Genomic DNA, 288,358 nt, shown 5'->3' on the forward strand with positions numbered 1-288,358 from the left:
TTCCTGTGTAGTGCTGCCTGTAAAGATTGTTACATTACAAATTTCAAATAAACTTTGTTTGCAAGTTAACGATCATATATTTGTATCTATTGTAACCCCATGTTTGTGTGTGTTTTTATTTTTTATTTTTTTTTTTATATAAATATGTATGCAACATTACCCTCTGATCGTTCTTTTCTGCGAGAACAATCGTTAAAATGTGTATGATGATTGCTGCATCCCATCGTTGCATTCCAATCGTTCCAATATTGTTCGTCTTGTAATTATTGTTCCTTGTAAACTATTGTTATTGCACGTGTGTACGTAGCATTAGTGATGGTCAAGCAGATGCAAATAAGTTCGAGATGATGCAAATTTATGCAAAATTGTATGCAAATATATGCAGCTTGAAAATGAACCAATCGAATTTTACCTTGGTAGGATTTGATTGGTTATTTTCAAGCTGCATATATTTGCATCAACTCGAAGTTATTTGTATCTACTTGACTATCACCATTGCCATTAACAGCTAAAGTATGTTTTAGTCACTTTCCCACACCCTGTGCATGAACTTTAAAGAGAATCTGTATTGTTAAAATCGCACAAAAGTAAACATACCAGTGTGTTAGGGGACATCTCCTATTACCCTCTGTCACAATTTCGCCGCTCCCCGCCGCATTAAAAGTAGTCAAAAACAGTTTTAAAAAGTTTGTTTATAAACAAACAAAATGGCTGTCAAAACAGGAAGTAGATTGATGTATAATATGTCCACACATGGAAAATACATCCAAACACAAGCAGGCTGTATACAGCTTTCCTTTTGAATCTCAAAAGATCATTTGTGTGTTTACCTTCTGTCCCCTTCTTCTCTCATGCACTGAACATTACAGGCTTCCTGCAGACAGCTCTGCCTGTGCCTGTGTTTGTAATTCCTCAGTATGTGTCAGCCAGCTACTTTCACAGCCTAACAGAGGAGTATTTTTATCCAGCTCTCTTCTATCACTGATAAGATAGCAGAGAAGCTGCTGGCTTATGTAAATAAAACACATACTGGAGTGTGCAGAGAGGAACAGACCAGCATGGAAGAGTTGGCAGCCTTCCAGACACAGGCCGACAAGTCTGACAGGGGAAAGATACATTGATTTATTACAGAGACCGTGATAGTACAAAGTGCTGCAGTGAGCCAGAACAGATTAGAATAGGTTTAGGAACTTGTAGGATGGTAGAAAAAACGTTGTAATTTTTGTTACAGAGTCACTTTAAGGGCTGGAACCCACAAGAGCGGTTTTGTGAGCATTTCTGGAGCGATTCAAAACGCTACGGTTTTGCCAAAACGCTCAGCTAATGTTAATGGATGGGGCAACTTCCACTGGAGCGTTTGCGATTCCTCAAATCGCAAACGCAGGACATGCAGCATTTTGGGAGCGTTAGCGCTTCAATGTAAAGTATATAAACGCTGGCTTAATCGCTCATTAAAACCTGCATGGAGCGATTTTGCTAGCGTTTTAACCTTACCACACACTGTAACAAAATTAAAATTAATTGAAAGGACCAATCAGACTTTAAAATGCTAATCGCTAATCGCTACACAATCGCTGGCAAATTGATACACTTTGTAAAATCACTTCCTAAAACGTTCATAAAACCGCTGACAAACTGCTCATACAAAATGCTAGCGCTTGCGATTAGCGATAGCGTTTTGCAGTGGGTTCCAGGCCAAGAGCTTTTTAAATGCCAGACATTTTAAAAGCTCTTGCTAATGCAATGCTATGGGGGATTTTTACAAAATCACATCGCTCCAGTGTGAACGCTTACATAGGATAACATTAGCAGGAGCTTTTAAAATCACAAAGCGCCCAGAAAACCTCTTGTAGTGTGAACAAGCCCTAAAATCGGTTTTCTCCAAAATGATCTTTTTGGAAAATTTGGGGATTCTAGCTTGTATGGTGGCTTGGCTATTAACCACTAGTCGGTGGCCATTAACATTTCTTTAAAAATAACCAATAACGAAGTGTTTGCGCAAAATAGGTATTTTTTGGCAACTATTTCACACTTGATCCTCCTCCACCATGCCACTGTACGGGTTTGGTACACTTTTTTTTTTTCTTTTAAACTTTTTAAGGAAATTGTGGCTGCAGAGATGCTCTGAAAGTTTTAGAAGTTTGCCTTCCTTCTTTCACAGTGGGACGTTAAAGTCGCACGTTAAACCAACATTTAACGCAGAATAACTCACTGCAATGAAAAATCAATGCCCCGTTCACAGTGCACATGTTGTGATGGTGACTAACGCCGCACGTTAAGTGAAAGTGCTGCATGCTGTGCGTTATACACGTTATTAGCTGCGTTGGACTGTTTGCACATGCTCAGTAATGACTTGGAAGCATACTTTTCATTGCCTGTATGCTCTACTGTATGAGACCGTACCGGGGCATTAAGTTGTGTTGTGATTTTTTGGGGGCATTGAGTTGCGACTTTAACGTTGCATCAAAACGCAACTTCCTGCTGTGAAAGAGGCCTTAAAGTCTATGGGGAATGTGAAAATATGATGTTCATCCATGATATGACATCACAGATTATTTTTAAAGGGAACCTGAAGTAAGAGGGATTTGGAAGCTGCCATACTGATTTCCTTTTAACTAATACTAGTTGCCCGGCTGTCCTGCTGATCCTCTGCCTCTAATACTTTTAGCCATTAACCCTGAACAAGCATGCAGCAGATCAGGTGTTTCTGACATTACTGCTAGATCTGACAAGATTAGCTGCATGCTGGTTTGAAGTGTGATTCAGACACTACTGCAGCCAAAAATATCAGCAGAGCTGCCAGGCAACTGGTATTGCTCAAATGGAAAGAAATATGGCAGCCTCGGTATATACATCTTGCATCAGGTTTTCTTTAGGGCCCGTTTCCACTTGTGCGGTGGGAATTGCCGCAGTAAGAATTCGCATGCGGATGCGAATTTCGCATGCGGTTGTATGCGAATTTGCATGGATGACGATGTATGCGAATTCAACCATGGCAGGGCCTGTGTGCTTTTCCATTGATTCCATGCGAATTCGCATGCGAATTTGCATGACAATTCTGCATACCAAAACCGCATGCAAATTCCCTATTAAATACATTGTATGCGAATCGCACAGCGCAAGGCGATGTGCAAATTCTGATGGCTCTGCCCTGCAGATTTTTTTCTGCACAGAAAAACGCTCAGAAATCCTGACAAGTGGAAACAGTCCCATCCACTTGTATTGTCTATGTGAATCTGCACGCAGGAAACGCATGCAGATTCGCTCTAGTGGAAACGGGCCCTTAAAGGACTTACGAGCTGAAGCAACAAAAAAAAGTTAATTACCTTAGCTGAATGTCAGACCTCAGGGCAGACGGATCGTGCCTCCCTTGCTATTTGTAGACCATCTGTTATGTTAATCCAGCTATCATTAGTGGCCCCGACCCTGGCCAGGGTCGCCATAGCTCATGACGATTAGAATCGCCGCTTTAAAACTCCTCTGCCTACAGCCCTGGGAGCGCACATTGTCGCTCGGTATACTGTTATACGTCGTGTGGGCGTCACCACATGACAGCCCACATGACTGACTGCACTTCGAGCCAGCCGTGCCCCCTCAGCACAGAATACCAGCGCTGAGCGAGGGAGGACGTTACCTAGCTACAGGACTTGTTTACTGCAGATTTGAATAAAATAAAGTACTCTGCAAATCTGCAGTAAACAAATCCTGTAGCTAGGTAACGCCCTCCCTCGCTCAGCGCTGGTATTCTGTGCTGAGGGGGCACGGCCGGCTCGAAGTGCAGTCAGTCATGTGGGCTGTCATGTGGTGACGCCCACACGACGTATAACAGTATACCGAGCGACAATGTGCGCTTCCAGGGCTGTAGGCAGAGGAGTTTTAAGATTCTAATCGTCATGAGCTATGGCGACCGTGGCCAGGGTCGGGGCCACTAATGATAGCTGGATTAACATAACAGAGCATCTACAAATAGCAAGGGAGGCACGATCCGTCTGCCCTGAGGTCTGACATTCAGCTAAGGTAATTAACTTTTTTTTGTTGCTTCAGCTCGTAAGTCCTTTAAACAGCAATGTTACATAAATAACATTCAGAAAATGCAGACAAACCTCTCATTTACTTGTTACAGTGTTGCAACATACAGTACTTCCCACAATAAACCTGCACTTTCCCTCTCGTGTTTACCATTTGCTGTTTATCCTCAGCTATAATTCGAGAAATGTAAGTCTGACTCAGTAAAGAAAAGTTTTGGGGTCAACTTGTCTACGACTCCCCTCTGTAAAGCCCTCCACTGGCTCCCCATCCGCTTTAGGATCAATTTCAAAATTCTGTGCTTAGACTACAAATATCAGTGCACAGGACCTGTCCGACCTACATCTCTGATCTTTTCCAGAGGCTCATAGCAGCCCGCCCCCTCCGATCCTCCAACGACCTGCACCTAGTCGCACCGCGTATATCTCACTCCCATGTACGACTGCAGGACTTTACTAGGGCTGCCCCCACTCTCTGGAACTCGCTCCCACTAGCTATCAACCCACCTTTAATACCTTCAAACAAGCCCTCAAGACTCATCTTTTCATACACGCGTACCACCCTACATCAGCACCATAATACGTTCTGCTGGGCACCCACTCAACAGACGCACCTGTTGTCTCTACCCCCACCCTTCACGTTGTAAGCCTCGGGGCAGGGCCCTCCTCGCTAGTGTTTCCATTAAGCAATCTCACTGTCTGTCACCCCTCTTGTGGTCCAGAACAGTCTCTGCTTTGAGTATAACCAATGACACTGAACTACTGTTATCAAAGACATTTGCATGATCTTGTTTTGTTGTGAGCTCCTTGTATGCCCTACCTTGCATGCTACCCATTTATCTATTGTGCAGCACTGCGTAATATATTGGCACTTTATAAATACAATAAATAGTAATAATAATTCAGACCTAAATCTCTAACTTGTAGCCAGAATGTGGGGGTTTGGGGGACCACCTGTCTCTGTACTGGCCACAGTAATGATGAAAATTACATGATGATGGAATATGATCTCCTCAGATTTCCAAAGCAGATAAAGCGCTTGCTTTAGGGATGCCTCTCGTCCTGAAGGTAAAGCCAGCTGTGCTTCTCGATCCAGGCTTGGTGGCCCATGTGTGCCTGTGGTCCTATGCCGCTCCAGAATCTGCTCAATCATGGGCTAGTCCAAACAAAGGTCAGTCACAGCAGCGTGGTTGGCTCCGCCTTCTCCCCGCCTGAGACTGACCACGGCATTCTTGCCAGTCAATGATTTAGATGTAATTTAAGCACCTACCGAGACTTTCCAAAAGGGCCAACCCCAAGGAGGAGTATCTTATAAAATAAGCTGAAGATCTTCGATATGGCCCTCGTTAAAATAGCTACTGCATGGAATAGGTAGCTGCCAGCCTTTCTGATTGCAGCAATCCCCATGGGCAGGGGCATAACTAGACTTAAAAGGGCCCTCCTGCAAAAATGATAAAATGGGGCCCCCTTCTTTCCGAAACCCATGTGGGTCACGTTATCGGGAGCCAGTAAATGGCAACAGTGAGTGTTCTGCTGTGAAGCAACGTCTGGAAGCAGGAAACCATAACACACGCTGCCGCTACTCTGCATGGCGGGAGGAGGTGGCGGGATCGTTTTTGTGAGCGATAGGGGACTAGGGGAGGTTTTTTGCTAATTGGCTTCCCCTTGCAATTGAGGAGAAGGGGTCCCCAAAGCTTCTGGGCCCCCCGCAATGGCAGGAGTTGCAGGGGTGATTGTTACGCCTATGCCCATAAGGGAACTCAAGTAAGGTATATTACCATTGCGGTAAACATTTTATACATTTTAACACTGTTGTGTTACAAACTGTCACCACAAGCCTGGCTTATTCTATTGTGTAGCCTAACCCTGGGGTTACAGGTAAGCCAAGAGATTTTGACAAAAATCTTTAACAATATTATTATTATTTTTTTTTTTATTTTTTTTTAGAAGAACCAGGCTAGCTACCTTAACCTGGGGGACCCTATGGTTAGCAAAATGGGGACATTCTTAAAAAAAAAAGGTTGACTGTCCTCAGCCCTAATCTTTACCTTGTAGAGTCCACTTTCTAATACTAGCTCATAGTGAGAAATCGAAAATGCTAGTGGACATCACTATCTTGGTTGTTTTTAGTGAAATACATCCTTAAAGGATACCCGAAGTGACATGTGACATGAGATAGACATGGGCATGTACAGTGCCTAGCACATAAATAACTAGGCTGTGTTCCTTTTTTTTTCTTTCTCTGCTTGAAAGAGTTAAATATCAGGTATGTAAGTGGCTGACTCAGTCCTGACAGGAAGACAGGAAGTGGCTACAGTGTGACACTCACTGATAAGAAATTCTCCTTTTTATCTCTTGCTTGCTCTCAGAAGCCATTTTCTGCTAGGAGTTGGAAGGTCTTATCAGTGAGGGTCACACTGTAGTCACTTCCTGTCTGAGTCGGCACTGAGTCAGCCACTTACATACCTGATGTTTAACTCTTTCAGGCAGAGAAAGAAAAAAAGGAACACAGCATAGTTATTTGTGTGCTAGGCACTGTACATATACATGTCTATCTCATCATGTCACATGTCCCTTCGGGTATCCTTTAAGCACTTGGAGATCATCATACATATCAGTGGGAATCGAGCATTGTGGCCCACACTGGATTATATGGACTGACAATGCGCCTGACACTGGATTACATTGCCGGACAATGTCAATGACACCTGATTGCATTGCCAATGTGATTAACACTAAAACTATTTTTGGGGACATCTAATTATTTTTGAAAAGCAAGTGTTTGTTATTTGTTTTTTTAGTGCAATAAATTACATTTTCTCATGTTCGTGTTTATGCAATTGGGCGAATGGAGCGGGCGGCTATCAGATGGCCCCGTTATTACCAAGGGGGCTTCCAGGTCCTTGTCCCTGAAAATGATACATTTTGTAAGTGGGAGGGGAGGCTGGGGGATGTGTAGGAAAGCATCTCTTCAAGTATTTTAAGAGCCAATACACTTTTGTGGATGTCCAGGCTAGGTGTGTCCTCTGCAAGCAACAGAATCTTCCTCCAGGAGTTAACTGTTCCTTTATGACAGTAGAAGCCTCTTGTGGCCAGGTTACCCTCATACAACTCTTAGAACCCTTTCTCGGTCATCCTTCATGCGGTCAGTTGGATAACAGTTCTTAGCCTGCTCCGCGGGGGAGGTGCTTGCATGTTAATGATTGTGGAATGCTCACTCCTTCTTCTTCTGGGCTTGGCGGCGGAAGTAGGTCTGATAGTAGAAGTTGAGGAAGAGTATAATGAGGGTGATGACGTAGGTAAAAACAGCTATGTTAAACCCATCAGGGAATGGGCAGTCTGTGAAGAGGTTGTAGCCGCTGTGCAAAGCAACTGCAACAAATTGAGTCTAAAAAGAACAAAAACACATACATGAAATACAACCTAAACTGAATCAAGAAAAAGAAGGCAACCCTTTATTCATACTGCATCAAATAAAACGAGGGAACCTATTAATAACATAAAAACAATGACAAATACGTTTCATACCGTGTAACAATTACATTCCACAACAATATAATACATAGGATTATACAACACCCAAGTTTCTTATGAGGGTTTTGTAGCCTTGCCAACTAGGCAATAATGCCACTAGACCACCCAAAGAACATGCCCATATATTTACAAATAGCTGTTGTTTTTCTCTGTCTGAAGATCACAATACCAGGAGGATACTAAAGACACAAGGGGGACACAAGAGTAGGAGAGGAAGAAGAAGAAGCAGCACAGTGTAGAAGGCAGGAGAGCCAATTTAGGGATCCATCTCAAAATGGCGCCTGAGATTAATGGCGCACGGTGTTGCTGCTAATCAGTTTGTCGCTTATCGTTATTTAGCGTTAAAGCCTTATCGTTATTTAGCGTTAACACACAGAACGCTCTCTGTACCTATCCCTAACCCCCCCTGGTGGTGCCTACCCCTAACCACCCCCCCTGGTGGTGCCTAACCCTAAGCACCCCCCTGGTGGTGCCTAACCCTAAGCACCCCCCTGCTGGTGCCTAACCCTAAGCACCCACCTGGTGGTGCCTAACCCTAAGCACCCACCTGGTGGTGCCTAACCCTAAGCACCCCCCTGGTGGTGCCTAACTCTAAGCACCCCCCTGGTGGTGCCTAACCCTAAGCACCCCCCTGGTGGTGCCTAACCCTAAGCACAGCCCTGGTGGTGCCTAACCCTAAGCACCCCCCTGGTGGTGCCTAAGCCTAAGCACCCCCCTGGTGGTGCCTAACCCTAAGCACCCCCCTGGTGGTGTCTAACCCTAAGCACCCCCCGGGTGGTGCATAACCGTAAACACCCCCTGGTGGTGCCTAACCCTAACCACCCCCCTGGTGGTGCCAAACCCTAACCACCCCCCTGGTGGTGGCGTGGTGCCTAACCCTAAATCTCCCCTGGTGGTGCCTAACCCTAACCTTGACAGTGTTACATTAAATCCATTCCCCGTTTTGCAGTTAAATAACTTCTGCAGTTTGGCTTATGTAGGGCGCTATTGATAAATAACATTACTGTGGGGCAATAACGTCTGCTGTTTGGCATATGAACGGCACTATTGATAAATAACGTTAGTGTGTGCCACTATTGGTAAATAACGTTAGTGTGTGCCACTATTGATAAATAACGTTAGTGTGTGCCACTATTGATAAATAACGTTAGTGTGTGCCACTATTGATAAACAACGTTAGTGTGTGCCGTTTTTCTTCTTTTTTCCCTGTGCGCCATTATTATGCAGTACTAACGATAAATAGCGATAAGCGTATCTTTTTAATGCAGCGCCATTTTTTATGCATAGGCGCTGTGCGCCATTATTCACTGATCAGCAATTTAGGGGGAAGGCAATTAACATATCTGTATGTTTTGGGGATTTATCTGTTCTCCACTAAATTTATTTTTTATCGTTTTATTTTGTTTATTTCTTCTACAACAGTTGGATTGCTGCATATCATTATGAAGCCCCACCCACCCCACCCACTGAGGCTTAGCTTAGGATGTTTATTAAGCATCCGTCCGTGTTTCCCCCCCCCCCCCCCCCCCCCCTTGAGCATTGTGGAAGACCAGGTATATTTTCTACTGGCTTTAGAACTCAGTAAAAGTAAAAACATTCCGCAGAGATAATTCGCCAATGCTAAAGATTTTACAATGAGCAAAGATTTTACAATGAGCGAACAATCACCAAATTTATAAAGTATTATTGTAGAAATTTTTTTTATTCATTATCTAATTTTCACTGCAGTCTCTCTTTAACCATTTTGGCCCGCGGGGATTTTTCACCTTATGCATCAGAGCAATTTTCACCTCCCATTCATTTGCTAATAACTTTATCACTACTTTCTTTGGGTGGTACATTTTGCTAAGAATTAATTTTTTATAAATGCATTTTAACAGGATTAGTAAGAAAAAATGGAAAAAAATCATCATTTCTCAGTTTTGGCAATTATAGCTTTAAAATAATCCACGCTACCATAATTAAAACCTATGTATTTTATTTTACTGTTTGTCTCGGTTATGACACCATTTAAATTTTGTCCCTATCACAATGTATGGCACCAATATTTTATTTGGAATTAAAGGTGCATTTTTTCCATTTTGCGTCCATCACTATTTACAAGCTTATAATTAAAAAAAAATGTTCGTCGTATACCCCCTTCACATACATATTTAAAAACTTCAGACCCTTAGGTAACTATTTATGTTTTTTTTTTTTTTATTGTAAATTTTTTTTTTTTTTTTATTTGGGTAATATTTTGGAGTGGGAAATAAACAGTAAATTTTAATGTTATATGTGTAAATTGTAATGTAAAAAATATGTAGATGTACAGTAGTTTCACTATTTGGCCACAAGATGGCCACATTGAGTTTTTTTTTTCTCCTTGTGCTTCTCGCTAACTGGAAGCACAATGAGGACGCAGAAAATTTTACACGCAGAATAACTGAAGCCTCTTGTAAGAGCACTTCGGTTTTTCTACTGTGGACACGGATCGGTGATCGGGAACCATGTTCCCATTCACTGATCCCAGGGCTACCGGGGGACAGCACGGGGGCGCACCCGCGATCGTGCACGGGAGCGCGCCAAAGCAGAGCAGCCGCCCGGTCGTGAGCATCACGTCTGGGCGGCTGAAATGGTTAAAGTATATTGTTGTTTCACCGGTAGTGAGGCAGCATTGTGATGATCACTTGATGACGTGACAGGTCCTGCTATGCCTGTATGCCTGAAAGGTCGCAGGGCTTATACTGTATTATTATAGAGTGTGGTCTGGAATCCCGTCTGACGGGTCTGCTGACAACCATAGAAGATGCCATTAGGGCCGTTACTCACCAAACAGTCTGAGCTGCTGACCTGAAGGATTGTACACGCTTTTTAGCCTACTAAGAATAGGCAGAACATTTTCCACAAGGTGTGCATGAAATAGAGGCACGAGCAAAAAACGGGCGTGGGTGAAAAACGGAATCATAGTAAAGGATAAAAATCATTTTCAAGTGGGCGCAAAGTGAAGCCGAAAACATGTAAATGATAAGTACCGTTTTACAACAGATGGGAAAATAAAATGAAAAGATATTTACTTTAACCACTTCAGGATCACAGGTTTTCTTCCCTTAAAACCAAAACAACTTTTACATTTCAGCGCTCCTCCCATTCATTCACTGATAACTTTATTGCTACTCATCACATGTGAATGATCTATAGCTTGTTTTTTTCGCCACAAATTAGGCTTTTCAAGGGTGATATTTTATTTTAGTAATAATGTTATTCTCTATGCATTTTAAAAAGAAAAAAGAGAAAAAAATGAAAAGATACACTATTTCTATATTTCCAACCATAAAAAAAGCAAGGGAGGCTAGGATTAGATCAGGGTTGATCAGGGTTGATCAGGGTAGATCAGGGGTATATAGTCCTGGTATATTTATTTATAAGTCCTGGTTTATTTATAAAATCCACTAGGTGGCAGTCAGAATACAAGTAAAGAAGATCCAGTTACCTTGTAATCCTCTCAGGAGTGATTACAAGGTAACTGTATCTTCTCAAGTGCTGGCAACATTGTTTGTAAACCTCACAAATGAATGAGCACTGCTATTGGCTTATAGCAGTGCTCATTCATGGTTACAGGCATCTAATTGGTGATGGGAGTAATTACTCCCATTCATCAATCCCACCCAGAGATAAATGAAGCTGGTGCACGCGCATGTGCACGCACGGGGCGCGCACCCGCGGGCGGGAGCGCGCGGGAGCGGGGGCGCGCGGGAGCGCGCGCGTGCACGCGCGCGATCGTGTCCGCACAGCACAATAGCGGCAGGGGCGTTTATCAACGCCCCTGATCCGCTCATTAAGTCAATAGGGGCGTAGTTAAGCGTCTGGGAAATCCGAAAGTGGTTAAAAAACGTTTGATTATTCAAAAATAGATCTTAACCTGTCCCTACTCTCACACAGAACCCTCCCCTGGTGGTGCCTAACCCTAAGAACCCCCAGGTGGTGTCTAACCCTAACATCCCTCTCCCCCCCCCCCCCCATGATGGTGTCTTACCATAAGACCTCCCCTGGCGGTGCCTAACCCTAACACCCCCCCATTGGTGCCTAATCCTAACCACCCCCCAGCACAAATACCCTTACAAATGTAAAAACGATAACATATTTGATAACATAAAATTTGTACATACAAATGAAATAATATGACAAAAACTAGAACATTGCAAGTTTCAAAACCATAACATAACTTTAATGTTCTAATGTTGAAAACTATATTTATCGTGGTGCCCAAATTTCTGCTTTTGTGCACCATATTAAAGGAGTTATCAGGGAATTTTATCAAAAGGAGCTTTACTCACATGGGGCTTTCTCCAGCCCCTTGTAGCCGACTGTCCCACGCCGACCGCTCTGCTCCCCGCCGCTGTCCCGGTCACCCAGCACGGTGCAGAGGCCTACCGCGGGGTCGGCCTTACTGCGCCTGCACGAGCTGCCGCTGTCAATCATCGCCACGTGATCCCCGGCGCACTGCGCAGGCGCAGAACTACAGTCGGCCTCTGCACCGTGCTGGGAGACCGGGACAGCGGCGGGGAGCGGAGCGGTCGGCGTGGGACAGTCGGCTGCAAAGGGCTGGAGAAAGCCCCAGGTGAGTAAACCTCATTTTGATAAAATTCCCTGATAACTCCTCTAAGGATATCTGCATTAAACGTCCACTAGCTGACAGTACCCAAATTTCTTGCTACCTCCACAAGTCCCTTAAGACCTAATCTACTACAAGCAGAAAATATTGACCTCAAAAACTTTCCTTTTTTTAATGTACATGTAGTCCTCGGTTAACAAATGTGAAAGGGACTGTAGGTCAGTTTTTAACCTCGAATCCATTGAAACACTGTGGCCAGGTCCAGTTCTCTCATGAAGCAAGATGAAACTTTTGCATCAGGCACAGAGATTACAGCAGGGCTGTGGAGTCGGTACAAAAATCTTCCGACTTCAACTCCGACTCAGTTTATGAAACCACGACTCCGACTTAGACTCCGGGTACCCAAAATGGCCCTGACTCCGACTCCTCAACTCCGACTCCTTAGTCTAATACTTAACAGGACTCTGGATTTTGTACAAAAATCTTCCGACTCCGACTCCTCAGTTTATGAAACCACGACTCCCGATTCCAACTCCGACTCCGGGTGCCCAAAATTGCCCCGACTGACTCCTTGAGTCAGACTCCACAGCCCTGGATTACAGGGGCAGCACTTTTGTACTGAGTTTACACTAACAGCATACAGGGCCAGTTCTCTCATGAAGCAAGGTGAAACATTTGCATAAGGCGCAGATATTACAGGGGCAGCATGTTTGTACTGTGTTTACACTTACAGCATGCAGTCAGAGCAGGAGGAGAAACAAGAGGAGAGCGAGGTGAAGAGCTCATCATTGGGGAAAAGCAGCTTGTTGTGCTGTGTGAGGAGTCTGACAGTGAGTGAGGAGGGGAGAGGCAGGAGTGCAGCAGTGTTTCATTTGACTTGCACAGCAGAAGGGAGGAATGGAGTGGCTGAGGGTGAGCAGCAGTTTGTTTGTCACAGACTCACAGCCAGCCAGTGTGCTATTGTGTTGAGCTGAAGCATGTTATGTGAGAACATTAAATGAAGCAAATGAGTAAATTGTCAGGTGCTGTGCGATCATTAGAGATGGGCCGAACGGTTCCAGGCGAACTTTGGGGGTTCGTATTTGCCTGGACCAGGCGAACTTTTGCGGAAGTTCGATTCGCCCCATAATGCACTATGAGGGTCAACTTTGACCCTCTGCATCTCAGTCAGCAGGCACATTGTAGCCATTCAGGCTACACTAAGCCCTTGAGCCCCCCCTTATATAAGGCAGGCTCGCTGGCCATGACACTCACTCGTGCGCCTGCTGCAAATAGACAGACTAGGGAGAGCTGCTGCAGATTTTTTCTCCTAGGGAAAGATTAGTTAGGCTCTTGGCTTGCTCCTGGCTGATTGTTATTGCTAAAATAGCACCCCCTCAACAGCTCTTTTGAGAGCTAATGTTTTCCTGACGTGTTTTTTTTTTTTTTTTTTTTTGTGTTGCTCACTGACATTATATAGCCCTATCTGTTGCAGCTGGACCTTGGTAATTGTTATTACTGTGCCAGCCAGGCCCTGCCTAACTATCTATACTGGGACACCTACCTATGCCTACCTAACTACTGGGGCACCTACTTAGCTATACGGGGACACCTACCTACCTACCTATACTAGGGGTCCTACCTATGCCTACCTACCTATAGTCAGGGCCGAATTTCAGGAAAGGCCACAAAGGCCATGGCCTAGGGCGGTAAAAAATCAGAAGGATAAAAGGATGGCAAGACCTGAGTGAGATAAGAGGCTGCATGTCAAAATAAATCATTTCTCCTGCTCCGAAGCCGCCGGCTTTGCTGCACACACAGTCAGAATTCCCGAGCTCTGTGTATTTTACTTACTTCTTGGTGTGCGATGGGACAGTGCTATCTCCTGAACATACAAGCTTCAGTTTAATGTCAGGGGTGTAGGGAAACATAGATCACCATGTGTTTGCTGGGCAGTCTGTGACTCTGGTTGTAGACACAATTTCTGATCCAGTAAGGTAAACATTTTAACAGAATTATTTCCACTTTACAAATCAAGCGGGGCTAAACAGTGTATTGCTGGTCAGACTCTGTTAATGACTTGAGCCATTCCTTCTCTCTCCCCCTGGATTGTAAATTATAAACAGAAAGATAAGGTTTTTTTTTTCCTTAGAGAGATTTATGGCAGCCCCTTCTAAGCTAAATCTTAACCCCTTGCTGGCTCATTTAAAAGGCAGCAGAACTGCAGTAGTATGAGATAGACAACTTCTCTATAATTATAATTGCAAATGTACTGTTGTATACTTTTGTATTGTTACATTCTGTCTGTATACCAGAAGTAATAACATATACTAAAAATTAAAAAAATATATATTTGTACCGTGTTGGCAAACAGTAAAAAAAAACCTGTGAAAGGATCAGTACAATAAATAATATAAAATAAATGCAACAGATCTGTAATTACAGAAGAGCAGCGAGGGAGATGAACTGCTCTGCTACTTCATGCCTGGTACACACCATGCAATTTCCCATGAGATAGACCAGTCGAATCGATTATTTCTGACAGGTCCAATCTGATTTCTGATCATTTTTCTAATCGACTTTGTATAAGTGATCGGAAAATCGATTCAACCCATCTATCTGATGCATACCAGGCATTAGGGGCTCACTACTCTGACAGGTAAAACAATCATTCATCATTTTTCAGAGAGAAAACATTCATAGGTATACACAAGTCACTAAAACAGGCACTTCCTCCTGCAAACAAGTGATCGTTAGTGTGTGTGTGTGTGTGTGTGTGGGGGGGGCGGTTGGTGGAACCGGGCCTAGGGCACTGGGAAGTCCAAATCTGGCCCTGCCTATAGTGGGTCTCCTACCTATGCCTAACTAACTACTGAGGCACCTACCTACCTATACTGGGACTCCTACCTATGCCTAGATAACTACTGAGGCACCTACCTATGCCTACCTACCTATACTGGGTCTCCTACCTATGCCTAGCTAACTACTGAGGCACCTACCTATGCCTACCTACCTATACTGGGTCTCCTACCTATGTCTAGCTAACTACTGAGGCACCTACCTATGCCTACCTACCTATACTGGGAATCCTACCTATGCCTAGCTAACTACTGGGACACCTACCTATGCCTACCTACCTATACTGGGTCTCCTACCTATGCCTAGCTAACTACTGAGGCACCTACCTACCTATACTTGGACTCCTACCTATGCTTACCTACCTATACTGGGTCTCCTACCTATGCCTAGCTAACTACTGGGGCACCTACCTATGCCTACCTACCTATACTGAGGCTCCTACCTATGCCTACTTACCTATACTGGGACTCCTACCTATGCCTACCTACATACAAGAAGATAATAAGGTCGTTGCTTCTTTGTGGACAGACCAAATTTGATCAGCTGGACAGTCACTGTTGTTCTATCATTGAGCTACCACAGCCCGACGACCATATGGGCTCGAAAACCGCCACGGCCTACATTCTCGCCACGGTGCGCACCAGTCCAGCACGGCCGTCACTACGCAAACAGCTGTTTGCGGTGCGTTACACAGTGAGTTTGGTGCGTCAGTGTGAAGCAGAACTCTAATTACACTCCCTGATTGATGTATACACATGCAAGATGTTTGAAAGCACTTTAGGCCTGCAATTTAGCATTCAATGTGATTTTTGCCCTTAAAACGCTTTGCGTCGCCAGCCCCAGGACCGCCTAATGCCAGTCGGTGGAAGGTTCTTGGGGTGTGGTTTGCGAAGATCGCACGCACTGATGCCCGCACATCCTTGCTTGGATGGCTCTGCCTTCAGTCTCCCAGCGGCAATCGCCACTAGGAGATAGAGATGTCGGCGAACGGTTCCCGAACCGTTCGCGGGCGAACACCTCACCCTGTACTACTTCCGAGTCCCTATGACCCATAGTAGTATGGCTGCGCTGGGCCGGCGGTGCGCGTCCTTGATTGCGCGCCTGTTGCCGGGCACTTTCTGCGCATATGAGTGACATCACGTTCATGCGCAGAGAGTGCCCGGCAACAGGCACGCGATCGAAGACTCACACCGCCGGCCCAGCGCAGCCATACTACTATGGGTCATAGGGACCCGGAAGTAGTACAGCAACATAGAGATTCGAGAGCGAACTGTTCGCTAACATCTCTACTAGGAGACTGTTAGATTGTCTGAACCCTATGACAGGATCGCCGTGATTGGCTGGCTGGGGGAGGGATTTAAGAAAGAAAATAAATAGTAGAATTCATTTAAAAAAAAAAAAAAGAACAAATATTTATAAAAAAATAAAAATAAACACTGGGGGAGCGATCATCAGACCCCACCAACAGAGAGCTCTGTTAGTGGGGAGAAAAGGGGGGAATCACTTGTGTGCTGAGGTGTGCGGCCCTGCAGCAAGGCCTTAAAGCTGCAGTGGCCAATTTGGCAAAAAATGGCCTGGTCTTTAACAATGTGGTCCTCAAGTGGTTAAAAACTTTTTTTTTTTAATTTTTAAAATTGATTTTCTCAAAAACGACAAGGTCTTTTAAACTACCGTATATACTCGCAAGCAAGCCGACCCGCATATAAGCCGACCCCTCAACTTTTTCCTGAAAAAACAGGAAAAAATGATTGACCCGCATATAAGCCGGGGTAGGAAATGCTGGCCGTGTGATCCCCTCCAGTGTGTCGCAGTATAGTTAGTATAGTGGCCAGTATGGGTAGGTAGTGCCCAGTATAGCTAGTGAAGTGCCCGGTATAGCTAGTATAGTGCACAGTATAGGTAGTATAGTGCTCGGTATAGCTAGTATAGTGCCCCAGTATAGCTAGTATAGTGCTCGGTATAGCTAGTATAGTGCCCAGTATAGCTAGTATAGTGCACAGTATAGGTAGTATAGTGCCCCAGTATAGCTAGTATAGTGCCTCAGTATAGCTAGTATAGTGCCCGGTATAGCTAGTATAGTGCCCAGTATAGCTAGTATAGTGCTCGGTATAGGTAGTATAGTGCCAGGTATAGCTAGTATAGTGCCCAGTATAGCTAGTATAGTGCTCAGTATAGCTAGTATAGTGCACAGTATAGGTAGTATAGTGCTCGGTATAGCTAGTATAGTGCCCCAGTATAGCTAGTATAGGGCTCGGTATAGCTAGTATAGTGCCCCAGTATAGCTAGTATAGTGCCCAGTATAGCTAGTATAGTGCTCAGTATAGCTAGTATAGTGCTCAGCATAGGTAGTATAGTGCTCGGTATAGCTAGTTTAGTGCCCAAGTATAGCTAGTATAGTGCTCGGTATAGCTAGTTTAGTGCCCAAGTATAGCTAGTATAGTGCTCGGTATAGCTAGTTTAGTGCCCAAGTATAGCTAGTATAGTGCTCGGTATAGCTAGTTTAGTGCCCAAGTATAGCTAGTATAGTGCTCGGTATAGCCAGTTTAGTGCCCTAGTATAGTGCCCCCGCCTCACCCAACTCCCCCCCCCCCCCCCCCCGCGGCCGCCGCTGCTATTAGCTTACTGTGCGGCTTCCTCTATTCCCCTCTCCGTCTCCCGGCATGTAGATAGTTCACAGCAGCTCCCTCCACGGCGGCTGCTGTGTGATGACAGGAAGCTGGAGGCAGAGCGGTTTCCTGTAACGGCGATGTGTATCGCCGTTACAGGAAACCGCTCTGCCTCCAGCTTCCTGTCATCACACAGCAGCCGCCGTGGAGCGAGCTGCTGTGAGCTATTTACATGCCGGGAGACAGAGAGGGGAATAGAGGAAGCCGCTCAGTAAGCTAATAATAGCAGCGGCAGACGCGGGGCGGGGGAGGCGGCCTTCCAAAACGAGACTCGCAAGCAAGCCGACCCCCCAACTTTTTGCCCACTTTTGGGGGGGGTCAAAAATTCGGCTTGCTTGCGAGTATATACGGTAGTTTCCACAGTCATTCGTAAGTCAGGGACTACCTGCACTTTATAAGAAATGTTAAGAGATTGGCACAATAATACTTTGATACAGAAGACAGTAGCCAATGTTTCGGGAGACAAGAGTTCCTTCTTCAGGGAAATTAGGTCTTTAAAGGGATCCAAGCAGCTCTTGGCTTCACATAGCCGCAAGGGCTGCCATTGTTCAGAAGCTCACTCCTCTGCTATTTTACAACTGCTATTATCCAGGCTAGGTGTGAAATTCTTCAACTGTAACTGATGTTTTCTGTTTGAAGTACAATGGGGGTTTGTTTGTGGTCAATTAAGTCTAAAGAGGTGATTTCTTATCTGTCTTCCACCATCTCCTGCTCAGGGACCACAGGTCCTTTGCTGACGGACAAAGTGGCTAATTTAACCCTTAGATGTAAAAAAATGAGGTAAAATTAAATATTTTTTTTTAGTAATAAACCACATTTTTAGAATGCATTTTTAATTTGCTATAGAGCTGCCCTGGGTGTTAAAAGCGATGCTCGGTTCACTTTAAAGTGTACGTGAGTCAAAGCTTGTGTCAAAAATCGTATACTTAAGCCTCACGATCTTATAGAGGCTTCCCACTGCATTCTTCACTCCCCTGTTACTGCCCGCAGACCCCAAAAATATTACCAACAAAGGCTTGTCAGTTATTGGGGCGTGATCCTTTTCAAGTACCAGCACGGCCATACCTCTGACTGCAAGCATTTTGCCAGCACATGTACAGCCGCACCTGAGCAGTAAGCCGGAGCGCCCATGCTCGTGTCAGAAGAGCAACGCGGCCCCGATCAGCTGGAGGGAGCAGAGGAGGACCAGAGGACAGCATTGGAATCCTATGGAGGATGTGATTTTCACCCGAACTTCGTATCCTTCCACTTGCCAGTAGATGATGAGTACCTGTTGCTGGCTACAGCAGGAGGACCACATCGTTTGCTGGCAAGTGGAATGATATAATAACACTTTGCCAGCCAATTAAAGCAGGGCCAAGTTTTTCCTGCCGCTAGGTAAGTGTGCCCACCCCAGCCTGGCGGGCTCGGCAGGGTATGCAGAGTGGGCAGCAGAAAGCTTTCATGGTTACCTGTCGCGACAGCTGGATCAGCTTTATTCTCTTCTCCACCGCAGCAGCGATGTAACCTCGACATGTCTTCTTGGTTCTGATCACATGATATGACGTGTTCAGGATCCAGGAGACCATGTCAGCGTTACAGCACCACTCAGTGGTGGAAGAGGGGTGATGGGTGACTTCCAAGGCCCATCTCACCACATTCCCAGCCACATAAAATCATTAGGTGTCCATCATATGATGTCCCCAAAAGAATTTCTGAAGGCCCCATTATTCCCCTCCTCCTTTCCCTTACAAATCCAGAGTGTGCACAATGGGGTCTTACCTAATCCAGGCAGGACACAGGAGGCAGCCCCGTGCTCTACACTCCGGACTTCTCCCCGTGGCGCCTCTATTCCTTATTCCCTGCAGGCAGGTATGGGGTCACCATAGCTGGAGAGTACACACACCTTGGGGGCCCGTACAGGCTCTGGGGCAATTGCCCCCTTTGCCGCTATCACCCTGCTGCTAATGGGTTAAAGACCTAATTGCATAGAGGAAGGGACTCTTGGGTCCTGAAATGCTGACTAGTGTCTTCAGTATTAAAATATTAGCTGATGGCCCGGCGTTGCCCGGGTATGTATTTGGCAGGTGTTGGATCCACCCACTTTTTCTAACACAATTACTCAATGACCTAGTTTGAGAACTTTGCGGTCTTTGGCATCAATAATTTGCATTGAAATGAAATAAAGCTGATTGGCTGTGGCTCCACCCCCTTTTCTGTATTTGACCCCCAGTCACCTAATGACCAACTGTACCAGGTTTGAGGCTTGTGCCATTAACAGTGTAAGAATGACAGCAATTAAATACCCCCCCTTGAAAATTAATAGGTGAATTTTGATTGGCTTGTGTAGGCTTCTCCCACTTTTCTAAATATTAATCCCAGTCACCCAGTGACCAACTGTGCAAAGTTTTAGAACCCTGCCATTAAGAGTGTAAGAATGGCTGCAGTTTACATTTTCCCAGTAAAATTTGTATTTTGTCTCCTCCCACTTTTTGGTTATGGGGATATAAAGTAACCTATATGTTATTCCAGGTAATGTACTATGTGCAGAGGTGTATCTAGAGGGGTGCAGGCATGGCTCCTGCCCCTGTGTCGCCCCCATCACTCAGATCAGATTAATTCTGGTCTCTGGGGAACATGGCTACTTAATTTATGTATGCAGTGCTGCTCGGATACCCCTTTTCAAAATCCGGATCCAATTTGGATCTGGATACCCAGATATCCAATCCGGGTCGGATATCAGAGTTAAAAATTTTACGATCTGAATCAGATATCCGACCTCAGTATCCGGGCGGATTTGGATATCCGGATAGCAAAACCGGAAGTGGCCTTTAAATTGCTTTTAAAACGTTTTTTAGGGTAAATGAGGCATGCAGCATCATTTTTTTTTAAAGGGAAACACTAATTGATGATTTGGGGACTTTAAATGCACCCCCCCTTCCCCCCCCCCCCCCCCCAAAAAAATGGATGTCAATTAACAGCAGAACTAGGTTCCAGACAGCGGTCGTGCAGCCCACATTGGGCTTGATTCACAAAGCGGTGCTAACTGTTAGCACGCCTGTGAAAAGCCCCTTAGCACGCCTAAAGGAGCTGTTAGCACGCGAACCGCATCGCGTGCAAAGTTATGCGCGTAAAACTTTATGCGCACAGTAAACCTTTATGCACACACAAAGGTTTATGCGCTTAAAGTTTTGTGCGCATAACTGCACGTGATTTCTGAAAGCTTTGTGCGTGCTAACTACTTAGCACCCTCGTTAGCACGCACAAAGCCTTTAGGCATGCTAACTAGGTTAGCACCGCTTTGTGAATCGAGCCCATTGTGTCCAAAGTCCAACCGCACATCTGGGACATGACTGTTTTCAGCCAAGACACCTCCAAAAAATTACGCAGCAATTGTGTTTTGGGTTAAATATAGGTGGTATCAGCACAGCAGCAGTGGCCTGTGGTACCCTGGCGGTGTGAGTAGCACAGGCAGCAGGAGCAGGGCAATGCAGCAGCAGGTGTAACGTGTGCCAGGAGCATGCCGGACGTGGCACTTGGCAGTGGCACTTTGCATGTGGCAATTTGCACGTGTCACGTGCAAAGTGCCACATGCCGAGTGACAGTCAGACAGCAGAGGAGAAGACACTAGTGCACACTAACTGTCACACTGGCACTGCTCACAGCAGTTCTGTAGTAAGCTAACACAGTGGTACTACTGCTCTGACAACTACTAGCACTGACTGTAGTACTACAGTACTAACTACACAATAACACAGTAATTCTATTCCCTAACCTAACCTATACTATAGCTAAGTCTAGCAGGCCAGCAGGCAGCCGCTGGCCTGGTCTGTGCACAGCACACACACAGACACATAGATAGCAGCTGCAGCAGCCCTGCAGCACACACTCTGACTGTCACTGAATGAAATCAAGCTAGCTACCTAATTAACAATTTAACAATAGTGTAGTGATAGTGAAGGTGTTACTCACTGAACAGCTTTAGGTTTATCACTGTATACAGCACTTGCTAGGCCAGCAGCACTGGAGCATGTCTCTCAGTGAGCATTCACAAGCAAGGATGAGATTTCTCATCATGGCACCCCTCCTTAACATACAGAGGGGGCTGGCCAGGGTTCCCTTCTGTGATTGGCTGCCCGGGCTTAGGCTGGGAGCCCTCTGAATGGCTCAATGAGGTCAGAAGTGGCTGGCCAGGATTCGCTTCTGTGATTGGTTGCTAGGGCTTCTGCTGGGAGTCCCTGGAAGCCCTCTGATTGGCTCAATTACATCAGGGATGTTATCTCCTTAGTTACAGTATGTGGATATCCGCGGATATACGGGTATGCAACAAAATATCCGCATAGTGCAATGCGGATTTGGGCCCAGGTATCCGGAATCTAAATCCGGTCGGATAGCAGAAAAAAGTTTGAATATCCGGGTCATTTCAGTGTTTGCCATAGACTCTATATTACCCAGATACGCCCCTGACTGTGTGTATGCCAGATTTCATTCAAATCCGTTCAGCCATTGTTGTGTGATCGAGTAACAAACATCCAAACTTTCATATTTATAATATTAGTAAGATTGTTTGTGGAAGTGCCTCTCCTTACATTTCTTTGGGATTAACAAATAGGGTTGACAAGCACCCTGAGTTGTGAGCTTGCTGATGCTGGAGCTGTACCGGCCAAGCCAGCTTCTCACACGCTGCTGTTCAGGCAGAAGCTTATCTGTTAATCCTTCTAGACTGCTGTGACCTGCCGCTCATAGTGCTTCTCCGGGAATATGGATAAGCTGCTGCCAAAATAACACTGGGAGCCTGACTTGGCCTGCAGAGCGCCAGAATTAAAGGATAACTCAGCAACTGTCTGCCAAAGCCAGCAGCAGTTTTCGTAGTGTGGACAGAAATGTGAAGATTCGGGGACAAAGGTTTTAAGAAAAGAATAATTGCAATTTTTGCCACAACTTAATCTAGAAGAAAGCTTAGAACTGGACATAGGGAGCAAGAGGGGATGCAGAGGTTGTGACTGCACCAGGGCCCTTGGAGCATAGGGGCCCATTCTCAACTGCAGTGTTAGCTCTTCAATGGTGCTATGCTGGTAATGCTCTACGTATGCTTTGAATAGCGGTAATCAAGGTAATCATTAAACTGTTCCTTCCTCTGCGTACAGCAGTGTGGGTGTCTTTGGCAGGTTTTTTTTTTATCCTATATGAAGAATGCTTGGAGGCCCCAGTGTAAAACTTGCACTGGGGCCCAAAGCTGCTTAGCTAGTCACTGGACACAGCAGCTATGAGGTCCATGAGAGGCTAAAGGATCCACTTTGTCTCTAAACATCAGTTTTTTGGCTCCCTCATCCTGTCACTGCCAGACACATGTATGGAAATTATATGTAAACATTCCTTTTGTTGTCCATGATAACTATTAGGGACAACAAAGGTGTGGTTTGCATATTCAGCAGTGGTGCATTGTGGGACACCTCAACTGCTCGCTCCCACGTGAATAATCGCAGATAACTTCTGTTTTAAGAAGGCAAACTTCTATTTTGCAGAACATTTTAGTAAGGAGGCTTTTTGATCTCTTGTCAGCCCCTTACGCCCTCCTAGGACTTCTGGTTCACCATGAGCTTGCTGGGTAAACTGTAAGGCCCCGTTCACACTTGCGTTTTGGCATGCAAACGGACCGGATCCGGATCGTATCAGGACCCTATCCGGATTGGAACCGTACGGTTCTGATCCGGATCCGGTCCATTTGCATCAGGACTGCTTCAGGCTGCCATCCGGATCCGTGGGGGGAAAAAAAAAATACCTTAAAATTTGTTGGGGTCTGCAGAAGGTGCACCTGTAGAATCAGGTCCTCCGCTGTAGGCCTCACCTCCACCTCCCGACATACTGCCAAACAGCTCCAGCACGTGTGTCACTGCTGCTCCACTCCAGATATACTGGGCCCATGTGTCCCCATCTGAAATGGCCGCTATAAATCCTCATAGGAAGTGGGGTAGAACGTCCGGTGTTGTCTCCAGTGTGTTCTGTGCTTCCGTTTCCCATTGGTTTTCTATATCCGGATGGTGCAGTCAGGCTCCGGTCCGGGTGCGTGGGCCGGATGAGCCGGACCAAAAAAAAGGCGAATGTTGGAAAAGTGTCCGGAGTCCGGATTCGGTCCGGCTCCGTACTGTACGGAACGGACGCGTGTGAACGTCCGCATAGCCTTTGCATTGCTATGCGGAACGTACGTTCCGTTTGTACAGTATACGGTCCGGATCCGATTAGGCGGATCCGCACAGGGAACGCTAATGTGAACCGGGCCTACTGTATGCAAGCTCAGCATCAGAATGTAGATAAAAGGGGCAGAAGGTGCGCAGTGTAGGGATTGGTGAAGAAGTGGGCAGTGAGGTATATAGCCTGCAGAAAGTACCACAGCTTTTCTCCTGAACACTAACCAGATATTGTGGGGTTACTCCTCTGCAGGAAGTAACACCAAGTGTTAGTTAAAGGATACCCAAGGTGACATGTGACATGAGGAAATAGACATCAGTATGTACAGTGGCTAGCACACAAATAAATATGCTGTGTTCCTTTTTTCTTTCTCTGCCTGAAAGAGTAAAATATCAGGTATGTAAATAGCTGACTCAGTCCTGACTCAGACAGGAAGTGACTACAGAGTGACACTCCCTGATAAGAAATTCCAACTATAAAACACTTTTCTAGCAGAAAATGGCTTCTGAGAGCAGGAAAGAGATAAAAAGGGTCTATAGTTCATAGATTTTAGCTCTGGCATCCTTTAATAAATGTGTCATTGAGCAAAAACAATAAAACAGTTAAAACTTAAAAAGTAGATTTAAATATAAAATAAAACTGTGGAATATCTTAAAAAGTCATTTTTATGAGAAGGAAGATAGATACAATTGTTTATTTCATTCATTTATTTTTGCCGCGGGTGTCCTTGCAGTGTTCCCCCAACCCTGTCCTCAAGGCCCACCAACAGTGCATGTTTTGTGGAAATCCACAGGTAGTTAATCAGCTCTGCTGAGACACTAATTATCTCACCTGCATGTTTGCGGTTTCCTGCAAAACATATACTGTTGTAGGGCCTTGAGGATAGGGTTGGGGAACTAAACCTGTAAAAAAAAAAAAAAAAAAGCAGGATGTCACGTGTGGCTGGTGATCACATTGCGAATCTGCTGAGAGCGGGTGAGTGATGCAGGGGCCGTTGCAGGACATACCCGGCATCCTGCGGGCCAGCAGGGAAGAGATGCTGTCTTGGAGGAAGCAGAGGGAGGTAAGCGCAGTGCCAGTGCCTGCAATGCACAGCCCCATGTGTCTCTGCTCTCCGGTCCACCTTTGCACACACACGTGGGGGGAGGGTGGGGAAAGGGCATCCCCTCAACCTACTGTTTCAGATGGCAAAATGTCTAGACCTGGCCCTGGATGTCCAGGGGAGAAGTGAACCAAACAACTGAGAGGAAGGTTTACTCAGACACTGTAATGTAAATGTAAAAAACAAATAAAAAAAAGTTCCCCATAATCCCATAATTATCAACTTCCTGACGCCTAACTCTAAGCTCCTCCCAAACCCCAATGATGGACTAAGATGGAAAGGAACCCTAGGAAAAGTAGTACTTTCTTTGCCTCATCCTGATGGTCCTTTTGGTAGTCTGAGGTGGGAGATGGAACAGAGAAAAAGTCAGTTGGGCCCCCTGACACCGCCCCTATAACAATCTACTTCCTGATGTCTAACTCTATCCTCTCCCCTATAATAATCCACTATTACCCACCAGGAAACGTAGGCTGGTGCCAAGTGGGTGGCTGTCAAGTGGTTCACCTGCCCTTCACTTCATCTTAGCAAACGGACCACAACGGGGGTGAAAATCTAATACCTTGCCTAGGGCCTCAATACATCTTAATCCATCCATGACTACATGGATGTGCAAAGAGAGCAGTAAGATATTTCAGGACAGAAGTTCATCTTTTGCACACTAGAGAGCGCCCACTCACCAGCTGCAGTATGGTCAGGTAGCGCTTCCACCAGAGGTACTTCTGCACGGAGGGCCCCAGTACAGCCAGAGCATAGTACAGGTACATGAAGATATGCACAAAGGAGTTCAGCATGCCAACGAAAAATGCTGCAAGACAAAACAGAGTGTGCATGAATGGGGAGGAGTGAGGTGTGGGCGCTAGAATACTATGAACAGGATCATATACATCTCAATGGCTGAAGATACAGGAAAGGATGACCAGCTGGATAGCGGATTACAAATAACACTGGCTGTACTAATATTAATCCTTGTCTCATCATCCAGGTGATTTGCGAATGGTCAAAACGATGCTAATAACTCTGGCTTGAATGCCAATGGACTCGGAACTCAGAAATGGACTAGTTAAATAGAATCTGTAAACTTAAAACAACTTCCCCTGGGGGGTACTTACCTCAGGAGAGGAAAGCCTCTGGATCCTAATAAGGCTTCCCCCGTCCCACAGTGGCAGCGCTAGAAGTCCCCAGACAGTCGACATGTAAATATTTACCTTTTCTGGCTCCAGTCCAGGCGCAGCTCTCGGCTCAGGCAGAAATAATAGTCTGATCGGGTCCACTCTACTGTGCAGGTGTTGGTCTTCTGCGCAGTAGAGCCGACCAGATCGAGCTTGGCTATTTCCACCTGAGCCCATCAGAAAGCCGCTAATGCTTATGCCAGGGAAGGCAACTATTACTTCAGCTGTGGTTTTCTTTTGGAAGGGGGGCATCACTGCCACCATGGGACGGAGGAGGACAAGGGAAGCCTCATTAGGATCCAGAGGCTTCCCCCTCCCGAGGTAAGGGAAGAGGCGTAGCTAGGGTTTTCAGTGCACAGAGACAAAGACAACTTTTGTTGCCATCCCCCCCCCCCCCCCCCCCCCCCCCTTACCACTGTACAAAATGAGTTTGGCCACGCATCTGAATGTGGTTGTGGTCATGGGTGGAGTCAAATGTACAAATTCTGTTTAGATAACCAAATGTGCCCCCTTCCCCGGCCCAGATATCCAGATGTGCCCCCTTCCCTTTAAATAGCCAAATGTGCCGGCCTTTAGATAGTCAGACGTGCTCCCCTTCCCTCCATTTGGATAGCCAGACGTGCCCCCTTTAGATAGCCAAATGTGTCCCCCTTTAGATAGATAGATGTGCCCCCCTTCCCCCATTTAGATAGCCAGATTTGGGCTGTTTTTTTCTGCTGTTAACCCTTCTGCACTCCTCTGCAGATGAAGGGATAGAGGGGCACTTCAGGCAACTAGCAGGCCATCTCTCACGCACCGGGGGTGCAGCAGCCATGCTGAGTGCCCTCACAGTGCTGCACCCAGGGACAAATGTCCCCCTTGCCCACCCATAGCTACGCCTCTGGGTAAGGGGACGTTTTTAGGTGTACAGTGTCTCATTAAAGGACTATTCCAGCGAAAAAAGTAAGCAGTAAAAATTTGACAGAAGCGACAGGTTTTGGACCAGTCAATTTCCTCATGGGGGATTCTCAGGGTTTTCTTTGTTTTAAATAGCATTTCCTCAATGGCAGTTTAACTGCCAAAATAGTAAGATGGCAGCAAGCCACCCTACTCACTTGCACACTTGTCAGTTAGGCTTAGCAACTGCGGTTGAGGAAATGCCTTTTATCATAGCTGCCTATAGGGGCCGTTCTTTTTCCCATACGGGCTCCTGTGCCCTTTTATAACCCATCATTTCTAGGGCTAGTCTAATCTCCCGGCTACATAACATAGTGTCCATAGCTTCAAAGGTGTAAAACAGAGTATTACAGAAGCCTTGTATCTTTCAAAATGTTATTACATCTCACGGGCCTCGACGTTCTACTAGTATGAGATGGAAGGTGAGGAGTGACATGTAGATGCTTTAGTTGCAGTTTGCTAAACAGACATTAGATGGTGCTGCTACACTTGTGCTTGTAGTGCTACCTTGTGGAGCTGTTGCCAGAGCTGGAAGTGTGTTGGACGCTCCTAGTGAGGGGGCCTCTTGCATATAAGCAGCCGATTGCCGAGAATTCACCACCTGTCAGCTGCTCTTGTGCCAAAATACATTTGAAATTAAGAGGGTGAATGGGGGACATTTGGGGGGCCCCTATAGACTCTGGGACGCTGGGGTAATTGCCCCCCTTGCTGGTATTGTTGCGCCGGCCCTGTCTGTAGTTAAAAGTAAATTCGGCTATACAAGCCAGATTTGGGCGATGTAAGGTAAAATAGTCTGTACAAAAGAACTCTGTATTTTCTAGAATCTCTAGAATCTAGTCACCCTATGCTACAAAAAAAAAGAAAAAAAAAAGATACAACATGGAGAAGTACTGTTGCTTTATTATTCATTAAGGTTCGGTTCACATGGCCAAATGCTTTTCTGCAAGCGTGCAGCTTCCAATGGCTTCTCTCGGTTTAATCCCCGCAGGGGACACGGAAACGTGGCGGTAAGCAATCTGCTTCCAGGTTTGGGTGAAACTACAGGAAAAATTGGGATCGGAACGCGGCGTTTGGGCAAATGAAGGTGAACACCGGCAAACTGTAATACAGGCGATGCCCATTTACTTGACCGGGCAGCACTTCAACGACAAGCACTGCGGCCAGTGGGAAACTACCCACAATCGCCCTTGTGTACCGGGCCTAAAATAAGATTTTCCTCTCTGTCTATAGAAGACCTTACGTTGATGGGCTGGCCTGGGCCTCATTGCATACAGATACCATACCATATCACTGCTTACAAAGGTGGTCTTGTTTGCAGAGCTGGACGAAGGAGGAGGACATGGTATGGAGAGGGGAGGAGGGCACAGAGTACAATGTACCACTTACACTGTCCCCCGGCCACGTATTTGACCCCAGCCCACCAGTTGAAGATCATGGTGGCGTGATGATAAACGTGAAGAAAGGAGATCTGGCTAAACTTCTTCCTTAGGATAAAAAATATCTGCAGAAAGAGAGAGAAAGAGAAAAACAAACAAAACACTTTAATCATATTGTGCAAAAATCAGAAGATGGAAGGGATAGAAATGGGAGAAGTTATTGACATTAAAGTGACACTGAAGCAAAAAAAAAAAACCCTTATGACATAATGAATTGTATGTGCAGTACGGATAATGAAATTAACATAAGTAGCAAAGAAAAAAAAAAAAAAAAAGAGAGAGTATCATTTTTATTTTCAGTTATATCACTTGTATCATTCTCTAATATTTGCAGTTTACAAAACCACACTCTGCATTTTAAACTATGAAACAGAGCAGAGTTAATGACCCTTTGAACTCTTCTGCAGTAAAATCTTATCTAAAGTTGTTTTTCATTGTTTCTTTGATGTCTAAGAATAGCACTGTATAAAATAGCACTGCTCTCTGACTAAATTAGTTGAGATGCTTGTAAAACATGAAATGAAACCGAGAGCCCAATCTGGTGTAGTACTTTCAGTGAGTCTGAATATTTTTAAATAAACAAGTTTTTATGCTCACAAATATAGGTCACCAGGCAGGCGAATTATCACCTGACCACACTCAGGTCTAAAAAATCACTCTCTGTAGAAAGGAAAATATGGGGATACACCCCTCCATCATTTAAAAAACAATTCTCCAAATATGATGCAACGCGTTTCATGGGCCAACATCCTGCTTCATCAGGCAATTGAACGTGGAGGACACAATTGTAGGTCAAAGATTTGCCAAAGCTACAGAGGCACTTTGGCAAATCTTTGACCTACAATTGTGTTCTCCACGTTCAATTGCCTGATGAAGCGGGATGTTGGCCCATGAAACGCGTTGCATCATATTTGGAGAATTGTTATTTAAATAAATATAGTTGTACTTTAAATGGCTTATTTTGGCTTGGTCATTTATGTACCTGAGGGAGGTGAATCCACCCATTTCCTTCCTTTTAGACTGGTTTTAACTTATTTTATCCTGTAATGGCGCCTCTGTAATCCTTGTTTTACCATTAAATTAGTTGAGAGCTCAGAGAAGCTCTTTTGCATAGATAACAAATGAAGTTTCTTAACTCTTCCTGTACTGGAAACAAAAGGAGACTCATATCTGTGCTACTAATGTTCCATTTCTTAGCTGTACTACACATACAACTGTAAAACCCAGCATTCCTGGGCATCTGTTGCTGTAACCCTATTAGCATGCAGCAACTATAGAACTACTACCACCAGCATGCTTAGGGCTCCAATGCTGACCTACCAGTCACTGCACTATAATACCCAGCATGCACAACTGCCTATAACCCCCTAGTAATATCCAGCAATTTGTTAGAATTATCAACAGTATTAATTAAACTGCAGCGTAGTAAAGCAACCGCAAGACGTCCCTGTCTGTAAAATGGTGTGAAGATCTCTATGGTATTGTGATTTCCTGCATTCATCTCTATGGTATTGTGATTTCCTGCATTCATCTCTATGGTATTGTGATTTCCTGCATTCATTCTGTGTTCCTCTCTGTTCTAAGCTGCATTACCTTATGGTGGTGTGTGATTTATCTCTGCACATTTTCTTCAGTAAAGAGTTCTAACTTGTTATACTGGGTGCCTATATCCATGTACCTAACACTCTGCTCCATCACAGTTGCAGGTCTGTTCTCCCTATCATCAGCAGGCTACCACCAATCACTGGACTACAACTCCCAGCAAGCTCACCTAGCTGTGGCTCATCCCCCAGCATGCATAGCCACCAACCCCATCTGTAACTTCTAGCTCACCAACCACTGTATTATGCTGTAATTCCCAGCATGCTCGAAGCACAGGCGGCATACGACATCCAGCAGTATCATAGCCTGTGACTTAGTAGGGGTATGACTACAGGGGAGCAGCCCTGTGACTGCAGGGGGGCCTAGAGTTGTAAGTGGGCTCCAACTACTTCTTCACTCCCTCTGATAAAGGGGTCCATCCTGCAGATCAGGCGTTTTGTTGCTACACTTGTTATGGGTGTGAAGATTATGATCTCTACACTTGTTTCTTGACTTTTGCAAGATGGGCCCCCTAGCTGAGGGCCACCAGGGGTTGGCAAGGAACAGGGTATGAACATTTGGGCGTTCCATCAAAGTTTCGCTGGGGTGCCCCATGATTTGTAGTTATGCCCCTGCAACTCAGCATACAGCGGCACAACGGTATGACGATCTGCAAGGGGCGATGCAACGGTATGACGATCTGCAAGGATAGGTGCAACTGTATGACGATCTGCGAGGGGTGGTGCAACGGTATGACGATCTGCAAGGGGTGGTGCAATGGTATGACGATCTACAAGGGGCGATGCAACGGTATGACGATCTGCTAGGGGCGATGCAATGGTATGACGATCTGCAAGTGGCGATGCAACGGTATGACGATCTGCAAGGATAGGTGCAACTGTATGAAGATCTGCAAGGGGTGGTGCAACGGTATGGAGATCTGCAAGGGGTGGTGCAATGGTATGAAGATCTGCAAGGGGCGATGCAACGGTATGAAGATCTGCAAGGGGCGATGCAACGGTATGAAGATCTGCAAGGGGCGATGCAACGGTATGAAGATCTGCAAGGGGCGATGCAACGGTATGAAGATCTGCAAGGGGTGGTGCAATGGTATGACGATCTGCAAGGGGCGATGCAACGGTATGACGATCTGCAAGGGGCGATGCAACGGTATGACGATCTGCAAGGGGTAGTGCAACGGCGATGCAACGGTATGAAGATCTGCAAGGGGTGGTGCAACGGTATGACGATCTGCAAGGGGCGGTGCAACGGTATGACGATCTGCAAGGATAGGTGCAACTGTATGACGATCTGCAAGGGGTAGTGCAACGGTATGAAGATCTGCAAGGGGTGGTGCAACGGTATGATGATCTGCGAGGGGCGGTGCAATGGTATGACGATCTGCAAGGGGCGGTGCAGTGATATGACGATCTGCAAGGGGCCGTGCAACAGTATGACGATCTACAAGGGGCGGTGCAGTGATATGACGATCTGTAAGGGGCGGTGCAACAGTATGACGATCTACAAGGGGCGGTGCAACTGTATGATGATCTGTAAGGGGCGGTGCAATGGTATGACGACCACCAAGAGGATATCATCCATTTGTAAGCGTAGCAATATTGGTAACAGTACATTACAGATCTTTTAACTATCGACACCACAAGGTGCCCAAACCAACATAGGCAGTCTCGTAGCAATACACGATGCAGAGGTTGTGACCACATTGGGGCCCTTGGACCAATGGGGCGCACCAGAGGTGCTCCATCTTCTATAGTAGCTCTTCATTGGTGCTATGCTGGTAATGATTACCTCTATGTGTGCTTTATTCAAAGTGGTGCTTAACATACAGTTCTCCTCCCCCTGCTTACACCTCTCTGACTCTGCAACTGTCAGGCACCCTGCACACTGCATGCGATACCGATTCCGATTTTTAATCGTTACTGCATGCTGCATTTTTTCCTCTGTTTTTCTGTTGATTGTATTCAGGGAAAACCAGAATTGCAAATCGGAAACGGAATCGGAAAACTGATTTGTAGTGTGCAGGGAGCCTAAATGCGATTTATACTCTACATGCAAGACAACAGCCTTGGGCTCCCTTCACACTGTGTTCATTAAGGCTGCTTTCACAGTGGGACGTTACAGGCGCAGGTTAGAGCAGCCTGTAATGCACCCCATCGCACAGCAATGAAAAATCAATGGGCTGTTCACAGTGCCCACGTTGCGTTACATTGTAACGCAGCACGTTCAAACAAAGTGCTGCATGCTGTGCGTTATACGCGGCTAAGCTGCGTTAGACTGTTTGCACATGATCAGTGATGTTGGAGGAGGAGGTCTCCCCTCCTCCGCGGACAACCACATGGCTAATTAATATTCACTGCACTCAGTGACGTGCAGTGTTTACTTCCTGGAGCGGCAGCTCTGTGCGGCGATTGGCCGGCGGGACCACATGATGCGGATCACGTGGTCTCCGCATCCCATTGCATGAAAAAGGCGCACCAAGAGCTGCATAACACGGCTCTTGGTAGCGTCCTCCTACAACACCACCAGGCGTTGCGTTAGGGGCACGTTATGCGACCTATAACGTCCCCCTAAAACGCAACGTCCTGGTGGGAAAGAGGCCTTAATCACAATGGTCAATAGGGTTGTTACACTAAAGTGCTGTAATACTGCTGTGCGCAGACAGGACATGGTAATATTACGTTACTACCGGCAGCACTGTACCACAAGTTTTGCTATTACTACGACCTGCGGTACTCGAGTAGGGCGAGTGTTGCTAGGGTAACTTGTGTTACTACTGTTACTAATGCGCAGTACCATAGCAACGCTATGTCACGCTAATAGCATCCTTTGCTGTACAGTGCCGCCATTAGTAACGTAATATTGCTGTGCGATGTCTGCGCTCAGCAGCATTACTGCACTGTAGTGCATCAACTAGGGATGATCGGAAATGCCGATTTCCGATTCCACGGAAATTCCGACTTCTGCCAATGACTATTTCATTTTTTACATTCTCTGATTGGCCAAATACTTACAAGTTGATTCTGCATTCTCTGATTGGTCCAAGCAGAGCCGGTACAAGGTCCTCCGGCACCCAAGCCTAAGACACCAAAGTGCGCCCCTCCATCCCTCCCACCCCAGCCGTCACACACTGATTGCTATTAGAGTAAGAGGCACCCCAGGGCCCCCAACACCTTAATCTCCAGTTATCTGGCTTGCAGTCACTGCCATGTATCTCCTTTTCTTATTTCTCTGCTTCAAACACAATAGGAGAATAGCTGAGTGAGTTGTGCGCCCCGAGGCTGGAGCCTCTCTTGCCTCTCTTGCCTCTGCCTCGGCTCGGCCATGGGTCCAATGCTTCCGAGTTCTGTGACTGGGCTAAAATTATCGAGTTGTGGTTATGCGGTATTTCAGCAGAAATCCGATTTCCCAGTTCCAAAATGTTGAAATTTAATTTCCGTGGAATCCGAAAGCATCCCTAGCATCAATCCCAACATCATGACAATGCAATCAGTGGTGTATTTGGAGAGGTGCAGATATGGCTCATGCCATGGGCGCCAATGCGCCCATTGGCACTATGCCTGTCCCGCATCTCTCTCGTGCTGTGCCGCCCACATAGCTATTCATGGCCGCAGTCCTCTCTTTGCTCCCACACTGCACCACACGTGACTAGTCATGTCTCCTCGTCTGTGCTGTCTTGCTGCCCCCCCCCAGCAGCTAACACCAACAGACCGTCTCATCTTGCCCCCCACCCTCGCTTGCTTCCACGCTGTCCTGGTCGTGGCCCCCGCCTGCCGTTTGCCCCCTTAGCAGACAGACCTCCTCTGTTTAGCGTGACCAAAAACACAGGAGAAGAGCATCCACCACCGGCTCACAGTGATCGTGGGTGCGTCACTTCCTGTATTTGAAGCGCACCCGCGATCACTGTTAGCCAGTGGATGCTCTTCTCCTGTGTTTTTGGTCTCGCTGAACAGAGGAGGTCTGTCTACTGAGGAGGTGAATGGCGGGCAAGGGCCACGGCCAAGACAGCGTGGAAGCAAGCAGGGGCTGATACAGCGCAGACGAGAGGTCTGTTAAGTGTGCTGGGGATGGGAATAGCACAACCCGTAGTGGGGAGTCTTTTATTGCATATTCTTAGGGGAGTATCTTTTCTATGGGGACACATTTGGCCCATTATACTTGGGGGGGTTATCTATATTATGAGGGACATATTTGGCCCATTATACTGGGTAGTATCTATACTATAGGGGACACATCTGGCCCATTATACTGGAGGGTTACCTATACTATAGGGGACACATTTGGCCCATTATCCTGGGGGGAGGTGGCATCTATACTATGGGGGACACATTTAGCCCATTATACTAGCGGGGGGGGGAGGTATCTATACTATGGGGGACACATCTGGCCCATTATACTGGGGGGGGGGGGGGGTTCCTATACTATGGGGAACACATTTAGCCCATTATACTAGGGGGGGGGGGGGTATCCAGAGCCGGGACAAGGTCCTCCAGCACCCAAGGCTGAGACACCAAAGTGCGCCCCTCCATCCCTCCCACCCCAGCTGTCACACACTGATTGCTATTAGACTAAGAGGCGCCAAAGGGCCCACAACCTCCCCAACACCTTAATATCTAGTTATCTGGCTTGCAGTCACTGCTATGTATCCCCTTTTCTTATTTCTTTCTGCTTCAAACACAATTAGGAATGACAGCTGAATGAATTCTGCGCCCCCTACTACACTGCGCCCTGAGGCTGGAGCCTCTCCAGCCTATGCCTCGGCCCGGCCCTGGGGGTATCTATACTATGGAGGACACATTTGGCCCATTATATTGGGGGGGTTACCTATACTATGGGGGACACATCTGGCCCATTATACTGGGGGGTTACCTATACTATAGGGGACACATTTGGCCCATTATCCTGGGGGGAGGTGGCATCTATACTATGGGGGACACATTTGGCCCATTATACTAGCGCGGGGGGGGGGGGGGTATCTATACTATGGGGGACACATCTGGCCCATTATCCTGGGGGGAGGTGGCATCTATACTATGGGGGACACATTTGGCCTAATATACGGGGGAGGGGGGGTGGCATCTATTCTATGTGGCGCTCATTTGGCCTATATTATACGGAGGGGGCGCAATTTCATAGTTTGCCATAGGCTCCATTTCCCCCAGATACGCCCCTGAATGCAATTAAGTGATATTCTTACGGGGCTCCTGCACTGATTGCAGTGTGTGGCGTGTGCGCTGCACAGTGTAAAAGGACCATTAACCATAGCTCCCAACTGTCCCTCTTTTGGAGGGACAGTCCCTCTTTGGGAGCCCTGTTCCTCTGTCCCGCTTTCCTCCTCATTTGTCCCTCTTTCAGGACTTTGTCCCTCTTTCTATGTAAATATATATATATATATATATTTCTCTACTACAAAATGTGTTTGTTTGACTCTAAAGTTTATTCTCATCCTTTAAATTGATATATTACTAATTTTAAAATATTAATTTCAAGGAAAATGAACCAGGATAGAAAGGACCAGTGTGGTTTTAATTATAAAACAACATATTTTTATTATTAAATCTTTATGGTATGCGCGACTAGGGGTGTGCCGGGGGTGTGGTCAGGGGTGTAGAAGGGGCGTGGCTTAAGTGTCCCTTTTTCTCATCTCAAAAAGTTGGGAGGTATGCCATTAACCAGTCCAATATTCAGCTGCACTTTATGTAATCCTGATAAGGGTAGCAGAGGAGTGGTGAAAAGATAACAATGGTGATTTATTTTCCTGTCTCCTGACCAACCTTTGGCCTCTTTATGTAACGTTTACAGTCAGCTTTATGCAACTAGGATTATGAAAGAAGATGGTTCATGATTGCAGGAATCTTACACAGTGACAGGCTGCAGTTAAATGGTTTACATCAAACATCCAATCAGGGTTACCGCCAGTGGCGTAACTACAAATCATAAGGGCCCCCCTGCAAGCCTTTGATGTAATTTCGCATAATTATCCAACGCAAACAGCTGATGTTCGCCGGGAACTGTTCGCCGGCGAACCGATGGGCCATCTCTAAATATAGGTTCTTGCTTTAAGTGCTGCACATGACTGTAATGAACACAAACTACCATTTCAGCAATCCCCCTCATCATTTCGTATGACCCACAACATGCAATCTCTTGCCACCCAATACCAGTTTTTAGTTTATTTTGGTTTTGCTTTCTTTAAATCCAGTGTGTGATTTCCAGATTACTTATATACTACAGTGTTCCTTCTTCTCCACAATGATAGTAAATCACCACCACTGTGTATTCAGTGTGTCTTTCTTTCCCACCAGTACAGTGAGTAGGTAAGTGGTTGTAAATGGACCCTAAACAGGGGCGTAGCAATAGGGGTGCAGAGGTAGCGACCGCATCGGGGCCCTTGGGCCAGAGGGGCCCTCCCTCAACTGCAGAATCAGCTCTCTATTGGTCCTGTGCTGATAATAATCACTTCTGTAGATACTTTGAATAGTGGTAATCATGAACAAACTGTTCTCCATCCCCTTCTTGCACCTCTGATACTGTAGTTGCCTTGCCATTGGTCGCTGTATCACTTGTTATGTATAGAGTGCTTGGGGGGCCCCATGTAAAACTTGCATCGGGGCCCAGAGCTCCTTAGCTACGCCACTGACCCTAAATGAAAGATAATATTTCTGTTGTTCTTACCGTATCTAGAAGCTCAATCACCTTGGAAAAGAAGAACCACCAGCAGACTCTGGCCATCTATGGGAGACATAGAGAGCAGGTCAGTAAGCCATGGACATGCATGAAAGACAAAGAGACATCAGTGGAATCTGGGTATGTATAGAATGTAGGAGAGAAGAAGATCAATGGACCCTGGCCATGTATAGAAGGTAGATCAGCGGAGCGGACCCTGGCCCTGTACAGAAGGTAGATCAGCGGACCCTGGTCCTGTACAGAAGGTAGATCAGCAGACCCTGGCCATGTATATAAGGTAGATCAGCGGACCCTGGCTATGTATAGAAGGTTGAAGATCAGCACACCCTGGCCATGTATAGAAGGTAGATCAGTGGACCCTGGCCATGTATAGAAGGTTGAAGATCAGCGGACACTGGCCATGTATAGAAGGTAGATCAGCGGACCCTGGCCATGTACACAAGGTAGATCAGTGGACCCTGGCCATGTACAGAAGGCAGATCAGCGGACCCTGGCCATGTATAGAAGGTAGATCAGCGGACCCTGGCCATGTATAGAAGGTTGAAGATCAGCGCACCCTGGCCATGTATAGAAGGTAGATCAGCGGACCCAGGCCATATATAGAAGGTAGATCAGTGGACCCTGGCCATGTATAGAAGGTAGATCAGCGGACCCTGGCCATGTATAGAAGGTAGATCAGCGGACCCTGGCCATGTACATAAGGTAGATCAGTGGACCCTGGCCATGTATAGAAGGTAGATCAGTGGACCCTGGCCATGTATAGAAGGTAGATCAGCGGACCCTGGCCATGTATAGAAGGTAGATCAGCGGACCATGGCCATGTACAGAAGGTAGATCAGTGGACCCTGGCCATGTACAGAAGGTAGATCAGCGGACCCTGGCCATGTATAGAAGGTAGATCAGCGGACCCTGGCCATGTATAGAACATAGAAGAGAGAAGATCATTGGTAGAAGATAGAAGGTTAGGGGATCCTGGCCATAGCAGGTAAGAGAAAAAAAGATCAGGAGACCATGGCCATGCATAGAAGGTAGAAGATCATGGGACCCTTGCCATGTATAGCAGGTAAGAGAAAGAAGATCAGGGTACCCTGGCCATGTACAGAAGGTAGAAGAAAGTAGATCAGCAGACCCTGGCCATGTATAGAAGGTAGAAGAGAGTAGATCAGCTGACCCTGGCCATGCATAGAAGATAGAAGAAAGTAGACCAGCTGACACTGGCCATGCATAGAAGGTAGAAGAGAGTAGATCAGCTGACCCTGGCCATGCATAGAAGATAGAAGAAAGTAGACCAGCTGACACTGGCCATGCATAGAAGGTAGAAGAGAGTAGATCAGCTGACCCTGGCCATGCATAGAAGATAGAAGAAAGTAGACCAGCTGACACTGGTCATGCATAGAAGGTAGAAGAGAGTAGATCAGCTGACCCTGGCCATGCATAGAAGATAGAAGAAAGTAGACCAGCTGACACTGGCCATGCATAGAAGGTAGAAGAGAGTAGATCAGCTGACCCTGGCCATGCATAGAAGGCAAAAGAGAGTAGATCAGCTGACCCTGGCCATGCATAGAAGGCAGAAGAGAATAGATCAGCTGACCCTGGCCATGTATAGAAGGTAGAAGAGAGTAGATCAGCTGACCCTGGCCATGCATAGAAGATAGAAGAAAGTAGATCAGCTGACCCTGGCCATGTATAGAAGGTAGAAGAGAGTAGATCAGCTGACCCTGGCCATGCATAGAAGATAGAAGAAAGTAGATCAGCTGACCCTGGCCATGCATAGAAGATAGAAGAAAGTAGATCAGCTGACACTGGCCATGCATAGAAGGCAAAAGAGAGTAGATCAGCTGACCCTGGCCATGCATAGAAGATAGAAGAAAGTAGATCAGCTGACACTGGCCATGCATAGAAGGCAGAAGAGAGTAGATCAGCTGACCCTGGCCATGCATAGAAGATAGAAGAAAGTAGATCAGCTGACACTGGCCATGCATAGAAGGCAAAAGAGAGTAGATCAGCTGACCCTGGCCATGCATAGAAGGCAGAAGAGAGTAGATCAGCTGACCCTGGCCATGCATAGAAGGCAGAAGAGAGTAGATCAGCTGACACTGGCCATGCATAGAAGGCAGAAGAGAGTAGATCAGCTGACCCTGGCCATGCATAGAAGGCAGAAGAGAGTAGATCAGCTGACCCTGGCCATGCATAGAAGATAGAAGAAAGTAGATCAGCTGACACTGGCCATGCATAGAAGGCAGAAGAGAGTAGATCAGCTGACCCTGGCCATGCATAGAAGATAGAAGAAAGTAGATCAGCTGACCCTGGCCATGCATAGAAGGCAGAAGAGAGTAGATCAGCTGACCCTGGCCATGTATAGAAGGTAGAAGAGAGAAGATCAGCGGACCCTGGCCATGTATAAAACTTAGAAGAGAGAAGATCAGGGAACCATGGCCATGTAAAAAAGGTAGAAGAGTGAAGATCAGCTGACCCTGGCCATGTACAGAATGTAGAAGCAATATTTAATGCTCCCTGATAGTGGATGAAATGCTCCCTGATAGACAGTGACAAAATACTAGCTAGGTACTCTAATGCTTGGTCAAACGATTTACAGATAGACATCCCATTTAATTGTATTGTAAGAGCTAATAAATCACTACTAAAACTATCTAAATGCAATTCACACTGGGAACTCCATCAGAAGGTAGTTTCCACATGGAACCTTACACCAAGGAGAGTAGCCTTCTTCTTGCCAACTACCTCTTCAACTTGTTGCACATGCCAGAAAAAAGTGGCACATTATTACATATGCTTTGGGATTGTCAGGAAGTGAAAAACCTATAGAAGAAAGTAGAATCTATTGTGAGAAAATTAATTTATCCTCAATTCAAGCTTTCTCCCTCATAAGTATCAACATAATAAACGCACAACTTCAACCCCTAATTTGCCATATATTGCTAAGTGCTACCTCATTAACCAGTTCCTGCCCCATGACTTGAAAATAAGTCACTGCACTCTCCTCCCTACAAAATCCTAGATAACACTGTTTATTTATCTCTGAGCTGATAAGAACTCTATAGATTTGAAAAGGAATGACAGCAAACCCATCTCCTCTCCCCGGGGGAATTTAATGACAGGGCTAATGAGTAAACAAGTGTAAAATAAACATTCCAGTAGAAGACCGGTTTAACAATTGAGTCGGGTGTACAATCTGTTACTAACACATTATGAACACAAATGAATTGTTTAAATAAACAGGAGAGATAGACAAATAAAATGTGTGAGTTTAATGTACAATATAACTGTTTACATTAAAGCTATATTGTATGAAAGCAAATAAATTCTGTATTTGTTTCCCCTTTTTTTCCCTTATTTTCCTTTTAAAATGCATAGGAAATAAGGTTATCGCTAAAAACAAACATCAGCCACAAAAAGCCTCATTTTATCCTGAAAAGAAAAAAAATCTATAGACATTTGGTTGTGATAATTATTGATAAAGTTATTGCCAAAGTAATCAGAGCTCAGCTGATCTGTAAAAACGACCAGGGTAGGGAAGTGGTAACATCATACTGGACCTCTACAGAGGAAATCCCATTCCAAAGTTTACAAGCTATGGGTAGTAGTCATCTAAAACTTGAATACAGAATAAGGACACAGATGAATATGAACTTCTCACTATTCCAACTCCCTAAAAACTGGTGGAATATTCTTTCATAATTCAAGTATTTAAAGTGACACTGAAGCAAAAGAAAACAAAACAAAAAAAAACATGAAATAATAAATTGAATGTGTAGTATGGATAATTAATAGAACATTAGTAGTAAAGAAAGAAGTCTCATATTTTTATTTTCAGGTATATAGCTTGTTTTTTTATAGCATTTCATCACTCTATCATATTTGCAATTTACAAGCCACACTGCGTTTTAAACTATGAAACAGAGCAGAGCTAATGACCCTTTAAACTACCCTGCAGGAAAAATCTTATCTGAAGCTGCCTTTCACTGTTTCTTTGAAGTAGAAGTGCTTCAGAAGACAGCACTGCAGCCGACTAAACTGGTCAGAGAGCTCAGAGAAGCTCTTTTGCATAAACAAGTGAAGTTTCTTGACTCTTCCTGTACCGTAAACAATATGAGACTGGTTTCTGTTCTACTAACGTTCTATTTCTTAAGGTGGCCATACATTAGCTGATCAACCAACCAATCGACCATACAATTCGATTATTATAATCGAATTGGAGGAAAATTGGTGCTGCCAAGTGAATGCCCGACCGACAAAGCGACCAATTTCGGGAGTGAAATTGGCCGCACGGTCGATCGCGCATGCTGCAAGATGTCGGGCCGAAGTTGGTTGGTCGGGTGCGCGGCGGTGCGGCGGCCGATTTGCGAATGAGCGACGAGACGACGAAATCCCCACCGCTGCCGCCGCAATGTATAAATGTATGTAGTGTGTGTGCATTCATACAAACAGTGTCAGCCTCCACGCGGTTTCCGTCCATCTCGCCGGGTTCCGCATACACGCCGGCGGCGCATAGCGTCTGACGTCAGATGCTATGCGCTACTAGCATGCATGTGGCTTTTACCCGACGAGAAGGAATGTATAAATGCACACACTACAGACATTTATACATTTTGGGGGCAGCGGCCAGGTGGACGCGCGTGCTCAGCTGATTCCCTGATGATTTCATGCTGATATCGGACGGGAATCGGCCTGTAGTGTATGGGCAGATTCAACCAAGAGACACATTTATCTCTAATCAGATTCGATTAGAGATAAATTTGTCTCTCGGTCGAATCTTCCCCTAATCTTCTAATGTATGGCCACCTTTGGCTGTGCTACACATACAATGCATTTAGAGATGTCGTGAACCTCCGATTTTTGGTTCACCACCAACACTACATGCTGAAGCCAGCCTAGCATGTACCATTATGATATAGCCAAGGGAAAAATGAGCTTGCTTAAAGATTTATAGTATGTCAAAAGCCAGCTTATATACCTTGGTCGGGAATTGAACCCATGCTAGGCTGGCTTCAGCATGTAGTGTTGGTGGTGGTATAGTGGTGAAGTGAGCTACCTACCACGCACTCAGACCTGGGTTCAATTCCCGGCCAAGGTATGTAAGCTGGCTTTTGACATACTACAAATTTTTAAGCAAGCTAATTTTTCTCTTGGATAAATCATAATGGTACATGGTAGGCTGGCTTCAGCATGTAGTGTTGGTGGTGGTATAGTGTTGAAGTGAGCTACCTATCACGCACTCAGACCTGGGTTCAATTCCCGGCCAAGGTATGTAAGCTGGCTTTTGACATAGTACAATTCCCTGGAAGACAGATATAAGGAATGACAATGAGCTAGGAACAAGCCTACAAGAGCCTAACTAAACTCTCCCTAGCAGAGTCTGTCAGCAGCTGTCCCTTAAAGAGTAACTGTCAGGCTGCAGAAGCTAATTTAAACCTCTATTCTCCTGTGTTAAACAGTTTAGAAGGAAGCTCAAAAGCCATTGTGAAGATAAAAATCTCAGTTACCTTTGATGTGTGCTTATCAGCAAGTCTGTTATAGACCCATAAAGACGCAAGCCGCATACTAAACTGCAAAGCATTCTGGGGCCCTCCCCTCGGCTGCTAATGAGACGTTACAGAAGCTTGTTATAAGTCCAGCGTGTAGCACTGATAAATCTCGGGGCAGAGTACTCTGCAGGAGTCAGCTATTGTTCCTAGCCACATGGCTCATTAATATTCACTGCACACTGTGCTGTTCAAGTAGGAGCTTATCTGTGATCAGGAAGCAGGCAGGACATGACGACACATTTGACAGAAAAACATGGAGCCTGCCATGAGCTGTCAGGAGCATCTATCTCTGCATATACTATATACAAATTCTGTGAAATCCAAACGTGGACAGTGAAATGCATATGTAATGTAAGTACAGCCAATCTTTAGCTGCTGATATATGTGTTTATTTTCTCTGAGACCTTATACCTAACAGCTCCTCTTTAACTAATTACTGTAGGCAGACGAGTGAGTAAAACGACAGGAGAACCTTGCCTTTTATAAGGGCGGGGGGGGGGGGGGGGCTCCAAGAGTGAATGTAGTTTGATTGGCGACAATGTGCCTGCTGACTGTGATCTAGAGGGTCAAAGTTCTGCTCAGTGGAGCATTATGGGGGCGAATCGAACTTCCGGGAAAGCTCACCCAAAGTTCGCCTGGAACCGTTCGCTGGTGAACCATTTGGGACATCTCTAAATGCATTATCTCATAAGTGTATTTTCACTTCAGATTCCCTTTATTTAACCTTCTAGGCAACCCAGATTTATCAGATAAACCACTTAAATTAAACAAGAGATGTAAACAAGAGGCAGGCACATAATGTATTGTCACTATTCAGATATGTTATGACTTTGTAGAAATTAAATGGAGGGATCAAGGCAGCCCAATCAATATCTGGAGATCGTTAAATCCTCACAGAACTGATTTTTCTTCTTATCGTTCTGCCCTGACAAGATAAAGAATGTATGAGAGGAAACCTAATCCTTGTAGTATTAAATCCTATTTAATAAACTAAGGTATATTTAATTAAGAGGCATGTAATACGTGTTATCACCAGGATCCAAGAGTTCTCATACAATTGGCTTAATATAGGTTTAACATATAATGACTTATAAGATGAGGCGAATAGGTAACTCGTGTAAACTTGCATTTACAATGGTTTCCTGTACCAGTTTGTTATATAAATTATTATGCGTGCATATTTCATACACTGTGTTCAAAATTATTTAAGTGTCATAAGGATTAAATATTTTGTTTTTCAATTAAACTAATGGATGGTATTGTGTCTCGGGGCTCTTTTGATCGCTGAAATCGATTTCGGATAACTAGTTTGCCAGGTGAGCCCGATTAAAGGAAAAACAACTAAAAAAAGGTGTTCCACATCATTAAAGGGACACTTAAGTCAAACAAAAAAAACGAGTTTTACTCACCTAGGGCTTCCAATAGCCCCCTGCAGCTGTCCGGTCCCCTCGCCGTCTCCCTCCGATCCTCCTGGCCCCGCCGGCAGCCACTTCCTGTTTCGGTGACAGGAGCTGACAGGCTGGGGACGCGAGTGATTCTTCGCGTTCCCAGACACATTAGCACCCTCTATGCTGCTATATGGTATATGATATATGCTATAGCAGCATAGATGGCGCTATTGTGGCCAGGAACACGAAGAATCACTCACGTCCCCAGCCTGTCAGCTCCTGTCGCCGAAACAGGAAGTGGCTGCTGGCGGGGCCAGGAGGATCGGAGGGAGACGGCGAGGGCACCGGACAGCTGCAGGGGGCTATTGGAAGCCCCAGGTGAGTAAAACTCATTTTTTTTGTTTGACTTAAGTGTCCCTTTAAGCAGACCCCCATTTTCAAGCAATATGAGAAAGAAAAATAATCTCTCTGCCGCAGAAATAGTTGAATGCCTTGGACAAGATATGAAAACTTTTAGATTTCATGAAGACTTAAATGGACCCTGACCTCTTAAAATAATCTAAATTGGTACTTACCTGGGGCTTTCTGCAGCCCACCGTAGGTTGAGAGGTCCAACGGCGGTGTCCTGGCTCCTCTCCCAGTCTCTCCACACAAATGGCTCCCGGCGACACCGGGCCCAAGTGTCGGGCCCACTCTTCCGGGAAGATGGCGTTAGTCATCATCACGGTGGCCGGCGTGACTGTACTGTACATGCTCAATTAAACTGCGCATGTACAGTACAGTCACGCGAGGCGGCCAGCGTATTTTAAAACTATAATGGCCGAAAACGGAGAAATAATTAATTTTTTCAGTTTTTTTCTTATTCTTACTGTTAAAATGCATTTACAGTAAGGTAGCTCTTAGCAAAATGTACCACCCAAAGAAAGCCTAATTGGTGGTGGAAAGAAAAAATATAGATCAGCTCATTGTGATATGTAGGGATAAAGTTATAGGCTAATGAATGGGAGGTGAATATTGCTCGGATGCATAAAGTAAAAACAACTGAGGGCTTAAGTGGTTAAAGGGACTCCGAGCAGTGCAGTAACTATGGAAAGATGCATACCATTTTGAAGCTCTCTTTCTCCTCTTTCCAATGATATATAAACTGCCGCCCTACGCCTTTTAGTTTTCGTTATTTTTCGAAAAAGGCTTAAAGGCATACCCACAGGCACTGCTCGGAGTCCCTTTAAATTAGATGTTGGTGTCTAAACAGTTGTAATATGATGAAACTCAATTAAAAAGAGAATTAAACTAGAATGTAGAAGAAATAAGAGCAGGGACCCTAGCCATGTCTAGAATGTAGAAGAGAGAAGAGCGGGGACCCTGGCCATGTCTAGAATGTAGAAGAAATAAGAGCCGGGACCTTGGCTATGTCTAGAATGTAGAAGAAATCAGAGCGGGGACCCTGGCCATGTCTAGAATGTAGAAGAAATAAGAGCCGGGACCTTGGCCATGTCTAGAATATAGAAGAAATATGAGCGGGGACCTTGGCCATGTCTAGAATATAGAAGAAATAAGAGCGGGGACCCTGGCCATGTCTAGAATGTAGAAGAAATACGAGCGGGGACCTTGGCCATGTCTAGAATATAGAAGAAATAAGTGCTGTGGAAACATATATGGGCATGGCCAGAGCTTCCGTGGCCCGGGGTGGTGGAGCGTTCACCCTTCTGGATCGATGACACCAGAACAGGTAAGTATTTAACTTTCTCCAATTCTCCAACAGGCTCTCATTTAATTTGCACATAATTATTATATACTGCAGGTGTTTTACTGGTAAGGTGGTGAAAATGTGTGAAAGCTATGAAGAAAAGTTTACCGTATCAAAGTCAATGAGATAATTTCAAGAATTTCAGCAGACCATGGCCCATCCCTCACTCACCCTCAGGCCCAGCTCGCTGTTACTGTAATCTACTGGCTGGCAGAGGTAGCTGTATCCAGCCAGCAGCGATGTCACCAGAAACTGAAAACAGAAGACGCACTCATTAACAGGTAAATAAGATTGACATCAATAAAAACGTAACTGTTAATAATAATGATTTTAAGAAATTAAAAGATTAACTTTAAAAAGTAATGATAAAGTAAAGTTCATACAGCTAGATCTGTATAACCTGTGATTATTAAAATTCTTAAAGGAGGGATGAGGATGCTTAGAAAGCCCCTTACAGGTGGAGGTGCTCTGCTAGCATTCCTAGTGAAGTGGCTCCTGGTCTTTCTCACTAAACAAAATACATTCAGTACCACATCACCACTCCACAAATAAATCCAACATGTTTCGCCCCCAAACTGAGAGCTTCATCAGGAGTGCATAGAGAAATGCAGTAGTGCTAAAGTCTCAACATACAAGTCAATATTTACAAAGCTACTGCATACGTAAGTCACAGACAGTATTATAGCCGTGTGGCTGCAGATGGAGCACTTTCCTGTATACCCCTGACAAAGCCCCTACTAATCTACACTTTGTAGATTAGTGATCACCTCTGCATGCCAGGAGAAAAGCGCAGTATAGATGTCCTGTGTCTTGTCTGTGTGGTGCAAGAGCCTTACCTCATAAAACATGTAGACGGAGAGCCCCACAAGGGCCGTATTATAGATTAAGAGGACAGAACGCAGCGTGAAAGGTTCTCTTCCTTCCATCAGTCGGGGGCCCGAAGCCACGAGCAGGAGGTAGAAACTGAAAATAAGGATGATGGGAAGTGGCGAGTAAACCAGGAGCCAGGGGTCCGTCCGACTGTCTGCAAAACAAACAGAACCAAACAGGGTTGGATGATTGTAATCATGAAAGCCCACCTCAAGCCTCAGATATTCTCAAATAATCGCAATCGCTGTACAAATCTCACGCAGCATATAAGTGTCCGATGCAAGGCAGCGTATCAGTGTCCAACCCAAGGCAGCGTATCAGTGTCCAACGCAAGGCAGCGTATCAGTGTCCAACCCAAGGAAGCGTATCAGTGTCCAACCCAAGGCAGCGTATCAGTGTCTAACCCAAGGCAGCGTATCAGTGTCCAACCCAAGGCAGCGTATCAGTGTCCAACCCAAGGCAGCGTATCAGTGTCTAACCCAAGGCAGCGTATCAGTGTCTAACCCAAGGCAGCGTATCAGTGTCTAACCCAAGGCAGCGTATCAGTGTCCAACCCAAGGCAGCGTATCAGTGTCCAACCCAAGGCAGCGTATCAGTGTCCAACGCAAGGCAGCGTATCAGTGTCCAACCCAAGGCAGCGTATCAGTGTCCAACCCAAGGCAGCGTATCAGTGTCCAACGCAAGGCAGCGTATCAGTGTCCAACCCAAGGCAGCGTATCAGTGTCCAACCCAAGGCAGCATATCAGTGTCCAAACCAAGGCAGCGTATCAGTGTCCAACCCAAGGCAGCGTATCAGTGTCCAACCCAAGGCAGCGTATCAGTGACAGATGCAACACAGCGTATCAGTGACAGATGCAACACAGCGTATCAGTGACAGATGCAACACAGCGTATCAGTGACAGATGCAACACAGCGTATCAGTGACAGATGCAACACAGCGTATCAGTGACAGATGCAACACAGCGTATCAGTGACAGATGCAACGCAGCGTATCAGTGACAGATGCAACGCAGCGTATCAGTGACAGATGCAACGCAGCGTATCAGTGACAGATGCAACGCAGCGTATCAGTGACAGATGCAACGCAGCGTATCAGTGACAGATGCAACGCAGCGTATCAGTGACAGATGCAACGCAGCGTATCAGTGACAGATGCAACGCAGCGTATCAGTGACAGATGCAACGCAGCGTATCAGTGACAGATGCAACGCAGCGTATCAGTGTCCGACGCACCGCAGCGCATCAGTTTCCGTCGCAACACGGCATATCAGTGTCCGACGCAGCACAGCTCATCAGTGTCCAACGCCAGGCAGCGTATCAGTGTCCAACGCCAGGCAGCGTATCAGTGTCCGACACAACACAGCATATCAGTGTCCGATGCAATGTAGCATATTTGTGAACAGTAATATACTAGGCCTGGTAATTAGTAAGATCTGAGGTGCTGCATTAATCTATGCCTGAGATGGTCCTTAAATACAAATCCACCATTTCTTTATCTCTGCCATGCTACACTTTACTCACTAAACTGTACATGATGGATTAAGCTCCTCCCACACTCATGTACTATACCCAGTAACAACTGGCTGTCACCCTGCAGGGGGAGGAGCCATCAATTCTTACCTCCATTCTCCACGGCCCAGACATAGAAGTCCTTCATTGCCTCCCAGGTGGACGCCATGCTGGAGACCTGCAGATTGCAGAAAATGATGTTGTCAAATCGCAAGGTGACCACACACAAACAGATTTCCAAATGATCTACTCTAAGGCTGCATTCACAGTGGGACATTGCATTGTAATGTGACGTTAAAGTCACAACTAGTGATGAGCAGAAATGACAAACATGCGTAATTACGCATCGTAATACGCAATTATGCATCGTAATCAGATTGTGAAATTTTGGGGGAATAACGTAACTAATTTTGTGGTTAATTGTCCCAATTCATAATTACGCAGTAATTTATGTGTAATGTATGCGTAATTTCGTGCCGAAATTGTACATGTAATGTCGCGTAATCGTAATTAGCAGATTACGATCATAACTAGTCACAACGCAGCATTACAACGCAGCATTACAACGCAACGCAAAAACAGGTCACATACAGTAGGTACAGTAAAGCATACAGGCAAAAAAACTATGCTTCCCTGTACCTGGTAGCGTGTGTGTTTAGAGGTATGCACTGCAAGCAGTGAGTTAGCATAACGCTACGTGTTACAATGTGATGCTAACATCGCACTGTGAACGACGCATAGGATTTGCATTGCAGTGCGGTAAGCTGCGTTATAAGAGTTTATAACAAAGCTCTGCAACGCACCGCTGTGAATGCAGCCTCATGGCTCATTAATAATAAGGTATGGACATTAGACTGGGAGGATTTGATTGTGAGATCCTCTGAGGACAGTCAGAGACATGACTACAGTGGTGTGAAAAACTATTTGCCCCCTTCCTGATTTCTTATTCTTTTGCATGTTTGTCACAACTAAATGTTTCTGCTCATCAAAAACAGTTAACTATTAGTCAAAGATAACATAATTGAACACAAAATGCAGTTTTAAATGATGGTTTTTATTATTTAGTGAGAAAAAAAAAACTCCAAACCTACATGGCCCTGTGTGAAAAAGTGATTGCCCCCTTTGTTAAAAAATAACTTAAAGGGGAACTGAAGAGAGAGGTATATGGAGGCTGTCATGTTTATTTCCTTTTAATCAATACCAGTTACCTGGCGGCCCTGCTGGTCTATTTCTCTGCAGTAGTATCTGATTAAAACCAGAAACAAGCATGCAGCTAGTCTTGTCAGATCAGACTTATAAGTCTGAACCACTGAAACACCTGATCTGCTGAATGCTTGTTCAGGGGCTATGGCTAATAGTATTAGAGGCAGAGGATCAGCAGGGCTGCCAGGCAACTGGTATTGTCTAAAAGGAAATAAACATGACAGCCTCCATATACCTCTCTCTTCAGTTCCCCTTTAACTGTGGTTTATCACACCTGAGTTCAATTTCTGTAGTCACCCCCAGGCCTGATTACTACCACACCTGTTTCAATCAAGAAATCACTTAAATAGGAGCTATCTGACACAGAGAAGTAGACCAAAAGCTCCTCAAAAGCTAGACACCATGCCAAGATCCAAAGAAATTCAGGAACAAATGAAAACAAAAGTACTGTAATTGAGATCTATTAGTCTGGTAAAGTTTATAAAGCCATTTCTAAAGCTTTGGGACTCCAGCGAACCGCAGTGAAAGCCATTATCCACAAATGGCAAAAACATGGAACAGTGATGAACCTTCCCAGAAGTGGCCGGCCAACCAAAATTACCCCAAAAGCGCAGAGAAAACTCATCCGAGAGGCCACAAAAGACCCCAGGACAACATCTAAAAAACTGCAGGCCTCACTTGCCTCAATTAAGGTCAGTGTTCACGACTCCACCATAAGAAAGAGACTAGGCAAAAATGGCCTTCATGGCAGATATCCAAGGCGCAAACCACTTTTAAGCAAAAAGAACAGTAAGGCTCGTCTCAATTTTGCTAAAAAACATCTCAATGATTGCCAAGACTTTTGGGAAAATACCTTATGGACCGACGAGACAAAAGTTGAACTTTTTGGAAGGTGCGTGTCCCGTTACATCTGGTGTAGAAGTAACACAGCATTTCAGCAAAAGAACATCATACCAACAGTAAAATATGGTGGTGGTAGTGTGATGGTCTGGGGTTGTTTTGCTGCTTCAGGACCTGGAAGGTTTGCTGTGATAGATGGAACCATGAATTTTACTGTCTACCAAAAAATCCTGAAGGAGAATGTCCGGCCATCTGTTCGTCAACTCAAGCTGAAGCAATCTTTGGTGCTGCAGCAGGACAATGACCCAAAACACACCAGCAAATCCACCTCTGAATGGCTGAAGAAAAACAAAATGAAGACTTTGGAGTGGCCTAGTCAAAGTCCTGACCTGAATCCTATTGAGATGGTGTGGCATGACCTTAAAAAGGCGGTTCATGCTAGAAAACCCTCAAATAAAGCTGAATTACAACAATTCTGCAAAGATGAGTGGGCCAAAATTCCTCCAGAGTGCTGTAAAAGACTTGTTGCAAGTTATCGCAAACGCTTGATTGCAGTTATTTCTGCTAAGGGTGGCCCAACCAGTTATTAGGTTCAGGGGGCAATTTCTTTTTCACACAGCTCCATGTAGGTTTGGAGTTTTTTTTCTCACTAAATAATAAAAACCATCATTTAAAACTGCATTTTGTGTTCAATTACGTTATCTTTGACTAATAGTTAACGGTTTTTGATGAGCAGAAACATTTAAGTGTGACAAACATGCAAAGGAATAAGAAATCAGGAAGGGGGCAAAAAGTTTTTCACACCACTGTATGTACTCTGTAAAGTGCTGCAGAAGATGTCAGTGCTATATAAATACATAATAATAATAATATGGTAGGACATTAGACTATGACTATGGTAGGGATTAGATTGTGAGCTCCTCCGAGGACAGTTAGTGACATAACTATGTGCTCTGTAAAGTGCTGCAGAAGAGGTCAGTGCTTTATAAATAATAATAATAACAACAACAATAATAACAACTAATGAAAGGTTAGGGGAAAATTCTCATCTCTCTCCAGACTTACTTGGAAGTTAATGGCATGAGCAGTGCTACACTGGGGCACGCTAGGGCACTGGCCCTCCCTGGAAATCACTGTGCCCCCCTGAGTACCCCATGATCAGTAACATACAGTTAACTGTGTCCAGGCTCTTGCAGCGTACGGTGAACAGGATAGGGGCTGTTAAAAAAAACTCCCTAGATCTATTTAGGCATTATTTAAACCAAGGGTCTTATCTACAGTATTTGCCATAAATCCCTCACAATCCTTGCAATATCCCTTCTAATTAATGTATCTGGATTACACTTATATTTGCGGGGGAAGAAAAAAAATCTATCTTCCTCCTTCTGATTGTATATTCATTTCTAACATTGTCAGTCAACAGGAATAGAGTCTGAAGATGGTATACAAGCTGAAAGCTTGCTCTTTTAAATTAGCCAATAAACTAGAGTTTGTATTCTTGAATTTTACAGATAAGAAGTTTTGAATCAGGATAATAATCTGTCTGTGAAATGCAAGCTCTAGTCTCCAGCAATGCTTAGCTACTAAGATAAGGCATTACACACACACACAGTGTTTCTCTCCCTCCTGCCTCTTCTCCCTCCACTTGCTTGTAGTGAGACACAGGCTGGGGGCTGGAATGATTTGTCTGTGATCTGTCCACACAAGAGCAGATTGCTAGCAAGTAAGAATTAAAGCATGCCAGCCAACTAGCCAAGTAGAGCTGTAGGCAACTTTCTTGGTCAGTACAAGTTCTCCCAACAGGTAAATTCCCACTGTCTAAAGGTGCCGATTAATGGTACAATTTTTCCTTCAGATTCGATCTTTGATGCAATTTGAATGATCAAAACTAATCGGAAGGCAATTATCAATTGTTCTCATAAATGGAATGATTTAAGTCGATTTTACATACCCACTTGATCAGAAAATCCAACTTTCGGATCAATATTTTTTCCTTTTCCAGTTGAACAAAGAATCATTTCACATCAGTTTACACCCCACATTGCACAGTTTTCTGTATAATTCTATCATAAAAAGTGCATCGAAAGAGCGCATCTGATGAAACAATTGTACTGTAATGGGCACCTTTAAGGTGAGGCAAGAAATCGGGACAATCAAAGCCAGTAGCTGCCTGACAATTACATGGGAGCTGCTTCATTCTAAGACAACTGTAGTGAGAGGTATACAGAGGCTGCCATATGTATTTCCTTTTAAGCAATACCAGTTGCCTGGCAGCCCTGCTAATCCTTTTAGCCATAGACCCTGACCAAGCATGCAGCAGATCAGGTGTTTCTGACATTATATTATTATTATTTATTGTATTTATAAAGTGCCAACATATTACGCAGTGCTGGACATTAATTTAGGTTAAAGACAATATTTAGGGGTGACAAACAGCAATGTGACAATACAGGAATACAAGAAAACCAGATCACACAGCACAGTATGAGTACCAGGTAATGCTTAGTCAGTCACTGGAGGGGAGCATGGAGATTAGGCAAGTTAGGTTCACTCAAATGCATAGCATGGGTTCACAGTAATGGAGATGCATGATCAGGTAGGACACAAAAGGAGGAGGACCCTACCCAAAGGCTTACAATCTAGAGGGAGAGGTAAGGACACGTAAGGTAGGGGACCAGAGTTCAGCTGTGGGTTTAGAGCACTTGTGAGGGGGGGTAGACCAGAGTGAAAGGGTGAGTTTTGAAGGCCTTCTTGAAGGTGTTGAAGGAGGGGGCTGCCCTAATGGATGGAGGTAGGGAGTTCCATAGTGTTGAAGTGGCTCTTGAGAAGTCCTGGAGGCATGCATGGGACTGGGTGATGCGGGGGATGGTCAGGCGAAGTTCATTGGAGGAGCGGAGTGAGCGGCTTGGTGTGTATCTCTGAGTAAGATCAGAAATGTAGGTTGGACAGGTTTTGTGGACGGATTTGTAGGTCAGACACAATATCTTGAATCTGATTCTGGACTGGAAAGGAAGCCAGTGGAGGGATTCACGGAGGGGAGCCGCCATGGTGGAGCAGTGGATAATTCTGGCTGCCGCATTAATGATGGACTGCAGTGGGGCTATTCGGGTCATAGGGAGACCATACAGAAGGGAATTGCAGTAGTCGAGGCGGGAAATTATGAGGGCATGGATGAGGAGTTTGGTGGAGGTCAGGAAAGGGTGAATCTTACAGATGTTACAAAGGTGGAAGTTGCAGGACTTTGTGAGGTTTTGGATGTGGGGAGTGAAGGAGAGTGTGGAGTCCAGGGTGACACCCAGACAGCGGGCTTGAGGTAGGGCGAATGGTAGTGTGGTTAACAGTGACCTGCACATCTGGGAGGTCCAGGGATGACTGGGGTGGGAAGATCATAAATTCCGTTTTGTCTAGATTTCATTTCAAGTACCTAGCGGACATCCAGGAGGAGATGGCTGATAGGCAGGAGGAGAACTTGTCCATGGTAGTGGTGGATATGTCAGGGGTGTGGAGGTAAATTTGGGTGTCATCTGCATACAGATGATAGTTAAAACCAATGGAGGAGATAACCTTGCCAATGGAGGGCGTGTATAGGGAGAACAGTAGGGGGCCAAGGACCAAGCCTTCGGGGACTCCCACTGAGAGGTGGTTGGGGGTGGACGAGGACTCATTGAAGGAGGTCATGAAGGAGCGGGTGGCGAGGTAGGATGAAAGCCAGGTCAGGGCGAGATCGTGAATGCCCATGGACTGGAGGGACTGGAGGAGTAGGGGTTGATCTACTGCAAGCTTTCTCAACCAGGGTTCCTTGAGGACTCTGCAGGGGTTCCTTGGCATTTTACCCCATCGTGGGGGAAGTATACTAGAGCACACTGTAATAGGTGGTACTGTAACAAGAAGCACTAAATTGGGGCATCAGGAGATGGTATAACGAGTCACAGTGTAATAGGTGGTAGTGAAATTAACAGCCTAACCTACTTTTGAAGACCCTGCCTCCTCCAAAATAAAGGTAGGGGTTCCTCGAGACCAAAAAAATTGTTTGCAGGGGTTCCTTGAGTTCCAAAAGTTATTTGCAGTGTTCCTCCAGGGTCAAAAGGTTGAGAAAGGCTGATCTACTGTATCAAAAGCTGCTGAAAGGTCAAGGAGGAGGAGAAAGGAGTATTTACCTTCAGCTTTAGCTAAGGCAAGGTCATTGACCACTTTGGTGAGAGCAGTTTCAGTTGAGTGGGCAGGCCGAAATCCAGATTGCAGTGGGTCTAGTAGTGAGTTGGCATTGAGGTACTGGGTGAGGAGTTTGTGAACCAGACCCGCAAGGAGTTTTGAGGCAAAGGGGAGGAGGGAGATAGGGCGGTAGTTGGAGGGTAGAGAGGGGAGGAGGGAGGGTTTCTTGAGCAGGGGCAGTATTGTGGCCTGCTTGAAGTCTGAGGGGAAGGTGCCTGTGGATAAGGAGAGGTTAAACAGGGTAGTGAAGACTGGGGTCAATTCCGTGAAGTGAGGCTGAAGTAGATCATAAGGGATAGGGTCAATGTGGGAGGTAGTGGTATGGGAAGTCTGCAGTAGGTGGTTGACTTACTCGGTGGTAGTAGGAGTGAAGAAGGTGAGCGGGGGCGTGGCTTGACGCTCAACCGTGATGGCCGCCTGATCCAGAGCTCCTGACCCACACCCGCCTTCAGCTCGTACTTCAGCGTGTAATAGTCACTCCACGATGAGCCAAAGGTCCACCAGAAAACAGCAAACCACCGGGGCAGAGACCAAAACCTCAAACACCCTATCCGGCAAGATAGTCCCTGAGATATTCATACCACAGAAGCAGGGAACACAGACTCCCAAGATGGCGCCGACTACAGAACAGGCTGCCTCCTATCCCTCCTCTCCGGAATCGGATCCACATTCAGGTACCCAAAAGACTGTCCCTCCCGGTCAATCCCCGACCCTTGCGACCCTTGCAGACATGAAAGCCATGGCCGAAGATATTAAGCGCTCTTTCCAGACAGCCATAGCAGACGTACGATCAGACATGGCATCCTTCCACTCCAGACTTCAGGCCCTAGAAACGGCGGAGTCTAAAAGAGACACCCATATTGCAGCGATACAGAAAACCTCCAAACAACATGACATGAGACTTACCGAGCATGCAAGACATCTAGAAGATCTTGACAATCGAGGTAGGCGCTGTAACATCAGGATTAAGGGCCTCCCGGAGACCGTTGGATCTGATCAGATTACGCAGGCCCTGGCGGCCATCTTTAATAACTTACTGCAGCGCCCAGCAGACACACAGATCTCATTCGTCAGAGCTCACAGAGCCCTTAAACCTAGAGGTTCTGATCCAGACCAATTCCGAGATGTGATATGCTGTCTGGAATCATTTCAGCTTAAAGAGGACATAATGCGGATGGCCAGAACTCAAGATGAAATCAAATTTAATGCCAACACGATCCAGCTATTCCAGGATCTTTCCCTGATCACTCTCGCTAAGCGAAGAGTCATGAAGCCATTACTACAGACCCTAAGAGCGAAAGGCCTCACATACAGATGGCGGTTTCCGTTCGCGCTCACAGTAACTACGGGCGGGAAAACCTTCTCTCTACGATCGCATGAAGGACTCTCGGGATTCTGCTCCGATCTGGACCTGGACCAAATTGATCTGCCAAACTGGGATTTTATATCACCAAACGCAAGGCCTGATCCTCTTCCCACCAAACAAGCCCGGACTGACAAAATGAGCCCTCGCATTCGGCACAGATCTATCAGCGAGGATAGCATCAGTGAAAGCAGGAAGAAACCCCCTCCTAATGTGGATTCATCGGGAGAAGACTGACGGTGATGTATCAGCAGACTAACTATGTCATTATCCCTCTATCTGCTTAATACTCCCCACACTATCCAGGCTATGGAGACTACATTTGTTCCTACAGGTGGATTTGTATAGATACCTTTCTTTTCCCCACTAGCACACCTGGAACACGCTTTGAACCTACTCTACCTCCCCCGAGACACTGCCTCTCCTGCCCATAATATCTGAAGCTATATGTCCCTTACATCTAGGAACTGGTACACAAGCCCTGATGTTACCTATAGGTATATGGAAACTTAACCTTTAGCAGTATTATGCTGTTATTTACTAAACTATGCTTTGTTATTACTCAGTCGTGAGACATCCCCCCCGCTGCTCCCTGTTCTTGTTTACACTGTTGATTACATGCTAATTGCTGTTTTGATATATTGATGTTTTTCTAGATGGATAAGAACCAGTATATACATTGCTAAGAATATATCTTATGTTTAGAAATAGAGAAAACTCTGATATATACCATTATCTGCGGGGAAAGATATGTGGGGGAGTGGGGGGGGGGGGGGGGATAAGGGAAAAGAGAAAGAGGGGTAGGGATGGGGAGACAAACTCTGATTGACTTTCCTGGGGAGCGACTGGCCTTAACGATCCTAAGTATTATATGACGGGGGGGGGGGGCTTGGCGTGGGCCTGCTGGACGGATGTTTCGGCGGGTGCACGGGAAGTCCCTCCACACACACCTCAACTTAAATATTCTCAAGGGGTCCTGGGCTGGCTGTCTCCCGATGAGGGCCAACGACGTGAAGAGGGGGGAAATATTAACATAATAATCCATACCGCTTCTGGAGGACCATAGACTTAGGCCACATACAGACATCAGACCATAGTCTTTGGAAAATGAAAGATCACAGACCAATCTTACCACCCTTCCTGTAGTATAAGAGCCATACTCTACACAGTCTTTTCTATGGAGCTGAACTCCCCATCAGACAGAAATCTTTGCAAGATGCTGCACACACAGATGCTGTACAGACACAAAAGATCAGTATCTGCAAAAGATCTGTTCCTGCCAAAAATCCATTCCTGCAAATTGCAATGATAGTCTATGAGATCTGCAGATCATCATACACACATGATTTAACTGACATTCATCTGCAGATCAGATCCACCAGGATGGATTTTCAGATCTGCAGATCTGCAGATGAATGTCAGTTAAATCATGTGTGTATGATGATCTGCAGATCTCATAGACTATCATTGCAATTTGCAGGAATGGATTTTTGGCAGGAACAGATCTTTTGCAGATACTGATCTTTTGTGTCTGTACAGCATCTGTGTGTGCAGCATCTTGCAAAGATTTCTGTCTGATGGGGAGTTAAGCTCCATAGAAAAGACTGTGTAGAGTATGGCTCTTATACTACAGGAAGGGTGGTAAGATTGGTCTGTGATCTTTCATTTTCCAAAGACTATGGTCTGATGTCTGTATGTGGCCTAAGGCTCAGACAACAAAACTTAATTCTAGACGTTCGTTTAAGAGAATTAAAGGGTAAAGTGACTACACATTAAACCCTGTTACATGTTGGCGGGTGTTGGACCGCATTTCTCTGGTTAATTATAACTGCACACACTCTATTTTTACAGGATATTTGACCCTGTTGGAAACAGAGCTTGATTGCACTCTTAGGACAGTCAGGTTGATCGTTGTCCTACCCCCACACAGAGTTTCTTTCACAGACACTGAACTTAGTTCCCACTACAGTGTTAGGTGTGACTTTTTAAGCCCCACCTACATAGGGAATACTTTTGGTGAATTTCTGGAGTCCACCACAAGCCTCAGCCTCTACATTGATTAATACCTCCCACCCCAGGAAACCACACGATACAAACGCAAGCTCACTACTCCCCACTCACCTGGAGACACATTCTACTTATATACAGCTAGACCCCCTCCTATGTTCCGCCCAACAACGACAAACACCCTTGTGGACATAGTGTCTCTACTCATACTCACTTCAATACTTACCAGGCTCCCCAGAACAGAGACCGACCTTGAAACCAAAGACAGAATGTCTGAGGCCACAAACACAAACCAGTTCCAGCTAACCTGGAAATTTCTATCGCTCAATGTTAATGGCCTAAATACCCCACACAAAAGGACACTAGTCTTTGACTTTCTTAAAAAAGAAAAAGCTCAATTTGCATTTTTGCAAGAGACACACTTCAGAGAGACTCATACGCCCAAATACTTTGGTAAGGAATATCCGACTGCATACCATGCCACCGCACCCTCTTCCAAAACAAAAGGGGTCTCAATCTTTATACACAGACACATCCCGTTTGAGCCAGAGGAAATTCTAAGTGACCCTGAAGGGAGGTTCCTCTTTGTAAGGGGGAAAGTCAACAATAGACTATTTACACTGGCCACCATCTATGCACCAAACAGGCAACAACCTTCATTCATCGCCAACACCCTACACAAGCTATCACTTTTTTCCTCGGGCATACTCATCCTAGGAGGGGACTTTAATATCCCACTCAACCCCTTGACAGATTGCTCTAATGGAACCTCCACTTTGTCCTATAGAGCTTTGAAATCTATTAAAACTAGTTTACAAAAATTGACACTCATGGATCCCTGGCGGATACAACATCCGAAAGAGAAAGATTTTACTTTCTTTTCAACTCTCCATCAGAAATACTCACGCATAGACTATTTTTTCATAACGCAAAGAGACTTAAAGCTGGTCTCTAATTCCATGATAGGGAATAAGACCATCTCGGATCACTCTCCCATCTCTTTAACACTGAAATTTCCAGAAAGAATAACTAAAACATGGTGTTGGAAATTAAACCCATATTTACTTGCAGACAAATCCAGACAGGCAAAAATTTCATCAAATATAGAAACCTTTTTCACTGACCAAACTAACTCGGAGACGTCTAAACTTACAATTTGGGAAACACACAAACCTGTAATCAGAGGTCAACTGATACAAATGGGAGCCAGACTAAAAAGAGAAAGGGATGAGGAAATCCTTAAACTATCTAACGAGATAAACAAACTGGAAAAAACACACAAACTCACGCTTGCCTCCCAAACCTTAGCAGAACTTACCAATTACAGATCCAATTTAGCTAAACTTCTATCTGTAGAAGCTAAAAGGAAAGTAATGGCCAGCAAGAAGATATTCTATGAAATGGGAAACAAGAGTGGGAAATTTCTGGCGAGATCCTTGAGACAAAAAATGCTCCAATCACACATATCCTCCATTATTGACACTAAAAAACAACCCCTTTGCAGATCAGAAGACATAGTGGAGGAATTTCGCACTTTCTACCACTCCCTATACAACCTCCAAAATAGTCAGACGGATAAAAGACCTCATCCCAAAAGACTAGCTAAAATAACAGATTACCTTACAACACACTCCGCACCACTCTCTCTATCTGAAGATGAATTTAAAGAGCTAGAAGCCCCCATCACCACAGATGAATTCCTCATAGCAGTCAGGTCACTAAATTCGGGCAAGGCACCTGGGCCAGATGGGTTCACTGCCCAATACTACAAAACCTTTGCTCCCATTTTGGCTCCTGCCTTTGTGGAAGCTTTCAACTCAATAACACCTTCAACCATACCCTCCCCTCAATTTCTTGAGGCACATATCACTGTGATCCCTAAACCCGGGAGAGATGCCAAGTCTTGCTCAAACTACAGACCGATCTCCTTGCTGAATGTTGACGCCAAACTATTAGCCAAAATTTTATCTCTTAGACTGATACCCTTTATTGCAGACTATATCAAACCAGACCAGACAGGCTTTGTCCCTGGGCGGGAAGCTAAAGATAATGTGATGAGAGCAGTGGGAGTGATAGCTTTGGCTAGAAAACGTGCTATCAAGACCTTTATCCTTTCAACAGATGCCGAAAAGGCGTTTGACAGGGTGGCCTGGGATTTTTCCAGAGCCGCCCTGTCTCGCCTGGGGCTAGGCCCCAAAATCAGAAACTGGATTGACTTACTATATTCAAACCCTTCAGCAAGAGTCAAGGCTAATGGCCTACTCTCAACCCCATTCACCATTTCCAATGGAACCAGGCAGGGATGCCCTTTGTCACCTCTGATATATATCATCACTCTAGAACCTTTTCTAAACGCAATAAGAGCGGACTCCTCTATCAAAGGCATCCAAACAGGCCACACAAACCATGTGGTTGCAGCATTCGCTGATGACCTACTCTTTTTCCTGCAAAACCCTCTTGTTTCCCTTCCTAACCTGATGAAGCAATTTGAGAAATTTGGCTACCTCTCCAATCTCAAAATCAATTTCCACAAATCTAGAGCACTCAATATATCTTTAGACCCCCCAAATGGTTAAACATTGCCAAGACCAATTTGCCTTCTCCTGGTCCAAAATATCTCTCAAATACCTTGGGGTTGAAATCCCCCAGAATCTACAGGACATTTTCAACACAAATTACGCTCCATTGGGGACAAATATCACACTAGAACTCAAAACCTGGGGTCTCAAGAAACATCTTCTTTGGTTTGGAAGAATAGCGTCAGTCAAAATGACTCTGCTTCCTAAATTCCTATACCTAAGCCAATGCCTGCCAATTACGCTGCCTAAACCTTTTGTTAAAAAGATACAATCTGACATAAACAACTTCATCTGGGGACACAAACCTCCTCGTATTAAACACACAACTCTTATTCTACCTAAGGAATTTGGGGGAATGGGCCTACCAGATATACAAACATATCACTTAGCATCACAACTTTGCAGAGTCATTGAATGGTCCAACCCAAACACTACTAAACTATGGGTACACTTAGAACAAGAGTTCTCAGGCGCCCCATCTGCAACTCTGGGCTGGTCAGACACCCAATCCAAATTAGAGAAACAACACAAACACCCATTAATAGAGGCGTCCATTAAGGCAATGAGAAGAGCACTCCCAAAGAGGGACCTGGCATCTTTCCCTGGAAAACTCACTCCATTAATAAACAATCCCAACTTTACACCATCCCAGAACATACCTTTTCTACACAATTGGCCCGACACCGAATGCCCTAGAATTCTTGAGTTTTTCTCTAGAGGAATAATTAAAACCAGAGAGGAAATCAATTGCATGAGATCTGATATACAGCTATCCCAATGGCAGTACTTACAACTCCGACACTTCCTCCAGTCCGTAAGCAGTAAAATAGATTGGTCCAAACAACTATCCCACTTTGAACGGTTAATACTCACCAAAGACCCCCAACGCCATTTGGTCTCTCAATTATACCAACTACTGCTCACAGAACCCCAACCCCAAGAATGCAGATTTAAAGAGGAATGGGAGAAAGATTTAGGAAGCGAATTCAGTGAAGAGCAATGGCAGAAAATCCTTGCTATGAATCATAAGGGATCCATGAGTGTCAACACACAGGAAACAGGATATAAATTGATAACCAGATGGTATAGAACCCCAGCGAGATTGCACAAAATGTTTCCTAATATATCACCCTGTTGTTGGAGATGCGGCTCACCAGATGGCTCAATTCTACACATTTTCTGGTCCTGCCCTACAATCCAGAACTTTTGGCTGCAGGTTAACAATCTCGTTGGGGAAATCACCACTACCAAATTGCCTATGGTTCCTGGAGCCTTTCTTCTACATGACACCACCGACTCGATCAAAACCTATAAAAAATCTTTAACCCTTCATTTGATCAATGCAGCTAGATCTTTGATCCCAGCTTTCTGGAGAAAAATTGAGGCTCCTTCCATTAGAGACTGGATTAGGAAAGTTGAGTCGGTGGAGTCATTGGAGGAACTGGTTGCCATTTCACACGACAAAATGGAACGACACATGCTGGTATGGTCTGTTTGGGTGGAATTTCAATACTCAGACACCTACAAGGCTATTATGGTCTAATACCCATCCAGGGAATCATCAATACACTTCTACTACACGAGATTGCGGAAATTAAATGAAAATTCTGCTAATACACAGCTATATCCTAGTTAATCTTGAGCAATGAGATCCCATGGGGTGGTGAAATCTATAAAATCTATAAAATCTGTGAATATAGATATTTCGAGCTTGTGAACTCCAGATTCCCAGTGAAAATGTAATGTTGCCCCATATGCTGTACTCCAACTTGAGACATAAGCAATGTTTTAATGTTCATGGAATACAATCTCCTCATAGTAAACATTCAGAATCTTGATGTGACAACATTATACTGCATCTTAAACTAAATATTGCTACATATATACTGCAAATAGAAATCTGTAATACTTGATAATTGTAATTTCCGCTTCTGTCTGTGGTATATGTTATTATTCTGATACACTTTATCTTGCTGTATTATTTGAATTTCAATAAAAACTTAATAGTGAAAAAAAAAAGAAGAAGGTGAGCGGAGGATAGGGTGGAGGAGGAGTTGGTTGTGAGCGGGTGGGAGGTGAAGATTGAAGATTGGATATTTGCTGACGGATGGAGACTATTTTGTTGGTGAAGTGGGTGGCTAAATCTGTGGCAGAGAGGGAGGAAACGGAAGGTGGGGGGTGGGTTTAAGCAGGGAGTTGAAAGTGCCAAAAAGACACCGGGGATTGGAAGCTTGTGCTCCATTATTGTCAGATCTGACAGGATTATCTGCATAATTGTTCCTGGTGTTATTCAGACACTACTGCAACCAAATAGATCAGCAGGGCTGCCAGGCAACTGGTATTGTTTAAAAGGAAATAAATATGGCAGCCTCCATATACCTCTCGCTGCAGTTGTCCTTTAACCTCCTTAGCGGTAACCCCGTGCTGGACACTGGGTAAGCCGCTCAGGAGGATTTCTTAGGCCCCGCTGGGCCGATCTGCATAATTTATTTTATACACGCAGCTAGCACTTTGCTAGCTGCGTGTTACTTACGATCGCCGCCGCCCCGCGCCGATTCCCCGCTAACCGCCGCATCAGAGGGTGCCCCCCCCCCCCCCCCGAGACACGTGTGCTGCCTGGCCAATCAGTGCCAGGCAGCGCTGAGGGGTGGATCGGGACTCCCTCTGACGTCCCGACGTCGATGACGTCAGTGACGTCATCGCGCGCGTTGCCATGGCGACGGGGGAAGCCCTCCTGGAAATCACGTTCAGAACGGGATTTCCGGATGGGCATATGCGCCGGCGGCGATCGGCGCGTACTAGGGGACGCTGCAGGGAGGGGCTAGGCTAGCTACATGCTAAAAAAAAAGTCAAAAAAACGCTGGAATCATACCGCCAGGGAGGTTAACTACCAGCAAGAGGCATTAGGCTAGGAGTACACTTGTTAGAATCGCATGCGTTTCCCAGGACTGCGGGAAGCGCACAGAAAATCGCACACAATGAAAGTCTATGGGCGGCATTGCAAAGCACAGCTATCTGCGTTTTGCACTGTAATGTTTTTAAAATGTACAACGTGGCTGATTTCTGTGTACTGTATGGAAATGTCTCTACTGTATATTACTCCATTGAAAATGGGAGAATATTGAATAAAAAAAAAGCAAAATGCAAATGCACCAAAATTGCAGAAACACAATAGCAAAATGCAGTGGAAAAACCAGAAAAGCGCAGAAATACAGGCTTTTCCGCACAGACGTGTACTCCGAGCCTCAATTGGATAAATGTAATTTCCCTATTTCTTTGACCTAGTAAAGGTTTGTATGTGATAATGTTTTGCTTACTACTAGCTCCAAGGTCTCATCGCCTCATTTTCAATACAGAGAATGGTGGCAGCATATCACCTTGATTTCCAATGCAAAAGTGATCATTTTATTTTACCAATTGTACATACAATAGAGATTGTATGATGTATTGGCACACCAACCAATCTAAAACATTTACAGTGCTTACAGTGTATTCGCATCCAGAAGTCTCTAGTGGATGAGACCTGTATGGCAACTGTGGCATAGTACAAAGGGATTGGCAGGTGTTTGTCATATTGACTTTAAATCTGTAGATAAAATATTGAACGAGGATGATGATATTTAATGTCATCATTCTTTTTCAGCCTAGACATACTGCATCCTTTCTGCTTGTAGCTAACTCCTGAACTGGGAGTGTAAGATACCTCTGTGCTAGGCACAGTCTCAGTGATGAGAGGATTGAGTTAACAAAGTGTCTTATCTATTTTGTCATAAATCAGCTAACGTCCTCTCAAGACCCTGTTTGGATGCCTTGCTTCAATGAAGGCATCTTATTGAGGGCTGGAACCCAGTAGAGCGCTTTTTTGAGTGTTGAGGAAGCACTTTAAATCACTAGCGATTTCCCTAAACGCTCTGCTAATGTAAATCAGTAGTAGCAGTAGGGTATTGTACTGTGTTAGCCATCAGTAAAAGCAAGAAGTTTTAAATCAGGATGATACCATTTATTGGCTAACTAAAAATGAATAAAAATAAGCAAGCTTTCGGCCTTGCAGCCTTCGTCGGGCTTATATCCTGTTAGTTTGCAAACTGGTGGTACAGACAGCTTATATACCTGCAACATCAAAAGGGAAAACAGATATTTTTTTCAAGCATAAATACGTCATTAAGATGCCTTAATACAAACAGACCATCTGAATGGGGTTAGAGGTTATTAGCTAAGATAAGGATCCTTGTTTACGCCATGCTCACAGACCTGGGATTAGGATTGACCCAGAGGTATCGTAAATTCTTAGTTCACAAGTTCAGCTAGAATGGCTGAGAAAGTTTAAATATCATCAGTCTCATACCAATATAAAAAATTGTTGTCCTTATTCAAACCGTTCTGCACAGCTTTGAACCAATTTATAAATTTTGTTTTCTGCTATTAATGTAAATAAGTGTGACGAATTCCACAGTAGCGATTGTGATTCGCAAAATCGCAATCGCAGGACATTCAGCATTTTGGAAGCGTTTGCACTTTAATGTAAAGTATATAAGCGCTGGCAAATCACTCATGAATCGCTACACATAACGATTTGTGTGTGATTTTAAAGTGGATGCAAGATAAACTTTACTCTTTGCATAATTGTGTTCCTTTCATATAGTTTATAGGGCATTCCTCAAGCCAAATACTTTTTTTGTTTTGTTTTAATACTCAAATTCCCTATAAACTAAACAAGCCTCGCCCACAGCTTATTCAGAGAGCCTTGGCACTCAGTCCCATGTAGCAAGGTCTTATGGGAGCTCAGTCTGGGCAGGAGGAGGAGGTAACTAGCCAGAGATTTTAGAGGCAGAGGGCAGAAGGGAGGAGGAGATGGGAGTGAAGTTTTCACAGGCTGAGGGCTGGAGATGCTATCAGCTTGCCAGTGTGTAATGTGACAAACAGAAATGGCTGCCCTCATTGTATCACAGGAATAAATAATCATAAACTGGTGAAGCTGTTTGCAGCCAGATTTGCAGAGTAAACTATCTAAACTTTAGATAAGATATATAGACACGTTACTTGTTATAGTTAGTTTTTCATCTTGGATCCGCTTAATTAGTATAAATTACTGCAAACTGTAAAAAAAATAATAATAATTTGAAACAACCAATCAGAATTAAAATTGCTAATCGCAAATGGATATCACAATCGCTGGCAAAAAAGCTTACACTTTTTAAAACCTCTGCAAAAAGCGCCGGAAAACGCTCATGAAATTGCTTACAAAATTAAAAATGCGAGCAATTGCGATAGCGCTTTGCGATCTGTAGTGGGTTCCAGGCCTCACATATATTTGTTTCCCCCCCCCAAAAAAAATCTATGTATCCCCTTTTGATGTTACATGTATATAGCTGTGTGCTCTAACCTATAGGATTTAAGTCTGATGAAGGCAACATAGCCAAAAGCTTCTTCTTATTTTTTTATTTTCTTTAACTTGGCCAATATATGGTATCATCCTGATTCAAAAAATCTTTCGTATTGCTACTGTACTGTATTTACTTCATGAAATAAAGAGTCAACTGATCAGTTACACTGCACGGGATGGCGGTAACCAGGTAACTAGTCCCCCAAGCTACCAACTGTCAATACATGTGACAGACTGAATTCCTCCTTCTCACCTGTGTAGGATGGGGTCAGTCCCCCCAGAAGCCCGTTGCTGTCTGCCTGTGTGAGCAGAGTGGTGGTCAGAGTGCTTCCCCAGGGCCACTTTGTACCAGTCTCGCTGCCTCACAATAAGTGAATGGAGTATTCAGTGCACAGCAGACAGAGCCGGGTGACAGGGTGAACTATAATCCTCTCGTCCCCGCCCTGCCTCACACATTAACCCTTCAGTGCATCTCAACACATAGGACTTTATTCAGCTGCTCTGCAGTCACAGGAATGTAAATTGCCCACACACTTGCTCATTCTTCCTGGCAGATTTAATCATTACGATGGAATCTGCCAGAGATCGATGGTGCAACATGGCCACCCGATCGCTATTTTGAATCAACATCTAGCCGAAATCGATTGAAACGGAGTCTGTCCATCATGCAGGCTGGAAAGAATTCGCATGAAAGGGGGTGGTTGGGTGCATGGCGGTAGGTTTTGGGATTGACCATCTGCCAATGTATGACAATTAAAGGGTACCTGAGACGGGGAAGAAGAAAAATATGACACATACTGGGGCTTCCTCCAGACTGATTGCTCCCTCGCCATCCTCCTTGCCTGCTGGATAGTCTGCAATTCACTCCACAAAGTCTTCCACTCGAGGCCAGTTGGCAAAGGTGCAGTCTGTAGTACTGCACAGGTGCAGATCGCTCCCGGCAACAGGGATTGCGATGGGGGAGGGTGAATGGGGGGCGCATCTGGGCTACGCATGCGCAGTACGCCCCAGACTAAAGGACTTTCTGGGGCGAATTGTGGGCAATCCAGGAGGTGGAGGATGACGGCAGGGGAGTAATCAGCCCAAGGGGGGCTGGAGGAAGCCCCAGGTATGCATCATTTTTTTTCTCCCCGTCTCAGGTTATCTTTTCTATAGGCAGCATGGTGGCATAGTGGATACCAACCAGGTCAACATCTGCAAGGAGTTTGTATGTTCTCCCCGTGTCTGCGTGGGTTTCCTCTGGGTACTACAGTTTTCCTCCCACATCCCAAAAACTTACAGATAAGTTAATTGGCTTCCCCCCCTATATTGGCACTCGACTACGATACATACTCTACACAATACATACATCAGAGGTGGCCTTAAAGTAGGCGGGGCCTGGGGCAAGGGTCATATGCGGGCCTAGAGCCATAAGTGTAGGCCATATACCATACCACCATGCTCACGGGCTTGTCCACTTCTAATGCAGTACGCCTTATTATTGTTTAAAAACAATTAAGTTTGTTAAAGGCCACTAAGCCAAACAAGCAACTGGAGATGGGTACTAAACTGGCTGGGAAGCTACGGATGGGTACCAGGCTGGCTGGGGAGCTTGGGATAGATAAAAGCTGGCTGGGGAGCTAGGGGTGTGTACCAGACTGACTGGGGATGGGTGCTAGGCTGAATGGGAAGCTGGGGAGCCCCCATGCCTTTTCTGCACCTCCACTAGGGGGCAGGGTGATATGTGTTGTGTTTGTTGGCCTAACTTTGCTGGCTGACTCTGATTCTGTTGGTGGTATTGTAGAGTCTTTACCTGTTTAGCAATTTCCAAACTTAGATGCTCCTGAGTCCTGTGAGAGGTTGACTGTCGCAGACTCGCAGTGTTCGGCGATGGGTCAGTGGTATTTTGCGCGCCCATGGCCAGGAATGCTATGCGCATGACGTAAATCAGTGGGTCAGCACCTGAGCATAAGCTGACCAGGAAGAACGGGGCTCTCAGTGCGAGTGCAGTGGGCATGATGGCGGGACCCCTTCAGGTGCGGGGCCTAGGGCGATCGCCCCACTTGCCACCCCCTAAGGCCGCCTCTGCATACATAGACATAGGACTATAGTAGGGATTAGATTGTGAGCCAGTTAGTGAAAAGACAATATACTGCACACAGATTTTCAACAGTGTTGCGTGCAAATTTTCGCCAAAGTCATTTTTGAACAGAAAATGCTATTTTCGATTTCGAGAATATATCCGCCAAAAAACATTGCATTTTCGGAATATGGTCAAAGGAAAAAAATTTTCCGGATGTGAAAATTCACAAAAAAATATATAAATCACTCTAATGCAAAAAATTAAAAATTAAAAAGTAGCAAAATCAGCAAACACACATTTTCATGCAAAAAATAAAAAAAATAAAAAAAAATCGCTAAAAGGCTCCCTGCACACTGCAAATCCGTTTTCCGATTCCGATTCCGATTCCGTTTCCGATTTTCCTTGAATACATTCAACAGAAAAACGGATCAAAAAACGCAGCATGCAGTTAAGATTAAAAATCTGAATCGGAATCGGATGTAAAAACAGATTAAAAATCTGAATCAGAATCTGATTTGCTTGCAGTGTGCAAGAGGCCAAAATGTGAAAAATTACAAACATGTTACAAATTGATTTTCAAAGGCATGTTCACTGAAAAGTCAAATTTTACATTATCGTTATGAAAATGAATGCAAAATGAATATCTGTATTTTCCTTAATCAATAATTTTCAATTGGAAGTCTATTGAAAATCAAACAACAGTGCTGCATGGTTCCATGCAATTCAACGATATGGACCGCTGATCTATTGTTGCTTCCCTGCTGTGTCTGACTGACTGAAATTTTGTGCGGCCATAAAGAGGAAGAGGAGGGTCCTGGCCAGCAGTGGTGAGGTGGATGGCTATGAGAGAAGCCCCTGGATTATCCAGACGCTTCCATCTACTGAGTCCATTATTTTACTTTTGCATTTTTCCCCTCACAGGTTTATTTTAAAGTAATTATAAGAAAAGATTTACCTTGGTTAACTTTTATGTGACTCAATAGACTTCCACTCATACAAAAACAAAACACAGTGAGGCCTTGTTCACATTGTAAATCGCCAGCGCTATCGCAAGGGTTTTTTGAAGCGCTTTTACAAGTGCTTTCTGAGCGATTTTCATCTTCTGACGAGGCTGAAGTTACTCACTGTGCGTCGCTATATAGCCGTAATTCCTATTATGGCCTATGGTGGCGCCAGCTGCGCCCAAATCTCCTGAGCTGGAATGAAAGTGTTCATTCCTGAGTCTGACTAACGTCAAGAAGTGAAAAAAAAACCAAAACCATCGCTCCACAAAAGTGCCAAGTCTCCCAACCAGCGATTCCTCTCATATTCAGTCAGGAAGTGAACTCTTTGACCCGGAAATCAATAAATACAATGTATTTATTCATTAAAGCGCTTGGGAAATTGCAATTCAAAGCGCTTTTGCAAGTGCTTTGCGATTTCCCTATATTTCCTATTGAATCGCAAACTCTCAGAAAATGGTGCAGGAGCCGAGTTTGCGATTGGATAGAAAGCTCATTGCTTATGTGAGAACACTTACATAAGCTAACACTGCACTAGCGCTACTAAGGAGATTTTTTAATAATCGCCAGCGCTAATAAAAAGAGCGAAATCGCTCTTAGTGTGAACAAGCCCTTACTGAGTACACCAGCGATCGGCACAGCACTGGTGCAGTGACACCCTATGAGGGCGTTTCCACACATTTTTAGAAAATTGAGATCTTGCTGTGCATGTACCATTTTTCAGAGCAATTCTACTTAAAGAGGAACTCCAGTGAAAATATTGTAGTAAAAAAAGTGCTTCATTGTTTACCATAATTATGTATAAATGATTTAGTCAGTGTTTGCTCATTGTAAAATCTGTCCTCTCTCCGATTTACATTCTGACATTTATTACATGGTGACATTGTTACTGTGGGCAGGTTATGTAGCTGCTCCTAGCTGTTTTGGCTGTTAGAGACAGCTGTAAACAGCTAATTCCTGTCTGTGAACATTGTTACATTGTGGCAGTTTGCCCAGAGTACCGCGGTCCCAGAGCTTCTTGTGGGAGGGGTTTCAGCACAAAATCAGTCATACAGCGCCCCCTGATGGTCTGTTTGTGAAAATCATATTTCTCATGTAAAAGTGGGTATCAGCTACTGATTGGGATAAAGTTCAATTCTAGGTTGGAGTTTCTCTTTAAAGCGTACCAGAGCTGGTATAAAGGAAACGTTTTATACATACCTGGGGCTTCCTCCAGTCTCATCTGCACGGATCGCTCCCACTCCGCCATCTTCAGCCTTCTGCATCGACAGTACCAGGTCCCGTCATGCGCTCTTTGCATATCTCTCCGGGGACTGCTGGGGAGATACGTAGAGGGAGTACTTCCCTTGTGTCAGATTGGCCGCGACTGGCTGAAGTTACAGGACCCGGTACAGGCGATACAGAAGACCGAGGACGGTGGCGTGGGAGCGATCTGTGCGCATGGGTCTGGAGGAAGCCCCAGGTATGTATAAAACCTTTCCTTTATACCAGCTCTGGTACACTTTAATAAGATGAGCAAAAACACACATTTCTTTAAAAAAATCACTCTGAAAATCGCATTGAGAAATCACAATCGCTGAATGCTTAGCGATTGCGTTTTGCAGTGTGACCTATGTCTAAGGCCTCTTTCACACTGGGACATTTTCGTTGTGTTGCGTTACCCTTTTTTACCGCAAGATAACACTAAAGCAATGAAAATTCATGGGGCATTTCATACCTACCGCGGTGCGATGCGCCAGAAGTATCCAGTTTGTCATGACGACAACAGTGTTGCTGCAGATATTTTGAACTGGTTCCACGTCAGTGCACTTTGCAAAAAGGATACAATTCTCATAGCCTAGCATTGAACAGCGGCAGGGCTGGATTTACCATAAGGCACTGTAGGCACATGCCTACAGGCGCCTGATGATGGAAAGGCGGCTTAGTCCCCTCCTAGAGTGCCTCCCCCCTTCCTTCCCAGAATTCTGAGCAGAGTGTAAAGGAGAGGCTACTCACCCTGCCTTTGTCATTCCGTTGATGAGATCTCCCTTCAGTCAGGGGCACAGTCACTTAATACTGAGGGTACCTCTGGCTACCTAATGCTAAGGGGCACCTATAGCTACCTACACCAGGCAGGGGGAGAGGTGATAGCTGGGCTAGTGAACACACTTGCAGTGCGGTTCGGCCGGGGGTTTGTTGGTCCATGGAGGGTGAAGTCTAGGGTGCCAGGACATCTGTGCCTATAGGCTCCTGTGATGTAAATCCAGTCCTGAACAGCGGTGTGCTGGGGTGGGGTGTAACGGTGGCTTTGTAACACAGCTCACACTGCAATGCTCCGCCTATGCCATGCTCACAGTGTGGTGGGAGCATTGCAGTGCGGTAAGCTGCGTTACAAAATCACCATTACACTACAGCAAACACCTGTGAACATGGCCTAAATGGAAAGTAATGTGATAATGTGAGTAAAGACGGACCGGTAGATGAGATGCTATTAATTCTGCCTGTATGCAAATTTCATATTAATTATATGTGGTTATGATGAATTGGGCCAATCAAATCTCAGCTAATGTACCGTAGGGAATGGCACGATACACCCTGAAAATATAACACACAAAGGGTTAAATAGTGAAACGCCCGCTATAGTCTCTGGAATGTAGAAAGCATTCTTTGCAGGTTCCGTGAATGAGTGAATGATCGGTAGTGCAGTTGTATAATGTACATAAGGCACAAAGTGACAATCAGAGGGGGAGGTGAGGATAAATGAGGAGAGGGCCAAGTTCAATGGTTGGTTTTGTAATTCTAGTTTACAGGACGGGAGCACTAATGGACTTGGAGCTTTCTGCAGTTGTCCTCAGCTTCTCCCTCCGATTGACACTTTGTACTTTACGCTCATCATACACACTACACTACTGATTATTTAAAGAGACATTGAAGTGAAAAAAAAATGATATAATGATTTGTATGTGTAGTACAGCTAAGAAATAAAACATTAGGAGCAGAGACATAAGTCTAATATTGTTTTCAGTACAGGAAGAGTTAAGAAACTCCAGTTGTTATCTATGCAAAAATGCCATTGAGCTCCACCACTTTGAAAGTCACAGAGAGCTCTGTCTTCTGAAGCTTGTTATGTCAACTGTCAGTCACTGTATTGCTTTTTCTTCAGCAGAGGACAGGTTAATAATAGTTCACTGGCCTGCTCTGTAAAATCATTTAGAATACTGAGTAGTGTGCAAACTGCAAATATTAGAGAATGATGCATTGCTATAAAAAAACACTAAAAAACTGAAAATAAAAATATCAGAATATTTTCTTTGCTCAATTTTTTTTGTTTCTTTAAAGGAGAACTGAAGTGAGAGGGATAAAGAGACTGCCACATTTATTTCCTCTTAAACAATGCACATTGCCTGGCAGCCCTGCTGATCTATTTGGCTGTAGTAGTGTCTGAATCACACCAGAAACAAGCATGCCGCTAATCTCGACCTGACAAGAAAGTCAGAAATGCCTGACCTGCTGCATGCTTGTTCAGGGTCTAGTGCTACTTATGTCAGAATCACAATTTGGGTAAAGAGGCGCCCCAGACCAGTGAGAATAAAATTGGATTAAAAACAAGATAAAATAAAAAAAATAAAACGAGGAGGCTTACCTCAATGACGAGATCTTTGTACTGTATAGACAAAGAAATATTTAGCACAGGCAACACATTTTTTCAATTTTATCTTGTTTTAATCCAATTTTATTTACACTGAAGCGCCTCTTTACCCAAATTGTGATTCTGGCATAAGTAGTGTCTGAGTCAAACCCTGGAACAAGCATATAGCTAATTCAGTAAAACTTGAGTCAGCTGAGTCAGAGTACCTAATATGCTGCATGCTTGTTCAGGGTCTATGGCTAAAAGTATTAGAAACACAGGATCAGGAGGACTGCCAGGCAACTGGTATGGTTTAAAAGGAAATAAATATGGCAGCCTCCATATCCCCCTCACCTTGGGTTCCCTTTAACCTCCTTGGTGGTTATCCCGAGCTAGGGTCAGGACAGAAAACCGCAGCTCAGAGCGGTAATGCCGACCTCTGCTCGGGGTAGCCGCCGGAGGCTGAATGCAGAGCAATGCACGCAGCGGGAGCGTTTCTACATATCTCCAGGGCCGGAGCTACCATAGGAAAAAATAGGCAGTTGCCCCAGAGCCTGTAGGGGCCCCCGAGGTGTCCCTCCCCATCTTAACTGTTGCTGTCCAGGGACACTGCAGAGTCTGTTAAGTTGGGGGATGATTGGGGGAGGGTCAGCAGCTAGCTCAGGGGCCCAGGAGGGAGATTTGACTGCAACAAAGGGCCTCTAATGACGCTTTTTGGTTCGGGGGGGTGTCTGTTGGGGGGCCCCCAGGCTAATCTTGCCCTAGGGCCCAATTTTTACTTGAACCGGCCCTGCATACCTCCCAGGGATCCCGACGTCAGCTGGCACTCTTCTTCTTCTCCTCCGAGGCACTGCTTCCTCTTGGTGAGGTCATGACGACGACAGCCGGCAATCACACTTTAGAGTTGCAGCGCCACCCGGAGGGTGGAGGGAAAACTGCAGGGCTGGAGCCAGGGAGGTGAGTGATTGCTGGACTGCTGCAGTTCTCCCTGACAGCATCATTTTTTCCAGGTTTTAGGGTCTGAAAGGGCGTAAAAAAATTGCACCGCTTTTAGAGCCTAAAATCCGGAAAGAATCACGCCAAGTGCAGGCCTGGATTTACATCACAGGAGCCTATAGGCACAGATGTCCTGGCACCCTAGACTTCACCCACTATGTACCTACAAACACCCACCAAACCGCACCACAAGCCCAGCTGTCACTTCTCCCTTAGTTCCCTTGCCCTTCTACAGGTGCCCCTTAGCATTAGGTAGCCAGAGCTATTCTCAGTATTAAGTAGCTAGTGGTGCCCCTGACTGAAGGGAGATCTGGTCAGTGGAATGCCGAGAGCCGGGTGAGTAACCTCTCATAAATCATTGAGTAAATACACTCCGCTTGGTACTCTGCATAGGTAAGGCAGGAGGGATGTACTTGGGGAGGGGAGTGAGCCGCCTGTAAGCTTGTGCCTACAGTGCCTTATGGTAAATTCGGCCCTGGCCAAGGGGGTTAATGGGAATAGCTTGCTGTTTGAACTGGATCTTTCATGCAGCTTTTTCCATGCATCCCACGTGTTTCCAGCTGTGCCCTAATTCCATATGTGGATAAGCTGATCATTTTCCACTAAAGGGGCCCATACACCTAACGATTTTCCCGCCGATATATTGCCGATTCGATCACAGTGATCGGATCGGCTGTGAAATCGCCGCGCACACCGCTGACAGAACGATCAATTTTCATCCGAAATCGATCGTTCCCGTCGATTCCCGACGATCCGTCCGTGCGGAAAATTTTTCTCAATCGCCGGCGGGTCGGGAGTGCGTCGATAGCGGCGTTCGAATGCCTGACGACCAACGCAATACAGCGGGTATACATTACCTGTTCCGGCCGGCGCGAGTCCCTGCTGTCACTGCTGTCTTCTCCGCTCTGGTCTGGTCTCCGGCATGCTTCAATTCTTCCTGCCCGGCAGGAAGTTTAAACAGTAGAGGGCGCTCTACTGTTTAAACTTCCTGCCGGGCAGGAAGAAGTGAAGCATGCCGGAGACCAGACCAGCGCGGAGAAGAAGACAGCAGAGACCAGGGGAGTCGCGCCGGCGGAGCAGGTGATGTATGGGGGGGGGGGGGGAGGGGAACGGCTGCGGCACCACCACAGATTGTGAACGGTTTCAGGCCACCACAGGAGTAAGGGCACCAAAGCAGCAGGCTAAACTGGTGCAGCATTTGCAAGCTTGCAAACACTGCAGTGCAGAGAGATCAGGCGAGCGTGTGCATACCCCCCAACTTTTTGAGATGAGAAAGAGGGACACTTAAGCCATGCCCCTGCCACACCCATTATCACGCCCCGACACACCCCTAGCCACGCATGCCATAAAGATTTCATAAGAAAAATATGTTGTTTTATAATTCAAACTGCACCGGTCCTTTCTATCCTGCTTAATTTTCCTTCATTTTAACATTTTAAAATTAGTAATATATCAATTTAAAGGATCAGAATAAAGTTTACAGTCAAACACATTTTTAGAAGAGAAATATATATATTTACATAGAAAGAGGGACAAAATCCTGAAAGAGGGACAAATGAGGAGGAAAGCGGGACAGAGGAACAGGGCTCCCAAAGAGGGACTGTCCCTCCGAAAGAGGGACAGTTGGGAGCTATGCGTGTGACCGCAGTACTGTGCTGCTAGCTGCCTGTGCAGCGGCCACCCTGCTCTCTCTGCACCATATTCCTAGCACTCTAATCCTTGATACCTTCAAGCCCACCTTGAGGCCTGTTTCTCACTGTAAACTGGCGGCAGCGATGCACCGCACCGCATCGGCAGAAACAGGCCTTCAGGGAACACTGCGTTAATACGCAGTGTTCCCCATCTGGCACCCAGCCAAGCAGGAAGTGACGAGCACTTCGGGTCACTTCCTGGTTCGGGGTATGCAGACGTGCATGGAAGCATGTTGTAAAAAAAAAAAAACCGGTACCACGCATGTGTGCCACAACACAAAACACCAAGTGAAAGAACTAATAAAATATCGTTCCTTGAAAGGTTTGACACCCCAACACCTTCAGAACAGCCTCAATCTAGGTGGACTGACAGATCACAACTTAGGCCTTGAATCCATGGTCCTTAAATATAACCACGATGTCTCAGCCGCTTTTGACGCCATAGCTCCCTTAAAGATTAAACGTTCCGCACCATTACATCACGCTCGCTGGTTTGACAACTCTATAAAGGAACTAAAGAAACAGGGACGCAGACTGGAACGAAGGTGGCGCAAACATCAGTCTCCTGATGACAAACTTTCCCTAATTGCTCACCTGAAAAAATATCAAACGATGATTAACAAAAAGAAGTCCTTATTCCTGTCTCACGAAATTGCAAATGCAGCCAACAGACCTGCCCAACTCTTCCGCACGATTGACAGTCTCTGCAATCCATCTTGCAGGAAATCCAGCATCAGACCTTCACAGGAACTGTGCGAGAAATTTGCCCACTTCTTCTCAGACAAAGTCTCCTCCATACGATCTGCCATTCAATTCACAGCCCCAGAAACCCATGCAGAGCCATATAACAGGTGCAAAAATAGCCTACCACCATGGTCTGATTTTAAGGTAATCACTGAAAAAGACATCTTGGATATCCTCTCAAACCTTCGCCAGACTACCTGCGATCTGGCCCCTGGCCCCACTAAGTTCATGTTGAAATGCCCTGAACTATTTACACCGGCATTCCACAAAATAGTCAACGGCTCCTTACAAGAAGGGTGGTTTCCCTATACTCTGAAAGAAGCAATTGTCAGGCCTCTACTCAAGAAACCATCCTTAGACCCAGATGCTCTAAACAGCTACAGACCTGTCTCAAACCTCCCCTTTCTGGGAAAAGTTATTGAAAAGGCTGTCTACCTCCAACTTGAAGCCAGGCTCTCCAGAAACAACATCCTTGACAGGGGCGGAGCTTGGGGGGGTCGGGGTAGGACAGGTGCCCCCGGGCGCTGGATCCCTAAGGGCGCCCAGCGCAATGTCCTTTTTTTTTTTTAAACAAAATCTTCTCCCTTGCTCGGGAGTCAGGGGCAGGCTCACACGCCACCGCGCAGCATCCAGAACATGTGGAACGCAGAGCCAGCCGCTGGAGCCAATCGCTGGTGAGGAGGAGGCTCCGAGGATGGCAGGGAAGTGTGTGCGAGTGTGGAGGGGGCGGGGTAGAGCGGACCAAACAATCTGAGTTGTCTCTGCAGATGCTGCTTGCCCAATGCCACTGACGAAGCGGCTGCTATGGAGCTACAGGGGCCTCTTGTGTGATGTGGGGGGTCTGTAGCGGGCTCCGAAGTGAATATTATCTGTATTAACGGTAGGAGCTACGAGCTGAAGTCTCTACTAGAGATGTGGCGAACGGTTCCCGAACCGTTCGCCGGCGAACATCTCTAAATTCATGGGCCTCTTACTACTTCCGGGTCGCAATGACCCCGAGTAGTACGCCTGCGCTGCCCGGCGGAGCGCGTCCTAGATCGCGCTCCCGTTGCCGGGCACTCTCTGCGCATGAGCGTGACGTCATGAGTGACGTCACGCTCATGCGCAGAGAGCGCCCGGCAACAGGAGCGCGATCTAGGACGCGCTCCGCCGGGCAGCGCAGGCGTACTACTCCGGGTCATTGCGACCCGGAAGTAGTAAGAGGCCCAGAGAGGTTCGCCAGGCGAACTGTTCGGCCCAACACTAGACTCTCCACTCTCCAGCGTGCACACAGGCTCAGGCTTTTCCACCCCTCTTCCCTCTTCCCATCTGTGTTTCCTCACACAGCATGTAGCCGTGCACAGGAGTTCAGAAGCCTGGCGTTCAGCGACTGGCCCCAGTGAAGATAGTACTCAGCGGCTGCTTGATTTATGGCCTGACTTGTCAGGTCAGTGTCTGTGTGTCAATGGAGCAGGGGGAGGGAAGCAGCCCGGACAGCACAGGAGTGTCTCAGTGAGTCTGTGATTCACTGTGCAGAGGTGATCATATTCACTGGGCCTGTGTGCAGTTCATGTGCAGAGGTGAGAGACACAAACCATCAGCACTGTTTTTCACAAAATGGGGGAAAAAGAGTGCCCTGTATGCTGTATGTAGGTAGTCAGTTAAATAGTGTCTACTGCCTAGTAGTGTTGTCCGGATCATGAACGATTCGGATCTTTGATCCGAATCTATTTAATGAGTCGATCATCCGAATCATCAAAATGAACGATTCGGATCTCAAAAGGGGCGGGGCCAGGAGCGACACGCCCCCTCTCAGCGGGCAGCGGGGTCCTGGAAGCAGAGATCGCTCTGTTGGATGGGAGCCAGCCTTGCAGGGAGTCAGGTAGATGATAGAGAGGGGACATGGGTGCCACTGCCAGATATGTGTAGAGCACACATACTGGCTATAACGTGCTGCCCATTAAAGGCTGGCTGTTCCGTAGTGCTGCACAGTGAACACATTGGAAGCTTTTGGCTCAGCACAGCTCAGTAACTTGGCAGACAGTGTGATTGAAAGGCAATATATTCCTCCTGCACTCGGCACTAAACAGCTGCACTTATCTTCTGGGAATGCTTTCTTTCACTGTGCGACCTTTTCTTTCAAAGTGTACAGATGAGCATATAGGTGAAATACATGTAAAGCATATGATTGCAGCATGTGGGTATTACGTGCAAACATTTCTGCTCTCTGCTCGTCCCGCCTCCCTTCTCTGTCCACTCCCTGCCCTCTGTCCATCTTCTCCCCTTCTCTGTGTGTCCACCTCCCTCCCCTTCTCTGTCCACTCCCTGCCCTCTGTCCATCTTCTCCCCTTCTCTGTGTGTCCACCCCCCTCTCCTTCTCCTGTCCACAGACCTGTCCTGCTGTTCATTTCACCACCGAATGCTTCCGGTAGTAAAATGATCCGAGATTCGGATCAAAGATCCGGATCTCTTCAATGATCCGATTCGAATCATCCGGATCATTGAAAAGATCCGAACTTCCCATCTCTACTGCCTAGGCTTCAGAGTAGTATTGACATGTACAAAATTATTCATAATGTTGTTTTCAATGATTTGGAGCAAAACTTGAATGTTACATGACATGCTGATTGTGTGTGGGGGCTAACACACCCTTCTCACCACCTCTGCCGCTGCGCATAGCGCTCCATTCTACTGATATCAAAAGTATTGGAGAGCTGGAACATGATGTGGAGTGCAAGGGGCAGAATTAGTGACAAGGGTTTGTTAACTTCCCCCTGCCACAATCCGCATGTGTAACATTCAAGTTCTGCTCCAAATCATTCAATACACCATTCTGAATAATCGCAAACATGACTCCAGGGTCTCCTGGCTTTTATTTTCCTGACCAGTCCCCAGAAGCACCCGCAGCTGTGAAAGAGAGCATTTTCACTGGGCCTGTGTGTGTGTCCCTGGGACAGTATGGGCTAGTGCACACCAAACACCTCTATCAGATTCCGCCAAACGCTAGAGGTTTTTGAGGCAGATTTCAGAGTGATTCCTAGGCATGTTTAGGCCGGTTACACATTACAACACGTGCAGGAGAACGGCTCCTGCACGCGTTGCGGCGTGTCATCTGGAATCTACGGTGCGACGCTGAGTAGTGGCGGTAGTATAAATTAACCCGACGGGGAAACGCAGATTCCCGACTATTAAAATGTGCCAGGATGCGTCGTATCGAAACACAGTGTCGGGTGTGAAAGGTAAAATGAAAGTCTATGGACTTTCCTTTTACCTTGGTTAATGCAAAGTATAGACTTTGCGTTAAAACGCTGAAAAGGGCTCTGGTGTGAAAGAGCCCTTAGAGAGATTTTCTAAACATGCCTTGCGTTTTTTGGAGCGTTTTTGTGTAGCAGATGTCATATTGTTACAGTAACTGAACAGCTACTGTAACAAAAACGCCTGGAAAACCACTCTGATCTGGCGTTTTTCAGAGCGTTTTTCCTATACTTAACATTGAAGGCCGAAACGCTTTAGAAATCCAAAAAATGCTGCAGCCCGGGAGTTTGTGTTTCTGGAAAAAACGACCCGCTCTGGTGTGCACCAGCCCATTCACTTTCATTAGCCAAGCGGTTTTCCCCCTGCAAGTGCTTAAAAAAACCGCTGCAGAACCGCTCTGGTGTGCACTAGCCCTATGTTCATGATGTATAATGTCTTTTGCAGTTGCTCTTTAACCTCCCTGGCGGTAAGCCCGAGCTGAGCTCGGGCTATGCCGCCGGGAGGCACCGCTGGGCCGATTTGCATAATTTTTTTTTTGTTACACGCACTTTGCTAGCTGCGTGTAACCTCCGATCGCCGCCGCTGCCCGCCGATCCGCCGCTATACCCGTTGCCGCAGCCGCCCCCTCCCCCCCAGACCCCGTGCGCTGCCTGGCCAATCAGTGCCAGGCAGCGCCGTGGGGTGGATCGGATTCCCCTTTGACGTCACGACGTCGGTGACGTCATCCCGCCCCGTCGCCATGGCGACGGGGGAAGCCCTCCAAGAGATCCTGTTCTTTGAACGGGATCTCTTGATCTCCGTTCGCCGGCGGCGATCGGAGGGGCTGGGGGGATGCCGCTCAGCAGCGGCTATCATGTAGCGAGACATAGTCTCGCTACATGAAAAAAAAAAAAAAAAAATTAAAAAAAGGTATTTGCTGCCCACTGGCGGATTTTAACAAACCGCCAGGGAGGTTAAGAGTACCTGTGCTTTACTCTTAACATTTTCTGCACACTGATTCCAAAAGCATCCGTTCCATAGCTTGCTAATATTGTTAAATCTGTAAGTGCCCTCCTGTCTTCAGCCACACTCCTGCTCCACAGTTGCAGTCATGAATGAGCACGTTTGTACTCAACATGTATGAGTTCATGAACTGCATATGCTCTGTAAAAAGAAGCGCTTGCACACATCTTCTTTTGTTTATACGTGAAAGAGGAGTTCCTTTTACTGAGCATGCACAGTTAGTGAACCCATGCATGCTTCGTACAAATGCACTTATTCACAGCTCAGACTGTAGTGCAGGAATGGATCTGAATATGGGAGGGCATTTACAGGCAGTCAAGAGAATCGGAAATAACAAGAAATGAGAGGCATTCTGGAGGACACAGAGCGCACAAAGGTAAGTACCCTTAAAGAGGCACTTAAAGGGAAGGTTCAGGCAGCGCTTAAAAAAAATAAATATCCAAATCCACTTACCTGGGGCTTCCTCCAGCCCATGGCAGCCAGGCTGTGCCCTCTGCGCCGCTCCGCAGGCTCCCAGTGGTCTCCGGTGGCAAGCCCGACCTGGTCAGGCCGGCTGCCAGGTCGGGCTTCTTCTGCGCTCCACAATGCGTGTCATTGGTGCGCGCTGACGTCATCCGACGTCCTCCGGGCTGTACTGCGCAGGCGCAGTAGTTCTGGCACAGCCTGGCTGCCACGGGCTGGAGGAAGCCCCAGGTAAGTGGATTTAGATTTTTTTTTTTTTTTTTTAAGTGCTGCCTGAACCTTCCCTTTAAGTCATGAAAAAAAGAATTTTACTCACCTGGGGCTTTCCTCAGTCCCCTGCAGCCGATCGGTGCCCTCGCCGTGTCTCTCTGATCCTCCCGTCCCCGCCGGCGACCACTTCCGGTTTCGCCGTTAGGACCCGACAGGCATGGGAAAGCGAGTGATTCTTCGCGTTCCCAGCCAGGCCAGGAGGTCGCAATAGCAGCATAGGGGGCGATATTTTGGCTGGGAACGCGAAGAATCACTTGCGTTCCCATGCCTGTCGGGTCCTGACGGCGAAACCGGAAGTGGTCGCCGACGGGGACGGGAGGATCAGAGAGACACGGCGAGGGCACCGATCAGCTGCAGGGGTCTGAGGGAAGCCCCAAGTGAGTAAAACTCATTTTTTTTCATGACTTAAGGTTCACTTTAAAGGGTCACTTAAGCCAACTGAAAAAAATGCATTTTACTCACCTGGGGCTTCTATCAGCCCCCTGCAGCTGTCCGGTGCCCACGTAGACTTGCTCCGATACTCCTGGCCCCGCCGGCAGCCACTTCCGGTTTCGGCAACAGGAGCCGACAGGCTGGGTATGCGAGTGATTCTTTCGCGTTCTTGGCCTTAATAGCGCCCTCTATGCTGCTATAGCATATAGTATATAGCAGGGGTCGGGAACCTATGGCTCGCGAGCCATATATGGCTCTTTTCACCACCGCATGTGGCTCTCTGGCTCGCTAAAGTATGTGTGACGGAGCGGCCAGAGAGCCTGTGTTTACTTTTAGTCAGAGCGCCGCCTCCGTGCCCGGCCTTTACATTTGCATGCGTGCCTCCTTCATCGGCACCGCATCCCGCCTCCCCACACATTGCACGCTGAGCGCCGCCTCCTCCAGCCGCCGCGGCCAGCGTACTGTAGCTCTGCCCCCATGGTGACGCGGCATGCAGGGACTGGAGGCCTGAGAGTGTTGCGGCCAGTTACGTCAGCCGAGCCTGCGCTTTGGAACTCCGCGGTGAAGCTGACTGGAAGCTGCCTGGACTGGTAAGTGTGAACCGCTGTCTTTCGTGCATTTCCTGGTGAAAAGCTGTCTCTTATGTGCATTTACTGGGTAAAGGCTGTCTGTCATTTCATGCATTTACTGATGGAAGGCTGTCTGTCATTTTGTGCATTTACTGGTGAAAAGCTGTCTCTCATTATGTGCATTTACTGGGGAAAGGCTGTCTGTCATTTTGTGCATTTCCTGGTGAAAAGCTGTCTCTTATGTGCATTTACAGGTGACATATTGTACGGCTCTCACGGAAATTTCATTTTAAAATATGTCGTGTTTATGGCTCTCTCAGCCAAAAAGGTTCCCTGCCCCTGTTATATAGCATATAGCAGCATAGAGTGCGTGTTGCAGCTTAAACGTTTGGATTAAGTGAGTGCATACCTGTCTATGGACTGCTGTGTATTTTGATAACGCTTGGACAGCTCATTGCTATACAGGAGCAACTTAAGTCTACTTCACTGCTGCTTTTTTATATCATGTAGCCTTTTGCTTATTCCTTTGTATGACTCTCAGCTGGAGGAGCTCACAATATAATCCTACCATAGCCATAGTGTAATCTCCTCAGTGTTCTCCTCAGAATTTTTTTCCTGCCGGGTGGCATGAAAAAGTAGGCGGGTGAGCCGAGATGAAAGAATGCAGGGCCGGTGCTTCTCTGCACATTTCTGCTTACAGCAGAGGAGGAGGCAAGCCGATGACAGCCGAGTGCTCACCAAAACTAGCTGGGTGGAGCACCAGGCTAAAAGAGCCTGGGGAGAACACTGGTCCTACCATATTATTATTATTATTATTATTATGTACTAGTAGACCCAGCCCGTTTAAAAACGGGCTCTAGGTCTACGGCCGCCACCAGTGCGCAGGCGCGCACACGCTGCACACACGACCGCCGCACGCAGAGCGCGCGCCCGCACCCGCCCACCTCGCTCGCCCGTCCAGCTCCCTGGTCCCAGCTGTCAGTTACTGCGCACATGCGCAGTAACAAAAATCCTGGGACACGGACAAAACTGCTGGATGCAGCGACAGTCAGCTTTTATTAGGTAGTATTTATATAGCACTGACATCTCCTGCATCACTTTACAGCGTACATAGTCATGTCACTGGCTGTCCTCAGAGAAGCTCACAATCTAATCTCTGCCATAGTTATAGCTCCACCCAAGCCATGCTCACATTATGATGCATGGTAATGCCTATTTTTTTGTGTCTCGCAGGACTGTCCGGGGTAGGGCGCAAAAACTTTTTGTCCCCGGGCGCTGAAAACCCTAGCTACGCCTCTGATCCTTGACCCTCTTCAATCTGGTTTCAGGAAATATCACAGCTGTGAAACAGCCCTCACCCAGATTTGCAATGATCTGCTCATTGCAAGAGACAAGGGTCAATGTTCCATCCTGATTTTGCTCGACCTCTCAGCGGCTTTTGACACAGTCGATCATGAAATCTTACTCAACAGGCTACAAGAGTACTGTGGCATAGATGGCATTGTTCTCCGGTGGTTCAACTCCTTCCTGGCTGGCAGAACACAAAGGGTAGCCTTAGGGCCCTTCCTCTCCAACCCTGTACCACTAAAATACGGTGTACCTCAGGGCGCAATATTATCCCCTTTACTGTTCACCATATACATGCTGCCACTTGGAGAAATCATACAAAAACATGGCCTGACATATCATTGCTATGCTGATGACACCCAGCTATATTTGTCATTCAAACCTGATGTCACAGACCCTACTCCACAAATAAACGCATGCTTAGCTGAGCTTCAGGAGTGGATGAATAATAATTGGCTAAAACTTAATGCTGACAAAACTGAGGTTCTTGTTATCGAGGGCCAGGGCTCAACAGCAAAGCAGCTCCAGTCTCAACCAACACCGCTAAGGATAGGGAGCTCAGACCTGAACAACTCAGACTGTGTGCGCAGCCTGGGAGTACTGATTGATGGGAAATTAAGCTTCAGGAATCAAATCTCAGCTGTTGTGAAACATTCCTTCTTTCACCTAAGGAATATTGCAAGGATTAAACACCTAATTCCTTCAGAGGATCTTCCAACCCTAGTTCATGCCTTCGTCACATCAAGGTTAGACTACTGCAACGTCCTCTACACAGGCCTGCATAAGAAAGACTTACGCCGCCTGCAATTAGTACAGAATGCCGCCGCAAGGCTGTTAACGAGCCAACCCCGCCATTGCCACATAACACCAACCCTGAGCTCACTCCACTGGCTACCGATAAAATGGAGAATTCTGTTTAAGATTGGCTTACTGACATTCAAATCCTTGCACAATCTGGGCCCTGGATACCTGAAGGACTTGTTGCAACTACATCACACCCCCCACAATCTTAGATCAAAAGGACGTAACACCTTGGTCACCCCCAGAGTCCACCTCAAAACCTTTGGAGACAGAGCCTTTTGTCATGCTGCCCCTACACTTTGGAACTCCCTGCCACACCCAATCAGGACAGCCCCATCCCTGGAAGCATTTAAGTCTAAACTGAAAACCTACCTTTTCAGTCTGGCATTCATGAACATCTGACTATCTCCTCTGTAACACAACCCAGCCTGAAACCCTGTATTAATCTGAGACACAGCTATGCGCTTTGAGTCCTATGGGAGAAAAGCGCTTTACAAATGTTATTGTATTGTATTGTATTGTCAACTGTTTAAAAAAAAAACGTGCGTCGCCATAAATTAACATGACTTCTGGGCCGAAGCAGATCACCTACACGGGGCGTCCCTGTAAACGACGCAATTCACGATTGCGTCCAACCGAAGCCTCCCGCCTGAATGCTAATTTATGTAATTCCTGCTAGATTTGGTACAGCAGGCAAAGGGTGTATGACAGTAGTGACCCCCGGATCTCTTAAGCGGACTTGGGGACCTCCTGACCTGCTTCTCGTCCACGCCTGGCTGAACACCGCCAACAGGGTGCGAGGGCTTACGGGTGAGCAAATCCAATATAAGATTACAGCATTGACGCTGTCAACAATGTGTTCCCATGGCCGGCTCACAGTATCCTAATCGGAACATTGTGACTGCAATTGCACATACAGGTGGTGCATATCTGTGCAAGCCAGGATTGGCCCTTATGCTCTGCGTGCATGCTTGCTTACTTGGCTGATGCTGCTTCTGCCACACTGCTGCTTGGAATATGAGTATGCTGGAACTCTGAGGGAAGTCTGCATTTCTGCTTTGCATGGCTTTATACCGCATTTAGCTCACGCATCTTCTGCTTGATCTTACTGGACAGTGTGGAACTATATCAACCGATTGCTTGGATTTGTAAACGCACAAGCTCTTGGACAAAAGTGCTGTATATAACAGCTCCCACGAGTTGATTCAGGAGGGTGATACGGACAAGGCCTTGTCCAAACCTATGTGTGTATATGTTTGGTGTGCTTGTTTGAGTGGATGACCGGTCTAGTGATTTGAGGAGCTAGTTGAGGCAGTGACTGCGGGTTTAGTGATCAGGAATAGGTATCTCGGTGGTTTTTATGAATAACTATTTTACAGGTTTTTCTATTAATAATAAAATTTATACAGTTTTTCATTAATTGTTTGTTTTTGGGTTTTTTTGTGATCCATACCATCCACTATTCATTGTCCCTTCCTAATTGGTGTTGTTATGACAGTACACCTGATTGGCTGACTGGCGTCTGCTGGCCAGATAGGGGCAGGATATTGCTCTGACTGGAAGTTAGCATGGAATTGCACGTCCCACTAAGCCCTTCCACTTAAAATTAATAGTAAATTAAATAAAAACCAACACTAAAATTGGAGTAAGGCCGCAGCCATTTATTGGGGAAAATTGATAAACCAACTTTATTAAATCATAAATTCAAACATTAATAAGTAAAATTCGTAAAATTATTAATAAAGAGCCCCTTTATTAATAAACCCAAATGTCCACCACCCGGTGACATTTACCCTTATTTCAGAACCCCAATATAGGCCAGCGACAAGCAATTAAAGGGGGGAGGGGGGGAGAACGCTTCTTCTTTTCTTCCGTTTCTGAAACAACTGACGCAGCAGTCAGTTTATATACTCCACACTCCTTCTTCATTGGCTGCAGTTGGAAGCCAGCCAAGCCGAGCACCAATCAAATCCTCCGGCCGTTATTTCTTTCCCAGTACCTGGCTGAGTGCACCTGTCCCTGTAAACAACAAAAAAGAGCCAGCAACGGACAACAACTTAACCCTTTCAGGGCTGGGTCTGGCAACACCATGTGCTGGAGGGATGAAGCCTGTCATTTCCAATTGTGTTTGTTGCAGTTGGCATTCAGTTTAGAGGTGGTGGGGTGAGTTCCCTGGAAGTGAGAGGTCCAGGGCTTGCCCGCACTTCCCTCTAGGTGTCGCATGGTGGTTTGGGGGCCCCAGTGAGTGAGAGAGACCTGGGGCCCCTGGGCTGTCATGTGGACCAGTGTTTGTGATTTTAAATTTATTTTTTGCAGCTTCTAGGATGCGGTTGACAGGTGAGTGGTTAGGGAGGGGACCGTGTGGGAGATGTGCCTACACGGGGCGTCCCTGTAAACGACGCAATTCACGATTGCGTCCAACCGAAGCCTCCCACCTGAATGCTAATCTATGTAATTCCTGCTAGGTATGGTACAGCAGGCAAAGGGTGTATGACAGTACACCTGATTGGCTGACTGGCGTCTGCTGGCCAGATAGGGGCAGGATATTGCTCTAGCTGGAAGTTAGCAATTGTGTTTGCCGAAACAGATCGCAGCAGAAGACGCGCAGTAACGTAGTTTTGTACTAGCGTTAGATCGGTAGATTAGGCTGTGGTAGCAGTGCGGCAATCTTGCAGCACTGTGCCAGTGTAAAAGGGCCCTAAGGCTTGCTTCACACATCAATCAGTACGTTTCCAGGCCGGTCCACTGCTATCAGTTCTCTACAGCTTTACCTGACTGGACCAGAAATGTACACCTTTTATATGTGAACACAGCCATAGAAACACATACAAAACTTATCTATAAAGGACAGGACTGGACCGGAAATGTACAGATGTATGTGTGAACACAGCCATAGAAACCGATACAAAACTGATGCCAACTGTCAAAAACTGACACAACAGGACGGGACTGGACTGGACACCTTTGTATGTATGAACCAAGCCTTAACATGAAACTGCAATCTGACATAACATATAGTTGGTGTGAAAACTATAATCTTGCATTTTATCTAGAGTGAGAGCTGCTATCGTGCATAATAATGCAATATCCAGCCCAGTCTCTATAGCGCTGTAATTTTCAAACCAGTTTTTTTTTTTCTTTATAGCTTATAGCACACAGAAGCCCTCAATTATCCCCTGTATTCAAAGATCACAGAACAAGTGGCGTAACAAAGGAGCTTGGGGCCCCAGTGCAAGTTTTACATGGAGCTCCAAAACCTACCAAGGACAGCTGTATTGTCTGAGAGCTGTAATCAGAATAAGGAAACAGTTTGTTAGGAATTACAACTATTCAATGCACACAGAGATGTGCTCATATCACCTATGCAAAGCTAATAAGATGGTTGAAGAAGGGTCCCTAGTGGGTCCCTCTGGTCCAGGGGCCCCGGTGTGGTTGCAACCTCTGCATCCCCTGTTGCTACGACACTGCAAAGAACAAGTGGCATCCTAGAGAGTTGTTCACTGTTGCAATACAGCTGCAGGAGAAAAAGGAAAACATATGGATACTTTCAGTAACTTTTTTGTTTAGTCTCGGACTGTACCAATCAGGGGTATAACCAGGGCCAGGCCGAGGCAGAGGCGAAAGAGGCTCCAGCCTCAGGGCGCAGTGTAGGAGGGGGCGCACACCTAACTCAGCTATCATTCCCCTGTTGTGTTTGAAGCAGAGAGAAATAAGAAAGGGGGATACATATCAGTGGCTGCAAACCAGATAACTAGAGAATACGGTGTTGGAGGCCCTGGGGGACCTCTTAGTCTAATAGCTATCAGTGTGTGATGGGTGGGAGGGATGGAGGGGGCGCACTTTGGTGTCTCAGCCTTGGTTGCCTGAGGACCTTGTCCCGGCTCTGGGTATAACAGGAAATCACTGGGCTCCTGCTCCGAGACTTTGGACACTTTCTGCACAGGTAGATTGAGAACCAATATTATTCAATTGGCTTGTGAACACTAGAATGTGTTTCCCCATGCAGATAAAAACAGACAGCAGTGAAGCACTGCACACATTTTCTCTATCAATAACATTAGCTTCTGTGATAAAATGTGCATGTTTTCACAGCTCCATCTGAAAATGGCGCCTGCGAATAATGGCGCACATTGTTGCCGGTAATCCGTTTGCCGCTTATCGCTATTTAACGTTAAAGCCTTATTGTTATTTAACGTTAAAGCTTATTGTTATTTAACGTTAAAGCTTATTGGTATTTAGCGTTAACACACAGAACCCTCTCTGTACCTACCCCTAACCCCCCTCCCTGGTGGTGCCTAACCCTAACCCCCCCCCCCGCTGGTGGTGCCTAACCCTAAGAACTCCATGGTGGTGCCTAACCCTAAGACTCCCTGATGGTGCCTAACCCTTAGACCCCCTGCTGGTGCCTAACCCTAACCACCCCCCCTGGTGGTGCCTAACCCTAAGACCCCCCTGATGGTGCCTAACCCCAAGACCCCCCCAGTGGTGCCTAACCCTAACCTTGACAGTGTTACATTAAATCCATTCACCGTTTTGCAGTTAAATAACGTCTGCAGTTTGGCTTATGTAGGGCGCTATTGATAAATAACGTTACTGTGGGCAATAACGTCTGCTGTTTGACAAATGAATGGCACTATTGATAAATAACGTTAGTCTGTGCCGTTTTTCTTCTTTTTTTTCCCTGTGCGACATTATTATGCAGTACTAACGATAAATAGGTTTAGCGTATCTTTTTAATGCGGCGCCATTTTCATGCATAGGCACTGTGCGCCATTATTCACTGATCCGTGTTTTCACACATACAGACAGAGCCGGATTTAGGCCACCACAGGAGGAGGGGCACCAAAGCAGGAGGCTAAACTGGTGCAGCATTTGCAAGCTTGCAAACGCTGCAGTGCAGGGAGATCAGGGGAGCGCCTGACCGCTGTGCTCTGCTGCTAGCCACCTGTGCAGCACCCGCCCTGCTCTCTCTGCACAATGGTGTTGTGGTCGGTGGTTATGGACTTGGGCAGTATTGCAGAGTTACAAGTGGAGGATGCAGTGGCGGCACTACACTGGGGCTTACCCAGGCTTAACCTCTTGCCGACCGCGTCACGCCGGTAGGCGTGGCCGCGGCGGCAGCCCCAGGACCGCCTAACGCCAATTGGCGTAAAGTCCTGGGGCTCTGTTTTGAATGAGATCGCGCGCACGCTGCGCGCGCATCTCATTCTCGGAGGGCGGAGCTCCGCCCCCTCTTCAGTCTCCGAGCGGCTATTGCCGCTCGGGAGACTGATAGACGGCGTGATCGCCGTCTATTTACCCGTACAGCGCTGCGATCGGCAGCAGCGCTGTACTGGGGACAGCCATGTGACACGGCTGTCCCCCTGGGACACTGGAGAGCGATCGGCTCTCATAGGCAGAAGCCTATGACAGCCGATCGCCACAATTGGCTGGCTGTGGGGAAGGAGGGAGGGAGGGAGGGAATAGATTTAAAAGAACACGCTTTTTTTAATAAAAAAAGAAACAAAAATATTTGTAAACAAAAAAAAAAACAATCTGGGGGCGATCAGACCCCACCAACAGAGAGCTCTGTTGGTGGGGAGAAAAGGGGGGGGAAATCACGTGTGTGCTGTGTTGTGCAGATCTGCAGCTTAGCCTTAAAGCTGCAGTGGCACATTTTGCTTAAAATGGCCTGGTCACTAGGGGGGTTTAGCACTGCAGTCCTCAAGAGGTTAAGCCCCAGCTGACAAGCTGTCAGCCCCTGCAAAAGCCCCCCCTCCGCAGGGTTGCCAAGCAGCAGGAGGGGTGGAAGCGGAGAGAAGAGGAAGCCGTGTGGACATCGGCGGAGAAGGGGGCCATCTCCCTCACCTTGGCCCACTCTCTGCCTCGCTTCCCCCTCAGATATCAGTGGCTGGCGTCAGAAGACTCACTCTCTTCCCAGCGTGGCTGATCTGTGCGCTGCTCTGGTCTAGTCTTGACCAGAGTAGCGGCGCACAGATCGATCTCGCTCTCCCGCGCTGGGAAGAGAGGAAGTCTTCTGACGCCAGCCGCTGATATCTGAGGGGGGAGCGAGGCAGAGAGTGGGAGCCCCAAGGTGAGGGAAGGGGGGGAGGCGGCCCCCTTCTCCGCCGCTGTCCACACGGCTTCCTCTTCTCTCTGCTTCCACCCCTCCTGGGGACGCCTATACACATGGTAAGTCCTACCTACCTATACTGGGGACAACTATACACCTGGCTACATATACTGGGCACATATACCCCTAGCTACATATACTGGGCACATATACCCCTGGCTACATATACTGGGCACATATACACCTGGCTACATATACTGGGCACATATACACCTGGCTACATACACTGGGCACATATACACCTGGCTACATACACTGGGCACATATACACCTGGCTACATACACTGGGCACATATACCCCTGGCTACATACACTGGGCACATATACCCCTGGCTACATACACTGGGCACATATACCCCTGGCTACATACACTGGGCACATATACCCCTGGCTACATACACTGGGCACATATACCCCTGGCTACATATACTGGGCACACATACCCCTAGCTACATATACTGGGCACACATACCCCTGGCTACATATACTGGGGACATCTATATCATTACATGCATTTACTGGTGAAAGGCTGTCTGTCATTATGTGCATTAACTGGTGAAACACTGTCTCTCATTACATGCATTTTGTGGTGAAACGCTGTCTCTCATTACGTGCATTTACTGGTGAAAAGCTGTCTCTTATGTGCATTTACTGGTGAAAAGCTGTCTCTTATGTGCATTTACTGGTGAAAGGTTGTCTCTCATTACATGCATTTACGAGGGAAAGGCTGTCTCTTATGTGCATTTAGTGGGGAAAAGCTGTCATTACGTGCATTTACTGGTGAAAGGCTGTCTCTCATTACATGCATTTACTGGTGAAAGGCTGTCTCTCATTACGTGCTTTTACTGGGGAAACGCTGTCTGTCATTATGTGCATTTACTGGTTAAAGGCTGTCATTACATGCATTTACTAGGGAAAGGCTGTCTCTTATGTGCATTTAGTGGGGAAACGCTGTCTCTCATTACATGCATTTACTGGTGAAAGGCTGTCTCTCAATACATGCATTTACTGGTGAAAGGCTGTCTCTCAATACATGCATTTACTGGTGAAAGGCTGTCTCTTATGTGCATTTAGTGGGGAAATGCTGTCTCTCATTATGTGCATTTACTGGTGAAAGGCTGTCATTACATGCATTTACTAGGGAAAGGCTGTCTCTTATGTGCATTTAGTGGGGAAACGCTGTCTCTCATTACGTGCATTTACTGGTGAAAGGCTGTCTCTCAATACATGCATTTACTAGGGAAAGGCTGTCTCTTATGTGCATTTAGTGGGAAAACGCTGTCTCTCATTATGTGCATTTACTGGTGAAAGGCTGTCTCTCATTACATGCATTTACTGGTGAAAGGCTGTCTGTCATTACGTGCATTTATTATTGAAAGGCTGTCTGTCATTACGTGCATTTACTTCATTTTTTTTTTTTTATGTAACTACGTTAGCTGGTACAACTACATTACAGTTTGCCCCGCCCACATGATGTCATGACCATGCCCACTCCTGTCGCCATGGCCCCCCCCTTGAGCCCCGCCAGCCAGCCATTGTGCCCCTTTTAAGCCCCCCAAAAATTCTGAAGCTGGAGCTGCCGCTGGGAGGATGTGGAATAGCAGCCGCCAGTCGCTCAAATATCTTCTCGTCTCCAACGTTGAAGCTTCTTCTTCCCATCTGACTCGCTGGTAAGATGCTGGCAAGTCAAAAGTGAGAGATGCTGGTTGGAGGGACAGATGTACAGCAGCGGCTGATGGAGATGGAGAGGAAAAGGAAGCTTCTGCGCTGGAAAAGAGCGGAGAGGTGACACTGATGGCTACTGCAGTGTGGAGGCGAGCTGGCTACTTATACTGAAAGGTGGGAATAGGAAAGGGAGGGATTAAGGGAGTCATCTAGCTACCTATATTTCAGGGGGAGGGGTCATCAGGCTACCTATACTGAAGGGGGCGGCTGGTGAAAGTAGCCTTGGGCAGTAAAGAGTACAAATCCGGCCCTGCATACAGACACATGGTGTGGAGAAAACTCATACAGAAAACAGACAGATGAGTGTGCTCCCAGCCTCAGCTTATTACACTCACTCTGATGGAGCAGAACTGGCTCTTCAGATTTCTCCAGCATCACTACAGTACACAGCACTTGGGGAGGGGTAGAGAGGTTGGGGGCGGGGTGTTGTACACAAGAGCCTACTGCACGCTGAATAGTCTGTCTACAAATCTTTATCTACAAAAAATTGTATGATTCTTTATCAGTGGCTGAGCAGATGCAGTCACACGAACAATTGTGCAGAGAGCAGAATGTTTCTTTCTCTCCACACCCTTAGTTGTCAATCTCTCAGGGTAGGGAAAAGAAACTTCTCCCCCACAGGGCCCCCTGAGGTTTCTGGGCCCCCCTGTGGCTGCTTCCCTTGCAGAGTCTATTGTTACGCCCCAGGTACCAATTTCTGTTTTTTTTTTTATGTACCCATATTTACAGGGTGTAACTATACCTCTCTGGCACCCTAGCAAACAGCCATCATGAAAGCCCCGCAGCCCCCGCCCCCCACGGGCTATGAGGGCAAGCTCCTCCTCTCCTCCCCCCCTCCCCTTTGCAGAGCTAATAAAAAGTAAAAATGAACATATCGGAGTTGCAACCAGATTGACATGTTACATAACTATACACCACACCATCCTCGTAGGTTAGATGTAATCTATACATCATTGTGTGCAGGTCTTAGCACAGTCTGAAAGCTACGCCCCAGGGCCAGATGTCAAGTTCTGATTACCTTCTAATTTAAGAAAAATTCATTAATGTGCAACTTATGCAACTGGGGTAATTTATGTGCATACTTAGCCACTAAACGAATGCAAAACGTTGCTAATAGCTGTTAAATATTGAATTTGGAGATAAAGTAAAGGCAGCAAAATAAAATGAGGAAAAAATAAAAACAAGGCATTAAACAGCACCACTGTTTTTCCAAGCCAAACCCAATAAAAGTAGTAAACAGATGCAGTATAAACAACAACTCCATCCCCCAAAACATGGGCAGCACAGAGGTGTAGTGGTAAGCACTCTAACCTGCAGTGCTGGGTCCTTGGTTTGAATCCCAGCCAGGGCACAGTGGGCACTATCTGCATCAGGGGCAAACCCAGGATTTTCAGGGGGAGAGGGGATTCCTGAAAGGTCTCCCTCAGCTACTCGCAATACAGTATAATAATATGGTAGGACATCATGCTGGGTACACACAATGCAATTTCCCCTCCGACTGACAGAATCTGACAATTATTTACTAAATGCCCTATCTGCTCCCGATCGACAATGGGGTTCAATCAGGGGCAGTTTGGGTACAGATAACGAGGACAGTCGACATTTCTAATGAAGGGGAAAGTGAAGCATTCACACAGCAGGGCACAGGGCTGTGCTCATACCTGACTCTGTTAAAGGGAACCTAAACTGAGAAGGATATGGATTTTTCCTTTTAAACAATACCAGTTGCCCGGCAGTCCTGTTGACCTCTAAGGCTGTAGTAGTGGCCAAATCACACACCCAAAACAAGCATGCAGCTAATCCAGTCTGACTCCAGTCAGAGCACCTGATCTGCATGCTTGTTAAAGGGGCTGTGGCTAAAAGTATTAGAGACACAGGATCAGCAGGAGAGTCTGACAACTGGTATTACTTTAAAAGGAAAAATCCATATCCTTCTCAGTTTAGGTTCCCTTTAAGTTCCCCAGAGCTGCTCCATGCTCTGTACACCTCCTGCTGCTCCATGCTCTGCACGCACGCTGCTGCTCCATGCTCTGCACGCACGCTGCTGCTGCTCCATGCTCTGCACGCGCGCTGCTGCTCCATGCTCTGAACACACGCTGCTGCTCCATGCTCTGAACACACGCTGCTGCTCCATGCTCTGAACACACGCTGCTGCTCCATGCTCTGCACACACGCTGCTGCTCCATGCTCTGCACACACGCTGCTGCTGCTCCATGCTCTGCACACACGCTGCTGCTACTCCATGCTCTGCACACACGCTGCTGCTGCTCCATGCTCTGCACACACGCTGCTGCTGCTCCATGCTCTGCACACACGCTGCTGCTGCTCCATGCTCTGCACACACGCTGCTGCTGCTCCATGCTCTGCACACACGCTGCTGCTGCTCCATGCTCTGCACACACGCTGCTGCTGCTCCATGCTCTGCACACACGCTGCTGCTGCTCCATGCTCTGCACACACACTGCTGCTCCATGCTCTGCACACACACTGCTGCTCCATGCTCTGCACACACACTGCTGCTCCATGCTCTGCACACACACTGCTGCTCCATGCTCTGTGCACACACTGCTGCTCCATGCTCTGCACACACACTGCTGCTCCATGCTCTGCACACACACTGCTGCTCCATGCTCAGCACACACACTGCTGCTCCATGCTCAGCACACACACTGCTGCTCCATGCTTAGCAGACACACTGCTGCTCCATGCTCTGAACACATGCTGCTGCTCCATGCTTAGCACACACGCTGCTGCTCCATGCCCTGCACGCACGCTGCTGCTCCATGCTCTGCACGCACGCTGCTGCTCCATGCTCTGCACGCACGCTGCTGCTCCATGCTCTGCACACACACTGCTGCTCCATGCTCTGCACGCACGCTGCTGCTCCATCCAAAGTCAACTGTAGCAGGGAAAGAAAGGGGGCGGATGCTGTGAGCTGCAGGATACCTGCAGACATTCTGATGCCTCATTTTGTGCCTGTCCCCAGACACTGCACCGGCCCTGGTCTGAGGGGGGATTCTGGGCAGCTGTAATCCCCCCCTGCGTTTGCCTATGTGCATGGAGTCTGTATGTTCTCCCCATATCTGTGTGGGTTTCTTCACATCCCAAAAACATACAAATAAGTTAATTGGCTTGCCCCTACAAAACTGGCCCTAGACTACAATGGACCTATAACTATGGTAGGGATTAAATTGTATGCCCCTGAGGGACAGTAAGTGACAAGACTATACATACTCTGTGCAGCTTTGTGGAAGATGTCAGCACTATATAAATAAGACTGTAATGTGATAACTACATGCTGGATAGGGTACGGGTTACAGACTTGTACACACATCCAAACAATAAGCCCAACAATCTTCTAAACTTGGTCTGTAGGAAGATAGTTGGGTGTGTGTACGGCTGGGCAAACAACAAGACGACCAACTGATAACAGGCTGTTTGCCAGGTCCAACTGGTGGATCAGCCTGCACAACTATATTGCAGGTTGGCCACATATGTACTGGTCTTTTGAACAACTTAGCTGTTTTTGAATGCAGACATGTTGTGCAGTTTGTCATTTCGCTTGGGCGGATAGTATTTAAAAGTATATCAGAGGCGAACGAAGTAGGAACAATGGGGGGGGGTCCTGTAGGACACGCGCAGTCGGGCCAGCGCTCTATAGCCCATTCCGGCGACCCAGAAGAGGCTGCCAGGGGCAATTTAGGTAGGACCGGTGGAGCAGAGAGGAGGACAGGGCGAGTGGGTGGGCATCAGGACAGCTGCCATTACATGCCTGCTCCCCACCCGGTTTTCCTACTTCATTCGGCTCTGGTATCCTTTAACTTATAGGTAACCGCGTCATGCCGATGGGCGTGCATACGGCGCCAGCCCAAAGACCGCCTAATGCCGATCGGTGTAAAGTCCTTGGGGTGGAGTTTGCAGAGGATCACGCGCGCATCTCTGCTTCAATGACGGAGCTCCACTCCACCATCAGCCTCCCTGCAGCAATCGCCACTAGGAGACTGTTAGCCGGCGAAACCACCATCTATTTACTTAGTACAGCGCTGCGATCTATGGCAGCACTGTACTGGGGACAGCCGTGGGACACAGCTGTCCCCCTGGTGGGAGACAGGAGTGATCGGCTGTCATAGGCTGATACCTATTTGCAGCTGATTACTGTGATTGGCTGGCGGGGGGACGGAGGGAGGGACGGGTACAAAAATAAAGAATAGTAAAATGTAATAAAAAAATAAATATTTACTAAAAAATAAAATAAATAAACATTAGGGAAGCGATCAGACCCCACCAACAAGGGCTCTATTGGTGGGGAGAAAAGGGGGGGGGGGGGAAATCACTTGTGTGCCAAGTTGTGCGGCCCTGCAGCGAGGCGTTAAAGCTGCAGTGACCCAATTTGAGAAAAATGGTCTGGCCTTTAGGGGGGTTTAACACTGCAGTCCTCAAGTGGTTAAAGGAGTTGGTTATTTAGTTGGTTGGCGTGTGTGTGTACTTGTCATGTAAACATGTTGTGTGGTTGGTTGTGCATAATGTTGGACGTGTGTATGAGCGATTAGGCTGTTGCCTTTGATGTAAAGTTTGAATTCCAGCTCAAGCCAGTATGAAAAAACAGTAAGGAGTGTTCGGACAAAACTCCCTAATGATCCTGGACCCCCGTGGAGCGCACCTTAAGTGGCTGGCAGCTCAATCTATTTGAGTCCGCCAGGAGAAAAGCACAATACAAATTTCATGTATTGTGTCTTGTCATGCTAAAACAGTATGCAAGAGATGGTGTATTATAAATAAAGTAATCTTTATATTTAAGACGATGCCTCAGTGCAGGAAAGAAGAAACATGATGAGGGGCAGCACAGAGCATACGTGTAAAAATGGCGTCGGGAAATTTGGGCGCAGGGTAAAGCAGTCTTTCGCCAGCACCCAAATTACCTTCTGAGTGCCACTAAGGCCGTAATTCACATTACAGCCTATGGCGGCGCATGCCGCGCCCAAATTTCCCAGCACCTATTTGTTCTGGTTTGCAGCACACAAATGCAGGAATAGTAACCATAGAAAAGTAGATTTGCCAGTGATTCACATAACAATTGCACATTCATGCATAAAGTCACTCACAGTGTGAAGGGCTTCTGCACGCATGAATGCGGTTGTTTAATTTGTCCCGTTCTACGTAACTCAACACATGCTCTACTTTTGTTTGCCACAAGTGCCACACTGCTTAAAGGGAACCAGAGACGAAGCACCCTTGTGTATTTTACCATATATATCAGTAAGAACATTAGAGAAAACACTTACCATGCTCTCGGTTTCATCCTCACTGCTAAAAGTGTCGGTTAACAACTGTGATAAGAATCCCGGACTGAGCATTCAGTCTGGCTTTGCAGGGAATAATTATAGCTGAGTCATTCTAGCAGATCCACAAGGGGGCAGGCTTGGGCTTCAAAAAAACACCACAGAAGACAGACTCAGCTATAATCTTTCTGTAGCAAAGCTAGACTGAGTGCTCAGTCGGGGATTCTTATCAGAGGTGATAATAGTCAGATTAAACAGAGAACAATGAAACAAAGAGCACATTAGGTGTTTACTGTCATGTTCCCACTGATTTATAAGGTAAAATACAAGAGAGTGCTTCATCTCTGGTTCTCTTTAAAGGATACCTTAGCGCAGGACAAAATTAAAAACCGGGAGGGAGAAGGGGGGTTGGAAGGAAGCAGGCATGTGTAGTAGGATCTCCTCATGACCTCTGCTCCCCCTGTTCTCCTCAGTCTTCCTCCGTTAGGTTCCAATGACCCCACAAAGCTACTTCTGGGTCGGGATGGTCAGTGAACAGTGCGCAGGCGCTGCCCGGCGACACACATCCTCGCGCAATACATCACAACTACGTAGTGCGCATGAGCAGAGCGCTAGGGGCACATATACTTGGCTTCCTATACTGGGGGCACCTATACTGGGGACACTCATACCTGGCTTTCTATACTGGAGGTACCAGTGCTGGGGGCGCCTATGCCTGGCTACCTATAATGGGGGCACCTATACTGGGGACACTCATACCTGCCTTCCTATACTGGGGTCACCTATGCCTGGCTACCTATACTGGGGCACCTATGCCTGGCTACCTATACTGGGGGCACCTATACTGGGGACACTCATACCTGCCTTCCTATACTGGGGTCACCCATGCCTGGCTACCTATACTGGGGCACCTATGCCTGGCTACCTATACTGGGGGCACCAAATAGCTTGTTACCTATACTGGGGGCAAATCTGTTCACCAATCCTTGGGAAGGAGCTTATACTTATGGGACATCTGGCTACCTATACTGGGGGCGTAGATGGCTATATTGTATACAAACAAACCTATGGGGGGGAAGGAGAACAATTTTTACATCCTCGCCCTGTGAATAATTTAGCCTAGAAACTGCCCTGCCCCTAAAGAGTGCAGTCATTGATCATGCAATGCATCAAGGTGCCAGGCTAATCCTCCCTTAGTGGAATTTTCCACATCGCCTGTGTGCCAAAGTCTTCCGCTCCTGTTTTTGTGATGTATTTGATGGTTACATTTTCTGCACTTTGCATAAGTCAGTGAAGCTCGTTGCAGGTGCAACTTCCTTTGTTATATGGGATGGTCACAAAGACGTTAATAATTCAGAAATGCAGATTTTAATTCAACACAAATTTATACATCTGATGCTTTTGATTGGTCCGATACCAAAGTGAATAAATCTGCCTAAAATTAACATAAAATGTGTATGAGTTCAGAATTATTAACATCTTATGTACCATACCTAGTGGATGTTTTAAAGTGGACCTGAACTCTTGCACAGGACTCCCTCTAGTGGCCACATTATAATACAGCAAAGCTACTTTCCGGAAGCACTCTCCTTACAGTTTCAGTGACATTAGCAAAATAGAACATTCCCAGATTTCTTAGTATTGCAGCATTACAGGACACAAACTCCTTTGGAAATTCATCTTTATGACATATAGAAAATACAAAAATACAGTTTATTTAGAATCCTCAGAGGCTTAAAAAGTATAACAATTTTCACAGCATTTATGAATACAATGAATATGAGACTTAAAGTGTACCGGAGAAGGCATGTGTGGGCCAATTTATACGATTACATCTGAAATTGCCATCAGGAGACTTAGGCGCAGGATACAGCTGATATACGGCTAATCCTACTCCTGCACAAGTCCCGGCGGCGTTAATTACTATTCCCCCTCCAGCCCGAAGTGGATAGTGAGGAAAGGTGTAATTTGGCTTCCAGCTATTACTGGCGGCCAAATTACAGTGTTTTAAAAGTAATTTCAGCTCCGTCTTCTGACGGCGCTGAAGTTACTCACTGTGGGCTGTTATAGCCGCAATTCCTATTACGGTCTATAGTGGCGCCGGCTGCGCCCAAATATCCTGCACAGTATGGGCAGTGTTCAAATTTATCCAGGGCTTCCTCCAACCCCATGAGGTGCTTGGAGTCCTTACACGGTCTCCCCAGCCACTCCGTTCTGTCTGAAATCCTCCCAGTAATCAGGTCAGTTACAGCCAGTCATGTTCTTTAGCACATGTATGGCTTGGCCACGAACCCCCCATCGTGTTCCCTTGCCCAGGAGCGCTCTGCGCTTGCACAGTACTATTGCGCAGGTGCAGAATGCTCCCGGCTGCCAGAACATGATGGGGGGTGCACTTGCATTTGCCGGCCTGATTACCGGAAGGTTCTATGAGAGAACAGAGCAGCCGTGGAAGGGTGTCGAGGGACCCCAAGCCCCTCATGGGGCTGGAGAAAGAACCAGGTAAGTATAAATTGGCCCACATATGCCATCTATGGTTTACTTTAACCTGAGGAAGATTCAATGATTGCTCCCCAAAATAATGGTGCTGCCACCTGCTGGTCACTGCTGAACTTGCAGGAAATGTGCACTGAAGCGATTAAAGCAAACCTGAAATAAAGTTTGGAGAAAAAAAAAAAAAAAAAAAAAGAAGACTCACTTACCTGGGGCTTCTCCCAGCCCCCTGCAGCCGTCCTGTCCCGGACCAATCCTCAAAGATCCTCCAGTCCCCCGACAGTGCTTCGTGTCTTCACTGCCGACTTAAGTCGATGGCCGCTGCGCTTGTGCAGCCCTGGCCGCGTGCATCCTCATACACTCTCCTGTGGCCGGGAGCGTCCTGCACAGGCGCGGCACGAGAAAATCTCTAGCGTGCCTTCCTAGGACACTCCTGTTGACAAGAGCGAGGCCGAAAACATGCGTGGCCCGGGCCGTGCTGGCACAGTGCACGGCAACTGAGAAACGGAGCAGCGGCAGGAGACCGGAGGATCATTGCGTACTGGACGGCTGTAGAGGGGGCTGGGAGAAGCCACAGGTAAGTGAAACTTTTTTTTTTTTTTAACTTATTTCAGGTTCACTTTAAGCTGCCACTTTCTGGTCATAGCTGAGTCTGCAGGAAGTGTACACTGAAGTGATTATGCTGCCACCTCCTGGTCACATATGAACCTGCACCAAGTGAACATTAACATAACTATGCCAGTGCACTTTTACTGCTCAAAAACTGATATCAGGATGGTGAAAAGCTATTTTTTTTCCATACAGCAAACTTGTGAGGTTTTCGTGGCACAAGTTTAGATGCTTGCCTCTGGAGGGTGTAGCATCTTGTTCCTAAAGAGGCTTCCCCATCCTCGTAATTGAGCCCGTTCCAGCACTGGGACCGCCAGAGAGTGGAGACCCTGCACATGCACACTAGTACTGTCCCACTCATGCTCCATCGTAAATAGCCACGCTCGATCAGGTCCGTGCTGTGGTGCAGACGGCTGTGCTGAGCGGTAGCACAGCCCCCTTCCAGCACAGCTATCTCCAAAGAGAGACGAGTAAGACAGTGCTAGTGCTAGCTGCTAAGCTCTTTTATTTGGGTCCCAGCTCTGGAACATGCCTGCGGAGGAAGATGAGGGAAGCCCATTTAGTATCCAGAGGCTTCTCCCTCCAAAGGAAAGCATCCCCTAGGGGCACTTTTTTTTTTGCTTTAGGTTTCCTTTAAATCTATTCTGGTAGTCCTACATACCAACCTCTGCAGACCTGCCGCAGCCATTACCAGAGGTTACCTCCTATCAGAAATAGTGTTGACCTTGTTGAGAATGTCCCACTGTGTGACTACTAGTCACTTGCAGCGTTCTTCAGGCACCAGCTGTAACCGTTCTCAAAAAGCCGCATCCATGGTGAGACTTCCAGTGACTGCCGCCAATCCTCCGGCATCCAGGGCCACTGCCATTTCTGAACGCAGCGCTCAGGGTGGGGCATCATGGCAAGATGGCGTCCATCCTCAGAGCAGAGGCCAGCAATGCCCAAAGGAGAACCATTGGGGTTCATGGGGTACTCCTCTGAGGGGGCGCCTTGGTCATCTACATAGCGGAGAGGAGCCAAGTGCCCAGAGGTCACATGATCCAGGACAGCTGGAGAGCGGAACCTCATGAGACCTGCAGGAAAACTTGTGTTATTCAGACATCCGTAATCAGCAATTTTACACATCTTTAATGAATACGAAGACCTGCCTAAATTGGATAAAAATAAAGGCAAGTATTGGCTTACCTTTCCAGAATGATTGGCATACCTCTGATGTTGTATACAGCCATTCATCATAAAGAAATTGTAATGAGCTCTGAGACAACATGTTTCGTGAGACCAAGCTCACTTCATCAGGTCATGAAACACTGCAAAGTGAGAGAGTCTCTAACTCTAATATTTTATTGATTTAGATGAAGAAAAAAGTGAGGATGGGTAACAACATCCTGTACTTACTGAAGTCTGTTTCCCATTGGGACAGTCACACACACGCATTCTAAAATTCATAACTCATTACAAAGACAACTAATTGCCTGATGAAGTGGAAGTTGATCCACAAAACGTGTTGTATTTATGACCGATAAAGCTCTTTGTTGAAAACTGTTGCGTCCTCAGGAGGTAAGTGCCTATTTACACTCCCTCTTTACGCGAGTTAATTACGTGATATTTTACTTTTTTAAATTAGAGAGGGTGCGCCTCTAGAGTTTCTACTATCATAATATTATCAGTGTCTGAAATTAACCCTTGGACTGACATTTTTTCACCAAAACTACTTCTGCCTGCCACCGACGTTTAAAGGAGTTTTCCGCTAAAACATCTGAATTTCCCCATTTTGTTTGTCCTTTTCCACCTTTCCTTTTACAGCTTTTCGTTTTTTTGGGGGAATGAAGGTGCGATTGCCACTTGGATCCATGGTTGTTGCACGACTACTTCTCAAATATGGTTTATTGCATTTCACTCCACTGTGAGAAGTTGGGGGTTAGAGCACTCTTTACCATTGGCTAGAGCTATGCAAATAAGTTAAAGAGACTCTGTAACAAAATTTTGAGCCTTATTTCTTCTATCCTATAAGTTTCTATACCTGTTCTAATGAGGTCTGGCTTACTGCAGCCTTTCATAGTTGCACAGTGGCTGTATTATCTCTGTTTTATGATTTAATCTTTCTTCTGTCGGCTCTGTCGGGCTCAAGCAGTCAGGCTGGAATGCGCTGTGCTGCTTGTGATTGGATAGAAGCTATACACACCCTCTCCACGCCCCCTGCAGGCTCTGTGTGAATCACACACTGAGCTACTCTCAGCCTATCACTTGCTATGTCTTTTGTTTGTAAATACTGCCTAAAACTGGCAATTACAAGCCAGGACTGCAGCAGGGAGTGGCAGAAACCGCACAGAGGGGGCCAGGAGAACATAATGAATAGAATGAGATGCTTTTTATTGTAAGAATTTTAGAGTACAAATTCTCTATAAGGCAGAATATTGTTCAAAACCTATGCTGTTTGAAAATGGACCAATCCCATGGTTTCAAGCTGGGATTAGCCCACTTACAAGTTGCATGGATTTTCATCGTAACTATCATAGCTCTGTATCACATCTCCATTTTTTGCCCTCAATCACAATGCTTATTGGCTAATGTGTATTATGGAATGTGTAGAGCTTGTCAAAACATTCAGTCCCCAGCAAGGCAAAATAGCTAAAACAGACAAAACAGCCCCGGGAAATGTGGGTGCACCATCCGCCACGGGCCGTAATATGAATTATGGGTATAGCGGCGCTCAGTCAGTAATTTGGGTGCCGTCAAAGAACAGAGCCCAAATTATTTTAAAAACAGTGCGATTTCCCCGGAGTCCATGACATCCTGGAGGGTGAATAGTAATTAACGCCGCCAGGGGCTTTTGCAGGAGCAGGGTGAGCAGTTTTGGGCTTCACCCTGCACCCAAATTTCCCGGTACCATTTTTGCATGTATGCAAAACAGCTGGCACAGGAGAGCAGCTTAAAAAAAAAAAAAAAAAAAAAATTGCTAGCAGTCTAAGGGTTAACATTTAAGTTGTTCCGGCTCCTGGAAATGCCCCCATACAGTGCCCAAAAGATTGTTCCAAGACTAAATCTAAATACCACCCGACGGAGAAAGATGGATCCAGCGACGCCCCACTGATGACAAGCGTTCCACAATCCATCTTCCAGCCAGTGGTTACACGTGGCGTCACACGACGGGCGTGAACAGGAAGTCATGCGATTGCAGGACTTTGCATGGAGTCATGGGGGATCTTTAAAGAGCCAATCCACAGTGACAGTCGTTATCGCTGCGTGTTGCTAAACGTCATTAGCGTGATTGCAAGCCTGTACCCATGTTGCAAGATCGCAGAAACTATTGCTCGTCGCTCATTAAAAAAAAAAATTTCATTTAAAAAATTGCGTAGTGAGTACTGGCCTTTTATGCTGTATGTTCTGAATAGGACCTTGGGCTCACGGGGACCTACCAGAAGTAAGGTCCACAAGTTCCAATGTATTATGAAGATCTGCTGAGATTATGTCTTATGATTCTCTATGCTCTGATTATATTCCATGATCCCCTCAGTAGGGCTACAAGTCAGAGAGGATCAATGAGACATCATTTTTTCCAAAATTGCTGTTGCAAATCTGGTTGAATTTTGTATACAAATAGAAAACTGGGCCAATTAAAATGGGTTGTAACTGCATCTGCTGGGTGCCTTTTTAGTCCATGTACAAATTGCAACCAAAGAGAAAGAGTAAGCTTTCAGCTAATAAAGCCTTCTTCAGACTCCTGCACGCTGACAAGATGTACCGCACATTGCTAAAATTAATCTAACATCTTGTCAGCATACAAGAACAGAGTCTGAAGAAGGCTTTATCAGCTGAAAGCTTACTCTCTCTTTTTTCAGTTAGTCCAAAAATGGTTGCTTTTATGCTTTTACTGATGGCTAAAATGGTACGATTCTTGTAATGAGCTGTTCTGAACTGTGTGTGTGTCTGAAACGCAGAGAGCTTCACAGAGAGCTGGTTTTCAGTTGTAACACTGTTTACACACATTGTAACAACATTGGAATGTAAACAAAGATACTGTTATCTCCAGTCTGGATGCCGATTTGAAGCCGAATAGCAGGACAATGGCTTCAATTCATCAAAGGGTGTTCAATAACAAAATCCCAGTCCTTAAAGAGAACCCGAGGTGGGAATTACTTTTACTATTGGGGCACAGAGGCTGGTTGTGCGCACTAAGACCAGCCTCTGTTGCCCCATCGTGTGTCTCCATGTCCCCCCTGCTCGCCGCTATACCCCCCGCATTGCTGGCGACACGCAGCGTGTCGCCAGCTCAATGTTTACCTTGCGCTGTCAGTCAGCGCTGCTCCCCTGCCTCCTCCGCATCGGCGCACCCGCCCGTGTCCCTTCCCTCCCGCTGATAGGAGGGAAGTGACGTGGCGGGTGGCGCCGATGCGGAGGAGGCGGGGGAGCGGCGCTGACTGACAGCGCAAGGTAAACATTGAGCTGGCGACACAGCTAGCAATGCGGGGGGTATAGCGGCGAGCAGGGGGGACATGGAGGCACACGATGGGGCAACAGAGGCTGGTCTTAGTGCGCACAACCAGCCTCTGTGCCCCAATAGTAAAAGTAATTCCCACCTCGGGTTCTCTTTAAAATACCGCATTCGGTATTTTACACTTCACTGTGCTAATTCATCAATATTTTCACATGTGTGGTAGAGGTTCGTTAAGTTACCGAACTACTAGGCTTCAATTCATCAAAGGCTGTTGGATAACAGCAGAGTGGTGCAGAGCAGCTTGGAATGTCCCTGTGTTGTTACAAGCTGATAACAATAGAAGGCATCCAGTCATCCCTTTAGATGTAAACATGTGTTATATTTACTGTTATTTATACTGCCTCTGCTGCTCTGAGTATAAATCAGTCTTTCTTAACATTTTACTTATTTGTCACAACGTAGATGAACTTCCTGGAGACATTACAAATGCCATGCTTGGTGATTTCACCACCAGCATCTTTGCATTTTCAAACAGGGACTCAAAGGGTTACACCACCGAAGGGCATCTGGGGATATCTTTTGTCCTGTTCTCTCTGCTCACTGCCTGGGGGGTCTGGAAGCTTGTGTGGAGAAGCCTGTGTGACCTATCAGCACCTATCAGGGGCACTTGCAGGAGAACAGGGGCTGTTTCTATTGGCTGCCTGCTCCTGTTAATCATGAAAACATTCACACAGAAGGCTTTCGAAGCCTGTTAGGACAGGGGAGAGCTGGAGATAATCACCGAATGTGTTAGCGAATGTGGTAACCTTGATGAATTAACATTTACTGACCTGTGTTGAGCACGTCAGTAATTTATCTCATTGCTCTGTCATTTCAGCTTCTCATTCGGTAACTGCTTTGATGAATTAACATTTTCTAAAGTACTCCGTTAAGTCAGCTGTTTTCAGCATTACCGAATGCGGTAATGCTTGATGAATTGAAGCCAAAGTGATTTGTTTAGCCGTTTCAGTGATGTTCTGCTACAATTTTTTTTTTCTGGGATAGCTGTAAGGAATCTTTTAGAGCAAAGTAGATATGGTGACTTTCAGACCACTTTAACCAATACCAGTTGCCATGCAGTCCTAGTGATATGCCTGGCATCAGTATTTTCATAATCACACACCTGAAACAAGAATGTAGTTCGTGTAGCCTTGACCTCAGTCAGAGCAAATGATCTGCATGCTTGTTGAGGGTCTGTGGCTAAATGTATTAGGCCTGGGAGCCACTAGAAACACATTAGTTATATTTGTCGATCCACAGAGATCGGCAAAGCACTACGGAAGTGGAACCCTATGAAGGTAGATCAACTGCACCGCCAGGGCCCCAGGCCTTAGAAGCAGAGGATCAGCAGGACAGCAAGGCAATTTGTATTGTTATAATGGGAACAAATATGTCAGCCTCTATATCCCTCTCACCTCAGCTTTCCTTTAAGCAGAGTGTCAATTAAATGAGACATTTGCACAGAGGCCCTGACCAGACCCCCATAGCCTGATCCAGGTTGTAGTGATTTAGTCTCTTTTCTGGTAGATACAATCTTACAGTCAGTGTATAAACTTGAGAGATTTGTGGAACCATTACCTTCCCCGTGGGCAACCCAGACCCCCAGCGAGGAGCCGGACATTCCCTGCAGCAGGATAGAGGGGCTGTCTTCAATCTTCACAGTCACAAAGCGAGACTCGAAGCGTCCAGAGAGGTTGTGGCTGAGCAGAACCCCTTGTCGGGGGACTGTTCCTGTGGGGAGGACAGTGTGAGACGCACAATGCAAGACCAATACACACTAAGTCCATTTACTGTAGAATGGGAAATATATGAAATTGAACCGCATTTCTCCTAAGGCAAAATATCAGAATTGTGATGAACTATTGATCTGATGCCCCAGTTAGTTGACCCCCAGCTGGGACACAAATTACATGGGGGGGGGGGGGGGGGGGACGACTATGACACAAATTACATGTGTGTGTGGGGGGGGGGGGGGATACATTACACAATGGGGAAAGTAGGTTCCATATGGGCAGCATTGTGGTGTAGAGGTCAGGACTCTTGTCTTCCAGTGCTGGGTCCGTGTTTTTGAATCCCAGCCAGGGCACTATTTTCATGCAGTTTGTATGTTCTGGATGGGACTCTGTTTTTTTCCCACATCCCAAAACCATACAGATAATTGCACCCCCCCCCCCCCAAATTGGTCCTACACAATATATACATAGACATGACTGTGGTAGGGATTAGATTGTGAGCTCCTCTGAGGACAGTGAGTGACATGACTATGTACTCTGTACAGCACTGCGTAAGATTTAGAATTACTAAATAATAATAATGCTATATAAATACTAAGTGATCATAATAAAATAATGATTAAAACTATTGGAAATCTGTGTGAAGTGTGTGGTTGGGTGATATTGACCAGAGAGGGATCTAACAGATGATCCATCTGGTGGCCATCAACTAGAACATGATGACAACCTTTAAGCCTGTAAAGAGCTTTCCCCCTCGTTTCCCTTACCAGATTCTTCTGAGTTCTCAGCTCCGACCCAGCCCAGGAGTGCCATCAGCTGGCAGCCATTGCAAATCCCCAAACTGAAAGTGTCTGAGCGACAGCGGAAGGTCTCGAACTGCTCGCGGACTCCAGCATTAAACTTCACAGAAGCTGCCCAGCCTGAAAAAGAGGAATGCGGTCAAGTCTTCAACTGATCAGAAATCCTGCCAGCTCTCTCAAACCAAGCAGATCCAAACGTTAGACCAGGAGGAGTTATTGACTGAAAATGTCCTCAGCAGTATAACCCCTGATTCTCCCTCTACCAGCACCGTGATTGAATGACAGCATCCAGAGTAGATGCGCAGTAGGAAAGACCAAAGGAGATCTGGATCATCAGCAAGCTAGGCTGTTCGCTAATTAACCAAAGTCTCCAACCTACTCTGCACCCATTTACAAAATTAGTAATACTGTATATCAATTTAAAGGATGGGAATAAAGTTTAGAGTCAAACACCTTTTTTTAGTAGAGAAATATATATATTTACTTAGAAAGAGGGACTGTCCCTCCAAAAGAGGGACAGTTGGGAGCTATGGATTTGATCAGCAATTGCCAGGAGCCCAAAATTTTACAAAATCATGGAAAATGTTGCTTCTCCACAAATAGACATAGATGTGGACTGATTGTGATCTCTGTAGGAGGCTAGTCAGATTCAGGAGCTGTTTATTAAGTAACCAGCGACTATGAAGTTCCAGTTCAGCACACATTTTGGTTTCATATATTAAGTAGCAAAGTAGTAGTCAGTTCTGGAAGGTGATGTGTTGGAAGCAAAACAAAAAATGGGACAGTGTCGGGATCTGCAGGACCTTGAAAAGGGCAAAGTTAGATTGACTAGACGCCTTGATCAGACCAAAAATTAGGGGGGGGGGGGAGGGATCTTGCTGGAAGTCCCCAGTATGCAAGGAGTGGTACTTGCCAAAAGTGGTCCAAAAAAGAAAAAACACAACGGTGAAGGTCATGGGTTCTCCAGGCTCATTGATGAGCATATAGAGTGTTCAAATCCCACGGAAGAGCTACTGTAGCACAAATTGCTGAAAAGCATAATGCTGTCTATGAGAGGAAAGGTATCAGAACACAAAGTATCACAGCTTTCTGTATATAGGGCTGTGAAGCTGCAGACCAGTTAGAGTGCCCACGCACATATAACTGTCATGTTTCACTTCCAGTAAAGTGGCAAAAGGAGGGAGTGGCATAAAGCTCAACCTCTCCCAGCAGTGACAGTAGAAGGCCAAGCCTATGGGTTTATTCACTCCCCTTCAGAAGATAATGGACACCTGGCCAGAAGCACTTGTGCGACATAAGAACTTTTGACGTCTAGGTGAGTAAAACAAATTAGGGGTTTGGGGAGAATGGTGCTCTTAGGGTTAGGGGTGGGCTTGCTTTAACTACAGTGACATTCAATAACACCCTTTTGACACTTGATAGAATCTCAGCCTACCAGGAAGCAGTTTACCTTTGGCTGAGCCCAGAACGTCAGCATAGCTGAAGCCGCCAACAAAGACCAGACCGCGGAAGAGTTCCAGGGCGGAGCCACCAGACAGAAGGTCTTCCATGGTGACATCCCAGACCTGAAGAATACAGAAGAACCATGAGTGATTTCAGCTATGAGAGACACTGGTGATTCACGTTACTGACTGGATAGCCTTGTTACCTCAAATCCAGCCATCAACAGGGCCGCTGCCATTTCTCTGTCCCCATTACTGCCCTCCTCACGCACAACAGCCACCCGGGGCTGGGAGGAACCTGTGAAGAGAACCACACGTGTTTAGTAAATCCATGTAGGTTGTTCTGTACAAATACATCTTGAAGTCCCCTCTCTGTTGCCATACCAATCTCAGCCAGGAGGGGCAGCTTTTCACTGGGATTAAATGTCAGGTGATACTTTGGTCCTGCCCGTTGGTTAAGTCCCGCCTCTTCCTGAGACACACAGCTAGGGTTGACTTGCAGACGCTCCAGCTGGAAGCTCGTCTCCTCCCACAAGGCTCGTAGTGTCCCCACCTCCTCCCGCAGCACTTCCTCCCCGTTCACACAGACTCTGACCTGAAAGCAGTAAGACAGGAGTTAAATCATTTATATAGCATTATAGTAGTCAAAGCAATCACCACTTAAACAGTCCCTCCACTAACCCGGTGTCTAAAACAGTCAGTGACCAGTCACCAATAGCAGGTGAATTAAAGGTTACCAGTCCACAACAGCCCTAACCACAAGGCTATATATGGCTCTGGATTCGATTCTCTGAATCCCCATCTCACATATATGAGCCACAATCAAATCTTCCAAAAATGTAGCAAGTATCCAAATCAATAATGCTCAGATCAATGATGCTGATATGGGGGTGGATAAAATAAGCAGAAAACAGTCTAAGTGTAGACAGTTTGATTCTGTATTCCCCCGCTGCTCCGGCCGCACACACAAATAATACGTCCAGACCATAAGACGCACCTAGGTTTTGTGGACAAACCCCCCCCCCTCCAAAAAAAAAATATACTAATCCTGGTGGGTCCACGGTGAAGGGGTGTCTTAAGGCTCTTTTACCCCAATTCCCCTAAATTGTTATGTATCCCTTGTATCTCTTTGGTTCCCCATGTACCTTTTGTGTCCCCCTCTGTCCATCCTGTGTCCCACTCTGTCCAGTGTCCCCCTTGCTCTGCCTCCCTGTCTATTCTGTGTTCCCCGGGATGCAGGACCTGGAGAGGGGGGGCAGGATATGGAGAGGGACACACAGGACATGGAGACGGCGATGCAAGATTTACAGAGGCGAACACACTTGAACACACTGCCCTGGTCCCATGTTAGATTTGGACCATAAGTCACACTTACCTCCCCCCCCACCACTTATGGTCGGAAATATATGGTACATTTCTCTTTAAACAGAGTGCAGAGAGGACTTTGCTTTGATATTATATGAATTTCAGGTGGCAGAATGTTTTCAGATATTAAAGGCCTTTTGTATAGCTATTATACAGGTTCTATCAGTTTACTGCTAACATACCGTAGACTTGGGACCGCTCCCCTGGGTGCATCCGATCTTCACACACTGCAGGCCACGCCCTCGGTACCGATCTATAACAGAGTCATGTGACACTTCCGGGACCTCCAGGATCAGCCCCAACTCCTCCGCAAACAACAGATCCAGTGCTGGACAGACAAAACAGTAACATTACACCTATTCCTATACAAGGACTGATAGGACACCAGATATGGAGGCGCAACGAGCTGGGAATACTCTTACCGCTTGTATCTGGAGAGGAGAACTCAACGTCCAGACCACAGTTCCCAGCGAAGGCCATCTCCAGGAGACACGTGATCAGACCGCCATCACTTACATCATGCCCAGCGCTCAGGCAGCGATCTGATAAAGAGGGAAACAAAGCATGTAGAAATTATTATTTATATAGCGCCATCATCTACTGTAGCACTGTACAACAACATGCAGGGTATGACAATACAATATAAACAATACAACAGTACACACAAGACAGTGGTGGAGTACAACTGATGCAGTGAACAAATCAACTACAGATTTTTACATAACGGTGGATGAGCTGCAGGCACATTAAACAGCATGAGAGACTAAAGGGTAATAATGGTTGTCAGTTGCCAGGGTGTCCTAAGAGAGAGAACATATACTTGGTGAGTTTTCAGGTTGTGCAAAAAAAAAAAAAAAGTTTATGCTGGGAACACACTGAGTTTTTTTTTTGGGCAGATTTACTTTCCGATCTATTTTTCCAAACGTTTTTCTGATCGATTTTCCATTCACTTCTATGAGAAAATCGATCAGAAAAACGATTGAAATCATATCGGACCTGTTGGAAATTATCATTGAGCCATCTATCTGCCAAAAACTCATGGGGCTTGCTTTACTAAACCATGCTAACTCATAGCACGGTCACACTAGCTTTTCGCGTGCAACCACAAATTTGCGCGGCCGTGCTATGAATTAACAGTTTAGTGAATCAAGCCCCATGAGGTTTTTTTGGCAGATAAGATGGCTCAATAGATAATTTCCAACAGGTCCGATCTGATTTTGATCGTTTTTCTGATCGATTTTCTCATAGAAGTGAATGGAAAAATCGATTAGAAAAACATTCGGAAAAATCGATCGGAAAGTAAACCTGCCCCAAAAAACCTCATTGTTTATCCCAAGCATAGGTGTGGGTGGAGTGGCAGATGTGTTGAGGCAAGAAGTTCCAGAAGAGAGGTTTGTAACCCAGTATGGGGTGGGGTGTGGGGAGGGGGGAGGGGGGGGGATGTCAGGGGTCTGCAGTAGAATGCCCTATCACTGTCCACAGTGGACACAGTTCAAGGATTCCACGTGAGGGGCGTGCTCCTGGCCGCAGCTGTAGTTGGTAGATGTGAGTATATCTCCTGCCGGGGAGATGTACGGACTACTGCTCAGGTGCACTCCACACAGACAGGTGGCTACATGAAAAGCCCCCCATAGAACAACATTAATCCGTGCCATGCACTGAATAGTATTCACCGAACCGAAACAGTCTGTATGCCTGTTGGATTAGTGTGGCTCTGTACTATTAACAAGCTGACACATCATTGCATTCCAGAGGTTCTGGAGGTGTGTTTAGCTTTCAGGGACATCAAAGAGATGATTTGCATATTCAGCAGTGATGCATTGTGGGACACCTCATATACTCACTCCGACCTGAATGATAACAAATAACTTCTGTTCTAAGGCAAACATCTGCATAGCTTTTTAGTCCATTGTAGCACCTTACACACTCCTAGGAGTTCTGGTTCATCATGAGCTTGCTGGGCAATCTGTAAGGCTAGAAATTAGTCGCCAGCCAAACTCTACCCTTGACTTCCATTGTGAATTGTCACATTAAAATAAATAGGGATTGGGCATTTCCCACTTGGACACTGGCCTGGCTGATAAGGAGCTAAAAGAGACCCTGAAGCGAGAATAAATCTCGCTTCAGAGCTCAAAGTTAGCAGGGGCACGTGTGTGCTATCGCGCCGCTAAACGGGGGTCCCTTCACCCCCAAACCCCCCACTGCAACACTTGGTCTCAGACTTGGTCGCTCCTGGAGGCAGGGCTAACCGCCGCAGCCCTGCCTCCAATCGCGTCTGTCAGCGGCGCATCGCCGCCTTTTCCCCGCCCCTCTCAGTGAAGGAAGACTGAGAGGGGCGGGGAGAGGCGGAGATACGCGCTGACAGACGCGCGTGGGGCAGGGCTGCGGCGGTTAGCCCTGCCCCAACCAGGAAGCGCTCCCCCGCATTACGGAGGGGATTTGGGGGGACAGGGACCCCCGTTAAGCCGCGGGATAGCGGCAGTTTAGCAGGGGCACACATGCCCCTGCTATATATGAGGTCTGAAGCGAGATTTATTCTCGCTTCAGACTCTCTTTAAAGAGAAACCGTAACCAAGAATTGAACTTCATCCCAATCAGTAGCTGATACCCCCTTTTACATGAGAAATCTATTTCTTTTCACAAACGGATCATCAGGAGGCTCTGGATAGCTGATTTTGTGGTGAAACCCCTCCCGAAGGAAACTGTGAGGATCATGGTCCTGCCAGTTTCCTGTCCGTGAACCTTGTTGCATAGTGGGAAATAACTGTTTACATCTGTTTCCAACTGCCAAAAAAAGCATGCAACGTCTTCCAGTGACATCACCTGCCAGCAGTAAAAATGTCACCATGTGATAAATGTCAGAATGTAAATCAGGGAAAGGAAAGATTTTACAATGGGCAAACACTGACTAAATCATTTATACGAAAGTATTGTAAAAATGAAGCACTTTTTTTATTACATTATTTTCATTGGAGTTCCTCTTTAAATTTCAGCCTCTCCGATCAGCATTGAGAACAAGGTTTACAATATCCTAGATTTGTTGTCTATGGAGGTGCTGGTGTTCCAATTTCATGAACACAACATAAGCCAAGCAGGACGTCCTCCATTGGCAAGTATCTGGACACGGGTCATTGTCTCACCTTTTAGAAGCTTCTGAGTGACCTGGAAACAGTTCACCAGCGTCTGGGGGTCATCCAGGTCAGGGGTCTCCTCTCCCAGCTGTGAATAGCACTGCGCCAAGGCACTTCCACCCAACCGGTGCCGACCAGGGCTCAGAGGAACATACAAGAGGATTCCTGCACACAGAAAGAGGCCACACTAAATATAACAGCATACACTATCCAGCAGTGACTAGTGTACTGCCTCTGACATAGCCAGCACCTATTCAGTAAGGAGTTTCTTGGGCGAGACTCCCTAACACTGCTACTGCCTGCTGAGTGCGGGCTTGTGGGTGCCTCGCAAGCGCTTGAGTCTTACATGAGAAAAGCGCTATACAAAAACTATTATAATAACTCTTCGTTCACAACGGTGTATGGATTTACTACATTTTGGAATAACCGTATTCACTTTAGTTATCCAAGTAGTGATGAGCACAGAATATGGCATACTCGTAATTTTGCATTGTAATTTGCAATTATTATGTAAAATTGTAATGCAAAATTCCACATAAAATCATAATTCATTTTTTAAGCGTCATCAGGAACCATTATTTCACGTAATTTTTGCCTAATTCCATGCCGACTCTAGCAGTTAAAAGCAAAGCCCCCATGCATGCTGTTACCACCACAATTGCTATGTATGTTAAAGAGAACCCGAGGTGGGTTCTTAGAATCCTATTAGCACACAGAGGCTGGTTCTGCATATAATCACCAGCCTCTGTTCCTATATTGTCTCCCCCCCATAGGCTCTGCTGTCCCCCATAAATCAAACCGCAGTGCTAGTGACACAAAGCGTGTCGATAGCAGGCTGTTTACATGCAGACTGTCACTCTCCGCCACTCCCCCACCTCCTCTATCGCCGCTCCCCGCCTGCGTCTCCTCCCTCCCTGCCTCTGCAAGCTGAGGAAAGGGATGCAGGCGGGGAGCGGTGTTATAGAGGAGGCGGGGGAGCGGCGGAGAGCGACAGTGTGCATGTAAACAGTCTGCTATCGACACGCTGCATGTCACTAGCATGGCGGTTTGATATATGGGGGACAGCAGAGTGCAGCCAGAGGGGGGGGGGGGAGACAGGATAGTAACATAGGCTGGTGATTATGTGCAGAACCAGCTTCTGTGTACTAATAAGATTCTTAAAACCCACCTTGGGTTCTCTTTAAGTGGAATCGTGGACACATGGCAAAAAAGACCTTGTAGTTTGAGAACATTTATTTTGAAAATGCAAAGAAAAAATGTTTTGTAAACTGTAATTTTTCTGAGTTTAAAGATTTTTCCTTTTTTCCAAAAACTACAAGGGCTTTTTGAATTTTTTTTTTTTTTTGCTTTGTCCCCAACCTTCTCCTTAAAGTGTAACTGTCGGGCATAAAATAAAAAAACAATTATTTATTCTTATCTGGTAAACAAGTAACCAGGCAACCCAAAAGTTAAAATCACGATTACTTTTCTTGTTGATAAATGATCATTTCCAGTTTACCTGACTCTTATTTGGTTCACAAAAAATTTGGTACACAAAAAGGAAGTTGCAGGGCATGCTGGGTTGTCCTTTTTTGCTTCTCTACTTAACTAATGCAGCCTGATTGGCTGAAGCCTCTTTCCCTCCTGTTTTCCCCTCCCACACCTCTGTTCCGCTCTGATTGGCCAATAATTCTCATGCTGAGATAATGCACATTCTATAGTGATAGGTGGACAAATCAGGCAGAGCAGAGTAAAGCTGGCCATACACTGGCCCGATTTGCCGCCGTTCGACAGCAGATTCGATCACTGGGATCGAATCTGCTGCCAATCGTTCGTGCTAAACGCAGCCGCCGATCCGATTTCCGTGCGGGAAATTACCGTCGATCGCCCGCGGGTAGGGAGCGCGTCGCTAGCGGCGGCCGATCCGATACAGGTATACATTACCTGACGCTGGCTCCCGGCCATCTTCTCAGCGCTGCACCGCTCTGTTCCTGCTCCATCCCAGCGTACATTAACTTCCTGCGCTCTATTTGAACTTCCTGGTCACGGAGTGACACAGTGTACGCTGGGATGCGGTGCAGCGCGGAGAAGAGGACCCGGAGCCAGCTTCAGGTAATGTATACGGGGGGGGACAGGCGGCAGGAGCAGCTCAACAGATTGTGAAAAGCTATATCATTTAAAAGTGCAACCAAACCCACAAATGAATAAGACAAAGTCTGAAAACTGTCAAACTGATCAGTATAAATTATAAGTTTTATCTTTGGATGTTATTGTCATATTGAAAAATCCTCCATGCTTCTGATCAGCTCTCCATGCAGGCTTATGACCTTTAGAGACTTACTTCCGGTTACAAATAGTTTCTGCAATCTGTTCATACTCTACTTCCTGTGAGCTACAAGACCGGCTCCCTCACATAAGGGTATATTCACTAAACTGCGGTAATCAGAATAACGTGCGCAAAGACTTACGCACGATGAGTAGAGCAGAATGCATAGAGCAGCAAAACATCTAACACACAAAGGTGTCCATGTTTTTTTGAATATACCTCAGGTAGCCTCTAAGCCAGTGTATGAAGCTCTGAGCTGATTGTGGTCTATCTTAGATTGGGTGGCGATTACCTTTCTCTCCGGGGTTCTTGAGATCTGGGGTGATGGTGGCAGTGATATCGGGGCACACAGCATATACGGAGATCACCAGAGACCCTGTGGAAGTCAAACCACATTAGAGCAGGAAAGAGGACCAGTCATAGGAGATACAACAGTAGAAACATAGGAAGGCCGTCCCAGCGTAATCCTCACCTGGAGCCTTCACTGTTTCCGCACCAACTCTGGCCGCCATGCTGAGAGAATCCTTCCCGCCGTCCACCGCTATGCCAACCTGCGCCATCACCTCGCACATAGCCACGCAGGCGTCATACAGCGCAGCGCCCTCTCCTGGAAGCTTGGCCGCCCACATCCAGTTTCCGCTGCATTTCACATCCTGTGGGAGGAGTAACATTAATAACAAAGACAAAAAACAGCGATAGCATTACGATGTGACATCCATTATTTTTAGTCTGTCAAAGGTATTTCATAAACTGATCATTTGAAACGCCCTCTACTTACTGTCGGTAGGCACTAAGTTTTATTAAACTTAGTAAAATTACATTTTTCTGGGGTACACTATACTCTATAACGAGTTCCAGATTCTGCGTAGATTTATTATATTTTCAGTTCTGGGACCCTCTGAAAGTTTGCATTGAGCTTCCGTCCGTGAACCAGCACAGCTGCACTGCGTAAGCAAAATCAGCACATTCTGGCCAAGCTCTGGGACAGAAAGCACAAAGGGGGACAGAGGAACATAGTGGAGACAGAGATGGCACATAGGAAAATGATGAGGGGATGTAGGTGACACAGTGTGTGTGTGTTGTGGGTGGTGTGTGTGTGTGTGTGTGTGTGTGTGTGTGTGTGTGTGTGTGTGTGTGTGTGTGTGTGTGTTCGTGTGTGTGTGTGTGTGTGTGTGTGCATGTGTGCGTGTGTGTGCGTGTGTGTGCGTGTGTGTGTGTGGGGGGGGGGGGACAGAGGGGGACAATGGAGGCACAGAGCTGGTAAAGAGGAATGCAGTGGAGGCAGTGGTTAGCACTCCGGCCTTGCAGTGCTGGGTCCCCGGTTCGAATCCCGGCCAGGGCACTATCTGCAAGGAGTTTGTATGTTCTCCTCGTGTTAAAGGGGAACTGAAGAGGGAGGTATATGGAGGCTGTCATGTTTATTTCCTTTTAAGCAATACCAGTTGCCTGGCAGCCCTGCTGGTCTATTTCTCTGCAGTAGTATTTGAATAAAACCAGAAACCAGCATGCAGCTAGTCTTGTCAGATCTGACTTTAAAGTCTGAGCCACTGAAACACCTTATCTGCTGAATGCTTGTTCAGGGGCTATGGCTAATAGTATTAGAGGCAGAGGATCAGCAGGGCTGACAGGCAACTGGTATTACTTAAAAGGAAATAAACATGACAGCCTCCATATACCTCTCTTCAGTTCCCCTTTAAATCACGTTAAATCATGGACTACGATATTTGGATTTAGATGTTAGAAAATTGTGGAGAAAAAAAAAACAACACAACATTTCCTTTAACAGAATCCACCAGCATATAATGCAGATGTCTCTATAGAAAGGACAAGGACTTGCCTTCAGGTCAGTGGTGAGAGCAAACACCAGGTTGGTAAGTGATTCTCCGACTGCCATTCGTGCCCCAGCCGCTGGGTTCAGGAGGCCTTTGATTGGCTGCTCCCCGATGGCGGTAGCTCCTCCCACAGTGTCAGTATAAGACAGCGACACCACCGCCACATCAGCCAGCGGGGTATGGAGGGGACCCACGCACTGCTGCTGGGCCACAAGGCCAGTGACCGAGCGATCCACCTGCAGATGAAGAGAGAGTGAGGCAGACTATACACAGGCATCATAGTGTGGCTGTCCAATTAGAGGGGTTCTGTAAGACGTCACCTTATTGGTCAGGTATCGCTTGCTGGCTACAGAGGGCAGCCGGAGGACTCTCTCTAGGGCGTGTCTGATGGTGAGCCCGCTGGGGAGGGTCAAAGGTCGCAGGGCAGGCCTAACCCGATCTAGCAGGAACTCCTGTAACACACAAAATAGATAAAATAAAAAAAATGTCTAACTTGAATAAAAAGACGTATCAAGGGGGGCATTTGACTCAAACTCATTTAAAACTAATTTAAAGATAAGCAACAGCATAATAGCCTTTAACCTCCCTGGCGGTACGCAGTTTCAGAGGCTGCGTCCACGGGAGGATTTTTAAAAAATAAAATGTGTTCATGTTATAGCTAGCACTTTGCTAGCTATGTCCCCCAAGCCCCGCCGCACCTAACTAAACCCCCCGATCGCTGCTGGCAAGATTTACCCCTCCGTGATCCCGCAAGAGCCGCAGCTTCACCATTCAACTTCACTTGTCGCCATGGCGACGATCGGACATGACGTCATCGACGTCATGCGCAGTCCCGATCCTCCCCATAGGGAAGCCTGGAGCTGATTGGGAGGCTGCGCCATCGTGGGATCCCTGGGGGGTATGTATTATGGCAGCAATAAGGGAAGGGGGGGGGATGGGTTGAGAGCGGCGAAACTTGGGGGACATAGTTAGCTAGCCAAGTGCATATACAGCAGATTTTTATTTTTTTTTCAAATCCTCCCGGGGCCATGTGATCCTCTGCGGCGGCTAGCCCGAGCGTAGGTCGGGCTTACCGTCAGGGAGGTTAAAGTAAGACATTTCTTTGTTACAGCTGATAGAAGAAAGGTCAGACCGGCACCATCCGTAGTATTTTATGCTCTTTAATGATGCTAAACAGCCATAGTAGCGACGTTTCGAAATATCAACTCCTTTTTCAAGCTAGGCTGGATATCAATTACAATATAACACACACTCAACTGCTTTATATAGCATATACAGTAACAACTGCTATATAAAACAGTTGAGTGTGTTTTATATTGTAATTGATATCCAGCCTAGCTTGAAAAAGGAGTTGATACTTCGAAACGACGCTACTATGGCTGTTTAGCATCATTAAAGAGCATAAAAGAGCATAAAATTCTACGGATGGTGCCGGTCTGACCTTTATTCTAGCAATTGTATTCTGGAGTGCTGCCAGATTGGACCGAGGCACATCTATTTGCTAAAAAGAAGCAGTGCTTCACCAGATCTTCATTTTGTTACAGCTGATACAAATCCTGCAATAAATCTGCAGTTTTCTACTTCCTGCTTTCATGGAAGCAGACATTAACATCCCGCGTTTACCAATTAGCTGCTCTGTCATGGCAGATGAGACTACTGAGCTAACACAGCTGGGAGATCAAATTACAGTTGTGATCAGTCACAGATGAGGGGGAATTAGAGAGAGGCTAAACTCTCCAAATACATACAGTGATGCATTTTTCTATGTTTTCCTTCTATCCTGTGCAAGAGATCAAGTCCACTTTAACAAGAATGCTACGGTAACACCCAATACACTAAAGTGCTCATGAATAGAGCCCAGAACAGATGGATTGGAAATGTGGGCGTGAGATTTCTGCCTGTCCATGTTCTCAGTTCTGCACACCTAAAGGGGCTCATACTTTGGTTGATTTCATAGTTACATAGTTATTTTGGTTGAAAAAAGACATACGTCCATCGAGTTCAACCAGTACAAAGTACAACTCCAGCCCGTCCCCCACATACCCCTGTTGATCCAGAGGAAGGCGAAAAAACGATTGATTTCAGCCATCAATCGATCGATTCTATTGAATCGATTGATTGGAAATCGATTCTTTCAAATTGATCGATCGATTTGCGGCCGATTTCTATCAATTTGATCTGACAGAATGGGAAATCTAGGTCGATCTGCTGCTGACAACAGATCGATGGCCCATAGAGTTGCATTGGATCTAATGCTAGGTACACACCATACAATTTCCTGTTATGCTGGGTACACATGGTAAGATTTTCCGTGCGATTCTGCGACCCGATCGTTTTTCCCGCACGATTCCGCACTCGAGTCTCTTATCTTCATTTGTTTTTCTTATCTTTTTCCATTCACCGCTATGAGAAATCGAGCGCAGAAACGATAGGGAGCAATATCGGACATGACGGATTTTATCTATTGGATCCATCTATCGCACGGAAAATTGTACCGTGCGTATTATGCTGTGTATTATGCTGGGAATACACTATATGCTTTTTTTCAGCAGATAGATGGTTCAATAGATCATTTCTGACATGTCCGATCTTATTTTCGATCGTTTTTCCTGATCAATTTCTCATAGAAGTGAATGGAAATTGATAAGAAAAGATAAGAAAATCGATCGGAAATCAGATCAGACAGTAAATCGACTGAAAAATCGCATAGTGTATCCCCAGCAGTATGCTGGATACACATGGTTCGTTCCCGCACTCGATTCCCGTCGATTCATTTATTATGACATGTCCGATTCGCGGTTCGATGGATCGTTAGGTCGATTTGCCATACTTTATATGGCAATCGACCTAAAAATCATCGAAATGCGCTCAGAAATCGATTCGTCGGGAATCGAGCGGCGCATTCGATGCGGGAAAGAACCGTGTGTATTCAGCATTAGATTTATCTGCCAGATAGATAATTTCCAAAATGTTGGAAATTATCTATATAACCATCTATCTGCCTAGGAATTAGGCATTGTTCTACTCAGCAGGAGATAACCAGAAGACAATGCACCAGAGATAATGACCAGTCTCTACAGAAAATAATCTAAAGGCCCATACACACGTCTGATTTTTTTAAACGACGGGTCGTTTGGACGTCCCGTCGTTCAGTCATCCGGACGTCAACGGATCACTCCAGACCAGTCTTATCAGCCGAACGACGGATTGTACACACGCCTGATTTGACGTCCGGACGACTGAACAATGGGACGTCCAAACGACCTGTCGTTTAAAAAAAAAAAAAAAAAAAATCAGACGTGTGTATGGGCCTTAATGCTGGGCATACACGACTCGTTTGTGCACCGGAATCGAGCCGCTGGCTGGATGCCGGCGCAGGCATTGATTCCCGCTCGTCCCCGCGGGCAATTCCTTATCTGCGCTTCGTTTCTTCCATTTTCCGCCCACGGGGATCGAGCGCGGTATCGATCCGGCGCGGTGATCTGACACGTCGGATATTAGCAATCGAGCCATCAGCGGCTCGATTGATAATAAAAAACGAGCCGTGTACGCCCAGCATAACAAAAAATTGTATGGTGTGTACTAGGCAGAATGGTCCAATAATGCATTTAGATAGATTTCCAATAGAAATCATTCTGAAATCTATTGGAAATCTGTTCCTAGTGTGTGCCACACACCAGATAAGATTCCTGTCAGATTCAACCTGACAGGCATCTGCCAAGAATCTATCTGATGGTCGAATCTGCTGCAAATCTATAAGTGTATGCCCACCTTAACAGAGTTGCAAACCTTTATTTACATGACATTAACGTGAACCCGAGGCGAGAGAGCGATAAGGAGGCGGCCATATATTTTTCCTTTGAAACAATGGCAGTTGTCTGGCTGTCCCACTAATACTGTGTCTCTAGTACTTTAATCTATAGATCCTGAACAAGCATGCCGATCAGCTGTTCTGACTGAAGTCTGACTAGATTAGCTGCATGCTTGTTTCAGGGTTGTGACTCAGACACTATTAATGCCAAAAGATCAACAGGACTGCCAGGCAACTGGTATTGTTAAAAGGCAAAAAAATATGGCAGCTTCTGTATCACTCTCACCTCGGGTTCCCTTTAACAAGAATGTGGCAGGAACAGCCGAAACTCTAAAGAGGGCAGGAAGAGAAGCCAGGACAGATGACTGGGAGATCTGGAGAAACACAGCAAGTCAATGGCTCCACTCAACAGACATAGAACATAGCCGTTAAATAAAAAGCTATCAATGAGATGCAAATATTTCCGAGTTCATGCAGATTTATGTAAAATGTTATGCAAATATATGCAGCTTGAAAATTTACCAACCAAGTCCCACCCCAGTTTAAATTGATTGGTCCATTTTCAAGTAGACAAGTAGTGGATACCACGTGGTACAATCATTGGACCGCCGGCATCATCTGTACCTTCTGGGGCATCTTGCCCAGCACCCACTCCAACTCCAAATCCACCGGGACGGAATTCCGGTCACTGTGGTCGGGTTCGGGATCTGTCTCACGCCCATTTACCAGCACAATCTGGAAGATCATAAAGGGTTAGACATCTGGTGATGGCCAATCATGCTAAAGTTGGTGCTCGGAGACAGGTGGGTACTTACCCTGCCGTCTCCAGTGATTCTGCCAACAAAATCCACAGGAGAGCGTTCCCTGCGGCACACCGAGCGCAGGAACTCCGCATTGTCCGGACGGAGAAGTAAAGCGTTGGATTCCTGATACTCTGCACCCCAAATCTCCAGGACGCTCAGGGTGGAGTCCCCTAACTGCAAGAAGAAGAAAAGCATTTACACTACAACCAGAGCCAGGCCATCCGTGAGGCTGGCGGGGCAGTAATTTTTACATGAAGCGTTCATCTCAACATGTTCAATATTTATACTGTAAGTAGTAGTTGTGTTCAAATTCGGGACCACGTGGTTCGGAATCCGAACAGTTGCATTCAGCACCGTACAGCAGGACAGGGTGCATTCCACTCAGCTCTTATACTCTGGCCATCCAGCTAGGAATCAGGAAGCATCAGAGGTAAAACGGAACACTCCCAGTCATTCTGTCTGGTGCTGAATGCGGCTGTTCGGGTTCCGAACCACGTGGTCCAGAATAAAAGCACCAACGCTATTTATTAGTTACAAATCACAAGTTACCATGATAATTTTTTTTTTTTTTTACTTTTACTTTTGGATAAGACAGTTACTTCTAGTAGTACCCAGGGTTCATTCCTACTATTACTAACCTAGTACTCAGGCTACATGCCAGAGATAGTAGAACTGTATACTAAACAGCCTAGGGGGGCAGTGAATGACTACAGGATCACATAGTTTAGTTGACCTTCAGAGGACCTTCATCTTATGCCACTCATACCTGAAAGTTCTTGGTGTAGATGATCGCTCCCTGGGGTTCACTCAGCTCCTTCAGGACGTTACCTGTGTGGAGGACGATGTGAGTGAGGCAGGAGATTTAGCCAGAAGTGAAAAGCAGTAAGCATGTGCAAATCAAAACCAACTACTGAGTAGTTGGCTATAGACTCACCATTGCCCCCTGCTCCTTGGTCATGAATACTGCAGATAGGATTCTTCTCTCCTCTCTCCACACAAGCCCGAACCGCTCGATTCATCTTCTGCTCCATCTCTGCATCTCCTCTCTGCACAGCGCCGAAGTCCAGCTCGCTGGCGTTGTCTCCTTGAACCTGGAGAAGTATGGAGAGTCATTATTTGCTCCTCATGCATGGCTTTGCCAAACAGGCTAGCCTATCTCTATAGCTAATTTTAAAGGACTCTTCTCACCTGAATGGATGATGCAGCTCCTCCACCGACACCGATTCTGTAGACTGGACCCCCGATCTTCACTACATGCATTCCTGACAGACACAGGACACCAACAACAATATTTAAAGAGACTCCGTAACAAAAATTGCACCCTGTTTTTTTATCATCCTACAAGTTCCAAAAGCTATTCTAATGTGTTCTGGCTTACTGCAGCACGTTCTACTATCACCATCTCTGTAATAAATCAACTTATCTCTCTCTTGTCAGACTTGTCAGGCCTGTGTCTGGAAGGCTGCCAAGTTCTTCAGTGTTGTGGTTCTGCTATGAACTCCCCCATCCAGGCCCCTCTCTGCACACTGCCTGTGTGTTATTTAGATTAGGGCAGCTTCTCACTGCTCTATTATCTTTTACAAGCTGGATAAATCCTCCTCTGAGCTGGCTGGGCTTTCACATACTGAGGAATTACATACAGGCACAGCTGTCTGCACTCTGCAGGAAGAAATAGCCTGACACTTTAGTGGAAGATAGCTGCAGGGGGAAAGAAACACACAAATGATCTCTTGAGATTCAAAAGGATGGCTGTATACAGCCTGCTTGTGTATGGATGTATTTTCTATGTGTGGACATACTGTACATCAATCTACTTCCTGTTTTGGTGGCCATTTTGTTTGTTTATAAACAAACTTTTAAAAACTGTTTTTAACCACTTTTAATGCGGTGAGGAGCATCGAAATTGTGACAGAGGGTAATAGGAGATGTCCCCTAACGCACTGGTATGTTTACTTTTGTGCGATTTTAACAATACAGATTCTCTTTAAGTATAATCCATTCCAGAGCAACTAGGGTTCTACACAAAAACTGTACAGTTTTCTTGTAGCCCTGGGGAAACAACATATTTTTACCCCTTGTGTTTATTATCAACCCCCCTAAGATCTGTGGAATCATCTGTGCCCAAGGACCGCAAAAATAAGGGTCAAGGAAAGACACCAAACGCCACTACGTGTTGTACTCATACATACAAACAAACAAACAACAAAAAAACAGGATGATATTTAAATGGAATGAAATCTGAATTTCCTCTCTGCTCTAAAAAGATAAGCAACAGCATAACCACCTTTAAAGAAAAAACAATCTGTTTCAGTTTATAGATCTCCTGCAATAAATATGCAGTGTGTCCACTTCCTGGTTTCATGGGAGCAGAAAAAGAGTTAACATCCTTTGTTTACATATTAGCTGTGTCTGCCGAGGAATGCCAAAATGATGTGCTGACACAGCTGAGAGATCAAATTACACTTATGATTACTTACAGAGGAGGGAGGCATTAGAAAGGCTCTTTTCTCTAAAAAACACAAATGGCACATTTCTCTCTGTTTTCCTTGTATCCTGTGCACTTTAAATTACAACCTCCTTTGAGAGGTGCAAACTAAAAATAAAATAACTTACAAACGCTAAAAAGCAAAAAGTACTGAAAGACAATCAACCAATAAAGTTGAAAAAAACGTAATTGCACATAGAAAACTTGTCAATGCGTTTTTCAGGTAAATTCGCTTTTTGTTACTCTCAAAGAAGAAATTAGGCCAGATTGTATGGACTAAGCTTTATTAAGCCCCATCTACACCATACCATTTTTTGTCCGATTCGATACAATCCAACACGTTCCGAGCGGGATTCGATTCAATTTGCCATTGTTTTGCAATGGCAAATCGAATCCCGATCGGACATGTTGGATTGAATCAAATCAAATCAATGAATCAAATCACACAAAAAAATGGTATGGTGTAGATGGGGCTTTAAGATTCATCCTGGCCAGGACATCCTCTGCATGCAATCTACCGAGATTGAATGTGAATTGTGTGGTGTAGGAATTGATCAATATCCAATTGACTGGCTTGGCATATTGGGTTGTAATCAACATGTCTTATTTTAGGGAATGTAGAGATCCACTTTAAGAAAAGTAATTACACTGCAATCACGGAATGCCAGCACCTACTACTATGTCCATCACATAGCCATTTCTTTAGGTGCTTAACATAGGTACATACTATTTACTGTAAACTGGCCTGGTTTATGTGGCTCACAGATTCTGTTTTTTTTGGCCATGCCTAGATATTGTGTCTCTACTTCAGGTCTGTAAAATTTGAACTCTACATCCAAAACCTCTTTGGCAGAAATCAAAAACATGATTCACTGAGCCACCATATTAATAAGGTTCCTCACCTTTTTCAGGAGCCTCCTTCTTCTGATGAAGGTCCTCCATTGATCCAATTCCTCCGCTGAACATGATGGGTTTCACCCACTCCCGCCTCTCCCCTGAGGGCAGGCGCAGTCCGAAGGAGCGAGCAAACCCTGCAGATTGGTGACACAAGGAGAGATGATGACAAGCTTAGTGATGGAACGATATGGAACCGTTGTAAAACTTACAGAGCTCATAAACCATCTTACCGGCCAGTACCGGTTCCCCAAATTTGTTGCCGTAATCAGATGCACCATTACTGGCTTCAATGGCAACCTCCAGAGGCCGGGCAAACTGGACTGGATATTGATATGTGTTGTCCTCCCAGGGCAGGGTGTAACCTTGGTGGATATGAGAACATGCTTAGAAGTCGGAGGAGGTGTCAGATAGATTGGTATAAGGGAAAGGTGGGTTAATGCCAAATTACCTGGAATGTGCAAGTTGCCAAAGCAATAACCGGCAGTCCCAGCTATGACATGCGCCCCCTTCCCGGTGCTCTGCACATCTCGAATACGGCCTCCAGTGCCTGTAGTGGCACCACTAAATGGAGCCACGCCTGAAAAACAGAAGTCATCCGACCGTCAAGCTTGTCTTAGAGTACTAAGTAGAAACAGCTATGGGTGGCACTTACCAGTGGGGAAGTTGTGAGTTTCCGCGGTAAAGATAAGGTGCCTAGTGGAATCATGCAGGTGATAGCGGCTAGCACGAGTTGGGTCATCGGGAATAAGACTTTTCACCGCCCTTCCTTGGATAGCACTGGGTAGACAACATACCACATAGTATTCAATAAGCAACCAGAGGAGAGAATATAAAAAAAAAAAAAAAAAAAAGAGGCTCATGAGGACACATTCAGAACTCATCATCCTAGGTACCGACCTGCTGTTATCACAGAACTTAATGATGTTATTCTGGTTGCTGGTCTCCTGGGTCTTCATGATGATATCAAACAGAGAGTGGGGCTTCTTCTGTCCCTCAACCACCAGGCGGCCCTTGAAAAACCAATGCCTGCTGTGCTCACTGCAGGGGGGACAATCAGCAAAAGTGTTTATTGAGCAAAGGAGAAGAAACGGGAGAAACGGTTACTAAACTGAGGACATGATTCTACGATTATGACCAATCTTACTACATCTACGTTGTATGAAGGCTTCCCTGAACAATCTAATTAAATTGCATTCAGTCTACTTACTGCTCAGTTATCGTAAGAGAACAGAGGCGCCAGCAGGATAAATGTTAAAATTTGCTTGGAGGCAGTGGTGGACTTACCTCCGGAAAGCAGACTCAAAATACTGTCTGAATTAAACAAATAAATGTATATTGGTACCCCAAAAAGATGCAACGCGTTTCGCAGGCACAGCCCACTTCATCAGGCAATAAGATAGGGGACAAACAGTAGCTCGTCGGTAGCACAGGCGCTATTCGTGCTACTGACGAGCTACTGTTGGGTGGGCTTGAACCCCCAACCTTTCGGTTAACAGCCGAACGTGCTGTTAACAGCCACAGAGACTGTGTACCACAAAGACTGTGCACGCAGGGGCGTAGCAATAGGGGGTGCAGCGGTAGCGAGCGCATCGGGGCCCTTGGGCCAGAGGGGCCCCAAAGGGCCCTCCCTCAACTACAGTATTAGCTCTCTATTAGTCCTGTGCTCATAATAATAATCACTTTGAATAGTGGTAATCATTAACAAGCTGTTTCCCATCCCCTTCTTGCACCTCTGACACTGTAGTTGCTATTGGCAGGTTTTGGTGCGCCGTATCAATTGTTATGTATAGAATGCTTGGGGGGCCCCATTGTAAGACTTGCATCAGGGCCCACAGCTCCTTAGCTACGCCACTGTGTGCACGCAGTTGCTGTTGAATGATTTTATGAGGATGTATGCGTGCCTTTTGGAGGGAGGAAGTAAGTCTGCTCCAAGAAGTTTCAGCATGTAGTGTTGGTGGTATAATGGTGAGAATAGCTGCCTTCTAAGCAGTAGACCTGGGTTCTATTCATGGCCAATGTATGTGAGCTGGCTTTTGACATCCTACAATTCCCTAAGTAAGCACATTTTTCTCTTGGGTATATTACAATGGTACATGCTAGGCTGGCTTCAGCATGTAGCACTGTAGTGTGTAGTGTTGGTGGTATAAAGGTTAGGATAGCTGCCTTACAAGTGGTAGGCCTGGGTTCGATTCCTGGCCAATGTATGCGAGTTGGCTTTTGACATCCTACAAATCCCTAAGCAAGCTCATTTTTCTCTTGGATATATCACAATGGTACATGCTAGGCTGGCTTCAGCATGTAGTGTTGGTGGTGGTATAGCGGTGAGGAGAGCTGCCTTCCTAGCACTAGACCTGGGTTCGATTCCTGCCTAATGTATGTGAGCTGGCTTTTGACACCCTACAATTCCCTGGAAGACAAGATCCTCCTCCTCCTCCTCAGGGGAGGAAGAGAGGAGGGGAGGAAGGAGAAGGAGGGAGGTTTGTGTGGAAATTCTAAGTCTGGCGAGTGGAAAATCTTATTTTTAGGCAAAAATCCGTTTGGCAGCAAAAAAAAAAAAAAAAAAAAAAAAAAAATGCATTCCGCAGAATTCCATATTTTTCACTGGAAATTCTGCCATAGCGCTATAGCAATTCCGTTCCGTCGCAACGGAACCGGAATCACCAAATTCCGGCCGGAATCGGAGAAATCGTAATTCCGCGGAGTCCAGCGACCATCCCTAAAGCCAGCAGAAGCTCTGGTAGACTTAAGATGACACATGAAGTACATGCAGGGGGCAAGGGGAGCAGCACCCTGTAGGGAAGTAATGGTGTTCCCCTCAATGGCACACCCTATAATGAATCTCCCTTAAAGGACACCCGAAGTGAAAAGTACTATCTTTACTCACCTGGGGCTTCTTCCAGCCCATAGAAGCCTTCTGGGTCCCTCACTGCAGCTCCAGTGTTTCCTGGTGTCCCACTGGCCACCCAAAGTTTGTCGACCTTCGCCCACATGCGCAGAAGCGCCGAGCAGCCGATGGGTTATCCATCTCTGCCAGCAATGCTTACAGCCCATTGTACAATAGATGTTCTGAGTGAATGACATACCTGTTAGACTGGGCGAGGTCAAAGCACTCCACACTGCTGGGGTTGCGGCCAACCCGTTGGAAGAGGGCTGTGTAGTAGTCCAAATCCCAAGAATCAAAGGCCAAACCTTCAGAGAGTGATAACACAGAGCCAATATTGAGGAGAGGACAATCACCAAACATCTACAACTAGAAATATTAATAATCCCTATCCCGAGGATACCAAGCTGCCTCTTTCAAGGCCTCAATCAGGGCAAGCCATCCCCATCCAAGGTGGTACAAAGCAGCAATCCATGAAATTATCTATGGCTGTGCCAGAGGATCAGATAAACGACACAGCACAAACACAAGGCCAGAAACTGGGTGCTCAGGAAAGCCATGTCTGATGTGAGCCACAACTCACTTCTGTCTGATCATCAACACAATCCAATGACTGGATGACCTCTATAGTCTGCTGTAACCAATAACTGACCCTTCCAAGCGTTGTTGAGGAATCGGTCATGCTAGTAAATATCACTCTCGTGAAAAAGAAAAACCTCCCTGAAGAGCTTTTGTACATTGATATGGAATCCCCATCTGGAGACTTATTTCCTGGTCAATAATGAATCAATCTCCAGAGACCACAGAAGAGAGACACAAAGACAAATTAAATGAGTGCCTATACTCACAATGTTGAGCGCCCTAACAGGGCAACCATTGTATGAGGACAACCACTGTTGGTGGAAAAGGTTTTTACGTGCCTCCTCTCATGCTCAGGTTCCTAATTGGTCTAACTCAAGTGACTGATTAATTTGAATCTTAGGAAAAATTTGAGAACAATGTTTTTGTAAACACAGTTACACATGACACCTACCCAGTTCTGTATTGGCCTGCTCTAACGCTGCCCTTCCTCGTCCAAGAATGTCCACCTCATACACCTGCTCGGGACGTACAGAGATCTCAAAGGTGGTCACCGGCTCTGCATACATGCACTCTGTCATCCGATCATACAGCGAGGCAACAAGTCTCTGCTTCTCACTCTCTTCTGGCTCTTTCTGAAACTAAAGAGATGGAACAGATGAACTTACAACTAACATGTGTATGTACCTTAAAGGACAACTGATGGAGGCTGCCATTTTTGTATCCTCTTAAGCAAAACTAGTTGCCTGGCTACCCTGCCTCTAATACTGTCAGCCATAGCCCCTGAACAAGCATGCAGCAGATCAGGTGTTTGACAATATTGTAAGAGCTGACAAGATTAGCTGCATGCTTGTTTCTGGTGCGATTCAGACACTACTGCAGCCAAACAGATCAGCAGGGCTGCCAGGCAACTGGTATTGCTTAAAATAAATATATCCGTCTCACTTCAGTTGTCCTTTAAGTTGCCGGCCCTGATGAAGCTTGGTGACGCCAAGCGAAACTAGTCGGTGATTGGTTGCCCTCATCAAGCCCACTGACCGCTGATTCACCAGGCGGTGACATGCTGGGGAACCCGTTCTAGCGCGTGGAGCGCGGCGTTCTACCATGGAGTAGGCCGGCTGCTTGAAGTGGGACCTGTGCAGGGCACCTATGCCTGCGGATAGACTAAGGGGTGAGCCGGTTGTCTGGTGGAAAGGGAGGTGAGCGGATCACACTTGCAGAAGCGCTTTATTGGTCTCCCAGTCACTTAAGTCTGAGACCTACCAGCGTCTTTGGATCACATGCCGGACCGTACCCAGGGGGGCCCCCTTTTGTGGATTACAATTGGAGCAGCCTGCCTGCGCGGCTGATTGAATAGCCAGGTGAAGTAATACTTTCACATAACTTGCGATGGACATTTGGAGGTCGTGAGTATGCAAACTTACACGCAGTGAATATATGGTTTAAGATGCGCCGGTTCATTTGAATGAGACCTTATTACGTCTATTCGGAGGACATTGGACACTGTTATAAAATCCTGTGTGCCTTTCATCCTAGGCTGTCCCTCTTTCTGCAGGCAGACTGTTTTGTTGCCATTTATGGGGTACCCAGAAATCACCTGGTTATGTATGGTGTGAAGTGTGTCAGTGTGGCATGCATGATGGCTAGATTTTAATGACAACAGCGCTGTTGCTTTTTTTAGCTCCGTGTGCATTTTTCAGCTGGTCTTACATTTATGTATTAGTCAAAGTTTTCCATTTTTGCATACACCGTTGAGTCCCAAGGAGCCCTTTGTCAATTTGATTTGTATTTACAAATAAGGTTCAGGACCATTGCCCAACTTGGTAAAGGTGATGCCTAATTTACTTATGTCCCTACTTTTTCCCTATACCCTATTCCCTGTTTAGCCTTTAAGTTGATAGAGTCTAGTAGCACAAAGCTGATTAGATTTATACAATCTGTCTCATCTTATAAGCATAGCGCTTATGTAGGGGGTTACTCCCACCTTTATCAGGAACCTCTTGGAGCATTCGATCCTGTCCACAGCGGTGAGCCCAATGGAACGGCAGATGGACACAGCGTTGGTGGAGGAGGCAGTGGAAAAGTTCAATCTGAAGAAGAAATCAGCATCAGATCATTAATACTGAAAATCATAACGTTAGCATGTAAAAAGGGGTATTATTATAGCAAAAAGACCCTACGCAGCATCTCATTTGTAAATCAACGAAAAATGGAAGGCTCAGCCTGCAATAATCACAAGACCATGCCCAGGGTTGAAGTACACTAGTGAAGACCAGCCCAAATAGGCACACTACCTGAAGAAGTGGGCCAGAGTCACGAAACACGTTGTGCGTGGTAATAAGAGCATTACAACCCTATCCCAGATTCTTGTTTTGAGATTTAAGCGTTCCTCTTACCTCTTTATTTATGAACTGTTCCATGTGATATCTGTAGGGCACCTCCTTTATATGTATAGAGTGACAGATAGCATAGCATGCTTACAAGACCATAAGAATGGCAGCCCCATTTTCTCCTTAGTTTAGGTTCACAACCTCAGATCAAATAACTTGAACACCTCCAAAGTCCAACTCAAAACCTGTGGTGCCAGAGCCTTCTGTCATGCTGCCCCTAACATTTGGAATGCCTTGCCACGTCCAATGAAGACAGCTCCAACCCTAGAGGCATTTAAAACAATACTGAAAAGTCACCTGTTTAGTCTGGCTTTTATGATCATGTAGCTTTTACCCCTGTAACATATCACAAACCACAACTATGAATTTGTGTGAGATAAGCTTAGGCACGTTGGGTCTTACGGGAGAGAAGTGCTTTACACATGTTTTGCCGTTGTCGTTGTTAAAGTATCCTTTAATTCAAACCTCCCCCCCAAAAAACAGATACTTGCCTATGAAGAGGAAAGCCTCTGGATCCTCCAGACCACCGTGCTACACCCAAGCAAGCACGGCCGTAGCTGCTCAGTAGCATGGAGCCACTCCAGCAGAGACGTAGCTAGTTTTCAGCGCCCGGGGACAGTTTTTGCACCCCCCACCGGACAAAATGTGCATGGCCACACATCAAAATGTGGACGTGGTCATGGGTGAAGTCAAACGTACAAAGGTTGTTTAGATAGCTAGATGTGCCACCCTTCAAATAGCCAAATGTGCCCCCCTTTAGATAGCCAGGTGTGCCTCCCTATATAGATAGCCAAATGTGCCCCCCTTCCCCATTTAGATAGTGAGGTGTGCCCCTTCCCCCCATAAATAGCCAGATGTGCCCCCCATTAGATGGCCAGATGACATGCCCCACTTTTTCTGCTGCTGTTAACACTTTTGCACTCCTCTGCAGAGGCAGGGAGAGAAGCGGGGCACTTTGGGCAGCCAGCGAGCCGCCACTAATGCATGTGGAGGTGCAGTGGCCGTGCTGAGCCCCCTTAGTGCTGAGCCTGGGGATCAACAACATATCCCACAAGCTCTTGTCGTATATGATCCGGGGGTCCATGCGTGGGAACGGTGGTCTCCAGGAGGACAAGAGAAACTTCTGCAGGATCCAGGAGGTATCCCTCTTCAGAGGAAAGCTGCTAACTTTTTGCATAAAGTGCTCCTCAACACTCAAAGTGTTGCAGGTCGCATGAGAACCATCATTATTAATTGCTCACCTTGGTCCAATCTCTACAATAAGGTCGGAAGGTTCCGGGTGAAGAAAAGACTTGTCTGAGATGCTCTCCGGGTCAAATGGGCAGCTGAAGAGCCAGCGCAACATTTCCGTCTCCTCGCTGGAGGGGCCAGCTTTGCCTGAGAAGTCATGGGAAGGTGAACTACGTTAGCATCATATTCTTCTCACCAGACAGTATGGCTACAAATATGTGTTTGGTTATATCGTCAGCCAGGGGTGTAACAATGCACCCCCTGTACATTTAACCAAGACAAAAATGCAATATACTGTAGGTTACCTTTTTCCTAAGTTCTTGTAGAAGAAAGTGGAGGTCACTCACCTGTCCAGTTGACATTGTAGCACAGCTCCCTCTGTACAGTCTCCACATTATCCTTATTGGGCAGACGCAGGGAGTCGTCAGAGCCGGAGCAGTAGAAGTGCAGGACCACCATTTTCTGACGAGGGGACCTGCGGGGGAAGAAATTGCAACACACAGTAAATAAGCTTTCAAACTATAGACTCATTTATAAAAGCTGTAAAGAGTGCTGCTGGCTGCAATGCCAACAGGAAAATATGCAGTTTTTTTTTTAATATTTAGAAACAACAACTCCCTACATAGGATTTAAAATGTGCACTTAATGCTGGGCATTATTATGAATATCTATTGTAAAATGGACTAATCAAATCTTGCAGTGGAAGTGGTCCATTTTCAAACTGCATAGATTTGCAATAACATTTGCATAGTTCTGCATCAACTTGGAATTATTTGCATATCGCAAGTAGAAAGCCGGCACCGACTCAAAACGCATACAGACATCAGCTGCAGATGGAAGCAGTTTTGTACGGAAATGCCTTTAGGATGTCCATGGTGTACGGATGCGAAAACACAGAAACGCCTTTAGATGTCTGCAGCAGTCTAACGGTGCCCATATATCTGGACCTGATTGGAGAGAGATCTGTTGGCTGCCCATACACCACAGACCGTATCCAGATAAATTTGGGTATTGGCCTTGTGTCTGTCTCAGGTACATGTTATCCTGGCACCGGGCAAGCCAAATGATGGCTCTCCCTGCTGCCGCTAAACTCCCCGGTGGCGTTAAACACTATTCCCCCTCTGAGTTATAGCAACTCGGAGGGAGATGTAATTTGGGTTTTGGCAACTGCCAGTGCCTCGAATTACTGCTACGTGGGGCGCGCAGCATAGCATTGCTGCTATGATGGCGCCCAGCTTTGGCACTCAGTGCCGAAATGAGCTGCTGCGGGCCGACTGAGCCCCCCCAAAATGTTAATATGCCCCTGTGTATTGTGATCTCACCTGCTCCACCTGCGGTCTCTACCGATCTCATCTGCTGCTTCCCCCAAACATGGCGGCGGGTATAGCACGTGGTGTGTGTATGTGATGTCACATGCACATGCCTGGCAGCGCTCGGGGGAGCTGAGGAGTAGACCGGGAGGCACTGAAGCTAGAACAAGTGTAATTACAATGCACAGGCACCGGTGAGGGGACAGACGGAAATCGCCCAGGGGTCCATCAGGTTTGTTGCGATATCACACCATTACCACCATGCACTCGATCCACCACGTCGGAACGAGATTTTCCAGCATGCTTAATCGATACATTTTGTCCCGAAATTGGTCGAGTTGTCGATCAAGCATGCTTGTTGCCGCACTGATTTTCATCCAGTTCGATAGTTATCGAATCGGATGGTGGATCGGGTCACAACATTGCTACATGTGTGGCCAGCTTAAAGGATACCCCAACTGAAATGTGACATAATGAGATAGACATGTGTATGTACAGTGCCTAGCACACAGATAACTATGCTGTGTTCCTTTTTTTCTTTCTCTGCCTGAAAGAGTTAAATATCAGGTATGTAAGTGGCTGACTCATTCCTGACTCAGACAGGAAGTGACTACAGTGTGACCCTCACTGATAAGAAATTCCCATTTTTTTACCATTTTCTTGCTCTCAGAAGCCAATTTATGCTAGGAAAGTGTTTTATAGTTGGAATTTCTTTTCAGTGAGGGTCACACTGTAGTCACTTCCTGTCTGAGTCAGGGCTGAGTCAGCCACTTGCATACCTGATATTTAACTCTTTCAGGCAGAAAAATAAAAAAAGGAACACAGCATAGTTATCTGTGTGCTAGGCACTGTACATACACATGTTTATCTCATTATGGCACATTTCAGTTGGGGTATCCTTTAATGGTTAAAGTGGACCTGAACTCTTGAACATGACAGAAGGAAAACCTAGAGAAATGCACCCTGTATGTATTTAGAGTGTTTCGTCTGTCTAATCCCCCCTCATCTCTGACTAATCACAACTGTAATTTGATCTCTTAGCTGTGTCAACTGGCTGCCTCGGCAGATCAGCTAATTTGTAAACACAGGATGTTCACCCTATGTCTGCTTCCATGAAAGCAGGAAGTAGAAAAACTGAAGATTTATTGCAGGATTTGTATCAGCTGTAACAAAAATGTTTTTCCTTAAAGGTTATTATCCTGTTGCTTATCTTTTAGAGCAGAGAGGAAGTTCTGAGTTCAGGTCCGCTGTAAAGGACAACTGAAGTGAGGGAGATATGGAGGCTGCCATATTTATTTACTTTTAAGCAATACCAGTTGCCTGGCTATCCTGCTGATCCTCTGCCTCTAATACTTTTAGCTGTAGCCCCTGAACAAGCATACAGCAGATCAGGTGTTTTTGACATTATTGTCAGATCTGACAAGATTAGCTGCATGCTTGTTTCTGGTGTTATTCTGACACTACTGCAACCAAATAGACCAGCAGGGCTGCCAGGCAACTGGTATTGTTTAAAAGGAGATAAATATGGCAGCCACCATATCACTCTCACTTCATTTCCCCTTTAAGGTCTCTTTTACACATATAGGGCTGGTGCAAACCGAGCGGGTTTTTCGGCGTTTTTGCAGCCGCTTGCGGCTGCGGATACGCTTGGTCAATGTATCTGAATGGGCTGGTGCACACCAGAGCGGGAGACGTTTTGCAGAAACGCATACTCCCGGGGTGAGGCATTTTTTGGATTGCGGAGGCGTTTCTGCCTCAATGTTAAGTATAGGAAAAACGTAAACTGCTCTGAAAAACGCCAGAACAGAGCGGTTTTCCAGAAGCTGTTCAGTAACCCCTTTACTGTAACAATATATGAAATCTACTACACCAAAAACGCTTCACAAAACCGCAAAATGCTAGCTGAAACGCTACAGAAAAATAAGAAAAAGCGTTTCAAAATCTGCTAGCATTTTGTGGATCTGCTAGCGGGTTTTGGTGTGCACCAGGCTACAGTCAATACCTATCTATAGTGACATACACAGGAGGTTGAAGGCAGTGAATCCACCACCTGTCAGCTGCTCCTACACACCAGCCAGTGGCTTGCAAGCACTCAGCACAGGCAGTGGAGGTGCGCCCGTTGCAGCAGCAGTCAAAACTATGACACAGTTTTCTTAACCACATGACGCGACAAACACTGACACGCGTGGGTTTACTAACACTGTCATGCCGGCAGATAGGAGGCTGCACTGCCTGGCAAGCCTAGAGTATACATCACATTTGAAAGCTTCCTTATTAAGAATAAGGGTCATCCTTTCAAAAACAGCCACCCATTGTGATCACAAGACCATCATATGCTGCGGGGATATTCCATAACTCAATCTACTGTGCCCAGGAGCCGGACAGAGCAAGTACAGCACCAGGCATTGACATGTTCCTTGCCCCATGCAGCAAAGTATCCACACCTGTGTAAAGGCTGGGACCCACTAGGGCGAATTTGGCAGCATTTTTGAATTGCCAAAAATCACAGGCGATTAAAAAAAATGCTTTGCCGATATATTTAAATGTATGGTAACCCACTAGTACGGATTGTGATTAGGGTTAATCACAATTGCAGGACATGCAGCATTTTGAGCACGTTTGCGCTCAATGCGGCGCATTTGCTTTGAAAAGCAATTTTGCAGCGATTTAGGGGCCAAACATTTAGAATTTTAAATAAAGTAATTTATACTTACAGAGTGACCTGATATCTGGCTTGCGTCTGTAGCCCCGCCCCCTAGCAATAGAGGTCACAGGCGCTTCTCTGATTGGTCCTATAGAAGCAGCTATAACCTCTTCCATTAGAGGGCGGGGCTATGGACGGAAGCTGAACATCGGGACACCTGGTGAAAATAACATTTATAAAAAAAAAAAAAATGCTAATCAGAAGCGCTTCCAAATAGGATCGTAACGGGATCTCAATCGGACTAGGAATCGCTGCACACAGAGCTTGTGCGATTTAAAAAGAGCTGCAGCGATTCCTAGGGCGTTCCACCCCTAAAAGCTGCTTGCATGTAAATTATCTTCAAAATATCTGCTAAAGAGTCCATACACTGGCCACCAAAGCCCAATACAAACGTTGAATTATGATTGGCCAATCACTGACCAATATTACCACCTTCATGAGTATGATGTATCTCATACTACACGGAGGTGGTAAACTTGGTCAGTGATTGGCCAATCATAATTGAAAGTGTGTACCAGGCTTAGCTGCAGAACAGACCCTCCAGAGCTGCAGGGTGTGATTAGGTTTTTCCTGTTCTGTCCTATGGAGAGGGAAGGAGGAGGATAAGCATGAGTCTTCCTGCTGCAGGCATATTGGGGGAATTTAAATGGATGAGCATTTTCCAGATCTGTGAATTGCTGATCACACAGGCAGGTAACACAATGGGCTTGATTCACTAAACCGTGCTATTGCAAACAGCACACGTTATCAAAGATATCACACCTTATCAAAATTAACTTGCCTTATCAGAGTAGCATAGCAAGCGCTACAAACTTATGCCTGCTATTTGGCAATTGCACTCGTCCTGCCCTGAGCCCCTGCGGGTTTGCAGCACTCGCTGTGCTACTCTGATAAGAGGTGTTAACTTTGATAAGGTGTGCTATCTTTTATAAGGTGTGCTATCTTTCATAAGGTGTGCTATAAGCCATAGCACGGTTTAGTGAATCAAGCCCCAATCAGTTTGTTTCAGTTTGCGACATATTTTTATTGTAAAACATCCTCTGCTTCTGTCCCCCCCCCCCCCCCCTTTAAGGCTTGTACGCATGTGCAACTTTCCCCCCCAACTGTCATACAAACTTAATCTGTTGGACAATAGTTGGGGATGTAAACTTGTGACAAACGACTAGACAAGCGACTGATAACAGGCTATTTGCCCGATCCAACAGGCGGTTTAGCTTACACAGCTGTTGGGCTGATATCATGCAGTTGGACATGTGTTTACAAGTGGTTTGAACGACTTGTACTTGTTTTGAATGCAGCCATATTGTGCAGTCTGTCGTTCGATTGCGCGCGCAGTATGCAAATGAGTTGGTCCTTCAGTTGGTTATTGCGTGGAAAATACAAGTCGCGCAATCGCTTGGTTGTATGGTGAGTCATGTCATGTGGTTGGTCGTGCACTTTTGTTGGACGTTTGTATGAGCCTTCAGAGGCCGCACATAACAAAACCTTCCCCAGACCACTTCTTATTGTTGTATCCTTGTCCCTTCTATAATCTGCTGCTCTCAGCTGTTCAAGGTTGCAGCGTCACAGAGAAAACATGACAAATCCTCTATCTACTCTTCTGGAACAGACCTGCTGGATAAATCCCCCTGTGGTTGAGTTATGGAGAGCACACACTGCAGGTGCTCATGGTCAGTTGCATCACATTTACGGTTCAAAGTACCCTTAATAGGTACGCATGCTAGATGGCATTTGGTCGAGGTGGTCATTATGGACTGTCTCAGCTGAGAATCTAGCCTGTGTAAAGGACTCTGCTGACAGTGCCTAAAGATCCGGTACACCTGACAGACCCAGAATGCATTGTTCTCAGCTCACTCACCCACTCTCTCTTCCATAACAACAGAACGCATTGCTAGCCCGGTTGATTGAATCCTGATCCCTGCAGCCAACAGACTTCATGTGTGTGTACTTATATCGGAAACCATTGTTCACAATGGCTCCAGCTGACTAGGAGTAGGGAATCTGGGCGCCACCCAGCGTACAATCTGGGTGCCAGAGCTCTGCTATAATATAGCTCAACTCTGGTGCTCCAAGAAAATAGCCTACATCCCATGCACTTTACTATCCCCTCTTCCTCCTTAACCCTAAGGCCCTGTTTACACTTAATCAGCTGGTGTGCGTTAGTATGCGTTGGTACGCGGTTTTTCCATAGCAGTGCATTGTGAAAAAGATTTCAGTCAAAACGCGTTAAGTGTGAACTGTGCCATAGGAAAACATGGGCATTACTTTGAAAATCAGTTTGGTACTTATCCGTTAGCCGGGCGCATCCGGCAGGTGGCGACAAAACTCCACCAGAGTTACAGCTTTCCCTACTATCCATGTCGGCCTGGAGGGGGAATAATAATTAGCGCCACCTGCAGGATGCGCCCGGCTAACGGATAAGTACCATCAGTTTTCTTTCAGTTATAACTGAGAGCAACTGATTAAGTGTAAAAGGGCCCTAACCCTCCTGCCTATACGTTTGTCACTGAATGTAGGAAGAATCGATGAGTAGGTTATTTCGTCGGCGCACCGGCCAATATCCTTTGAGCAGCAGGGGTGCCGGGAATTTGGCTACATGATTCCAAATACCCGAATCCCTGACATCGGCGTATGGAGTGAAAAAGCAGCACAAGGACTTTGGTTCAAACTCTGGATAGTGGCAGGGATAAGCAATAGTGCACCCGGGGTTCAGCTATTGTGTAACCAAACCTCACATCCGTCCGTCACTGTTCATGTAAGGTAGGTGTGTGTGTGGTATTAGTGTTAGGAGTAGGTTGGGGGGGGGGGGGGGTTGTGTGAAAGGAAGGGTAGGTGAATGTGATAGTAGAATATCGGTGAAGGTACCCATACATCAGGAGTCACACACACACACACACACTTGCTGCTACCCAGTAACGGGGGTGACAGGGAGGATGCAAGGAGTAGCGCCAGTGGGACAGGTAATAATTTCCAGAGCACATTTTAGGGCCGGTTCACACGAGTGTGAACGTTGCTTGAAGGCTGCCCATTTAAATGAATGGACAGCACTGGTAGTGTTTGCCCTTGTACGCGTAAACGCTGCATTTCAATCCAGGTTATCCCCGTTGTCTGCCTGGCTCTAGACGCCACATCGGCAAATCCCTGCAGAGGTCAAAACTGCAGATGGGAAGCACTGTGGAAGGTAGCCAAACGCTATTCTGCAGGCTTTTTCTAACATAAAAGGTCAATTAATCTGGGACACTTCTGCAGATCACCTGAACCTGGACTCAGAACTTCCTCTCTGCTCTAAAACATAAGCAACAGCAAAAAAAAATAGTAATAGCATTCCTTTGTTACAGCTGATGCAGATCCTGCAATATATCTGCAGTGTGTCTAATTCCTGCTTTCATGGAAGCAGACATAGGGTTAACATCCTGTGTTTACAAATGAACTGCTCTGCCGAAGCAGCCAGCTGACACAGCTGAGAAATCAAATTACAGCTTGTGGTTAGACAGGCTAACTCTCTGAATACAGGGACATAAACTACAAGAAAGGACAAAGCAGGAGAGGTAAAATGGCCAGAAGAGCTTACAATCTAAAGCTCCACTCTGCAATGGTCATTCCTACCACATACACACACATAATACAAGAGATCTAAGCAAGTCTCATTCATCACAGTTTCAGGAATGTCACCTACAACAAATGGAGAGCTCTTGATACTTTCCTGGGACATGTATGGTGAGAGCTCAGGCTGCAGGCACAGTGTGTGGCTGGACAATGCTCTGCTGCAGAATGTCTGCCATCAGCTACAAATACACAGCTACTTCCTGAATCACCAATGCACAGCTACACACACAGAGCAGCCAGCTAGCCCAGCACTGTACAGATTATATATCTATAGCACATACTACATTCTGCACAGCTCATACTATGCATGCATCACTCACCTACACCATGTGCTTCCAGAGCAGAGGCTTCTGGAGGAGTGGAGGAGGAGTCTGGGGAGGGGAGGGGTTACAGCACAGGAGGAGTCTCTGATCACAGAGAGGAGGAGGGGGAGTCTCAGTCACACACCGACTTATGAATGAGACTTGTCCCATGAGTGTCACTCTGTATCAATTTGCTACTCTGGACCCTCGTGACGCACCCCTGGATGTCCTCACATGACCCTGATCACATGACAAGACCCTAATAAACATCCACAGCACAATATTTGTATGCAATTATAAAAATGTATCCAAGATGTATATTTTTTTATTCTGTATTATATATTGATATTTATACAGTACAATATTTGTCTTCATTTATTTTCACATTTTTATATCTAGGTATTTTTTTCACATTGTACATTTATATATTGTATACAGAATGTACTTTTATTCAGTGTTAAATATTTCTGTATTTATTTTATTCAAAACTATGTATTGATATTCGACGTATTTATTTTTTTCAGTTCAGGCTGGGTTCACATAGGCCATAGTGTGAAAGGCTGCGTTTTATGTCATGTTTAATGTCAATGTGTGCACTTTTACTGCGTTTTGCGTGCGCTTTAATGTGTTTACAGTTCGCATATACAAACCACATATGCATTTTGTATGCATTTTCCATGCTTTTTTATTTTTTTAATTTATGGAAATCACTTGGAAGACAGCAGTAAGCGAAAATACAATAAAAAAATTATTTATTAGAAAAAAACGCAAATAAAAACGTATAGAAAACGCATGAAAAATGACAATTGACTTTCATTCTGTGCGGTTTTGCAGCGTTCCTGATTAATATGCAACAAAACCAGCGTTTTTGAAAATGCAGCTTTAAAAATGCATAGAAACCGCTTATGCGTTTTTATATGTGTTTTTTTCCTGCAGCCCATAGACTTTTATTAGGAGAAAAAATGCAGAGTTTTCCACAACGCTAGCGTTTCTGCTATGTGTGCACCAGCCTCAAGGTGGCCATACATCAGGTGACTTAGCGGCTGATTGACCTTCCAAATTGATAATCATTATCGATTCTGATGCAAATCAAAGCCACCAAAAGCATGCCTGATCCAGAATGCAAACAATTTTTTGCCTGAATTTGGTTGCATGCAGGGGCGTAACTAGAAATCACTGGGCCCCCCTGCGAATATTTGGATGGGCCCCCCCCCCCATAGGTGCCAAATAATCGTAATGGGGCAGCGTTTCACTGTAAATTAATTGTAAAGTGGGCAGCATTTTACCAGACAATCGTAATGTGGGCCAGAAAATCGTAATGTAGGCCTTTAGAAAATCATAATGTGGGCAGAGTTCACCAGAAAATCGTAATGTGGGCACCAGTCACCAGAAAATTGTAACGTGGACAGCATTCACCAGACAATCGTAATGTGGGCAGAGTTCACCAGAAAATCATAATGTGGGCAGAGTTCACCAGAAATTCATAATGTGGGCAGAGTTCACCAGAAAATCGTAACGTGAGCAGCAGTCACCAGAAAATTGTAACGTGGACAGCATTCACCAGACAATCGTAATGTGGGCAGCGTTCACCAGAATATCGTAATGTGGGACAGAAAATCGTAATGTGGGCAGAGTTCACCAGAAAATCGCAATGTGGGCAGCAGTCACCAGAAAATCGCCATGTGGGCAGCAGTCACCAGAAAATCGCAATGTGGGCATCAGTCACCAGAAAATCCTAATGTGGGCAGCAGTCACCAGAATATCGTAATGTGGGCAGCAGTCACCAGAAAATCCTAATGTGGGCAGCAGTCAGTCACCAGAATATCATAATGTGGGCAGCACACACCAGAAAATCCTAATGTGGGCAGCAGTCACCAGAAAATCCTTATGTGGGCAGCAGTCACCAGAAAATCGCAATGTGGGCAGCAGTCACCAGAAAATCGCAATGTGGGCAGCAGTCACCAGAAAATCGCAATGTGGGCAACAGTCACCAGAAAATCGCAATGTGGGCAGCAGTCACCAGAAAATCCTAATGTGGGCAGCATACACCAGAAAATCGTAATGTGGGCAGCAGACACCAGAAAATCGCAATGTGGGCAGCAGACACCTGAAAATCGTAATGTGGGCAGCAGACACCTGAAAATCGCAATGTGGGCAGCAGACACCTGAAAATCGTAATGTGGGCAGCAGACACCTGAAAATCGTAATGTGGGCAGCAGACACCTGAAAATCGCAATGTGGGCAGCAGTGACCAGAAAATCGCAATGTGGGTAGCAGTGACCAGAAAATCGTAATGTGGGCAGCAGACACCTGAAAATCGTAATGTGGGCAGCAGTCACCAGAAAATCCTTATGTGGGCAGCAGTCACCAGAAAATCGTAATGTGGGCAGCAGACACCAGAAAATCGTAATGTGGGCAGCAGGCACCTGAAAATCGCAATGTGGGCAGCAGACACCTGAAAATCGTAATGTGGGCAGCAGTGACCAGAAAATCGCAATGTGGGCAGCAGTGACCAGAAAATCGTAATGTGGGCAGCAGACACCTGAAAATCGCAATGTGGGCAGCAGTGACCAGAAAATCGCAATGTGGGCAGCAGTGACCAGAAAATCGTAATGTGGGCAGCAGACACCTGAAAATCGTAATGTGGGCAGCAGGCACCTGAAAATCGTAATGTGGGCAGCAGACACCTGAAAATCGTAATGTGGGCAGCAGACACCTGAAAATCGTAATGTGGGCAGCAGACACCTGAAAATCGTAATGTGGGCAGCAGGCACCTGAAAATCGTAATGTGGGCAGCAGACACCTGAAAATCCCCCTGCAGAATTTCAATGTGTGTGGGCAGCTAGCAGCAGCGGGATACATACCTTCTTCCTTGCGTTCCATCGCCGCCTTCTCGCTCTAGCGGCTGACGTCACTTCCGCTTCCGGAAGTGACGTCAGCCGCTAGAGCGAGAAGGCGGCGATGGAACGCAAGGAAGAAGGTATGTATCCCGCCGCCGCTGCCCGCTGCCCACACACATTCACTAGCTGGAGGGGAGCGCAGAGGGGAGAGCCCCGAGGTGAGCGAGATAGGGGAACTTCCCCTCTCCCCGCCGACTGTGGGCAAGGCTTTCCCCTCATGCTGCCACCCCTCCAGCCCCCAAAAAACGGCCCCGAGCAGGCCCCAGGGGGGGGGGGGGGGGGGGCGGGCCCCCCCCGCGGGCGCAGGCGCTGCAGGGCCTATTGCTACGCCCCTGGTTGCATGTATCAATCAGAGATGCTGCAAGAAGTCAGGCAGACGTGCTGGATTGGGTGCACGGAGGTAACAGCACGATAATGGAATGATGAACACCCCAGCCGCGGCTCCCCCTACTGTACATGTACTGCCGTGCACCTTCATTCTTACATCTAAGCCGCTGTGTCCGGACTCCTCTTCCAGGTTCGCACTCGTGGTTGAAATATGCACCAGCAGCAACCACGTGGGGCGCAAACTCGGAAGAGGAGTCTGGACACAGCGGTGGAGAGGTAACGTATTAATGCCGGGGCACGGGGTACATGTAAACTAGGGGGGACAGTGCCAGCGAGGCGGCATCATGCGGAAAACTCTCGAGAATCCGTCTCCTGCTGTATAGGAAGGCAACAGATCTTTCTCCAAACACATTCGATCACAGAGTGATCTGTCACTTGGTCGATCTGCCCATACATCATCTGATGTATGGGCACCTTTAGGCCTTGTTCACATCTAAAATCGAAGTCGCTGACGCCAGCGTTTTACGATATTTAGCGCAATTTTATTTTAGCTCCTCCTAGCGTTCAACTGCGCGCTGCGTTTTTAGGCAGGCGTTTTGTAAGCACTTTTTTGGTGGTGATTTGTGTTTTTTAGCTAGTTTTTGACCAGATTTAAAGAGCCTCGTACCTAAGCACTTCACATGTAAATAGTCACGGAACAAACAGTGCGAATGCAATCACCGCAGAAAGCGATTTTGGGCTTTTCCTATACCTTCCATTATAGCAAAATTGCCCCAAAATTGGTGCAGGGAGCGCTTTTGTCAGCGGAAAGCTGACGAAACGCACAGATATGAATAGTCCCATAAGGAAACATTGCACAAGTGCTTTAAATCGCCAGCGCTGAAAAAATAGCAAAAACGCTCTAGATGTGAACAAGCCCTAAAGCCCCATCTACACCATACAATTTTTTGTGTAATTCAGTTTGATTCGATTCAATCCAACATGTCCGATCGGGATTCGATTCGATTCAATCTGCCATTGTTCCGCAATGGCAAATTGAATCAAATCCCGATCGGACATGTCGGATTGAATCAAATCGTCGAATCGATGAATCAAATCAAATCAAATCACACAAAAAATTGTATGGTGTAGATGGGATTTTATAGATTTCCACCCAGTGTTCCAAAACAATGGATTCCTTTCTGAAAAAAAGTTGATTCATCAATTTCCAGTAGATTCCAGCAAGGAATCTATTAAAAATTGATCAAACTGCAGAGTTGCAGCGTTTGATGCATTGCAAAGCTATAGGCCCCGCCCCCAATTGTTTGGCAGTACTATAGCGATATTTACATTTGGGATCCAGCACAGGTGCAGTACCTGCTTCCCCCTCGGACGCCAGTGGAAATAGCAGGGCCCAATCGGGACTGCTCTGTGAGACGCCTGCACAGTATAGCGGAGACAATCGGGCTCAGCTATTTCCACCAGAGCCCGAGGGGGAAGCAGCTACTGCACCTGCGCTGGATCCCAAAGGTAAATATTGGTCACAGCGCTGGATCCTTGTTGCACAGCACTGCTCAGGGGCACTTAAAAAAAAATCTCTTTGAAGCCTAGTTCACATTGTGTTTCGTTCATGTGGCCGTCCGCGTTTGACGCAATTTCTCTTTCCATTTCCCGGCGATTACCTTCATGCTGTTTTTTTTTTTTTTTCGTGAACCGCATTTCTAAGCAGTTTTGCCAAACGATTGCATTTTTTTACTTCCTGACGTAAATGGCCCATGCACCGTCTTTCTGAGCGGATCGAAAACAAACCGCTCAGATGTGAACTCTCTCATAGAGATTCATGGTGGAAGCGCTTTCAGTGCGATTTTGAAAAATCGGCAGCACTTAAAAAATGAGAAAACTGCCTCTAGAGTCCTGAGGGCTGGTGCACATCAAGAGCGCTTCTGAGCGCTTTTTAAAACATTTGCGCTTTGAAAAGCACTTGGCTAATGTATCTGAATGGGATGGAGCACACCAGAGCAATGTGATTTTCTCCCAGACACAAACACAGATCCTGCAGCATTTTTGCTGATTTCTGAGGCGATTCAGCCTCAATGTTAAGTATAGGAAAGTGGAAAATTGCTCTGAAAAGCGCTAGATCAGAGCGATTCAAGCGTTTTTGTTACAGAAGCTGTTCAGTTCCAGCTCTAATGTAACAAAAAATAATAAACACTACACAAAAATGCTCCAAAAATCGCTAGGCATGCTTAGAAAATCGCTAGGCACATGCCTAGAATAGACACTTCAAAAAGGGCTTGGGGCACTTTTCCACTAGCAATCGCTAGCATTTGCGCTAAATGCTAGCCATTGCGATTCAGCAAAGTCCTAATTTTTCTCGGCGATTGCACTGCATAGCATTGCAAAATCGCAGTAAAAATCACTCCGGGGCACGATCGCGTTTTAGTAAAAAATGAATCACGGTAGTGGAAATTACCTACCGCAAATTCCTATGTTGTGTAGCAAACCCTAGCGATTTGAAAATCACTAGCGATTTGCGCTTTTGCGATTCAGCATCGCAATCGCCTCTAGTGGAAAAGGGCCCTAAGCGTTTGTGATTACGCTAGTGCTTTTTGCTGTGCACTGGCCCTTACTGCAGCTGTAGTCTAGACTCTAGAGCAGGCATGAGCAAACTTGGCCCTACAAGTCCCACAATGCATTTGCCTTTATGAGGCATTACTGTGGCTGTCAGACTCCTGCAATGCATTGTGGGACTTGTAGTTCCTTAACAGCTGGAGGGCCAAGTTTGCACATGTCTGCTCTCGAGTGTAGCTGTAGAGTTCAGTGAAAACATTTGGAATGACAAGTGTTTCTGACATTATTGTCAGATCGGACAAGATTAGCTGTATGCTTGTTTCTGGTGTTATTCGGACACTATTGTAGCCAAATATATTAGCAGGGCTGCCAGGCAACTAGTATTGTTTAAAAGGAAATAAATATTCCAGCCTCCATATCCCTCTTACTTCAGTTGCCCTTTAAGGGCCCTTTTCCACTAGAGCGATTGTGATTGCTGAATCGCAAAATCGCAAATCGCTAGTGATTTTTAAATTGCTAGAGTTGTTACTTTATCATATAAATCACGAGAAGTATTTTCCACTACAGTGATTCGATTTGGAAATCGCTAATCGCAAATCGCAATCGCTTGCTGGAGCGATTTTTACAATGATAATGCAATGCAAATGAAAATCACAAATCGCAATCGCATAACAGAATTAATGAAAAATCGCAATCGCAATCGCTGGCGTTTGTGATTTGTGATTGCGATTGCTAGTGGAAAAGGGCCCTAAGGGCCCTTTTCCACTAGCAATCGCTAGCGTTCACGCTGAACGCTAGCGATTGCTGAATCGCAATTAGCGGCGATTCCCCGACGTTCGCGGCCGCGATTTTGCTATGCTATGCACTACATAGCAAAATCGCGGCAAAAGTCGCTCCGCGGCGCGATCGCGATCAAGTAAAAAACGAATCGCGGTAGTGGAAATGACCTACCGCGATTCCTATGTTAAAAAGCAAACCGTAGCGATTGTAAAATCGCTAGCGGTTTGCGTTTTTGCGATTCAGCCAGCGCAAACGCGCTGGTGGAAAAGGGCCCTAAGAGAGTTACTTGGGCACCAGAGCTATGGCTGTGAGAAGCAGAGATGCTCTGCAAGATGGTGGTTTTTTGCCTGCTTGCACGCTGTATGCAGCATTGAATTAGGCCTATCAAATGCAGAGGTGTGAGCAGATTCAATCAACTTAGACTGAGCGCGCGTTTTCACTTGAGCAGAAACCGCCGCGAATCCGTAGAGTTTCCCCGCAGACGAATAGTGCAGGGAAACTCTGCCATAGGGTGGAATGGTAACGTTGGCCAAATCGCTACCGCTAGCGATTCGGCTGGCTTTTCCATCCGAATCGGCGCGGGAGGCTGCAGATCCCATAGCCGTGCATGGCACAGCTGATGGGATTCGCCTGCTTTCCCCGCAGACCCGGAAGAGCCGCCGCGCGTCTCGCAGACGCGCACCGCTCTAGTGGAATCGCACCCTCAATCTGGGAGTGCACATAGGCCGTTATATTTAAAGGATATTTGAACCAAAAAAAACAAAAAACAAAAACAAAACCAAACGATATACTTACTTCAGATGAGGGAAGTCTGCTGAGGTGCTCAGTATGTCCCACGCCTGCAGAGCCACTTATGCAATTTTTTTTTTTCTTCACACATCAGCAGCTTTGTGCTATTGTGCAGGCGCAATCCCTACTGGTGTCTGCGCAGAACAGCCACACTGGTTGATCGAGGGGTGTGCGGCTGTGAGGAAGAAGAGGGTGACAACTGGCAGTGAAGGAGTCTCAGGGAGGATCGGAAAAGAATGAAGCATCTAGAGGTTTCCCTCTACCAACATAATTATTTTTTTTTGGTTTAGGACAAACAGAAGGATGCTCTATGCAAAGACGATTTCTCACTGTTTAAAGTGGATCTGGACTCTTGCACAGGACACAAGGAAAACAGAGAGAAATGCACCGTGTGTTTTTAGAGAGAAGAGCCTGTCCTGCAGGGTTTGTATCAGCTGTAACGTTTTTCTTAACCTTCCTGGCGGTTTAATTTTTCTGCCAAACAGGCAGAAATCCTTTTTTTTGTGTTTCATGTAAAGCTACCAGAGTGGTAGCTACATGAAACACCACTAGAGGGTGCATGTGTCCCTCTAGTGCGATCGTCGCCGGCATCAATAGCAAACAGGGGAACGCGTATATAACGCGCTCTCGTTTGGCTTCTCCTGTCGCCACGGCGACGATCGGAATGACATCATGGACGTCAGCCGACATCCTGACGTCAGACGCCTCCGATCCAGCCCATAGCGCTGCCTGGAACTCATTGGTCTGGGCAGCGCAGGGCTCTGGCGGGGCCCTCTTCCGCCGCTGCGTGCGGGCGATCGCCGCTGCGATCAAGCTGTACGCGCGTCTAGCAAAGTGCTAGCTGCGTGTACGGCACTTTAAATGGGCCAAATCGCCCCACCGAGGGCTGAGATATCTTCCTGCGCGGCATAGCTCAGCTCGGGCTTACCGCCAGGAAGGTTAAAGGCTAGGTGCACACATAATTCTAATTCTCCCTTATCTGTAAATAACCACAAGTGCAGTTTGATCTCTTCAGCTGTGTCAGCTCAGAAATTTCAGCAGTCTCCAGCAGCGCAGCTAATTTGTAATCACAGGATGTTAACCTTATGTCTGCTTCCATGAAAGCAGGAAGTAGACACACTGCAGGATTTGTATCAGCTGTAAAAAAGTTTTTTTTTCTGTGAAGGTTATTATGCTGTTACTTATCTTTTAAAACAGAGAGGATGTTCTGAGTTCAGATCCGCTTTAATACATTGCTATGGCTGTATCTGTGGAATATTGTGAGCTGGCGTCTTCATTCAGCTTCTGCCAGTATGAGACCAGCATGGCTCAACACCAATAAACCTGACCAAAGAATAGAATGCTCAATGAGATGGCACTAATTCCGACCTGGTTGCAACTTTAACGTGTCTTCGGATTGGGCCAATCAAAATCTGCAGGAAGTACCTAGGATCGGCCAAATTGCAAGCTTCATAGAATGTGCTATAAATTTATATGAGGCAGAATTATTTGTATCTGAAGCTGGGTACACACATCAGATAAAAGTCTTCCACAGACCAATTTCACCACCTTCCATGTAGTATAAGAGCCATACCTTCACAGTCTATTCTATGGAGCTGAACTCCCCATCAGACAGAAATCTTTGCAAGACATTCAAAAGATCTGTTCCTGCAAAATTGCATTCATAGTCTATGAGATCTGCAGATCATCATACACACCTTGTTTAACTGACATTCATCTGCATATTTGACAATCATCTGCAGATCCTGTTAAACAAGGTGTGTATGAGGATCTTCAGACATCATAGACTATGTATGCATTTTGCAGGAACAGATGATCATCATCATCCTCCTCCTCCCACCTAGTCTGCTTCCCTAGTAAAATGATTCAAATGATTCGGTTCAAAGATCCGGATCTTTTCAATGATCCGATTCAAATGATCCGAATCCTTAAAAAGATCCGGACTTCCTATCACTAACCCGGAGCGGCTCAATCTGACGTCCAACTTCAACACCACCATGCGTTGCGTTAGGGGCACGTTATGCGACCATAACTTCCCCTAAAACGCAACGTCTTGGTGGGAAAGTAGCCTTACTCAATTCAACAAGGCAGGGAACAGCACTGGCTATTGAAGTCAATAGCCACGCTCAGAAACACACGTTGTTACCATTCATTCACGTGTTGTTGCACGTTTTTAAAATTGCTCCGTTTTCTGCACAACACATGTTGGAAATTACACTGTATTGTGGAAAACGCAATCAGAAAAGAGAATGCACGTCGGCAGAGACCTGGGAAGCATAGGAAAAATGCCCCTGCAAGTGTGTTCCCTGCCTGAGGCCTGGAACCCACTGGAGTGTTTAAGGAGCGCTTTAAATCGCTAGCGATTTCCCTAAAGGCTCTGCCAATTTAAATCAATGTAACAAATTCCATAGTAGTGATTGCAATTAGCAAAATCGCAGGACAGGCAGCATTTTGGGAGCGTTTGATCTTCAATGTAAAGTAATGAAGCGCTGGCAAATCACTCATGAAGCGCTACACATGGCGATTTAAATTACTGCAAACTGTAAAAAAAAATTATAATAATTTGAAAGCACCAACCAGAATTAAAATCGCAAATCGCTATCAGAATCGCTGCCAAAAAGCTTACACTTTTTAAAATCGCTCCCAAAAAAATCGCTGGAAAACGCTCATGAAATTGCTTACAAAATGCTACTTTAAAAACGCCAGCGATTTGTATTGGGTTCCAGGCCTAAAACCTGTTTGGTAAAAATGTTATTGTGAAGTGAATTACTTCCTGTGGTTAAAACAACAACAGAAACAAATACCATTTCTAAGTATTAAAAGTTTTGACACGTGGCAATAGTTTGTGAATGTTCATGCAGTTTGTGGACGATTTACCAAAGTCGTTTACCTCATGCCCTAAGTCATTCAGAATTAGGCTGGAATAACGCTCATTTGAATTGCAAGAAAAAAAAAAATTGCACACCATATTTTCCTAAATAATCCTATAACTGTACAAATGGCTATTTGTTAGTTGCCAACAGTTTTGGCTGGAAGTAAAATGCAGAACATTGTTTTACTGCAAGTTCTATGCTGTGTGAACTGGAATTAATGTGTACCTGAGGCGGAATCTACACATAACAAAAAATGGGACACAGAGACATGTCCAGGATATGCCTGTGTCCCCTCCGTGCCACTCTTAGCCCCCCCTGCGCCCCGCTAGCAACACCCAAATCTACCGACAAGCAGCTTGCCTGTAGATTAATGGGTAAGGGAAGTCCTTAGCAGGAGGAGAGGCACTCCTGCGTAACATCCCTTCCCCGCCTCTTAAGCTATCTTACTGGCTCTCCTCCACCTCTCCCCGCCCCCTTTCTCTCCTCTCAGTGCTGTGTGCTCTGTGAAAAGAGCACAGAACTGATCTGCAGCGTTGTGACTCCAGAGTCGTGGGCATTTTCTTTTTCTTTTTTTGATGCTGTCTCAGGTTCTCTCTAATGAGACATTTACCTCAAAAGTCAGTAGTTTACCTTACTACCGTAGAAATCGTAACCACCTTTGTGAATTGTTCAGTAAAATCATTTTTTTTTTTTTTGCTTTACATTATGTGGTCACACTTTGAAATGAGCTTTAGGTCTACCAAAGATGATATGAAATAAAAAAAAAATTAAAAAAAAACAAAAAAACTGGAAAAGGTAATGTAGGTTGCAAGTAATAAAAAGCACAGAGAGTCAGGAAATGGTTGTTTATTTTCATGTAGATGGTCCTCGTATTATCACGCCACCTGCAAAGGCTCCCGGTCTGCCTGAGACACCACAACCTCCACCTCCCCCCGCAGCTTCTGAGATATCTGCCCCTGCATCTCCTTCAGGAAACCCCGCTCCGAGTTACTGTGCTCACACAGGATGACCGTGTGGCCCTCCGACACCGCGTCCAGCACCTCGTGGTGAGACATTTCACCTGCAGAGACATATACAATGCTTCACTCTAGTACAAGACTTTACATAGAACATTACATGTTATCTTTCAAAGTAAGCAACTTTCTCAAGAAATGTGATGAAAACTATGGCTACAGTATGTGGTTTGGCAATAACTAAAGCCCTTGTCTCTATTAAAGGACACATCTGAGGATAAAAAAAAACCAAACAAGTTCTACTTACCTGGGGTTTACTCCAGCCCCTCGCAGCCAATATGTCCCCTCGCTGCAGCTCCAGTGTCCCCTCCATTGCAGATGCCAGCCTCTCCAGATCAGGATCTTCTGCACCTGCGCGTGGCCGGGAGCGATCTGCGCAGGAACAGTAGTTCTGCACTTGCACAGAATGCTCCAGGCCACGTGAGGGTGATCACGAGTGGTAGGGCCACGCGCTCACACAGAAGATGCAACGGAGGGGACCCTGGAGCTACGGCAAGGTACAGATCGGCTGTCAGGGGCTGGAGGAAGCCCCGGGTAGGTAGAATTTTTTTTTTTTTTTTAATTTCTCTCTTTTTTTTTCTAAATGCATTTTAACGGGAATATTAAGGATAAAAAAAAAATGGAAAAAAATTCATTATTTTTCAGTATTCGGCCATTATAGCTTTAAAATAATACATGCTACCATAATTAAAAGCCACATATTTTATTTGCCCATTTGACCCGGTTATTATACTGTTTAAATTATGTCCCTATCACAATGCATGGTTCCAATATTTTATTTGGAAATAAAAGATGCATTTTATCAGTTTTGCGTCCATCACTATTTACAAGCTTATAATTAAAACCAATGGGTACCACTTTAAAAATAAAAAAAGTCAGATACTCACCTAATGAAAGGGAAGGCTCGGTAATAATGAGCCTTCCCTCTCCTCTCCCGGTGCTGCGCTGGCTCCCCCGTTCACGTCCGCCGCCGCAGGGACTTCGGAGGTCTTCGGGGAGCTCCATACTACGCACACGCGAGTGCGTCATAGAGGGCGCTCGCGCATGTGTAGTATGGAGCGGCCCGTCTTCGGGAGCCCGAGTGCTCCCGAAGGCCTCCGAAACCTCCCTTCTGTGGCGGAAGTGGCAGTATTTGACCGAACTGGTCGAATACTGCTACGGGGGATCCTGCGCGGGACCGGGCACCGGGAGAGGAGAGGGAAGGCTCATTAGGACCGAGCCTTCCCTCTCCTTAGGTGATTATCTGACTTTTATTTTTAAAGTGGTAAACATTCACTTTAAAACAAAACAAAAATAATAGTAATATACCCTCTTGACACGCATATTAAAAAAAAGTTCAGATATTTAGGTAACTATATTTTTTTACATTTCTTCCCGACTCCAGATGGCAATCAGATAAACTCCCTGGATCAACACCACTGGGCATTACCTAATAATTATAGCTATGGTGGTCTTTCAACGCAAGGAAAGCATCTAAGCCTCCTTTAAATTGAATTGTAATTTTTTTTTTTTTTATTACAAATTTTACTTGGGTATTTTTTGGGAAAGTGTGGGAGGTAAACAGTTGATTTATAAATGTAATTGTATGTCTGTTTATTAAAAAAAAAAAAGAAAAAAAAAGAAAAAAAAATTGTATGTAGATTTAGTCTTTTTAATCCTGTAAGCAAGTGATCACGCTTACAGGAAGTGAAGGAAGGACGTGAATTTTTCTTTTTTACTTCAGAAAGGTTGCGGCTTCTTATAGAAGCCGTCGTTCTTTCTAACGGGGACTTAGATCCATGAATGGGAACTGCGTTCCCATTCATTGATCTCCGGGCTAATGGGCGGCGGCTGCAGGAGCGCGCAACATCAGCCTTTTGGACGTAGCAGCTACGTCCAAAAGGCTAAACTAGTTAAAGGACATATAAGGTGAAGAGTTAAATCTATCTTTACTTACCTGGGGCCCGGAAAAAAAGCTGGAAGAAGCCCCAGGAAAGTAAAGATAAAGTAAACTCGGCCAGGGGTGGCTGATAAAGACCGCCTCAGGCAAAGATCATTCTAGAGCAGAGAGGAAGTTCTGTGTTCAGGTCCGCTTTTATGTGCAAAAGCTGCATTTTATCTCTTGTTTGAAGTACATCTGCTTGCAGTGATTTGAGAAGAATGACAGCTTGATAATAAAGATATAATGATTTGTGACGTCACCTGTGAGGTAGAGGTCTGCTGGGACTCCATTGAGGATGCTGCTCCCGGATCCAGCGCACACGCCGACCACGCTAACCTGGGATTCTGCAAACAGGCAAGAGACAGGTCCAGCACTTACTTACACAGTCACAGGGACATACTAAAGAGGCAAAACATTGGAGACACATTTAGATGAATGTAGCCCTTTCAAATCACCCACGTCCTTGCAAGCACTTTCCCACAAGATGGGAAGAAGGGGGGGGGGGGGGGGTGGAGGACTATGTGGATAATTGAAAAAACAAGTGCAGCAGGGATCCTTCGCGCTAGAGCAAGGGGGTGAACTGGCATCAGGGGACAGGGCAGCGCCAGCTCGCATGCTGTAGCTCCACCCCTGCTGCTCACGTGCCAGTGTAACTCCATGAATACACTGCACAGCACGGTGCCAGAGAGGATCAAAGTGTCTGAAATGGATCCACATAGGTTGACCCGGACTAGATCTGGCAACGACACCCCTAGTCATGGGCCCAAGCGCGCCCACATCATATCTACATTATGTGGCCCAGCGGATGGGGCCGGCTGCGAATTTGATCCAAAGGGGCTGGCGGTGTGCCAGATTTTATTTGGCACCAGCGCCTCCTAACAGCAGCCATTTTACTACGTCCGACATTTGACCTTCACTGGAAAATTCCAATGTCAGACATTCCAACAGGATACCTTAATAGTGTTTTCAACCATAAGCTATGAACTGAATACGGTACATTACCTTATATATTCGCATATAAGCCTAATTTTTCAGAACAAAAAAAATGTGCTGACAAGTTCCCCTGTCAGCATATATGCGAGTCAGTTGAGCAGAACAGATGCTGGAGCGGGTTTAGTTACTGGAAGAGGAGCGTAAGGATTGCGCATTAGTGATCCTGCTCTTGTCAGCTGGCTCCCTGCTGTGTCCGTGCCCCCATCCCCTGCAACATGGTGTGCAGAGTGCGCTGCTGAAGAGTACCTGTGTCTCCTGTCTTGTGGAGCGGAGCGTGCAAGCCGTGTGTCAGCGGTGCACTGATCAGGGATTCTTCCTGTGTGGCATTCTCTGACTCATATCTATGACGCCATCTAATGGGGCCTTGAGACACAGCTGTATCATTCTTGGGGCACATCTGGCTATGGGGAGAAGGAATAACTTGTACTGGGGGCACATCTAGATACTGTGAAAGGGGAGCTATACTGGGGAGGGGGCTTATATGCAAGTCAATCACTTCTTCCTGGTTTCAGAAGGAAAAGTGGGTACCTCGGCTTATACGTGGGTCGGCTTATATGCGAGTATAAACAGTAATTCAATCCATTTAGAAAAAAAATCAATTTCAGATATACAGTATTCCTTGCATTTCCCAGGGGTCTCAGCTCAGAGGACCAATCAATTAGTAGTAAAAAAAAATAAAAATAAATTAAAGATTAACAGTGGCCTGCAGAGAAAACCACAGTACAGTGTAAGTGCTCACCCATAGTCTTGCCCCTCCCAAGCGCCAGGCGGACGTGGCTTATTCCCAGGTGTTTTTTGACCATCCCTACAGCCTCGGCAATAGTCACCGGTTTGGTGATGGTGCAGAGGCGGCCCATCCCCGTATCCGGCAGAGGGAGCTGCGAACAGAAGTTTAAAAAGGGTTAGTGTACTCATAACCAAGTGTGCTTCAAATGTACCAGAAGTGACATGATGAGATGAACGTTTTGTTTTTCTTCCAGGGCACAATTTTTCCTCTCTTAAAGGAAACCAGAGATGAACACTTTGGCACAAAATAAACATATCCCCCGATAGATTTTACAAAATAAATACTATATCTGGTATTTTCCCCACTCTGGTGTGACTTTTTTGTGTTTTTTTTTTTTTTTTTTTTTTACTAAAACTTCAGGCAACACACAGTTTATCAGAAAAGCATATTTAGTGGGCTGTGTGCAAAATGAAAACATCATTTCTAAAAACGTCTTATGACTAACAAATATAGATTAAAAAAAACAAGAACATGTTTCAATATACCCTTACATTAGGAGACACAGGCATAGCTCCTTCCTCGGCACCAGCAGCTCCTCCCATCTCATCACAGCTCTCGGTGATGCTGCAAGTATACAGAACAGGAAAGCACAGCCAGAAGGGGGCAGGCTTGAGCTTGAATAGACATCAGAGAAGACAGACTCAGCTATAATGATTCCTGAGCAAAGCCAGGCTGAATGCTCAGTTAGAGCTTTTATCAGTGCTGCTAACAAGCAGATTGAGCAGTGAAGGATGAAACAGAGAGCAGGGTAGGTGTTTTCTCTAATGTTCCCACTGATGTATATGGTAAAATACATGAGAGTGCTTCGTCTCTGGTTCACTTTAAGCATTTTGACAGAAAATGTGCAGTTTTTTAGATGCATTCCTGCACATGCAGGTTTCCAGAGCATAGGAAAATTTGCATGCGAACCAGGGCTGTGAAGTTGGTACAAAAGTCATCCGACTCCTCAGTTTATGAAACCACCAGACTCTAACTCCACAGACCTGATACGAACACAAATGTTAATGTGAAAAATGTACAAATGGAACCCTGCCTTAGAACTTCTGGACGAGTCTGACTCGGTTTCAGCTACCCTTCCCTGGACGAGTCAGGCTCATCCATACCGGTTTCAGCTACCCTTCCCTGGACGAGTCAGGCTCATCCATACCGGTTTCAGCTACTCTTCCCTGGACGAGTCAGGCTCATCCATACCGGTTTCAGCTACTCTTTCCTGGACGAGTCAGGCTCATCCATACCGGTTTCAGCAACTCTTCCCTGGGAGAGTCAGGCTCATCCATACCGGTTTCAGCTACTCTTCCCTGGACGAGTCAGGCTCATCCATACCGGTTTCAGCTACTCTTCCCTGGGAGAGTCAGACTCATCCATACCGGTTTCAGCTACTCTTCCCTGGACGAGTCAGGCTCATCCATACCGGTTTCAGCTACTCTTCCCTGCACGAGTCAGGCTCATCCATACCGGTTTCAGCTACTCTTCCCTGGGCGAGTCAGGCTCATCCATACCGGTTTCAGCTACTCTTCCCTGGGAGAGTCAGACTCATCCATACCGGTTTCAGCTACTCTTCCCTGGGAGAGTCTGGCTCATCCATACCGGTTTCAGCTACTCTTCCCTGGACGAGTCTGGCTCATCCATACCAGTTTCAGCTACTCTTCCCTGGACGAGCCAGGCTCATCCATACCGGTTTCTGCTACTCTCCCCTGGGTTGGTCAGGCTTATCCATACCGGTTTCTGCTACTCTCCCCTGGGTTGGTCAGGCTCATCCATTCCATAAGGAGAAAAATGGTAAAAAGATACGGTTAGGTATTGACTGATAAGCAGAAAGCTCACCTTCTGCAGTGCAAGAAGTTCTACAGAATGAAAGACGGCCATATTGTCCAGCAGAACGGTCATCGCATCCGTCAGAGCCTTCTTGGTGCAGAGAATCTGTAGGAGGGACCCGCCTTGCTTATCGTTCCTGGAAGAGGCATGAGATGTACAGGATGTCACATAGCTTTAACAATAAGGCCTTGCCAGAGGTCCGTTTCCAGGCATAGATCTAAAGGCCCAGACACACGGTGGAGTGATGCTGCCAGTCGGGAATCGGAACCCAATCCCTAAGAGCTGTACAGACAAGGAGTCAGCTGTACAGCTGATAATGCATTCTGGGGAGGGGCTTGCAGGGGGCCGATGGAACTGTGCAGAGATGGTTAGGGGCGGGGCGAGGGGCGGTACAAAGGTATCTGCCATTGCTCGGCCAAGGTGATCCAACTGGTGGATCGCTTGCAGGGCGGTGATGGGTAGTGACCATTTACACAATCGAAGTGTGTGTACGGGGCATTAGCATACCATTTGGTAATTTAATAAACATAAATCCCATATGTAACATTTTACCCATTTTGTTTTTCATTCTTCCCCTCTGCGGCAAAAATTACAGTTTTGATATTATGCATGTGGGACCCGAAATCCCTTATAACAGCAGGCTCTGTGGGTAGCTCTGTTGTTTGGCTCAGCCCCATCATTCTACCCTGAAAGCAAGGAGAGTGGAGCACTGGCAGCCCCTGAAAAAAAAAACAAAAAAAAACAAGTGGCCGGTGCACACATGTGCACTAGCAGCTTACCGCTTGAGCTCCGGGGGAAATAGAGTCCGATCTGGTCCGCTGCGCCTGCACAGTAAAGCAGACCGGATCGCACTTGGCCATTTCCTCTGGAGCACAAGACGCTAGTGCGCATGCCGACAAGCGCCAGAGAAGGAGATCTTCATGGAAGTCAGCACTGGATCCCCTCTACTGCTGAGGAGGAAGCCTCTTTAGGATCCAGAGGCTTCCCCCTCCCAAGGCAAGTACCCCCCAGGGGGCATTTTTTTTTCAGGTACACTTTAAAGATTCTCTCCTGGCAGAGCGCATGGTTCTCCTCCCTCTCAAAGCCGCTCCGCTTGTGTGCTGTACTTGTGTCCCTCTTCCCCTTTCCATAGCAACAGAACACCTGCAAGCTAATGATGCACCTGTAGGGCACTCGGTACTGAACAGTTGTCCCAGGGATCAAGTCCCGGTTCCTGCAGGCAACAGTGATTGTCTCAAATGCCCCCCTCACCCCATTTCTCAGATGGCCATGTAGAACACGTAAGCAGGCAGCTGGGGGCTACAGAGGATCTTTAAATTGTTGCAGAAGGCATTATACTGTGCTTATACTCAGGGCTGGTGCTGCCGGGCAGCCTGCACTGCTGCCCCCCCCCCCCCCCCCCGACTTCTCAAGAGTCCCCTGCATGATAAGTGGCTGTTATGTAACTCACCTGTTCAGGCGTTCTGCTCTGTCCCTGGTTTGTCTTCAGCACCACTGCCTGCCTCTTATTTACACATAACATGCTCCGAATGCAGAAGAGGCAGGCAAAATGGAGCATGGGGGTGGAGCAGAATACCTGGACAGGTGAGTTACAATGCAGCAACACATTGTGCAAGGGCCCTGGGGGCTGACTTTGAGGGGGGGGGGGCTTGAACCAGGCTTGCTTGTACTTTGGCTTCAAATATGACTGGCTGTTCTGGAGACCCGCTATAAAGCAATCATGTGACATTGGATATGCAGGAAGTGATGTTAGTTACAGGAGGGGGACGGTGCGCACGCTGGTCCCGTCCACAGACTTCAGTCTGCTCAGGAGGTTCTGGGGGATGCCGCTATTGAACTGCAGGAGGTGCTGGTATTTGCTGGGGGAATCCAGCACAGTGGAGACCTGGATCGGTACGGAGACGCTGGGGCCTGTGGGAAAACAGATAAAACAAGGACTTTGTAATAAAATGCCAGAATCAAATGGGCAGTAAATAACACACAGATTTATATACAGGTCGCATGAAATAAAATAGCACTTATAAGTAAAATGGGTGGTAAATGCTTAAAGGAATACTATCGATTCACATATTTTTTTCAATTGATACAGGAATTGTTTTGGGAAGTGCTGCTAAGTACTGGTGTATACATTTTAGTAGCAACTTCTTTGTTTACTGTTAGCAAAATACTTTCAAACTTTACTGACAAAACTGACAGCTGACTGAGCCATGAGGAGAGGGGAAATTCCCCTCACACTTGATCAGTTATGTGTAGCTCTGTGTGTGACAGAGAAGAGAGCTCCCAACAGCTACAGCTCCTGTGTCTTGTGTTTCTGACTGACCTGTCTGAAGAGAGCAGAGGAAATGTAACTAATTGTCACAGCTTTTCATACTGTTTTTGCTTTCAGAGTTTGATATGTTTGATATTTGCTTTCTGCAGTCTGACATGCAACTCTGGCTGTGCATTGAAGCAGACACCCCTTCTGCAATTGATTTGTCCCAATATAGCTAAATCCTACCCTCAATAAATTACAGCTTTTGCCTCTGATATTTAACATGAAAAGTAGTAAAATGTTTACACAGCTACTTAGACATTATTTGTACATTGTCATTTTAGAACACTTGGGTATCGATAGTATTCCTTTAAGTGGGCCTGAACTCTTGCACAGGACAGAAGGAAAATGGAGAAATGCACCTATTATGTTCTGTAATTTGATATCTCAGCTGTGTCAGCTGGCTGCCTCTGCAGAGCAGCTAATTTGTAAACACGTGATGTTAACCGTATGTCTGCTTTCATGAAAGGCAGGAAGTAGACACACTGCACATGTATTGCAGGATTTGTATCAGCTGTAACAAAGAAATGTTTTTCTTTAAAGGCTATTATGCTGTTTCTTATCTGTTAAAGCAGAGAAGAAGTTCTGAGTTCAGGTCCGCTTTCTGTGGTTACACCACTAAGTGGGTGTGAATGGATCTTCTGTTAGCTTCTAGTACGGTATTTGTAAAACTCTTCTGGCTTCAGGGGCCTTTATTTAATTCCATATTTTTCTCTTGGGAGGCAATTTTGTATCTGTTGTTTTAAGTACACCTGAAGTGAGCAGTATATGGAGGCTGCCATATTTCCTTTCAATCAATACTAGTCGCCTGGCAGTTCTGCTCATCTCTCTGGCTGCATAAGTGGCTGAATCACACACCAGTCCAACTTCAGTCAAACAACTGATCTGCTGCATGCTTGTTCAGGGTCTATGGCTAAATGTATTAGAGGCAGAGGATCAGCAGGATAGCCAGGCCAATCCTGATGTAATTTCCTCTGTTATACCTGGAACCCACTAGCAGCACATTCTAAGCTCTAGTAATTTGTAAAGCTCTTGCAAATGCAATGCTATGGGGGATTTTTTTTTTTTAAATATCACATCCCTCAAGTGGGGTCACACCCATAGCATTACATTAGTAAGAGCTTTTCAAATCACAAAGCACTCAGAAAAGGTTTAGTAAAACGGTGCTAGTGAGTTCCCGGCCTTACTCCTTTTTTTTTTCCTCCTAGAAAATGCACGGTCATTTCTTGCTTGCTTTGTAAACACATGTGAGCACAGCACAGATTGTATTTCAGCAGCTTCTGCAGAGGGGGTAGGTGTATTACCCTCCTCAGCCTCATGTCACACTGAACTGCCCTCAGCCAATCAGTGAGGAGCAGGAATGTGGGAGGAGAGATAACAAGATTCCCTCTCCCCAGCAATGTACCAAACAAAGAGTCAGGCTGACTGAGAAGATTCATTACAGCAGAAACATTTATGATTATATTGGAATGCTTGAAATGCAGACTGCATGCAGACTACATAATTAACACAGTGCACCTGGTAAATAGAATATGATTTTGTGGCTGACAAATCCGCTTTAAATCATCCCTTGCAAAACACACAAATGCAATATTTGGTGCGGCACTAAGACTCATTGGATGAGATTTTGCATGAATTTTCCGCTATGCAGCAAAACACATGCAATTCAAACAAGTGTGCTTCCCGCCTAAAAGTTACCGTGGGCTGATGAGACTTTGCCCCAGTGAAAGGTACATACAGCAGCCACTCACCCAGCGCTTTTCCCAACCAGACATTCACGCCCGTGTGCAGCGCGTCCCAAGCCGTGTGCGGGGAATATATGGCCATCCGGCTCTCTATGGCTTTCACCACAAGCCTCTCCTTCCAGTTCTCGGCCGTCAGGCGCTTCAAGGGCTTGAAGATGGGAGGATGGTAGGACAGGATCATGTCTGTGTGCATCTTTACAGCTTCCTCCATCACATCCTCCGTCAGGTCATTGGTCAGCAGAAGCTTCCGGACCTTATGAGGGGGGCTGGGCTCCACCAACAGTCCAACGTTATCCCAGCTGGAAGCCAGGGCAGGGGGGCACAAGGAGTTGATGTGTGAGACCACGGTCTGGAGATCCATCATGTACCGGGCAGGGGACCAATGGCTGAGGGAATAGGAAACCAGAAACCGCTTCAGCTGGGGACTACCCAGCATTCACAGCGAGGGGGAGGAGCCTGTCTGAGGGAAAATGAAAAACCCAAAAGTAAGTACATCTGACTAAAAAACAAACTTGCAAATGTGATTCTGTGGGAGAAAGTGAAAAAAAAAATCAAAAAGATCTTGTAGTTTTTGAGAAATTTGATTTTTTTCTTTTTTAACTGGCAAAATTACACTTTGTTACATTACACTGAAAGCACAGAGGGGCAGAGGTGACACAGTGGGGGGCCAGAGGTGGTACAGAGGGCGACATTGAGGAAACGGGTACAGAAGGACACAGTGGAAGCAGAAGCACATAGTGGAGGCACAGGTGACAGGGATGGCAAAGATGGGGAGACTGAAGGCAGAGAGGAACAGAGGTAACACAGTGGGGTACAGAGGTAGATGCTGAATGCAGAAGCAGTGTTCTCCCCAGAATTTCAGCCGGGTGCGGCAAGATGATAGAATACAGGGGCGGTGCTTCTGTGAGCAACTCCGCTTACAGCATAGGAGGTGGTGAGCCGATGACAGCCGGGTGCTCACCAAAACTAGCCGGGTGGAGCACCCGGCTAAAAGAGCCTGGGGAGAACACTGAGAAGGTAACAGAAGTGATAGAGGGGTACACTGGAAACACAGAGGAGGTACAGAGGACAGAGACGGCACAGTGTTTCGACTAATGGACGGATTCAGGTTAAGAACATGCTTATAGTGCCTAACTCATGTGTTAACCGGGGACTACCTGTATACAACAGTAGTAGACAACTACCTATATACAATAGTAGATGGTGATCACGGATCTGAATGCAAATGTATTTATTTAAGTATGTATATAGCGCTGACACATTCCGCAGTGCTGTACACAGTATATAGTCTTGTCACAAATGTAATGCAAACTGCATACAGCTAGAAACTGGGATGGGCAAATGTACTTCCTGCTGGTTTCTAAGCTGCATACAATCTGGTCACTGTGATATCTGTGAAGATCTTTTCTAATGTGTAGATGGAGCTAAAAACTGTCAAGACAAGAAAAACTTGAACATTTTTTCACAGCAGCTAAGGAAATTGATAGAGAAAACGCACACAATGTGCAGAATTATGTCTGGTTCACACTGGGGCGCTGTTCAGCACTTTTCTGGTCGCCAGTGATCAACAAAGAACTGTGACTACTGTATCCCTATGGGATCATTCTCACTGCAGAATTTGCGATTTGCATAAGCATATTGGGAGTGATTGCATTGTGATTCTCAGTCTACTGAGCAGGAATTGCAAATAGCGGTAAAAACGCTATATTTTATGCCGCAAAATTGCAATCGCTATTTGCGCTCCTAGTGTGAACCAGCCCTAATGCTGCAGGATGCCAATTTTTTTCCTCTGTGCACGAAAGATGTAATTCAGATGTAAATCAGCCCGTTAATTAACATGAGCTCTCAATTTCAAGGTGTTTTTCTGTGCAGAAAATGTGCACAAAACAGGCAAGTGTGGTCCTAGCCTTGTAGAAAAATAAGTAATGATGCTGAACTTGGAACCTAAACAGGGTTAAAGGAAACATCCGGGGTAAAAAAAAATAAAAACAAATCTAAGTACCTGGGGCTTCCTCCAGCCCCTGGCAACTGATACGTCCCTCGCTGCAGCTCTGCTCCCAGAGGGTGTTCCGGGGACCTCGCTAGGTCGGCATCTACTGCACGCGCTCCCCGCAGAAGTACACAAAATGCTCCATACCATGGGAGTGCGAGCAGCACGGCCACGCGCTTGCAGAAGATGCCTGGAATGGAGGGGACACCAGGACAATGTCTGGGAGCAGAGCTACGGCAAGGGACAGATTGGCTGCCAGGGGCTGGAGGAAACCCCAGATAAGTAGATCTTGTTTACCCCGGGTCTATCCTTTTAAAAAATTGACAATTAACCAGTAGCTCTCAGATCAAACTGCCCCTAAGCAATGTTCCAGTTCTGCCCACTGATTCTAATTTCAGCAGACTAATAATTCATAAGTAACAAACATGACATTAAAGAACACCTGAAGTGAGAGGTATATGACAGCTGCAATACGTATTTCCTTACAGTAACAGTTGCTCGGCAGCCCTGCTGATCGCCTTGGCTGCAGTAGTGTCTGAAACACACCTGACACAAGCATGTAGCTAATCTAGTCAGGTTCCAGTCAGAGCACCTGATCTGCATGCTTGTTCAGGGTCTATGGCTAAAAGTATTAGAGGCAGAGGATCAGCAGGACAGCCAGGCAACCTCCTTGTTTAGAAGGAAATAAATATGAGCCTCCATATCACCCTCACCTCAGGTTCCACTCAAGAGCTGTGGAAGATGTCAGCACTATATACATTTTAAATAATAATGAATAAGAGCTGAACAACTTCTCCACAATAGTGATCCCATATGACTCCAGCTGTTGCTGAACTACAGATCCCAGCATTCCACACATGATATAGAGACCAGCAGTTCCACACATGCTAAGGCATCATGGGACAGTTTCTCACAGACTTATGACTTGCCTCTGGTATACATAAAAGTTTACAAGTGGGACTGCTGGGAGTTGTAGTGCCACAGCATGCTGATGAGTCTTAAAAATTGAAATAAATAAAGTCACAATAGTGAATGTAAGGAATAGAATGCAGTCACCCTCTTTCCTCTTCTCAGAACCTGCCCAGAGCTCAGCCTCTCAGGTGGTGTTCAGCAGGAAGCGGCCATCTTGCTACACCCTCCCTTATATGTCACACACACAGCCATGCTAGCTGGGCGTCTCTGGCCTCTGCTGGCTGCAGGATAGATAGACAGGACACCATGTTGCTACACCCAGAGTGCAGGAAGTGACCTCAGGAACCGGAAGTGGGGCATCACTGTACTCCCTGAGTAGTATGGGAAGCGGTGGCGGCCATGTTGGTACACCCAGAGGAGGGAGCGTGTGAGTATGGAAGCTCTGGGCTGTGCAGAGAGATGATTGTATGGGATGTGCTGGAGAAGATGACTTGTGTTATGAAAGCATTGGAGTTCTGTATTAGACTGTGGTTAGGGGGGTGAGGCAGAGTTCCCAGCTGTCCCTTTTTAAGAGGGACAGTCCCTGTCACTCTTTCAGGACTGATGTACAGATCTATGTAAATATACGTAATTTTCTATTGAAAAAATGTGTATAATAGACTCTCAGGGCTTGCTCACACTAAGGGCTCTTTCTGTTTTCTTTAAAGAGACTCTGAAGCGAGAATAAATCTCGCTTCAGAGCTCATAAATAGAAGGGGCACGTGTGCCCCTGCTAAAACGCCGCTATCCCGCGGCTAAACGGGGGTCCCTTCACCCCCAACCCACCCCCCGCAAAAGTGTGTCGGAAAAAGGTCGCAGAATTTCCCTTCCTGGAGGCAGGGCTAACGGCTGCAGCCCTGCCTCCAGTCGCGTCTGTCAGCGGCGCATCGCCGCCTCTCCCCCGCCCCTCTCAGTGAAGGAAGACTGAGAGGGGCGGGGGAGAGGCGGAGATACGCGCTGACAGACGCGCGTGGGGCAGGGCTGCGGCGGTTAGCCCTGCCCCAACCAGGAAGCGCTCCCCGGGTGTATCGAGGGGGATTTGGGGGTGAAGGGACCCCCGTTAAGCCGCGCTATAGCGGCGTTTTAGCAGGGGCACACGTGCCCCTGCTATTTATGAGGTCTGAAGCGAGATTTATTCTCGCTTCAGACTCTCTTTAAGCGCCAGCGATTTTTAAAATCGCCCTAAAAGCACCTGTGCAATGATTCCCTATAAAAGAGTTCACATCTGAGCGGTTTGATTCTGATCCGCTCACCAAAGCGCTGCCTGTACCATTTTCGGAGCGATTAGCCTCAATGGAAGGTATAGGGAAACCGCAAAGCGCTTGAAAAAGTGCTTTCCCCAGCGCTTTCATGAATAAATATTTATTCATGTCAGGTAGAAAGAGTTCACTTACTGACTGGCGTCAAGAAGTGAAAAAAACCGGTACTTATCCGTTAGCCGGGCGCATCCGGCAGGTGGAATTACTATTCCCCCTCCAGGCCGCCATGGATAGTAAGGGAAAGATGTAACTCTGGTGGAGTTTTTTCGCCACCTGCCGGATGCGCCCGGCTAACGGATAAGTACCAAAAAAACAAATGCTTTGCAAAAGCGCTTTACAAAGAATCCCAATGCGCCTCTGGCGCTAAAAAAGATTGCTCACAAAACGGCAAAACGCTGGCATCAGCGATTTATGATGTGAACAAGACCTGAAGGTCCTGTTGTCTTCCTAGTGATTTGCAAAAAACGCTAAATAAAAACGCATATGCGTTTTGTATATGCGAACCACAAACGCATTAAAACGCACGCAAAATGCTTAAAAACGGCTCTGCAGCAACAAAAACGCAAACGCAGCAAAACTGCACACAACATTGACATAAAATGCAGCCTTTCAAGTTATGTTATGTGTGCAACCAGCCTAAGGTGATTGTACTGTTGCGTATCTTTTAGAGCAGAGAGGAAGTTCTGAGTTCAGGTCCGCTTTAAAGGAATACTTAAGTCAAACTGAAAAAATGACTTTTACTCACCCGGGGCATCCCTCAGCCCCCTGAAGCTGGATGGTGCCCTCGCAGCCCCGCTCCGACCGTCCTGTCCCCGCCGGCGGCTACTTCCGGGTTCGGCGACAGCCGCCGACAGGCTGGGAACGCGGCTGATTCTCCGCGTTCCCAGCCGCTATATCACCCTCTATGCTGCTATAGCGTATATAAAGTAATTTTTTCAGTTTGACTTAATTAAGCAATTTTACTACCTATCTTCTCTATCATTTTACAGCAAATCTTTTTAGCAAGTTGTTGATAGTTTTATTTTGTTGTGTTTTTCCACACACAGTTTAACTTTTTGTCTTATTTTTTTGTTCTCAGCCATCTGTTGTAGTTTGTCCTCCATTCCCAGGAGATAAGGGGAGCAGGATGGTGAGTACCCGGCAGTGAGTCTGATCCTTAAGGCCCATACACACGTCCGTTTTTTGCGAACGACGTGTGTATGGGCCTTTAGATGCAGTATACAGTCAGTGATTACTGGCTTCTTTATATGGCTGGATATGTGTAGTTACAACCTCCTTATCTTCCAGTCGGTGACGCTGCACACGGATCTGGGAGACTTAAAGATTGAACTGTTCTGTGAGAGAGCTCCGAAGGCCACAGAGGTGAGATATCATGTCTGTGACAGACACTTCTATAACAACACTTCTGTATTTTGTACCTTTGCATTTTTATCTACCCTTAAGGGGCCCATACACTGGTCAATTTCAGCCATCGATTGATTCTATGGAATTGATCGGAAATCGATTCAATCAAATCTATTGATCGATTTGTGGCCGATTTCGATCAATCGATCTGACAGGATGAAAAATCTAGGTCGATCTGCTGCTGGTAGCAGATCGATGGCCAATAGAGTTGCATTGGATCTAATGGTCCAATAATGCATTTAAGCCCCATCTACACGATACGATTCTTTGTGCGATTTGATTGCGATTCTATTTACAATCCGATTAAATCCGGCATGTCCGATCGGGATTTGATTCGATTCAATTCGATTTGCCATTGCAAAACAATGGCAAATTGAATTGAGTCAAATCGAATCCCAATCGGACATGTCGGATTTAATCGGATCGTAAATAGAATCGTAATCGAATCACACAAAGAATCGTATCGTGTAGATTGGGCTTTAGATCGATTTTCTCCTCCTCTAGAAACACCTCCTCACATTCACGTATACAAGATTTTCCACATGCTTCACTCCTCTGGAATCTTCTTCCAAAACAAAAAAAAATCTGTCACTCTCCAACCTTTGAAATCTTTAAAGGGGACCTGAACTTAGAATGTCCTCTATGTTTTAAGGATACACAACAGCATAATAACCTTTAATCAAAAACATTTATTTTCTACTTCCTGATTCATGGAAGCAGACATATTGGTAACAGCCTGTGCTTTCAAATGGGCTTATCTGCCATAGGCAGTCAGGTGACACAGGGGAGATATCAAATTACAACTTGTGATTATACACAGATGAGGGAGAATTAGACGGGCTCTCTAAATACATACTGGGTGCATTTCTCTACGTTTTCCTTCTGTCCTGCACAAGAGTTCAGGTCCACTTTAAACGCTCCTTTAAAACTCCCTTTTTCTGATGAGCATACACCCTAACTTAGGCCATTCCCCCCACAAGTTGTACTCCTTACTAGATAACCTAAATACACACTGCCTCTAGGTACACATATTGTACGGAGCAGTGCTTTTCAGCGCTGCTAACTTTGGGCGCAGCCAGCGCCGCCATAGACTGTAATGGGAATCAGTCTATAGCGGCGCTCAGTGAGGAAGGTCGGCTCGTCAGAAGACGGAGCCGAAGTTGCTTAAAAAACACAATAATTCGGCCTCCAGCAATCGCTGGAAGCCGAATTATTTCATTCCCCCACTATCCATGTCGGCCTGGAGGGGGAATAGTAATTAAAACGCCCCGGACTTGTGCAGAAGCAGGACCAGCCATATAACAGCTGGATCCTGCGCCCAAGTCTACCAGCGCCAAATTCACATGTACGCCATATTGTATACTGCCCTACCTTTTATTTCTTCCCATACCTTTAGATTGTAAGCTTGAAAGGGCAGGGTTCTATCACCCTTTTGTGTCTTGGAAATTGCTATATATTTTGTTCAGCATGTTACATTTGTTACTGTATCACTATGTCTATCAGTTCTGTAGCAGTCTCTATATTTTGTGTATACCGTTGTCTGTTATTATGTTTTGTTCTTTCTCTGTACAGCGCCACGGAACATGTTGGTGCTTTATAAATCAATAATAATATATATTTTATGAAATCACTGCTTCAGGACAACTGAAGTGAGAGGAATATGGAGGCTGCCATATTTCTTTTCTTTTAAACGATAACAGTTGCCTGGCAGCCCTGCTGATCAATTTGGCTGCAGAATTGTCTGAATCACACCAGAAACAAGCATGCAGATAATCTTGTCAGATCCGACAATAATGTCAGAAACACCTGATCTGCTGCATGCTTGTTCAGGGGCTATGGCTGAAAGGATTAGAGGCAGAGGATCAGCAGGATAACCAGGCAACTGGTATTGTTTAAAAGGAAAGAAATATGGCAGATATATATGGAGGATACATCTCTCTCTACAGTTGTCCTTTAAAGCAGGGGTCCCCAACCACCGGGCCGCGACCCACTGCCGGTCCGTGGGCAGTTGCCAGCTGGGTCGCGGCGGGTCTGGCCTCTCGCCCCCCGCGGCCACCGCTCCTGTCACCTTATGAGCTGGCGGCCGCTTCCTGTCACAGATTCCCCCCGTAGCCGCTCTGAAGAATGCAGCATCTCCTATTGCAGCAGCGCTTCCTGCGCAGCTGCTGTAAGGAGGGAAGAAAGCGGGGCAGCGGCTTCCTGTAGCGGCGATCGCCGTTACCATGGAAACCGGCGCTGCCCCGCTTTCTTCCCTCCTTACAGCAGCTGCGCCGGAAGCGCTGCTGCAATGAGAGATTCTGCATTCTTCAGAGCGGCTACGGGGGGAATCTGTGACAGGAAGCGGCCGCCAGCTCATAACAGGTAACGGAAGCGGCGGCCGCGGGGGGAGGGGGGCTACACTGGGGCACTATACTAGCTACACATGGGGCACTATACTAGCTACACATGGGACACTATACTAGCTACACATGGGACACTATACTAGCTACACATGGGACACTATGCTAGCTATACTGGGGCACACTGGGCACTATACTAGCTGCACACTAGGCACTATACTAGCTATCCTGGGGCACACTGGGCACTATACTAGCTATCATGGGGCACTATACTAGCTATCCTGGGGCACACTGGGCACTATACTAGCTATCATGGGGCACTATACTAGCTATCCTGGGGCACACTGGGCACTATACTAGCTATCCTGGGGCACATGGGGCACTATACTAGCTATCCTGGGGCACACTGGGCACTATACTAGCTATCCTGGGGCACACTGGGCACTATACTAGCTATCCTGGGGCACATGGGGCACTATACTAGCTATCCTGGGGCACACTGGGCACTATACTAGCTATCCTGGGGCACACTGGGCACTATACTAGCTATACTGGGGCACTATACTAGCTATCCTGGGGCACTAAACTAGATATACTGGGGCACACTGGGCACTATACTAGCTATCCTGGGGCACACTGGGCACTATACTAGCTATCCTGGGGCACTATACTAGCTATCCTGGGGCACACTGGGCACTATACTAGCTATCCTGGGGCACACTGGGCACTATACTAGCTATCCTGGGGCACATGAGGCACTATACTAGCTATCCTGGGGCACACTGGGCACTATACTAGCTATCCTGGGGCACATGGGGCACTATACTAGCTATCCTGGGGCACACTGGGCACTATACTAGCTATCCTGGGGCACACTGGGCACTATACTAGCTATACTGGGGCACTATACTAGCTATCCTGGGGCACACTGGGCACTATACTAGCTATCCTGGGGCACTATACTAGCTATACTGGGGGACACTGGGCACTATACTAGGGCACTATACTAGCCGCACCGGGGTACCTAGACTCCCTATACTGGGGCAACTGTGCTTGCTGTGCCGCCGCGAATACCCCCCCCCCCCCCCCCCCCGGGCCCCAGAGAAAATTTTGGACGGTTACCGGTCCCCGGGCCGAAAAAGGTTGGGGACCCCTGCTTTAAAGCATATTAGAGCTGGTCATTGCCAAGTTAATAATGCATCCTGCTTGGATCTAGAGCAATCAAAATTGATTTAGATTGCCCAGTTTCAGCCTGCATACCAGTTGTATTGATCTTGCATACAAGCCAGAAGGATGTACAGAGCAGTGCAGCGGGGAGATTGTAGAGCCAGGCTGTATGGAGTAACCTGTGTACTGTAATATTTTTGCGTACCTTGTGTAAATACCTTCAGCACTAGCGGTCTCTGATCACAGTCGTCACCTTGGGGGATTCGTACAGCCTTGTAGCAGATTTTCACAGAACCTTGAAACGCCCAGGGCAGTGTCAGTATCAGTGATACACGGTCCGAACGTTGTTACAGAAGCTTATCATCAAAGTAGCATCAAAGTAGCGGGAACACAAGAAGCGAAACGGACATCAGCATATAACAAGACAGATATGGAGCAAAGCTTAGATTAATATGAGCGCTAGCTGTGACATTTAGGGATACATCTTATATATGGAAAAACATCCAGATTAACAAGTGTTAACTAGCCACATCCCCCTTTTGCTGGAATAGGGGTGGGTTTACAGGTGTCATCTATATTAGGAACTTGCTATTGGCTTCTAAGACTCTGATTGACAGGCTCTTTAATATAAAATGTCTAGTACACACCATACAATTTTCTGTAAGATTTTCTGTAATTAGATTATATTCTGTAAAGTACTTTTAGAGACTGGTCATGATCTCTGGTGCATTGTCTTCTGGTTATCTCCTGCTGAGTAGAACAATAGGTGCCCATACACTGAACCGATTAGCAGCCAGTCAATCGATTTGTGGCCGATTTTGACCGATTTCAATCGATCTGACATGCTGGAAAATCTAGGTCAATCTGTTGATTGCTTATCAATTTGCATTGGACTTAATGGAAATCTGATGGCAAAAAAATGCCATCAGATCGATTTTCAATAGCTATTGGAAATCTGTTCCTAGTAAAAAAATGTTCCTAAACACATCAGATAGATCAGAAATCTATCTGATGATCTATGTGCTGCTAATCTAATGAGTGTATGGCCAGCTTTAATTGCTGGGCACATAGATGGTTAGATAATTTCCAACATGTTGGAAATGATCTATCTGGCAGGTAAATCTAACAGAAAGTCTTACAGAAAATTGTATGGTGTGTACTAGGCGTAACTGTGGCAGCCCTGACCATACTGAGAACCTTCCGCTGCCCTGTACTCTCAATCCCCAGAATTTCATGTTTTGGAAAACAGGCAAGTTTTAATACTTTCCAATCCCAGGCCGAGACCGCCAGTCTGCACATGGATTAGATAACGGTGCATCTGACCTTTCTTACCAAACAACATGTTCGCTGTACTCCTCAGAACCGAGGTCTCTTAGAATCTGTCTTAAAGAGACACTGAGTTCTTATTTTTTTACCTTATTTTCTTATCCAGTCCTCTTCAGCATTACATTTTAAAGTGGATCCGAGACGAACTTTTACTCATTGCATAATTGTGTTCCTTTCCTATTGTTTATAGGGCATTCCTCAAGCCAAATATGTTTTTGTTTTGTTTTAATACCCTAATTTCCTATAAACTTAACAAGCCACACCCACAGCTTCTCCAGAGTGCCTTGGCGCTTGCAAGGGATTGTGGGATTTCAGTCTGGGCAGGTGAAAAAGGTGTTACTAGCTATAGATTTCAGAGGCAGAGTTTCCACAATCTGAGAGCTGCAGTGCAGATACAGATCAGTTGCCTGTGTAATGGAGGAGATAAGAGTGGAGTTTTCACAGAATATGCAGATTAGCATGCCTAGATACAGATAAGCTTGCCTGTGTGTGTAATTGTGTAATAGTGACAAGCAGAAAACATGTCTGCTCCCATTGTATCACAGGGAAAAATATTAATATACTGTTGAAGCTGTTTGAAGCTAGATTTGCTGTGTAAACTATCTAAACTTTAGATAAGATATATAGACAAGTCACTTGTTATATTTAGTTTTTCATCACGGATCCGCTTTAAGCTGATTCGCCGCATCCCCGCGGCAGAACAAGTTATTTGTGGCCCAGAAATAGCCCTGCAAAGTTTCAGGGCTCGCAGATGTTTCTTCCTATTAGAGGCAGAGCTGTGTGCCGTAGCTCTGCCTCCTCTCCAGTCAATTCTATTTACGATCCGATTAAATCCAACATGTCCGATCGGGATTCTATTCGTTTTGCCATGCAATGGCAAGTCGAATTGAATCGAATCCCGATCGGACATGTCGGATTTAATAGAATCATAAATAGAATAGTAATAGAATCGCACAAAGAATCGTATCGTGTAGATGGGGCTTAAAAGCGGATCCGAGATGAAAAACTAACTATAACAAGTAACTTGTCTATATATCTTATCTAAAGTTTAGACAGCAAATCTAGCTGCAAACAGCTTCAACAGAATATGATTATTTCTTCCTGTGATACAATGACAGCGGCCATGTTCTGTTTGTAAACATTACACACAGGCAAGCTGATCTGCATCTCCAGCCCTCAGCCTGTGAAAACCTAATTCCCCCTCCTCCCCTCTGAAATCTCTAACTAGTAGCACCTCCCCCTCCTCCTGCCCAGACTGAGCTCCCGTAAGCCCTTGCTACTATCTGAAAATGCCAAGGCACTCTGAAAAGCTGTAGGCGAGGCTTGTTTAGTTTATAGGGAATTAGAGTGTTAAAACAAAAACAAAAAAGTATTTGGCTTGAGGAATGCCCTATAAACAATAGGAAAGGAACACAATTATGCAATGAGCAAAAGTTTATCTCAGATCCACTTTAAAGTGAATGAGATTTATACCTGTACAAAACTGTCATTATTCTCTCTCTCTCGCACCCTCAACAGAACTTCATGGCCCTGTGCGCCAGCAACTACTACAATGGCTGCCTCTTCCTCCGCAACATCAAAGGCTTCATGGTGCAGACAGGAGACCCCACAGGTAAGACTTCTCCTCTACATCCAGCTACAGGAGAGCTTCCCCATCCCTCTCCACTGTCCCGCTAACAGTCTCCTCCTTTTCCTCCACCAGGCACAGGGAAGGGGGGGCAGAGCATCTGGGGGCGCAAGTTTGAAGATGAATTCAGTGAATACCTAAAGGTAGGCTTCACATTCCTTATCCAGTGATGATAGTGACCCTGTCATACGTTAGGTAGGATGGCAATGTGTGGAGATACACAGAAACAATGTATGGTTGTGTAGACAGAGATTTGAGTTTAGGTCACTTTCCACACCCGGAAAAAAAAGTGAGAGGAGGATTTTAAACCACACCTAAAGTGAAAAAAAAGACCAAAAAAACCCCATGATATAATAGTATGGATAAGGAATAGAACACCGGTATCAAATAAATAAGTCTCAATTTTTATTTTCAGTTATATCATTTTTATTCTTTTTGCATCTTTCTGTCACGGTTGCAGTTTTAAATCCACACTTCGTCTTTTAAACTATAAAACAAAACAGAGATAATGACACTTTGAACTTTCCTGTAGTAAAACCTTTTATCAAGCTGATGTTATCCCTATGTCTGCTTCCATGAAAGCAGGAAGTAGACACACTGCGGATTTATTGCAGGATTTGTATCAGCTGTAACAAAGAAGCAGAGAGGAAGTTCTGAGCTCAGATCCACTTCAATGCTTTTAAAGGGAACAAGAGACGAAGCACCCTTGTGTATTTTACCATACATATCAGTAAGAACATTAGAGAAAACACTTACCATGCTCTCTGTTTCATCCTCACTGCTAAAAGTGTCTGTTATCAGCTGTGATAAGAATACCGGACTGAGCATTCAGTCTGGCTTTGCAGGGAATAATTATAGCTGAGTCATTATAGCAGAGCCACAAGGGGGCAGGCTTGGGCTTGAAAAGACACCAGAGAAGACAGACTCAGCTAAAATCTTTCCTTAGCAAAGCTAGACTGAGTGCTCAGACGGGGATTCTTATCAGAGGTGATAACAGTCAGATTAAACAGAGAACAATGAAACAAAGAGCACATTAGGTGTTTACTGTCATGTTCCCACTGATTTATAAGGTAAAATACAAGAGGGTGCTTCATCTCTGGTTCTTTTTAAGATGTCGTCCAGTGGCCTTCTCTTTGCTTGCTTACTGGTCAGCGCTGTGTACAAATACTAAATCATAAATCACAAAAAATAATAATAATTCTCGTTGCAATGTTACCAGTTCCAAGTGGCATGGGAGCTTACCAAATTATAGTATTCAAAAGCTGTTGTGCCTCCTGCTACACTGACGTGGTGTACATTGGCCAATAAAAAAATGGATGTGTGTACACACCTAACATGCTGATCTCTTCAGAGAACTCTCTCCATTGTCTTATCTGGTCCACAATGGGCCCTGATGCACTTTTTTTTTTGCGTTTTGTGATCCGATTTTGATTCGTAACAGATCAACTGGATACAGTTAAAATGACACTGAAGCGAAAAAAGTGTAATTTATTAATGTTATTAACCACTTAAGCCCAACTGGACGAGATTTCTCGTCCAGTTGGGCTGCGCGCACTCCCGCGGGTCGCGCGCGCTCCCGCGGGCCCCCCCGTGCGCGCCCCCGCTGCTGCCCGTTAGCCCACCGATCAGTGAAAGGTATTATAAATCCCTTTCGCTGATCGGACCCCCCCGGAGAAAAGCCGACAGCGTCTCTTCAGACGCTGCGGCTGTTCTGAGCTCTGGGCTCCTTTCTTCTGCCTGGGAGCGAGATCGATCGCTCCCAGGACTTTTTGATTCTGGCCATCTTGTGGCCAAATAGCAAATTACACCTAAAAAGAAAAAGTTTTAAAAATAAACATATAAATATATTAAAAAAAAAACCTGTTTACCTCCCACACCAAAAAATACCCCCATACAAGTTTAAATTAAAAAAAAAAAAATTACAATAATAAAAAAAAAAAAAAAAACATAAATAGTTACCTAAGGGTCTGAACTTTTTAAATATGCATGTCAAAGGAGTATATCAATATGATTTAATAAATTATGGGCTTCTAAACAGTGATGGACGCAAAACGGAAAAAATGCACCTTTATTTCCAAATAAAATATTGTCGCCATACATTGTGATAGGGACATAATTTTAACGGTTAAATACCCGGGGCATATGGGCAAATACAATACGTGAGTTTTAATTATGGAGGCATGTATTATTTCAAAACTATAATGGCTGAAAACTGAGAAATAATGAATTTTTTCCATTTTTTTCTTATTCTTCCTGTTAAAATGCATTTACAGTAAAGTGGCTCTTAGCAAAATGTACCACCCACAGAAAGCCTAATTGGTGGCGGAAAAAACAAGATATAGATCAATTAATTGTGATGAGTAGTGATAAAGTTATTGGCAAATGAATGGGGGGTGACAGTTGCTCGGATGTAAAAAAATTTCAACCCTTCGGGCTTAAGTGGTTAATATTGTGTATGTACATAGTATGTATGTGCCTGTATGTGCCACAAGATGACGCTAGTGAACACTCTCCTGTTATAGGAAGTGATCACTTTTTTTTTTTTCTTTTTACATTTTGTTTAACTTTGACAGTTTCCTTTTTTTGTGAATGGATGTGGCCGCTGTTAGCGGTCACGTCCATTCACTCCAGGCATTGCGATTGGGTAGAGGTGATTGTGGAAGAGGACCGCTCGGTCCTCTTCCACAATCACTTAACACAGGATCCCGACGGAAACGGCAGCGGTGCAGAGCGGCAGCAGGAACCCCCGACGTAATAAAACGTCATGTTGCCGTTAACAGGCTAAAGCATGACGTTTTAGTACGTGCGATTGTCATTAAATGGTTAATAGAATATTAGTAGCAAAGAAAATAGTGTCATGTTTTTATTTTCAGGGATATAGCTTTTTTAAATAACATTGCATCATTCTCTAATACACTCAGCATTTTAAATGATTTTGCAGAGCAGACTAGTGACCCTTTGCAAAAAAAAAAACAAAAAAAAAAAAAAAAACCAGTTGAGATAAGAGCTTCAAAAGACAGTGCTGTCCACACTTTATAAAGTCTCAGAGCTCAGAGGAGCTCTTTTGCATTGATAATAACTGAAGTTTCTTAACTCTTTCTGTACTGGAAACAAAATGACACTCATATCTGAGCTAATAATATTTTCTTTCTTAGCTGTAGTACACATACAAATCATTATATCATAAGTTTATTTGCACTTTTGATTCCCTTTAAACTGATGGTAGCGGTGGGCGATCATTTCCAATACGCTGATCTGTTTGAGTCATTCCCTTTAAAGAAAAAAATAGTTTGAAAAAATTAGATTACAATACTAGTCTGATTGCATATTGCAGGGTTTAGAAATCCTTTACCAGTCTGTGCAGCTGTCAACTCCATGAATCTCTAGCACAATCTAGTGTCTGTGTTGTAGATTGAAAATTCCCTGTAATTCAGTTTATCTATTATTTTTTTCAGGCAGGGCCGACACTGCCATAAAGCCAAAGAGTGCAATTGTCCCAGGGCCCCCGACCTCTGCAGGGTCCCCTGCACCGCCGGACCCTGCCACGTTGTCTCCCACACTGCTCCCTGGGGCCCCTGTACATTAGCTGCATACTCGCTTGTCCTGACAGGCGGGTTAAAGAGAAACTGTTAGCCATATTATGCCAGGAAAAAAAAACATATGTAAGATAATTACTTGCTCTACTTATATAACATATGTATTGCACTGTCATGTAATTTTATATAGTAAATAAAGAGAATTCTGATGGCAGTGGACATCTTAGATCCCACAGGCTGAAGCTAATCCTGATGTCCTTTCCTCCTTTACTCCCCGCATCTCCTCTCCTCCCAGCAGCATTACAGAGTGCAGCAGGGAGGAATAAAGGCACTGCACACAGACTCACCTACTCATGGTTCCACACGATGGAGTTCCCGTCTATACTCTCTGCACTACCGACGGTGAGTCTTTGTGCGTTGCCTTTATTCCTCCCCGCTGCCCTCTGTAATACTGCGGAGAGGAGAGGGGGTGAAGGGGGGGGGGGGATGTGGGGAGGAAGTGACATTAGGATTAGCTTGAGCCTGTGGCATCTAAGATGGCCACTGCCAGGAACAGTGTGAGGTGCAGGGGGGATAGTTCTGAATATTCTTTTTTCATAACATTTCAGATTAAGCTGGAGTTGCAGTCATATTTTTTTTCCAGATGTTTGACTGAATTCCAAGATAAATAGTTTACTAATCATTTGTTGACATTGTTCTTTTTACCTGTCTGTTTCTGCTCCTCCCTCAGCACAGTGTACGTGGGGTGGTCTCCATGGCCAATAACGGCCCCAATACCAACGCCTCCCAGTTCTTCATCACCTACGGCAAGCAGCCACACCTGGACATGAAGTACACCATATTTGGGAAGTATGTGTCTAAGTAATCATTCTCCGCTGTGATACCTCTGACTTTGTGGGTGGGAATCTATACTTCCTGTGGTCATAAGACTCCTCCTTCCTTTGCCTTCAGCCCAGTCGTAGGAAACCTGTAGTGAGAGGGATATGGAGGCTGCCATGTTTATTGCCAATTACACAATGCTTTGTGCTTGATTGTGGTGCTAGTCCTCTGCCTCCCCTCTCTGCATCACTGACTCAGAACACATATGCAGACCTGCAGTACTGACCCTATTGGCTGCATTCGCATTCCATATGTGACTCTGACTACTGAGGCCAAAAGGTCAGCGTGAGAGCCAAACAATTATTATTTAAGAGAATCTGTACTGTTCGATTTGTACAATAAAAGCCATACCAGTCAAGTCACTGAGATCTCCTGGGTCCCCGTTGGCTGCCGCCGCGATTCTGGCTTTTAATCGCCAGTTTTAGGCAGTGTTTACAAACAAAAAACATGGCTGCTAACCAGGAAGCGATGTATGTGATAGATATATGTATAAGTGATCTCTCTCTCCTCTCTCTCTCTTCTATATCATGTTACAGTATACTGTACTGCAGGTTTTTATTACATAGTGAATTATCTGCACTCCAGTCTACAGACAAGGTGAAACTGAGAGCAATAAACAAAGCACACACACAGAGCCTGCAGGGGGCGTGCATAACTTCTCCCTATCACAGCAGAGGCAGTGCATTCCTCTCTTGGCCGACAAAGCTTGACAAAGAAAAGAAGATTAGATCTATTACAGAGATGGTGCAACTAGAAAAGGCTGCAGTAATCCAGACCACATTAGAACAGGTATAGGAATTTATAGGATAGAAGAAATAAGGCTGAAATTTTTGTTACAGAGTCTTTTTAACAGGGAATAAACATGGTGGCCTCCATATTATCATATTGCTGCTTTCCTTTATAGCTTACTCCCAGGAGGATTATAATCAGGGCTGTAGAGTGGGTACAAAAATCATCTGACTCTGACTCCTCAGTTTATGAAACCTCCGACTCCAGGTACCCAAAATTGCTCGGACTCCACAGCCATAATTTATAAAATACAAAAAGAAAAACACAGAATTCAGGCTGAACTTGGGAGATAAACCTGGATTCTCTGTTTTTCTTGTATTTTTTTTTTAGCCCTTGTGGGCAGAGTAAAATCCAGTGGTTTCTCTTTGTCACCATTGTCAGCAATTACACAGCTTTTGCTCTGCATATAGTGCGAATGAAAGTATATTATAGCGCCCTTGTGAGGTTAGTTTTGATGCACTGTCTTGCCACAGGAGAGTAGCGCTAGAATATGTGCTCCTAATCTATTTTCGCGGTCACCCACAGCACTTTGGCATTCCCGGTGGGGGGCGTGGGTAAATGTGAAAATGCTGCAGTGGCGGGGTCTGGAGGGTCTCTAGAGCGAGGAAACGACCCCGCCCCCTTGAACATGCGCCAGCATTATAACTTTGTTGAGTTTCCCGTTGTTTTGAAGCGATGTACGGTAAACTGTACAGCACTTCCGATTTGCCTTTTGTTTTGTTTTCTTTCCTCTGTAAATAAAGTTTATTATACTTATGGGGTTTCCTGATGTCCGCCCGTAGCCCACCCCTAGCACAAGAGGTCACAAGTGCTTGTCTCGCTGCAATCAGAAAAGTGCCTCTTTTCTGATATGGGGCAAGGCTACGTGTGGAAGCGGACATCAGGAAACCCCAAAAGTATGATAAACTTTATGTAAAGCAAAGGTAAAGCATTTTTAAAATAGTAATAATAAAAAAAATACTCACCTAAGGAGAGGGAAGACTCTGGGTCCCATTGAGCCTCGCTGTTCCACTCACGTTCCACTTGTTCCAGTGCTGTCTCCCCGTTCAAATCTTCTGCTGCCGAAGGCTTTGGGAGGCTGAGTGCTCTCAAACACAGACGGTTCTACACCGCACATGCACAAGAGAGCACGCTCGCGCACTACGGAGCCGGCCATTTTTGGAGCACTCAGCCTCCTGAAGGCTTCCGAAGCCTCCCATGGAGGGAGAGAGCGGTTTCTATACCATTGGTCATAGACTACTAACAGGGGTGACAGGAGAGGAGTGGGAAGGCTCTATAGGACCCAGAGCCTTTCTCCACCTTAGGTAAGTATCTTTTTTTTCATTTTAAAACCCCTTCAGGTTCACCGTAACAAAAATAAAAAAAAATCCACCCTAAAATGGCTTTTGAATCGCTTTTTTTTAAAAGTGATTTTGTGGTGGATTTTTTGTTTGTACTTTGCAGCGCTTGTTTCTTTTGAATTGGAGCCCCAACACTCCCAAAATGCTGTAGGTCCTGCAATCGAGATTATCCCTAATTAGTCCAAAAATGCTCTAGCGGGTCCCAGTTCTTACGCCACTCACCTGAAGCTGATCAGTTGTGCACCGTGCCTTATCCCCTCTTCATTTCAACACAGCACTTTCCTAGGCTATAGGCTAGCAAAGCATGTAAACAACACTTGACCCCAAACTTTTGCCCGAGGGACCTAGTTCTCGTCTCTGCGGACATCAGTAATTGTGTGTGTGTGTGTGTGTGTGTGTATATAGTGTGTGTGTGTGTGTGTGCGTGTGTGTGTGCGTGTGTGTGTGCGGTGTGTGGTGTGTGTGTGGTGTGTGTGTGGTGTGGTGTGTGTGTGTGCGTGTGTGTGTGGTGTGTGCGTGTGTGTGTGTGTGTGTGTGTGTGTGTGTGTGTGTGTGTGTGTGGATGGTGTGTGTGGTGTGTGCGTGTGTGTGTGTGTGTGTGTGTGTGTGTGTATATAGTGCGTGTGTGTGTGCGTGTGTGTGTGCGTGTGTGTGTGCGTGTGTGCGGTGTGTGGTGTGTGTGTGGTGTGTGTGTGGTGTGGTGTGTGTGTGTGTGTGTGTGTGTGTGTGTGTGTGTGTGTGTGTGCGTGTGTGTGTGGTGTGTGTGTGTGTGTGTGTGTGTGTGTGGGTGCGTGTGTGTGTGTGTGTGCGTGTGTGTGTGTGTGTGTGTGTGTGTGTGTGTGTGTGTGTGTGTGTGTGTGTGTATATACATCCTTAGTCTCTGCCCCATCGTAGATGGTGCTGTAAGATTACAGAAGGAGCCACTCTCTTCATTTCTCAGTCAAAGCCCTGCATTACTGTGTGTTGCTGGTCTCAGTGATAGTGATCTGTCCTGTTGGTTGCAGAGTGATCGATGGTCTGGATACTCTGGATGAGCTGGAGAAGCTGCCGGTACACGAGAAGTCATTCCGTCCCCTAACAGAAGTGCGGATCAAAGATGTCACCATTCATGCCAACCCATTTGCCCTCTAAACTCTGCCAATCATTACTGGACTTTCTGCTGCCTGTCTTAGCTCATCTGTATCAGATGCTACACTGCTCTCCACCATTGGGCCGCCTGGAGGAGGAGGAACTGAGCTGCATGTGTACTCATGATGTGCAGCATCACTGGTCTGTACCACTCTACTCATCTCCAGGGTCTGGGCTGATGCTACACTGCGATCCACCGCTGGGCTACCTGGAGAAGGAGGTACTGAGCTGCATCACTGGTCTGTACCCCTCTGCTCACCTCCAGGGTCTGGGATGTGTTCACAGGTCACAGCTAACCCCATTCTGTGATTTATTGTTTTGTTTTGTTGTTGTTTTTGTTTTTTTTGTTTTGTTTTTTTACAACAAAAATAAAATATTTTTCTTCAAACATATTTTTTATAGAAATGTTTATGCTTAACCCTTTAGCAGCCATTTATTTAGAGGCTTGCAAGTGCTCCGGAACATATCAATTTCTATATTTTCTGCTAGCTGAGAGACATCAAAGCTTTCCAAGAATTTACAGCACAACGAGTTCTGCTGACTGAGGTCATAAGCAGTGCACTTATCTCAAGCGAGATAACTCTACTGAAGCTGCTAATGGGTTGAAGAGTACCAGAAATGGCATGTGGCATGATAAGATAAATGTGTACATATAGCACCAAACCCACTTACAACTTGCCTGTATTCTCTTTTTATTATATTTTTTTTTTAAATTGCAATGGTTAATAAACCAGTGTTTTTATGTGTGCAGTAGGAACAAGCAGACTGCAGTAGCAGCTTTCCTGAAAACTAATTAGAAGTTATAAAATTACCATGATGCTGTGCAGACTCTTATAATAGCCAGAATGAAAAGGAATTATATGTTAGACCATCATAACTTGCTGCATATTGGGCTGACCAGTCAGAATGTTGATCCCTGTCCACTGCTAAAAGCACCTACAACAGGTACAAGAGCATTTGACCCCGATCATGGAATAATGGGAAAAGGTGACAAGGTCTGGTAAATCGAGTTTCAGCTTGTCTGTAGCTGAGCAGCATTTATTTTTTGGTGAAAAGGGGAGGCGGGACAACAGGGCCCATATGCAATTCACTTTTTCCCCTGAGTTTTCTCCTAGGTGATAGCTGAGGCTAAATACTGATGTAATTTCTTCCCTTAACTTTTTTTTTCTTTTCTCCTCCAATTGCTGAGTCACCTCAGCCTTGTTTGTAAAAACAAGTGAGCAGAGGATCATGTTTCAGATAGGCAGCTAGGCAGGGAAATAAAGGGAAGAGGAGGAATATATTATAGATAAAAAAAACCAGCATGCAACTGTTTGGCAATGACACTTAAAGGGCCAGTGCTCCTAAGGTATATGATAACTCCAAACCATAACAGCAGAAAAGGTTTTGAAGGCAGGCTTAGCATCGTTATCACTTAATACACTCAGACCGGTTGTTATTGAAATTTGATTTTTATGGTGACAATCCCGCTTTAAAGAGAATAGGAAAATTATCTCCTAAGCGATAACTCAGGAGCAAAAAATAATTGCATATGAGCCATGGACCTATATGCAATTCACCTTTTCTGCTGAGTTTTCTCCTAAGTGATATTTTCAAATTTGTCAATAAAATGCATTCTAAACCAACGTCCTGCAAGAAAATGCTCAAAATAATTTTGATAGTACTTTTTCACCAAGTTTTTGGCACTTTTTGAATTGAAAAGGCTAAAAAGTTACTTTAAAAAGAAGATGAAAAATTATCTCCGAGGAGAAAACTTGCCTATGGGCCCTGGTGTCTAGTTTACTGAGTTGTGTCATTTGACTTGCTTTTTATTGCTATAGTACATTAGTGCTTCAGTAATTTTTGATCTTTTCCTGGTCCCTGCAAATGTATCCCACAAACAAACCAGGCGCAAGTCAGGGGTATCGGTTCAATCAGAAGTAATTGAATCCCTTTTAGTGAATCACTACAATACTCAATACTGTGTCTGATAAACAACAAAACTGACAACTTAAGAATGAAAAAAAACATTTCATTTATTTTGTCATACACTCCATCAAATTTCACTACAATCATGAAATTAAAAATGTCAATGCACCCATAAATGTGTATACCAAGGGCCTAGTTTATTGCAAACTATGTAACATGTATAGGTAAATTGCATAGCTTCCTTTCAGTGGCATAGCTAGAGATTGTGAGGCTTCATAGCAAAAAATAAAAAAAATTATATATATATTGTAAAGCATCTTTGTGCCCCCTCACCCAAGAGTTACACTAGTTTAAGGTAGCCAGAGGTGCCCCCCAGTATTCAGTGACTCTCCAGTATCAGTAGCCAGAGGCACCCCCAGTATCAGATAGAACCAGTATAATTCGCCCAAATACCATCTTCCCCTGAATATAAGACACTGTCTTATATTCTTTTTCGGGGAGAAATATGTGCTAGGGATTCTTTTCGGGGAGGGGGGGGGGCTTACTCTCCAGAGAGAGGTAGGCGCTTTGTGTATGGGGAGGTGTTTGGGCTCTACCCGCTCCTCCCTTGTGGCTGCGACCCCCTCCGTTCCAAGTAACTTCTCCGGTGTCAGTGGCGGCATATTATTCAAGCTGTGACTGCGCCCTTTGACCCTCACGCTGTCACTACGCAGTACGCGTTGCCGGCTGTGCGCTGGCGCTCCCCTGTTGTCATAATCATGTGCGACTGGAACGCCTCAGCCGGGCACACATGATGACATAAGGAGAGCGCCTGTGTAGAGCCGGCAACGCGTACTGCTTAGTGTCTGCGTGAGGGTCAAAGGGCGCCTTCACAGCTTGAATATTATGCCGCCGCTGATACTGGAGAAGTTACTTAGAACGGAGGGGGGGGACAGCCACAAGGGAGGTGCGGTAAGAGACCACACACCTCCCCATACACAAAGCATCCCAGCTAGGTCTTATTTTCTGGGTAGGTCTTATATTTCAAGTATGCTTGAAATATAAGCTAGGCCTTATTTTCAGGGTAGGTCTTATAATAGGGGAAACACGGTATGTGTCTGGGCAAAAAGATTACATAACTGAGTATTGATGGAGATTAGTGACCAGAAAGCAGCGATTGGCACCCAAATGCTTCTGGAAAAAAATGACACGCTGGATGTTGAGTTCTGTACACTGGAACAGGATTCACAATTCCAAAAAAGAGAAGATAAGTAGAAAACAGGACACCGGTGTATGCTCAAACAATTAGGTTTAACCACCCTGGCGTTCTATTAAGATCGCCAGGGCGGCTGCATGAGGGTTTTTTTTAAATAAAAAAAAAACTATTTCATGAAAGCCCACTAGAGGGCGCTCCGGAGGCGTTCTTCTGATCGCCTCCGGCGGCCAAAAGTAACACGGAAGGCCGCAATGAACAGCCTTCCGTGTTTGGCTTCTCCTGTCGCCATGGCGACGAGCGGAGTGACGTCATGGACGTCAGCCGACGTCCTGACGTCAGCCGCCTCCGATCCAGCCCTTAGCGCTGGCCGGAACTATTTGTTCCGGCTGCGCAGGGCTCAGGCGGCTGGGGGGACCCTCTTTCGCCGCTGCTCGCGGCGGATCGCCGCAGAGCGGCGGCGATCGGGCAGCACACGCGGCTGGCAAAGTGCCGGCTGCGTGTGCTGCTCTTTATTTCATCAAAATCGGCCCAGCAGGGCCTGAGCGGCACCCTCTGGCGGTAATGGACGAGCTGAGCTCGTCCATACCGCTAAGGTGGTTAATCCAGCTGATACATCAAGCGACAAACAAAAAGTGATTAAAGCGGCCTAACAGCCGTTTCACAGGTCCTCCCGCTTCTTCAGAGGCCTGACCGCTTTGATCACCTTTTGTTTGTTGCTTGTTGTATCATCTGGACTAGGCTTGCTCATTATGAGTAGCTACGTCCTCGTAGCTACTCGTAATCGAAATTAAATGAGACCAGGCTGCTCGTGGCCGAGGGGAGGTTAACTTACCCATGTGCCTTAGACGATGCACTCCATTCGTGTACCACGTCGCTTTCCAAATCACTCCCATATGCTCTTTTTCAACCTGGAAGAAGGAAACATGAGAGTGACATGGAACGCGACGTGGGACTTAAATGAAACGCACCGTCAAAGGCAGATGCATGGGTGAGTTAACCCCCCCTCAGCTGCGGGCAGCATGATCTCATTTAAATGTTGATTACAAGTGTGTAACTACTCGTAATTAGGATGCATTTGCTGGCCTGAACTGCTTTTATTTTTGGTGTTTGTGCTTTTGCTTTTTGTTGTTCACCCTGTGAGACACACTTTCCCCCCCCCCCCCCCCAAAGTTTGTGTGTGTGTATATGGGGGAGAGCCTATGCCACTTAAGGACCAAATAAAACATATTTCAGCAGTGCCAGGTGTCTCCCCATACTGTCTCTTCCCCCTCTACTCGTCTGTGCATTCTGAGTCCCTATCCCGTGTCCTCTCCTGCAACGATACAAGCCAAGAAAGGACACAAGACAGAGGGAACTCCGAGTGCTCAACCAAAGAGGTGAGGATTCTCTGCTTACCCTGCAGGGGCTGCAGGGATTCCGAATAGTTTGGATGGAGTAAGAGACAACATGGGGGTGGCTTGGATAATATAAATGTACATCAATTATTATTTTATTGCCACTTCCTTCATAATATCCCATTATGCTGCCAGATACACTAATGAAGTTGGAGGTGGTATTTATTGGTTACTGTCAGTGACATTGGCCAGCCACCTACACAGAATTGGTTCAAGTGGTAAAGGTGCTGTACAGGAACTACATGTGACCAAAGCACCTTTAGCACCTTAACAGATTCTGTGACTATGAGCTACCATGGGCTCTCACCAGTATAGGAGGCAGGTCAGCTTGGGGGTAGGAGACGCTCCACCACACGCTTCTGCATTATAGATACACCAGGTTTAAAGTATTTTCTTCCCCGATTTTTGGGGTCCTCTAAACCTAGGTGCAACTTGTGATCAGGTGCCTCTTATGGTACGAATTATATAGTAAAGCTAGCCATACATCTAGTGATTCTGATTCAATCGACTTTATCGGGTGATCAACTTCAGTATGGTTGATTGAAAGTTGATCTAGAGGCCCACACACTACAAACGTTATCCTATGCGATTCACCTTCACCAATAATGTTCCTCCATGCTCTAAATGCAAAAACCGATTCAGAGTCAATTGAATGACATGAACAGCAGGCATGCTCAAATCCGAATTCAGGAGATACCCGGATAGTTCTATCCGGATATCTCCCAGTAAAGCTGTAAGGGGGGGGGGGGGGGGGGGTCAATCTTACCTGACTGACGTCGTCTTGCTCCGTCCCTCGATGCCTCCCACGATGCGGTCCACGCGCGTCACGTGGCTCCGAACACTTCCTCCTTCAACCCGGAGAGAGGAAGTGTTTGGAGCCACGTGACTGCCGCGTGGAGCGCAGTGTGGGAGGTGTCGAGGGACAGAGCAAGAAGACGTCAGTCAGGTAAGATTGACCCCTCCGAACTATCCGGGTATCTCACGAATTCGGATTTGAGCATGCCTGATGAACAGTGACCAATTCCTGTGAGATTTCTTGATACCTTCCATCCTGCTCGATTGACTAAGCTGGTCAATTCAGCGTGATATCAGCCACTTTTCATCAATTGCGCATCCTGGAACACACTCGATTCTCCCTCTTGAAAATGATCAAATCGAATGGTCGATTGTACAGCTAAATCGCTAGATGTATGGCCACTTTAAGTATTGCTTATTATCTTTTGATTAGATTGCTTGGGCAGGTTGTATTTGATTTTGTATTATGTCATGCCTTAGATTTGTGTTGTGCTCTTGATTGCTTCGCACTGTGTATTCTATGGTGAACTGGAGACATTTGCTGTAGTGCTGATATCTACAGTCTGTGGACTGGTGGCTTTCATCATCTCGGAGGTGGATAGAGGGCTGCTGGCATTGGCTTCAGAGAAGTTGGTAACAATGGACGGAGCTGTGGTTGTCTTTTCAGGCATGAAGGTAACGGGGACAGCTGGCTCAGTGGTTAGGGGAGAGTCTGCGGTTGGATGGTGATGGTATTCAATAAACAAGACACAGCCAGCGATGATCCCAATGAACAACACGCCAAGGAGGAAGACGACCAGCCTGGTGGCGTATTTCTAAAGAAAAGGCAAAACATGGTTGTGAGGGAGTGGAAATCTTTCATCTGTGTATTGTCTGACTTTTATTTTTATGTACCGTATATACTCGTCTACAAGTCGAGAAATTTAGGTCTGATCTACTTTTGTAAAGTAGGGGGGTCGACTTATACTTGCATCAGACCTAAATTTCTGACTTGTAGCAGAGTATAAGGCATCTCCTCTGCTCTACATTTGCTGCATTCTTTTCCCCTTGTGCTGCTAGCCAGCCAGATTGTGTCCCCCTGCTTTCCTTAAAGGGATCCAAGCAGCTCTTGGCTTCAAATAGCTGCAAGGGCTGACATTGTTCAGAAGCTCAACCCCCGCTGTTTTAAAAGTGCTGTTATCCAGGCTAGGTGTGACATTCTTCAACTGTAACTGATGTTTTCTGTTTGAAGTACAATGGGGGTTTGTTTGTGGTCAATTAAGTCTAAAGAGGCAATTTCTTATCTGTTTTCACCATCTCCTGCTCAGGGACCGCAGGTCCTTTGCGGTAGGACAAAGTGGCTAATTTAACTCTTAGATGTAAAAAAATGAGGTAAAATTAAAGTTTTTTTTAATAATAAACCACGTTTTTAGAATGCATTTTTTATTTGGTATAGAGCTGCCCTGGGTGTTAAAAATGATGCTCGGTTCACTTTAAGATGCCTGGTCACCATAATCCACCTCCCCCTGCAAGCTGCATAATAGACTAACCTCCGCTCTGATAACACATGACTCTCGTACAGCCAGCGGGGCAGGAGCCGCTTAATTCCTCCATTGAAGCTGGAGCTCCGTTGAATCTTCAATCACTGAAGTGTCAGCACTGCTGATAACAGTGACACCTTTATTGTGCAGAGCTGGGGAGAGCAGCGTTATCTATCAGCATTGATACAATTAGCATTAGGTATCCCCGTCCTGCTTCCTAGTGACATGAGGAAGTGGGGAAGGGAATCAGAGTAGCGAGACATGTTGGATGGGAGCTGAAGCCTGTTTCAGTGATCTGTGGAGGATATCAGCATCGAGAGGAAGTTTAGATGCATCCAGAGTCTGGGTAATTCTCTAAGGGCCTTTTTCCACTAGCCTGCGATTTGCTTCTAATCGCAAATCGCAATGTACATTAAACTAATGGAAACTGCAGCAGCATTTTCCATTAGTGCGATCCGATTGCGATGCGATTTTGGTCAAAGCGCAATCGTTGTCCTGCCGCGTTTTGTATGCGATTGAGCTGGACTATAATGAGTATAGTAGCTCAATCGCAATCGCATGGTGGAAATTGAAACGCGATTGCGATCGGAATCGCGATCGCATTTCATAGTGGAAAAGAGCCCTAACATGTTTCTTTGAATCCCAGGATTGGGCTCATCTTCCCTGTCAGCACTCAGCTCCTGTGTGCATTGTTGCTTATCCTTGCTTTTCTAACTGAGGCAAGATACTTGAAGTGATTAACCCCTTGTGATCTGCAAGCATGTTTCCAACACTGTGCTGCTTTTAATGTTCTGTATTAACATATCAGCAGCACAGTGTGAGGAAGATGCATGGAGATCATGCAGGGTTGCTCCTGGTATCAGTATCATACATGCCCAGTTATTATTATTTAGTATTTATATAGCAGTGACATCTTCCGCAGCGCTGTACAGAGTATACTGTCTTGTCACTAACTGTCCCTCAGAGGGGCTCACAATCTAATCCCTACCTTAGCCATATGTATATGTATCATGTAATGTATGTATTATAGTCTTGGGCCAAGTTAGGGGGAAGCCAGTTAACTTATCTGTATGTTGTGGGATGTGAGAGGAAACCATAGTGCCCGGAGGAAGCCCACGCAGACACAGGCAGAGTATACATTGTTACATTGCATACAGATGTTGACCTGTCTGGGATTTTAACCCGGGAACCCAGCACTGCAAGGCGAGCATGCTGCCCTTATTCTTATTTATGATTTTTCCAAAGACAGAAGGTTTGGACTTAACTACAACTTTGCTGGATAGACTCATATTCGAGACATTAAAAAATGCCAGCTTAAAAGGGTCAAATATTGGGGTCGACTTATACACGAGGTCGACTTGTATTCGAGTATATACGGTATTATATAATTCGTTTATTTTTTAGTTTCATATTCAGGGAGGAAGTTTAGAATATTCTCAGGGGGCATCTTCATAAAAATTGCAATTAAGGCGTTTGTTTTCCATTTAGGGACATTATTGTACTTTTCCTGCCTTTACAACACAAAGTGACAGGTGATTGGTGACCAGTCCCCCATTTTTGCTATATCATTTAATTTGTCTATCTTCCATATAATTCTCTTTCTGTCTTCACTCTCTATTCTTAAAGAGTATCTAAATTATAAATTACAGTTTGCTGTAAACCTAATTAGTTGCCAAGATATATAAAATCACATATGATAAAGTGTGATTTTTCTCACACGGGGTCCATATTCCACATATGGTCTTGAAATCCCTGCCCCCAGTGTGAAATTGGGCCCTGGGCCTTTTTTTTCCCCCCAAACCATAGGTGCAAAGGGTGCTGGGGATTGATGTCATAACTACCCCTCATGTCCATATGATCTAATCTAGGCAGACAGACAAACATCTGAAATAGGAATTATAGCAAACAGATGTGATAAGACAGGCTGCAGCAGTTTTCCTGTGTCTTCTCTGTACTACACACTGTGAAAAGGGAAGTAATTTGATCCAGGCAGGCAGAGGAGGGTGGGGCAGGGGAGTTAACCAGGCTGAAGAGGTGGGCACAATGCTTTCAGCTGCAGAAGGACATGCTACTTACAGATCTAAAATCTGAGTCTGTTCTATCCAATATGATATACCAGATGTAAAGTTTATATGTTCATCTAACTCTACACAGTGTCTAAACTACATATATGTATTGCCATTCAGACCTTTTTTGGGGGGGCTGGAGGTGGTCTTTAACCTCTCATTCCCTCCACCCTTCTCCAGTGTTTTAGGAGCTTGTGCACGCTTCTTGTCTCTTGGCCAGCTACAGTGTTCTCCCCAGAAAATATTTTCCAGCCGGGTGGCATGAAAAAGTAGCCGGGTGGGGTAATATGAGAGAATGCAGGGCTGCTGCTTCGTTGCGCAACTCTGCTTACACCATAGGAGGAGGTGAGCCGATGACAGCCGGGTGCTCACCAAAACTAGCCGGGTGGTGCACCCGGCTAAAAGAGCCTGGGGAGAACACTGAGCTAGTGCACTCCTTCTCCTCCCTGTTTTGACCATTTTTCTGTCCTTTCTTGGCTATTTTATGCACTTTGCCATCTCAAGCACTTTTACAATATCTCTTAGCCATGCCTTGTTCTCTTCCTCTCTCTCTCTCGTCACTATCTTTTGCCTCATTCTTCTTTCTTGGCCATTCGTTGCACTCCCCTGTCTCTCTTCACTATGTTTTACTCTTTCTTTCACTCCTAACACTCTGCCTCTCTCCCTTTTCAATCGTTTGCACTCTTCCTCTCTCTCATGGCCATCCGCTGCACCCCTCCTCTCCCCCGGGCACCTTTCGCACTGCTGCTTTCTATTTTAGTCTAATGCACTCTTCCTCTCTCTTTTTTTCTGGCCATCTCTTGCACTCCTCTCCCACCTGTCCATCCTTTACATTGTTTCTCTCTATCTTTACCATCTGCTGTACTTTTCTTCTCACTTTTAGCAATCCCTTGCACTCTTTTGCTCGCTTGGTCACCTTTTGCACTTCTCTCCCCCTCTTGGCCACCCCGTGCACCTTTCCCTTTCCCTCTTGTCCTTCTCTTGCACATATTAACAACCCACCCTGCAATCTCTTGCACCCTTGTTCTCTCTTAAGTGTCTCTATCTACTCTGAGCACCATTTGATTATTATCATAATAAAGGTTCGATGGGCGTTTTCCCTCCAACTGATTTTAGTGTTTATTATAACCACTTACCTCAGTAAATTGTTCCCAGGCTGTGAAAAAGAACAGAAAAGACAACATAAATCACACTGAGTCCTGCTGCTTCATTCCTTATTCACAGTCTACATAGGTTTCACGTAATATGTAAGCGATTGCAGAATTATTATCATTCACGTTTACCAAGCTATGTGTAAAAACTATGGAAAGGAAGTATTGTAGAAACTGAGCCTGAGAACCCGTTCTTGAACTTTCAGCATTATATACATTTATAGAACTCTTCAAAAAGTTCTTAGATCCTCTGTCCAGTTCTTAGTTCCTTCCTTATTGGTTTTGATGTGGACAGTGGAACACACCAATGTCAGTCATGTTTTTGTGGTTATCCTAATGCATAAAGTACTGTATTTTTCAGAATATAAGATACTCCAGTCCAGACTATTAGACGCACATAGGTATAGAGGACCAAAACCAGGGGATAAAATATACTACACCTGGTGCATCCATGATCCAGCAGCATCATGTACATGTTTTCCCCTTAATTATTGTGTCCCCTTGTCTCTCCTGTGTCCTCCTGTGTACCCCTCATGCCCTCCTCCTCTCTTCTGTGCATTGGTAAAAGCAGTCGCAGTGTGTCTCTCACCTTCCTCACTGCTTCCCTAATGCCAGATTCTGCTAATTGCATCATTACATGCTACCAGCACTAGAGGAGCAGTGAGGGAGAGGTCTCTGATCGCCGTGGGCTCCAATGGATGAGGTGAAAGACAAGCTCCCGCTGCTTTTATCTATTGCAGTGGGTTTGCGGTTCATATCAGTGGGTGTTCGTTAGCTGGGTAATCTATCTGGAATAAAGAATGCAGTGACTCTTCTCCTCATTTTTGGGGGAGGAAAAGCGCGTCATATATTGTCAGTATTTCAGCTAGCAAATGTGGTGGCAATGCAAAGGATAGCAAAATATTTGTTGGACTCAATTTTGGAACCTCAACCTTCACATTGAACATTGACCTTGTTGACATATAGTCTTGTAGGTGGAGTTTGGTTTGGAAGCATCTCCAGAGATCTCCAGCCTCTAGAGTGAGGATATCATAAATTACCCACCAAGTTCAGAGTAGATTTTCTGATTATTTTCCTTCACATTTATATTATTTATTTGTTTTAATATTTATATAGCGCTGACATATTAAAGGGGTTCTGCAGAGGCTAATAAAAACAAAAAACTGACACTAACCTGGGGCTTCTATTGGCCCCCTGCAGCAGTCATGTCCCGCGCCATCCTCCTACGATTCCCCTTTCCCCACCGCCGGTCCGGTCTAATTATTCGTCTAACTAGACGAATACTGCTCGCTCCTGCACACGTCATCAGGAGCTTACTGCACAGGCGCAGTACAAAGTTTTCTTGCACTGCGCCTGCGCAGTAAGCTCCTGATGACGCGCGTGGGAGCGAGCGCCGCAGTTTAGTTAGAAGCATAATGGGACCGGCAGCGGAGAACGGAGGATCATAGTATATTGTCACTAACTGTCCCTCAGAGGGGCTCACAATCTGGTCCCTACCATAGTCATATATGTCTGTATCGTGTAGTGTATGTATCGTAGTCTAGGGCCAATTTTAGGAGGAAGCCAACTAACTTATCTATGTGTTTTGTGGGATGTGGTAGGAAACCGGAGTGCCCGGAGGAAACACTCACACACAGGGGGAGAACATACAAACTCCTTGCAGATGTTGACCTGACCACTACGCCACCGTGCTGCCATGAAAGGTTGGGGCTGTCACCTAGTCTATGTTGTAATATATGCAGCTTACTGAAAGGTTAACCAATTAGCAGTCATGTGATTGTAGTCTCATGTAAATCTCACAACTGTCAGAACCCTCACTGTGATCTGACATGACCAAGGCTAGGGTGGAAAATCCTAACCACTTAAAGGGGCACTATTGCAAAAGTGGAGCATTTAACCACTTCAGGATGAGAGTACTTTTCACAAATCAGTGCTGCTCACATTCATTCGCCAATAACTGTATTACTACTTATCACACCTAAATGATCTATATAGTGTTTTTTTTCAGGTCAAATTAGACTTTTAGTGTGTGATATTTTTTTTTTCTTTTGTAAAAAAATGCCATTTCTCTATTTACATCCATTATAGCTTTACAATAAACAGTGCCAACTATAAGTTAAACCCACAAATTTCATTTGCTTATCCAGCCTGGTTATTACAATGTTTAGATTATGTTTGCAAAAATAATAGTAAAATACCCTCATGGTGTCAGGATCTCTCCTGTAGCATGTCCTGTTGGTTGCAGTTGAACTGCAACAAGGCAGTTCTGATTTCGCTGCATGCATTCAGTTGCAAAGTTTTGATTGCATTCACAATAAGTGTCACTGCCATCTGCAATCACTCTGCAGTTCAGAGCAGCTCAGGATGCTGTCATGAATCCACCTATTGCTTGCTGCAGTTGAACTGCGGCCAGACAGCTCTGAATTTCCTACATGCATTTTGCTGCAAAATGTTGTATGCATTTGTAATGTGAGTCCTGTTTATCTGCAATCAGCTCAGTCTTCAATCGGAGTAACTCAGGATTGAATGATTACCATTCAGCTGTGTTGGAATTTGCATGCCTACTCTCATTGGGTGATGTTCATAGAAAAGCCTCTTCCTGCATGGACACTTTGCCCATCATAGCGTTCAGCTTTGCCATTGCTGTTTGCTTGGTCTCATGTAGCAACTGAGATTTGCCTTGCCTTGTATTGCTATTGTATTGGTGTGCTTCCCAGTGGACAGTTGCTGTTCCTGCATGGGTTAACAGCAAAGTCCTTACAGCCTTACTTGCTTAGATGCAGCCATCACTGCAGTAGTGATTGGCTAGTGCTCTTTCTAGTACCGATTCTGTGGACGTGACTATAGCAGCGGTTGTTATTAGTTACGCTCCTTCCTGTTCTGTGTCGTTTGTGTCTGTGTGCATGTTTGCCATCAGTGCGGCAATGATTACATTGCCAAACATTCCTTCCTGTCTTTCGGTTTGTCTATCCTTGTCTTATTCAGTGTGGCGGACAACAGAAGCTCAGAGCTGCAGTCGCTCTGAGCAACCATTGTGTCTCGTTTATTGTGGTGGTTATTGGGAGCTCTGAGCTGCGGTCGCTCGGAGCAACATTGCTCCCTGTCTCTAGTCTACTACTCCTGCTGTGATCTGTGTAGTTTCCTCTACAAGTGCATCCCACACTATTACCTGATATTACCCAGCCACATTGTCTTGCTTAGTAGGCTCTGGTAGTACTCCTGTCTTAGCGGCCTCAGCCTCTACCTTGCCCGCTGAAGTCCTGCGGGGTAACCGTAGTCAAGTAGGCGTACTGGTCTCCTGTTCACACGGGGGCTTGACGTATTGGTGAAGAGCGTGGTATTAGATTGGGGCATAGAGGCTGAAGGAAGGCGAGAGATCTGCCAGGCCTTACACATGGCATACATATTTAAAAAGCCAAGTTCCAAAGTAACAATATGTGTTTTTTCTTTTATATTCTGGCACTTTGTTTTCATTTTACAAGTCTTATATTTTGGTACAGACTATGTGAAAATGTTATTGCTCTTGATTCAGTTTGAGACTGAATCATAAACTGAATCAAAAAAGAATACACAAGACATGGGCATCAACCCTAAAACTCTCTAAACTCTATTCTACTACTTATCACGTTTAAAATGTTACCACATATGCCTCCTGTAGTTTTGCTAAAATTTTTCCAAGTTTGATCACAATTTTAAAAATGACTTTTTTATGTTGGATTGAGTTTGTCCCTAGCTACTTTTTATAGCTACTTTTTATGTGACGTGTCCAAGTTTTGACACATACCAAAATGGATTATTTAACTCGTCACAGTTAAAATACCACATGTGCCTCATTTAGTAACCAACTAGTGGAGCACTCTCCACAACTATACTTGACATATATACATTACACCGGCTGCTCGCATTCGCTGCAAACATTTGACGTGTTAGATTCGCCCCCTATACATCATCATTGAGCTAAACTTTGACCCCTTACCTCACAGTCAGCAGACACATGGCAGCCAATCAGCTAGCACCCCTTCCTGGACCCCCCCCCCCCCCCCTTTACCAAAAAGCAGTTGCATTTTTTGAAAGTTTGCGCTCACCGCAACATCTCTAACATCTGGCTGAGGTCTGTGTATTAAAAAAAGGTCAATGACTTGTAATAATTGAAGTGGAGAGATGCAGATAAGAGACCCATAACTTAAGCCCCATCTACATGTTACGATTCTTTGTGCAATTCGATTACGATTCTAATTACGATTCGATTAAATCCGACATGTCCGATCGGGATTCAATTCAATTCGATTTGCCATTGTTCTTGCAATGGCAAATCGAATTGAGCCAAATCGAATCCCGATCGGACATGTCGGATTTAATCGGATCGTAATTGAATCGCACAAAGAATCATATCGTGTAGAGTAGGCTTTAAGCCCCATCTACACGTTACGATTCTTTGTGCGAAGAAGAAGGTGCTCTGGTCAGATGAGACCATCATGCTCGGGGGGTGTGCATCTCTTCAGCAGGGACAGGGAAGCTGGTCGGAGTTGATGGGTAGATGGATGGAGCCAAATACAGGGCAAACTTGGAAGAAAACCTCTTGGAGACTGCAAAAGACTTGAGACTGGGGCGGAGGTTCACCTTCCAGCAGGACAATGACCATAAACATAAAGCAAGGGCAACAATGGAATGGTTTAAAACAAAACATATCTATGTGTTAGAATGGCCCAGTCAAAGTCCAGATCTAAATCCAATCTAGAATCTGTGGCAAGATCAGAAAACTGCTGTTCACAAACGCTGTCCATCTAATCTGACTGAGCTGGAGCTGTTTTGCAAAGAAGAATGGGCAAGGATTTCAGTCTCTAGATGTGCAAAGCTGGTAGAGATATACCCTAAAAGACTGGCAGCTGTAATTGCAGCAAAAGGTGGTTCTACAAAGTATTGATTCAGGGGGCTGAATAATTACGCACACCTCACTTTGCAGTTATTTATTTGTAAAAAATGTTTGGAATGATGTATGAATTTCGATCCACTTCTCACATGTACACCACTTTGTATTGGTCTTTCATGTGGAATTCCAATAAAATTGATGCATGTTTGTGGCAGTAATGTGACAAAATGTGGAAAATTTCAAGGGGGCCGAATACTTTTGCAACCCACTGTATATGCCCCCAGTTTGCTATAGTGCCCCTTTAATACCAGACAGTTGTTAACCACTTAAGCCCAACTGGACAAACATTCTCGTCCAGTTGGGCTGCGCGTACTCCCGCCGCCGGCCGTTAGCCCAGCGATCAATGAAAGGGATTGTAGATCCCTTTCATTGATCGAAGCCCCCCGCAGAAAAGCCGACAGCGTCTTGTCAGACGCTGCACTTTTTCTGAGTTCTAAAAGTCCCCCGTTTTCATTCTTCTTCCTGGTAGCGAGATCGATCGCTCCCAGGACTTTTTGACTGTGGCCATCTTGTGGCCAAATAGTAAAACTACACCCACATCTACTTTTTATTAAATAAATACATTTTTAAACATTTAAAATTAGCGGTTTACCTCCCACATCAAAAAATACCCAAATAAAATTTTTAATAAAAAAATTAGTAAAAAATTACAATAATAATAAAAAAAAACATAAATAGTTACCTAAGGGTCTGAACTTTTTAAATATGCATGTCAAAGGAGTATATTAATATAATTTTTTAAATTATGGGCTTGTAAATAGCGATGGACGCAAATTGAAAAAATGCACCTTTATTTCCAAATAAAATATCGGCTCCATACATTGTGATAGGGACAAAATTTAAATTTAAATGGTGTAATAAGCGGGACAAATGGGCACATAAAATGCATGGATCTTACTTATGGTAGCATGTATTAATTTAAAACTATAATGGCCAAAAGCTGAGAAATAATTATTTTTTCCATCACTATTTAGAAGCCCATAATTTAATAAATCATATTGATATACTCCTTTGACATGAATATTTAAAAAGTTTATACCCTTAGGTATCTATTTATGTTTTTTTTTATTATTATTGTAATTTTTTATTTTATTAAAACTTGTATGTGGGTATTTTTTGGTGTGGGAGGTAAACAGGGGATTTTACATGTGTAAAAATGTATTTTATTCAATGTAAGGTGATTTTGGTGTAGTTTGCTATTTGGCCACAAGATGGCCACAGTCAAAAAGTCCTGGGAGCGATCGAGCTCGCTCCCAGGAAGAAGATAGACCACAGGGGAACTTTTTGATCTCAGAAAAGCCGCAGCGTCTGAAGAGACGCTGTCGGCTTTTCTCCGGGGGGGGGGGGGTCCGATCAGTGAAAGGGATTTATAATCCCTTTCATTGATCGCCGGGCTAACGGCCCCCAGCGGGAGCGTGCACGGGGGGCCCGCGGGAGCGCGCGCGACCCACGGGAGTGCGCGCAGCCTAACTGTACGAAAATTTTCGTCCAGTTAGGCTGAAGTGGTTAAACAATACCAGTTGCCTGGCTGTCCTGCTGATCTCTTTGGCTGCAGTAGTGGCTGAATCACACACCTGAAACAAGCATGCAGCTAATCCAGTCTGACTTAAGTCAGAGCACCTGATCTGCATGCTTGTTGAGGGGCTGTGGCTTCTCTCTATCTGGACGGATATATCCGTCCAGATAGACTGTGCTGCTCCTGCAGCGTGGTGTGCGCGATCGGCCTGCCACTAGCCCCCCGATCAGTGAATGGGAATATAATTCCCATTCACCGATCTAAGCCCCCCGGAGAAATACCGACGCTTTCTAAGCAGAGAGCGCGGTATTTCTGCCTGGAAATTTTTTTTACAGCCTCCTAATAGTTCCTGGCAGCGTGACCGTACGCTCCAGGAACTTTTTTGACTGTGGCCATCTTGTGGCCAAATAGTAAACTGCACCCACATATATTTTTTAATTAAAGAATTACATTATATTACATCTAAAAATAGCTGTTTACCTCCCAAACTAAAATTACCCACATACATTTTTTAATTCAAAAATAAATAAAAAAAAATTACAATAAAAAAAAAAACTACATAAATAGTTACCTAAGGGTCTAAACTTTTTAAATATACATGTTAAGAGAGCATCTTATTCATTTTTTTTAAATTATAAGCTTGTAAATAGTGATGAACGCAAATTGAAAAAATGCACCTTTATTTCTAAATAAAATATCGGTGCCATAAATTGTGATAGGGACGTAATTTAAATGGTGTAATAAGCGGGACAAATACGCAAATAAAATACATGGGTTTTAATTACGGTAGCATGTATTAATTTTGAACTATAATGGCCAAAAACAGAAATGATGATTTTTTTTCCATTTCTTTCTTAATCTTCCTGTTAAAATGGATTTAGAAAAAAATAATTCTTAGCAAAATCTATCACCCAAAGAAAGCCTAATTAGTGGCGGAAAAAACAAGATAAAGATCAATTAATTGTGATTAGTAGCGATAAAGTTATTGGCGAATTAATGGGAGGTGAACGTTGCTCAGATGCATGAGATTTTCCACGCTGTAGGCTGAAGTGGTTAAAAAGAAAAATCCACATCCTTCTCAGTTTAGGTTCCCTGTAATCAGTCCAGTCCATGTTTCCTAGCTCACTCATCATTTCCTCCATGGAGATGCTCTAAGATCTATAGGACATGTTGTTTAAGTCATACAGCTACAGTATGTATATTTTTTTAGGCTTAGCATTGATTTACCTATTTTTGTGATGATCTTCTGCAGATGTTGTATTTTATTTGCTTGGGATAAAGCGTTTCTGTCAGTTGCCTGGAAGAAGAGGATGAGATCTCTGGATGAGCAGCCAATAGTCTTCTGTTCCATTAACATCCGTTTCTTCTGCTCGTCACTGGCCTCCTTCAAGTCACCGACCACCACAATCACTTTCTTTGTCCCTGTATCAGTGATATCAGAGTGGAGGTGGAGAGTGAGTTATCATCCATGAACTACATGGGGAAATACAGACCCCTTGCAACGTTTTTTTAGCCTGTATCCCCTTTCAAAATGATAAAAAAAAAAAGTTTATGCTTTGAAGTAGCAATGTATTGAAACCTGCCTCTGAAACCTTACTGTACTATTCTGTATTTGGAAAACACCGGGTTACCCGGAAAATGACAGTGGGTGTCACAGACATTGCTGTGTGTATGGGTAAGAGTGCATGATTTAAAGAGAGTCTGAAGGCATTCTTAAATCTTCTTTTTACCTTCTATTTATGTTAAGCAGTATCAGTAGACCTGAAACGCTGCATTTCCGTGGGAAAATGAGGGTTTTAGACTCCCCAAATACCGGGGCAAACATCCACGACGTTCAAAGTCGTGGATTTTGCTGCCCAGGGAGGCAGAGCTTAGCGCTGTAGCTCTGCCTCTGCTGAAATCCATCTGCCCGCGGATCTCCGCCTCTCCCCGCCCCTCTCTGTGAAGGAAGACTGAGAAGGGCGGGAGGAGGCGGCGATCGGCGCAGATTGATTACAGAAGAGGCAGAGCTACAGCGCTAAGCTCTGCCTCTTACAGGAACCGCTGCCCATAATTTGCCCTGGGGATTTGGGGGGTATAAACCCCTCGTTCTGCTGCGGAAATGTGGCGTTTCCGGCCTACTGGTACTGCTTAACATAAATAGAATGTAAGAAAAAGAATTTATATACCCATATATACTCGGATATAAGTCGACCCGTGTATAAGTCGACCCCCAAAATTTGACCCTCACAAGGTGGATTTTTTTCATTTATTCAAGTATAAGTCTATATGTAAGCCAGCCAGGTATGTGCCTCCAGTATAGGTAGCCAGTATTGTTACCCCCAGTATAGGCTAGGCAGGTAGGTGCATCCAGTGTAGGTAGCAAGGTATAGTTGGCCCCAGTATAGGTAGGTAGCCAGTATAGTTGCCCTCAGCATAGGTAGGTAGCCAGTATAGTTGCCCTCAGCATAGGTAGGTAGCCAGTATAGTTGCTCCCAGCATAGGCAAATAGCCAGTATAGTTGCTCCCAGCATAGGTAGGAAGCCAGGTATAGTTTCCACCAGTATAGGAAGGTAGCCAGTACAGTTGCCCCAAGCATAGGTAGGAAGCCAGTATAGTTGCCCCTAGCATAGGTAGGAAGCCAGTATAGTTGCCCCAGCATTGGTAGGCAGCCAAGTATAGTCTCCCCCAGTATAGTTTGGAGGCCATTACAGTTGCCCCAGTATAGTTTTGTTGTAGCCAGTATAGTTGCCCCCAGTACATTTTGGTAGCCGGTATAGTTGCCCCCATGTATAGACTGCAGCGGTGGGGAGAGCGGGCATGGAGGCAAACATCTCACCTTCTATCTTCCATCTACCTCCTCTCCCAGGCATCCCATTCGTTGATACCAGCGTCTCCTGTGATGACATCATCACAGGAGACGCTGGTATCAACACAAGGGATGCGTGGTAAAGGAAGTAGATGGAAGATAGAAACTGTGGGGATCCCAGAAGATGAGATGTTTGCATCCATGCCCGCTCTCCCCGCCGCTGCAGCAGTCTGTTACCACCCACCGCTGGGCGCAGTCTCCTCTCTTCTCCTCCACTCGTGCTGTAACTTCTGCTCCCGAAGTCATGTGACATCGGGAGCCGGACCTTCTCTGAAGGGGGTAGACCTTACGTGTGAGGGAGAAGAGAGGAAAAGAGAGGATACTGCACCCAGCGATGGATGGTTAGTAACCCCTCCACACACCCCACACACACATCCCACACCCCCACCCCACAAAGGCTGTAAGTCACAAAATTTACAACTATGCGACTATAACTCGACCCCCCACTTTTATACTTTGAGTCAGTCCTAAATTTTGCGACTTATAGTCGAGTATATACGGTTTATATACATTTATATATATATATTTTTATTTTTTTTGAGTCGATATGTGGAAAATGTAATCTTCAATGTGACAGTACATATTTATGTTAACAGTGAATAAAAACAATAACATGAAGATCCATTTCAAAGCACTAGTGACCCCCTGTCCCCCATGCTGGCTGTCATTTTCTAGAGAATTTAGAGACCACCAATGTGGCTGTCCACCCGCATCATTTGGGGGTACCATGCTGGGGAGGGGGCAGTGAAGCCTCCCCCACCACCTCAGGACAAGCTGTTCCAAGGATATGGATGAAATTAGGGTAGCTGCCACTACAGATTTGGCATTAGGCATTTTGGGGGCACTTATGGTGGAATCTATTTTTATTTATTTTTATTTTACAATTTTTTTTTATTCATATTCAAAGTTTTATACAAAGATGAGGCATCTCACTAATATTATAAATGCAAAAGTTCGGATGTTTGGATGATTTGTTACTCAATCACGCAACAATAGCTAAATGGATTTGAATGAACTTTGGCACACACATAGTACATTACCTGGAATAACATATAGGATAGTTTTTATCCCCATAACCAAAAAGTGGGCGGAGACAAATAGAAATGTCACTGGGAAAATATAAACTGTAGCCATTCTTACACTATTGATGGTAGGGTTCTCAAACTTTGCACAGTTGGTCACTGAGTGACTGGGAGTAATATTCAGAAAAGTGGGTGAAACCTACAAAAGCCAATCAAAATTCACCTTGATTTTCAAGGGGAATATTTCATTGCTGCCATTCTTGCACTATTAATGGCACAAGCCTCAAACCTGGTACAGTTAGTCATTGGGTGACTGGGGTTCAAATTCAGAAAAGGGGTGGGGCCACAAACATCAGGTTTGTTTCATTTCAATGCAAATTATTGACGCCAAAGCTCATTGAGTAATTGTGTTTTAGGGTTAGGAAAGTGGGCGCAGCCAACACCAGCCAATTACATACCCGGGCAACGCCGGGTCCTCAGTGGGCGGAGACAAATACAAATTTAACTGGGAAAATGTAAACTGTAGCCATTCTTGCACTGTTTATCGTAAGGTTCTCAAACGTTGCACAGTTGGTAACTAGATGACTGGGATTAAAATTAAGAAAAGTGGGTGGAGCCTACAAAAGCCAATCAAAATTCACCTATTGATTTTCTGATAGACGATTTAGACGCTCCATTGGCGCCAATTCAAGTATCGGCTATTAGGAGTCCAAAGCAGAAATTTGGTCGCACAATAGTTATTGTCAAAATGACAATGTGATCGTTTTTGAAAATTGTAACGTTATAGTTTTTGACATTTTTGAAGTTTTGTGTTCATAACTCATTCATTTTTGAAATGTATTGTTTTAAAATGTATTATTTTGGACATTACAGGTCCTTCTCAAAAAAATTGCATATTGTGATAAAGTTCATTATTTTCTGTAATGTACTGATAAACATTAGACTTTCATATACAGTATATTCTGGCATATAAGACTACTTTTTAACTCTTGAAAATCTTCTGAAAAGTCAGGGGTCGTCTTAAACGCCGGGTGTCATTGATGCCGGGTGATACGCCCTATCCTGTTACCGACTCTCAGATCTCGCTGCTGAGGACTGTAGTAAAGCGGGGCAGGCGCACATGTGCGAGATCTGAGAGGCAGAGAAGGAGGTAAATAGGATACAAGGGTGGGCCAGAAAGGTGAAAGAGGCGTGTTTTATGGGCACAGCGCAATCTATTCTTCCATACCGCTCTGATAAGCAGGTAGACAAGGAGAGCTGACCAAGCCACTTAGGGAGCGGGAGAGTTTACCAGTCCAACCAGTCAATCATCTATATACTGTTATAGACTGGGTACAACATACAGTACAGCACCAGTATCTGTTCCTACATAGCACCAGTACATGATGTTTTTTTAATTTTTATTTGGTGTGTTGGAAGAGGGGTAGTCTTATAGGCGAGTATATCCCAAACTCAATATTTTAACTGGAAAAGTTGGGGGTCTTCTTATGCGCCCAGTCGTCTTATACGCCGGAATATACAGTATTTTAGATTTAATTTAATATTGATGATTTTAGCATACAGCTCATGAAAACCCAAAATGCCTATCTCAAAAAATTAGCATATCATGAAAAGGTTCTCTAAACAAGCTATTAACGTAATCATCTGAATCAACTAATTAACTCTAAACACCTGCAAAAAATTCCTGAGGCTTTTAAAAACTCCCAGCCTGGTTCATTACTCAAAACTGCAATCATGGGTAAGACTGCCGACCTGACTGCTGTCCAGAAGGCCATCATTGACACCCCCAAGCAAGAGGGTAAGGCACAGAAAGAAATTTCTGAACAAATAGGCTGTTTCCAGAGTGCTGTATCAAGGCACCTCAGTGGGAAGTCTGTGGGAAGGAAAAAGTGTGGCAGAAAATGCTGCACAAGAGAAGAGGTGACCGGACCCTGAGGAAGATTGTGGAGAAGGACCAATTCCAGTATTTGGGGGACCTGCGGAAGCAGTGGACTGAGTCTGGAGTAGAAACATCCAGAGCCACCGTGTACAGGCGTGTGCAGGAAATGGGCTACAGGTGCCGCATTCCCCAGGTCAAGCCACTTTTGAACCAGAAATAGCGGCAGAAGCGTCTGACCTGGGCTACAGAGAAGCAGCACTGGACTGTTGCTTAGTGGTCCAAAGTACTTTTTTCGGATGAAAGCAACTTTTGCATGTCATTCAGAAATCAAGGTGCCAAAGTCTGGAGGAAGACTGGGGAGAGGGAGATGCCAAAATGTTTGAAGTCCAGTGTCAAGTACCCACAGTCAGTGATGGTCTGGGGTGCCATGTCAGCTGCTGGTGTTGGTCCACTGTGTTTTATCAAGGGCAGGGTCAATGCAGCTAGCTATCAGGAGATTTTGGAGCACTTCATGCCTCCATCTGCTGAAAAGCTTTATGGAGATGAAGATTTCATTTTTCAGCATGACCTGGCACCTGCTCACAGTGCCAAAACCACTGGTAAAGGGTTTACTGACCATGGTATTACTGTGCTCAATTGGCCTGCCAACTCTCCTGACCTGAACCCCATAGAGAATCTGTGGGATATTGCGAAGAAAAAGTTGAGATACGCAAGACCCAACACTCTGGATGAGCTTAAAGTGAATGTTTACCGGATTAAAAAAGAAAAAGTCAGATACTCACCTAAGGAGGATTCACGACCAAGTATTGAGAGCATAATTGAACATAATTATTTGAAGGTTGACTTTTTTTGTTTTAAAAACACTTTTCTTTTATTGGTCGGATGAAATATGCTAATTTTTTTAGATAGGAATTTTGGGTTTTCATGAGCTGTAGGCCAAAATCATCAATATTAAAACAATAAAATGCTTGAACTACTTCAGTTGTGTGTAATGAATCTAAAATATATGAAAGTCTAATGTTTATCAGTACATTACAGAAAATAATTAACTTTATCACAATATGCTAATTTTTTGAGAAGGACCTGTATACGGTTAGGAAGGGGGATGGGAATAGGCCTCAGGAAGAAGGGTTTTAAGGTTAGGGGTCAGGAAAGGGGAGGGTTTGGGTTAGGGGTCAGGAAGGGGGGTTTTAGGGTTAGGGGTCAGAAAGGGGGGGTTAGGGTTAAAGGTCAGGAAGAAGGGTTTAGGATTGGGGGTCAGGAAGGGGGGGTTTAGGGTTAGGGGTCAGGGAGGGGGGTTTTAGGGTTAGGCATTGGATGGGGGAGGGTTCTGTGTGAGATAGGGATAGGTTAAGTTGTAGTAAAATATCGTTAACATATGCCAATATTTTATTGTAATCATTTACACCAGGGGTCTCAAACTGGCGGCCCACGGGCCATTTGCGGCCCTCGTTACATTGATTTGCGGCCCGCGCCGGCAAGACACTGAAGCGAACTACTTTTGTTCGCTTCAGTGCTCCCATAGTTAATCCGCCTGTCCCCGCCGCAAAATGAGGGCTACAGAGCCCCCAATTCCCCCAGCAGGCAATTCGCCTGCATTTCCTGGAAGGGGCAGAGCTTTCAACTTCAGCTCTGCCCCTCCTGACGTCAATCGTGGCGGATCGCCGCCTCTGCCCGCCCCTCTGTGAAGGAAGAGTGAGAGGGGCAGGCAGAGGCGGCGATCCGCCACGATTGACGTCAGGAGGGGCAGAGCTGAAGCTAAAAGCTCTGCCCCTTCCAGGAAATGCCAGACAGATTGCCCCCCGGGGGAATTGGGGGCTCTGCAGCCAGGGGCGGCGCCACGCTGGGGCTTACCCAGGCTTCAGCTCCGGCTGGCGCATCATTAGCCCCTATTGAAGCCCCCCGGAAGCTCAGCTAGACAGCCAGGCAGAGGCAGGCAGGACTCGGAACTTAAGTCGGAACTCCGACGAGACAAGGTGGGTGCAGGGTGCGGTGGGTAGGTGGGTGGGTGTCCTCCTGACTCCTGTCCTGTAGCCAGCCAACTTCCAAATTGTTTTTTTGCCCTCCTGTGCTGAGCGGCATAGTAGCACCAGCAGCAGGCACCACCATCAGGCCTGCCTGATTCTGAGTGAGCACTCCCCTGGACTGGTAACGCTGTCTCTTATGTGCATTTACTGGGGTAACGATGTCTCCTATATGCATATACTGGGGTAACGCTATCTGTCATTACGAGCAGTAACTGGTGAAAAGCTGTCTCTTATGTGCATTTACTGGTGAAACGCTGTCTGTCATGATGTGAATTTACTTCATATTTTTTATGCAACTACATTAGTTAGCCCCGCCCACATGATGTCATGACCACGCCCATTTTGCGGCCCAGCCTCATCCTGACTTTGCCTCCTGCGGCCCCCAGGTAAATTGAGTTTGAGACCCCTGATTTACACTGTTTCCACTTTAAAAACTAAGACTATCTGTAGATATTAACAATAATTTTACCGTATTAATGAAAATGGGCGCCCATTTTTCTTCGGGCCCTTTTTTATGGCACGCAGTCAAGTAGTGTCGCAAACTTACCAAATTTCTTAGCCAAGAATTTGAGCTCCGCATCATACAGGCTGTCATTGACATCAGTGATGTTTAATCGTCCCCGCAGCTTGCTGTGATACAAGATGGCAAACGAGCATTTGTCAACCTCAGCCATGAAATCAGACCAGTTATTGGTGATCAGTACAGGCCGCACGTCCTTCACCCCAGATGTCTCCAGCACGGCATTGGTAAGCCACTGGTAGGTTGTGCTGTCATCCCGGGAGAAAATTCCGGCCACTAAATGATCACAGCATCCCATCTTCTTCCTGAGTCAGTCTGTCCAGCACTCCTGAGACAATGAGAAAGATATAGTCCGAGCACAGGTATAAACTGAACATGTAACATAAGGGCAGCACAGTGGCCTAGTTGTTAGCACTCTGGCCTTGCAGTGCTGGATCCCCGGTTCGAATCTCAGACAGAACACTATCTGCACGGAGTTTGTATGTTCTCCCCGTGTCTACGTGGGTTTACTCCAGGCACTCCAGTTTCCTCTCACACCCCAAAAACATAAAACATACAGATAAATGAATTGGCTTCCCCTAAATTGGTCCTAGACTACGATACATACACTACACGAAACACACATAGACATATGACTATGGTGGGGATTAGATTGTAAGCTCCTCTGAGGGACAGTTAGTGACAAGACAATATACTCTGTACAGCGCTGTGGATGATGTCGGCGCTATATAAATAATAATAGTATATTAGGAGGAGAGACAAACATTTCTCAGCCCCTGATGAGTCCATTGGACGAAACGCGTAGGGCGGACCCAGGAGCGCTGACGTCACTAGGGTAGCGGGGAATTCGGACGCATACTTTGAAGGAGAGCGGAGAGTCGGGACGCCGGTGCCGCTGTAAACAAGGAGAGCGTTATTGGTGGGCTGATGCCCGATATGCCTATGATACATCTACCTGAGTGAGTGCGCTATATTGCGCGGGCCATTTCTGTTTTTTAAAATTGGATTACGCTATGTGTATTTTATATTGTTTTACATGTGGATATGTGCAATATGTGCAATTAAACCTGGAGCCTTTTTCTACTACCAAACAAAGTGTGGAGGCTGCTTACATTGAAGTGTGGAGGCTGTGATCTATAGTTAGCCGCTTGAAGGCCACGCATTAGACCCACCTGGAATCTGAGGTGGTGTCCATCTGGTGAGCTGCTATACCAAAGGGGCTATATTTCACTGAGAGTGGAACTCACTGTTGTCACCTATGCACGTGTGGGGTGGAGTGTATTGCTATATCGCTGACTTGTATAACATTAATGCACTATAGGCGACTGTGTTTGTTTGTTTAGGTCGTCAGAGGAGCGCTGTCACAACAACGTTGGACTTTTGATACAGGACTTGTGGTAGCGAATACTCATTTAGATAATTCTACATTTGGCTGGCGCAGTTTCTGGTTTATGATACATTTCTCAGTATTGTGAGATCTGGTATAGTTGGAAGTGAAATACAAGAACTTTTGCGGTAACAGTTCCCCATATATATCCCTACACTAGTGGTGCTCAAATACCCCTTTTCAAAATTCGAGTTAGGTCGAATTCGAATAGTAAATTATTCGAGATCAGTCGAATATTCGAGTCGAATAATTTTTACTATTCGATTCGACCTCGGAATTCGAGCTCACTATTCGAGTCGGTATTCGAGCTCATTATTCGAGCTGACTATTCGAAATGGCCTTAAATAGCTTCCAACACTTGTTTTGAGGGTGAATGATGCAAGAAACCTCTTTTTTTCCAAGTAACAACAGCAAGTGATTATGTGGGGATGTTCCTTTAAAAAAAAAAAGTTGAAAAGAGAAGTTGTGTCCAGAAATTTGTTCAGTACTGTATATACTTCTTCTTCTTCTTCTTTATCTTCTATATCTTCTTCTTCTTCTTCTATATCTTCTTCTTCTATATCTTCTTCTTCTATATCTTCTTCTATATCTTCTTCTTCTTTTATATTGTCTTCTTCTTCTTCTTCTTCTTCATCTTCTTCATCATCATCTTCTTCTTCTTCATCTTCTTTTTCTTCATCTTCTTCATCTTCTTCTTCATCTTCTTCTTCATCTTCTTCATCTTCTTCTTCATCTTCTTCATCTTCTTCTTCTTCTTCTTCTTCATCTTCTTCATCTTCATCTTCTTCATCTTCTTCTTCTTCATCTTCTTCATCTTCTTCATCTTCTTCATCTTCTTCTTCATCTTCTTCTTCTTCTTCATCATCTTCTTCTTCTTCATCTTCTTCATCTTCTTCATCTTCTTCATCTTCTTCTTCTTCATCATCTTCATCTTCTTCTTCATCTTCTTCTTCTTCATCATCTTCATCTTCTTCTTCTTCATCTTCTTCATCTTCATCTTCTTCATCTTCTTCTTCTTCTTCATCTTCTTCATCTTCTTCTTCATCTTCTTCTTCTTCTTCATCATCTTCTTCTTCTTCATCTTCTTCATCTTCTTCATCTTCATCTTCTTCATCTTCTTCATCTTCTTCTTCTTCATCATCTTCTTCTTCATCTTCTTCTTCTTCTTCATCTTCTTCATCTTCTTCTTCTTCATCTTCTTCTTCTTCATCTTCATCTTCTTCTCCTTCTTCTTCTTCTTCTTCATCTTCTTCTTCTTCTTCTTCTTCATCTTCTTCTTCTTCATCTTCTTCATCTTCTTCTATATCGTCTTCTTCTTCACTTATTTCTCTTTTCAAATTTTTTTTTTTAAAGAAATGCAGCTATTTTTGAGCGTAACAAATAGCTGGTGGCGCACGCATGTTGGAAGCGCCATTGTATGTGCTCCCTGGCAGTGGAAACACACAGACAGCAGGAGGTAAATTCAGCAGCAGGAGGAGGAGGATGAGTGTGTGGCAGCAGGCAGTCAATGAGGCAGGCAGCGTGACATAATAGCCCTGGTACCTAGCGGTGATACCAGGGCTGTAAATAAACACAGCAGGCAGGAGGTCCCAGACAGCGGTCGTGCAGCCCACATTGTGTCCAATACACAACTGGGACAACACAGTTTTCAACCCGGGCACCTCAGAAAAATTAAACCTTTTTTTTTTTTTTTATGGTTTTGTAGTTTTGTTTTTACAACAAATTACACAGACAGATATAGTTATTTTTTGACGTAATAGCTGGTGGCAGAGTGGCAGCAGAAGGTAAATCTGTGTACCCTGGCGTTGGGAAACACAGACAGACAGACAGCAGCAGCAGGAGGAATGGAGGAGTAATGTGAGCAGCTATTGTTTGACGTAATAGCTGGTGGCAGAGTGGCAGCAGAAGGTAAATCTGTGTACCCTGGCGTTGGGAAACACAGACAGACAGCAGCATCAGCAGGAGGAATGGAGGAGTAGTGTGAGTGTGGCAGCAGGCAGGCAGCGTGACATAATAGCCCTGGTACCTAGCGGTGATACCAGGCCGTAAATGAACACAACAGGAGGTCCCAGACAGCGGTCGTGCAGCCCACATCGTGTCCAATACACAACTGGGACAACACAGTTTTCAACCCGGGCACCTCAGAAAAATTAAACCTTTTTTTTTTTTTATGGTTTTGTAGTTTTGGTTTTACAACCAATTACACAGATATAGCTATTTTTTGACGTAATAGCTGGTGGCAGAGTGGCAGCAGAAGGTAAATCTGTGTACCCTGGCGTTGGGAAACACAGACAGACAGCAGCATCAGCAGGAGGAATGGAGGAGTAGTGTGAGTGTGGCAGCAGGCAGGCAGCGTGACATAATAGCCCTGGTACCTAGCGGTGATACCAGGCCGTAAATGAACACAACAGGAGGTCCCAGACAGCGGTCGTGCAGCCCACATCGTGTCCAATACACAACTGGGACAACACAGTTTTCAACCCGGGCACCTCAGAAAAATTAAACCTTTTTTTTTTTTTTTATGGTTTTGTAGTTTTGGTTTTACAACCAATTACACAGATATAGCTATTTTTTGACGTAATAGCTGGTGGCAGAGTGGCAGCAGAAGGTAAATCTGTGTACCCTGGCGTTGGGAAACACAGACAGACAGCAGCATCAGCAGGAGGAATGGAGGAGTAGTGTGAGTGTGGCAGCAGGCAGGCAGCGTGACATAATAGCCCTGGTACCTAGGTCGTAAATGAACACAACAGGAGGTCCCAGACAGCGGTCGTGCAGCCCACATCGTGTCCAATACACAACTGGGACAACACAGTTTTCAACCCGGGCACCTCAGAAAAATTAAACCTTTTTTTTTTTTTTTAATGGTTTTTTGGTTTTGTTTGTAAAACAAATTACACAGATATATAGCTATTGTTTGACGTAATAGCTGGTGGCAGAGTGGCAGCAGAAGGTAAATCTGTGTACCCTGGCAGTGGGAAACACAGACAGACAGCAGAAGGGTAGTACACAGCAGCCCACTGTAGGTGTAAAATGTGTGGCTGCAGGCGACGTAATAGTCAAAGTGAACCAGGCTGGCTTAGTGAGCAGGAGCCAGGAGGTGGTAAAGGGTGGTAAGGCACATTAACGATGGTTCTTAGCCAGTTCATGTCCCCCTCTCGCCGACAACAGGGGCCAGGAACTCGCCTTCCACCCACGCCTGGTTCATCTTGAGAAACGTCAGTCTGTCCACAGACTTGTGAGACAGACGTGAGCGTTTCTCGGTGACCACACCACCAGCTGCACTGAAGCAGCGCTCGGACAGCACGCTGGAAGGGGGGCAGGACAGCACTTCCAGGGCGTACTGCGCCAGCTCGCTCCAGATCTCCAGGCGCTTGACCCAATACTCCATGGGATCAACAGGGGCATCGCTGTCAAGCCCGCTGTAGGACCCCATGTAGTCAGCCACCATGCGGGTCAGGCGCTGGCTGTGACCGGTGGAGGATGCTGCTGCATGCACCTCCTCTTTAGTCACTGCTGCCGGAGCCTCTACAGTCCTGTAGAGCTCGTGGCTGAGAGACAGCAGGTCTGTGGGGCGCTTGCTGCTGGATGCACGCACCTGCTGCTGCCTCTGTGCTGGCTGCTGGACAGTGGGGGTGGAAGGCTGGGGGAAGGCTTCCTCCAAGCGCTCAACAAGGGCCTGCTGCAAGCTCCTTATTTGTTGCGCTGGGTCTCCTCCGTCAGGCGGCAGGAACTGGCTCAACTTCCCCTTGAGGCGTGGGTCCAACATCATGCTGATCCAGATGTCCTCCCTCTGCTTCATCTGGATCACCCTGGGGTCTCTGCGCAGGCACGTCAGCATGTGCGCTGCCATTGGGAAGAGGCGGGCCACGTCTGCTGGCACATCGACGGCAGTGCTGCTGTCCTCATCCTCCTCCTCTGCCTCGTCAGCCTCATCCTCTCTCCACCCCCGCACCAACTCAGCTGCACTGTGCTGCTCCCCCTCATCAGCAGCAAGGTCAGGGACCTCCACCAAGTCCTCCTCCTCCTCCCCCTCAGAGGTGGACTGTGCAGCTGCTTGCCGCTCCTGCTGGTCCAAGGCTGCCGCTCCCTGTTCCAGCAAAGCATCGAGGGCCCTGTTCAGCAGACAAACCAGGGGCACCCACTCGCAGACCATAGCATGGTCCCTGCTCACCATGTTAGTGGCCTGCAGAAAGGGAGCCAGCACTAAGCACACCTGCTGCATGTGCCTCCAGTCATCATCGAGGACGATGGACGGGATGTTGCTGGTCTTGTCCCTTCTCTGAGTGGCGGAAACAGTGGCCAGGGCAAGGTACTGTTTGACAGCGCGCTTCTGTTCAACCAGACGCTCCAACATCGCCAGGGTGGAGTTCCAGCGAGTCGGAACGTCAAGGATCAGCCGATGGCGTGGCAGATCCAGCTCCTTTTGCACGTTTTCCAGGCTCGCACAGGCTGCAGCCGAGCGCCGGAAGTGACGCACAACGTTCCTTGCCGTTTCCAGCAGTTCGCCCATCCCCTGGTAGGTGCGCAAGAACTTCTGCACCACCAGGTTCAGCACGTGGGCAAGACAGGGGATGTGGGTCAGGTTTCCCCTGTCTATTGCGGCAACCAGATTGGCCCCATTGTCGGCCACCACCTCTCCGACTCTGGGGGTCAGCCAAATCCTCTCCTGCTCCTGGAGTTTGGCCAACACATGGATTGCCGTCAGCTTGGTCTTCCCAAGGCTGACCAAGTGCAGCAGCGCTTGGCAGTGGCGGGCCTTCACGCTGCTGCTGAGGCGGGGGGTTTGGCCAGGTGTGCCGGAGGATGGCAGAGGATCGGAGGAACCTGCTGCAGTTCCCCTGACCCTGCGGGGTGGCACCACCCACTGTGTTGCTGCTGCTGCTGTGCCCGCTGCTGCTCTCCCATCCTCACCCCCTTCCACCAAGCTGACCCAGTGGACAGTGAAGGACAGGTAGCGGCCTGTCCCGAAGCGGCTGCTCCAGGAGTCCATGGTGACGTGGACCCTTTCACCAACCGCGTGCTCCAGCCCTCGCTCCACATTGGCCATCACAAAGCGGTGCAGTGCAGGAATGGCCTTGCGGGAGAAAAAGTGTCTGCTGGGGAGCTGCCAGTCTGGGGCTGCGCAAGCAAGCAGCGCACGAATGTCGCTCCCCTCCTGCACGAGCGTGTACGGCAGGAGTTGGGAGCACATGGCCCGTGCCAGCAAGCCGTTCAGCTGCCGCACGCGACGGCTGCTGGGAGGCAGAGCCCTAACCACTCCCTGGAAGGACTCGCTCAAAAGGCTCGGTCGTGGCCTTTTGCTGGCACGGGAATCAGCAGACACAGCGGAGGAGGCCACTGAGGACTGGCTGCCAGAACAGGCCTCAGTGTCGGCGGCAGGAGTTGCAGAGGGGGGAGGAGCAGTGCGTTTCCGCACTCCTGCTGGTGCTGCTGGAGGAGCAGGAGGGCGGGTGGCTGCTGTTGCTGCTGCTGCTGAAGGCTGTGCAGTGATGGGTGTGGTGCCACTGCCAGCACCAGATGCCTTCAGCCTCTGGAACTCCTGATGCTGGTGGAAATGTTTCGCAGCAAGGTGGTTGATGAGCGAGCTGGTGCAGAACTTTAAGGGGTCTGCACCTCTGCTCAACTTCCGCTGACAGTGGTTGCAAGTGGCGTACTTGCTGTACACTGTGGGCATGGTGAAAAGGCGCCAGATTGGTGACAGAAACATCCCCCTACGGCATGGAAGCGCTGCTGCCTGTCTCCCTGTGGTGGTTGGGGGGGGGGGGCTTGGGGGGCTTGGGTGCGGCTGGTGGTGGTACTGGCAGATGCTGCTGCTGCTGCTGCTGAGCCTGAGACACCAGCAGGCTGTGGGACCTGCCTACTGCTGCTGCCAATGCTTGCAATGATGCGCCTCCTTGCAAGGCCCACAAGAGCATCCTCCTCCTCCTCCTCAGAGCTGCTGAGGACGACATCCCCTGGAGGTGGTGGCACCCAGTCTCTGTCTGTCACCGGGTCATCATCATCCTCCCCCTCCTGAAACATGTCCTGCTGGGATGAGGACCCCCCAAACTCCTCTCCTGATGCATGGATGGGCTGCTTGACTGTCGCCACAGTCTTGCTGTCCAATCCCTCATCCCCCAAAGTGCCCATCAGCATCTCCTCCTCAAAATCGCCAACAACAGCAGACAATTGACTCATGATGCCTGGGGTCAAAAGACTGCTGAATGACAGGTCGCCAACTGACGGTGAACTGGCCTCCTCCCCAGGCCCTGCTGGGCGGCTGCTGCGAACAGGGGTGGTGGTGAGTGTGGAGGCCTCGGATGCAGAGCTGATGGCGGGCTGCTCATCCTCCGTCATCAGTTGCACCACAGTGTCTGCATGCTTTTCCTCAATGGGACGTTTCCGACCCGGCTGGTGGAAAATCGGAGCAGGTGCTACACGCTGCTGCTGCTGTGTCTCTGCAGCGTGAGTTGCAGATGCTCCTGCTGGGCGGCGCCCAAGGCGTCCACGGCCAGTGGCTATGGGAGGAATGTTAGCCACTGACGCTGCTGCTGCTGCTGCTGCGGAACTGTGCATGGTGGCGCGCCCGCGCCCGCGGCTTGCCACAATGCTGCTCCCTCTCCTCCTGATTCCCTTGCTGCCCTTCCCCTTGCCCAAACCGCGCTGGCTGCCACTTCCAGACATCTTCGATGTTTTGGGCGTATAGACAAAAGTTTTTTAAAAGGGCGGGTGAAAAGTGGGGTACTTTAATGGAGTGGGTTGGTGGGTGAGGTGACTGAGTGAGTGTCCCTAGTACAGTAAGTAAGTAGTAACAGTCAGGAAGTACAACTAGCAGTTACAACTTACAATAATCAGTAGTAATCACAAGTAAATTTAGTGTGTGTACACTACAGACAGTGAGTGCACGCACGCGCAAACACGCGCAGGAGCTAGCCTATGAACAGTGACTGAGTGAGTGTCCCTAGTACAGTAAGTAAGTAAGTAGTAACAGTCAGTAAGTACAACTAACTAATTACAATAAGCAATCAGTTTTCAGAAGGAAATAGAGTGTGTGTAGTGTGTGTACACAGACAGTGAGTGCACACACGCAGGAGCTAGTAGCCTATGAACAGTGACTGAGTGTCCTAGACTCCTAGTACAGTAAGAGTAAGTAGTAACAGTAAGTACAACTAACTAATTACAATAAGCAATCAGTTATCAGAAGGAAATAGAGTGTGTGTAGTGTGTGTACACAGACAGTGAGTGCACACACGCAGGAGCTAGTAGCCTATGAACAGTGACTGAGTGTCCTAGACTCCTAGTACAGTAAGAGTAAGTAGTAACAGTAAGTACAACTAACTAATTACAATAAGCAATCAGTTATCAGAAGGAAATAGAGTGTGTGTAGTGTGTGTACACACAGACAGTGAGTGCACACACGCAGGAGCTAGTAGCCTATGAACAGTGACTGAGTGTCCTAGACTCCTAGTACAGTAAGTAGTAACAGTAAGTACAACTAACTAATTACAATAATCAATCAGTTATCAGAAGGAAATAGAGTGTGTGTAGTGTGTACACAGACAGTGAGTGCACACACGCAGGAGCTAGTAGCCTATGAACAGTGACTGAGTGTCCTAGACTCCTAGTACAGTAAGTAGTAACAGTGAGTACAACTAACTAATTACAATATTCAATTACAATAATCAATCAGTTATCAGAAGGAAATAGAGTGTGTGTAGTGTGTACACAGACAGTGAGTGCACACACGCAGGAGCAGCTAGTAGCCTATGAACAGTGAGTGTCCTAGTACAGTTACAGTATATAACTACAATACTAATACAATCAGTAGTAAAGGACAGCAGAAATACTGGTATAGAATAGAGAGAAATAAACAGAGGACAGGAGGACAGCTGCCCACACAGGCAAGGCCCTGAGGCCTAAAGCTGTAAGCCTGCAGCAGCTGGCCTGTCTCTATGTAACACAAAAGCTACTAACTAAAATACAATGTCTAACTAACTAACAACAATATAGGTGTGTATAGGAGGTGTATGTGAGCAAAAACGCTAGGTAAATGACCACAATAAAGCTCTTGCTAAGCCAAAGCACAAAGGAGCAACTCTCTCTCTATGCAAGTCTCAGGCAAGGACGGAGAAACGTAACATGGCGGCCGCTATTTATAGGGTAGGGGCTGGCCAGGGTCCCCCTCTGTGATTGGCTGCCGTCAGAGGGCCTGGGAGCCCTCTGATTGGCTCTAAGGACATCAATCTGGGCTATGACGCTATTCGAGCTCGGTACCGAGCTCGAATAGCGCCATTTGCTCGAATAGCTCGAATAGTGAATGGGCTATTCGAGTGTACGCGAATAGCCCATTCGAATAGCTACAGCTATTCGGAGCTCGAATACCGAGCTCGAATAGCTGGAAAAGAGCTCGAATATTCGAGCTACTCGAATATTCGAGCTCTGCTGAGCACCACTGCCCTACACATACCCCCCCCCCCCCCCCGCGACTGCTATTGTGTCCATACTTGTAATGGGCAGGGCTTGGTGTGGTGACCAATGTCATGAAGGTCACCACCACAGCTTCAGCTAACTCTGCAGGGCTGGCGCTTTCAAAGAGGCAAGAGGGGCAATTGCCACAGGGATCCAGAGCACTGATGTAACAATAGGGGCTGCAGCCCCTGCCCCCTCTGGGCCTGCTCAGGGGGCTGGGGGGGTTGCAGCATGAGGGGCAAGCTGGCCGCACATCGGCGGGGAGGGGGAACGGCCCCCCCCTCACCTCAGGCTCTCCCCTCTCCGCTCCAGCATCAGTAAAGGTCTCTGAGCAGCGGCAGGCAGTGGCAGATCCACATACCTTCCTTGCGTTCCAGCGTGGATGCTTCTCTCTCTAGCGTCTGACGCTGCTTCCTGTTTATACAGGAATAGCGTCAGACACTAGAGAGAGGTATGTGGATCTGCCCGCTGCTGCTCAGAGACACTTATTGATGCTAGAGGGGAGCGCAGAGGGAAGAGCCCAAGGTGAGAGCCCGCCCTCCCCGCCAATGTGCGGCCAGCCTTCCCCTCATGCTGTGACCCCTCCAGCCCCTGGCCCTGAGCGGGCCCCGAGGGGGCGCTCAGAAGTTCTGCAGGGGGCCCGGTGGAAGCTAGTTACGCCCCTGATCCAGAGTCTGTGGAAGCCCTCCCCTCCAAGGTGACCTTCTTCCTCTCCAGCTATGGTAACCCATGATAATTGTGTTTACCCTGTATAGAAAAAAGAGGAAGTGAATAATGGGCACAATCTACACATATCAGTGCTGCTTCCATTCAATCGGCAATAACTACTTATCACACCTGAATGATCTATAGATTTTTATTTTTTTTCAGGACAAATTAGGCTTTTAGTGAGTGATTAATACAATGCATAATAGTAATTACATTATTTTCTATGCATTTTAAAGGTAAAATAAGGAAATAAAAGGGAAAAGACACACTATTTCTCCATTTACATCCATTATTGCGTTACAATAAACCGTGCTTAGTAAAAGTTAAACCCACACATTTTATTTGCTTATCTATCCTGGTTATTACAACATTTAGATTATATTCCTAGTACAATGTAGGGTGACCATATTGTATTTGGAAATACAGGTGTCTTTTTTTCTGTTTTTTGCTTTTTACTTTCTTATTGTACACTATGAGCACAAGACCTTACGTGCACAAATAAAAGTAAAATACCCTCATGGCATACATAATTAAAAAGCCAAGTTCCTAAGGCAACAATATCGTTATTTTCTTTTCTATTCTGTCACTTTGTTTACATTTTACAAGTCTTGGTTTTGGTACAGAATATATGAAAATTTTATTTCTTTTGATTCAGTTTGTTACTAAAAAGAATACAGAAGACATAGTCCTTAAAACTAAAACACCCGAAAATCTATTCTACTACGTATCACCGTTAAAATGTTACCACATATGTCTTGTGTAGTCTTACAAATACTTTTTCAGGTTTGATCAAGTTTGATCATAATTTTGAAAATACATTTTAATCTTTGGATTGAGTTTGTCACTAGCTATTTTGTATATGACATGGGCCCAAGCTTCAAAACACACCAAAATGTATTCTATAACTCATCCTGGTTAAAATGATATCACATGTGCCTCATCTAGTAACAAACTGGTTGCGTACCCTCCACAATTACACTGGACATGTATTCACATCCAGTTAAGCTTAAGTGGTTAAGTACATTTTTCAGGAGAAAAATATATATGTTGTATTTCCATAGATGTGCACATCAGTCCTGAAAGAGGGACAAAAGCAGAAGAAAGAGGCACAGAGTGGAGCAAGAACATTACGTCAATGCTGTGCTTACCTCACACATCTATATTTAGAGAGAAATACTTTCTGATTGACTGCCACAGATAAATAAATGGTAATGTCACTACATTACATTACAGGAAATCACCCCTCAATGTGTTGGAGGCATGTCACCGAGTTTAGTTAACCCCCCCCCCAAAAAAAAAACAAAAACACACACACACACACACAAGCATATTATTCTGCTTTTTTTTTCTAGTTAATCCTCACCCCCCGCACACACACACTTTGCCATACCTTGGTTATTGGCCAGTTTGGGGGCCTCCAGATGCTCTGGCAAAGTAGTTATCTTCAACGGAATAGAAACTGAAAGGCTCCTTCAGCATGAGAGCATGTAAAAGCTGTTCTAGAGATGTGTGTGGTTTGGTGTGAGGAGAGGGGAGGGGTGTCTCAGGAAACAGTGGTGCCTCATCTTTGCTCACATCTGTATACGTTTATGTACAACAGGATGTCTATAAGGGCCTTTTTATAGAGGTGATTTGAGATTTAGGTAATCTCTTTCTGTTGCTTTGAATTTGAAAACAAAAAATTTCCAACTACAAAGGATTTGGACTACGAAGGGCTCAGTGAACAACAACAACAAATAACATTTGTAAAGCGCTTTTCTTCCGCAGTGAAGGCACGGATGAAACTTGTGGGGTTCCGTTCCTCCACCTAGGCTAGGAACCACTGCTTTGAATCATCACTTTTATAGCACTACATTTAGAAGAGAACACCAAACAAACCTTAGCAGACCCCTTGCAATATGGGGGGGAGGGGGGATGCATGCCATGCCATCAGGAATATATTGGTTAGATTAACCACTTCGTACCTGGTCCTGTTTTCCCCTAATGAACCAGAGCAGTTGTGATGTTTTAGCTATGACCCTAATTAATAAAAAATAACTTTCTCACTACTGTACTTGTGACTCCTCAGTGATATATACATTGGGGTTTTGAGGGGATAAGCTTGAATTTCTTTGGGTGCTTTTTCCCTTCAGGAATTATTTTATTTCCTTTAGTGCAAAGTTTAAAGTGCTTAAAGGGACACTTAAGACAAAAATAAATAAATTAGTTTTACTCACCTGGGGCTTCTACAAGCCCCCTGCAGCTGTCCCGTGCCCACGCAGTCTCGCTTGGATTATCCTGTCTCCGCCAGCAGCTACCTTTGTTTTCGGCGACAGTATAGAGGGGGCTGTTGCGGCCAGGAATGCGAAGAATCACTTGCGTTCCCATGCCTGTCGGGCGTGTCGCAGAAAATGGAAGCAGCTGCCGGCAGGGACAGGAGGATCCGAGCGGGACTGCGTGGGCACGGGACAGCTGCAGGGAGCTGGTAGAAGCCCCAGGTGAGTAAAACTCATTTTTTAGCTGTAAGTGACCCTTTAAAGGGAAATAGAAGAAAAAAAATACAGTTTCTCAGTTTTCACTGATTTTTTACTTGAATTATATAAGAACAAATGCAGATTCACGGCGAACTCTGTCAAAGTCATCAAATTTACAGATGACACCAACATCGTTGGCCATAGCAAACAGTGACAAGCAGGACTACCTTCAAGAGGTTGACCGAATATGCCAGCGGTGTAGGGAGAACAGGCTGGTCTTCAACTCAGCCAAAACCTTGAGCTGATAGTGGACTTCAGGAAGCATGCCCACACCCCTCCACCAATCTTATTGATGGCACCTAGGTTGAGAGAGTGGCCAGCGTCCACCTTCTGGGCACGACCCTCTCCAAAGGCCTGAGCTGGAAGGCAAGCACAGCCTCGACCCAGAAGAAAGCACAGCAAAGGCTATTCTTCCTCTGCCAACTGAAGAAGTTTGGCATGACCCAAGAGCTGCGGACAAGCTTTTACACTGCCACCGTTGAGTCTGTCCTCTGCTCATCCATCCTAGTCTGGTACGCTGGCTCCTCCACCAGAGACAAATACAATCTTCAGAGGGTCATTAGATCAGGGAAGAGAATCATTAGAAGAGCTCTCCACTCACTTGACCTCCTCCACAACTCCAGACTATGCTCCAGGGCAATGAGCATTGCCAGTGACCCTTCACACCCAGGTTACCACTTTTTCAGTCAACTCCCTTCAGGTCAAAGGTTTCGGGCCATCTCCACCAGAACTGCGGGCATAGAATCTCATTTTTCCCCACTGTTGTCAACCTCTTGAACTCTCTTCAGGCCATCCCACCTTCAGCACCCACCCCTCCATCATCTTTGATCCCCCCTGGAGTTTTGCGACCTGTGGGGTGCTTCTGGTGGTCACGGCAACAGGCTGCATCTCGAAGAGGTAAGGACTGGGCTTCCACGCCGCAAGGACAGTAATGTAGATATGGAATCCACTGACACCTTAGTGGAGCGCAAGCTGTTAAATTCTGAAAAATCATCTTTTGCTGTGCCATTCAAATTGCTAAAAGGGTCAAAAGATGGACCTCCTGTGCTCGTTTTCAATGTCGGTGTTGATCCCCAGGGATCCATGTAAGTGTGAGCTCCTCCTGTCTCTGTGGAAGGGGCCCAGGGGCCCTGTATTTTAGGTGCAGGCTGCGATGAGGATGCCCAGGGGTTGAAGGCAGCAGCTGATGTCTTGGTACCAAGAGTACCAAGAGACTTCCATGGGTCAGTGGAAGCGGGGGGAGGAGGAGGCAGCTGCCCACCAGGGGTACGGCTGGCTGTTGGATCCCAGCATGGACGCTGTCACCCCAGACTCAGACTTCAGAGGAGGCGTTGGTAAGGTAAGGAGTTCCCCTGGACCAACAATGAGGGCGACTGATTCACTTTCTTTCTTGGGGCTTTGATGGTGTCTTACCTGCTTTCCAATGCCATCTGCAGCCGCAAATCGGCGCGACGGATGCGCTCCTCCTCTTCCGCCACCTTCCGATTTATGGTGAGCACGAGCTGCAGCTGTACCTCCTCCTCTCCACTTGTCTGGGGGGCGTGCCTGTTCCAGCTCTAAGCAAACCCGAGGGGAAGTGGATCCATGATACAATGCTGGAGAACCACCTGACTTTCCATAGTCTTGTTCTCAGTAGCTTGTGGATAGGTTAGGTTGGCTAGATCCTCGACCTAATCATACCTTTCCCTCCTGCACTGTGAATGTTTACATGGTGTGTTCAATACAAAACATACAAACATTTAATTATCTGTGTGGTATTAATATAAGCAGACAGTGATTGTCTTTTGTTGTGACTTAGATGAAGATCAGATCACATTTTATGACCAATTTGTGCAGAAATCCATATAATTCCAAAGGGTTCACATACTTTTTATTGCTACTGTATTCCTTATGAACGAATATTTGAATACACTCAGTTGTCTATGAAAGAATTTAATGAAAGAAACAAAAAGTGACTTGAAAGTCATGGCCGTCGTCAGGGCAGTACAAGCAGTACTGCTGTACAGGGCCCGTAGAAATCCTGGGGTCTGAACAGTGGCATTTCCACACAGGCCCCAGCTGTCACTCATTTTGTCATGCTGGCTGGTTGGTCTTGACTGCCCAGGAGCTGGAATAGGCTGTTGGCACATGCTAAGGTCTTGGGGGAGGGGAAGTAACTCAGTGGGGAGCAAGTAATATACACAATATGTCTGGGCATGGGCGCTGGGGGGCTTTGCGCCATCCTCTGTCCCACCACCTTAAACGCCCATCGGCTCTCTATTGCAGGTCATAACCAGGGCCGATTCTAGACGTTTTGCTGCCTGAGGCAAACTTGTGAAAATGCCGCCCCACCCCAGGTAGTATAATTGCCCCCAGTATAGGTAGCCTGGAGGGGGTTGCAGCCAGGAAGGCGGGCAGCCGACACAGCCATGGGGTGTGGGGTCAGACCCCCCCTCACCTGGGTCCCTCTCCACTGACCAGGGCCGGATTTGTACTTTCCAGCGCCCTAGGCCGGCTGTCACCAACCGCCCCCCCCCCCATTCTGTCCAACTCTGACTAGTTTGAACGGGCCCCCCTCTGTTTTGCTGCTTTGCCCCGTTCAACAAAGAAGCAGTGCATGCTCTGTCCACTCCATTTAATTTCGCACTCCTGTCTGCATGCACAGCAGGCGATAGTGTTCTGGGCTTGCATACTTCAGAAATGATGCTCATGTATGAGCAGCACTTGTCAAGTACACATAACCATAACACTCCCTCGGCTCCTGTGCACATGTATACAGGAGTACAAAATCACAAGGAGCCCCAGTGGACAGCGCTGCTTCTTTGTCCTCTGTGCTCCTTGCTGCTGTCAGAGCCACAAATAGGGGACAGTGTAGCACAATGCAGAGAAGCCCATCCAAAACAGAGAACAGGTAAGTAGAAGGAACCGACACTACACACACTGGCATAGATGTAGTGTAATGCTAGGTACACATGATGACATTTTCTGGCAGATTTACTGTCAGGTCCATTATTTCCATCATGTCTGATCTAATTTCAATTTTTCGATCAATTTGCTTTTCACTTCTATGAAAAAACATTCAGAAAATTGATTGGAAAGCAGATCGGACATGTTGGAAATAGTCGATCTGACAGTAAATCTGTCAGAAAATTGCATTGTGTGTACCTAGCATAAGCTCAGGTGTATTTTACACTGTGACAACTTAGCACTTAAGACAGATCTTAAAATCAGTCAGTAGGAAGTTTTGTAACAGAATAACACTTTTTATTGGCTAACCAAAAGAAAAACAGTGAGTCTTTGGTTAATGAGCCGTATTCAGACTTTGTTACTGTATACAAGATGTTAGGCACACAGCTATGTATACAAGCAGCAGGAGATGCATTGCTTTGTAAATATAAATAAATGTAACACAGTTGTCATTCTGTTTCAAAACATCCTGCTTTCACTGATGGCCAACATATTACTTTGCTGGCAAAAAAAAAGCCAGGAAAGAGTTAAACTGTAGCACAAAGAATGTTGTTGTCATTCTGTAGGAGGGGAAAAAAAGCCATAAATTTTACAGATCTGAGGTCTTTAACAGCACTGACCTACTAGTAATAAACTAACAACAGTCAGGGAGGGGGAGAGCTGCTAATTCCTGCCCGTGAATGCGTACTACATGAGAAAAACTAATCGGAACTCAAGAGTTCTGCTACTTGAGCTATATTTTTCTTCTCACAGCAGATTGTTTGTCCCTCTCTCATCATACAGGTGACAGCAGATGCTGACTGCCATAACACACAATTTGCACAAGTAAGAGAGATGCAGGGATCTCTGGAATTCAGGCAGACCAGAGCAAAGCAGGAGAGGTGATTTACTTTGATATGTGACCTCTTATCTCTCCAAGTCCTGCGCCCTGCTGATTTTTATCGCCCTAGGCCATGGCCTCTGTGACCTTCCCAGAAATCCGGGCCTGCCACTGACCCGTACTTTACGTACTTCCGCAAGTACAGTGAGCGGCATTGCAGGAAGTGATGAGCGGTGGAACCCACGCTGGAACGAAAGAAGGTTGAGTCATCGCACCCCACCCGCTGCCTGATACTTTTACACAGAGCTGATAGCTGGAGGGGGAGAGCGGACGAGGGACCCAGGTGAGAGAGGGCGGTCCTACCCCTCTCCCCGTCGCTGTGCTTGCTACCCCCCTTTCTGGCTGCTACTCTCTTCAGCTTGGCACCCCCCCCACGGCCAGGCTGGCACCGCCCTTCCCATATCTGCCGCCTGAGGAACCTGCCTCACCCCGCCTCATGGGCGAGCCGGGGGTGGTCATAGCAGAAAGAATGAAACTCTGCTCGCACACTATTTCTCCACTAAGGCCTGGTCCACACTAGGTCCGGAAACGTATCCGTGGCTGCGTTTTTCAAACCTGATGAAAAACGGAGTCCCGGATACTAATGTTCAAAATAGCAGCCAGCCTCACCCAAGTTAAAAACGGATCCGTCTGCGTTTGCGGGGACCCGTTTTCAAAACCTGAACGGAAGGTCCGGATCTCTGCATTTTCACGCAACGGATCAGGACCACGGATACACGCAGGGGTAGTGAAAGTAATGAGAAAACGCATCTCCAGCTCCACAGGCAAAAAACTGATGTGAAAACGGATAGCCTGAGCTTTATGATTGGCCCAAAAAAATCCTCCCACTCCTTCCTAATAATAGAGACGTTTTCTGTCAGGGAAAAACTGAACGGAAACTGATGCAAAACTGATGCAAAACTGATGCACTTTCATCAGTTTGCAGTACGGTGGTACTTCCCCTAATTTTCCCCTGATCCGGACTGCAGTGTCCGTCCTGCAACTGTGTCTAGTGTGGACCTAGCCTTACTGTACGCAGTGCCACTTGTCTATTTCCACTAGGAGTCGTGGTTGCTTCCGATTTGGCCACGGCTCCCGTACCACACAAGTACAAGCCACAAGTTTTTATATTTTATTTAGGAAGGGCTTCTTGACAATAAGAATGGTTAAAAATGTGGACTATCGTACTACAGGGAGTAATTATGGCAAATTCTATATCTGCATTTAAAGGGACTCCGAGCAGTGCAGAAACTATGGAAAGATGCATATCATTTTAAAGCTCTCTATCTCCTCTTTCCAATGATATATAAATCGCCGCCCTACGCCTTTTAGTTTTCGCTATTTTTGCGATTGAAATTGGGGTCGTCAGAAAGAGGAGAAAGAGAGCTTTAAAATGATATCCATCTTTCCATAGTTACATTGTATTACACAGGGCGACTTTTTCTGCTGAATGGAGCTGCTGACTTTGAGAAAAAGTCACCCTGTGTAATACAATATAACTATGGAAAGATGGATATCATTTTAAAGCTCTCTTTCTCCTCTTTCTGACGACCCCTAAATCGTCGCCCTACACCTTTTAGTTTTCTCTATTTTTGCGATCGAAATTGCGGCCGCGGCAATTTCAATCGTGAAAATAGCGAAAACTAAAAGGCGTAGGGTGGCGGTTTATATATCATTGGAAAGAGAAGAAAGAGAGCTTTAAAATGATATGAATCTTTCCATAGTTTCTGCACTGCTCGGAGTCCCTTTAAAGGGGGCTTGGATGCTTTCCTTGCATTGAAGGACATCCATGGCTTTAATTACTAGAAACTTAATGAAGGGATTTCATCGGATTACCTTTTTGGCTGAGAGAGCCATAAACGCCACATACTTTAAAATGTAATTCTGTGAGAGCCATACAATATGTTTCAAACTGGGACAGTAGGACTCAGGTCCCTGTTGCCATGGTGATGTGTATACAGTTGATCCGCCGGGCAGCAGAAGTGTCAGATACGTCTTCAGCTTCTCGTGGGTTTCAGCAACATCAGCAATTTCCCCGAGAGCCAGACAGGAGAAATACCGACTAACAGCTCGTACAATTAGCTAGCTGACTTGGGGGTTGATTCACTTTGTAGGATGAGATCCCTGCACTTTGCGGGGATCTTGTCCTACAAAGTCACTGGACCTGACAGGGCCCAGAGTGGGACAATTGGAGCAGCTGTTCAATTTGAGGTAGCACGAGTAAGTTAGTAGTGCATGCTACAGCAGTAGCGTGCCTACTTTGAAAATTTTATTGGTGCTGCCACACTAAGCTGCACTGCTTGAGCAGTGTAGCTTAGTGAATTAACCCCTACTGATCTGTATGTGATCCAGATGTAGCCATCAAAGGAGCCACATCTGGCTCCCAAGCCATAGGTTCCCTACCCCTGGACTAGAGTCAGGAAGTATTGTTTTCCCTTGTAGGGCTTATTGGACCTAGCCTTGTAAGGATTTTTATGCTTCCAACCGGATCAACTGGGATATGTGAGGGTGTAGGTTGGTGCTGTGCCATATTTTCTGTTTTAATTAAATGGGCGGATATCTTTTTTCGTCCCAACGAGGCAGGTCCCGTTCTCTCATGAAGCAAGGTGAAACATTTGCATCAGGCGCAGAGATTACAGAGCAGCATGTTTGCACTGTGTGTTTACACTTACAGCATGCAGTCAGAGTAGGAGGAGAAGTGAGAGGAGAGCGAGCAAGATGAAGAGGTCATCATCGGGGAAATGCAGCTTGTTGTGCAGTGTGAGGAGTCTGACAGTGAGTGAGGAGGAGGGGAGGCAGGAGAGCAGCAGTGTTTCATTTGACTTGCAAAGCAGAAGGGAGGAGGTGGCACTGCTGTCCTGACTGAGGAGGAATAGAGTGGCTGAGGGTGAGCAGTTTGTTTGTCACAGACTCACTCACAGCCAGCCAGTGTGCTATTGTGTTGAGATGCAGCATGTCATATGAGAACTTTAAATGAAGCAGAGTAAATTGTCGGGTGCTGGGCGATCATTCCAAATCTGGGGAGTATCCTGACAAGTTTGCTTCAGGCAGCAAAAAGTCTAGAACTGGCCCTGCAACTAGGTGACTATATAAAGATGATCTTTGGTTTGTTTAAAAAGCAGCAAAAGAGTTTCTGAACTCTTTTGTACTTCAAAAAAGCAGGACATTGCTTTCAGAAAACCGTTCTTAACCCATTCAGGTTCCGTCGTTTTCACGTGAGAAATGTTCACCTCCCATTCATTAGCCTATAACTTTATCACTACTTATCACAATGAACTGATCTATATCATGTTTTTTCCACCACCAATTAGGCTTTCTTTGGGGGGTACATTTTGCTAAGAGCCACTTTACTGTAAATGCATTTTAACAGGAAGAATAAGAAAAAAATGGAAAAATTTATTATTTCTCAGTTTTCAGCCATTATAGTTTTAAAATAATACATGCCTCCATAATTAAAACTCATGTATTGTATTTGCCCATATGTCCCGGTTATTACATCGGTAAAATTATGTCCCTATCACAATGTATGGCGACAATATCTTATTTGGAAATAAAGGTGCATTTTTTCCATTTTGCATCTATCACTATTTACAAGTTTAAAATAAAAAAAAAATATAGAAATATTTCATCTTTACATTGATATTTAAAAAGTTTAGACCCTTAGGTAAATATTTACATGTTTTTATTTTTTTATTGTAATAGTTTTTTTTTATAGTAAACATTTTATTTGGGTAGTTTTGGGAGGGTGGGAGGTAAACAATAGATTTATAATGTAAATGTGTGTTAATTTTTCTTTTTTTTCCGGTGTAGTATTACTTTTTGGCCACAAGATGGCGGCCATGAGTTTGTTTACATGACGTCACTCTAAGCGTAACACACGCTTACAGTGACGCATCGGGGAGGGAACGGCCAGAAAAGGCGCAGCTTCCGAGAGAAGCTGTCGCTTTTTCAGCGGGGGAGAGGAATCAGTGATCGGCACCATAGCCCGATACATTGATTCCGTGGCTACCGAATCCGCGGCCGGGAGTGCGCGTGTACGCGCGCGATCGGCCACGGGAGCGCGCATGGTTCCTGGACGTAGATTCTACGTCCAGGAACCAAAATAGGTTAAAGGACATCTGCCATGAAAATGGGATTTTAAAGGAATACTGTAGGGGGGTCGGGGGAAAAGGAGTTGAACTTACCCGGGGCTTCTAATGGTCCCCCGCAGACATCCTGTGCCCGCGGAACACCTCACCGATGCTTTGGCCCCGCCTCCAGTTCACTTTTGGAATTTCAGACTTTAAAGTCTGAAAACCACTGTGCCTGCCTTGCCGTGTCCTCGCTCCCGCTGATATCACCAGGACCATATTGGGCCTGCACAGTACACTCCTGGTGACATCAGCAAAAGTGAGGACCTGGCAACGCAGGCGCAGTGGTTTTCAGACTTGAAAGTCTGAAATTCCAGAAGTGAACTGGAGGCGGGGCCGAAGCATCGGTGAGTGGCTGCGTGGACACAGGATGTCTGCGGGGGACCATTAGAAGCCCCTGGTAAGTTCAACTCATTTTCCCCCGACCCCCCCCCCCCCTACAGTATTCCTTTAATTATAAGTATACTAAGATCCTATCGAGCAGACGTTTGAAAAACATGCTGTTGCTGTTTATTAGTGATGATTGCAGAAATGAAGGGCAGTACCAGTGCTGCTGTTTCCGGTTATTTGCACAAACTCCACATTTTGGGCGCTGCAGGGGGACTGGAGGTTCCCTCAGTGATGGTGCGGGCAGAAGGCGGCTGCAGTGGGCTGGTAGAAGCGACAGGTGAGTTAAACTAGTTTTTTTTTTTCAATTTAGATTCACTTTAACTCAGAATTATAAGTCACTTAAAGCAGGGGTGAAGGCGCCCAATGCATAAAAGATAGGCTAATAAGCTGTTAACCTTATAAACAGAGAGAGAATCTTACCTCTCTTGAAGAATTTGGACCAGTTTATTGAAAAACGTTTTTAATAAACTGGTCCAAATTCTTCAAGAGAGGAAGGATTACCTCTCTGTTTATGAGGTTGACAGCTTATTAGCCTATCTTTTATGCATTGGGTGCCTCCACCACTGCTTTAAGTGTCTTGTCATACCTCTTTTAGAGGTGATAGTTTTTCAGTTGTTCTAAAGAACTTCCGGAGTGTGACCTCCCAGTCAACAGACCTGGGAAACCGAGCAGGGACGGTTATTTTCCCGCCTGCTCTAACGGTGGTTGCAAGGATTTGCAACCCACTTTTGTGAGTATATACATACTTAGCAATTTTCTTTTCTGAATCCTACACAATTCTGCACCATTGGGCTCCTGGTCTCCTTTTGTCTTTTAGATGAACCTGAGGTTGTTATAATCACAGGAACCATAGACATAAGCTACTGTATCTTCTGATTCAGAATTATAAGTGTCTCATGACCATCTGTAATAATGAACTCAGCTGCACGACTCTTCCAACTCCCCTCTCACTCCTCAAGTGCTGCTCCCCTCTGCCAAGCCCCCTAGTGGCTGCCAATTGCCCTGTGAATCCAAGTACTTTATATACTTGAGTATAAGCCTAATTTTTCAACACAAATAATGTGCTGAAAAGTTACTCCCTTGGTTTATATGAGAGTGAGTGAAGCAGAACGGATGGTGGAGCAGGTTTTATTACTGGCAGAGGAGTGTAAGGATCATGCACTAGTGATCCTGCTCTTACCAGCTGGACTCCTGCTGTGTGCATGCCCCGCATCCCCTGCAATATGGTGTGCAGAGTGCGCTGCTCAAAACTACCTGTGTCCCCTGGCTTGTGGAGAAGAACGTGCAAGCAACGTGTCAGTTGTGCAATGGTAGGGGATTCTTCCTCTATGGCAATTCTTCTTCCTGTATGGCTGTGTCTCATATCTATGGCGCCATCTAGAGGCATCTTGAGACACAGCTGTATCATCCTTGGGGCACATCTGGCTATGGGGATGGGGGATGACTTGTACAGAGGTCACATCTTGCTACTGGGTACTGGGTAGGGGGCTATACTGGGGAATGGGCTTATACGCGAGTCAATCACGGTTTTCTGGTTTCTGAGGGAAAAGTGGGTACCTCGGCTTAGACGCGGGTCGGCTTATATGTGACTATATACGTTAATACTTCTAATTCTAACCAACAAAGCTTTTCACAACTGATTACTTCCATACATTTCATCTCTAGAATCTTCTCCTCACATGTACAGGATTTCTCAAGGACCTCTCCCCTAATCTTGAACTCCCTCCCACAACACATTCCCAACTCTCCAACACTTGAGACATACAAACGCAACCTTAAATCTCACCGTTTCTGGCAAGGATATGAGTTAGCTGAAGGTACACCCTGACTAATAGGTTTCTCCTGCAGAATGTGGAACTCATCAATGATCTACTGTATAGTGTATAACCAGCTTGTTCACTACCTAATCTTGCGTCTCATCCCCATCTGCTTAGATTGTAGGCTCACATGGTCAGGGCTCCCTCACCTATTGTTTCCTGAAATTGCAGTACATTTTGGACTGTCATAGATATGTTGTACTTCCTTTGTCTTGTATTGCACAGCACTACGGAAGAGGATAAAGCTATTTACATTAATAACAGTAATAAATAAACCAGGAAAAAGTGGTATACATGAATCACTTGCAAGGACAAATATACCTGTGGGGGGAGCGCTTTTATTAACACACAATTTCTCAATTTATTGGTCATATGGACATCAAGACAATCATTAGATAACCGAAAGTTAAAGAGGAACTATAGTGAAAATAACATAATGAATAATATTGCTTATTGTTTTCAATATTCATTTATAGATTATTTAGTCAGTGTTTGCCCATTGTAAAAACTTTCCTCACACTGGTTTATATTCTGAATTGTATCACTGGTGGTGACGTCTTTGATTCTGCCAGGTGATCTGTACGGAATGTTTGTTACTGAGAGTTCTATGCACAGAGGGAGGTGATGCTTGCTTGGCAGTTGGAAAAAGCTGTTATTTCCCACAATGCAATGAGGTTCACAGACAAGAAACTGTCAGGACCAGGGTCATGACATCACACTGTGGGAGGGGTTTCACCTCAATATCAGCCACACAGACCCTCCTGATGATCAATTTGAGAAAAGGTAAAGATTTCTCATGAGAAAGGCGGTATCAGCTACTGATTGGAATGAAGTTCAATGCTTGGTTAAAGTTCCTAAATGTACATGTCCAAACTTTTATCGATTCCAAAAATAATGGGAGGAGAGGTTTTAATACTGCTCCATGGGAACTGTTAAAGAGACTCTGAAGCGAGAATAAATCTCGCTTCATGCTAAACCGCCGCTATCGCGCTGCTAAACGGGGGTCCCTTCACCCCCAAACCCCCCACTGCAACACTTGGTTGCAGACTTGGTCGTTCCTGGAGGCAGGGCTAACGGCTGCAGCCCTGCCTCCAGTCGCGTCTGTCAGCGGCGCATCGCCGCCTCTCCCCCGCCCCTCTCAGTGAAGGAAGACTGAGAGGGGCGGGGGAGAGGCAGAGATACGCGTCTGACAGACGCGCATGGGGCAGGGCTGTGGCGGTTAGCCCTGCCCCAACCAGGAAGCGCTCCCCCGCACTACTGAGGGGATTTGGGGGTGAAGGGACCCCCGTTTAGCGGCGCGATGGCGGCGGTTTAGCAGAGGCACACATGCCCCTGCTATCTATGAGGTCTGAAGCGAGATTTATTCTCGCTTCAGACTCTCTTTAAGGAAAAAAAAGGTTAAAATGTTATTTTTATATTACACAGGGGATGGGGAGACAGGTGCCCAAGATGTAGTCTACAGATTACTTGTGTATCAGTGATATACACCAGTGTTTCTCAACATTTTATTGGTATGTACCCCCTTTAAAACCCATGTACTCACCAAGTACCCCCTAGCATAGTAACCATTACGACAAGAACACCTTAACAAATATATATTAAATCGTAGTGCATGATAATGGTTCTAAACAACTTCTAAGTATTTACTATTGATTTTAATTAGCTAAAATACTAATTTGGTGTTTAAGATTTCTAATTTTCTAAAATTTTAAATTGATTATTCTTGGTTAAGTGTATCAAGCCTGAGTACCCCCTGGAACCATCAGAAGTACCCCCTGGGGTACGCGTACCGCATGTTGCGAACCTAGGATATACACCATACAAATGTTAGGAGAAAATTGGGGTTATTGTCAGGGGCGTAACTAAGACCCGCCGGACCACCCTGCAAAAATTCTGAGCGGGCCCCCCCGGGCCCCCTCGGGGCCGTTTTGGGGACTGGAGGGGTCGCAGAATGAGGGGAAAGCTATGGCCACACTCGGTGAGGAGGGGGGACGGTCCCCCCTCCCTCACCTCGGGCTCTCCCCTCTGCGCTCCCCTCCAGCTTCAATAACTATCTATGCGCAGCGGCGGGCAGCGCCAGACAAACATACCTTCCGTGCGTTCCAGCGTAAACGCTTCTCTCTCTAGTGTCTGCCGCTACTTCCTGTTTATACAGGAAATATTTACCTTTTCTTATCATCAGGGGGGTCTGTGTGGCTGATATTGTGGTGAAAACCCTCCCACAGTGTGATGTTAGGGCCATTGCCCTGACAATTTCCTGTCTGTGAACCTCATTGCATTGTGGGAAATAAATGGCTGTTGTTGCCAATAAGGGATGTGCCCAGGCTAGGTCCAGCAGCACTCCAGACCGATCAACAAGTAGTAGAAAACAAGCCCGCACCATCCAGGATAATCTCCATCCTCTTTTATTGTAGTGATACATTACAGCAAATAATTGCGACGTTTTGAGGTGTATACCACTTGATACATTCAAAATGTACCTATGAGCGAGCAGTAGATATAAGGACTATAGTGATTGGTGTGAAAGCAATAATGTATTTGATTGGCTGCACGCTCACCATGTGACAATATAAATGTATTTGGTAATGTGTTCATTGCATTTGACATTCAGCATTAGCTTGAGAAAGAGGTATACACCTCGAAACGTCGCAATTATTTGCTGTAATGTATCACTACAATTAAAGAGCATGAAGATTATCCTGGATGGTGCTGGCTTGTTTTCTACTACTAATAAATGAATATTGTAAAATAAAATAAGCAATTTTATTCATTACATTATTTTCACAGTGGACAACACATTTCACGGGTCTTAGCCCGCTTCCTCAGGTCAATACAAGCGTCTGTAGAACTTTTGGTCATGAGCGCCTAAGCCACCAGCAAGCAAGAAAGTACTCAAAATAATTTTGTCAGTACCTTTTCACATACTTTTTAGTACTTTTTAAATTGCAGAGGGCTGAAAAGCTGACATTTGCATTATTCCTCAAAGCTTGCAAGCATGTTTAGGCAGAGCAAAGCGGTGCAATACTAGGTAATAGAAGAAAAAATATTTGCAGTCACAATATACAGCAAAGTCCCCGTTATACGGAACTCAGGCAACCGCAAGTCTCAACTAACCGGCATGCCTGGGGGGATAACAGGGACCTCTGTTGGGGGGCTATCTGTGGGTGCTGGCAGGCTTTAAAATATGAACGGGCCTCCATCAATGTCTGGCAGTCTCCCTGTAGCCCCTCGTGGGCTCCTAGCGGCTTCCGGTGTTTGTGTATGGAAGCCGACGTGTCACATGACCCGATGCAGGTCAGCTGACAGCCTGGCTTCCGTGCACTGGGGAAGCCGGAAAGCCGCTCGGAGCCTGCAAGGTTGTACAGGAAGGATGCCAGACATCGCTGGAGCCTCGGTAAGTATCTAAGAGTAATCCGCTGTCATAGGCTGAAGCTGGCGGGGGAGGGAGGGAGGGAGGTGATTTTGTAAAAATAAAAAATAAACAAATTTATTTAAAAATAAATGTAATAAATATTTATAAAAAAAAAACAAAAAAACATCCTGGGAGTGATCATTGCCCACCAACAGAGAGCTCTGTTGGTGGGCAGAAAAGGGGGGATGGAATCACTTGTGTGCTGAGTTGTATGGCCCTGCAGCGAGGCCTTAAAGGTGCAGTGGCCTATATTGTAAAAAATGGCCTGGTCACTAGGGGGGGGGGGGGGGTTAAGCCCAGGGTCCTCAAGAGGTTAATGTTGAATATTGCTTGAGGCCGCACTCCCCTCCATACACAAATGCAGCAGAACTGATCAGGTGCAAAGGAGCTTTTTTCTCCTTGCTCGGTGTATGAGCGGCTCCATGCTGCTGTGCAGGTGTGAACACACAGGTACCTGCAGCTAGGCTCGTACAAGGAGAGGAGCATGGCTGCAAAGATGAAGAGGGCCCCGGCCAGCAGAGGAGGGGACAACCTGCAGTCTGACTTCACATGAATGCAGAGAGACTGTGATTTATAGCCCTGGATTATTAACACTTAGAAAAAAAAAAGAAAAAGGCATCACTAGCAAGTTCTAAGCAGGACTGGTATATATATATATATATATATATATATATATATATACTTCTCACACCATGTGTTATGTCAGTTTCAATTTAAAGAGAGTTCGAGGTGGGCTAAAAAAAAGAAAAAAAAGTAGGCTACCTGATCCGGGGGGCTGAGCGGATCAGGTAGCTGCAAAAAACGCCGCTCCTTGCCGCTCCTGTGGGCCTCACTGGCCCACTTTCACTTTCGTGACCTATAGGTCACAACGTTGGCATGAGAGCTTCATTCTCTCATTCAGTGTGCAGGGAGGTGGGGGAGTGGCAGGGGGCGTGGCCAGGGAGAGAGAGCTGCCCAATAGCAGCTCTGGAAACCATGTAGGAACACCCCTGGTGGGCGTTTTGAACAGGGGATCCCTCTCCCAAATGTTTACCTCCGAGATGAAGTCAAATATTGTCGCTAATCTCGGGGGGCTATAGCGTGGCAGTGTGTGTGTGTGGGGGGGGGGGGGAGGGGCAGAGAGCTTCAGTGGGGGGACACAGATGCATGTCACGAGGCAGAGAACATGCTTCTGTGTCCCATCTACCCCCCATCTGCCCACCTCAGGTTTTCTTTAAGCTCATATTGGGTATATGGCAATTCCTAATGCCACGGCTACTTTTTTGCCTACTGAAGACTGCATGGTTTTTTGTTGTTTTTTCGGCCATGGTCCTCTTGCCATTTATTTTTTTCTCCTTCTATTCTTTTTTCCATCTCGTTTCTGTGGGCGATTTCTAACACTAACTGCATCCGGTTGTAATGGGCCTCTTCTGGGCCTGGAAGTGAAGACCAGATGTGAACCATGAAGTCCACCTGATCCAGGGCCGTGGAGAGGATGGTGAGGAACATCTCTTCCTTCTCTTTAGTTTTGGTGCAATCTTCTACAGTATAATTTTCTACTGCGAATATGTTCTCCATACCCAGTTTTTTAAACTGCTTCTCCAACGTTTCTGCATCTCCAGAGAGTTTTTTGGTGATAATAATAATTGGTGCACATCCTGTACAAAAGGAAAAAATGTTACAAATTATCATCATTAATACAAAATAGCTCTCATATACTTCTCGTAATCGAATAATCCAAACAGAATACTGAGTAATATAGGGTATACTCAAAGCAATAGTGATGATCATAATCAGCTAATTACGAAACGATTACGCAAAATTTCTTGTAAACTTTTGCAATTACCGCTATATGCATTTACGATTTGTAAGTTCAATTGATTTCGTAATGTTATTCATAATTTCCCGTAAAATTTCACATAATTTTTGCGTAATTTTGTGCCGACTTTAGCAGTGAATAGCAAAGCCCCCATACATGCTATTGACTTCAAATTGCTACGTATGTAAAGAAGAATAGTGGGCACAAGACCAAAACATTTTTTCAAAAAAAAAACCTTGTAGTTTTTGGGAAAATTGATTTAAAAAATGCAAAAAATGTTTTTTAAACTCAGAAAAATGACAGTTTAACCTCCCTAGCGGTATGGACAGAAATGTCCGTTTAAAAAAAACATGCTGTGAACAGTATAAACGTGCATACACATCAATACTCTCCTGCACTGTATACTAGACCCTTGCTTGACACATTTTGGCAAGTTACAGGGAAAAAAAAGTTTTAAAAATACATTTTATCACTGTTTGCACAGAAATCCTGGGGAAATTGAATGCTGGGTAGGTTAAAAACCATTTTTCTTTGCATTTTTAAATCAATTTTCTCTTTTTCTGACTTGTACCCACTATTCTTCTTAAAATATGTAGCAAATTATGTAGGAATAGCATGTATGGGGGCTTTGCTATTTGTTATAATTTAAGTAGGCCTCAGTTACTTGGCCTGAGTTTTATGTAAAAGGCTTGTCCGCAGTGTATGCCTTTAAAATAAATAGAGGTTTTGTGATGCAGGCAGAGGCATCTCAGGGTCTGCGTGTAGCAGAGGATACACGCAGATACTGAGAACATGTTCCTAAAAGAAGGCCATCGGACTACTCTGACCTTAACACTACACCACAGGAACAGAAAACATTGGCCATATTTACTAAACATCCACGTTCCTGCATATGGGTCAAATGCCACATTGATTATTAATCAAGTAGGTGTGTATGATGACACCACGAGTGGGTCCACCAATAATCTGGTCTAGGGGGTGGCGAAGATGATGTCATATTTAACTCTTTCCTAGTCGGTATTAAAGGCTGAGGGAGCTATGAGAGCTCACTTCTGCTTCTTCCTTCCGCACTAGCTAGCAAGGCTGACTGGGACGACTTCTAAGCATGTTCTTCCTTTCTGTAATCTGATATAATGTATGCTGTACATAGGTAGTTTAGTGTAACGTAGTTAGGAAGAAGGTACCTGATAGACTTCAGCAGGGAGTCTCATCACGAGCTTGTAACACAACATGAAGATTGGCATAGCTAGGATATGATGACTGTATCTATCTGTCTTTCTGTGACTTAAATAAATAACGTAAACATTGAAGAAGCCTGAGAAAGTCTATCTCCTGTTTGCTGTGTGGAGAGTCAAGTGATCTCACAGTCTGTGAGACGATGGTGTCGAAGCAAGGTGATAAGAACAGTTTATAACAGTGGTGCCGTGAACCCAGCTGCGCTGTCTAGCAGAAAAGGCAGGCAAGGACCGGGCCAGATGTCAGTCTGTTATCTAGTTTTCAAGATATTCCACAGCGACACAAGCGGAGTTGACGCGGACTGGAAAGCTTATCAAGAGGATAAGTGGTGTGTGGGAGGCCGCTGGAGAGGCCAACACACGGACTGCAATCCGAGTGATGATCAGCGGCGAGTCATGGACCTGTTTTATTTGGATTGCAAAGTACACGCAATCTAGATTCCATGGTGAGGTATCCCAGGCAGAGGTTTTGAGCAAGTTACCTTCGGGACCGGAGAATCCACTGAGAGAACGCTCAGTAAACGCTCACCGAGGTCCATCGACTCGTGGAAAAACTTGCCGGCAGCTGATCGGATTGGAAGTCGGTACAAGTCTGTAGAGCCAGGCAAGTATAGTGTTTCATTTGTTTAATTCTAATGCAAGTGTGTGGTATTACATGTTGACAGTTTGTTCCAGCAGTGCTTTCTCTCTAAGGTTTCCAGTGTGTGTTCTTACTGGTTTTCCTGTATTGGTTTTTTTTTTCTCTCTCTCGGGTTGTGCTAGTGGCTGCTGTGTGCAGTTTTTGTTTGTTCTTTCTCTTTCTCCCGTGTGTCCAGCGTGAGTTTGGGAGGTTTGCCAGATATGGGTGTCCCCCGCAGGAGAGATAAGGGGGGGCTAAGGCTTTCGAGTAGTAGAGGAGAAGGAGAGAGAGGGAAAAGAGAGGAGACTGGTAATGAGAAAAGTGAAAGAGAGGCAGCATGTTTTTTTTCCCCTGTCCATAGGGGTGTTTCTGAGATGTTCTGCAAGCTGGTTCCAGTTCAGTGCTATTAGTTAGTGCTATGTGATGTTTCTGTAATTTCAGCATGATTCAGTGTCATGGGTTTTCTTGTTTTTTTCTTGCGGATCGCAGAGCGTAGGTTTAGTGGGAAGGGGGGCCAATACAGGGCATCCTCCCACCTCCTCTCTCTACAGATTGGGGGAAGCACGGTTAAGGTTTGTGTCCGCGGATATCTGCTAGCAGCTGGAAGTTTTGTTCAGCTTCTGTCACTCCGCATTCCAGGCAAAGGTTTATGGTATGAGTAAAGTTTCTGTGTAGTTGTGGAGAATTCCTTCTGTTCAGGATGTTTTTTCAGAGGGTGCATGTTTTTTTTTTCCTCCATCTACATGTCCAAGATGATTTGCGGGTTTTTTTTTTCTGGGAAGGAGATAGGAAATTTCACACGCTGTTGTGTCTGTTTTGCAGGTATCCGAGAAATATATATGCTGAAATATTTAGTGTGCATACTATGCCTTGTATGTTCTATGTATGTTCTAACTGTTTTTTTCTGAAGGTGCATAGGATTAAGAGGTTGCTACGGGAGATTGATAGCAGCCATCTTGGCTGGCATGCCATGACTCAACATGGCGTCGGGTTTCTGAGAAAGCCACTCCCATCTGCATGATGTATCAGGAGGGGAGGGGGCGGGAAGTGCCCACTGATAGGCACGCCCCGATGGCAGGGGGGAGGATGTGCTGGGGGGGATCCCACGTCCCATGTCACAGCTGTGCACAAGGCGCCGTGCACGGAAGCAGCTGGTGGGAGGGGGGTCCAGAGTGGGGACAGTAGAGTGATTCTACTGAGTTTCTTGGCTTCCAGATGATTTCCTCAGAAGAAGTCTGGACACAGGGAGTGTCCGCATACGTGAGCCAAGCAAGTTGCAGGCTCACGGATAGAAAGTGTGTCCCAGCTAGGTGCAGGGACACACGTAGCAGTGCAGGTCAGGAAAGTGTCTGTACTGAGTGGCTTACGGGACTATTCCTGTAAGGGGGGCACCTTAATGGGTGGTGCAGCAAGAGTTCCCAATAGAGTATAGGGGGGGACGGTGCATCAGGGGGGTGCCGGAGGTTGGAAAAAAGGGAGTTGACCAATCCGGGTTTCCGTCGCCGCTGCTTCAGAGCGGTAACGTTTTTTTCCGGTTTTTGTCGTGGACAGGGCCAGAGCTTGACTAAGAGGTCTATGCTGGGCTGGGGCTGTTTTTTTGTGCGTTTTTTTTTCGTCCACTGATTGGTCAACAGGCGCGGAGCTAGGGGGGGTCGGGGTAGGTCAAGTGCCCCCGGGCGCCGGGTCCCTAAGGGCGCCCAGCTGAGCTGATTTTTTTTTTCTGCGGAGGGGAGCAGCGCAGAGAAGAGAAGAGGGAGAGCTATGCAGGCGCGGAGCTAGGGGGGGTCGGGGTAGGTCAAGTGCCCCCGGGCGCCGGGTCCCTAAGGGCGCCCAGCTGAGCTGATTTTTTTTTTTTCTGCGGAGGGGAGCAGCGCAGAGAAGAGAAGAGGGAGAGCTATGCGGACGGTGGAGAAGGGGGCCATCTCCCCCCCTTCTCTCACCTTAGGGCTCTCCCTCCCTCCATCGCTGTCCCCTCCGTTATTGTCCGGGTGCTGGCGCAGCGGGCGGGACTCACCTCCGTCTCGCTCCAGCGCCGGCCGGAAGTTCGGATCCCGCAGCCGCTGCTCTGGTCTGGACTAGACCAGAGTAGCGGCAGATCCATCCGTGCTGCGACGAGACGGAGGTAAGTTCCGCCCGCCGCCGCTGCCAGCACCCGGACATTAATGGAGGGGACAGCGAGGGAGAGAGAGCAGCTCTCCCTCTTCTCTGCGCTGCTCCCCTCCTGCTGGGGAGGCAGGGAGGGGGACACCTGGCTACCTACTCTGGGCATATATACCCCTGGCTACATCTACTGGGCATATATACCCCCTGGCTACATCTACTGGGCATATATACCCCTGGCTACATCTACTGGGCATATATACCCCTGGCTACATCTACTGGGCACATATACCCCTGGCTACATCTACTGAGCACATATACCCCTGGCTACATCTACTGGGCATATATACCCCTGGCTACATCTACTGGGCATATATACCCCTGGCTACATCTACTGGGCATATATACCCCTGGCTACATATACTGGGCATATATACCCCCTGGCTACATCTACTGGGCATATATACCCCTAGCTACATCTACTGGGCATATATACCCCTGGCTACATCTACTGGGCATATATACCCCTGGCTACATCTACTGGGCATATATACCCCTGGCTACATCTACTGGGCATATATACCCCTGGCTACATCTACTGGGCATATATACCCCTGGCTACATCTACTGGGCATATATACCCCTGGCTACATCTACTTGGCATATATACCCCCTGGCTACATCTACTGGGCATATATACCCCCTGGCTACATCTACTGGGCATATATACCCCTGGCTACATCTACTGGGCATATATACCCCTGGCTACATCTACTGGGCATATATACCCCTGGCTACATCTACTGGGCATATATACCCCCTGGCTACATATACTGGGCATATATACCCCCTGGCTACATATACTGGGCATATATACCCCCTGGCTACATATACTGGGCATATATACCCCCTGGCTACATATACTGGGCATATATACCCCTGGCTACATCTACTGGGCATATATACCCCTGGCTACATCTACTGGGCATATATACCCCCTGGCTACATCTACTGGGCATATATACCCCCTGGCTACATCTACTGGGCATATATACCCCCTGGCTACATATACTGGGCATATATACCCCCTGGCTACATATACTGGGCATATATACCCCCTGGCTACATATACTGGGCATATATACCCCCTGGCTACATCTACTGGGCATATATACCCCTGGCTACATCTACTGGGCATATATACCCCTGGCTACATCTACTGGGCATATATACCCCCTGGCTACATCTACTGGGCATATATACCCCCTGGCTACATATACTGGGCATATATACCCCCTGGCTACATATACTGGGCATATATATACCCCCTGGCTACATATACTGGGCATATATACCCCCTGGCTACATGGACTGGGCATATATACCCCCTGGCTACATGGACTGGGCATATATACCCCTGGCTACATATACTGGGCACATATACGCCTGCCTATATATACTGGGCACATATTATTCTCCTGGCTACATATACTGGGCATATATACCCCTGGCTACATATACTGGGCACATATACCTCTGGCTACATATACTGGGCACACATATCCCTGCCTACATATACTGGGCACATATACCCCTGGCTACCTGTTCTGTGGACATCTCTACCCCTGGCTACCTGTTCTGGGGACATCTATACCGCTGGCCACCTATTCTGGGGACATCTATACCGCTGGCCACCTATTCTGGGGACATCTATACTGCTGGCCACCTATTCTGGGGACAACTATAGACCTGGGGCTACCTATTTTTGGGGAACCACGTCAGATTGAATGTATTTTGGAGAACTGCTGCCAGGTGAGAGGTGTCTACCATATTAAGGGGGCATTCTACCTATTTATGTGAAATGCTGTCTATTTATGTGACTCATGACTGCTGAATTTGTCTTGTTGGGGGCCTCATGGTTACTGAATTTGTCTTGTTGGGGGCCTCATGATTTGTTGGGGGCCTCAAGATCGCTGAATTTGTCTTGTTGGGGGCCTCATGATTGCTGAATTTGTCTTGTTGGGGGCCTCATGATTGCTAAATTTGTCTTGTTGGGGGCCTCATGATTGCTGAGTTGGTTATGTTGGGCGTCTCATGATTGCTGAATTTGTCTTGATGGGGGGGGCTCATGATTGCTGAATTTGTCTTGGAACATGCTGGAAGGTACATCCTGAGGGAGGGTGGGTGAGCGTGAGCCTGCTAACCTCCATATACATTTGGCTCCACCCATAACCACGCCCACATTTATTATGTGACCACGCCCCTTTTTGCCGCGGCGCAACCTTGACTTTGGGGGGCGCATTAATAGTCTTTGTCCCCGGGCGCTGAAAACCCTAGCTACGCCTCTGTTGGTCAAATATGTTTTTTTCCAGCTCCTATCAATTGTAGCACAAAGAACAAGAACTGACAGCAGTTCATGGGGCAATTATACAAATGAAAGAATTGCCATGTACAGAGTGACAGTGTATCAGTACGGTGTTTGCCATGTGACTACCTACCACGTGGGCAGTCAGGGATCTGCATACAGGCATGTGACGCTGGTATGCTTAGCCCTGCACCCTGGGTAGTTTAAGTGTTAAATGCTCCTTCCTACAGGGAGGCAGCCATTTTTTAGAACCTGCTCTTTTTTTTTTTTTTTTTTTTTGCGGTTTAGATAGTGGCACGGCAAACATTGATCAGAGGGTACAACACATAGAATTTCTAGCAGAGCGGGTATCGCGATGAAGTTCTAGATAAGTTAATGCGAAAATGAGTAAGAGCATTGCAGGCTCACCTGCAAAGCAGCAACAGGTGTGGCATCCGTAATCTGTGCATGCGACGGCCGCGCATGGACAGATAGGGGGGGATGTTGAGTGAGCTGCAATGAGGTGAGAGCTTCCAGAGGTGAAGTCCGCGGGAGCATATTTTAAACAGGTAAGTACTGAGGATAGTACTGAGGTAGGGGGGTGAAGTTTAACTCCAATCTACCAATAAGAGTAAACAGAGTTCATGAGAACCATAAAGCAACGAGATCAATTACGGTATATATTGATCAATTTAAAGTGTAAAGAGTACAAGCCGCAGGGACAATCCCAAATCATTAATAAGAATTGATTTGTTTGTATTTTGATTTCAGGAGTTGGGCAATATGGACTCGAGACAGCTGCAGTGCTGGCAGCAAAGCTGGAGATGTCAGTCGGATAAGCGAAAGGTTCCAGATGTAAATCTAAGTTTGGAGAAACACAAGATTCCTGAAATTGGAATGAGACTAAAACTCGAGATTCCTGAAATTGGAAAAAGACTAAAAACCGAGGTTCCTGAGATCGGAAAACGTCTGAAAAAACTGACTGAGCAAAGCATAGTGCAAATTGCTAATGTTTTTCTTTCCCAAGGTGGTGCTTTTATAATGAAGAGTACCGTGCTGATGGTGATCCTAGGTTGCCATTTCGTCCTAGGAGAACGAAGAGAGGACATTCTCATGTATAATAAGGAGTTAATGAGAATGCAAGGCCCAAACATGTTGATGTTGGGTGACAGAGGTACTGATCCTTTCACACCTCCCTCTGATTGGCACAGATGGACCAAGCAGGGATGGAGGAAAAGAGCACTTGTGCCAGGAGAAAACAAATTTCATGGCACAATGTGGGTGAAAGGTCTGAAAGGTCAGGTGTGCTGGCAGGGTGACTGGAAAGGCAGTGTAAATCTGCTATTGAAGGTCACACTCCCAGAATCGACGCACCGATCCAAAGGTTTGTTAAAAGGTACATTGCAGTACAATGGGTACGTGCAAAAGGTGGAGTGTGTGATTCAGGGGTACCTTGTCTTGGTTATGCAGAGTGAGATGGTTCCAGATTGGAGAGGAACAAGTAGGAGGCGTCAATTCTCCTGCCGGAGAGACGCGGGGGACAACATCACACTCTGGAGCTACCAACAGAGAGTGCCTCTGAAACAACTATACACACGTAAAGGCTGGAAAGCCGAGGGTGGGTGGTTCTCGAAACAAGAAGTAAAAATCGAGATCAAGCCACATTTCCAAGTGACAAAGAGGGTGGGGAGAGCGGTCCCGGGGGAGGGAAAGCCAACACAGGGAACCCCATTCACACCACACGGGTCACCACAGGGGACGATATTACACAGTCCATATGCAGTCGCTTATCCTCATGCTAGGTGGGTAAGTGAAGAGGTACTCTTAATTGAAAGATTGCAGAGGTCTTCCCGACCTCAGGTACATATTGTGCCTCAGGACGTAAGGGGGGAAGAGGTCCAATCAGGACGGTTGGGGGCATATTTTGTCAGGGAGATGCTTAACGATCCTGTCCAACTGAGATTGGACAAGGGGAGATATATTAATTTTTCTGGAGAAGGATCTTTTGCATGGCAGCTTCGAGATGTTTGGGTGAACAAAGGGAAACGGTGCAAGATTCCTTTAGGCACCGCCACTTCCTTGGTTCCCACCTCAACCCGTGTCTCACACCAGGACCTGAGAGGTCAACCTTTTTTGGTGCTAGACGGGGAGGTGAAGCAAGTCGAGTTGTCCTCATGCGGGCAATTCTTGCAGAAGTACCTGCGTTGGCCGGGGCAAGTCAAATTTAGTGAAGAAGCCTGCAGGCTCAAGAACGCAGAATGCGAGGATACCATTCAAAAGATCCACCCTGAAGCCCAACCGATAGTTCCGGTGGCTGAAGGAAAGGTTTGGTTTTTTAACATAAGGTCTAATGATACATTCAAGGTATATTCTCATAATTGTTCCGATAAGGGAGATTTTCCAAGGGGAACATATTGTGGGAGCGGAGATCCCATATGGATCCAGTCATCCAGGTTGGATGACGTTGTTTCTCAAATTGTTAAGAGAACTCTAAAGTGCAAAGTTTCACGGGTAGTTCCCGTCCTGAAAGAGAACACGACATGGGACAAAGGGGAACAGGGTTTGATCCAAGACGACCACATTTTGTTACAAAGGTTAAACAAACAGTACACTAAGTTAGAGGTAAGATTTCACCATGATACAGGTGATCTTAACGAGGTAGAACACAAAAATGAGCAGGTGAGTGCCAGTCTGACCTGGTGGACAAGGGTTCCGGTGATGTTCCAGGGACACTCGGACTGGGCCTCTGCAGTTCCAAAGTTCTTTCTACACCCACTGGTCGTCTGGATGGGGATGACAACTTTAGGCATCATTATCCAGGTGAGGTTGCGTGTTAAAATTACGTAAAACAAATTAACCTGGTCCAGAGATTGGTGCCTCATAAACAATCTCCTGAACCGATATTTTCAAATTAAGGGATATACAGGGTTACGGGTATAGGGTTAGTAGTACCTGTGATGGAGCTGATTGTATAAAGGCGTTCTTTTAGAAGGCACCTGGCACTGCTCCCTTGAGTAACAACCAAACGAGTTTCACTTTTCTGTGGTCATGAAAGTTTGTGAGTGATACGTAAGTGACGCAAATGCTGAGCATGTGGTATAGAGGGACTTAGAAGTAGGGCCTCCCCAGAGAGCCTGGTTACAGGAAGACCAAGAGGTCTTGCTCTCTCTCTTCCAGGGGTAATCGCCTAGAGCAGAGAAGTTGTGTGAGCACGAACATCGAAAAGTGAAACATAAAAGAAAAGAAACCAGGTACTGGGAGGTTCAGACGCTGGGATCTGCGGGTCAAGCCGTTTTAGGGGGGATTGTTATAATTTAAGTAGGCCTCAGTTACTTGGCCTGAGTTTTATGTAAAAGGCTTGTCCGCAGTGTATGCCTTTAAAATAAATAGAGGTTTTGTGATGCAGGCAGAGGCATCTCAGGGTCTGCGTGTAGCAGAGGATACATGCAGATACTGAGAACATGTTCCTAAAAGAAGGCCATCGGACTACTCTGACCTTAACACTACACCACAGGAACAGAAAACATTGGCCATATTTACTAAACATCCACGTTCCTGCATATGGGTCAAATGCCTCATTGATTATTAATCAAGTAGGTGTGTATGATGACACCACGAGTGGGTCCACCAATAATCTGGTCTAGGGGGTGGCGAAGATGATGTCATATTTAACTCTTTCCTAGTCGGTATTAAAGGCTGAGGGAGCTATGAGCGCTCACTTCTGCTTCTTCCTTCCGCACTAGCTAGCAAGGCTGACTGGGACGACTTCTAAGCATGTTCTTCCTTTCTGTAATCTGATATAATGTATGCTGTACATATGTAGTTTAGTGTAACGTAGTTAGGAAGAAGGTACCTGATAGACTTCAGCAGGGAGTCTCATCACGAGCTTGTAACGCAACATGAAGATTGGCATAGCTAGGATATGATGACTGTATCTATCTGTCTTTCTGTGACTTGAATAAATAACGTAAACATTGAAGAAGCCTGAGAAAGTCTATCTCCTGTTTGCTGTGTGGAGAGTCAAGTGATCTCACAGTCTGTGAGACGATGGTGTCGAAGCAAGGTGATAAGAACAGTTTATAACACTATTAACTGCTAAAGTCGGCACAAAATTATGCTAAATTATGCCAAAAAAGTAAGCAAAAAATTACACGAAATAATAAAATATTACAATTACAAGCAAAATTAATTACGATTTTCCCCGAAATGTCAGCTGAAGGGAGGATTAACAGCGGCATAACGCGGACATCCACCCCACACTCTGCAGTCCAGCGGATGGGCATTGGCATGGTGCTTGTTAAATGCTGAATACACTCCGGGACGCGTAAGTGTGATTCTAATTGCGCCCAGAGGCGGTTTTTCACATTATTACGCTATGTGGCATTTTATGTTTTTTTATTGAGATATTTTAACTGGATTAAAAGAAACCTCAAGAGTTCTAGTGGCAAGTCTCGTGGCTTTTGACTTGGAGCAATCACACACGCATGATCCACCTGCTTATAGAGGTGGGCCATATCTAATGAGTGGTTTTGAATGTAGGTGTCTTGGGATTGGCACAAGCACAGAGTGTGATCACGAGAGCACAGAGGTTTTAAATGCACTGATTTCATTGAAGTACGGACATTATTACCCAATGTGGAGATTATCTTTTGTTGCAGAACCAGGAATATCAGTGAGCTGTATATGAGCAAAACTAAAGACCCACCTGGAAGCTGAGGTGGCTCATATCTGGTGAGCATTTAGTGAGAGGGGACGAGGGTGCACACAGGAGAGTGGCCTTTTGGGGAGTCACGAGACACACAGGCACTTAAGCGGTGTACTTTCATATGAAGATTTTACTGAACGTTATTACGCTATGTGGAGCTTCTATGTGTGTTACAGGTTCTGGAGAGTGCAGCAGTAATATTGAACTATCACAGTGATCATTGGATTCCCTGCAGCGATCCAAGTAACGGGTGACATTTGATGTTTATAGAACTTTGTGGACTGTAGCGCAATATTTTTGTAATTAAGAACAAATAAAGCATTTATTTTTACAAGAAGAGAAAATAAGAACCATAGTTAAGTTTTTAATCTGCTTTTTTTTGTCACTAGGTTGACAGAGATTCATCAGAAATCCAGGTAGGTTTATGTAGGTCCCATGTATAGGAAGTGAGGAAGGATGCCTCTAAAGGGGACATAGACAAAAACAAAATATGCAAAAAACGTCCCCCTTTTTACGACACTCCTGGTTTTGCAGAGTGTGTGTGCATGTGTGTCGGGGGTGGGGGGGTGGGATGGGCTTATAGCTAGTGGGACCCCAAATTATAAGAGGCTGTCACTACCACCAGATCCTAAGATGTGCAATCACTATGGTGAGGTTCCTATGGGGGGGGGGGGGGGAATTCTACTGCCATAGCTCCCAACCATCCCTCTTTCGGAGGGACAGTCCTTGTTTGGGAACCCTGTCCCTCTTCCCTCCTCATTTGTCCTTTTATCGGGACTGATATACAAATCTATGTAAATATATGTATTTTTCTACTGAAAAATGTGTTTACTTGACTCGGTTTGAATTATAAAACAACATGTTTTTCCTATGAAATCTTTATGGTATGCGTGACTAGGGGTGTGCCGGGGGCGTGATCAGGGGGTGTCACAGGGTGTGGCTTAATTGTCCCTCTTTCTTATCTCAAAAAGTTGGGAGGAATGCTATCGCCATGGTGGAATCTCGGGCAGAAAGGGCATGTGCTTTTTTTTAGGATTTCAAGACGGTTGGGAAAAATGCAGTCATTAGGGCGGGGTACCAAGGACTGAGGTGCTGTCATTACAGTGGTGGCCCCAAATGGAGAGATGCTGGGATTCCGAGGTAAAGAGTTGCAGTCAGTATGGTGGGGTTCTGAGGTGGAGATGATATGTCACTATGGTGGGGTTCCGCATTGGTGGGCAAGTTATGTTATTTGGATGAAGGCTCGAAGGGTGAAGGTGCTGTCACAGCTGTGGGATCCTAACTTGGGAAGTGCTGTCATTAGAGCATGGTCCCAAGGGGTAGGAGATGTTATCACTATGGTGGGGCCCGAGATGTGATATATAATCACTATGGTGGGTTCCAGGGTAGGAAGGTCCTGGCTGTCACTATGGTGGAGTTCTGAAGCAGGAATGATCTCTCCTTGTGTTGGAGTCCAGATGTGGAGATAAATGCCACTGTGACGTGAGATATCAGGGTGAGTTGCATGCATAGTTCAATATGGGGCATAATTACCTGTAAGCTTCTTAGCTGTTGTTAGAAAGTCTCTCATTCTCTTTCCTCCGTCCTCATACAGCTTCAGTTCTGCACTGAAATAAAAACAAAGCACACAGAAAAAAATTGCAAATTTCCGAATACGTCCACAATCGTCATTTTGCAAATTTCACTAAATTTCGGGTATTTGTAATTAGTTCATTACGCTCATCACTCATTTACCGAATGCATTAATCTTTATGAATTGCAATTTCTTGAAGTATTTACCACACAAGTCAGTAATTTACCTAACTAGTTATTTTACTTTTCAATGCAGTAATAGGCTTAGTGAATTGGCATTTGGCAAGGTTATCGGTAAAATCAACTGTTCTCTTCATTACCGAATGTGATAATGCTTAGTGAATTGAGGCCATAGTAAGGGTCAGTTTCCAGTTGTGATTCAGTTGCATGCAGATGCAAATTCGTATGTGTTTGTATGAGAATTTTAACGCAAAACTAAAAAATTCGCATTTGTTTGGAAGTATGCAAATTTAACCATGTCAGTGCCTGTGTGCTTTTACACTGATTTTAAGTGAAAACGTACGCAAATTTGCGTGGAAAATTTGCATAGCAAAAACGCATGCAAATTTCCTAGTAAATACATTACAGGCGAATCGCACACTAGCCTTGCGGTGTGCGAATTCTGATGGCTCTGCTGTGCAGATTTTTTTCTGCACAGTTCACCGCACAGAATTTCTGACAAGTGGAAACAGGCCCATTGATTTATATTGGTTATGCGAATCTGCATGCAGATTCACTCTAGTGGAAACGGGCCCTAATTCCAACTAAGTAAAAAAACACTCCTTCCTTTTTAAGTGTAGTGAAAAGAGACAGAATGAAAAAAAAGAGAAGAAAACTTGATTTGTTTGTACACCATTTTACAGTGACCTCTACAGACCATAATAGGAAATTTACCTGTGGACTAGTATTGGTATTAGAAGATCTTTGAATTCAGGTTTTACTTTGATCACAGACTTCATTCTCTCAGCAAAAGACGTTTCCCAGATCACGTTTTCATCCAGAGGCTGCAGATGACCTAATGCAACATGGATGTAAAAATGTATTTCAGCCACTAAATCTACCATTGGTGTGTAGTAATTAACGGATACCTGTAGCCACTACAAAAAAAAACAAAAAACGTTACATACTCGCCTAAGAAGAGGGAAGGCTCTGGATCCTCTTTTGGTCTCCTCGTTCCCCTGCTGGGCGCTGTTCAGATTTTCCTCCAGCTGCATTTTCTGGTCTCCTTGGAAGGCTTCAGAAATTTTTAGGTCTCTGAGAAGTTCGTATGCAGAGAGTTTGTACTGCGCATGCACAAGTCCCTGCTCACATGTGTGCAGTAAGGAGCTGCCCATCTTTGGAAGTACTTGGAGCCCTGAGTACTTCAGAAGAGACCCAAAAGCTTCTTCAATAATAAATTTGGATCACTGCAGCCTTATGGTGGAATGAGGGAATGCAGGTAGTATCAGGAAGGTTCCAAGGGGTCCACAGCCTTCTCTCTTTTTAGGATAGTATTTATCTTTTGTTTTTTTGGTGGCTACAGGTATCCTTTAAAGGCAAAAATACAGTGTATAGTGTAAAATATTACTCACTAAGCTGAGCGTACACTTCCTCCATCTCATTCTCATCTGATTTTGAGAAGCCACGATTATCCACCAGAGTGATGGTGTCGGTGAGTGGGTAGGAATTTCTCCTCATGGTACAACCTCCCTGACTTTCAGTAGCAGATGACACAGAAGCTCTGTGATTATATCTTCCTCCACGTAGGGAATAGATAAGCGAGTTGATAAAAGATGATTTGCCATTTCCAGCATACCCACAGACCTGGAACAAGACCCGATCGTAGCCGCGAGCTCCTATCTCTGAGCCTTCCAGCGTGAAGTTCAAGATCTTCTCTTTAAGGGTATGAAGAGCCGCCATCTCTTCGGATTTTAAAAGCTCAATTTGAAAAATGAAATAAAGACAGCGAGTTATCCATTGACACTTTGCAGCATGAGTTAAAGGACACCTGACCTGAGGCAAAGCTACCTAAGGTAAGCACAGAGGTATGTTCTTGCTGGGTTATTATTTAGAATTTATGTATCGTCAACACCTTCTGCAGAGATGTATAGTGTACAATTTTCTGTATGTATCAGCCCGTCTGACCGGACAGGTCACTCTTTCCACTACCTGAAATGCTGTTCATGTCACCAGCATGCACATGTCTGAAATATCTGGTGGCATTGAAGATATTCTCCGTATTACGGGGGACGTGAAGGGGGGGGGGGGGGCGGCACAACAACTCTGCAGTAGGTAAGACGGACTAGAGGGCATGGTGCGCTCTGAAGTGGGCCAATGGCAGCAGAATTAGATCCCAAGTGATGAGGAGGGATATTCACATGGTTTGGGGGGATAGTCACAAAGGCCCGGGGGACAAGAATTGCCTGTCATGTGTTTGCAGGGGCACCTGCAGGGAGAATTCCATTGCTGGAGGTGAAAGAGTCGCTTGGCTTCTGGTTATTTTTTGAGACATGACAACAAAATACTGTCCTGAATTGTTTGCATGTGTAAAACTTGCAGGACTGGTGAGGGAGCCGTGTATATGCAAGAGACATACCAAAAATGTGAGGAGACATTCCCCAACTCAACTGGGGGTTGCTGGGCACCAGGTTGCCAGGAAAATGTATTTGAACAAAGCCCGTACACTCCAGCTAGTAGAGAAGTCCAAAAGTTTTATTTAAGGCCCTGCTAAGGTCAGCACACTTTAAGGCCTTAGGGCCAGATCACATATAGCCATCAAGAATGCTGACAAGGGTGGGGCCATTGTGGTTTTGGATGCTGAGGATTAAAAGGCAGAAGATCTACACGAGCTCCAGGAGCAATTATGTTCCTCTGTCCAATGACCACACTCTTGAATACAAATTGAACTTCGCTAAGTTCATTACCATAGGGGAGCCTATGGGAGTTTTAAAGAAGAACAAGGACATTTTACAGTTGTCCTGTCAATAAAACATTTGGACTTTTCTACTACCCGGAGTTTGCAAGCTTTGTGAAGTTGGGGAAGTTTGAGCGGTGTCTCTTCAAGAGTACATAGTCTTATGACTAAATTGTCCCTCAGAGTGCTCACAATCTAATCCCTATGGTAGTCATGTGTCTATCATAGTCTAGATAAGGGAGAAGATAATGAACTTATCTGTATGTTTTTAGGATGTGGGAGAAAACTTGAGTGCCCGGGGGAAACCCACACAGACACGGGTGAACATTCATCATATCTCTTTGCATTGGCACAGGCAAATTCTAAATTGGTGCTGTTCATACACATTTTTCTCATCATGTTAAAATAAATCTGTAGTGAAAAAAAGCCCCCCTGGGTACTTACCTCAGGAGGGGGAAAACTCTGGATCCCGATGAGGCTTCCCCTCCCTCTTCAGCCTCCTGGATCCAGTGCTGACAGCCCCCGAGCTCCACGTGCAGCAATATTTATTTTTTGGGCTCCAGCGCAGGCGCAGTAGAAGCTTTTCGATCAGGCTCTGGCAGAAATCGCTGGGCTCCATTGGGTGCTCTATACTGCGCAGGTCACTCGTGATCGGAAAGCTTCTACTGCGCCTGCAACTGGAGTCCTGAAGGTGAAGGTTGCCGTGCATAGATAAGCCTGCACAGTGCTTCACAGAGGATTTTCGGGGGAGCCAGCGGTGAATCCCCGAGGCTAAAGAGGATGGGGAAGCCTCATTAGGATCCTGAGGCTTCCCCCTTCCGAGGTAAGTACCCCATAGGGGCTGTTTTTTTCGTTACAGATGTACTTTAAACAATAGATGGACTAAGATGTAATGGGGACATAGGCAAGGTAGTAGTTATGGGTCACTCTTGTGGTCCTTTAGGTAAGCTGAAGTGGAGAGAGGTCAAATAAGGTGGCAGGTGTGCCCCTTGACACCTACTAGGCCTCAAGTACCTGCCTAGGTTGCCTGGTGGATGATCCTACTTTATTTTAAACATCATTTCAGGGTCACTTCAATAAGATAGGATCCTACACTGTGCTTCTAGCTGCCATTGAGTGTTGCTAACCTCCATCTAGTCCAGGCATGGGCAAACTTGGCCCTCCAGTTGTTACGGAACTACAAGTCCCACAATGCATTGCAGGAGTCTGACAGCCACAGTCATGACTCATAAAGGCAAATGCATTGTGGGAATTGTAGTTCCGTAACAGCTGGAGGGCCAAGTTTGCCCATGCCTGTTCTAGTCAATACAGATATGCCTTACAGTGCCCATAAATGATAAAAAAAAATTTACGATTAGATAATTTTGTTCGATTGTTCGGTTAGATAGGATATAAATATGTCTGATTGGATTATTATTTAAAATAATGGGATAATCGTTTGTTTTTCTTGAGTGGAAAAGTTTCTGTTTGATCGTTTTGGTCGAATAAATGGGAAAATCAAACATTGTTATTGTACCGTGTATGGGCAGCATATGAATTACTGATGTATATTGTGTGTAGAAATATGAGTGCTGAAGTTGTGAAAGCCAGGTACAGCAGACACCAGATGTGCAGTCTCAACTGAGTTCCCTGCAAAGTGGGTAGGAGGAAATTGCTCACCACAGCCCTTCCTGAGGAGCCCATGGGTAAACCACCAGCAATTATCTGACATCAAAAACAAGTCAGATCAGAACAAACAAGAGTCCTGAGACTTGTGTGACATTTCTTGTCTTCAAAGTTTTTAGAGGGCCAGTATCAAAACCTGGCACATCCAGGGAAAATAGCACCTATGGCAAGCACTGAGGTGGAAGGTGTGTGTGTGTGTTTAAATTTAGGTGTGTACCCAACTTGAGGTTATATGGCTAATATGGAGTGTAGCTAGTAAAAATGAGGTGGGTCAATAGGTTAGACATAAAGTGACATGTAAACATGTCAGCAGATTCGTGTTCCCATAAATAAATATGAGAATTCAGGAAGTTGATGTTTAAAGAATCATGAGAAGATTTGAGTGGGTGGTAAATGTTATTTTATTATATGGGTAGCCTTTGATTTGGTAGTAATGTGGTGTAAAGTTTCTACCGCAAATATAATGGTTGGCACGAGCTTAGAGTCACTCCCATGTGCCCTGCTATAAAAGCTCATTGCTCGTGCAGAAGCAAACAAAGAATGTGTGACAGCCCAAAGTCAAATAAGAAAAGAAAAATAGCACACGAAGGGAGCTTAATGATGCAAGTTACAAAAAAATCAATAAAATTGGTGGAAAGAACACTGGAGAAAAAAATTGGCAAGAGCAACCAACTTCATCTCTACTCTAAAAAATAAGCCACAGCATAGTAACCTTTAGGACATTTCCATGAACTACTCCCATACCAACAGTCTCTGCCCCCTACAGTGTAACTGTCAGGCATAAAATAAAAAATCTATTCTTTATTTTTATCTGGTAAACAAGTAATAAGGATGCTAACCAGGCAATCCAAAAGTTAAAATCCCTATTACTTTTCTTGTTGATAAATGATCATTCCCCAGTTTACCGGACTCTTATTTGGTACACAAAAAGGAAGCTGCCGGGCATGCTGGGTTATCCTCTTTTGCTTCTCTACATCCCCTCAGACTTAACTAATGCAGCCTGATTGGCTGAAGCCTCTTTCCCGCCTTTTTCCCCTGTTACACCTCTGTTCCTCTCTGATTGGTCAATATTTCTCATGCTGAGACAATGCATTTGCTATAGTGAAGGGCGGGCAAATCAGGCAGAGGAGAGTAAGGGAGGAAATAATATCACGATTGGCTTCAAAATAGCCACAGTTAAAATGAGAAATGCTAAGAAAGATTTTCTCTTTTTTTACTGTAGAAAAATCACTAAAATCAAAACATGGACAGTATAATACATATGTTATGTAAGTAGAGCAAGTATTTATCTGCTTATATATGTGTTTTCTTCTGAGATAGTATGACTGACAGCTCCTTTTTAAGGACCAGAGACTGCTGGTACTGTAAAACGGCACTTATTGATGAATACCGACGAATCGTCGCAATAATCCGCCGCCCCCCCCTGCTCGTACATCGCCACAGGTCCCTCTCTCTGCCGTCTCTATGACGGCATAACGTTGTGCGCCGGTCAGGAGCTGCTTTCATTGGCTATTGACCCTGTCAATAAGTGTAAGGCTTACATTGATTGACAGGGTCAATAGCCAATGAAAGCAGCTCCTGACCGGCGCACCACGCTATGCCAATGGGATTGGCGTACAGTGATGACAGGGCCAGGAGCCAATGAAAATGGCGCCTGATCAGTTCACAGAGCTCTGCCATCATAGAGACGGCAGGACGAGTGATCTGTGGGGAGGAAACAGTGGCGCGATCGGCAGGAGCGGCGGAACCGTGCAGTGAAGATGTTTGAAGTCTATATCCTGTCACATCCGCGTTGCCACCTGCAGGACGTAGATTTCAACTGTGTCGGTCCGGATCTGGTTAAACTATGACCATGGCAAAGCATAGATTGTGAGTTCCTCTGCAGACAGTCCATGACATGACTATGTTGTCTCTAAAGTGTTTTATAACTGCAAAATACTTGTCATCAAACCTTAATAAAAGAATGTTAGATTTTCTCATTCTCAAGCAAAGCTTAATTCACGTATATTACTCTACAAAGTACAAGCAGTCAGTGTTTGTCTTGTATAGCGGTTCACTCACCCACTCCTGTGCTCACTAGAGGCCTCCAGAGAGGAAACTGAAGAGATGTTATTCATGCTTTACTGATATCTTAGTGAAAGTGAAACAAACATGCGCATCATGTTCCCCTCAGAACTCTAAAACTACCTTTCCGGTGTTGGGAGTCTGCAAAAAAAAAAAAAAAAAAAAAAAAAAGCAGTACGAGAAAGTCGATTTTCTTACCTACGGCAGCCCAGCTGAAGGAGTTTACAGCAGGCTCCGCTGACTTCTGCTACTGATTAGGTCAACATCTGCATCCTGCACAGCCTATACAATAGTGGGGCACGGATAGAGAACATTAGTAGATCACAGCCAGCTGCTCTGCATTTTTGGCCTGCAGTGGTGCTGCCACCTGCAGATCCAATCTACATTTTTAACCAAGTATGCAGCCTGGACGTGATCCTCTTGTCCAGGTGTCCAGGTGGCTGCTGCTGTGCTGATGCGCGCTCCCGTGCGCTCCCGTGCGTGATCGCGCACGCGCGTTCACGTGCCATCCCCAGTAGCCTGGAGATCAATGAATGGGAACATTGTTCCCATTCATTGATCTAAGTCCCTGGCAGAAAAACCGACGGCTTCTCATCAGAGGCCGTGGTCTTTCTGACATAAAAAAAGTTTTCCATCCTCTATATGCTTCCTGGAAGCGATCAGTATGCTTCCAGGGCTAAGAAAAAAAATCTCACTTGTGGCCAAATAGTAAAACTACATCTACATACATTTTTTAATGCAATAAACCCACAATATTACATTTAAAATTAACTGTTTATATCCCAGACCAAAAATTACCTAAATAAAATTTTTAATTAAAAAAAAATTACAATTAACAAAAAAAAACAAATACTTACCTAGGAGTCTGAACAAAATATGCATGTGAAGAGGGTATATGACGAACATTTTTTAAATGATAAGCTTGTAAATAGTGATGGAAACAAAACTGAAAAATGCACCTTTATTTCCAAATAAAATATTGGCGCCATACATTGTGATAGAGACATATTTTAAATGGTGTAAAAACGGGGACAAATGAGCAAATAAAATACATGGGTTTTAATTATGGTAGCATGTATTATTTTAAAGCTATAATGGCCGAAAACTGAGAAATAATGATTTTTTTCTGTTTTTCTTAACCATTTAATGACACCCTAACGTATTAAAATGTCATGCTTTACCCTATTAACAGCAACATGACGTTTTAATACGGCGCGCGTTCCCGCCGCCGCTACCGCCGTGTGTGCGTCGCTACCGCCGCCGATTCCGCCGGGATCCCATGCTGAGTGATTGGGGAAGAGGACCGAACAGTCCTCTACCCAATCGCAGTGCCTGGAGTGAATGGACGTGAACGCGAATAGCGGCTACGTCCATTCACAAAAACAGGAAATTGTTACTGTTCAATAAAGTGTAAAAAAAAAAAAAAAGTGATCACTTCCTATAACGAAGTGTTCACTAGTGCCATCTTGTGGCCAAAAAGTATATTACACATACAAAATACAGACATACACAATTACATACACATCATTAATAAAATTACACTTACAACCCTCCCACCCAAAAAAAAAACACTTGTAAAAAAAATTCAGCTTAAAATAAATAAATAAATAGTTTCCTTATGGACTCAGCTTTTTTTAATCTATATTTTATGGGGGAAAATTAATTTTAATTTATTACATTGGGGCTGGTAATTATGGCCAAAACAAAAAAAAAAAACAAAACAGAAAAATAACACCTATATTTCAAAATAATATATTGTCGCCATACATTGTGATAGGGACATAATTTAAATGGTTTAATAATCGGGACAACTGGGTAAATAATATGTGCTTGTTTTATCCACAGGAGAATGTTTAATTTTAAAACTATAATGGCTAAAACCTGAGAAATAATGATTTTTTTCTTTTTTTTTTTTTTTTTTCTCATTAAAACGCATATAGAATAAAAATATTCTTAGCAAAATGTACTATCCACAGAAAGCCTAATTGGTGGCGAAAAAAACGAGGTATACAGGATCTTCTCAAAAAATTAGCATATTGTGATAAAGTTCATCATTTTCTGTAATGTACTGATAAACATTAGAATTTCATATATTTTAGATTCAAATACACACAAGTAAGTAGTTCAAGCCTTTTATTGTTTTAATATTGATGATTTTGGCATACAGCTCATGAAAACCCACATTCCTGTCTCAAAAAATTAGCATATTTCATCCGACCAATAAAAGAAAAGTGTTTTTAAAACAAAAAAAAGTCAACCTTCAAATAATTATGTTCAGTTATGCACTCAATACTTAGTCGGGAATCCTTTTGCAGAAATGACTGCTTCAATGCGGCGTGGCATGGAGGCAATCAGCCTGTGGCACTGCTCAGGTGTTATGGAGGCCCAGGATGCTTCGATAGCGGCCTTCAGCTCATCAAGAGTGTTGGGTCTTGTGTCTCTCAACTTTCTCTTCACAATATCCCACAGATTCTCTATGGGGTTCAGGTCAGGAGAGTTGGTAGGCCAATTGAGCACAGTAATACCATGGTCAGTAAACCATTTACCAGTGGTTTTGGCACTGTGAGCAGGTGCCAGGTCGTGCTGAAAAATGAAATCTTCATCTCCATAAAGCTTTTCAGCAGATGGAAGCACGAACCCACTTTTGAACCAGAAACAGCGGCAGAAGCGCCTGACCTGGGCTACAGAGAAGCAGCACTGGACTGTTGCTCAGTGGTCCAAAGTACTTTTATGGGATGAAAGCAACTTGTACATGTCATTCGGAAATCAAGGTGCCAGAGTCTGGAGGAAGACTGCGGAGAGGGAAATGCCAAAATGCCTGAAGTCCAGTGTCAAGTACCCACAGTCAGTGATGGTCTGGGGTGCCATGTCAGCTGCTGGTGTTAGTCCACTGTGTTTTATCAAGGGCAGGGTCAATGCAGCTAGCTATAAGGAGATTTTGCAGCACTTCATGCTTCCATCTGCTGAAAAGCTTTATGGAGATGAAGATTTCATTTTTCAGCAAGACCTGGCACCTGCTCACAGTGCCAAAACCACTGGTAAATGGTTTACTGACCATGGTATTACTGTGCTCAATTGGCCTGCCAACTCTCCTGACCTGAACCCCATAGAGAATCTGTGGGATATTGTGAAGAGAAAGTTGAGAGACACAAGACCCAACACTCTTGATGAGCTGAAGGCCGCTATCGAAGCATCCTGGGCCTCCATAACACCTGAGCAGTGCCACAGGCTGATTGCCTCCATGCCACGCCACATTGAAGCAGTCATTTCTGCAAAAGGATTCCCGACTAAGTATTGAGTGCTGAACTGAACATAATTATTTGAAGGTTGACTTTTTATGTTTTAAAAACACTTTTCTTTTATTGGTCGGATGAAATATGCTAATTTTTTGAGACAGGAATTTGGGTTTTCATGAGCTGTATGCCAAAATCATCAATATTAAAACAATAAAAGGCTTGAACTACTTACTTGTGTGTATTTGAATCTAAAATATATGAAATTCTAATGTTTATCAGTACATTACAGAAAATAATGAACTTTATCACAATATGCTAATTTTTTGAGAAGATCCTGTAGATCATTTTCTTGTGATAAGTAGTAATCAAGTTATTAGGGAATAAAAGGGAGGAGCACTGACAAGTGAAAATTGCTCTGGTCCGTTAGAGTAAAAACTCTTGGGGGTGAACTGGTTAATATTCCTGTTAAAATGCATTTAGAAAAAAATAATTCTTAAAAAATGTACCATCCAAAGAAAGCCTAATTGGTGGCGGAAGATATAGATCATTTCATTATGATAATTAGTGATAAAGATGTTAGCGAATGAATGGGAGGTGAAAATTGCTCTGTTGCATAAGGTGAAAAATTCCGGCGGGCTGAAATGATTAAAAGAGTGCGAGCAATCTGCATCTGGCTAAAATTGGATTGCCCGAGTCGAGACGGCCGGGTTGGTGATCTCCATATGCTTCAAATAGTTGGTTGCTCTTTTTGCAACCTATTCTTCTGTGTATAATTCTTGTTGACTTTCCACCTCAAAGAATAGTGACATATTGCTTTGGCCTTCCATTGGGCTCAATTCTGAAAGCATTACCGCATTTCGGCAATGCAAAAATACCACTGATTTTATCAAACTTCTAATTCTGGTAGCCTGTTACCACATGTTAAAATTGAAGTTACCGAGCAGTGAGCTAATTTACTGACTTATGAGGTAAAATCCTCCTTAAAAGTCAGTAAATGTGAATTCTGAAAGATAAGAGCGTTTGGTAGAACAAGCAAAAGTAGTTGCTTTTTAAGATCAGCTCTTGTGCGTAGTGATGCTCGGATACCCCTTTTTAAAATTCGAGTTTGGTCGAATTCGAATAGTAAATTATTCGAGGTCAGTCGAATATTCGAGTCGAATAATTTTTACTATTCGATTCGACCTTGGACTTCGAGCTCACTATTCGAGTCGGTATTCGAGCTCATTATTCGAGCTGACTATTCGAATTGGCCTTAGCTTCCAACACTTGTTTTGAGGGTGAATGATGCAAGAAACATCTTTTTTTCCAAGTAACAACAGCAAGTGATTATGTGGGGATGTTCCTTTAAAAAAAAAAAAGGTGGAAAGAGAAGTTGTGTCCAAAATTTTGTTCAGTACTGTATATACTTCTTCTTCTTCTTCTTTATCTTCTATATCTTCTTCTTCTATATCTTCTTCTTCTTCTTCTTCTTCTTCTTCTTCTTCTTCTTCTATATCTTCTTCTTCTTCTATATCGTCTTCATCATCTTCATCTTCATCATCTTCTTCTTCTTCTTCTTCTTCATCTTCATCTTCTTCTTCTTCTTCATCTTCATCTTCTTCATCTTCTTCTTCATCTTCTTCATCATCATCTTCTTCTTCATCTTCTTCTTTTTTTTCTTCTCCTTCTTTTTCTTCTCCTTCTTCTTCTTTTTCTATATCTTCTTCTTCTTCTATATCGTCTTCTTCTTCTTCACTTATTTCTCTTTTATAATTTTTTTTTAAAGAAATGCAGCTATTTTTGAGCGTAATAAATAGCTGGTGGCGCACGCATGTTGGAAGCGCCATTGTATGTGCTCCCTGGCAGTAGAAACACACAGACAGCAGGAGGTAAATTCAGCAGCAGGAGGAGGAGGATGAGTGTGTGGCAGCAGGCCAGGCAGTCAATGAGGCAGGCAGCATGACATAATATCCCTGGTACCTAGCGGTGATACCAGGGCTGTAAATAAACACAGCAGGAGGTCCCAGACAGCGGTTGTGCAGCCCACATCGTGTCCAATACACAACTGGGACAACACAGTTTTCAACTCGGGCACCTCAGAAAAAATTAAACCTTTTTTTTTAAATGGTTTTTTTGTTTTGTTTGTACAAGTTAATTACACAGATATAGCTATTGTTTGACGTAATAGCTGGTGGCAGAGTGGCAGCAGAAGGTAATTCCGTGTACCCTGGCAGTGGGAAACACAGACAGACAGCAGCAGCAGCAGGAGGAATGGAGGAGTAGTGTGAGTGTGGCAGCAGGCAGGCAGCGTGACATAATAGCCCTGGTACCTAGCGGTGATTCCAGGGCGTAAATAAACACAGCAGGAGGTCCCAGACAGCGGTCGTGAAGCCCACATCGTGTCCAATACACAACTGGGACAACACAGTTTTCAACCCGGGCACCTCAGAAAAATTAAACCTTTTTTTTTTTTAATGGTTTTTTTTGTTTTGTTTTTACAACAAATTACACAGATATAGCTATTGTTTGACGTAATAGCTGGTGGCAGAGTGGCAGCAGAAGGTAAATCTGTGTACCCTGGCAGTGGGAAACACAATTAGACAGCAGCAGCAGCAGCAGGAGGAATGGAGGAGTAGTGTGAGTGTGGCAGCAGGCAGGCAGCGTGACATAATAGCCCTCGTACCTAGCGGTGATACCAGGGCTGTAAATAAACACAGCAGGAGGTCCCAGACAGCGGTCGTGAAGCCCACATCGTGTCCAATACACAACTGGGACATCACAGTTTTCAACCCGGGCACCTCAGAAAAAATTAAACTTTTTTTTTTTAATGGTTTTTTTTGTTTTGTTTGTACAAGTTAATTACACAGATATAGCTATTGTTTGACGTAATAGCTGGTGGCAGAGTGGCAGCAGAAGGTAATTCCATGTACCCTGGCAGTGGAGAACACAGACAGACAGCAGCAGCAGCAGGAGAAATGGAGGAGTAGTGTGAGTGTGGCAGCAGGCAGGCAGCGTGACATAATAGCCCTGGTACCTAGCGGTGATACCAGGGCGTAAATAAACACAGCAGGAGGTCCCAGACAGCGGTCGTGCAGCCCACATCGTGTCCAATACACAACTGGGACAACACAGTTTTCAACCCGGGCACCTCATAAAAATTAAACCTTTTTTTTTTTAATGGTTTTTTGTTGTTTTGTTTTTACAACAAATTACACAGATATAGCTATTGTTTGACGTAATAGCTGGTGGCAGAGTGGCAACAGAAGGTAAATCTGTGTACCCTGTCAGTGGGAAACACAGACAGACAGCAGCAGCAGCAGGAGGAATGGAGGAGTAGTGTGAGTGTGGCAGCAGGCAGGCAGCGTGACATAATAGCCCTGGTACCTAGCGGTGATACCAGGGCTGTAAATAAACACAGCAGGAGGTCCCAAACAGCGGTCGTGAAGCCCACATCGTGTCCAATACACAACTGGGACAACACAGTTTTCAACCCGGGCACCTCAGAAAAATGTAAACCTTTTTTTTTTTTTTTAATGTTTTTTTTGTTTTGTTTGTACAAGTTAATTACACAGATATAGCTATTGTTTGACGTAATAGCTGGTGGCAGAGTGGCAGCAGAAGGTAAATCCATGTACCCTGGCAGTGGGAAACACAAACAGACAGCAGAAGGGCAGTACACAGCAGCCCACTGTAGGTGTAAAATGTGTGGCTGCAGGCGACGTAATAGTCAAAGTGAACCAGGCTGGCTTAGTGAGCAGGAGCCAGGAGGTGGTAAAGGGTGGTAAGGCACATTAACGATGGTTCTTCCGGTAGCCAGTTCATGTCCCCCTCTCGCCGACAACAGGGGCCAGGAACTCGCCTTCCACCCACGCCTGGTTCATCTTGAGAAACGTCAGTCTGTCCACAGACTTGTGAGACAGACGTGAGCGTTTCTCGGTGACCACGCCACCAGCTGCACTGAAGCAGCGCTCGGACAGCACGCTGGAAGGGGGACAGGACAGCACTTCCAGGGCGTACTGCGCCAGCTCGCTCCAGATCTCCAGGCGCTTGACCCAATACTCCATGGGATCAACAGGGGCATCGCTGTCAAGCCCGCTGTAGGAACCCATGTAGTCAGCCACCATACGGGTCAGGCGCTGGCTGTGACCGGAGGAGGATGCTGCTGCATGCACCTCCTCTCTAGTCACTGCTGCCAGAGCCTCTACAGTCCTGTAGAGCTCATTGCTGAGAGACAGCAGGTCTGTGGGGCGCTTGCTGCTGGATGCAGGCACCTGCTGCTGCCTCTGTGCTGGCTGGACAGTGGGGGTGGAAGGCTGGGGGAAGGCTTCCTCCAAGCGCTCAACAAGGGCCTGCTGCAAGCTCCTTATTTGTTGCGCTGGCTCTCCTCCTGCAGGCGGCAGGAACTGGCTCAACTTCCCCTTGAGGCGTGGGTCCAACATCATGCTGATCCAGATCTCCTCCCTCTGCTTCATCTGGATCACTCTGGGGTCCCTGCGCAGGCACGCCAGCATGTGCGCTGCCATTGGGAAGAGGCGGGCCACGTGTGCTGGCACATCGATGGCAGTGCTGCTGTCCTCATCCTCCTCCTCTGCCACCTCATCCTCTCTCCACCCCCGCACCAACTCAGCTGCGCTGTGCTGATCCCCCTCATCAGCAGCAAGGTCAGGGACCTCCACCAAGTCCTCCTCCTCCTCCCCCTCAGAGGTGGACTGTGCAGCTGCATGACGCTCCTGCTGGTCCAAGGCTGCCGCTCCCTGTTCCAGCAAAGCATCGAGGGCCCTGTTCAGCAGACAAACCAGGGGCACCCACTCGCAGACCATAGCATGGTCCCTGCTCACCATGTTAGTGGCCTGCAGAAAGGGAGCCAGCACTAAGCACACCTGCTGCATGTGCCTCCAGTCATCATCGGGGACGATGGACGGGATGTTGCTGGTCTTGTCCCTTCTCTGAGCGGCGGAAACAGTGGCCAGGGCAAGGTACTGGTTGACAGCGTGCTTCTGTTCAACCAGACGCTCCAACATCGCCAGGGTGGAGTTCCAGCGAGTCGGAACGTCAAGGATCAGCTGATGGCGTGGCAGCTCCAGCTCCTTTTGCACGTCTTCCAGGCTCGCACAGGCTGCAGCCGAGCGCCGGAAGTGACGCACAACGTTCCTTGCCGTTTCCAGCAGTTCGCCCATCCCCTGGTAGGTGCGCAGGAACTTCTGCACCACCAGGTTCAGCACGTGGGCAAGACAGGGGATGTGGGTCAGGTTTCCCCTGTCGATGGCGGCAACCAGATTGGCCCCATTGTCGGCCACCACCTCTCCGACTCTGAGGCCTCTGGTTGTCAGCCAAATCCTCTCCTGCTCCTGGAGTTTGGCCAACACATGGGTTGCCGTCAGTTTGGTCTTCCCAAGGCTGACCAAGTGCACCAGCGCTTGGCAGTGGCGGGCCTTCACGCTGCTGCTGAGGCGGGGGGTTTGGCCAGGTGTGCCGGAGGATGGCAGAGGATCGGAGGAACCTGCTGCAGTTCCCCTGACCCTGCGGGGTGGCACCACCCACTGTGTTGCTGCTGCTGCTGTGCCCGCTGCTGCTCTCCCATCCTCACCCCCTTCCACCAAGCTGACCCAGTGGACAGTGAAGGACAGGTAGCGGCCTGTCCCGAAGCGGCTGCTCCAGGAGTCCATGGTGACGTGGACCCTTTCACCAACCGCGTGCTCCAGCCCTCGCTCCACATTGGCCATCACAAAGCGGTGCAGTGCAGGAATGGCCTTGCGGGCGAAGAAGTGTCTGCTGGGGAGCTGCCAGTCTGGGGCTGCACAAGCAAGCAGCGCACGCATGTCGCTCCCCTCCTGCACGAGCGTGTACGGCAGGAGTTGGGAGCACATGGCCCGTGCCAGCAAGCCGTTCAGCTGCCGCACGCGACGGCTGCTGGGAGGCAGAGCCCTAACCACCCCCTGGAAGGACTCGCTCAAAAGGCTCTGGCGTGGCCTTTTGCTAGCATGGGAATCAGCGGACACAGCAGAGGAGGCCACTGAGGACTGGCTGCCAGAACAGGCCTCAGTGTCGGCGGCAAGAGTTGCAGAGGGGGGAGGAGCAGTGCATTTCCGCACTCCTGCTGGTGCTGCTGGAGGAGCAGGAGGGCGGGTGGCTGCTGTTGCTGCTGCTGCTGCTGAAGGCTGTGCAGTGATGGGTGTGGTGCCACTGCCAGCACCAGATGCCTTCAGCCTCTGGAACTCCTCATGCTGGTGGAAATGTTTTTCTTCTCCTTCTTTTTCTTCTCCTTCTTCTTCTTTTTCTATATCTTCTTCTTCTTCTATATCGTCTTCTTCTTCTTCACTTATTTCTCTTTTATAATTTTTTTTTAAAGAAATGCAGCTATTTTTGAGCGTAATAAATAGCTGGTGGCGCACGCATGTTGGAAGCGCCATTGTATGTGCTCCCTGGCAGTAGAAACACACAGACAGCAGGAGGTAAATTCAGCAGCAGGAGGAGGAGGATGAGTGTGTGGCAGCAGGCCAGGCAGTCAATGAGGCAGGCAGCATGACATAATATCCCTGGTACCTAGCGGTGATACCAGGGCTGTAAATAAACACAGCAGGAGGTCCCAGACAGCGGTTGTGCAGCCCACATCGTGTCCAATACACAACTGGGACAACACAGTTTTCAACTCGGGCACCTCAGAAAAAATTAAACCTTTTTTTTTAAATGGTTTTTTTGTTTTGTTTGTACAAGTTAATTACACAGATATAGCTATTGTTTGACGTAATAGCTGGTGGCAGAGTGGCAGCAGAAGGTAATTCCGTGTACCCTGGCAGTGGGAAACACAGACAGACAGCAGCAGCAGCAGGAGGAATGGAGGAGTAGTGTGAGTGTGGCAGCAGGCAGGCAGCGTGACATAATAGCCCTGGTACCTAGCGGTGATTCCAGGGTGTAAATAAACACAGCAGGAGGTCCCAGACAGCGGTCGTGAAGCCCACATCGTGTCCAATACACAACTGGGACAACACAGTTTTCAACCCGGGCACCTCAGAAAAATTAAACCTTTTTTTTTTAATGTTTTTTTTTGTTTTGTTTTTACAACAAATTACACAGATATAGCTATTGTTTGACGTAATAGCTGGTGGCAGAGTGGCAGCAGAAGGTAAATCTGTGTACCCTGGCAGTGGGAAACACAATTAGACAGCAGCAGCAGCAGCAGGAGGAATGGAGGAGTAGTGTGAGTGTGGCAGCAGGCAGGCAGCGTGACATAATAGCCCTCGTACCTAGCGGTGATACCAGGGCTGTAAAAAAACACAGCAGGAGGTCCCAGACAGCGGTCGTGAAGCCCACATCGTGTCCAATACACAACTGGGACATCACAGTTTTCAACCCGGGCACCTCAGAAAAAATTAAACTTTTTTTTTTAATGGTTTTTTTTGTTTTGTTTGTACAAGTTAATTACACAGATATAGCTATTGTTTGACGTAATAGCTGGTGGCAGAGTGGCAGCAGAAGGTAATTCCGTGTACCCTGGCAGTGGAGAACACAGACAGACAGCAGCAGCAGCAAGAGAAATGGAGGAGTAGTGTGAGTGTGGCAGCAGGCAGGCAGCGTGACATAATAGCCCTGGTACCTAGCGGTGATACCAGGGCGTAAATAAACACAGCAGGAGGTCCCAGACAGCGGTCGTGCAGCCCACATCGTGTCCAATACACAACTGGGACAACACAGTTTTCAACCCGGGCACCTCAGAAAAATGTAAACCTTTTTTTTTTTTTTAATGTTTTTTTTGTTTTGTTTGTACAAGTTAATTACACAGATATAGCTATTGTTTGACGTAATAGCTGGTGGCAGAGTGGCAGCAGAAGGTAAATCCGTGTACCCTGGCAGTGGGAAACACAGACAGACAGCAGAAGGGCAGTACACAGAAGCCCACTGTAGGTGTAAAATGTGTGGCTGCAGGCGACGTAATAGTCAAAGTGAACCAGGCTGGCTTAGTGAGCAGGAGCCAGGAGGTGGTAAAGGGTGGTAAGGCACATTAACGATGGTTCTTCCGGTAGCCAGTTCATGTCCCCCTCTCGCCGACAACAGGGGCCAGGAACTCGCCTTCCACCCACGCCTGATTCATCTTGAGAAACGTCAGTCTGTCCACAGACTTGTGAGACAGACGTGAGCGTTTCTCGGTGACCACGCCACCAGCTGCACTGAAGCAGCGCTCGGACAGCACGCTGGAAGGGGGACAGGACAGCACTTCCAGGGCGTACTGCGCCAGCTCGCTCCAGATCTCCAGGCGCTTGACCCAATACTCCATGGGATCAACAGGGGCATCGCTGTCAAGCCCGCTGTAGGAACCCATGTAGTCAGCCACCATACGGGTCAGGCGCTGGCTGTGACCGGAGGAGGATGCTGCTGCATGCACCTCCTCTCTAGTCACTGCTGCCGGAGCCTCTACAGTCCTGTAGAGCTCATTGCTGAGAGACAGCAGGTCTGTGGGGCGCTTGCTGCTGGATGCAGGCACCTGCTGCTGCCTCTGTGCTGGCTGGACAGTGGGGGTGGAAGGCTGGGGGAAGGCTTCCTCCAAGCGCTCAACAAGGGCCTGCTGCAAGCTCCTTATTTGTTGCGCTGGCTCTCCTCCTGCAGGCGGCAGGAACTGGCTCAACTTCCCCTTGAGGCGTGGGTCCAACATCATGCTGATCCAGATCTCCTCCCTCTGCTTCATCTGGATCACTCTGGGGTCCCTGCGCAGGCACGCCAGCATGTGCGCTGCCATTGGGAAGAGGCGGGCCACGTGTGCTGGCACATCGATGGCAGTGCTGCTGTCCTCATCCTCCTCCTCTGCCACCTCATCCTCTCTCCACCCCCGCACCAACTCAGCTGCGCTGTGCTGATCCCCCTCATCAGCAGCAAGGTCAGGGACCTCCACCAAGTCCTCCTCCTCCTCCCCCTCAGAGGTGGACTGTGCAGCTGCATGACGCTCCTGCTGGTCCAAGGCTGCCGCTCCCTGTTCCAGCAAAGCATCGAGGGCCCTGTTCAGCAGACAAACCAGGGGCACCCACTCGCAGACCATAGCATGGTCCCTGCTCACCATGTTAGTGGCCTGCAGAAAGGGAGCCAGCACTAAGCACACCTGCTGCATGTGCCTCCAGTCATCATCGGGGACGATGGATGGGATGTTGCTGGTCTTGTCCCTTCTCTGAGCGGCGGAAACAGTGGCCAGGGCAAGGTACTGGTTGACAGCGTGCTTCTGTTCAACCAGACGCTCCAACATCGCCAGGGTGGAGTTCCAGCGAGTCGGAACGTCAAGGATCAGCCGATGGCGTGGCAGCTCCAGCTCCTTTTGCACGTCTTCCAGGCTCGCACAGGCTGCAGCCGAGCGCCGGAAGTGACGCACAACGTTCCTTGCCGTTTCCAGCAGTTCGCCCATCCCCTGGTAGGTGCGCAGGAACTTCTGCACCACCAGGTTCAGCACGTGGGCAAGACAGGGGATGTGGGTCAGGTTTCCCCTGTCGATGGCGGCAACCAGATTGGCCCCATTGTCGGCCACCACCTCTCCGACTCTGAGGCCTCTGGGAGTCAGCCAAATCCTCTCCTGCTCCTGGAGTTTGGCCAACACATGGGTTGCCGTCAGTTTGGTCTTCCCAAGGCTGACCAAGTGCACCAGCGCTTGGCAGTGGCGGGCCTTCACGCTGCTGCTGAGGCGGGGGGTTTGGCCAGGTGTGCCGGAGGATGGCAGAGGATCGGAGGAACCTGCTGCAGTTCCCCTGACCCTGCGGGGTGGCACCACCCACTGTGTTGCTGCTGCTGCTGTGCCCGCTGCTGCTCTCCCATCCTCACCCCCTTCCACCAAGCTGACCCAGTGGACAGTGAAGGACAGGTAGCGGCCTGTCCCAAAGCGGCTGCTCCAGGAGTCCATGGTGACGTGGACCCTTTCACCAACCGCGTGCTCCAGCCCTCGCTCCACATTGACCATCACAAAGCGGTGCAGTGCAGGAATGGCCTTGCGGGCGAAGAACTGTCTGCTGGGGAGCTGCCAGTCTGGGGCTGCACAAGCAAGCAGCGCACGCATGTCGCTCCCCTCCTGCATGAGCGTGTACGGCAGGAGTTGGGAGCACATGGCCCGTGCCAGCAAGCCGTTCAGCTGCCGCACGCGACGGCTGCTGGGAGGCAGAGCCCTAACCACCCCCTGGAAGGACTCGCTCAAAAGGCTCTGGCGTGGCCTTTTGCTAGCATGGGAATCAGCGGACACAGCAGAGGAGGCCACTGAGGACTGGCTGCCAGAACAGGCCTCAGTGTCGGCGGCAGGAGTTGCAGAGGGGGGAGGAGCAGTGCATTTCCGCACTCCTGCTGGTGCTGCTGGAGCAGCAGGAGGGCGGGTGGCTGCTGTTGCTGCTGCTGCTGCTGAAGGCTGTGCAGTGATGGGTGTGGTGCCACTGCCAGCACCAGATGCCTTCAGCCTCTGGAACTCCTCATGCTGGTGGAAATGTTTTTCTTCTCCTTCTTTTTCTTCTCCTTCTTCTTCTTTTTCTATATCTTCTTCTTCTTCTATATCGTCTTCTTCTTCTTCACTTATTTCTCTTTTATATTTTTTTTTTAAAGAAATGCAGCTATTTTTGAGCGTAATAAATAGCTGGTGGCGCACGCATGTTGGAAGCGCCATTGTATGTGCTCCCTGGCAGTAGAAACACACAGACAGCAGGAGGTAAATTCAGCAGCAGGAGGAGGAGGATGAGTGTGTGGCAGCAGGCCAGGCAGTCAATGAGGCAGGCAGCATGACATAATATCCCTGGTACCTAGCGGTGATACCAGGGCTGTAAATAAACACAGCAGGAGGTCCCAGACAGCGGTTGTGCAGCCCACATCGTGTCCAATACACAACTGGGACAACACAGTTTTCAACTCGGGCACCTCAGAAAAAATTAAACCTTTTTTTTTTTTAATGTTTTTTTTGTTTTGTTTGTACAAGTTAATTACACAGATATAGCTATTGTTTGACGTAATAGCTGGTGGCAGAGTGGCAGCAGAAGGTAATTCCGTGTACCCTGGCAGTGGGAAACACAGACAGACAGCAGCAGCAGCAGGAGGAATGGAGGAGTAGTGTGAGTGTGGCAGCAGGCAGGCAGCGTGACATAATAGCCCTGGTACCTAGCGGTGATTCCAGGGCGTAAATAAACACAGCAGGAGGTCCCAGACAGCGGTCGTGAAGCCCACATCGTGTCCAATACACAACTGGGACAACACAGTTTTCAACCCGGGCACCTCAGAAAAATTAAACCTTTTTTTTTTTAATGGTTTTTTTTGTTTTGTTTTTACAACAAATTACACAGATATAGCTATTGTTTGACGTAATAGCTGGTGGCAGAGTGGCAGCAGAAGGTAAATCTGTGTACCCTGGCAGTGGGAAACACAATTAGACAGCAGCAGCAGCAGCAGGAGGAATGGAGGAGTAGTGTGAGTGTGGCAGCAGGCAGGCAGCGTGACATAATAGCCCTCGTACCTAGCGGTGATACCAGGGCTGTAAATAAACACAGCAGGAGGTCCCAGACAGCGGTCGTGAAGCCCACATCGTGTCCAATACACAACTGGGACATCACAGTTTTCAACCCGGGCACCTCAGAAAAAATTAAACTTTTTTTTTTTAATGTTTTTTTTTGTTTTGTTTGTACAAGTTAATTACACAGATATAGCTATTGTTTGACGTAATAGCTGGTGGCAGAGTGGCAGCAGAAGGTAATTCCGTGTACCCTGGCAGTGGAGAACACAGACAGACAGCAGCAGCAGCAGGAGAAATGGAGGAGTAGTGTGAGTGTGGCAGCAGGCAGGCAGCGTGACATAATAGCCCTGGTACCTAGCGGTGATACCAGGGCGTAAATAAACACAGCAGGAGGTCCCAGACAGCGGTCGTGCAGCCCACATCGTGTCCAATACACAACTGGGACAACACAGTTTTCAACCCGGGCACCTCATAAAAATTAAACCTTTTTTTTTTAATGTTTTTTTTTGTTTTGTTTTTACAACAAATTACACAGATATAGCTATTGTTTGACGTAATAGCTGGTGGCAGAGTGGCAGCAGAAGGTAAATCTGTGTACCCTGTCAGTGGGAAACACAGACAGACAGCAGCAGCAGCAGGAGGAATGGAGGAGTAGTGTGAGTGTGGCAGCAGGCAGGCAGCGTGACATAATAGCCCTGGTACCTAGCGGTGATACCAGGGCTGTAAATAAACACAGCAGGAGGTCCCAAACAGCGGTCGTGAAGCCCACATCGTGTCCAATACACAACTGGGACAACACAGTTTTCAACCCGGGCACCCCAGAAAAATGTAAACCTTTTTTTTTTTTTTAATGTTTTTTTTGTTTTGTTTGTACAAGTTAATTACACAGATATAGCTATTGTTTGACGTAATAGCTGGTGGCAGAGTGGCAGCAGAAGGTAAATCCGTGTACCCTGGCAGTGGGAAACACAGACAGACAGCAGAAGGGCAGTACACAGCAGCCCACTGTAGGTGTAAAATGTGTGGCTGCAGGCGACGTAATAGTCAAAGTGAACCAGGCTGGCTTAGTGAGCAGGAGCCAGGAGGTGGTAAAGGGTGGTGAGGCACATTAACGATGGTTCTTCCGGTAGCCAGTTCATGTCCCCCTCTCGCCGACAACAGGGGCCAGGAACTCGCCTTCCACCCACGCCTGGTTCATCTTGAGAAACGTCAGTCTGTCCACAGACTTGTGAGACAGACGTGAGCGTTTCTCGGTGACCACGCCACCAGCTGCACTGAAGCAGCGCTCGGACAGCACGCTGGAAGGGGGACAGGACAGCACTTCCAGGGCGTACTGCGCCAGCTCGCTCCAGATCTCCAGGCGCTTGACCCAATACTCCATGGGATCAACAGGGGCATCGCTGTCAAGCCCGCTGTAGGACCCCATGTAGTCAGCCCCCATATGGGTCAGGCGCTGGCTGTGACCGGAGGAGGATGCTGCTGCATGCACCTCCTCTCTAGTCACTGCTGCCGGAGCCTCTACAGTCCTGTAGAGCTCATTGCTGAGAGACAGCAGGTCTGTGGGGCGCTTGCTGCTGGATGCAGGCACCTGCTGCTGCCTCTGTGCTGGCTGGACAGTGGGGGTGGAAGGCTGGGGGAAGGCTTCCTCCAAGCGCTCAACAAGGGCCTGCTGCAAGCTCCTTATTTGTTGCGCTGGCTCTCCTCCTGCAGGCGGCAGGAACTGGCTCAACTTCCCCTTGAGGCGTGGGTCCAACATCATGCTGATCCAGATCTCCTCCCTCTGCTTCATCTGGATCACTCTGGGGTCCCTGCGCAGGCACGCCAGCATGTGCGCTGCCATTGGGAAGAGGCGGGCCACGTGTGCTGGCACATCGATGGCAGTGCTGCTGTCCTCATCCTCCTCCTCTGCCGCCTCATCCTCTCTCCACCCCCGCACCAACTCAGCTGCGCTGTGCTGATCCCCCTCATCAGCAGCAAGGTCAGGGACCTCCACCAAGTCCTCCTCCTCCTCCCCCTCAGAGGTGGACTGTGCAGCTGCATGACGCTCCTGCTGGTCCAAGGCTGCCGCTCCCTGTTCCAGCAAAGCATCGAGGGCCCTGTTCAGCAGACAAACCAGGGGCACCCACTCGCAGACCATAGCATGGTCCCTGCTCACCATGTTAGTGGCCTGCAGAAAGGGAGCCAGCACTAAGCACACCTGCTGCATGTGCCTCCAGTCATCATCGGGGACGATGGACGGGATGTTGCTGGTCTTGTCCCTTCTCTGAGCGGCGGAAACAGTGGCCAGGGCAAGGTACTGGTTGACAGCGTGCTTCTGTTCAACCAGACGCGCCAACATCGCCAGGGTGGAGTTCCAGCGAGTCGGAACGTCAAGGATCAGCCGATGGCGTGGCAGCTCCAGCTCCTTTTGCACGTCTTCCAGGCTCGCACAGGCTGCAGCCGAGCGCCGGAAGTGACGCACAACGTTCCTTGCCGTTTCCAGCAGTTCGCCCATCCCCTGGTAGGTGCGCAGGAACTTCTGCACCACCAGGTTCAGCACGTGGGCAAGACAGGGGATGTGGGTCAGGTTTCCCCTGTCGATGGCAGCAACCAGATTGGCCCCATTGTCGGCCACCACCTCTCCGACTCTGAGGCCTCTGGGAGTCAGCCAAATCCTCTCCTGCTCCTGGAGTTTGGCCAACACATGGGTTGCCGTCAGTTTGGTCTTCCCAAGGCTGACCAAGTGCACCAGCGCTTGGCAGTGGCGGGCCTTCACGCTGCTGCTGAGGCGGGGGGTTTGGCCAGGTGTGCCGGAGGATGGCAGAGGATCGGAGGAACCTGCTGCAGTTCCCCTGACCCTGCGGGGTGGCACCACCCACTGTGTTGCTGCTGCTGCTGTGCCCGCTGCTGCTCTCCCATCCTCACCCCCTTCCACCAAGCTGACCCAGTGGACAGTGAAGGACAGGTAGCGGCCTGTCCCGAAGCGGCTGCTCCAGGAGTCCATGGTGACGTGGACCCTTTCACCAACCGCGTGCTCCAGCCCTCGCTCCACATTGGCCATCACAAAGCGGTGCAGTGCAGGAATGGCCTTGCGGGCGAAGAAGTGTCTGCTGGGGAGCTGCCAGTCTGGGGCTGCACAAGCAAGCAGCGCACGCATGTCGCTCCCCTCCTGCACGAGCGTGTACGGCAGGAGTTGGGAGCACATGGCCCGTGCCAGCAAGCCGTTCAGCTGACGCAAGCGACGGCTGCTGGGAGGCAGAGCCCTAACCACCCCCTGGAAGGACTCGCTCAAAAGGCTCTGGCGTGGCCTTTTGCTAGCATGGGAATCAGCGGACACAGCAGAGGAGGCCACTGAGGACTGGCTGCCAGAACAGGCCTCAGTGTCGGCGGCAGGAGTTGCAGAGGGGGGAGGAGCAGTGCATTTCCGCACTCCTGCTGGTGCTGCTGGAGGAGCAGGAGGGCGGGTGGCTGCTGTTGCTGCTGCTGCTGCTGAAGGCTGTGCAGTGATGGGTGTGGTGTCACTGCCAGCACCAGATGCCTTCAGCCTCTGGAACTCCTCATGCTGGTGGAAATGTTTAGCAGCAAGGTGGTTGATGAGCGAGCTGGTGCTGAACTTTAAGGGGTCTGCACCTCTGCTCAACTTCCGCTGACAGTGGTTGCAAGTGGCGTACTTGCTGTACACTGTGGGCATGGTGAAAAAGCGCCAGATTGGTGACAAAAACAACCCCCTACGGCATGGAACCGCTGCTGCCTGTCTCCCTGTGGTGGTTGGGGGGGGGGGGCTTGGGTGCGGCTGGTGGTGGTACTGGCAGATGCTGCTGCTGCTGCTGCTGAGCCTGAGACACCAGCAGGCTGTGGGACCTGCCTACTGCTGCCAATGCTTGCAATGATGCACCTCCTTGCAAGGCCCACAAGCACATCCTCCTCCTCCTCAGAGCTGCTGATGACGACATCCCCTGGAGCTGGTGGCACCCAGTCTTTGTCGGTCACCGTGTCATCATCATCATCCCCCTCCTGAAACATGTCCTGCTGGGATGATGACCCCCCAAACTCCTCTCCTGATGAATGGATGGGCTGCTTGACTGTCGCCACAGTCTTGCTGTCCAATCCCTCCTCCCCCAAAGTGCCCATCAGCATCTCCTCCTCAAAATCGCCAACAACAGCAGACAATACCCTGATGGTGCCTGGGGTGAAAAGACTGCTGAGTGACAGGTCGACGACTGACGGTGAACTGGCCTGCTCCCCAGGCCCTGCTGGGCGGCTGCTGCGAACAGGGGTGGTGGTGGTGGTGGTGAGGGTGGAGGCCTCGGATGCAGAGCTGATGGCGGGCTGCTCATCCTCCGTCATCAGTTGCACCACAGTGGATGCATCCTTTTCCTCAATGGGACGTTTCCGACCCGGCTGGAGGAAAATAGGAGCAGGTGCTACACGCTGCTGCTGCTGTGTCTCTGCAGCATGAGTTGCAGATGCTCCTGCTGGGCGGCGCCCAAGGCGTCCACGGCCAGTGGCTATAGGAGGAATGTTAGCCACTGACGCTGCTGCTGCGGAACTGTGCATGGTGGCGCGGCCGCGGCTTGCCACAATGCTGCTTCCTCTCCTCCTGATTCCCTTGCTGCCCTTCCCCTTGCCCAAACCGCGCTGGCTGCCACTTCCAGACATCTTAGATGTTTTGGGCGTAAACACAAAAGTTTTTTAAAAGTGCGGGTGAAAAGTGGGGTACTTTAATGGAGTGGGTTGTTGGGTGAGGTGACACTAATCACTAAGTGATTAGATCGCTAAGTGATTAGTACAGTACAAATACAAAATACAAAAATCGGTAATCAGTAAGTGTGAACAGTGAACAGTGAGTGTGTCCCCTAGGACACTAACTAGAAAATACACTAATCAGTAGTAATCACAAGGAAATAGAGTGTGTGTACACTACAGACAGTGAGTGCACGCACGCGCAAACACGCGCAGGAGCTAGCCTATGAACAGAGACTGAGTGAGTGTCCCTAGTACAGTAAGTAAGTAGTAACAGTCAGGAAGTACAACTAGAAGTTACAATAATCAGTAGTAATCACAAGGAAATAGAGTGTGTGTACACTACAGACAGTGAGTGCACGCACGCGCACACACGCGCAGGAGCTAGCCTATGAACAGTGACTGAGTGAGTGTCCCTACTACAGTAAGTAAGTAGTAACAGTCAGGAAGTACAACTAGCAGACAGTTACAATAATCAGTAGTAATCACAAGGAAATAGAGTGTGTGTACACTACAGACAGTGAGTGCACGCACGCGCAAACACGCGCAGGAGCTAGCCTATGAACAGAGACTGAGTGAGTGTCCCTAGTACAGTAAGTAAGTAGTAACAGTCAGGAAATACAACTAGAAGTTACAATAATCAGTAGTAATCACAAGGAAATAGAGTGTGTGTACACTACAGACAGTGAGTGCACGCACGCGCAAACACGTGCAGGAGCTAGCCTATGAACAGTGACTGAGTGAGTGTCCCTACTACAGTAAGTAAGTAGTAACAGTCAGGAAGTACAACTAGCAGTTACAATAATCAGTAGTAATCACAAGGAAATAGAGTGTGTGTACACTACAGACAGTGAGTGCACGCACGCGCACACACGCGCAGGAGATAGCCTATGAACAGTGACTGAGTGAGTGTCCCTACTACAGTAAGTAAGTAGTAACAGTCAGGAAGTACAACTAGCAGTTACAATAATCAGTAGTAATCACAAGGAAATAGAGTGTGTGTACACTACAGACAGTGAGTGCACGCACGCGCACACACGCGCAGGAGCTAGCCTATGAACAGAGACTGAGTGAGTGTCCCTAGTACAGTAAGTAAGTAGTAACAGTCAGGAAGTACAACTAGAAGTTACAATAATCAGTAGTAATCACAAGGAAATAGAGTGTGTGTCCACTACAGACAGTGAGTGCACGCACGCGCAAACACGCGCAGGAGCTAGCCTATGAACAGTGACTGAGTGAGTGTCCCTACTACAGTAAGTAAGTAGTAACAGTCAGGAAGTACAACTAGCAGTTACAATAATCAGTAGTAATCACAAGGAAATAGAGTGTGTGTACACTACAGACAGTGAGTGCACACACGCGCAGGAGCTAGCCTATGAACAGAGACTGAGTGAGTGTCCCTAGTACAGTAAGTAAGTAGTAACAGTCAGGAAGTACAACTAGAAGTTACAATAATCAGTAGTAATCACAAGGAAATAGAGTGTGTGTACACTACAGACAGTGAGTGCACGCACGCGCAAACACGCGCAGGGGCTGGCCTATGAACAGTGACTGAGTGAGTGTCTAGTACAGTAAGTAAGTAGTAACAGTCAGGAAGTACAACTAGCAGACAGTTACAATAATCAGTAGTAATCACAAGGAAATGTAGTGTGCGTACACTACAGACAGTGAGTGCACGCGCACAGTCGCACACACACGCAGGAGCTAGCCTATGAACAGTGACTGAGTGTCCCTACTAGTACAATAAGTAGTAACAGTAAGTACAACTAGAAATTACAATAATCAGTAATCAGAAGGAAATAGAGTGTGTGTACACTACAGACAGTGAGTGCACGCACACGCTGTTAAGCTTGGGGTGTATTCTCCACGGTCAGCACGTGATGCATAAGCTGACAGGAAGGAGGTACACACACCAGCACAAGGGATCAGGATATCCCCAGTTTAGTGGAGGAGAGGACTGACTCCGATAGGAGATTGTGGCGCACAGAGCCGGTGCAGATCCGAACAGCCACAAACAATACTTTCGTGATAACGTCTCAGCGCAAAGTAGCGCTGAGCGCATAAACCAGAACTGAGGAGATCAGGGCAGGTAGACAGAATGAACGCTTGCTTAACTAGCCACTACTTAGTGACAGCAAGCGTCTACAACAAGACAGACTGGAATGAGGCAGCCAATGCGTTTGCAGCGATGGCGTGCCTCACAAAGACAGGACAGGATAGTCAGGAAATAGCAGGATCAAGATAGATGAACGTAACACAGACAAATATACAATAAGTATGTTTTCCTAGCGTATTACAATTACAGCTATCAATGAAACTATTTGTAACGTCTGACTAACATATGTATATATCGGCAATGAACCGATATATGACATAAGCAGGAACACTGACTAGCACTGGAGCAATACAGGGAACAGGACTCAGAAGGATTCGCTATCTCTTCGCAGAGATGAACGCAATCCACAAACGGTAACAGGACAGGATTCAGAAGGATTCGTTATCTCCTCGCAGAGATGAACGCAATCCACAAACAGGACCAGGAACAGGATAACTAGCTCAGCACGGGTGATCACGATACGCGCAACCACCAAAACGTGCTGGAACTGACTAACTGAACACAGGATATAAACAGTTCGTGTATGTATATATCAGCGTCACTGATGTATCAACGTAACACGAATACAAGGAAAATAATAAACGTGCAAGTATGCGTATATATTGGCCATGAACCAATATATGACACAAGACAAGCAAAGTAACAACTTCTAGAAACAAGAGCAGAACTAGGAGGACTCGCTGACCCCTTCGCAGGAGTCAGCGCAGTCCACACGGACTAGGAACGAGGTGGGGCACGAGCAGAGTAACAGACAGAATCTGAGACTATGGTAGCCCATCAAGCATTGCAGGAAGCAGTTCTTTATACTGAGGTCATCCAATGGGAGCAGACCTGCAGATTCCCACACAAGTGAATGGTAATTAATCACAGGCTGACAGCAGGAAAAGGCAGACAATGATATGCAGCCTGCAGGAAAGGGATTGCCCCTCCATTGCAGCAGACAATGTTTGTTTACACAAAAGCATATTAAACTGTCATTAACTTCAGAGCGACTGCAGATGGAATCAGCAACTAGTTTAAGTGCAAACCAAACTATGCAAGCAAATGCATATAATGACATCAGAACTGCTTGGGTTGCAATACCACTGCAGTCAGCAGTAAACGCTGCAGAGGCGATCATAACACACGCAGGAGCTATGAACAAACAGTGACAGTGAGTGTCCTAGTACAGTTACACAAGGGCGTAGGGCCCGTGGTCGCAGCGGTCGCCTTGGTGACCGGGCCCGGCTCCTGAGGAGGCGGGGGAGGGGCCCGGGGGGCCCATCTCCGTTTGGAGGGCCATGCGGCCCTTGCGCGCTGGTAGGGGGGAGCCGCAGCCGCGGGGAGGGCAGCCCGACCTCCCCCCCCCTCAGATGCAGAGTGAGCGGCTCACGGAAGCGCTGTAGGCAGAACTCACCTCCCTGCGTTCCACTCGCCGCTGATCTCCTCTCTGGCTGGCTCTGCATAGATGCTGTTACACACGCAGCTTCCGGCTAAACAGGAAGCTGCGTGTGTAACAGCATTTATGCAGAGCCAGCCAGAGAGGAGATCAGCGGCGATTGGAACCAGGGACGGAGGTGAGTTCTGCCTACAGCGCTTCCGTGAGCCGCTCACTCTGCATCTGAGGGGGGGGGGGCCCGGGAGAGGAAGGGAGGGAGAGGTCGGGCTGCCCTCCCCGCGGCTGCGGCCCCCCCCTCCATTATGGGGACGGGGCACCTACCTACCTGCCCTATCCTGGGGGGCAGCAACCTAATCTATTCTGGGGGGGGCAGCTACCTAATCTATCCTGGGGGGCAGCTACCTAATCTAACCTAATCCTGGGGGGCAGCTACCTAATCTATCCTGGGGGGCAGCTACCTAATCTATCCTGGGGGGCACCTACCTAATCTAACCTATACTGGGGGGCACCTACCTAATCTATCCTGGGGGGCAGCTACCTAATCTATCCTGGGGGGCAGCTACCTAATCTAACCTAATCCTGGGGGGCACCTACCTAATCTATCCTGGGGGGCAGCTACTTAATCTATCCTGGGGGGCACCTACCTAATCTAACCTATACTGGGGGGCACCTACCTAATCTATTCTGGGGGGCAGCTACCTAATCTATCCTGGGGGGCAGCTACCTAATCTAACCTAATCCTGGGGGGCAGCTACCTAATCTATCCTGGGGTGCAGCTACCTAATCTATCCTCGGGGGCACCTACCTAATCTAACCTATACTGGGGGGCACCTACCTAATCTATCCTGGGGGGCAGCTACCTAATCTATCCTGGGGGACAGCTACCTAATCTAACCTATACTGGGGGGCACCTACCTAATCTAACCTAATCCTGGGGGGCAGCTACCTAATCTATCCTGGGGGGCAGCTACCTAATCTATCCTGGGGGGCAGCTACCTAATCTATCCTGGGGGGAAGCTACCTAATCTATCCTGGGGGGCAGCTACCTAATCTAACCTATACTGGGGGGCACCTACCTAATCTAACCTATACTGGGGGGCACCTACCTAATCTATCCTGGGGGCAGCTACCTAATCTATCCTGGGGGGCAGCTACCTAATCTATCCTGGGGGGCAGCTACGTAATCTAACCTAATCCTGGGGGGCACCTACCTAATCTAACCTATACTGGGGGGCACCTACCTAATCTATCCTGGGGGCAGCTACCTAATCTATCCTGGGGGGCAGCTACCTAATCTAACCTATACTGGAGGGCACCTACCTAATCTAACCTATACTGGGGGGCACCGACCTAATCTAATTTATACTGGGGGGCACCTACCTATCTAACCTATACTGGGGGCACTTACTTATCTAACCTGTATTGGGGGCACCTAGCTAGCCTATACAGGTGGCAACTAAACTGGCTACCTATATTGGAGGCACCTACCTAACTAACCTATACTGGGGGCACCTACCTATCTAACCTACGCTGGGGGCAACTATTATGGCTACCTATATTAGAGGCACCCACCTAGCTAACCTATACTGGGGGCACCTATCTATCTAACTTATACCGGCGGCGCCTGCCTATCTCACCTATACCGGGGGCAACTATACTGGCTTACCTATGCCTGGCTACCTATACTGGGGGGACTTATAGCTGGCTATAGGGATTTTGATATGTGTGTGCGTCCGTCGGGGGAGGGGGGGCTGTTGTTGCCGGGGGGGGGGCCCACATCCAGATTCCGCATCGGGGCCAGAGGTTTGTAGCTACGCCACTGCAGTTACAGTATATAACTACAATACAAAATACAATCACTCAGTAGTAAAGGACAGCAGAAATACTGGTATAGATGAGAAATAAACTAACAGAGGACAGGAGAGAACAGCTGCCCACACAGGCAGGCCCTGAGGCCTAAAGCTGTAAGCCTGCAGCAGCTGTCTCTATGTAACACAAAAGCTACTAACTAAAATACAATGTCTATCTAACTAACAACAATATAGGTGTATATAGGAGGTGTATGTGAGCAGAAACGCTAGGTGAATGACCACAATAAAGCTCTTGCTAAGCCAAAGCACAAAGGAGCAGATCTCTCTCTGTACAAAGTCAGGCAAGGACGGAAAAACCTAACATGGCGGCCGCTATTTATAGGGTAGGGGCTGGCCAGGGTCCCCCTCTGTGATTGGCTGCCGTCAGAGGGCCTGGGAGCCCTCTGATTGGCTCTGAGGACATCAATCTGGGCTATGACGCTATTCAAGCTCGGTATTCGAGCTCGAATAGCGCTGTTAGCTCGAATAGCGCGAATAGTGAATGTGCTATTCGAGTTTACTCGAATAGCCCATTCGAATAGCTCCAGCTATTCGGAGCTCGAATACCGAGCTCGAATAGCCGAAAAAGAGCTCGAATATTCGAGCTACTCAAATATTCGAGCTCTGCTGAGCACCACTGCTTGTGCGCTGATAGCCCCACAGTTCCGGAGCTGTTACCGCTCCTCTGCCTGACCAGCATGCACTGTGCTCCATGATTTTTGGTCAGGCAGAGGAGCGGTAACTGCACCGGAACTATCAATCTGGGCTATGACGCTATTCGAGCTCGGTATTCGAGCTCGAATAGCGCTGTTAGCTCGAATAGCGCGAATAGTGAATGTGCTATTCGAGTTTACTCGAATAGCCCATTCGAATAGCTCCAGCTATTCGGAGCTCGAATACCGAGCTCGAATAGCCGAAAAAGAGCTCGAATATTCGAGCTACTCAAATATTCGAGCTCTGCTGAGCACCACTGCTTGTGTGCTGATAGCCCCACAGTTCCGGAGCTGTTACCGCTCCTCTGCCTGACCAGCATGCACTGTGCTCCATGATTTTTGGTCAGGCAGAGGAGCGGTAACTGCACCGGAACTATCAGCACACAGTCCTGCCTCTGCAATCATCGTGCCTGCAGGCACTTGCCTGAGCTGATCATCCTGAAAAGTCTGCCGGTGCTATGACAGGGCTTCAATAGAGGCAGGAGGGGTACGCTGTAGCGCAGTTTGATTAAAATGGTAAATAGCGTTTTAAATAACTTTATCGGTGTCTCCGTGCGCCCTTATTTATCCCACACCATTTTTCACTGCACGCCCTGGTGCATCACAGCACAGCACAGCCCTTGTACTCAGCCCCCAATGTCATCTGCCTGCACATCAGCCTTGATCAGTGAGCTGAGGAAGGCAACCCCCTCCCTCACTCACCCCCTCCCTCACCCCCTCCCTCCCTCACCGCACAAATATGTGCGGAAAATTACCTCACTAGGAAAAACTTTTAAGAATACAGAGAAAAATCAGAAATACCGAATGCGCTATTTCTCCTCATGTTTGTTGTTTTAAGGAGTGGCCTTTCAGAATTGAGCCCATTGTCTCTGTGTTTTTTTCCCTATGGTGAAAGATCTCCTCAGCCTTTCTGGTTTAGAGCAGATAAACTGAACTTTAGGAACATGTAGCTTGTGAATGGACAATAAAAACTGCATACCTTCAACTTTTGAAGATGAGAAACAGGGACACTTAAGCCACACACCCCGTTTGGACTAAAGCCACACCCCTAATTTTGTAAGCTGCTGATATGTGAATATGCACATGACAGGTGTGGGTGGAGCCAACCATAAAATAATGGACTCACATTTTCTCCTTAAACATTATTAGGTGAGATCACACACACTTCTCGCTGGTGCTGATTGGGACACCAGAATCAATACCAGCACAGCCAGGGCCATATGGAGGGAGGGGCAGAGTGTCGGGAGTTGAGCAGCAGCATTCAAAGCAAAGCACCATGTACTGCTATGCTGCTCTCACAGTGGCTGAACAAGCAGCGTGGAGGTGACATTAGAGGAAGTTGCTGCTGGACCCTAGTGTTGCACCAAAATTTGCATAATTTCACATTTCCGTAATTATGGAGGTGAATTTTGCAGCTACAATGTGAATTCGTAATTTCAAAACTGCCATACAAACCGTAATTCGCAATTCCATTGGCACGATTTTTCTGATAACCCACAATTTTTTGAGTGATTGTAGCCACGATCTCCTGACATTGGTACAGGCGACCCACCCACAGTCATGGCAGATCGGATGTTTAACCACTTAAGCCCTCTGTCGTTTTCACTTTATGCATCTGAGCAATGTTCACCTCCCATTCATTAGCCTATAACTGTATCACTACTTATCACAATGAACTGATCTATATCTTGTTTTTTCCGCCACCAATTAGGCTTTCTTTGGGGGGTACATTTTGCTAAGAGCCACTTTATTGTAAATGCATTTTAACAGTAAGAATAAGAAAAAAAAACTGAAAAAATTCATTATTTATCAGTTTTCGGCCATTATAGGTTTAAAATAATACATGCCTCCATAATTGAAGCCCACGTATTGTATTTGCCCATTTGTCCCGGTTATTTCACTATTTAAATTATGTCCCTATCACAATGTATGGCGACAATATTTTATTTGGAAATAAAAGAGCATTTTTTCCGTTTTGCATCCATCACTATTTACAAGCTTATAAAAAAAATATATAAAAAATATTTCATCTTTACATAGATCAGTGCTGTCCAACTGGCGGCCCGCTCGTCTCCCTGGGATGCAGGCATGGCTTGCGCTATGGGCGCCATGCCTGCTCCCTCTTATTGTGGCCTCTCCTATGTCCCCCCGCTGCCGCTGCCTCACAGATCAGACCTCACAGATCGCGGCGACTGAGGTAAACAGAGGGCGCATGGTACCCGCACGGAGTACGTCACATGCGGAAGTGAATCATTACTCACTTCCGCATGTGACGTTCTGCCGCGCGGGTGTCATGCGCGCGCTCTGCTTGCTTCAGTCGCCGCGATCTGTGAGGTCTGATCTGTGAGGCAGCAGCGGCATCGTCAGCGGGGACACAGGAGAGGCCAGCGGGGACACCGGAGAGGCCAGCGGGGACACAGAGGTAACGGGCTCGCTACTGGTGGGGGCACCTGTCACTAGCTGGGGGGGCTCCTGTCACTATCTAACTGGGGGGGCTCCTGTCACTATCTAACTGGGGGGGCACCTGTCACTATCTAACGGGGGGGGGGACACCTGTCACTATCTAGCTGGGGGGGGCACCTGTCACTATCTAAGTGGGGGACACCTGTCACTATCTAAGTGGGGGGCACCTGTCACTATCTAGCTGGGGGGGCACCTGTCACTATCTAAGTGGGGGGCACCTGTCACTATCTAAGTGGGGGGGCACCTGTCACTATCTAGCTGGGGGGGGGGGGCTCCTGTCACTATCTAAGTGGGGGGCACCTGTCACTACCTAACTAGGGGGGGCACCTGTCACTATCTAGCTGGGGGGGCACCTGTCACTATCTAAGTGGGGGGCACCTGTCACTATCTAGCTGGGGGGGCACCTGTCACTATCTAAGTGGGGGGCACCTGTCACTATCTAAGTGGGGGGCAGCTGCCACTATCTAAGTGGGGGGCACCTGTCACTATCTAGCTGGGGGGGCTCCTGTCACTATCTAGCTGGGGGGGTGCTCCTGTCACTATCTAACCTGGGGGGGGGACACCTGTCACTACCTCAACTGGGGGGACACCTGTCACCTGGCATTTCAGCCCACACATCATCCCCAATCCGGCCCAAAACACTATTGCCAGGCACAGCAGCCGGTAGAGGAGAATTTAGAAGCCAGGTGAGAGGTGTCTACCATATTAAAGGGGCATTCTGCTTATTTATGTGAAATGCTGTCTATTTATGTGCCTCATGACTGCTGAATTTGTCGTGTTGGGGGCCTCATGATTGCTGAATTTGTCTTGTTGGGGGCCTCATGATTTGTTGGGGGCATCACGATTGCTGAATTTGTCTTGTTAGGGGCCTCAAGATTGCTGAATGTGTCTTGTTGGGGGCCTCATGATTTTTTGGGGGCCTCATGATTGCTAAATTTGTTTTGTTGGGGGCATCATGATTGCTGAATTTGTCTTTTTGGGGGTCACATGATTGCGAACTGTGAGACTATGGAAAAGCTGAATCGTCATCATGAGACAATAGCATTAAACCTACTTTTTTAGCTTTTTAAAACGGAAAATAAAACTGGGAGGTTCTAAAAAAAACCCCACATTTTTCAGGAGTAGGATGGATGATATTGTTTATCTTCACAGTTTATTTTCAACTTGGATTTTCCATAATGTTCATGTATGAGTTAAAACGTTTGTATGTAGTTTAAATTGCTGTTGCCACTTTGCGATAAGTGACTTTTGGGTTGCAGTTTGGACAATCGGCCTCCAAAAGGTTCACCACCACTGTCCTAATCTAATGTCCCACATTGCTAAGTTCATGTAAATTTGTCTCCACCCGTGGCCACACCCGCATTCTGGTCCATGGCCACACCCATTTTTCGAACCCTCGTGTTTTCTGGCGCACTACGCGCGCCACACAACTTCACCATTATTTTAAATTGCATTTTGTGAAAAGTGCTGCCAATCTAATTATCCTTTAATTGCATTTTTCCGGGGGGGGGGGGGGAGGGGGGGGGGGCTGCGGCTCTAGCAAGAACCTTCGGCCCTCCACCATGGGGTCTGAAAAAAAAATGGCCCTCCATGCCCATGAAGTTGGACAGCACTGACATAGATATTTAAAAAGTTTAGACCCTTAGGTAAATATTTGTTTTTTTTTTTTTTACTGTAATGTTTTTTTTTGTTTTTTTTATTAAACATTTTATGTGGGTATTTTTGGGAGGGTAGGATGTAAATAGTGTTTTATTTGGGGAAATATATGTGCATTTTAATTTTTTTTACTTTTAGATGTAGTTCTACTTTACTTTGAGTTTGTTTACATGACGTCACTGTAAACGTACAATGTACGCTTAGAGGGACATAGGAGTCAGAAAAAGCGAAGCTTCCGAGAGAAGCTGTCGCTTTTTCTGTGGGGGAGAGGAATCAGTGATCGGGCACCATAGCCTGATTCATTGATTCCTGGGCTAACGAATCCGCGGCTGGAGCATGCGTGCACGAACGGCCGCGGGAGCGCGCATGTCCTCCTTGACGTATAACTACATCAAGGAGGACAAAGTGGTTAAGATCCCCGTGGACTCCGCACAAAGTACCGCAATCTCTTGACTTCCTGTCCGAGCCCCTTGTGTGCCATCCTGTGACGTTGTGTGTACCCGCTGGCCGGAAGATGGATCATAGAACACTCACGGTCAGGGGGATGTCTCTGCATCCATTTTCTTCTGTTGGATGGTGAGTATTTAGCTTAAAGGACATCCGAGGTGAAAAGAAAATTATGAGATAAACAATTGTATCAATCCTCCTTCTCCTAAAAATGACTTTTTTTTAGTAATCCCACAGTCTTATTTTATATTTAAATCTAATTTTTAGTTTTTACTGTTTCATGGCCTTTTCTCAATTAAACATTCATTCAAGTATGCCAGAGCTAAAATCTATGAACTATTGCCTCTTTTTATCTCTTTTCTGCTCTCATAAGCCTTTTTCTGCCAGAAAAGTGCTTTATGGCTTTAATTTCTTATCAGTCAGGGTTACGCTATAGTCCAAAGTTAGTAAATTCAGAAACATTACATTTTGCTGTGGTACACTTTAATATGTATCAAATTCTAAGTTCTGGATTCACATTTTATACATTTTAAAGCAAACCTATGATCCAGCGCTGGGACCCTTCTCCAGCGCTGGGACCCTGGTGACTGCCTTCTCGTCTGTGAATGAGCCTGGTGCGCCTGGTGAGCCTGGTGCGCTGCGCATGTGCAGGACACCTTGCACCTGCAAAGTATCATGGAGCCTAGCGTAACAAAAGGAAGAAACCGAGAGCCCCAATAGTGCAGTATGTTGTGTTAGGGAGATAAGGTAGCTGAAATATATTCACGAGCATTGGTCACCCCAAAGGCGACCACGGGGTAGGCAGATGGGGAATCACAAACGTGACGGAGGTGCCAGGCTGTATATTTCTGTACATACAGATGCTCCACATAATTGCCCGAGGAAGCAGATATACCCCCTTGAAACGTGTTGAAGTGGAGTTGTTATCGTTTTTAATAAAGAACCACTTTTTTGAAACTTGCATTACCTGTGTCCTAGTTTCAGAAGGTAAGTCCACCACTACCTCCTTTTTAAACATTGTTTAATTGTTTTATTCCTATTAGTGCCTCTGTATTATCGATCTCAATCATGGTGCTGCTCGGGCTCAGCTTTTCTGCGCCTGCGCAGTGCAATCACACTTGTTCACAGATAGGAGAATGGTTGCCAACTTCCAGAGGGTCCCAGCACTGGATAGGTGGTCTCAAGAAGAATGTCGGAAGCCTCTGGGAGATTGAGAGGCTTCCTTATATCGAGATAATTGTGCGACTTTCTCTCTTTTTTACACAAAATAACAAATAATAATTGCTAAATTTTATGTGAAATCTTGCATAAGTGAAACTAGCACAATTACTAGAAATGAGACGTTTCCCGGAAAGTAACTTAACACAATGCTTATCTAGTTGTTATGGTGAGATGTGAGAAGATCGAGGTCCCTTTACAAATCTATTGTACAAGATAATGGCCTGTAATAAAAACCGCAACATAGGTTTTTACGGACAAAGTCCACTTAATCAGGCAGTCAGTAAGCATGTTAAAGGATAACTACAGCTGAACACCTGTACCATAAATTCCATCAAATAAGTCAGTGCTTGAAAAACAATGATTTTCATGTTTTTTTTAATAAATCCAGACCACTTTTAAAAGCAGCAATGTCAATTAAGAAGAATTTGTAAGCAGTCCATGGTAAATAGACACAGAACATTTATATTGCGCTTTTCTCCTGGCGACTCAAGGCGCCAGAGCTGCAGCCACTCTATAGGCAGTAGCAGTGTTAGGGAGACTTGCCTAAGCTCTCCTACTTAATTGGTGCTGGCTTACTTAACAGGCGAGAGTTGAGCCCTGGTCTGCTGTGTCAGAGTAGATCCCTTAAACATACACTATCCAGCCACCAAATAAATGGTCAATTCCCTTTCTGGACTTGGATTTGGCAAGTTGAGGCAAAGCCCCTGTATCCTTGGTACTGTACCTACCTACTCTAGTTCATGCATTTGTATCCTCCCTCCTGGACTACTGCAATGTCCAATTAATTAGATCCACAGAGAAAGTTGTGCACCCCTTACAACTAGTACAGAATGCAGCAAGGGGGTGTGGTAATCAAGGGATTGTGTAAAGTTCAGGAGCAGAGTAGTATTGTGTGCTTACTGAATAGATCATGTTCAGGGGAATAACTAGAGGGGAGCTATCACAGGAGTGCCTAGTGCATGGGGGGGGGGGGGGACTACTAGCTTTCCCTTCCCTTTCATACAGGGGACTATACTGCAGATCAGGTGTGTTTGTGGCTACACTTGTTGTAGGTGTGAAAATGATGATGGCTACTCTTGTTTTATGATTCCTTTGAGATAGGCCCCAAGGCCGTGAGGGGCAGGGAGGGGAGGTAAGGGAACACTGGGGGCAGGGGGTGTCAAAGTTTTGCTGGGGGCCCCATAAATTATAGTTACGCTACTAGTCATGTTAGAAGGTCTGACACACTCAGCTGTCAAATTCTGCACGAAGCAGGCTTCACTGCTTAACTCTACATGTACATGAAGCTGGAGTATAAACAAGGATGGGGATGTACTACAAGCTCACACACAGTGGAGAGTTGGAGACAAACTACAATGGACACTGGAAATCTGGAGACACATTACAAGGAACACTGCAGCATGCACTGAAAAGCTGAAAGTACACTATAGAGGGTATTGGAAAACTAGAGCACAAAACAAGAGGCACCAGAAAGCTGTGAACACATTACACGTGGCACTGAGCTGGGAACACATTACATGTGGCACTGAGCTGGGAACACATTACATGTGGCACTGAGCTGGGAACACATTACACGTGGCACTGAGCTGGGAACACATTACATGTGGCACTGAGCTGGGAACACATTACACGTGGCACTGAGCTGGGAACACATTACATGTGGCACTGAGCTGGGAACACATTACATGTGGCACTGAGCTGGGAACACATTACATGTGGCACTGAGCTGGGAACACATTACATGTGGCACTGAGCTGGGAACACATTACATGTGGCACTGAGCTGGGAACACATTACATGTGGCACTGAGCTGGGAACACATTACACGTGGTACTGAGCTGGGAACAGATTACACGAGGCAGTGAGCTGGGAACACATTACACGTGGTACTGAGCTGGGAACACATTACACGTGGTACTGAGCTGGGAACAGATTACACGTGGCACTGAGCTGGGAACACATTACACGTGGCACTAAGCTGGGAACACATTACATGTGGCACTGAGCTGGGAACACATTACATGTGGCACTGAGCTGGGAACACATTACACGTGGCAGTGAGCTGGGAACACAATACATGTGGCACTGAGCTGGGAACACATTACACGTGGCACTGAGCTGGGAACACATTACACGTGGCACTGAGCTGGGAACACATTACATGTGGCACTGAGCTGGGAACACATTACACGTGGCAGTGAGCTGGGAACACATTACACGTGGCACTGAGCTGGGAACACATTACACGTGGCACTGAGCTGGGAACACATTACACATGGCACTGAGCTGGGAACACATTACATGTGGCACTGAGCTGGGAACACATTACATGTGGCACTGAGCTGGGAACACATTACACGTGGTACTGAGCTGGGAACAGATTGCACATGGCAGTGAGCTGGGAACACATTACACGTGGTACTGAGCTGGGAACACATTACACGTGGTACTGAGCTGGGAACAGATTACACGTGGCACTGAGCTGGGAACACATTACACGTGGCATGGCACTGAGCTGGGAACACATTACACGTGGCTCTGAGCTGGGAACACATTACATGTGGCACTGAGCTGGGAACACATTACACGTGGCACTGAGCTGGGAACACATTACACGTGGCACTGAGCTGGGAACACATTACACGTGGCACTGAGCTGGGAACACATTACATGTGGCACTGAGCTGGGAACACATTACACGTGGCACTGAGCTGGGAACACATTACACGTGGCAGTGAGCTGGGAACACATTACACGTGGCACTGAGTTGGGAACACATTACACGTGGCACTGAGCTGGGAACACATTACACGTGGCACTGAGCTGGGAACACATTACACGTGGCACTGAGCTGGGAACACATTACATGTGGCACTGAGCTGGGAACACATTACACGTGGCACTGAGCTGGGAACACATTACACGTGGCAGTGAGCTGGGAACACATTACACGTGGCACTGAGCTGGGAACACATTACACGTGGCATTGAGCTGGGAACACATTACACGTGGCACTGAGCTGGGAACACATTACACGTGGCACTGAGCTGGGAACACATTACACGTGGCACTGAGCTGAGAACACATTACACGTGGCACTGAGCTGGAAACACATTACATGTGGCACTGAGCTGGGAACACATTACACGTGGCACTGAGCTGGAACACATTACACGTGGCACTGAGCTGGGAACACATTACACGTGGCACTGAGCTGGGAACACATTACACGTGGCAGTGAGCTGGGAACACATTACACGTGGCACTGAGCTGGGAACACATTACACGTGGCACTGAGCTGGGAACACATTACACGTGGCACTGAGCTGGGAACACATTACACGTGGCACTGAGCTGGGAACACATTACACGTGGCACTGAGCTGGGAACACATTACACGTGGCACTGAGCTGGGAACACATTACACGTGGCACTGAGCTGGGAACACATTACATGTGGCACTGAGCTGGGAACACATTACATGTGGCACTGAGCTGGGAACACATTACATGTGGCACTGAGCTGGGAACACATTACACGTGGCAGTGAGCTGGGAACACATTATACGTGGCACTGAGCTGGGAACACATTACACGTGGCACTGAGCTGGGAACACATTACACATGGCAGTGAGCTGGGAACACATTACACGTGGCACTGAGCTGGGAACACATTACACGTGGCACTGAGCTTGGAACACATTACACGTGGCACTGAGCTGGTAACACATTACACGTGGCAGTGAGCTGGGAACACATTACACGTGGCACTGAGCTGGAACACATTACACGTGGCACTGAGCTGGGAACACATTACATGTGGCACTGAGCTGGGAACACATTACATGTGGCACTGAGCTGGGAACACATTACATGTGGCACTGAGCTGGGAACACATTACACGTGGCAGTGAGCTGGGAACACATTACACGTGGTACTGAGCTGGGAACAGATTACATGTGGCAGTGAGCTGGGAACACATTACATGTGGCACTGAGCTGGGAACACATTACACGTGGTACTGAGCTGGGAACACATTACATGTGGCACTGAGCTGGGAACAGATTACACGTGGCATTGAGCTGGGAACAGATTACACGTGGCACTGAGCTGGGAACACATTACACGTGGCACTGAGCTGGGAACACATTACACGTGGCACTGAGCTGGGAACACATTACATGTGGTACTGAGCTGGGAACAGATTACACGTGGCACTGAGCTGGGAACAGATTACACGTGGCACTGAGCTGGGAACACATTACACGTGGCACTGAGCTGGGAACACATTACACGT

The 288,358-nt window shown here is 46.2% G+C and overlaps 6 protein-coding genes and 1 long non-coding RNA gene across 9 annotated transcripts; 2 read left to right on the top strand and 5 right to left on the bottom strand.

Annotated features, from left to right (window-relative positions):
* Positions 1–6,769: 6,769 nt before the first annotated feature.
* LOC137525512 (very long chain fatty acid elongase 4-like) lies at positions 6,770–65,782 on the bottom strand. Its single transcript, XM_068246637.1, has 8 exons — positions 65,655–65,782; positions 47,926–47,992; positions 46,272–46,459; positions 45,607–45,687; positions 36,743–36,799; positions 28,419–28,533; positions 25,605–25,732; positions 6,770–7,413 (listed from the first exon to the last, which is right to left on the bottom strand). The coding sequence occupies exons 2-8, from the start codon at positions 47,981–47,983 to the stop codon at positions 7,240–7,242; spliced, it is 801 nt and encodes a 266-aa protein (XP_068102738.1). The 5' UTR covers positions 47,984–47,992; positions 65,655–65,782; the 3' UTR covers positions 6,770–7,239.
* A 20,766-nt stretch (positions 65,783–86,548) lies between these two features.
* On the top strand, positions 86,549–107,295 carry LOC137524310 (uncharacterized). Its single transcript, XR_011022653.1, has 2 exons — positions 86,549–86,585; positions 106,812–107,295. It is a non-coding gene; the product is annotated as an uncharacterized lncRNA (long non-coding RNA).
* On the bottom strand, positions 98,400–139,979 carry PFAS (phosphoribosylformylglycinamidine synthase). Of its 2 annotated transcripts, none has more exons than XM_068244024.1 (29): positions 139,933–139,979; positions 132,340–132,467; positions 132,004–132,139; positions 130,357–130,462; positions 128,827–129,013; positions 127,996–128,101; positions 125,810–125,950; positions 125,565–125,689; positions 125,361–125,489; positions 125,143–125,274; positions 124,918–125,046; positions 122,719–122,792; positions 122,465–122,621; positions 122,297–122,358; positions 121,543–121,704; positions 121,352–121,462; positions 117,237–117,368; positions 116,922–117,152; positions 115,557–115,737; positions 115,377–115,460; positions 112,789–112,944; positions 110,071–110,190; positions 109,831–109,976; positions 108,668–108,878; positions 108,490–108,581; positions 108,292–108,406; positions 106,809–106,961; positions 105,887–106,039; positions 98,400–100,907 (listed from the first exon to the last, which is right to left on the bottom strand). In XM_068244024.1, the coding sequence occupies exons 2-29, from the start codon at positions 132,449–132,451 to the stop codon at positions 100,588–100,590; spliced, it is 3,963 nt and encodes a 1,320-aa protein (XP_068100125.1). In that variant the 5' UTR covers positions 132,452–132,467; positions 139,933–139,979; the 3' UTR covers positions 98,400–100,587. The 2 variants fall into 2 exon arrangements, with proteins under 2 accessions (XP_068100125.1, XP_068100126.1); XM_068244025.1 differs by lacking the exon at positions 139,933–139,979 and adding an exon at positions 138,272–138,304.
* A 10,985-nt stretch (positions 139,980–150,964) lies between these two features.
* Positions 150,965–163,936, bottom strand: NIF3L1 (NGG1 interacting factor 3 like 1). 2 transcript variants are annotated; one of them, XM_068244028.1, is made up of 7 exons: positions 163,765–163,936; positions 160,725–161,174; positions 158,420–158,573; positions 156,672–156,798; positions 154,800–154,938; positions 153,328–153,411; positions 150,965–151,193 (listed from the first exon to the last, which is right to left on the bottom strand). In XM_068244028.1, the coding sequence occupies exons 2-7, from the start codon at positions 161,152–161,154 to the stop codon at positions 151,009–151,011; spliced, it is 1,119 nt and encodes a 372-aa protein (XP_068100129.1). In that variant the 5' UTR covers positions 161,155–161,174; positions 163,765–163,936; the 3' UTR covers positions 150,965–151,008. The 2 variants fall into 2 exon arrangements, with proteins under 2 accessions (XP_068100129.1, XP_068100128.1); XM_068244027.1 differs by having other exon boundaries at positions 160,725–161,178.
* Positions 163,937–163,948: 12 nt separating this feature from the next.
* PPIL3 (peptidylprolyl isomerase like 3) lies at positions 163,949–180,845 on the top strand. The gene is made up of 7 exons (XM_068244029.1): positions 163,949–164,047; positions 165,997–166,047; positions 166,206–166,280; positions 172,673–172,766; positions 172,857–172,924; positions 177,048–177,166; positions 180,330–180,845. Exons 2-7 carry the CDS (start codon positions 166,045–166,047, stop codon positions 180,454–180,456), a joined length of 486 nt encoding a protein of 161 aa, XP_068100130.1. The 5' UTR covers positions 163,949–164,047; positions 165,997–166,044; the 3' UTR covers positions 180,457–180,845.
* A 5,030-nt stretch (positions 180,846–185,875) lies between these two features.
* LOC137525513 (uncharacterized) lies at positions 185,876–217,258 on the bottom strand. Its single transcript, XM_068246638.1, has 5 exons — positions 217,158–217,258; positions 205,252–205,552; positions 198,156–198,350; positions 190,468–190,487; positions 185,876–186,560 (listed from the first exon to the last, which is right to left on the bottom strand). The coding sequence occupies exons 2-5, from the start codon at positions 205,520–205,522 to the stop codon at positions 186,264–186,266; spliced, it is 783 nt and encodes a 260-aa protein (XP_068102739.1). The 5' UTR covers positions 205,523–205,552; positions 217,158–217,258; the 3' UTR covers positions 185,876–186,263.
* A 15,663-nt stretch (positions 217,259–232,921) lies between these two features.
* On the bottom strand, positions 232,922–252,872 carry LOC137525514 (uncharacterized). Its single transcript, XM_068246639.1, has 5 exons — positions 252,827–252,872; positions 247,779–248,124; positions 247,102–247,222; positions 246,169–246,242; positions 232,922–233,471 (listed from the first exon to the last, which is right to left on the bottom strand). Exons 2-5 carry the CDS (start codon positions 248,104–248,106, stop codon positions 233,101–233,103), a joined length of 894 nt encoding a protein of 297 aa, XP_068102740.1. The 5' UTR covers positions 248,107–248,124; positions 252,827–252,872; the 3' UTR covers positions 232,922–233,100.
* Between the last annotated feature and the right edge of the window lie 35,486 nt (positions 252,873–288,358).

The sequence above is a fragment of the Hyperolius riggenbachi genome, chromosome 7, assembly GCF_040937935.1.
Source record: "Hyperolius riggenbachi isolate aHypRig1 chromosome 7, aHypRig1.pri, whole genome shotgun sequence".
Taxonomy (NCBI): domain Eukaryota; kingdom Metazoa; phylum Chordata; class Amphibia; order Anura; family Hyperoliidae; genus Hyperolius; species Hyperolius riggenbachi.

Coding starts and splice junctions, on each gene's coding strand:
- LOC137525514 (XM_068246639.1), bottom strand. CDS start 248,106: ATGGCGGCTCTTCATACCCTTAAAGAGAAGATCTTGAACTTCACGCTG. Junction 247,223..247,778: donor GGAAGTGTACGCTCAGCTTA/GTGAGTAATATT, acceptor ATGTTGCATTAG/GTCATCTGCAGCCTCTGGAT. Junction 246,243..247,101: donor ATACCAATACTAGTCCACAG/GTAAATTTCCTA, acceptor TTTTTATTTCAG/TGCAGAACTGAAGCTGTATG.
- NIF3L1 (XM_068244028.1), bottom strand. CDS start 161,154: ATGCTGGGTAGTCCCCAGCTGAAGCGGTTTCTGGTTTCCTATTCCCTC. Junction 158,574..160,724: donor CTGGTTGGGAAAAGCGCTGG/GTGAGTGGCTGC, acceptor GTTTTCCCACAG/GCCCCAGCGTCTCCGTACCG. Junction 151,194..153,327: donor AGCAGACCTCTACCTCACAG/GTGACGTCACAA, acceptor ATGTCTCTGCAG/GTGAAATGTCTCACCACGAG.
- PFAS (XM_068244024.1), bottom strand. CDS start 132,451: ATGGTGGTCCTGCACTTCTACTGCTCCGGCTCTGACGACTCCCTGCGT. Junction 125,690..125,809: donor AAGTTCTGTGATAACAGCAG/GTCGGTACCTAG, acceptor TTGTCTACCCAG/TGCTATCCAAGGAAGGGCGG. Junction 108,582..108,667: donor GCCCCTCCTGGCTGAGATTG/GTATGGCAACAG, acceptor TTCTCTTCACAG/GTTCCTCCCAGCCCCGGGTG.
- LOC137525513 (XM_068246638.1), bottom strand. CDS start 205,522: ATGGGATGCTGTGATCATTTAGTGGCCGGAATTTTCTCCCGGGATGAC. Junction 198,351..205,251: donor ATTCTTGGCTAAGAAATTTG/GTAAGTTTGCGA, acceptor TCACTGATACAG/GGACAAAGAAAGTGATTGTG. Junction 190,488..198,155: donor GAAGATCATCACAAAAATAG/GTAAATCAATGC, acceptor TCTTTTTCACAG/CCTGGGAACAATTTACTGAG.
- PPIL3 (XM_068244029.1), top strand. Junction 172,767..172,856: donor GCAGACAGGAGACCCCACAG/GTAAGACTTCTC, acceptor TTCCTCCACCAG/GCACAGGGAAGGGGGGGCAG. Junction 177,167..180,329: donor AAGTACACCATATTTGGGAA/GTATGTGTCTAA, acceptor TGTTGGTTGCAG/AGTGATCGATGGTCTGGATA.
- LOC137525512 (XM_068246637.1), bottom strand. CDS start 47,983: ATGGCGTCCACCTGGGAGGCAATGAAGGACTTCTATGTCTGGGCCGTG. Junction 46,460..47,925: donor CTGGGCCGTGGAGAATGGAG/GTAAGAATTGAT, acceptor TTTGTTTTGCAG/ACAGTCGGACGGACCCCTGG. Junction 25,733..28,418: donor ATACGTGGCCGGGGGACAGT/GTAAGTGGTACA, acceptor TTTGTCTTGCAG/CATTTTTCGTTGGCATGCTG.